The following is a 288,358-nucleotide window of genomic DNA, read 5'->3' on the forward strand; positions in this document are numbered from 1 at the left end:
TCCGTCCGTTTTCGTCATTTGATATCGAATCAACTTAAAGCCAGGACATACATTGGCCGCTCTTCTATCTGAAACGGTTACATTTATCGTCTGCAAAGCTATGTCGCGTGCTGCGGTATGCGGAGACACTAAAAGAACGATAGTAAACACGGAAGAAGCTTCTAAGTTGAAGTATTAGCCAGTAAGATGCAGTACAATTCAAGTATTGGTTATCGATTATTGATTTTTTTGCCTTCTTTGGTGGCTTGGACATGAGGTGGAACCTTAAGATATTGCATGAAAGGTGGACTAGCAGCCGCGTTGCTCGGTAGAATGTGAAAATGGGTCATATGTAGTAAAAACCTGAGAAATCCGTCGGTTTTCGTTAATTGTTATCGAATCGACTTAAAGCCAGATCGTTACATTGGCCGCTCTTCCCTCTGAATCGTTTACATGTATCGTCTCCAAAGATATGTCGCGAGCTACGGTATGTGGAGACACTAAAAGCACGATACTAGAACACAGATGAAGCTTCAAGTTGATGTTAGAGCCAGTAAGATGTAGTGCAATTCAAGTTTTCGTTGTCGATTATTCACTTTTCACCCGGCTTTGGTGCCTTGTACAGCAGCTAGGACCTTAAGATTTTGCATGAAAGGAGGACTATTAGCCGCGTTGCACGGCAGAATGTGAAACGTGTTCATGTGTAGTAAAAACGTGAGAAATCCGGCCGTTTTGTCATTTGTTATCGAATCGACTTAAAGAAAGATCGCCACATTGGCCGCTCTTCCCTCTGAAACGGTTTTATCAATCCTCTGCAAAGCTATGTCGCTGGGTGCAGTATGCGGAGACATTTAAAACACCATAGTACAACACAGAAGAAGCTTCTCAGTTGATGTAATAGCCCGTAAGATGTAGTACAATTCAAGTTTTGGTTGTCGATTGTTGACTTTTTAGCCGGCTTTGGTGCCTTGGACGTGAGCTAGGACTTTAAGATTTAGCATGAAAGGAGGACTAGTAGCTGCGTTGCACGGGAAAGTGCGAAAAGTGTTCATATGTAGTAAAAACGTGAGAAATCCGTCATGTTCGTCATTTGTTATCAAATCGACTTAAAGCCAGATCGTCACATTGGCCGCACTTCACTCTGAAACGGTTTTATTAATCGTCTGCAAAGCTATGTCGCTGTTTGCAGTATGCGGAGACATTTAAAACACCATAGTACAACACAGAAGAAGCTTCTCAGTTGATGTAATAGCCAGTAAGAAGTAGTACAATTCAAGTTTTGGTTATCGATTGTTGACTTTTTACCCGGCATTGGTGCTTTGGACATGAGGTAGGACCTTAAGATTTTGCATGAAAGGACGACTAGCAGCCGCGCTGCACGCTTAAATGTGAAAAGTGTTCGTATGTAGTAAAAACCTGAGAAATCCCTCCGTTTTCGTCATTTGTTATATTATCGACTTAAAGCCAGGACATACATTGGCCGCTCTTCTCTCTGAAACAGTTACATTTATCGTCTGCAAAGCTATGTCGCGTGCTGCGGTATGTGGAGACACTATAAGCACCATAGTAGAACACTGAAAATGCTTCCAAGTTTATGTAATGGCCTGTAAGAAGTAATACAATTCATGTTTTAGTTATCGATTATTGACTTTTTAGCAGGCTTTGGTGCCTTGGACGTGAGCTAGGACCCTAAGATTTTGCATGAAAGGAGGACTAGCAGCCGCGTTGCACGGGAGAATGTGAAAAGTGTTCATATGTAGTAAACACCTGAGAAATCCGTCGTGTTCGTCATTTGTTATCAAATCGACTTAAAGCCAGATCGTCACATTGGCCGCACTTCACTCTGAAACGGTTACATTTATCGGCTGCTAAGCTATGTCGCTGGGTGCGGTATGCGGAGACACTAAAAGCACCATAGTAGAACACAGAAGAAGCTTCTAAGTCGATGTAATAGCCAGTAAGAAGCAGTGCAATTCAAGTTTTTGTTATCGATTATTGATTTTTAACCAGCTTTGGTTCGTTGGACATGAGGTGGAACAATAAGATTTTGCATGAAAGGAGGACTAGCAGCCGCGTTGCACGGGAGAATGTGAAAAGTGTTCATATGTTGTAAAAACGTGAGAAATCGGTCATGTTCGTCATTTGTTATCGAATTGACTTAAAGCCAGTTCGTTACATTGGCCGCTCTTCCTTCTGAAACCGTTACAGTTATCGTCTCTGAAGATATGTCGAGAGCTACGTTATGCGGAGACACTAAAAGCACTATACTAGAACACAGATGAAGCTTCTAAGTTGATGTTATAGCCACTAAGAAGTAGTGCAATTCAAGTATTTGTTATCGATTATTCACTTTTCACCCGGCTTTGGTGTCTTGTACAGCTGCTAGGACATTAAGATTTTGCATGAAAGGAGGACTACTAGCCGCGTTGCAAGGGAGAATGTGAAAAGTGTTCATATAAAGTAAAATCCTGAGAAATCAGTCCGTTTTCGTCATTCGTTATCGAATCGACTTAAGGCCAGGACGTACATTGGCCGCTCTTCTCTCTGAAACGGTTATATTTATCGTCTGCAAACCTATGTCGCGTGCTGCGGTATGCAGATACACTAAAGGCACCATAGTAGAACACAGAAGTAGCTTCTAAGTTGATGTAATACCCAGTAAGAAGTAGTACAAGTCACGTTTTAGTTATCGATTATTGACTTTTTAGTCCTTTTTTGATGCCTTGTGCATGAGCTAGGACCTTAAGATTTTGCATGAAAGGAGGACTTGAAGCCGAGGTTCACGGGAAAATGTGAAAAGTGTTCAAATGTAGTAAAAACCTGAGAAGTCCGTCCGTTTTCGTCATTGTTATCAAATCGACTTAAAGATAGATCGTCACATTGGCCGCTCTTCCCTCTGCAACGGTTACATTTACCGTCTGCAGCGCTATGTAGCTGGATGCGGTATGCGGAGACAGTAAAAGCACCATTGAAAACATAAGAAGCTTCTAAGTTGATGTAATTGCCAGTAGGAAGTGGTACAATTCACGTTTTAGTTATCGATTATTGACTTTTTACCCGGCTTTGGTGCCTTGGACATGAGGTAGGACCTTAAGATTTTGCATGAAAGGACGACTAGCAGCCGCGCTGACCGCGTGAATGTGAAAAGTGTTCGTATGTAGTAAAATCCTGAGAAATCCCTCCGTTTTCGTCATTTGTTATATTATCGACTTAAAACCAGGACGTACATTGGCCGCTCTTCTCTCTGAAACGGTTACATTTATCGTCTGCAAAGCTATGTCGCGTGCTGCGGTATGTGGAGACACAAAAAGCACCATAGTAGAACACAGAAGAAGCTTCTACGTTGTTGTAACAGCCAGTAAGAAGTAGTACAATTCAAGTTTTAGTTATCTATTATTGACTTTGTAGCCGGCTTTGGTGGCTTGGACAGGATCTAGGACCTTAAGGGATTGCTTGAAAGGATGACTAGCAGCCGCGTTGCACGGGAAAATGTAATAAAGTGTTCATATGTAGTTAAAACCTGAGAAATCTGTCCGTTTTCGTCATTTGTTATCGAATCGACTTAAAGCCAGGACGTACATTGGCCGCTCTTCTCTCTGAAACGGTTATATTTATCGTCTGCAAACCTATGTCGCGTGCTGCGTTATGCCGAGACCCTAAAAGCACCATAGTAGAACACAGAAGAAGCTTCTAAGTTGATGTAAGAGCCAGTAAGAAACAGTAAAATTCAAGTTTTAGTTATCGATTATTGATCTTTTACTTTTCTTTGGTGACTTAGACATGAGCTAGGATTTTACGATTTTGCATGTAGGGAAGTTTAGCAGCCGCTATACACGGGAGAATGTGAAAAATGTTCATATATATTAAAAACCTGAGAAATCCCTCCGTTTTCGTCATTTGTTATCGAATCGACTTAAAGCCACATCGTCACATTGGTCGCTCTTCTCTCTGAAACGGTTTCATTTATCGTCTGCAAAGCTATGTCGCGTGCTGTGGTATGCGGAGACACTAAAAACACCACAATAGAACTCTGAAAAAGCTTCTAAGTTTATGTAATAGCCAGTAAGAAGTAGTAGAATTTACGTTTTAGTTATCGATTATTGACTTTTTAGCCTTTTTTGGTGCCTTGGGCATGAGCAAGGACCTTAAGATTTTGCATGAAAGGAGGACTAGCAGCCGCGTTGCACGGGAGAATGTGAAAAGTGTTCATATGTAGTAAACACCTGAGAAATCCGTCGTGTTCGTCATTTGTTATCAAATCGACTTAAAGCCAGATCGTCACATTGGCCGCACTTCACTCTGAAACGGTTACATTTATCGGCTGCTAAGCTATGTCGCTGGGTGCGGTATGCGGAGACACTAAAAGCACCATAGTAGAACACAGAAGAAGCTTCTAAGTCGATGTAATAGCCAGTAAGAAGCAGTGCAATTCAAGTTTTTGTTATCGATTATTGATTTTTAACCAGCTTTGGTTCGTTGGACATGAGGTGGAACAATAAGATTTTGAATGAAAGGAGGACTAGCAGCCGCGTTGCACGGGAGAATGTGAAAAGTGTTCATATGTTGTAAAAACGTGAGAAATCCGTCATGTTCGTCATTTGTTATCGAATCGACTTAAAGCCAGTTCGTTACATTGGCCGCTCTTCCTTCTGAAACCGTTACATTTATCGTCTCTGAAGATATGTCGCGAGCTACGTTATGCGGAGACACTAAAAGCACTATACTAGAACACAGATGAAGCTTCTAAGTTGATGTTATAGCCACTAAGAAGTAGTGCAATTCAAGTATTTGTTATCGATTATTCACTTTTCACCCGGCTTTGGTGTCTTGTACAGCTGCTAGGACATTAAGATTTTGCATGAAAGGAGGACTACTAGCCGCGTTGCAAGGGAGAATGTGAAAAGTGTTCATATGTAGTAAAATCCTGAGAAATCAGTCCGTTTTCGTCATTCGTTATCGAATCGACTTAAAGCCAGGACGTACATTGGCCGCTCTTCTCTCTGAAACGGTTATATTTATCGTCTGCAAACCTATGTCGCGTGCTGCGGTATGCAGATACACTAAAGGCACCATAGTAGAACACAGAAGTAGCTTCTAAGTTGATGTAATACCCAGTAAGAAGTAGTACAAGTCACGTTTTAGTTATCGATTATTGACTTTTTAGTACTTTTTTGATGCCTTATGCATGAGCTAGGACCTTAAGATTTTGCATGAAAGGAGGACTTGAAGCCGAGTTGCACGGGAAAATGTGAAAAGTGTTCAAATGTAGTAAAAACCTGAGAAGCCCGTCCGTTTTCGTCATTGTTATCAAATCGACTTAAAGATAGATCGTCACATTGGCCGCTCTTCCCTCTGCAACGGTTACATTTACCGTCTGCAGCGCTATGTAGCTGGATGCGGTATGCGGAGACAGTAAAAGCACCATTGAAAACATAAGAAGCTTCTAAGTTGATGTAATTGCCAGTAGGAAGTGGTACAATTCACGTTTTAGTTATCGATTATTGACTTTTTACCCGGCTTTGGTGCCTTGGACATGAGGTAGGACCTTAAGATTTTGCATGAAAGGACGACTAGCAGCCGCGCTGCACGCGTGAATGTGAAAAGTGTTCGTATGTAGTAAAATCCTGAGAAATCCCTCCGTTTTCGTCATTTGTTATATTATCGACTTAAAGCCAGGACGTACATTGGCCGCTCTTCTCTCTGAAACGGTTACATTTATCGTCTGCAAAGCTATGTCGCGTGCTGCGGTATGTGGAGACACAAAAAGCACCATAGTAGAACACAGAAGAAGCTTCTACGTTGTTGTAACAGCCAGTAAGAAGTAGTACAATTCAAGTTTTAGTTATCTATTATTGACTTTGTAGCCGGCTTTGGTGGCTTGGACAGGATCTAGGACCTTAAGGGATTGCTTGAAAGGATGACTAGCAGCCGCGTTGCACGGGAAAATGTGATAAAGTGTTCATATGTAGTTAAAACCTGAGAAATCTGTCCGTTTTCGTCATTTGTTATCGAATCGACTTAAAGCCAGGACGTACATTGGCCGCTCTTCTCTCTGAAACGGTTATATTTATCGTCTGCAAACCTATGTCGCGTGCTGCGTTATGCCGAGACCCTAAAAGCACCATAGTAGAACACAGAAGAAGCTTCTAAGTTGATGTAAGAGCCAGTAAGAAACAGTAAAATTCAAGTTTTAGTTATCGATTATTGATCTTTTACTTTTCTTTGGTGACTTAGACATGAGCTAGGATTTTACGATTTTGCATGTAGGGAATTTTAGTAGCCGCTATACACGGGAGAATGTGAAAAATGTTCATATATAGTAAAAACCTGAGAAATCCCTCCGTTTTCGTCATTTGTTATCGAATCGACTTAAAGCCACATCGTCACATTGGCCGCTCTTCTCTCTGAAACGGTTTCATTTATCGTCTGCAAAGCTATGTCGCGTGCTGTGGTATGCGGAGACACTAAAAACACCACAATAGAACTCTGAAAAAGCTTCTAAGTTTATGTAATAGCCAGTAAGAAGTAGTAGAATTTACGTTTTAGTTATCGATTATTGACTTTTTAGCCTTTTTTGGTGCCTTGGGCATGAGCGAGGACCTTAAGATTTTGCATGAAAGGAGGACTAGCAGCCGCGTTGCACGGGAGAATGTGAAAAGTGTTCATATGTAGTAAAAACCTGAGAAATCCGTCGTGTTCGTCATTTGTTATCAAATCGACTTAATGCCAGATCGTCACATTGGCCGCACTTCACTCTGAAACGGTTACATTTATCGGCTGCTAAGCTATGTCGCTGGGTGCGGTATGCGGAGACACTAAAAGCACCATAGTAGAACACAGAAGAAGCTTCTAAGTCGATGTAATAGCCAGTAAGAAGCAGTGCAATTCAAGTTTTTGTTATCGATTATTGATTTTTAGCCAGCTTTTGTTCGTTGGACATGAGGTGGAACCATAAGATTTTGCATGAAATGAGGACTACCAGCCGCATTGCACGGGAGAATATGAAAAGGGTTCATATGTAGTGAAAACCTGAGAAATCCGTATGTTTTCGTCAATTGTTATCGAATCGACTTGAAGCCAGATCGTTACATTGGCCGCTCTTCCTTCTGAAACCGTTACATTTATCGTCTCTGAAGATATGTCGCGAGCTACGTTATGCGGAGACACTAAAAGCACTATACTAGAACACAGATGAAGCTTCCAAGTTGATGTTATAGCCACTAAGAAGTAGTGCAATTCAAGTATTTGTTATCGATTATTCACTTTTCACCCGGCTTTGGTGTCTTGTATAGCTGCTAGGACATTAAGATTTTGCATGAAAGGAGGACTATTAGCCGCGTTGCAAGGGAGAATGTGAAAAGTGTTAATATGTAATAAAATCCTGAGAAATCAGTCCGTTTTCGTCATTTGTTATCGAATCGACTTAAAGCCAGGACGTACATTAGCCGCTCTTCTCTCTGAAACGGTTACATTTATTGTCTGCAAGCTACGTCGCGTGCTACGGAATGCGGAGACACTAAAAGCACCATAGTAGAACACAGAAGAAGCTTCTAAGTTGATGTAATAGCCAGTAAGAAGTAGTACAATTCAAGTTTTAGTTATCGATTATTGACTTTTTAGCCGGCTTTGGTGCCTTGGACATGAGCTAGGACCTTAAGATTTTGCATGAAAGGAGGACTAGCAGCCGCGCTGCACGGGAGAATGTGAAAAGTGTTCATATGTAGTAAAAACGTGAGTATTTCGTCCGTTTTCGTCATTTGTTATCGAATCGACTTAAAGCCAGGACGATACATTGTCCGCTCTACTCTCTGAAACGGTTACATTTATCGCCTGCAAAGCTATGTCGCGTGCTGTGGAATGCGGAGACAATATAAGCACCATAGTAGAACACTGAAAATGCTTCTACGTTTATGTAATAGCCAGTAAGAAGTAGTACAATTCACGTTTTAGTTATCGATTATTGACTTTTTAGCCGGCTTTGGTAACTTGGACGTGAGCTAGGACTTTAACATTTAGCATGAAAGGAGGACTAGTAGCTGCGTTGCACGGGAAAGAGCGAAAAGTGTTCATATGTTGCAAAAAACTAAGATATTCGACCGTTTTCGTCATTTGTTATCAAATCGACTTTAAGCCAGATCGTCACATTGGCCGCACTTCACTCTGAAACGGTGACATTTATCGTCTGCAAAACAACGTCGCGTGCTGCGTTATGCGAAGACACTAAAAGCACCATAGTAGAACACAGAAGAAGCTTCTAAGTTGATGTACTAGCCAGTAAGAAACAGTAAAATTCAAGTTTTAGTTACCGATTATTGACCTTTTACTTTTCATTGGTGCCTTGGACATGAGCTAGAACCTTAGGATTTTGCATGAAAGGAGGACTAGCAGCCGCGCTGCACGGGTGAATGTGAAAAGTGTTCGTATGTAGTAAAAACCTGAGAAATCCCTCCGTTTTCGTCATTTGTTATATTATCGACTTAAAGCCAGGACCTAGATTGGCCACCTTTTCTCTTTGAAACGGTTACATTTATCGTCTGCAAAGCTATGTTGCGTGCTGCGGTATGCGGAGACACTAAAGGCACCATAGTAGAACACAGAAGAAGTTTCTAAGTTGATGTAATAGCCAGTAAGAGGAAGCACATTCAAGTTTTGGTTTTCGATTGTTGACTTTTCAGCCGGCTTTGGTGCCTTGGACATGAGGTAGGACCTTAAGATTTTGCATGAAAGGAGGACTAGCAGCCGCGCTGCACGGGTGAATGTGAAAAGTGTTCATATGTAGTAAAAACCTTAGAAATCCGTCCGTTTTCGTCATTTGATACCGAATCAACTTAAAGCCAGGACGTACATTGGCCGCTCTTCTATCTGAAACGGTTACATTTATCGTCTGCAAAGCTATGTCGCGTGCTGCGGTATGCGGAGACACTAAAAGAACGATAGTAAACACGGAAGAAGCTTCTAAGTTGAAGTATTAGCCAGTAAGATGCAGTACAATTCAAGTATTGGTTATCGATTATTGACTTTTTTGCCTTCTTTGGTGGCTTGGACATGAGGTGGAACCTTAAGATATTGCATGAAAGGTGGACTAGCAGCCGCGTTGCTCGGGAGAATGTGAAAATGGGTCATATGTAGAAAAAACCTGAGAAATTCGTCGGTTTTCGTTAATTGTTATCGAATCGACTTAAAGCCAGATCGTTACATTGGCCGCTCTTCCCTCTGAATCGTTTACATGTATCGTCTCCAAAGATATGTCGCGAGCTACGGTATGTGGAGACACTAAAAGCACGATACTAGAACACAGATGAAGCTTCAAGTTGATGTTAGAGCCAGTAAGATGTAGTGCAATTCAAGTTTTCGTTATCGATTATTCACTTTTCACCCGGCTTTGGTGCCTTGTACAGCAGCTAGGACCTTAAGATTTTGCATGAAAGGAGGACTATTAGCCGCGTTGCACGGCAGAATGTGAAACGTGTTCATGTGTAGTAAAAACGTGAGAAATCCGGCCGTTTTGTCATTTGTTATCGAATCGACTTAAAGAAAGATCGTCACATTGGCCGCTCTTCCCTCTGAAACGGTTTTATCAATCCTCTGCAAAGCTATGTCGCTGGGTGCAGTATGCGGAGACATTTAAAACACCATAGTACAACATAGAAGAAGCTTCTCAGTTGATGTAATAGCCCGTAAGAAGTAGTACAATTCAAGTTTTGGTTGTCGATTGTTGACTTTTTACCCGGCTTTGGTGCCTTGGACATGAGGTAGGACCTTAAGATTTTGCATGAAAGGACGACTAGCAGCCGCGTTGCACGGGAAAATGTGATAAAGTGTTCATATGCAGTAAAAATCTGAGAAATCTGTCCGTTTTCGTCATTTGTTATCGAATCGACGTAAAGCCAGGACGATACATTGGCCGCTCTTCTCTCTGAAACGGTTACATTTGTCGTCTGCAAAGCTATGTCGCGTGCTGCGATATGCGGAGACACTATAAGCACCATAGTAGAACATTGAAAAAGCTTCTAAGTTTATGTAATGGCCTGTAAGAAGTAATACTATTCACGTTTTAGTTATCGATTATTGACTTTTTAGCAGGCTTTGGTGCCTTGGACGTAAGCTAGGACCTTAAGATTTTCCTTGAAAGGAGGACTAGTAGCTCCGTTGCACGGGAAAGTGTAAAAAGTGTTAATATTTAGTAAAAACCTAAGATATTCGCCCGTTTTCGTTATTTGTTATCAAATCGACTTTGAGCCAGATCGTCACATTAGCCGCTCCTCTCTCTGAAACGGTTACATTTATCGTCTGCAAAGCTACGTCGCGTGCTGCGGTATGAGGAGACACTAAAAGCACCATAGTAGAAGACAGATGAAGCGTCTACATTGATGTAATAGCCAGTAAGAAGTGGTACAATTCACGTTTTAGTTATCGATTATTGACTTTTTAGCCGGCTTTGGTGCCTTGGACGTGAGCTAGGACGTTAAGATTTTGCATGAAAGAAGGACTAGTAGTTGCGTTGCACGGGAAAGTGCGTAAAGTGTCCATATGTAGTAATAACATGAGATATTCGCCCGTTTTCGTCATTTGTTATCAAATCGACTTTAAGCCAGATCGTCACATTGGCCGCACTTCACTCTGAAACGGTTTTATTAATCGTCTGCAAAGCTATGTCGCTGTTTGCAGTATGCGGAGACATTTAAAACACCATAGTACAACACAGAAGAAGCTTCTCAGTTGATGTAATAGCCCGTAAGAAGTAGTACAATTCAAGTTTTGGTTATCGATTGTTGACTTTTTACCCGGCTTTGGTGTTTTGGACATGAGGTAGGACCTTAAGATTTTGCATGAAAGGACGACTAGCAGCTGCGCTGCACGCGTGAATGTGAAAAGTGTTCGTATGTAGTAAAAACCTGAGAAATCCCTCCGTTTTCGTCATTTGTTATATTATCGACTTAAAGCCAGGACGTACATTGGCCGCTCTTCCCTATGAAACTGTTTCATTTATCGGCTGATAAGCTATGTCGCTGGGTGCGGTATGCGGAGACACTAAAAGCACCATAGTAGAACACAGAAGAAGCTTCTAAGTTGATGTAATAGCCAGTAAGAAGTAGTACAATTCACGTTGTAGTTATCGATTATTGACTTATTAGCCGTCTTTGATGCCTTGGGCATGAGCTCGGACCCTAAGAGTTTTCATGAAAGGAGGACTAGCAGCCGCGTTGCACGTGAGAATGTGAAAAGTGTTCGTATGTAGTAAAAACCTGAGAAATCCGTATGTTTTCGTCAATTGTTATAGAATCGACTTAAAGCTAGATCGTTACATTGGCCGCTCTTCCCTCTGAAACCGTTACATTTATCGTCTCCAATGAATGGCGCGAGTTTCGTTATGCGGAGACACTAAAAGCACTATACTAGAACACAGACGAAGCTTCTAAGTTGATGTTATAGCCAGTGAGAAGTAGTACAATTCAAGTATTCGTTATCGATTATTCACTTTTCGCCCGGCTTTGGTGCCTTGTACAGCAGCTAGGACATTAAGATTTTGCATGAAAGGAGGACTATTAGCCGCGTTGCAAGGGAGAATGTGAAAAGTGTTAATATGTAATAAAATCCTGAGAAATCAGTCCGTTTTCGTCATTTGTTATCGAATCGACTTAAAGCCAGGACGTACATTAGCCGCTCTTCTCTCTGAAACGGTTACATTTATTGTCTGCAAGCTACGTCGCGTGCTACGGAATGCGGAGACACTAAAAGCACCATAGTAGAACACAGAAGAAGCTTCTAAGTTGATGTAATAGCCAGTAAGAAGTAGTACAATTCAAGTTTTAGTTATCGATTATTGACTTTTTAGCCGGCTTTGGTGCCTTGGACATGAGCTAGGACCTTAAGATTTTGCATGAAAGGAGGACTAGCAGCCGCGCTGCACGGGAGAATGTGAAAAGTGTTCATATGTAGTAAAAACGTGAGTATTTCGTCCGTTTTCGTCATTTGTTATCGAATCGACTTAAAGCCAGGACGATACATTGTCCGCTCTACTCTCTGAAACGGTTACATTTATCGCCTGCAAAGCTATGTCGCGTGCTGTGGAATGCGGAGACAATATAAGCACCATAGTAGAACACTGAAAATGCTTCTACGTTTATGTAATAGCCAGTAAGAAGTAGTACAATTCACGTTTTAGTTATCGATTATTGACTTTTTAGCCGGCTTTGGTAACTTGGACGTGAGCTAGGACTTTAACATTTAGCATGAAAGGAGGACTAGTAGCTGCGTTGCACGGGAAAGAGCGAAAAGTGTTCATATGTTGCAAAAAACTAAGATATTCGACCGTTTTCGTCATTTGTTATCAAATCGACTTTAAGCCAGATCGTCACATTGGCCGCACTTCACTCTGAAACGGTGACATTTATCGTCTGCAAAACAACGTCGCGTGCTGCGTTATGCGAAGACACTAAAAGCACCATAGTAGAACACAGAAGAAGCTTCTAAGTTGATGTACTAGCCAGTAAGAAACAGTAAAATTCAAGTTTTAGTTACCGATTATTGACCTTTTACTTTTCATTGGTGCCTTGGACATGAGCTAGAACCTTAGGATTTTGCATGAAAGGAGGACTAGCAGCCGCGCTGCACGGGTGAATGTGAAAAGTGTTCGTATGTAGTAAAAACCTGAGAAATCCCTCCGTTTTCGTCATTTGTTATATTATCGACTTAAAGCCAGGACCTAGATTGGCCACCTTTTCTCTTTGAAACGGTTACATTTATCGTCTGCAAAGCTATGTTGCGTGCTGCGGTATGCGGAGACACTAAAGGCACCATAGTAGAACACAGAAGAAGTTTCTAAGTTGATGTAATAGCCAGTAAGAGGAAGCACATTCAAGTTTTGGTTTTCGATTGTTGACTTTTCAGCCGGCTTTGGTGCCTTGGACATGAGGTAGGACCTTAAGATTTTGCATGAAAGGAGGACTAGCAGCCGCGCTGCACGGGTGAATGTGAAAAGTGTTCATATGTAGTAAAAACCTTAGAAATCCGTCCGTTTTCGTCATTTGATACCGAATCAACTTAAAGCCAGGACGTACATTGGCCGCTCTTCTATCTGAAACGGTTACATTTATCGTCTGCAAAGCTATGTCGCGTGCTGCGGTATGCGGAGACACTAAAAGAACGATAGTAAACACGGAAGAAGCTTCTAAGTTGAAGTATTAGCCAGTAAGATGCAGTACAATTCAAGTATTGGTTATCGATTATTGACTTTTTTGCCTTCTTTGGTGGCTTGGACATGAGGTGGAACCTTAAGATATTGCATGAAAGGTGGACTAGCAGCCGCGTTGCTCGGGAGAATGTGAAAATGGGTCATATGTAGAAAAAACCTGAGAAATTCGTCGGTTTTCGTTAATTGTTATCGAATCGACTTAAAGCCAGATCGTTACATTGGCCGCTCTTCCCTCTGAATCGTTTACATGTATCGTCTCCAAAGATATGTCGCGAGCTACGGTATGTGGAGACACTAAAAGCACGATACTAGAACACAGATGAAGCTTCAAGTTGATGTTAGAGCCAGTAAGATGTAGTGCAATTCAAGTTTTCGTTATCGATTATTCACTTTTCACCCGGCTTTGGTGCCTTGTACAGCAGCTAGGACCTTAAGATTTTGCATGAAAGGAGGACTATTAGCCGCGTTGCACGGCAGAATGTGAAACGTGTTCATGTGTAGTAAAAACGTGAGAAATCCGGCCGTTTTGTCATTTGTTATCGAATCGACTTAAAGAAAGATCGTCACATTGGCCGCTCTTCCCTCTGAAACGGTTTTATCAATCCTCTGCAAAGCTATGTCGCTGGGTGCAGTATGCGGAGACATTTAAAACACCATAGTACAACATAGAAGAAGCTTCTCAGTTGATGTAATAGCCCGTAAGAAGTAGTACAATTCAAGTTTTGGTTGTCGATTGTTGACTTTTTACCCGGCTTTGGTGCCTTGGACATGAGGTAGGACCTTAAGATTTTGCATGAAAGGACGACTAGCAGCCGCGTTGCACGGGAAAATGTGATAAAGTGTTCATATGCAGTAAAAATCTGAGAAATCTGTCCGTTTTCGTCATTTGTTATCGAATCGACGTAAAGCCAGGACGATACATTGGCCGCTCTTCTCTCTGAAACGGTTACATTTGTCGTCTGCAAAGCTATGTCGCGTGCTGCGATATGCGGAGACACTATAAGCACCATAGTAGAACATTGAAAAAGCTTCTAAGTTTATGTAATGGCCTGTAAGAAGTAATACTATTCACGTTTTAGTTATCGATTATTGACTTTTTAGCAGGCTTTGGTGCCTTGGACGTAAGCTAGGACCTTAAGATTTTCCTTGAAAGGAGGACTAGTAGCTCCGTTGCACGGGAAAGTGTAAAAAGTGTTAATATTTAGTAAAAACCTAAGATATTCGCCCGTTTTCGTTATTTGTTATCAAATCGACTTTGAGCCAGATCGTCACATTAGCCGCTCCTCTCTCTGAAACGGTTACATTTATCGTCTGCAAAGCTACGTCGCGTGCTGCGGTATGAGGAGACACTAAAAGCACCATAGTAGAAGACAGATGAAGCGTCTACATTGATGTAATAGCCAGTAAGAAGTGGTACAATTCACGTTTTAGTTATCGATTATTGACTTTTTAGCCGGCTTTGGTGCCTTGGACGTGAGCTAGGACGTTAAGATTTTGCATGAAAGAAGGACTAGTAGTTGCGTTGCACGGGAAAGTGCGTAAAGTGTCCATATGTAGTAATAACATGAGATATTCGCCCGTTTTCGTCATTTGTTATCAAATCGACTTTAAGCCAGATCGTCACATTGGCCGCACTTCACTCTGAAACGGTTTTATTAATCGTCTGCAAAGCTATGTCGCTGTTTGCAGTATGCGGAGACATTTAAAACACCATAGTACAACACAGAAGAAGCTTCTCAGTTGATGTAATAGCCCGTAAGAAGTAGTACAATTCAAGTTTTGGTTATCGATTGTTGACTTTTTACCCGGCTTTGGTGTTTTGGACATGAGGTAGGACCTTAAGATTTTGCATGAAAGGACGACTAGCAGCTGCGCTGCACGCGTGAATGTGAAAAGTGTTCGTATGTAGTAAAAACCTGAGAAATCCCTCCGTTTTCGTCATTTGTTATATTATCGACTTAAAGCCAGGACGTACATTGGCCGCTCTTCCCTATGAAACTGTTTCATTTATCGGCTGATAAGCTATGTCGCTGGGTGCGGTATGCGGAGACACTAAAAGCACCATAGTAGAACACAGAAGAAGCTTCTAAGTTGATGTAATAGCCAGTAAGAAGTAGTACAATTCACGTTGTAGTTATCGATTATTGACTTATTAGCCGTCTTTGATGCCTTGGGCATGAGCTCGGACCCTAAGAGTTTTCATGAAAGGAGGACTAGCAGCCGCGTTGCACGTGAGAATGTGAAAAGTGTTCGTATATAGTAAAAACCTGAGAAATCCGTATGTTTTCGTCAATTGTTATAGAATCGACTTAAAGCTAGATCGTTACATTGGCCGCTCTTCCCTCTGAAACCGTTACATTTATCGTCTCCAATGAATGGCGCGAGTTTCGTTATGCGGAGACACTAAAAGCACTATACTAGAACACAGACGAAGCTTCTAAGTTGATGTTATAGCCAGTGAGAAGTAGTACAATTCAAGTATTCGTTATCGATTATTCACTTTTCGCCCGGCTTTGGTGCCTTGTACAGCAGCTAGAACATTAAGATTTTGCATGAAAGGAGGACTATTAGCCGCGTTGCATTGGAGAATGTGAAAAGTGTTCATATGTAGTAAAAACCTTAGAAATTCGTCCGTTTTCGTCATTTGTTATCGAATCGACTTAAAGCCAGGACGTACATTAGCCGCTCTTTTCTCTGAAACGGTTATATTTATTGTCTGCAAAGCTATGTCGCGTGCTGCGGTATGCGGAGACTCTAAAAACACCATAGTAGAACACTGAAAAAGCTTCTAAGTAGATGTAATATTCAGTAGGAAATAGTAAAATTCAAGTTTTACTTATCGGTTATTGACCTTTTACTTTTCTTTGGTGCCTTAGACATGACCTAGGATTTTACGATTTTGCATGTAGGGAAGTGTAGCAGCCGCTTTGCACGGGATAATGTGAAAAATGTTCATATATACTAAAAACCTGAGAAATCCCTCCGTTTTCGTCATTTGTTATCGAATCGACTTAAATCCAGATCGTCACATTGGTCGCTCTTCCCTCTGAAACCGTTACATTTATCGTCTACAAAGATATGTCGCGCGGTACGTTATGCGGAGACATTAAAAGCACTATACTAGAAAACAGATGAAGCTTCTAAGTTGATGTTATAGACAGTAAGAGGTAGTACAATTCAAGTATCCGTATCTATTTTTCACTTTGTAGCAGGCTTTGGTGCCTTGTGCATGAATTAGGACCTTAAGATTTTGCATGAAAGGAGGAGTGTTAGCCGCGTTGCACGGGAGAATGTGAAAAGTGTTCATATGTAGTAAAAACCTGAGAAATCAGTCCGATTTCGTCATTTGTTATCGAATCGACTTAAAGCCAGGACGTACATTAGCCGCTCTTCTCTCTGAAACGGTTACATTTATTGTCTGCAAGCTACGTCGCGAGCTACGGAATGCGGAGACACTAAAAGCACCATAGTAGAACACAGAAGAAGCTTCTAAGTTGATGTAATAGCCAGTAAGAAGTAGTACAATTCAAGTTTTAGTTATCGATTATTGACTTTTTAGCCGGCTTTGGTGCCTTGGACATGAGCTAGGACCTTAAGATTTTGCATGAAAGGAGGACTAGCAGCCGCGCTGCACGGGAGAATGTTAAAAGTGTTCATATGTAGTAAAAACCTGAGTATTTCGTCCGTTTTCGTCATTTGTTATCGAATCGACTTAAAGCCAGGACGTACAGTGGCCGCTCTTCTCTCTGAAACGGTTACATTTATCGTCTGCAAAGCTATGTCGCGCACTGCGGTATGCGGAGACACTAAAAGCACCATAGTAGAACACAGAAGAAGTTTTTAAGTTGATGTAATAGCCATAAGAAGTAGCACACTCAAGATTTGGTTTTCGATTGTTGAATTTTTAGCCGGTTTTGGTGCCTTTGACATGAGCTAGGACATTAAGATTTTGCATGAAAGGAGGACTAGCAGCCGCGCTGCACGGGTGAATGTGAAAAGTGTTCGTATGGTGTAAAAACCTGAGAGATCCGTCCGTTTTCGTCATTTGTTATAGTATCGACTTAAAGCCAGGACGTACATTGGCCGCTCTTCTCTCTGCAACGGTTACATTTATCGTCTGCAAAGCTATGTCGCGTGCTGCGGTATGCGGAGACACTAAAAGAACGATAGTAGAACACGGAAGAAGCTTCTAAGTTGAAGTATTAGCCAGTAAGAAGCAGTAAAATTCAAGTATTGGTTATCGATTATTGATTTTTTGCATTCTTTGGTGCCTTGGACATGAGGTGGAACCTTAAGATATTGCATGAAAGGTGGACTAGCAGCCGCGTTGCTCGGGAGAATGGGTCGTCACATTAGCCGCTCTTCTCTCTGAAACGGTTACATTTATCGTCTGCAAAGCTATGTCGCGTGCTGCGGTATACGGAGACACTAAAAGCACCATAGTAGAACACAGAAGAAGCTTCTAAGTTGATGTAATAGACAGTAAGAAGTAGTGCAATTCAAGTATTCGCTATCGATTATTCACTTTCCACCAGGCTTTGGTGCCTAATACAGCAGCTAGGATATTAAGATTTTTCATGAAAGGAGGACTATAAGCCGCGTTGCACGGGAGAATGTGCAAAGTGTTCATAAGTAGTAAAAACCTGAAAAATCCGTCCGTTTTCGTCATTTGTTATCGAATCGACTTAAAGCCACATCGTCACATTGGCCACTCTTCCCTATGGAACGGTTAGATTTATCGTCTGCAAATCTATGTCGCTGGGTGCGGTATGCGGAGACACTGAAAGCAAAATAGTAGAACACAGAAGAAGCTTCTAAGCTGATGTAATAGCCAGTAAGAAGTAGTACAATTCAAGTTTTAGTTTTCGATTATTGACTTTTTAGCCGGCTTTGGTGCCTTGGACATGAGCTAGGTCCTTAAGATTTTGCATGAAAGGAGGAATATTAGCCGCGTTGCATGGGAGAATGTGAAAAGTGTTCATGTGTAGTAAAAACCTGAAAAAACCGGCCCTTTTCGTCATTTGTTATCGAATCGACTTAAAGCCAGATCGTCACATTGGCCGCTCTTCCCTCTGAAACGGTTACATTTACCGTCTGCAATGCTATGTCGCTGGGTGCGGTATGCGGAGACACTAATAGCACCATAGTAGAACACAGAAGAAGCTTCTAAGTTGATGTAATAGCCAGTAAGAGGTAGTACAATTCACGTTGTAGTTATCGATTATTGACTTATTAGCCTTTTTTGATGCCTTGGGCATGAGTTAGGACCCTAAGATTTTTCATTAAAGGAGGACTAGCAGCCGCGTTGCACGGGAGAATGTGAAAAGTGTTCATATGTAGTAAAAACGTGAGAAATCCGTCCGTGCTCGTCATTTGTTATCGAATCGACTTAAAGCCACATCGCCACATTGGCAGCTCTTCTCTCTGAAACGGTTAGATTTATCGTCTGCAAATCTATGTCGCGTGCTGCGGTATGCGGAGACACTAAAAGCACCATAGTAGAACACAGAAGAAGCTTCAAAGTTGAAGTAATAGCCAGTAAGAAGCAGTACAATTCAAGTATTGATTATCGATTATTGATTTTTAGCCGGCTTTGGTGCCTTGGACATGAGCTAGGACTCTAAGATTTTTCATGAAAGGAGGACTAGTAGTCGTGTTGCACGGGATAATGTGAAAAGTGTTCATATGTAGTAAAAACTTGAGAAGTCCGTCCGTTTTCGTCATTGTTATCATATCCACTTAAAGATAGATCGACACATTGGCCGCTCTTCCCTCTGAAACGGTTACATTTACCGTCTGCAATGCTATGTCGCTAGGTGCGGTATGCGGAGACACTAATAGCACCATAGTAGAACACAGAAGAAGCTTCTAAGTTGATGTAATAGCCAGTAAGAGGTAGTACAATTCACGTTGTAGTTATCGATTATTGACTTATTAGCCTTTTTTGATGCCTTGGGCATGAGTTAGGACCCTAAGATTTTTCATGAAAGGAGGACTAGCAGCCGCGTTGCACGGGAGAATGTGAAAAGTGTTCATATGTAGTAAAAACCTGAGAAATCCGGCCCTTTTCGTCATTTGTTATCGAATCGACTCAAAGCCAGATCGTCACATTGGCCGCTCTTCCCTATGAAACTGTTTCATTTATCGGCTGATAAGCTATGTCGCTGGGTGCGGTATGCGGAGACACTAAAAGCACCATAGTAGAACACAGAAGAGGCTTCTAAGTTGATGTAATAGCCAGTAAGAAGTAGTACAATTCACGTTGTAGTTATCGATTATTGACTTATTAGCCGTTTTTGATGCCTTGGGCATGAGCTAGGACCCTAATATTTTTCATGAAAGGAGGACTAGCAGCCGCGTTGCCCGGGAGAATGTGAAAAGTGTTCATATGTAGTAAAAACCTGAGAAATCCGTCCGTGTTCGTCATTTGTTATCGAATCGACTTAAAGCCAGATCGTCACATTGGCCGCTTTTCCCTCTGAAACGGTTACATTTACCGTCTGCAATGCTATGTCGCTGGGTGCGGTATGCGGAGACAGTAAAAGCACCATAGTAGAACACAGAAGAAGCTTCTAAGTTGATGTAATAGACAGTAAGAAGTAGTGCAATTCAAGTATTCGCTATCGATTATTCACTTTCCACCAGGCTTTGGTGCCTAATACAGCAGCTAGGATATTAAGATTTTTCATGAAAGGAGGACTATAAGCCGCGTTGCACGGGAGAATGTGCAAAGTGTTCATAAGTAGTAAAAACCTGAAAAATCCGTCCGTTTTCGTCATTTGTTATCGAATCGACTTAAAGCCACATCGTCACATTGGCCACTCTTCCCTATGGAACGGTTACTTTTATCGGCTGCTAATCTATGTCGCTGGGTGCGGTATGCGGAGACACTGAAAGCAAAATAGTAGAACACAGAAGAAGCTTCTAAGCTGATGTAATAGCCAGTAAGAAGTAGTACAATTCAAGTTTTAGTTTTCGATTATTGACTTTTTAGCCGGCTTTGGTGCCTTGGACATGAGCTAGGTCCTTAAGATTTTGCATGAAAGGAGGAATATTAGCCGCGTTGCATGGGAGAATGTGAAAAGTGTTCATGTGTAGTAAAAACCTGAAAAAACCGGCCCTTTTCGTCATTTGTTATCGAATCGACTTAAAGCCAGATCGTCACATTGGCCGCTCTTCCCTCTGAAACGGTTACATTTACCGTCTGCAATGCTATGTCGCTAGTTGCGGTATGCGGAGACACTAATAGCACCATAGTAGAACACAGAAGAAACTTCTAAGTTGATGTAATAACCAGTAAGAGGTAGTACAATTCACGTTGTAGTTATCGATTATTGACTTATTAGCCTTTTTTGATGCCTTGGGCATGAGTTAGGACCCTAAGATTTTTCATGAAAGGAGGACTAGCAGCCGCGTGTCACGGGAGAATGTGAAAAGTGTTCATATGTAGTAAAAACGTGAGAAATCCGTCCGTGTTCGTCATTTGTTATCGAATCGACTTAAAGCCACATCGCCACATTGGCAGCTCTTCTCTCTGAAACGGTTAGATTTATCGTCTGCATATCTATGTCGCGTGCTGCGGTATGCGGAGACACTAAAAGCACCATAGTATAACACAGAAGAAGCTTCAAAGTTGAAGTAATAGCCAGTAAGAAGCAGTACAATTCAAGTATTGATTATCGATTATTGACTTTTTAGCCGGCTTTGGTGCCTTGGACGTGAGCTAGGACCTTAAGATTTTGCATGAAAGGAGGACTAGTAGCTACGTTGCACGGGAATGTGCGAAAAGTGTCCATATGTATTAAAATCCTGAGATATTCGCCCGTTTTCGTCATTTGTTATCAAATCGACTTTAAGACAGATCGTCATATTGGCGGCTCTTCTCTCTGATACGGTTTCATTTATCGTCTGCAAAGCTATGTCGCATGCTGTGGTATGCGGAGACACTAAAAACATCACAGTAGAACACTGAAAAAGCTTCTAAGATTATGTAATAGCCAGTAAGAAGTAGTACAATTTACGTTTCATTATCGATTATTGACTTTTTAGCCTTTTTTGGTGCCTTGGGCATGAGCTAGGACCTTACGATATTGCATGAAAGGAGGACTAGCAGCTGCGTTTCACATGAGAATGTGAAAATTGTTCATATGTAGTGAAAACCTGAGAAATCCGTATGTTTTCGTCAATTGTTATCGAATCGACTTAAAGCCAGAACGTTACATTGGCCACTCTTCCCTCTAAAACCGTTACATTTATCGTCTCCAAAGATATGTCGCGTGTTTCGTTATGCGGAGACACTAAAAGCACTATACTAGAACACAGATGAAGCTTCTATGTTGATGTTATAGCCAGTAAGAAGTAGTGCAATTCAAGTATTCGTTATCGATTATTCACTTTTCACTCGGCTTTAATGCCTTGTACAGCAGCTAGGACATTAAGTTTTACATGAAAGGAGGACTATTAGCCGCGTTGCACGGGAGAATGTGAAAAGTGTTCATATGTAGTAAAAACCTGAGAAATCCGTCCGTTTTCGTCATTTGTTATAGAATCGACTTAAAGCCGGGGCGTACATTGGCCGCTCTTCTCCCTGAAACGGTTACATTTATCGTATGCTAAGCTATGTCGCGTGCTGCGGTATGCGGAGACACTAAAATCAAAATAGTAGAACAACGAAGTAGCTTCTAAGTTGATTTAATTTCCAGTAAGAAGTAGTACAATTCACGTTGTAGTTATCGATTATTGACTTTTTATCCTTTTTTGATGCCTTGGGCATGAGCTAGGACACTAAGAATTTTCATGACGGGGGACTATCAGCCGCATTGCACGGGAGAATGTGAAAAGTGTTCATATGTAATAAAAACCTGAGAAATCCTGTCCTTTTCGTCATTTGTTATCGAATCGACTTAAAGCCAGATCGTCACATTGGCCGAACTTCCCTCTGAAACGGTTACATTTATCGGCTGCTAAGCTATGTCGCTGGGTGCGGTATGCGGAGACACTTAAAGCACCATAGTAGAACACAGAAGAAGCTTCTAAGTTGATGTAATAGCAAGTTAGGAGTAGTACAATTTACGTTTTTGTTATCGATTTTTGACTTATTAGCCTTTTTTGATGCCTTGGGCATGAGATAGGACCCTATGATTTTTCATGAAAGGAGGACTAGCAGCCGCGTTGCACGGGAGAATGTGAAAAGTGTTCATATGTAGAAAAAACCTGAGAAATCCGTCAGTGTTCGTCATTTGTTATCGAATCGACTTAAAGCCAGGATGTACATTGGCCGCCCTTCTCTCTTTAACGGTTACATTTATCATCTGCAAAGCTATGTCGCGTGCTGCGGTATGGGGAGACACCCAACATACCATAATAGAACACAGAAGAAGCTTCTAAATTGATGTAATAGCCAGTAAGAAATAGTAAAATTCAAGTTTTAATTATCGATTACTGACCTTTTACTTTTCTTTGGTGCCTTAGACATGAGCTAGGATTTTACAATCTTCTATGTAGGGAAGTGTAGCAGCCGCTTTGCACGAGAGAATGTGAAAAATGTTCATATATAGTAAAAACCTGAGAAATCCCTCCGTTTTCGTCATTTGTTATCGAATCAACTTAAATCCAGATCGTCACATTGGTCGCACTTCCCTCTGAAACCGTTACATTTATCGTCTACAAAGATATGTCGCGCGCTACGTTATGCGGAGACACTAATAGCACTATACTAGAAAACAGATGAAGCTTCTAAGTTTATGTTATAGCCAGTAAGAAGTAGTTCAATTCAAGTATTCGTTATCGATTACTCACTTTTTAGCCGGCTTTGGTGAGTTGTGCATTAGCTAGGACCTTAAGATTTTGCATGAAAGGAGGACTAGCAGCCGCGTTGCACGGGAGAATGTGAAAAGTGTTCATATGTAGTAAAAACGTGAGAAATCCGTCCGTGTTCGTCATTTGTTATCGAATCGACTTAAAGCCACATCGCCACATTGGCCGCTCTTCTCTCTGAAACGGTTAGATTTATCGTCTGCAAATCTATGTCGCATGCTGCGGTATGCGGAGACACTAAAAGCACCATAGTAGAACACAGAAGAAGCTTCAAAGTTGAAGCAATAGCCAGTAAGAAGCAGTAAAATTCAAGAATTGATTATCGATTATTGATTTTTAGCCTTTTTTGGTGCCTTGGGCATGAGCTAGGACCTTACGATATTGCATGAAAGGAGGACTAGCAGCTGCGTTGCACATGAGAATGTGAAAATTGTTCATATGTAGTGAAAACCTGAGAAATCCGTATGTTTTCGTCAATTGTTATCGAATCGACTTAAAGCCAGATCGTCACATTGGCCGCTCTTCCCTATGATACGGTTACATTTATCGTCTGCTAAGCTATGTCGCGTGCTGCGGTATGTGGAGACACTAAAATCAAAATAGTAGAACAACGAAGTAGCTTCTAAGTTGATGTAATTTCCAGTAAGAAGTAGTACAATTCACGTTGTAGTTATCGATTATTGACTTTTTATCCTTTTTTGATGCCTTGGGCATGAGCTAGGACACTAAGAATTTTCATGACGGGGGACTATCAGCCGCATTGCACGGGAGAATGTGAAAAGTGTTGGTATGTAATAAAAACCTGAGGAATCCGGTCCTTTTCGTCATTTGTTATCGAATCGACTTAAAGCCAGATCGTCACATTGGCCGCTCTTCCCTATGATACGGTTACATTTATTGGCTGCTAAGGTATGTCGCTGGGTGCGGTATGCGGAGACACTAAAAGCACCATAGTAGAACACAGAAGAAGATTCTAAGATGATGTAATAGCCAGTAAGAAGTAATACAATTCACGTTTTAGTTATCGATTATTGACTTATTAACCTTTTTTGATTCCTTGGGCATGAGCTAGGACCCAAAGTTCTTTCATGAAAGGAGGACTAGCAGCCGCGATGCACGGGAGAATGTGAAAAGTGTTCATATGTAGTAAAAACCTGAGAAATCCGTCCGTGTTCGTCATTTGTTATCGAATATACTTAAAGCCAGATCGTCACATTGGCCGCTCTTCCCTCTGAAACGGTTACATTTATCGGCTGCTAAGCTATGTCGCTGGGTGCGGTATGCGGAGACACTTAAAGCACCATAGTAGAACACAGAAGAAGCTTCTAAGTTGATGTAATAGCCAGTAAGGAGGAGTACAATTTACGTTTTAGTTATCGATTTTTGACTTCTTAGCCTTTTTTGATGCCTTGGGCATGAGATAGGACACTAAGATTTTTCGTGAAAGGAGGACTAGCAGCCGCGTTGCACGGGAGAATGTGAAAAGTGTTCATATGTAGTAAAAACCTCTGAAATCCGTCCGTGTTCGTCATTTGTTATCGAATCGAGTTAAAGCCAGATCGTCACATTGGCCACTCTTCCCTCTGAAACGGTTACATTTACCGTCTGCAAAGCTATGTCGCTGGATGCGGTATGCGGAGACACTAAAAACACCATATTAGAACACTGAAAAAGCTTCTATGTTTACGTAATAGCCAGTAAGAAGTAGTACAATTCACGTATTAGTTATCGATAATTGACTTATTAGCCTTTTTTGATGCCTTGGGCATGAGATAGAACCCTAAGATTTTTCATGAAAGGAGGACTAGCAGCCGCGTTGCACTTGAGAATGTGAAAAGTGTTCATATGTAGTAAAAACCTGAGAAATCCGTCCGTTTTCGTCATTTGTTATCGAATCGACTTAAAGCCACATCGTCACATAGGCCGCTCTTCCCTCTGAAACGGTTTTATTTACCGTCTGCAAAGCTATTTTCGGTGGGTGCGGTATGTGGAGACACTAAAAGCACTATACTAGAAAACAGATGAAGCTTCTAAGTTTATGTAATAGCCAGTAAGAAGTAGTACAATTCACGTTTTAGTTATCGGTTATTGACTTTTTAGAATTATTTGGTGCCTTGGGCATGAGCTAGGACCTTAAGATTTTGCATGAAAGGAGGACTAGCAGCCGCGTTGCACGGGAGAATGTGAAAATTGTTCATATGTAGTGAAAACCTGAGAAATCCGTATGTTTTCGTCAATTGTTATCGAATCGACTTAAAGCCAGATCGTCACATTGGCCGCTCTTCCCTATGATACGGTTACATTTATCGTCTGCTAAGCTATGTCGCGTGCTGCGGTATGTGGAGACACTAAAATCAAAATAGTAGAACAACGAAGTAGCTTCTAAGTTGATGTAATTTCCAGTAAGAAGTAGTACAATTCACGTTGTAGTTATCGATTATTGACTTTTTATCCTTTTTTGATGCCTTGGGCATGAGCTAGGACACTAAGAATTTTCATGACGGGGGACTATCAGCCGCATTGCACGGGAGAATGTGAAAAGTGTTGGTATGTAATAAAAACCTGAGGAATCCGGTCCTTTTCGTCATTTGTTATCGAATCGACTTAAAGCCAGATCGTCACATTGGCCGCTCTTCCCTATGATACGGTTACATTTATTGGCTGCTAAGGTATGTCGCTGGGTGCGGTATGCGGAGACACTAAAAGCACCATAGTAGAACACAGAAGAAGATTCTAAGATGATGTAATAGCCAGTAAGAAGTAATACAATTCACGTTTTAGTTATCGATTATTGACTTATTAACCTTTTTTGATTCCTTGGGCATGAGCTAGGACCCAAAGTTCTTTCATGAAAGGAGGACTAGCAGCCGCGATGCACGGGAGAATGTGAAAAGTGTTCATATGTAGTAAAAACCTGAGAAATCCGTCCGTGTTCGTCATTTGTTATCGAATATACTTAAAGCCAGATCGTCACATTGGCCGCTCTTCCCTCTGAAACGGTTACATTTATCGGCTGCTAAGCTATGTCGCTGGGTGCGGTATGCGGAGACACTTAAAGCACCATAGTAGAACACAGAAGAAGCTTCTAAGTTGATGTAATAGCCAGTAAGGAGGAGTACAATTTACGTTTTAGTTATCGATTTTTGATTTATTAGCCTTTTTTGATGCCTTGGGCATGAGATAGGACACTAAGATTTTTCGTGAAAGGAGGACTAGCAGCCGCGTTGCACGGGAGAATGTGAAAAGTGTTCATATGTAGTAAAAACCTCTGAAATCCGTCCGTGTTCGTCATTTGTTATCGAATCGAGTTAAAGCCAGATCGTCACATTGGCCACTCTTCCCTCTGAAACGGTTACATTTACCGTCTGCAAAGCTATGTCGCTGGATGCGGTATGCGGAGACACTAAAAACACCATATTAGAACACTGAAAAAGCTTCTATGTTTACGTAATAGCCAGTAAGAAGTAGTACAATTCACGTATTAGTTATCGATAATTGACTTATTAGCCTTTTTTGATGCCTTGGGCATGAGATAGAACCCTAAGATTTTTCATGAAAGGAGGACTAGCAGCCGCGTTGCACTTGAGAATGTGAAAAGTGTTCATATGTAGTAAAAACCTGAGAAATCCGTCCGTTTTCGTCATTTGTTATCGAATCGACTTAAAGCCACATCGTCACATAGGCCGCTCTTCCCTCTGAAACGGTTTTATTTACCGTCTGCAAAGCTATTTTCGGTGGGTGCGGTATGTGGAGACACTAAAAGCACTATACTAGAAAACAGATGAAGCTTCTAAGTTTATGTAATAGCCAGTAAGAAGTAGTACAATTCACGTTTTAGTTATCGGTTATTGACTTTTTAGAATTATTTGGTGCCTTGGGCATGAGCTAGGACCTTAAGATTTTGCATGAAAGGAGGACTAGCAGCCGCGTTGCACGGGAGAATGTGAAAAGTGTTCATATGTAGTAAAAACATGAGAAATCCGTCCGTTTTCGTCATTTGTTATAGAATCGACTTAAAGCCGCATCGTCACATTGGCCGCTCTTCTCTCTGAAACGGTTACATTTATCGTCTGCAAAGCTATGTCAAGTGCTGCGGTATGCGGAGACACTAAAAGCACCATAGTAGAACACAAAAGAAGCTTCTAAGTTGAAGTAACAGCCAGTAAGAAGCAATACAATTCAAGTATTGGTTATCGATTATTGATTTTTAGCCGGCTTTGGTGCCCTGGACATGAGGTGGAACCTTAAGATTTTGAATGAAAGGAGGACTAGCAGCCGCGTTGCACGGGAGAATGTGAAAAAGGTTCATATGTAGTAAAAACCTGAGAAATCCGTCCGTTTTCGTCATTTGTTATCGAATCGACTTAAAGCCAGATCATCACATTGGCCGCTCTTCCCTCTGAAACGTTTACATTTACCGTCTGCAAAGCTATGTCGCGTGCTGCGGTATGCGGAGACACTAAAATCACCATAGTAGAACACAGAAGTAGCTTCTAAGTTGATGTAATAGCCGGTAAGTAGTAGTACAATTCACGTTTTAGTTATCGATTATTGACTTATTAGCCTTTTTTGATGCTTTGGGCATGAGCTAGGACTCTAAGATCTTTCATGAAAGGAGGACTAGCAGCCGCGTTTTACGGGAGAATGCGAAAAGTTTTCATATGTAGTAAAAACCTGAGAAATCCGTCCGTGTTCTTCATTTGTTATCGAATCGACTTAAAGCCAGATCATCACATTGGCCGCTCTTCCCTCTGAAACGTTTACATTTACCGTCTGCAAAGCTATGTCGCTGGGTGCGGTATGCGGAGACACTAAAATCACCATAGTAGAACACAGAAGAGGCATCTAAGTTGATGTAATAGCCAGTAAGAAGTAGTACAATTCACGTTTTAGCTATCGATTATTGACTGATTAGCCTTTTTTGTTGCCTTGGGCATGAGATAGGACCCTAAGATTTTTCATGAAAGGAGGACTAGCAGCCGCGTTACACGGGAGAATGTGAAAAGTGTTCATATGTAGTAAAAACCTCTGAAATCCGTCCGTGTTCGTCATTTGTTATCGAATCGACTTAAAGCCAGATCGTCACATAGGCCGCTCTTCCCTCTGAAACGGTTTTATTTACCGTCTGCAAAGTTATGTCGTTGGGTGCGGTATGCGGAGACACTAAAAACACCATAGTAGAACACTTAAAAAGCTTCTAAGTTTATGTAATAGCCAGTAAGAAGTAGTACAATTCACGTTTTAGTTATCGATAATTGACTTTTTAGCCTTTTTTGGTGCCTTGGGCATGAGCTAGGACCTTAAGATTTTGCATGAAAGGAGACGTAGCAGCCGCGTTGCACGGGAGAATGTGAAAAGTGTTCATATGTAGTAAAAACCTGAGAAATCCGGCCCTTTTCGTCATTTGTTATCGAATCGACTTAAAGCCACATCGTCACATAGGCCGCTCTTCCCTCTGAAACGGTTACATTTACCGTCTGCAAAGCTAAGTAGCTGAGTGCGGTATGCGGAGACACTAAAATCACCATAGTAGAACACAGATTAAGCTTCTAAGGTGATGTAATAACCAGTAAGAAGTACTGCAATTCAAGTTTTAGTTTTCGATTATTGACTTTTTAGCCGGCTTTGGTGCCTTGGACATGAGCTAGGTCCTTAAGATATTGCATGAAAGGAGGACTAGCAGCCGCGTTGCACGTGAGAATGTGAAAAGGGTTCATATGTAGTGAAAACCTGAGAAATCCGTCCGTGTTCGTCATTTGTTATCGAATCAACTGAAAGCCAGATCATCACATTGGCCGCTCTTCCCTCTGAAACGTTTACATTTACAGTCTGCAAAGCTATGTCGCTGGGTGCGGTAGGCGGAGACACTAAAAGCACCATAGTAGAACACAGATGAAGCTTCTAAGTTGATGTAATAGCCAGTAAGAAGTTGTGCAATTCAAGTATTCGTTATCGATTATTCACTTTTCACCCGGCTTTGGTGCCTTGTACAGCAGCTAGGATATTAAGATTTTGCATGAAAGGAGGACTATCAGCCGCGTTGCACGGGAGAATGTGCAAAGTGTTCATATGTAGCAAAAACCTGAGATATCCGTCCGTTTTCATCATTTGTTATCGAATCGACTTAAAGCCAGGACGTACTTCGGCCGCCCTTGTCTCTGAAACGGTTACATTTATCATCAGCAAAGCTATGTCGCGTGCTGCGGTTTGCGGAGACACAAAAAGCACCATATTAGAACACAGAAGAAGCATCTAAGTTGATGTAATAGCCAGTAAGAAGTAGAACAATTCACGTTTTAGTTATCGATTATTGACTTATTAGCCTTTTTTGATGCCTTGGGCATGAGATAGGACCCTAAGATTTTTCATGAAAGGAGGACTAGCAGCCGCGTTGCACGGGAGAATGTGAAAAGTGTTCATATGTAGTAAAAACCTCTGAAATCCGTCCGTGTTCGTCATTTGTTATCGAATCGAGTTAAAGCCAGATCGTCACATTGGCCACTCTTCTCTCTGAAACGGTTACATTTACCGTCTGCAAAGCTATGTCGCTGGATGCGGTATGCGGAGACACTAAAAAAAACCATATTAGAACACTGAAAAAGCTTCTATGTTTACGTAATAGCCAGTAAGAAGTAGTACAATTCACGTATTAGTTATCGATATTTGACTTATTAGCCTTTTTTGATGCCTTGGGCATGAGATTGAACCCTAAGATTTTTCATGAAAGGAGGACTAGCAGCCGCGTTGCACTTGAGAATGTGAAAAGTGTTCATATGTAGTAAAAACCTGAGAAATTCGTCCGTTTTCGTCATTTGTTATCGAATCGACTTAAAGCCAGATCGTCACATTGGCCGCTCTTCCCTCTGAAACCGTTACATTTATCGTCTACAAAGAAATGTCGCGCGCTACGTTATGCGGAGACACTAAAAGCACTATACTAGAAAACAGATGAAGCTTCTAAGTTTATGTTATAGCCAGTAAGAAGTAGTTCAATTCAAGTATTCGTTATCGATTATTCACTTTTTAGCCGGCTTTGGTGCCTTGTGCATGAGCTAGGACCTTAAGATTTTGCTTGAAAGGAGGACTAGCATCCGCGTTGCACGGGAGAATGTGAAAAGTGTTCATATGTAGTAAAAACCTGAGAAATCCGGCACGTTTCGTCATTTGTTATCGAATCGACTTAAAGCCAGATCGTCACATTGGCCGCTCTTCCCTATGAAACGGTTTTATTTATCGTCTGCAAAGCTGTGTCGCTGGGTGCGGTATGCGGAGACACCAAAAGCACCATAGTAGAACACAGAAGAAGCTTCTAAGTTGATGTAATAGCCAGTAAGGAGTAGTACAATTCACGTTTTAGTTATCGATTTTTGACTTATTAGCCTTTTTTGATGCCTTGGTCATGAGATAGGACCCTAAGATTTTTCATGAAAGGAGGACTAGCAGCCGCGTTGTACGGGAGAATGTGAAAAGTGTTCATATGTATTAAAAACCTGAGAAATCCGTCCGTGTTCGTCATTTGTTATCGAATCGACTTAAAGCCAGATCGTCACATAGGCCGCTCTTCCCTCTGAAACGGTTTTATTTACCGTCTGCAAAGCTATGTCGCTGGGTTGCGGTATGCGGAGACACTAAAAACACCATAGTAGAACACTTAAAAAGCTTCTAAGTGTATGTAGTAGCCAGTAAGAAGTAGTACAATTCACGTTTTAGTTATCGATTATTGACTTTTTATCCTTTTTTGATGCCTTGGACATGAGCTAGGACACTAAGAATTTTCATGACAGGAGGACTATCAGCCGCATTGCACGGGAGAATGTGAAAAGTGTTCATATGTAATAAAAACCTGAGAAATCAGGTCCTTTTCGTCATTTGTTATCGAATCGACTTAAAGCCAGATCGTCACATTGGCGGCTCTTCCCTATGATACGGTTACATTTATCGGCTGCTAAGCTATGTCGCTGGGTGCAGTATGCGGAGACACTAAAAGCACCGTAGTAGAACACAGAAGAAGCTTCTAAGTTGATGTAATAGCCAGTAAGACGTAGTACAATTCACGTTTTAGTTATCGATTATTGACTTATTAGCCTTTTTTGATGCTTTGGACATGAGCTAGGACTCTAAGATTTTTCATGAAAGGAGGACTAGCAGCCGCGTTGCACGGGAGAATGTGAAAAGTTTTCATATGTAGTAAAAACCTGAGAAATCCGTCCGTGTTCTTCATTTGTTATCGAATCGACTTAAAGCCAGATCATCACATTGGCTGCTCTTCCCTCTGAAACGTTTACATTTATCGTCTGCAAAGCTATGTCGCTGGACGCGGTAGGCGGAGACACTAAAAGCACCATAGTAGAACACAGATGAAGCTTCTAAGTAGATGTAATAGCCAGTAAGAAGTAGTGCAATTCAAGTATTCGTTATCGATTATTCAATTTTCACCCGGCTTTGGTGCCTTGTACAGCAGTTAGGATATTAAGATTTTGGATGAAAGGAGGACTATCAGCCGCGTTGCACGGGAGAATGTGCAAAGCGTTCATATGTAGCAAAAACCTGAGAAATCCGTCCGTTTTCGTCATTTGTTATCGAATCGACTTAAAGCCAGGACGTACTTTGGCCGCCCTTGTCTCTGAAACGGTTACATTTATCATCTGCAAAGCTATGTCGCGTGCTTCGGTATGCGGAGACACTAAAAGCACCATAGTAGAACACAGAAGAAGCATGTAAGTTGATGTAATAGCCAGTAAGATGTAGTACAATTCACGTTTTAGTTATCGATTATTGACTTATTAGCTTTTTTTGATGCCTTCGGCATGAGCTGGGACCTTAAGATTTTGCATGAAAGGTGGCCTAGCAGCCGCGTTGCACGGGAGAATGTGAAAAGTGTTTACATGTAGATAAAACATAAGAAATCCGTCCGTTTTCGTCATTTGTTATCGAATCGACTTAAAGCCATATCGTCACCTTGGCCGCTCTTCTCTCTGAAACGGTTACATTTATCGTCTGCAAAGCTATGTCAAGTGCTGCGGTATGAGGAGACACTAAAAGCACCATAGTAGAACACAGATGAAGCTTCTAAGTTGATGTTATAGCCAGTAAGAAATAGTAAAATTCTAGTTTTAATTATCGATTATTGACCTTTTACTTTTCTTTGGTGCCTTAGACATGAGCTAGGATTTTGCAATTTTGCATGTAGGGAAGTGTAGCAGCCGCTTTGCGCGGGAGACTGTGAAAAATGTTCATATATAGTAAAAACCTGAGAAATCCCTCCGTTTTCGTCATTTGTGATCGAATCGACTTAAATCCAGATCGTCACATTGGTCGCACTTCCCTCTGAAACCGTTACATTTATCGTCTACAAAGATATGTCGCGCGCTACGTTATGCGGAGACACTAAAAGCACTATACTAGAAAACAGATGAAGCTTCTAAGTTTATGTTATAGCCAGTAAGAAGTAGTTCAATTCAAGTATTCGTTATCGATTATTCACTTTTTAGCCGGCTTTGGTGCCTTGTGCATGAGCTAGGACCTTAAGATTTTGCATGAAAGGAGGACTAGCAGCCGCGTTGCACGGGAGAACGTGAAAAGTGTTTATATGTAGTAAAAACCTGAGAAATCCGTCCGTGTTCGTCATATGTTATCGAATCGACTTAAAGCCAGATCTTCACATAGGCCGCTCTTCCCTCTGAAACGGTTTTATTTACCGTCTGCAAAGCTATGTCGCTGGGTGCGGTACGCGGAGACACTAAAAACACCATAGTAGAACACTTAAAAATCTTCTAAGTTTATGTAATAGCCAGTAAGAAGTAGTACAATTCACGCTTTTTATCTATCGGTTATTGACTTTTTAGAATTATTTGGTGCCTTGGCCATGAGCTAGGACCTTAAGATTTTACATGAAAGGAGGACTTGCAGCCGCGTTGCACGGGAGAATGTGAAAAGTGTTCATATGTAGTAAAAACCTGAGAAATCCGTCCGTTTTCGTCATTTGTTATCGAATCGACTTAAAGCCACATCGTCACGTTGGCCGCTCTTCTCTCTGAAACGGTTACATTTATGGTCTGCAAAGCTATGTCAAGTGCTGCGGTATGTGGAGACACTAAAAGCACCATAGTAGAACACAAAAGAAGCTTCTAAGTTGAAGTAAAAGCCAGTAAGAAGCAGTACAATTCAAGTATTGGTTATCGATTATTGATTTTTAGCCGGCTTTGGTGCCTTGGACATGAGGTGGAACGTTAAGATTTTGCATGAAAGGAGGACTGCCAGCCGCGTTGCACGGGAGAATGTGAAAAGGGTTCATATGTAGTAAAAACCTGAGAAATCCGTCCGTTTTCGTCATTTGTTATCGAATCGACTTAAAGCCACATCGTCAGATTGGCCGCTCTTGCCTCTGAGACGGTTTTATTTATCGTCTGCAAAGCTATGTCGCTGGGTGCGGTATGCGGAGACACTAAAAACACCATAGTAGAACACTGAAAAAGCTTCTAAGTGTATGTAGTAGCCAGTAAGAAGTAGTACAATTCACGTTTTAGTTATCGATTATTGACTTTTTATCCTTTTTTGATGCCTTGGACATGAGCTAGGACACTAAGAATTTTCATGACAGGAGGACTATCAGCCGCATTGCACGGGAGAATGTGAAAAGTGTTCATATGTAATAAAAACCTGAGAAATCAGGTCCTTTTCGTCATTTGTTATCGAATCGACTTAAAGCCAGATCGTCACATTGGGCGCTCTTCCCTATGATACGGTTACATTTATCGGCTGCTAAGCTATGTCGCTGGGTGCAGTATGCGGAGACACTAAAAGCACCGTAGTAGAACACAGAAGAAGCTTCTAAGTTGATGTAATAGCCAGTAAGACGTAGTACAATTCACGTTTTAGTTATCGATTATTGACTTATTAGCCTTTTTTGATGCTATGGACATGAGCTAGGACTCTAAGATTTTTCATGAAAGGAGGACTAGCAGCCGCGTTGCACGGGAGAATGTGAAAAGTTTTCATATGTAGTAAAAACCTGAGAAATCCGTCCGTGTTCTTCATTTGTTATCGAATCGACTTAAAGCCAGATCATCACATTGGCTGCTCTTCCCTCTGAAACGTTTACATTTATCGTCTGCAAAGCTATGTCGCTGGACGCGGTAGGCGGAGACACTAAAAGCACCATTGTAGAACACAGATGAAGCTTCTAAGTAGATGTAATAGCCAGTAAGAAGTAGTGCAATTCAAGTATTCGTTATCGATTATTCAATTTTCACCCGGCTTTGGTGCCTTGTACAGCAGTTAGGATATTAAGATTTTGCATGAAAGGAGGACTATCAGCCGCGTTGCACGGGAGAATGTGCAAAGCGTTCATATGTAGCAAAAACCTGAGAAATCCGTCCGTTTTCGTCATTTGTTATCGAATCGACTTAAAGCCAGGACGTACTTTGGCCGCCCTTGTCTCTGAAACGGTTACATTTATCATCTGCAAAGCTATGTCGCGTGCTTCGGTATGCGGAGACACTAAAAGCACCATAGTAGAACACAGAAGAAGCATCTAAGTTGATGTAATAGCCAGTAAGATGTAGTACAATTCACGTTTTAGTTATCGATTATTGACTTATTAGCTTTTTTTGATGCCTTCGGCATGAGCTGGGACCTTAAGATTTTGCATGAAAGGTGGCCTAGCAGCCGCGTTGCACGGGAGAATGTGAAAAGTGTTTACATGTAGATAAAACATGAGAAATCCGTCCGTTTTGGTCATTTGTTATCGAATCGACTTAAAGCCATATCGTCACCTTGGCCGCTCTTCTCTCTGAAACGGTTACATTTATCGTCTGCAAAGCTATGTCAAGTGCTGCGGTATGAGGAGACACTAAAAGCACCATAGTAGAACACAGATGAAGCTTCTAAGTTGATGTTATAGCCAGTAAGAAATAGTAAAATTCTAGTTTTAATTATCGATTATTGACCTTTTACTTTTCTTTGGTGCCTTAGACATGAGCTAGGATTTTGCAATTTTGCATGTAGGGAAGTGTAGCAGCCGCTTTGCGCGGGAGACTGCGAAAAATGTTCATATATAGTAAAAACCTGAGAAATCCCTCCGTTTTCGTCATTTGTGATCGAATCGACTTAAATCCAGATCGTCACATTGGTCGCACTTCCCTCTGAAACCGTTACATTTATCGTCTACAAAGATATGTCGCGCGCTACGTTATGCGGAGACACTAAAAGCACTATACTAGAAAACAGATGAAGCTTCTAAGTTTATGTTATAGCCAATAAGAAGTAGTTCAATTCAAGTATTCGTTATCGATTATTCACGTTTTAGCCGGCTTTGGTGCCTTGTGCATGAGCTAGGACCTTAAGATTTTGCATGAAAGGAGGACTAGCAGCCGCGTTGCACGGGAGAATGTGAAAAGTGTTTATATGTAGTAAAAACCTGAGAAATCCGTCCGTGTTCGTCATATGTTATCGAATCGACTTAAAGCCAGATCTTCACATAGGCCGCTCTTCCCTCTGAAACGGTTTTATTTACCGTCTGCAAAGCTATGTCGCTGGGTGCGGTACGCGGAGACACTAAAAACACCATAGTAGAACACTTAAAAATCTTCTAAGTTTATGTAATAGCCAGTAAGAAGTAGTACAATTCACGCTTTTTATCTATCGGTTATTGACTTTTTAGAATTATTTGGTGCCTTGGCCATGAGCTAGGACCTTAAGATTTTACATGAAAGGAGGACTAGCAGCCGCGTTGCACGGGAGAATGTGAAAAGTGTTCATATGTAGTAAAAACCTGAGAAATCCGTCCGTTTTCGTCATTTGTTATCGAATCGACTTAAAGCCACATCGTCACGTTGGCCGCTCTTCTCTCTGAAACGGTTACATTTATCGTCTGCAAAGCTATGTCAAGTGCTGCGGTATGTGGAGACACTAAAAGCACCATAGTAGAACACAAAAGAAGCTTCTAAGTTGAAGTAAAAGCCAGTAAGAAGCAGTACAATTCAAGTATTGGTTATCGATTATTGATTTTTAGCCGGCTTTGGTGCCTTGGACATGAGGTGGAACGTTAAGATTTTGCATGAAAGGAGGACTGCCAGCCGCGTTGCACGGGAGAATGTGAAAAGGGTTCATATGTAGTAAAAACCTGAGAAATCCGTCCGTTTTCGTCATTTGTTATCGAATCGACTTAAAGCCACATCGTCAGATTGGCCGCTCTTGCCTCTGAGACGGTTTTATTTATCGTCTGCAAAGCTATGTCGCTGGGTGCGGTATGCGGAGACACTAAAAACACCATAGTAGAACACTGAAAAAGCTTCTAAGTGTATGTAGTAGCCAGTAAGAAGTAGTACAATTCACGTTTTAGTTATCGATTATTGACTTTTTAGCCTTTTCTTGGTGCCTTGGGCATGAGCTAGGACCGTAAGATTTTGCATGAAATGAGGACTAGCAGCCGCGTTGCACGGGAGAATGTGAAAAGTGTTTATATGTAGTAAAAACCTGTGAAATCCGGCCGTTACCGTCATTTGTTATCGAAACGATTTAAAGCCAGATCGTCACATAGGCCGCGCTTCCCTCTAAAACGGTTTTATTTATCGTCTGCAAAGCTATGTCGCTGGGTGCAGTATGCATAGACACTTAAAGCACCATAGTACAACACAGAAGAAGCTTCTAAGTTAAAGTAATAGCCCGTAAGAAGTAGTACAATTCAAGTTTTCGTTATCGATTATTCACTTTTCACACGGCTTTGGTGCCTTGTACAGCAGCTAGGATATTAAGATTTTGCATGAAAGGACTATCAGCCGCGTTGCACGGGAGAATATGCAAAGTGTTCATATGTAGCAAAAACCTGAGAAATCCGTCCGTTTTCGTCATTTTTTATCGAATCGACTTAAAGCCAGGACGTACTTTGGCCGCCCTTGTCTCTGAAACGGTTACATTTATCATCTGCAAAGCTATGTCGCTTGCTGCGGTATGCGGAGACACTAAAAGCACCATATTAGAACACAGAAGAAGCATCTAAGTTGATGTAATACCCAGTAAGAAGTAGTACAATTCACGTTTTAGTTATCGATTATTGACTTATTAGCCTTTTTTGATTCCTTGGGCATGAGATAGGACCCTAAGGTTTTTCATGAAAGGAGGACTAGCAGCCGCGTTGCACGGGAGAATGTGAAAAGTGTTCATATCTAGTAAGAACCTGAGAAATCCGTCCGTTTTCGTCAATTGTTATCGAATCGACTTATAGCCACATCGTCACATTGGCCGCTCTTCTCTCTGAAACGGTTACATTTATCGTCTGCAAAGCTATGTCGCGTGCTGCGGTATGCGGAGACACTAAAAGCACCATAGTAGAACACAGAAGAAGCTTCAAAGTTGAAGTAATAGCAAGTAAGAAGCAGTACAATTCAAGTATTGGTTATCGATTATTGATTTTTACCCGGCTTTGGTGCCTTGGACATGAGGTGGAACCTTAAGATTTTGCTTGAAAGGAGGACTAGCAGCCGCGTTGCACGGGAGAATGTGAAAAGGGTTCATATGTAGTAAAAACCTGAGAAATCCATCAGTTTTCGTCATTTGTTATCGAATCGACTTAAAGCCACATCGTCACATTGGCCGCTCTTCTCTCTGAAACGGTTACATTTACCGTCTGCAAAGCTATGTCGCGTGCTGCGGTATGCGGAGACACTAAAATCACCATAGTAGAACACAGAAGTAGCTTCTAAGTTGATGTAATACCCAATAAGAAGTAGTAAAATTCACGTTTTAGTTATCGATTATCTATTTTTATCCTTTTTTGATGCCTTGGGCATGAGCTAGGACACTAAGAATTTTCATGACTGGAGGACTATCAGCCGCATTGCACGGGAGAATGAGAAAAGTGTTCATATGTAATAAAAACCTGAGAAATCCGGTCCTTTTCGTCATTTGTTATCGAATCGACTTAAAGCCAGATCGTCACATTGGCCGCACTTCCCTCTGAAACGGTTACATTTACCGTCTGCAAAGCTATGTCGCTGGGAGCGGTATGTGGAGACACTAAAAGCACCATAGTAGAACACAGAAGAAGCTTCTAAGTTGATGTAATAGCCCGTAAGTAGTAGTACAATTCACGTTTTAGTTATCGATTATTGACTTATTAGCCTTTTTTGATGCCTTGGGCATGAGCTAGGACCCTAAGATTCTTCATGAAAGGAGGACTAGCAGCCGCGTTGCACGGGAGAATGTGAAAAGTGTTCATTTGTAGTAAAAACCTCTGAAATCCGCCCGTGTTCGTCATTTGTTATCGAATCGACTTAAAGCCACATCGTCACCTTGGCCGCTCTTCTCTCTGAAACGGTTACATTTATCGTCTGCAAGCTATGTCAAGTGCTGCGGTATGCGGAGACACTAAAAGCACCATAGTAGAACACAGAAGAAGCTTCTAAATTGAAGTAATAGCCAGTAAGAAGCAGTACAAGTATTGGTTATCGATTATAGATTTCTTATCCTTTTTTGATGCCTTGGGCATGAGATAGGACACTAAGAATTTTCATGACAGGAGGACTATCAGCCGCATTGCACGGGAGAATGTGAAAAGTGTTCATATGTAATAAAAACCTGAGAAATCCTGTCCTTTTCGTCATTTGTTATCGAATCGACTTAAAGCCAGGTCGCCACATTGGCCGCTCTTCTCTCTGAAACGGTTGTACTTATCGTGTGCAAAGCTATGTCGCGTGCTGCGATATGCGGAGACACTAAAAGCACCATAGTAGAACACAGATGATGCTTCTAAGTTGATGTAATAGCCAGTATGAAGTAGTACAAATCAAGTTTAATTATCGATTATTAACTTTTTAGCTGGCTTTGGTGCCTTGGACATGAGCTAGGACCTTAAGATTCTGCATGAAAGGAGGACTAGCAGCCGAGTTGCACGGGAGAATGTGAAAAGTGTTCACATGTAGTAAAAACCTTTGAAATCCGTCCGTTTTCGTCATTTGTTATCGAATCGACTTAAAGCCACATCGTCAGATTGGCCGCCCTTGCCTCTGAGACGGTTTTATTTATCGTCTGCAAAGCTATGTCGCTGGGTGCGGTATGCGGAGACACTAAAAACACCATAGTAGAACACTGAAAAAGCTTCTAAGTGTATGTAGTAGCCAATAAGAAGTAGTACAATTCACGTTTTAGTTATCGATTATTGACTTTTTAGCCTTTTCTTGGTGCCTTGGGCATGAGCTAGGACCGTAAGATTTTGCATGAAATGAGGACTAGCAGCCGCGTTGCACGGGAGAATGTGAAAAGTGTTTATATGTAGTAAAAACCTGTGAAATCCGGCCGTTACCGTCATTTGTTATCGAAACGATTTAAAGCCAGATCGTCACATTGGCCGCTCTTCCCTCTAAAACGGTTTTATTTATCGTCTGCAAAGCTATGTCGCTGGGTGCAGTATGCATAGACACTTAAAGCACCATAGTACAACACAGAAGAAGCTTCTAAGTTAAAGTAATAGCCCGTAAGAAGTAGTACAATTCAAGTTTTCGTTATCGATTATTCACTTTTCACACGGCTTTGGTGCCTTGTACAGCAGCTAGGATATTAAGATTTTGCATGAAAGGACTCTCAGCCGCGTTACACGGGAGAATGTGCAAAGTGTTCATATGTAGAAAAAACCTGAGAAATCCGTCCGTTTTCGTCATTTGTTATCGAATCGATTTAAAGCCAGATCGTCACATAGGCCGCTCTTCCCTCTGAAACGGTTACATTTACCGTCTGCAAAGCTAAGTAGCTGAATGCGGTATGCGGAGACACTAAAATCACCATAGTAGAACACAGATTAAGCTTCTAAGGTGATGTAATAACCAGTAAGAAGTACTGCAATTCAAGTTTTAGTTTTCGATTATTGACTTTTTAGCCGGCTTTGGTGCCTTGGACATGAGCTAGGTCCTTAACATATTGCATGAAAGGAGGACTAGCAGCCGCGTTGCACGGGAGAATGTGAAAAGTGTTCATATGTAGTAAAAACCTGAGAAATCCGTCCGTTTTCGTCATTTGTTATCGAATCGACTTAAAGCCACATCGTCACATTGGCCGCTCTTCCCTCTGAAACGTTTACATTTACAGTCTGCAAAGCTATGTCGCTGGGTGCGGTAGGCGGAGACACCAAAAGCACCATAGTAGAACACAGATGAAGCTTCTAAGTTGATGTAATAGCCAGTAAGAAGTTGTGCAATTCAAGTATTCGTTATCGATTATTCACTTTTCACCCGGCTTTGGTGCCTTGTACAGCAGCTAGGATATTAAGATTTTGCATGAAAGGAGGACTATCAGCCGCGTTGCACGGGAGAATGTGCAAAGTGTTCATATGTAGCAAAAACCTGAGATATCCGTCCGTTTTCATCTTTTGTTATCGAATCGACTTAAAACCAGGACGTACTTCGGCCGCCCTTGTCTCTGAAACGGTTACATTTATCATCAGCAAAGCTATGTCGCGTGCTGCGGTTTGCGGAGACACAAAAAGCACCATATTAGAACACAGAAGAAGCATCTAAGTTGATGTAATAGCCAGTAAGAAGTAGAACAATTCACGTTTTAGTTATCGATTATTGACTTATTAGCCTTTTTTGATGCCTTGGGCATGAGATAGGACCCTAAGATTTTTCATGAAAGGAGGACTAGCAGCCGCGTTGCACGGGAGAATGTGAAAAGTGTTCATATGTAGTAAAAACCTCTGAAATCCGTCCGTGTTCGTCATTTGTTATCGAATCGAGTTAAAGCCAGATCGTCACATTGGCCACTCTTCCCTCTGAAACGGTTACATTTACCGTCTGCAAAGCTATGTCGCTGGATGCGGTATGCGGAGACACTAAAAACACCATATAAGAACACTGAAAAAGCTTCTATGTTTACGTAATAGCCAGTAAGAAGTAGTACAATTCACGTATTAGTTATCGATATTTGACTTATTAGCCTTTTTTGATGCCTTGGGCATGAGATTGAACCCTAAGATTTTTCATGAAAGGAGGACTAGCAGCCGCGTTGCACTTGAGAATGTGAAAAGTGTTCATATGTAGTAAAAACCTGAGAAATTCGTCCGTTTTCGTCATTTGTTATCGAATCGACTTAAAGCCAGATCGTCACATTGGCCGCTCTTCCCTCTGAAACCGTTACATTTATCGTCTACAAAGAAATGTCGCGCGCTACGTTATGCGGAGACACTAAAAGCACTATACTAGAAAACAGATGAAGCTTCTAAGTTTATGTTATAGCCAGTAAGAAGTAGTTCAATTCAAGTATTCGTTATCGATTATTCACTTTTTAGCCGGCTTTGGTGCCTTGTGCATGAGCTAGGACCTTAAGATTTTCCATGAAAGGAGGACTCGCAGCCGCGTTGCACGGGAGAATGTGAAAAGTGTTTACATGTAGATAAAACATGAGAAATCCGTCCGTTTTGTTATCGAATCGACTTAAAGCCACATCGTCACCTTGGCCGCTCTTCTCTCTGAAACGGTTACATTTATCGTCTGCAAGCTATGTCAAGTGCTGCGGTATGCGGAGACACTAAAAGCACCATAGTAGAACACAGAAGAAGCTTCTAAATTGAAGTAATAGCCAGTAAGAAGCAGTACAAGTATTGGTTATCGATTATAGATTTCTTATCCTTTTTTGATGCCTTGGGCATGAGATAGGACACTAAGAATTTTCATGACAGGAGGACTATCAGCCGCATTGCACGGGAGAATGTGAAAAGTGTTCATATGTAATAAAAACCTGAGAAATCCTGTCCTTTTCGTCATTTGTTATCGAATCGACTTAAAGCCAGGTCGCCACATTGGCCGCTCTTCTCTCTGAAACGGTTGTACTTATCGTGTGCAAAGCTATGTCGCGTGCTGCGATATGCGGAGACACTAAAAGCACCATAGTAGAACACAGATGATGCTTCTAAGTTGATGTAATAGCCAGTATGAAGTAGTACAAATCAAGTTTAATTACCGATTATTAACTTCTTAGCTGGCTTTGGTGCCTTGGACATGAGCTAGGACCTTAAGATTCTGCATGAAAGGAGGACTAGCAGCCGAGTTGCACGGGAGAATGTGAAAAGTGTTCACATGTAGTAAAAACCTTAGAAATCCGTCCGTTTTCGTCATTTGTTATCGAATCGACTTAAAGCCACATCGTCAGATTGGCCGCCCTTGCCTCTGAGACGGTTTTATTTATCGTCTGCAAAGCTATGTCGCTGGGTGCGGTATGCGGAGACACTAAAAACACCATAGTAGAACACTGAAAAAGCTTCTAAGTGTATGTAGTAGCCAATAAGAAGTAGTACAATTCACGTTTTAGTTATCGATTATTGACTTTTTAGCCTTTTCTTGGTGCCTTGGGCATGAGCTAGGACCGTAAGATTTTGCATGAAATGAGGACTAGCAGCCGCGTTGCACGGGAGAATGTGAAAAGTGTTTATATGTAGTAAAAACCTGTGAAATCCGGCCGTTACCGTCATTTGTTATCGAAACGATTTAAAGCCAGATCGTCACATTGGCCGCTCTTCCCTCTAAAACGGTTTTATTTATCGTCTGCAAAGCTATGTCGCTGGGTGCAGTATGCATAGACACTTAAAGCACCATAGTACAACACAGAAGAAGCTTCTAAGTTAAAGTAATAGCCCGTAAGAAGTAGTACAATTCAAGTTTTCGTTATCGATTATTCACTTTTCACACGGCTTTGGTGCCTTGTACAGCAGCTAGGATATTAAGATTTTGCATGAAAGGACTCTCAGCCGCGTTGCACGGGAGAATGTGCAAAGTGTTCATATGTAGAAAAAACCTGAGAAATCCGTCCGTTTTCGTCATTTGTTATCGAATCGATTTAAAGCCAGATCGCCACATAGGCCGCTCTTCCCTCTGAAACGGTTACATTTACCGTCTGCAAAGCTAAGTAGCTGAATGCGGTATGCGGAGACACTAAAATCACCATAGTAGAACACAGATTAAGCTTCTAAGGTGATGTAATAACCAGTAAGAAGTACTGCAATTCAAGTTTTAGTTTTCGATTATTGACTTTTTAGCCGGCTTTGGTGCCTTGGACATGAGCTAGGTCCTTAAGATATTGCATGAAAGGAGGACTAGCAGCCGCGTTGCACGGGAGAATGTGAAAAGTGTTCATATGTAGTAAAAACCTGAGAAATCCGTCCGTTTTCGTCATTTGTTATCGAATCGACTTAAAGCCACATCGTCACATTGGCCGCTCTTCCCTCTGAAACGTTTACATTTACAGTCTGCAAAGCTATGTCGCTGGGTGCGGTAGGCGGAGACACTAAAAGCACCATAGTAGAACACAGATGAAGCTTCTAAGTTGATGTAATAGCCAGTAAGAAGTTGTGCAATTCAAGTATTCGTTATCGATTATTCACTTTTCACCCGGCTTTGGTGCCTTGTACAGCAGCTAGGATATTAAGATTTTGCATGAAAGGAGGACTATCAGCCGCGTTGCACGGGAGAATGTGCAAAGTGTTCATATGTAGCAAAAACCTGAGATATCCGTCCGTTTTCATCTTTTGTTATCGAATCGACTTAAAGCCAGGACGTACTTCGGCCGCCCTTGTCTCTGAAACGGTTACATTTATCATCAGCAAAGCTATGTCGCGTGCTGCGGTTTGCGGAGACACAAAAAGCACCATATTAGAACACAGAAGAAGCATCTAAGTTGATGTAATAGCCAGTAAGAAGTAGAACAATTCACGTTTTAGTTATCGATTATTGACTTATTAGCCTTTTTTGATGCCTTGGGCATGAGATAGGACCCTAAGATTTTTCATGAAAGGAGGACTAGCAGCCGCGTTGCACGGGAGAATGTGAAAAGTGTTCATATGTAGTAAAAACCTCTGAAATCCGTCCGTGTTCGTCATTTGTTATCGAATCGAGTTAAAGCCAGATCGTCACATTGGCCACTCTTCCCTCTGAAACGGTTACATTTACCGTCTGCAAAGCTATGTCGCTGGATGCGGTATGCGGAGACACTAAAAAAACCATATTAGAACACTGAAAAAGCTTCTATGTTTACGTAATAGCCAGTAAGAAGTAGTACAATTCACGTATTAGTTATCGATATTTGACTTATTAGCCTTTTTTGATGCCTTGGGCATGAGATTGAACCCTAAGATTTTTCATGAAAGGAGGACTAGCAGCCGCGTTGCACTTGAGAATGTGAAAAGTGTTCATATGTAGTAAAAACCTGAGAAATTCGTCCGTTTTCGTCATTTGTTATCGAATCGACTTAAAGCCAGATCGTCACATTGGCCGCTCTTCCCTCTGAAACCGTTACATTTATCGTCTACAAAGAAATGTCGCGCGCTACGTTATGCGGAGACACTAAAAGCACTATACTAGAAAACAGATGAAGCTTCTAAGTTTATGTTATAGCCAGTAAGAAGTAGTTCAATTCAAGTATTCGTTATCGATTATTCACTTTTTAGCCGGCTTTGGTGCCTTGTGCATGAGCTAGGACCTTAAGATTTTGCTTGAAAGGAGGACTAGCATCCGCGTTGCACGGGAGAATGTGAAAAGTGTTCATATGTAGTAAAAACCTGAGAAATCCGGCACGTTTCGTCATTTGTTATCGAATCGACTTAAAGCCAGATCGTCACATTGGCCGCTCTTCCCTATGAAACGGTTTTATTTATCGTCTGCAAAGCTGTGTCGCTGGGTGCGGTATGCGGAGACACCAAAAGCACCATAGTAGAACACAGAAGAAGCTTCTAAGTTGATGTAATAGCCAGTAAGGAGTAGTACAATTCACGTTTTAGTTATCGATTTTTGACTTATTAGCCTTTTTTGATGCCTTGGTCATGAGATAGGACCCTAAGATTTTTCATGAAAGGAGGACTAGCAGCCGCGTTGTACGGGAGAATGTGAAAAGTGTTCATATGTATTAAAAACCTGAGAAATCCGTCCGTGTTCGTCATTTGTTATCGAATCGACTTAAAGCCAGATCGTCACATAGGCCGCTCCTCCCTCTGAAACGGTTTTATTTACCGTCTGCAAAGCCATGTCGCTGGGTTGCGGTATGCGGAGACACTAAAAACACCATAGTAGAACACTTAAAAAGCTTCTAAGTGTATGTAGTAGCCAGTAAGAAGTAGTACAATTCACGTTTTAGTTATCGATTATTGACTTTTTATCCTTTTTTGATGCCTTGGACATGAGCTAGGACACTAAGAATTTTCATGACAGGAGGACTATCAGCCGCATTGCACGGGAGAATGTGAAAAGTGTTCATATGTAATAAAAACCTGAGAAATCAGGTCCTTTTCGTCATTTGTTATCGAATCGACTTAAAGCCAGATCGTCACATTGGCCGCTCTTCCCTATGATACGGTTACATTTATCGGCTGCTAAGCTATGTCGCTGGGTGCAGTATGCGGAGACACTAAAAGCACCGTAGTAGAACACAGAAGAAGCTTCTAAGTTGATGTAATAGCCAGTAAGACGTAGTACAATTCACGTTTTAGTTATCGATTATTGACTTATTAGCCTTTTTGGATGCTTTGGACATGAGCTAGGACTCTAAGATTTTTCATGAAAGGAGGAGTAGCAGCCGCGTTGCACGGGAGAAGGTGAAAAGTTTTCATATGTAGTAAAAACCTGAGAAATCCGTCCGTGTTCTTCATTTGTTATCGAATCGACTTAAAGCCAGATCATCACATTGGCTGCTCTTCCCTCTGAAACGTTTACATTTATCGTCTGCAAAGCTATGTCGCTGGACGCGGTAGGCGGAGACACTAAAAGCACCATAGTAGAACACAGATGAAACTTCTAAGTAGATGTAATAGCCAGTAAGAAGTAGTGCAATTCAAGTATTCGTTATCGATTATTCAATTTTCACCCGGCTTTGGTGCCTTGTACAGCAGTTAGGATATTAAGATTTTGCATGAAAGGAGGACTATCAGCCGCGTTGCACGGGAGAATGTGCAAAGCGTTCATATGTAGCAAAATCCTGAGAAATCCGTCCGTTTTCGTCATTTGTTATCAAATCGACTTAAAGCCAGGACGTACTTTGGCCGCCCTTGTCTCTGAAACGGTTACATTTATCATCTGCAAAGCTATGTCGCGTGCTTCGGTATGCGGAGACACTAAAAGCACCATAGTAGAACACAGAAGAAGCATCTAAGTTGATGTAATAGCCAGTAAGATGTAGTACAATTCACGTTTTAGTTATCGATTATTGACTTATTAGCTTTTTTTGATGCCTTGGGCATGAGCTGGGACCTTAAGATTTTGCATGAAAGGTGGCCTAGCAGCCGCGTTGCACGGGAGAATGTGAAAAGTGTTTACATGTAGATAAAACATGAGAAATCCGTCCGTTTTGGTCATTTGTTATCGAATCGACTTAAAGCCATATCGTCACCTTGGCCGCTCTTCTCTCTGAAACGGTTACATTTATCGTCTGCAAAGCTATGTCAAGTGCTGCGGTATGAGGAGACACTAAAAGCACCATAGTAGAACACAGATGAAGCTTCTAAGTTGATGTTATAGCCAGTAAGAAATAGTAAAATTCTAGTTTTAATTATCGATTATTGACCTTTTACTTTTCTTTGGTGCCTTAGACATGAGCTAGGATTTTGCAATTTTGCATGTAGGGAAGTGTAGCAGCCGCTTTGCGCGGGAGACTGTGAAAAATGTTCATATATAGTAAAAACCTGAGAAATCCCTCCGTTTTCGTCATTTGTGATCGAATCGACTTAAATCCAGATCGTCACATTGGTCGCACTTCCCTCTGAAACCGTTACATTTATCGTCTACAAAGATATGTCGCGCGCTACGTTATGCGGAGACACTAAAAGCACTATACTAGAAAACAGATGAAGCTTCTAAGTTTATGTTATAGCCAGTAAGAAGTAGTTCAATTCAAGTATTCGTTATCGATTATTCACTTTTTAGCCGGCTTTGGTGCCTTGTGCATGAGCTAGGACCTTAAGATTTTGCATGAAAGGAGGACTAGCAGCCGCATTGCACGGGAGAATGTGAAAAGTGTTTATATGTAGTAAAAACCTGAGAAATCCGTCCGTGTTCGTCATATGTTATCGAATCGACTTAAAGCCAGATCTTCACATAGGCCGCTCTTCCCTCTGAAACGGTTTTATTTACCGTCTGCAAAGCTATGTCGCTGGGTGCGGTACGCGGAGACACTAAAAACACCATAGTAGAACACTTAAAAATCTTCTAAGTTTATGTAATAGCCAGTAAGAAGTAGTACAATTCACGCTTTTTATCTATCGGTTATTGACTTTTTAGAATTATTTGGTGCCTTGGCCATGAGCTAGGACCTTAAGATTTTACATGAAAGGAGGACTAGCAGCCGCGTTGCACGGGAGAATGTGAAAAGTGTTCATATGTAGTAAAAACCTGAGAAATCCGTCCGTTTTCGTCATTTGTTATCGAATCGACTTAAAGCCACATCGTCACGTTGGCCGCTCTTCTCTCTGAAACGGTTACATTTATCGTCTGCAAAGCTATGTCAAGTGCTGCGGTATGTGGAGACACTAAAAGCACCATAGTAGAACACAAAAGAAGCTTCTAAGTTGAAGTAAAAGCCAGTAAGAAGCAGTACAATTCAAGTATTGGTTATCGATTATTGATTTTTAGCCGGCTTTGGTGCCTTGGACATGAGGTGGAACGTTAAGATTTTGCATGAAAGGAGGACTGCCAGCCGCGTTGCACGGGAGAATGTGAAAAGGGTTCATATGTAGTAAAAACCTGAGAAATCCGTCCGTTTTCGTCATTTGTTATCGAATCGACTTAAAGCCACATCGTCAGATTGGCCGCTCTTGCCTCTGAGACGAATTTATTTATCGTCTGCAAAGCTATGTCGCTGGGTGCGGTATGCGGAGACACTAAAAACACCATAGTAGAACACTGAAAAAGCTTCTAAGTGTATGTAGTAGCCAGTAAGAAGTAGTACAATTCACGTTTTAGTTATCGATTATTGACTTTTTAGCCTTTTCTTGGTGTCTTGGGCATGAGCTAGGACCGTAAGATTTTGCATGAAATGAGGACTAGCAGCCGCGTTGCACGGGAGAATGTGAAAAGTGTTTATATGTAGTAAAAACCTGTGAAATCCGGCCGTTACCGTCATTTGTTATCGAAACGATTTAAAGCCAGATCGTCACATAGGCCGCGCTTCCCTCTAAAACGGTTTTATTTATCGTCTGCAAAGCTATGTCGCTGGGTGCAGTATGCATAGACACTTAAAGCACCATAGTACAACACAGAAGAAGCTTCTAAGTTAAAGTAATAGCCCGTAAGAAGTAGTACAATTCAAGTTTTCGTTATCGATTATTCACTTTTCACACGGCTTTGGTGCCTTGTACAGCAGCTAGGATATTAAGATTTTGCATGAAAGGACTATCAGCCGCGTTGCACGGGAGAATATGCAAAGTGTTCATATGTAGCAAAAACCTGAGAAATCCGTCCGTCTTCGTCATTTTTTATCGAATCGACTTAAAGCCAGGACGTACTTTGGCCGCCCTTGTCTCTGAAACGGTTACATTTATCATCTGCAAAGCTATGTCGCTTGCTGCGGTATGCGGAGACACTAAAAGCACCATATTAGAACACAGAAGAAGCATCTAAGTTGATGTAATACCCAGTAAGAAGTAGTACAATTCACGTTTTAGTTATCGATTATTGACTTATTAGCCTTTTTTGATTCCTTGGGCATGAGATAGGACACTAAGGTTTTTCATGAAAGGAGGACTAGCAGCCGCGTTGCACGGGAGAATGTGAAAAGTGTTCATATCTAGTAAGAACCTGAGAAATCCGTCCGTTTTCGTCAATTGTTATCGAATCGACTTATAGCCACATCGTCACATTGGCCGCTCTTCTCTCTGAAACGGTTACATTTATCGTCTGCAAAGCTATGTCGCGTGCTGCGGTATGCGGAGACACTAAAAGCACCATAGTAGAACACAGAAGAAGCTTCAAAGTTGAAGTAATAGCAAGTAAGAAGCAGTACAATTCAAGTATTGGTTATCGATTATTGATTTTTACCCGGCTTTGGTGCCTTGGACATGAGGTGGAACCTTAAGATTTTGCATGAAAGGAGGACTAGCAGCCGCGTTGCACGGGAGAATGTGAAAAGGGTTCATATGTAGTAAAAACCTGAGAAATCCATCAGTTTTCGTCATTTGTTATCGAATCGACTTAAAGCCACATCGTCACATTGGCCGCTCTTCTCTCTGAAACGGTTACATTTACCGTCTGCAAAGCTATGTCGCGTGCTGCGGTATGCGGAGACACTAAAATCACCATAGTAGAACACAGAAGTAGCTTCTAAGTTGATGTAATACCCAATAAGAAGTAGTAAAATTCACGTTTTAGTTATCGATTATCTATTTTTTATCCTTTTTTGATGCCTTGGGCATGAGCTAGGACACTAAGAATTTTCATGACTGGAGGACTATCAGCCGCATTGCACGGGAGAATGAGAAAAGTGTTCATATGTAATAAAAACCTGAGAAATCCGGTCCTTTTCGTCATTTGTTATCGAATCGACTTAAAGCCACATCGTCACATTGGCCGCTCTTCCCTCTGAAACGGTTACATTTACCGTCTGCAAAGCTATGTCGCTGGGAGCGGTATGTGGAGACACTAAAAGCACCATAGTAGAACACAGAAGAAGCTTCTAAGTTGATGTAATAGCCCGTAAGTAGTAGTACAATTCACGTTTTAGTTATCGATTATTGACTTATTAGCCTTTTTTGATGCCTTGGGCATGAGCTAGGACCCTAAGATTCTTCATGAAAGGAGGACTAGCAGCCGCGTTGCACGGGAGAATGTGAATAGTGTTCATTTGTAGTAAAAACCTCTGAAATCCGTCCGTGTTCGTCATTTGTTATCGAATCGACTTAAAGCCAGATCGTCACATAGGCCGCTCTTCCCTCTGAAACGGTTTTATTTACCGTCTGCAAAGCTATGTCGTTGGGTGCGGTATGCGGACACACTAAAAACACCATAGTAGAACACTTAAAAAGCTTCTAAGTTTATGTAATAGCCAGAAAGAAGTAGTACAATTCACGTTTGAGTTATCGATTATTGACTTTTTAGCCTTTTTTGGTGCCTTGGGCATGAGCTAGGACCTAAAGATTTTCCATGAAAGGAGGACTCGCAGCCGCGTTGCACGGGAGAATGTGAAAAGTGTTTACATGTAGATAAAACATGAGAAATCCGTCCGTTTTCGTCATTTGTTATCGAATCGACTTAAAGCCACATCGTCACCTTGGCCGCTCTTCTCTCTGAAACGGTTACATTTATCGTCTGCAAGCTATGTCAAGTGCTGCGGTATGCGGAGACACTAAAAGCACCATAGCAGAACACAGAAGAAGCTTCTAAATTGAAGTAATAGCCCGTAAGTAGTAGTACAATTCACGTTTTAGTTATCGATTATTGACTTATTAGCCTTTTTTGATGCCTTGGGCATGAGCTAGGACCCTAAGATTCTTCATGAAAGGAGGACTAGCAGCCGCGTTGCACGGGAGAATGTGAAAAGTGTTCATTTGTAGTAAAAACCTCTGAAATCCGTCCGTGTTCGTCATTTGTTATCGAATCGACTTAAAGCCAGATCGTCACATAGGCCGCTCTTCCCTCTGAAACGGTTTTATTTACCGTCTGCAAAGCTATGTCGTTGGGTGCGGTATGCGGACACACTAAAAACACCATAGTAGAACACTTAAAAAGCTTCTAAGTTGATGTAATAGCCCGTAAGTAGTAGTACAATTCACGTTTTAGTTATCGATTATTGACTTATTAGCCTTTTTTGATGCCTTGGGCATGAGATAGGACACTAAGAATTTTCATGACAGGAGGACTATCAGCCGCATTGCACGGGAGAATGTGAAAAGTGTTCATATGTAATAAAAACCTGAGAAATCCTGTCCTTTTCGTCATTTGTTATCGAATCGACGTAAAGCCAGGTCGCCACATTGGCCGCTCTTCTCTCTGAAACGGTTGTACTTATCGTGTGCAAAGCTATGTCGCGTGCTGCGATATGCGGAGACACTAAAAGCACCATAGTAGAACACAGATGATGCTTCTAAGTTGATGTAATAGCCAGTATGAAGTAGTACAAATCAAGTTTAATTATCGATTATTAACTTTTTAGCTGGCTTTGGTGCCTTGGACATGAGCTAGGACCTTAAGATTCTGCATGAAAGGAGGACTAGCAGCCGAGTTGCACGGGAGAATGTGAAAAGTGTTCACATGTAGTAAAAACCTTAGAAATCCGTCCGTTTTCGTCATTTGTTATCGAATCGACTTAAAGCCACATCGTCAGATTGGCCGCCCTTGCCTCTGAGACGGTTTTATTTATCGTCTGCAAAGCTATGTCGCTGGGTGCGGTATGCGGAGACACTAAAAACACCATAGTAGAACACTGAAAAAGCTTCTAAGTGTATGTAGTAGCCAGTAAGAAGTAGTACAATTCACGTTTTAGTTATCGATTATTGACTTTTTAGCCTTTTCTTGGTGCCTTGGGCATGAGCTAGGACCGTAAGATTTTGCATGAAATGAGGACTAGCAGCCGCGTTGCACGGGAGAATGTGAAAAGTGTTTATATGTAGTAAAAACCTGTGAAATCCGGCCGTTACCGTCATTTGTTATCGAAACGATTTAAAGCCAGATCGTCACATTGGCCGCTCTTCCCTCTAAAACGGTTTTATTTATCGTCTGCAAAGCTATGTCGCAGGGGTCCAGTATGCATAGACACTTAAAGCACCATAGTACAACACAGAAGAAGCTTCTAAGTTAAAGTAATAGCCCGTAAGAAGTAGTACAATTCAAGTTTTCGTTATCGATTATTCACTTTTCACACGGCTTTGGTGCCTTGTACAGCAGCTAGGATATTAAGATTTTGCATGAAAGGACTATCAGCCGCGTTGCACGGGAGAATGTGCAAAGTGTTCATATGTAGAAAAAACCTGAGAAATCCGTCCGTTTTCGTCATTTGTTATCGAATCGATTTAAAGCCAGATCGTCACATTGGCCGCTCTTCCCTCTGAAACGGTTACATTTACCGTCTGCAAAGCTATGTAGCTGAGTGCGGTATGCGGAGACACTAAAATCACCATAGTAGAACACAGATTAAGCTTCTAAGGTGATGTAATAGCGAGTAAGAAGTAGTGCAATTCAAGTATTCGTTATCGATTATTCACTTTTCACACGGCTTTGGTGCCTTGTACAGCAGCTAGGATATTAAGATTTTGCATGAAAGGAGGACTATCAGCCGCGTTGCACGGGAGAATATGCAAAGTGTTCATATGTAGCAAAAACCTGAGAAATCCGTCCGTTTTCGTCATTTTTTATCGAATCGACTTAAAGCCAGGACGTACTTTGGCCGCCCTTGTCTCTGAAACGGTTACATTTATCATCTGCAAAGCTATGTCGCTTGCTGCGGTATGCGGAGACACTAAAAGCACCATATTAGAACACAGAAGAAGCATCTAAGTTGATGTAATACCCAGTAAGAAGTAGTACAATTCACGTTTTAGTTATCGATTATTGACTTATTAGCATTTTTTGATGCCTTGGGCATGAGATAGGACCCTAAGATTTTTCATGAAAGGAGGACTAGCAGCCGCGTTGCACGGGAGAATGTGAAAAGTGTTCATTTGTAGTAAAAACCTCTGAAATCCGTCCGTGTTCGTCATTTGTTATCGAATCGACTTAAAGCCAGATCGTCACATAGGCCGCTCTTCCCTCTGAAACGGTTTTATTTACCGTCTGCAAAGCTATGTCGTTGGGTGCGGTATGCGGACACACTAAAAACACCATAGTAGAACACTTAAAAAGCTTCTAAGTTTATGTAATAGCCAGAAAGAAGTAGTACAATTCACGTTTGAGTTATCGATTATTGACTTTTTAGCCTTTTTTGGTGCCTTGGGCATGAGCTAGGACCTTAAGATTTTCCATGAAAGAAGGACTCGCAGCCGCGTTGCACGGGAGAATGTGAAAAGTGTTTACATGTAGATAAAACATGAGAAATCCGTCCGTTTTCGTCATTTGTTATCGAATCGACTTAAAGCCACATCGTCACCTTGGCCGCTCTTCTCTCTGAAACGGTTACATTTATCGTCTGCAAGCTATGTCAAGTGCTGCGGTATGCGGAGACACTAAAAGCACCATATTAGAACACAGAAGAAGCTTCTAAATTGAAGTAATAGCCAGTAAGAAGCAGTACAAGCATTGGTTATCGATTATTGATTTTTTATCCTTTTTTGATGCCTTGGGCATGAGATAGGACACTAAGAATTTTCATGACAGGAGGACTATCAGCCGCAATGCACGGGAGAATGTGAAAAGTGTTCATATGTAATAAAAACCTGAGAAATCCTGTCCTTTTCGTCATTTGTTATCGAATCGACTTAAAGCCAGGTCGCCACATTGGCCGCTCTTCTCTCTGAAACGGTTGTACTTATCGTGTGCAAAGCTATGTCGCGTGCTGCGATATGCGGAGACACTAAAAGCACCATAGTAGAACACAGATGATGCTTCTAAGTTGATGTAATAGCCAGTAAGAAGTAGTACAATTCAAGTTTTAGGTATCGATTATTGACTTTTTAGCTGGCTTTGGTGCCTTGGACATGAGCTAGGACCTTAAGATTCTGCATGAAAGTAGGACTAGCAGCCGAGTTGCACGGGAGAATGTGAAAAGTGTTCATACGTAGTAAAAACCTGAGAAATCCGTCCGTTTCCGTCATTTGTTATCGAATCGACTTAAAGCCAGATCGTGACATTGGCCGCTCTTCTCTCTGAACGGTTGCACTTATCGTCTGCAAAGCTATGACGCGTGCTGCGGTATGTGGAGACACTAAAAGCACCATAGTAGAACACAGATGAAGCTTCTAAGTTGACGTAATTGCCAGTAAGAAGTAATACAATTCAAGTTTTAGTTATCGATTATTAACTTTTTAGCTGGCTTTGGTGCCTTGGACATGAGCTAGGTTCTTAAGATTCTGCATGAAAGGAGGACTAGCAGCCGAGTTGCACGGGAGAATGTGAAAAGTGTTCACATGTAGTAAAACCCTTAGAAATCCGTCCGTTTTCGTCATTTGTTATCGAATCGACTTAAAGCCACATCGTCAGATTGGCCGCCCTTGCCTCTGAGACGGTTTTATTTATCGTCTGCAAAGCTATGTCGCTGGGTGCGGTATGCGGAGACACTAAAAACACCATAGTAGAACACTGAAAAAGCTTCTAAGTGTATGTAGTAGCCAGTAAGAAGTAGTACAATTCACGTTTTAGTTATCGATTATTGACTTTTTAGCCTTTTCTTGGTGCCTTGGGCATGAGCTAGGACCGTAAGATTTTGCATGAAATGAGGACTAGCAGCCGCGTTGCACGGGAGAATGTGAAAAGTGTTTATATGTAGTAAAAACCTGTGAAATCCGGCCGTTACCGTCATTTGTTATCGAAACGATTTAAAGCCAGATCGTCACATTGGCCGCTCTTCCCTCTGAAACGGTTACATTTACCGTCTGCAAAGCTATGTAGCTGAGTGCGGTATGCGGAGACACTAAAATCACCATAGTAGAACACAGATTAAGCTTCTAAGGTGATGTAATAACCAGTAAGAAGTACTGCAATTCAAGTTTTAGTTTTCGATTATTGACTTTTTAGCCGGCTTTGGTGCCTTGGACATGAGCTAGGTCCTTACGATTTTGCATGAAAGGAGGACTAGCAGCCGCGTTGCACGTGAGAATGTGAAAAGGGTTCATATGTAGTGAAAACCTGAGAAATTCGTCCGTGTTCGTCATTTGTTATCGAATCGACTGAAAGCCACATCATCACATTGGCCGCTCTTCCCTCTGAAACGTTTACATTTACAGTCTGCAAAGCTATGTCGCTGGGTGCGGTAGGCGGAGACACTAAAAGCACCATAGTAGAAGACAGATGAAGCTTCTAAGTTGATGTAATAGCGAGTAAGAAGTAGTGCAATTCAAGTATTCGTTATCGATTATTCACTTTTCACACGGCTTTGGTGCCTTGTACAGCAGCTAGGATATTAAGATTTTGCATGAAAGGAGGACTATCAGCCGCGTTGCACGTGAGAATATGCAAAGTGTTCATATGTAGCAAAAACCTGAGAAATCCGTCCGTTTTCGTCATTTTTTATCGAATCGACTTAAAGCCAGGACGTACTTTGGCCGCCCTTGTCTCTGAAACGGTTACATTTATCATCTGCAAAGCTATGTCGCTTGCTGCGGTATGCGGAGACACTAAAAGCACCATATTAGAACACAGAAGAAGCATCTAAGTTGATGTAATACCCAGTAAGAAGTAATACAATTCACGTTTTAGTTATCGATTATTGACTTATTAGCCTTTTTTGATGCCTTGGGCATGAGATAGGACCCTAAGATTTTTCATGAAAGGAGGACTAGCAGCCGCGTTGCACGGGAGAATGTGAAAAGTGTTCATTTGTAGTAAAAACCTCTGAAATCCGTCCGTGTTCGTCATTTGTTATCGAATCGACTTAAAGCCAGATCGTCACATAGGCCGCTCTTCCCTCTGAAACGGTTTTATTTACCGTCTGCAAAGCTATGTCGTTGGGTGCGGTATGCGGACACACTAAAAACACCATAGTAGAACACTTAAAAAGCTTCTAAGTTTATGTAATAGCCAGAAAGAAGTAGTACAATTCACGTTTGAGTTATCGATTATTGACTTTTTAGCCTTTTTTGGTGCCTTGGGCATGAGCTAGGACCTTAAGATTTTCCATGAAAGAAGGACTCGCAGCCGCGTTGCACGGGAGAATGTGAAAAGTGTTTACATGTAGATAAAACATGAGAAATCCGTCCGTTTTCGTCATTTGTTATCGAATCGACTTAAAGCCACATCGTCACCTTGGCCGCTCTTCTCTCTGAAACGGTTACATTTATCGTCTGCAAGCTATGTCAAGTGCTGCGGTATGCGGAGACACTAAAAGCACCATAGTAGAACACAGAAGAAGCTTCTAAATTGAAGTAATAGCCAGTAAGAAGCAGTACAAGTATTGGTTATCGATTATAGATTTTTTATCCTTTTTTGATGCCTTGGGCATGAGATAGGACACTAAGAATTTTCATGACAGGAGGACTATCAGCCGCATTGCACGGGAGAATGTGAAAAGTGTTCATATGTAATAAAAACCTGAGAAATCCTGTCCTTTTCGTCTTTTGTTATCGAATCGACTTAAAGCCAGGTCGCCACATTGGCCGCTCTTCTCTCTGAAACGGTTGTACTTATCGTGTGCAAAGCATTGTCGCGTGCTGCGATATGCGGAGAAACTAAAAGCACCATAGTAGAACACAGATGATGCTTCTAAGTTGATGTAATAGCCAGTATGAAGTAGTACAAATCAAGTTTAATTATCGATTATTAACTTTTTAGCTGGCTTTGGTGCCTTGGACATGAGCTAGGACCTTAAGATTCTGCATGAAAGGAGGACTAGCAGCCGAGTTGCACGGGAGAATGTGAAAAGTGTTCACATGTAGTAAAAACCTGAGAAATCCGTTCGTTTTCGTCATTTGCTATCGAATCGACTTAAAGCCAGATCGTCACGTTGTCCGCTCTTCTCTCTGAAACGGTTGTACTTATCGTCTGCAAAGCTATGTCGCGTGCTGCGTTATGCGGAGACACTAAAAGCACCATAGTAGAACTCAGATGAAGCTTCTAAGTTGATGTAATAGCCAGTAAGAAGTAGTACAATTCAAGTTTTAGGTATCGATTATTGACCTTTTAGCTGGCTTTGGTGCCTTGGCCATGAGCTAGGACCTTAAGATTCTGCATGAAAGTAGGACTAGCAGCCGAGTTGCACGGGAGAATGTGAAAAGTGTTCATACGTAGTAAAAACCTGAGAAATCCGTCCGTTTCCGTCATTTGTTATCGAATCGACTTAAAGCCAGATCGTGACATTGGCCGCTCTTCTCTCTGAACGGTTGCACTTATCGTCTGCAAACCTATGACGCGTGCTGCGGTATGTGGAGACACTAAAAGCACCATAGTAGAACACAGAAGAAGCTTCTAAGTTGATGTAACAGCCCGTAAGTAGTAGTACAATTCACGTTTTAGTTATCGATTATTGACTTATTAGCCTTTTTTGATGCCTTGGGCATGAGCTAGGACCCTAAGATTTTTCATGAAAGGAGGACTAGCAGCCGCGTTGCACGGGAGAATGTGAAAAGTGTTCATTTGTAGTAAAAACCTCTGAAATCCGTCCGTGTTCGTCATTTGTTATCGAATCGACTTAAAGCCAGATCGTCACATAGGCCGCTCTTCCCTCTGAAACGGTTTTATTTACCGTCTGCAAAGCTATGTCGTTGGGTGCGGTATGCGGAGACACTAAAAGCACCATAGTAGAACACAGAAGAAGCTTCTAAGTTGAAGTAATAGCCAGTAAGAAGCAGTACAAGTATTGGTTATCGATTATAGATTTTTTATCCTTTTTTGATGCCTTGGGCATGAGATAGGACACTAAGAATTCTCATGACAGGAGGACTATTAGCCGCATTGCACGGGAGAATGTGAAAAGTGTTCATATGTAATAAAAACCTGAGAAATCCTGTCCTTTCCGTCATTTGTTATCGAATCGAGTTAAAGCCAGATCGTCACATTGGCCGCTCTTCCCTATGATACGGTTATATTTATCGGCTGCTAAGCTATGTCGCTGGGTGCAGTATACGGAGACACTAAAAGCACCATAGTAGAACACAGAAGAAGCATCTAAGTTGATGTAATAGCCAGTAAGAAGTAGTACAATTCACGTTTTAGTTATCGATTATTGACTTATTAGCCTTTTTTGATGCCTTGGGCATGAGATAGAACCCTAAGATTTTTCATGAAAGGAGGACTAGCAACCGCGTTGCACGGGAGAAACTGAAAAGTGTTCATATGTAGTAAAAACCTGTGAAATCCGTCCGTTTTCGCCATTTGTTATCGAATCGACTTAAAGCCAGGTCGCCACATTGGCCGCTCTTCTCTCTGAAACGGTTGTACTTATCGTGTGCAAAGCTATATCGCGTGCTGCGATATGCGAAGACACTAAAAGCACCATAGTAGAACACAGATGATGCTTCTAAGTTGATGTAATAGCCAGTAAGAAGTAGTACAAATCAAGTTTAATTATCGATTATTAACTTTTTAGCTGGCTTTGGTGCCTTGGACATGAGCTAGGACCTTAAGATTCTGCATGAAAGGAGGACTAGCAGCCGAGTTGCACGGGAGAATGTGAAAAGTGTTCATATGTAGTAAAAACCTGAGAAATCCGTCCGTTTTTGTCATTTGTTATCGAATCGACTTAAAGCCAGGTTGTCACATTGGCCGCTCTTCTCTCTGAAACGGTTGTACTTATCGTGTGCAAAGCTATGTCGCGTGCTGCGGTATGCGGAGACACTAAAAGCACCATAGTAGAACACAGATTGAGCATCTAAGTTGAAGTAATAACCAGTAAGAAGTAGTACAATTCAAGTTTTAGGTATCGATTATTGACTTTTTAGCAGACTTTGGTGCCTTGGACATGAGCTAGGACCTTAAGATTCTGCATGAAAGGAGGACGAGCAGACGAGTTGCACGGGAGAATGTGAAAAGTGTTCATATGTAGTAAAAACCTGAGAAATCCGTCCGTTTTTGTCATTTGTTGTCGAATCGACTTAAAGGCAGTTCGTCAAATTGGCCGCTCATCTCTCTGAAACGGTTGTACTTATCGTCTGCAACGCTATGTCGCGTGCTGCGGTGTGCGGAGACACTAAAAGCACCATAGTAGAACACAGATGAAGCTTCTAAGTTGATGTAATAGCCAGTAAGAAGTAGTACAATTCAAGTTTTAGGTATCGATTATTGACTTTTTAGCTGGTTTTGGTGCTTTGAACATGAGCTAGGACCTTAAGATTATGCATGAAAGGATGACTAGAAGCCGAGTTGCACGGGTGAATGTGTAAAGTGTTCATATGTAGTAAAAACCTAAGAAATCCATCCGTTTTCGTCATTTGTTATCGATTCGACTTAAAGCCAGTTCGTCACATTGGCCGCTCTTCTCCTGAAACGGTTGTACTTATCGTCTGCAAAGCTATGTCGCGTGCTGCGGTATGCGGATACACTAAAAGCACCATAGTAGAACACAGATGAAGCTTCTAAGTTGATGTAATAGCCAGTAAGAAGTAGTACAATTCAAGTTTTAGGTATCGATTATTGAGTTTTTAGCTGGCTTTGGTGCCTTGGACATGACCTAGGACCTTAAGATTCTGCATGAAAGGATACTAGCAGCCGAGTTGCACGGGAGAGTGTGGAAAGTGTTCATATGTAGTAAAAACCTGAGAAATCCGTTCGTTTTCGTCATTTGCTATCGAATCGACTTAAAGCCAGATCGTCACATTGGCCGCTCTTCTCTCTGAAACGGTTGTACTTATCGTCTGCAAAGCTATGTCGCGTGCTGCGTTATGCGGAGACACTAAAAGCTCCATAGTAGAACACAGATGAAGCTTCTAAGTTGATGTAATAGCCAGTAAGAAGTAGTACAATTCCAGTTTTAGGTATCGATTATTGATCTTTTATCTGGCTTTGATGTCTTGGACATGAGCTAGGACCTTAAGATTCTGCATGAAAGGAGGACTAGCAGCCGAGTTGCATGGGAGAATGTGAAAAGTGTTCATATGTAGTAAAAACCTGAGAAATCCGTCCGGTTTCGTCATTTGTTATCGAATCGACTTAAAGCCAGATCGTCACATTGGCCGCTCTTCTCTCTGAAACGGTTGTACTTATCGTCTGCAAAGCTATGTCACGTGCTGCGGAATGCGGAGACACTAAAAGCACCATAGTAGAACTCAGATGAAGCTTCTAAGTTGATGTAATAGCCAGTAAGAAGTAGTACAATTCAAGTTTTAGGTATCGATTATTGACTTTTTAGCTGGCTTTGGTTGCTTGGACATGAAATAGGACCTTAAGATTCTGCATGAAAGTAGGACTAGCAGCCGAGTTGCACCCGAGAATGTGAAAAGTGTTCATATGTAGTAAAATCCTGAGAAATCTGTCCGTTTTCGTCATTTGTTATCGCATCGACATAAAGCCAGATCGTGACATTGGCCGCTCTTCTCTCTGAAACGCTTGTACTTATCGTCTGCAAAGCTATGACGCGTGCTGCGGTATGTGGAGACACTAAAAGCACCATAGTAGAACACAGATGAAGCTTCTAAGTTGATGTAATTGCCAGTAAGAAGTAATACAATTCAAGTTTTAGGTATCGATTATTGACTTTTAGCTGGATTTGGTGCCTTGGACATTAGCTAGGACTTTAAGATTCTGCATGAAAGGAGGACTAGCAGCCGCGTTGCATGGGAGAATGTGAAAAGTTTTCATATGTAGTAAAAACCTGAGAATTCCGTCCGTTTTCGTCATTTGTTATCGAAACGACTTAAAGCCAGGTCGTCACATTGCCCACTCTTCTCTCTGAACGGTTGCACTTATCGTCTGCAAAGCTATGACGCGTGCTGCGGTATGTGGACACTAAAAGCACCATAGTAGAACACAGATAAAGCTTCTAAGTTGATGTAATAGCTAGTAAGAAGTAGTACAATTCAAGTTTTAGGTATCGATTATTGACTTTTTAGCTGGGTTTGGTGCCTTGGACATGAGCTAGGACCTTAAGATTGTGCTTGAAAGGAGGACTAGCAGCCGAGTTGCGTGGGAGAATGTGAAAAGTGTTCATATGTAGTTAAAACCTGAGAAATCCGTCCGTTTCCGTCATTTGTTATCGAATCGACTTAAAGCCAGATCGTCACATTGGCCGCTCTTGTCTCTGAACGGTTGCACTTATCGTCTGCAAAGCTATGTCGCGTGCTGCGGTATGCGGAAACAGTAAAAGCACCATAGTAGAACACAGATATAGCTTCTAAGTTGATGTAACAGCCAGTAAGAAGTACTACAATTCAGTTTTAAGTATCGATTATAGACTTTTTAGCTGGCTTTGGTACCTTGGACATGAGCTCGGACCTTAAGATTCTGCATGAAAGGAGGACTAGCAGCCGAGTTGCAAGGGAGAAAGTGAAAAGTGTTCATATGTAGTAAAAACCTGAGAAATCCGTCCTCTTTCGTCATTTGTTATCGAATCGACTTAATGCCAGGTCGTCACATTGGCCGCTCTTCTCTCTGTACGGTTGCACTTATTGTGTGCAAAGCTATGTCGCGTGCTGCGGTATGCGGAGACACTAAAAGCACCATAGTAGAACACAGATGAAGCTTCTAAGTTGATGTAATAGCCACTAAGAAGTAGTACAATTCAAGTTTAAGGTATCGTTTATTGACTTTTTAGCTGGCTTTGGTGCCTTGGACATGAGCTAGGACCTTAAGATTCTGCATGAAAGTAGGACTAGCAGCCGAGTTGCGTGGGAGAATGTGAAAAGTGTTCATATGTAGTAAAAACCTAAGAAATCTGTCCGTTTTCGTCATTTGTTATCGCATCTACATAAAGCCAGATCGTGACATTGGCCGCTCTTCTCTCTGCACGGTTGCACTTATCGTCTGCAAAGCTATGACGCGTGCTGGGGTATGTGGAGACACTAAAAGCACCATAGTAGCACACAGATGAAGCTTCTAAGTTGATGTAATTGCCAGTAAGAAGTAATACAATTCAAGTTTTAGGTATCGATTATTGACTTTTAGCTGGATTTGGTGCCTTGGACATTAGCTGGGACTTTAAGATTCTGCATGAAAGGAGGACTAGCAGCCGCGTTGCATGGGAGAATGTGAAAAGTTTTCATATGTAGTAAAAACCTGAGAATTCCGTCCGTTTTCGTCATTTGTTATCGAATCGACTTAAAGCCAGGTCGTCACATTGGCCGCTCTTCTCTCTTAAACGGTTGTACTTATCGTCTGCAAAGCTATGTCGCGTCCTGCGGTATGCGGAGACACTAAAAGCACCATAGTAGAACTCAGATGAAGCTTCTATGTTGATGTAATAGCCAGTAAGAAGTAGTACAATTCAAGTTTTAGGTATCGATTATTGACTTTTTAGCTGGCTTTGGTTGCTTGGACATGAGCTAGGACCTTAAGATTCTGCATGAAAGTAGGAGTAGCAGCCGAGTTGCACGGGAGAATGTGAAAAGTGTTCATTTGTAGTAAAAACCTGAGAAATCCGTCCGTTTCCGTCATTTGCTATCGAATGACTTAAAGCCAGATCGTCACATTGCCCACTCTTCTCTCTGAACGGTTGCACTTATCGTCTGCAAAGCTATGACGCGTGCTGCGGTATGTGGACACTAAAAGCACCATAGTAGAACACAGATACAGCTTCTAAGTTGATGTAATAGCTAGTAAGAAGTAGTACAATTCAAGTTTTAGGTATCGATTATTGACTTTTTAGCTAGGTTTGGTGCCTTGGACATGAGCTAGGACCTTAAGATTGTGCTTGAAAGGAGGACTAGCAGCCGAGTTGCGTGGGAGAATGTGAAAAGTGTTCATATGTAGTAAAAACCTGAGAAATCCGTCCGTTTCCGTCATTTGTTATCGAATCGACTTAAAGCCAGATCGTCACATTGGCCGCTCTTGTCTCTGAACGGTTGCACTTATCGTCTGCAAAGCTATGTCGCGTGCTGCAGTATGCGGAAACAGTAAAAGCACCATAGTAGAACACAGATATAGCTTCTAAGTTGATGTAATAGCCAGTAAGAAGTAGTACAATTCAGTTTTAAGTATCGATTATAGACTTTTTAGCTGGCTTTGGTGCCTTGGACATGAGCTAGGACCTTAAGATTCTGCATGAAAGGATGACTAGAAGCCGAGTTGCACGGGAGAATGTGAAAAGTGTTCATATATAGTAAAAAGCTGAGAAATCCATCCGTTTTCGTCATTTGTTATCGATTCGACTTAAAGCCAGATCGTGACATTGGCCGCTCTTCTCTCTGAACGGTTGTACTTATCGTCTGCAAAGCTATGACGCGTGCTGCGGTATGTGGAGACACTAAAAGCACCATAGTAGAACACAGATGAAGCTTCTAAGTTGATGTAATTGCCAGTAAGAAGTAATACAATTCAAGTTTTGGGTATCGATTATTGACTTTTAGCTGGATTTGATGCCTTGGACATTAGCTAGGACTTTAAGATTCTGCATGAAAGGAGGACTAGCAGCCGCGTTGCATGGGAGAATGTGAAAAGTTTTCATATGTAGTAAAAACCTGAGAATTCCGTCCGTTTTCGTCATTTGTTATCGAATCGACTTAAAGCCAGGTCGTCACATTGGCAGCTCTTCTCTCTCAAACGGATGTACTTATCGTCTGCAAAGCTATGACGCGTGCTGCGGTATGTGGACACTAAAAGCACCATAGTAGAACACAGATGAAACTTCTAAGTTGATGTAATTGCCAGTAAGAAGTAATACAATTCAAGTTTTAGGTATCGATTATTGACTTTTTGGCTGGCTTTGGTACCTTGGACATGAGCTCGGACCTTAAGATTCTGCATGAAAGGAGGACTAGCAGCCGAGTTGCACGGAAGAATGTGAAAAGTGTACATATGTAGTGAAAACCTGAGAAATCCGTCCGTTTTCGTCATTTGTTATCGAATCGACTTAAAGCCAGATCGTCACATTGGCCGCTCTTTTCTCTGAAACGGTTGTATTTATCGTCTGCAAAGCTATGTCGCGTGCTGCGGCATGCGGAGACACTAAAAGCACCATAGTGGAACACAGATGAAGCTTCTAAGTTGATGTAATAGCCAGTAAGATGTAGTACAATTCAAGTTTTAGGTATCGATTATTGATTTTTAGCTGGCTTTGGTGCCTTGGACATGAGCTAGGACCTTACGATTTTGCTGAAAGGTGGACTAGCAGCCGAGTTGCACGCTAGAATGTGAAAAGGGTTCATATGTTGTAAAAACCTGAAATCCGTCCGTTTTCGTCATTTGTTATCGAATCGACTTAAAACCAGAATGTCACATTGGCCGCACTTCTGTCTGAAACGGTTACATTTATCGTCTGCAAAGCTATGTCGCGTGCTGTGGTATTGCGGAGACACTAAAAGCACCATAGTAGAAGACAGATGAAACTTCTAAGTTGATGTAATAGCCAGTAAGAAGTAGTACAATTCAAGTTTTAGGTATCGATTATTGACTTTTTACCCTTCTTTGGTGCCTTGGACATGAGCTAGGGCCTTACGATTTTGCATGAAAGGAGGACTAGCAGCCGCGTTGCATGGGAGATTGTAAAAGTGTACATATGTGGTAAAAACCTGAGAAATCCGTCCGATTTCGTCATTTGTTATCATATCGACTTAAAGCCAGTTCGTCACATTGGCCGCTCTTCTGTCTGAAACGGTATTATTTATCGTCTGCAAAGCTACGTCGGGTGCTGTGGTGTGCGGAGACACTAAAAGCACCATAGTAGAACACAGATGAAGCTTCTAAGTTGATGTAATAGCCAGTAAGAAGTAGTACAATTCCACTTTTAGGTATCGATTATTGATCTTTTATCTGGCTTTGGTGCCTTGGACATGAGCTAGGACCTTAAGATTTTCCATGAAAGGGGGACTAGCAGCCGAGTTGCATGGGAGAATGTGAAAAGTGTTCATATGTAGTAAAAACCTGAGAAATCCGTCCGGTTTCGTCATTTGTTATCGAACCGACTTAGAGCCAGATCGTCACATTGGCCGCTCTTCTCTCTGAAACGGTTGTACTTATCGTCTGCAAAGCTATGTCGCGTGCTGCGGTATGCGGAGACACTAAAAGCACCATAGTAGAACTCAGATGAAGCTTCTAAGTTGATGTCATAGCCAGTAAGAAGTAGTACAATTCAAGTTTTAGGTATCGATTATTGAGTTTTTAGCTGGCTTTGGTGCCTTGGACATGAGCTAGGACCTTAAGATTCTGCATGAAAGGAGGACTAGCAGCCGAGTTGCACGGGAGAGTGTGGAAAGTGTTCATATGTAGTAAAAACCTGAGAAATCCGTTCGTTTTCGTCATTTGCTATCGAATCGACTTAAAGCCAGATCGTCACATTGGCCGCTCTTCTCTCTGAAACGGTTGTACTTATCGTCTGCAAAGCAATGTCGCGTGCTGCGTTATGCGGAGACACTAAAAGCTCCATAGTAGAACACAGATGAAGCTTCTAAGTTGATGTAATAGACAGTAAGAAGTAGTACAATTCCAGTTTTAGGTATCGATTATTGATCTTTTATCTGGCTTTGATGTCTTGGACATGAGCTAGGACCTTAAGATTCTGCATGAAAGGAGGACTAGCAGCCGAGTTGCATGGGAGAATGTGAAAAGTGTTCATATGTAGTAAAAACCTGAGAAATCCGTCCGGTTTCGTCATTTGTTATCGAATCGACTTAAAGCCAGATCGTCACATTGGCCGCTCTTCTCTCTGAAACGGTTGTACGTATCGTCTGCAAAGCTATGTCGCGTGCTGCGGAATGCGGAGACACTAAAAGCACCATAGTAGAACTCAGATGAAGCTTCTAAGTTGATGTAATAGCCAGTAAGAAGTAGTACAATTCAAGTTTTAGGTATCGATTATTGACTTTTTAGCTGGCTTTGGTTGCTTGGACATGAAATAGGACCTTAAGATTCTGCATGAAAGTAGGACTAGCAGCCGAGTTGCACCCGAGAGTGTGAAATGTGTTCATATGTAGTAAAATCCTGAGAAATCTGTCCGTTTTCGTCATTTGTTATCGCATCGACATAAAGCCAGATCGTGACATTAGCCGCTCTTCTCTCTGAACGGTTGCACTTATCGTCTGCAAAGCTATGACGCGTGCTGCGGTATGTGGAGACACTAAAAGCACCATAGTAGAACACAGATGAAGCTTCTAAGTTGATGTAATTGCCAGTAAGAAGTAATACAATTCAAGTTTTAGGTATCGATTATTGACTTTTAGCTGGATTTGGTGCCTTGGACATTAGCTAGGACTTTAAGATTCTGCATGAAAGGAGGACTAGCAGCCGCGTTGCATGGGAGAATGTGAAAAGTTTTCATATGTAGTAAAAACCTGAGAATTCCGTCCGTTTTCGTCATTTGTTATCGAAACGACTTAAAGCCAGGTCGTCACATTGGCCGCTCTTCTCTCTGAAACGGTTGTACTTATCGTCTGCAAAGCTATGACGCGTGCTGCGGTATGTGGACACTAAAAGCACCATAGTAGAACACAGATGAAGCTTCTAAGTTGATGTAATGGCCAGTATGAAGTAGTACAATTCAAGTTTTAGTTATCGATTATTAACTTTTTAGCCGGCTTTGGTGCTTTGGACATGGGATAGGAACTAAGGAATTTGCTTGAAAGGAGGATTACCAGCCGAGTTGCACGGGAGAATGTGAAAAGTGTTCATATGTAGTTAAAACCTGAGAAATCCGTTCGTTTTCGTCATTTGCTATCGAATCGACTTAAAGCCAGATCGTCACATTGGCCGCTCTTCTCTCTGAAACGGTTTTACTTATCCTCTGCAAAGCTATGTCGCGTGCTGCGTTATGCGGAGACACTAAAAGCACCATAGTAGAACACAGATGAAGCTTCTAAGTTGATGTAATAGCCAGTAAGAAGTAGTACAATTCCACTTTTAGGTATCGATTATTGATCTTTTATCTTGCTTTGGTGCCTTGGACATGAGCTAGGACCTTAAGATTCTCCATGAAAGGAGGACTAGCAGCCGAGTTGCATGGGAGAATGTGAAAAGTGTTCATATGTAGTAAAAACCTGAGAAATCCGTCCGGTTTCGTCATTTGTTATCGAATCGACTTAAAGCCAGATCGTCACATTGGCCGCTCTTCTCTCTGAAACGGTTGTACTTATCGTCTGCAAAGCTATGTCGCGTACTGCGGTATGCGGAGACACTAAAAGCACCATAGTAGAACTCAGATGAAGCTTCTAAGTTGATGTAATAGCCAGTAAGAAGTAGTACAATTCAAGTTTTAGGTATCGATTATTGACTTTTTAGCTGGCTTTGGTTGCTTGGACATGAGCTAGGACCTTAAGATTCTGCATGAAAGTAGGACTAGCAGCCGAGTTGCGTATGAGAATGTGAAAAGTGTTCATATGTAGTAAAAACCTGAGAAATCTGTCCGTTTTCGTCATTTGTTATCGCATCTACATAAAGGCAGATCGTGACATTGGCCGCTCTTCTCTCTGAACGGTTGCACTTATCGTCTGCAAAGCTATGACGCGTGCTGCGGTATGTGGAGACACTAAAAGCACCATAGTAGCACACAGATGAAGCTTCTAAGTTAATGTAATTGCCAGTAAGAAGTAATACAATTCAAGTTTTAGGTATCGATTATTGACTTTTAGCTGGATTTGGTGCCTTGGACATTAGCTAGGACTTTAAGATTCTGCATGAAAGGAGGACTAGCAGCCGCGTTGCATGGGAGAATGTGAAAAGTTTTCATATGTAGTAAAAACCTGAGAATTACGTCCGTTTTCGTCATTTGTTATCGAATCGACTTAAAGCCAGGTCGTCACATTGGCCGCTCTTCTCTCTGAAACGGTTGTACTTATCGTCTGCAAAGCTATGTCGCGTGCTGCGGTATGCGGAGACACTAAAAGCACCATAGTAGAACTCAGATGAAGCTTCTAAGTTGATGTAATAGCCAGTAAGAAGTAGTACAATTCAAGTTTTAGGTATCGATTATTGACTTTTTAGCTGGCTTTGGTTGCTTGGACATGAGCTAGGACCTTAAGATTCTGCATGAAAGTAGGACTAGCAGCCGAGTTGCACGGGAGAATGTAGAAAGTGTTCATTTGTAGTAAAAACCTGAGAAATCCGTCCGTTTCCGTCATTTGCTATCGAATCGACTTAAACCCAGATCGTCACATTGCCCGCTCTTCTCTCTGAACGGTTGCACTTATCGTCTGCAAAGCAATGACGCGTGCTGCGGTATGTGGACACTAAAAGCACCATAGTAGAACACAGATAAAGCTTCTAAGTTGATGTAATAGCTAGTAAGAAGTAGTACAATTCAAGTTTTAGGTATCGATTATTGACTTTTTAGCTGGGTTTGGTGCCTTGGACATGAGCTAGGACCTTAAGATTGTGCATGAAAGGAGGACTAGCAGCCGGGTTGCGTGGGAGAATGTGAAAAGTGATCATATGTAGTAAAAACCTGAGAAATCAGTCCGTTTCCGTCATTTGTTATCGAATCGACTTAAAGCCAGATCGTCACATTGGCCGCTCTTGTCTCTGAACGGTTGCACTTATCGTCTGCAAAGCTATGTCGCGTGCTGCGGTATGCGGAGACAGTAAAAGCACCATAGTAGAAAACAGATATAGCTTCTAAGTTGATGTAATAGCCAGTAAGAAGTAGTAAAATTCAGTTTTAAGTATCGATTATAGACTTTTTAGCTGGCTTTGGTGCCTTGGATATGAGCTAGGAGCTTAAGATTCTGCATGAAAGGATGACTAGAAGCCGAGTTGCACGGGAGAATGTGAAAAGTGTTCAAATGTAGTAAAAACCTGAGAATTCCGTCCGTTTTCGTCATTTGTTATCGAAACGACTTAAAGCCAGGTCGTCACATTGGCCGCTCTTCTCTCTGAAACGGTTGTACTTATCGTCTGCAAAGCTATGACGCGTGCTGCGGTATGTGGACACTAAAAGCACCATAGTAGAACACAGATGAAGCTTCTAAGTTGATGTAATTGCCTGTAAGAAGTAATACAATTCAAGTTTTAGGTATCGATTATTGACTTTTAGCTGGATTTGGTGCCTTGGACATTAGCTAGGACTTTAAGATTCTGCATGAAAGGAGGACTAGCAGCCGCGTTGCATGGGAGAATGTGAAAAGTTTTCATATGTAGTAAAAACCTGAGAATTCCGTCCGTTTTCGTCATTTGTTATCGAAACGACTTAAAGCCAGGTCGTCACATTGGCCGCTCTTCTCTCTGAAACGGTTGTACTTATCGTCTGCAAAGCTATGACGCGTGCTGCGGTATGTGGACACTAAAAGCACCATAGTAGAACACAGATGAAGCTTCTAAGTTGATGTAATGGCCAGTATGAAGTAGTACAATTCAAGTTTTAGTTATTGATTATTAACTTTTTAGCCGGCTTTGGTGCTTTGGACATGGGATAGGAACTAAGGAATTTGCTTGAAAGGAGGATTACCAGCCGAGTTGCACGGGAGAATGTGAAAAGTGTTCATATGTAGTTAAAACCTGAGAAATCCGTTCGTTTTCGTCATTTGCTATCGAATCGACTTAAAGCCAGATCGTCACATTGGCCGCTCTTCTCTCTGAAACGGTTGTACTTATCGTCTGCAAAGCTATGTCGCGTGCTGCGTTATGCGGAGACACTAAAAGCACCATAGTAGAACACAGATGAAGCTTCTAAGTTGATGTAATAGCCAGTAAGAAGTAGTACAATTCCACTTTTAGGTATCGATTATTGATCTTTTATCTTGCTTTGGTGCCTTGGACATGAGCTAGGACCTTAAGATTCTCCATGAAAGGAGGACTAGCAGCCGAGTTGCATGGGAGAATGTGAAAAGTGTTCATATGTAGTAAAAACCTGAGAAATCCGTCCGGTTTCGTCATTTGTTATCGAATCGACTTAAAGCCAGATCGTCACATTGGCCGCTCTTCTCTCTGAAACGGTTGTACTTATCGTCTGCAAAGCTATGTCGCGTACTGCGGTATGCGGAGACACTAAAAGCACCATAGTAGAACTCAGATGAAGCTTCTAAGTTGATGTAATAGCCAGTAAGAAGTAGTACAATTCAAGTTTTAGGTATCGATTATTGACTTTTTAGCTGGCTTTGGTTGCTTGGACATGAGCTAGGACCTTAAGATTCTGCATGAAAGTAGGACTAGCAGCCGAGTTGCGTATGAGAATGTGAAAAGTGTTCATATGTAGTAAAAACCTGAGAAATCTGTCCGTTTTCGTCATTTGTTATCGCATCTACATAAAGCCAGATCGTGACATTGGCCGCTCTTCTCTCTGAACGGTTGCACTTATCGTCTGCAAAGCTATGACGCGTGCTGCGGTATGTGGAGACACTAAAAGCACCATAGTAGCACACAGATGAAGCTTCTAAGTTAATGTAATTGCCAGTAAGAAGTAATACAATTCAAGTTTTAGGTATCGATTATTGACTTTTAGCTGGATTTGGTGCCTTGGACATTAGCTAGGACTTTAAGATTCTGCATGAAAGGAGGACTAGCAGCCGCGTTGCATGGGAGAATGTGAAAAGTTTTCATATGTAGTAAAAACCTGAGAATTACGTCCGTTTTCGTCATTTGTTATCGAATCGACTTAAAGCCAGGTCGTCACATTGGCCGCTCTTCTCTCTGAAACGGTTGTACTTATCGTCTGCAAAGCTATGTCGCGTGCTGCGGTATGCGGAGACACTAAAAGCACCATAGTAGAACTCAGATGAAGCTTCTAAGTTGATGTAATAGCCAGTAAGAAGTAGTACAATTCAAGTTTTAGGTATCGATTATTGACTTTTTAGCTGGCTTTGGTTGCTTGGACATGAGCTAGGACCTTAAGATTCTGCATGAAAGTAGGACTAGCAGCCGAGTTGCACGGGAGAATGTAGAAAGTGTTCATTTGTAGTAAAAACCTGAGAAATCCGTCCGTTTCCGTCATTTGCTATCGAATCGACTTAAACCCAGATCGTCACATTGCCCGCTCTTCTCTCTGAACGGTTGCACTTATCGTCTGCAAAGCAATGACGCGTGCTGCGGTATGTGGACACTAAAAGCACCATAGTAGAACACAGATAAAGCTTCTAAGTTGATGTAATAGCTAGTAAGAAGTAGTACAATTCAAGTTTTAGGTATCGATTATTGACTTTTTAGCTGGGTTTGGTGCCTTGGACATGAGCTAGGACCTTAAGATTGTGCATGAAAGGAGGACTAGCAGCCGGGTTGCGTGGGAGAATGTGAAAAGTGATCATATGTAGTAAAAACCTGAGAAATCAGTCCGTTTCCGTCATTTGTTATCGAATCGACTTAAAGCCAGATCGTCACATTGGCCGCTCTTGTCTCTGAACGGTTGCACTTATCGTCTGCAAAGCTATGTCGCGTGCTGCGGTATGCGGAGACAGTAAAAGCACCATAGTAGAAAACAGATATAGCTTCTAAGTTGATGTAATAGCCAGTAAGAAGTAGTAAAATTCAGTTTTAAGTATCGATTATAGACTTTTTAGCTGGCTTTGGTGCCTTGGATATGAGCTAGGAGCTTAAGATTCTGCATGAAAGGATGACTAGAAGCCGAGTTGCACGGGAGAATGTGAAAAGTGTTCAAATGTAGTAAAAACCTGAGAAATCCATCCGTTTTCGTCATTTGTTATCGATTCGACTTAAAGCCAGATCGTGACATTGGCCGCTCTTCTCTCTGAACGGTTGCACTTATCGTCTGCAAAGCTATGACGCGTGCTGCGGTATGTGGAGACACTAAAAGCACAGTAGTAGAACACAGATGAAGCTTCTAAGTTGATGTAATTGCCAGTAAGAAGTAATACAATTCAAGTTTTAGGTATCGATTATTGACTTTTAGCTGGATTTGGTGCCTTGGACATTAGCTAGGACTTTAAGATTCTGCATGAAAGGAGGACTAGCAGCCGCGTTGCATGGGAGAATGTGAAAAGTTTTCATATGTAGTAAAAACCTGAGAATTCCGTCCGTTTTCGTCATTTGTTATCGAATCGACTTAAAGCCAGATCGTCACATTGGCCGCTCTTCTCTCTGAAATTTTGTACTTATCGTCTGCAAAGCTATGACGCGTGCTGCGGTATGTGGACACTAAAAGCACCGTAGTAGAACACAGATGAAACTTCTAAGTTGATGTAATTGCCAGTAAGAAGTAATACAATTCAAGTTTTAGGTATCGATTATTGACTTTTTAGCTGGCTTTGGTACCTCGGACATGAGCTCGGACCTTAAGATTCTGCATGAAAGGAGGACTAGCGGCCGAGTTGCACGGAAGAATGTGAAAAGTGTACATATGTAGTGAAAACCTGAGAAATCCGTCCGTTTTCGTCATTTGTTATCGAATCGACTTAAAGCCAGATCGTCACATTGGCCGCTCTTTTCTCTGAAACGGTTGTATTTATCGTCTGCAAAGCTATGTCGCGTGCTGCGTCATGCGGAGACACTAAAAGCACCATAGTGGAACACAGATGAAGCTTCTAAGTTGATGAAATAGCCAGTAAGATGTAGTACAATTCAAGTTTTAGGTATCGATTATTGATTTTTAGCTGGCTTTGGTACCTTGGACATGAGCTAGGACCTTAAGATTCTACATGAAAGGAGGACTAGCAGCCGAGTTGCACGCTAGAATGTGAAAAGGGTTCATATGTTGTAAAAACCTCAAATCCGTCCGTTTTCGTCATTTTTTATCGAATCGACTTAAAACCAGAATGTCACATTGGCCGCACTTCTGTCTGAAACGGTTACATTTATCGTCTGCAAAGCTATGTCGCGTGCTGTGGTATTGCGGAGACACAAAAAGCACCATAGTAGAAGACCGATGAAACTTCTAAGTTGATATAATAGCCAGTAAGAAGTAGTACAATTCAAGTTTTAGGTTTCGATTATTGAGTTTTTACCCTTCTTTGGTGCCTTGGACATGAGCTAGGACCTTACGATTTTGCATGAAAGGAGGACTAGCAGCCGCGTTGCATGGGAGATTGTAAAAGTGTACATTTGTGGTAAAAACCTGAGAAATCCGTCCGATTTCGTCATTTGTTATCATATCGACTTAAAGCCAGATCGTCACATTGGCCGCTCTTCTGTCTGAAACGGTATTATTTATCGTCTGCAAAGCTACGTCGGGTGCTGTGGTGTGCGGAGACACTAAAAGCACCATAGTAGAACACAGATGAAGCTTCTAAGTTGATGTAATGGCCAGTATGAAGTAGTACAATTCAAGTTTTAGTTTTCGATTATTGACTTTTTACCATTCTTTGGTGCCTTGGACATGAGCTAGGACCTTACGATTTTGCATGAAAGGAGGACTAACAGCCGCGTTGCATGGGAGAATGTAAAAGTGTACATATGTGGTAAAATCCTGAGAAATCTGTCCGATTTCGTCATTTGTTATCATATCGACTTTAAGCCAGATCGTCACATTGGCCGCTATTCTGTCTGAAACGGTATTATTTATCGTCTACAAAGCTACGTCGGGTGCTGTGGTGTGCGGAGACACTAAAAGCACCATAGTAGAACACAGATGAAGCTTCTAAGTTGATGTAATAGCCAGTAAGAAGTAGTACAATTCAACTTTTAGGTATCGATTATTGACTTTTAACTGGCTTTGGTGCCTTGGACATGAGCTAGGACCTTACGATTCTGCATGAAAGGAGGACTAGCCGCCGAGTTTGCACGGGAGAATGTGAAAAGTGTTCATATGTAGTAAAAACCTGAGAAATCCGTCCTCTTTCGTCATTTGTTATCGAATCGACTTAATGCCAGGTCGTCACATTGGCCGCTCTTCTCACTGAACGGTTGCACTTATTGTGTGCAAAGCTATGTCGCGTGCTGCGGTATGCGGAGACACTAAAAGCACCATAGTAGAACTCAGATGAAGCTTCTAAGTTGATGTAATAGCCAGTAAGAAGTAGTACAATTCAAGTTTTAGGTATGGATTATTGACTTTTTAGCTGGCTTTGGTTGCTTGGACATGAGCTAGGACCTTAAGATTCTGCATGAAAGTAGGACTAGCAGCCGAGTTGCACGGGAGTATGTGAAAAGTGTTCATATGTAGTAAAAACCTGAGAAATCTGTCCGTTTTCGTCATTTGTTATCGCATCTACATAAAGCCAGATCGTGACATTGGCCGCTCTTCTCTCTGAACGGTTGCACTTATCGTCTGCAAAGCTATGACGCGTGCTGCGGTATGTGAAGACACTAAAAGCACCATAGTAGAACACAGATGAAGGTTCTAAGTTGATGTAATTGCCAGTAAGAAGTAGTACAATTCAAGTTTTAGGTATCGATTATTGACTTTTAGCTGGATTTGGTGCCTTGGACATTAGCTAGGACTTTAAGATTCTGCATGAAAGGAGGACTAGCAGCCGCGTTGCATGGGGAATGTGAAAAGTTTTCATATGTAGTAAAAACCTGAGAATTCAGTCCGTTTTCGTCATTTGTTATCGAATCGTCTTAAAGCCAGGTCGTCACATTGGCCGCTCTTCGCTCTGAAGCGGTTGTACTTATCGTCTGCAAAGCTATGTCGCGTGCTGCGGTATGCGGAGACACTAAAAGCACCATAGTAGAACTCAGATGAAGCTTCTAAGTTGATGTAATAGCCAGTAAGAAAAAGTACAATTCAAGTTTTAGGTATCGATTATTGACTTTTTAGCTGGGTTTGGTGCCTTGGACATGAGCTAGGACCTTAAGATTGTGCTTGAAAGGAGGACTAGCAGCCGGGTTGCGTGGGAGAATGTGAAAAGTGTTCATATGTAGTAAAAACCTGAGAAATCAGTCCGTTTCCGTCATTTGTTATCGAATCGACTTAAAGCCAGATCCTCACATTGGCCGCTCTTGTCTCTGAACGGTTGCACTTATCGTCTGCAAAGCTATGTCGCGTGCTGCGGTATGCCGAGACAGTAAAAGCACCATAGTAGAACACAGATATAGCTTCTAAGTTGATGTAATAGCCAGTAAGACGTAGTACAATTCAGTTTTAAGTATCGATTATAGACTTTTTAGCTGGTTTTGGTGCCTTGGACATGAGCTAGGAGCTTAAGATTCTGCATGAAAGGATGACTAGAAGCCGAGTTGCACGGGAGAATGTGAAAAGTGTTCATATGTAGTAAAAACCTGAGAATTCCGTCCGTTTTCGTCATTTGTTATCGAATCGACTTAAAGCCAGATCGTCACATTGGCCGCTCTTCTCTCTCAAACGGTTGTACTTATCGTCTGCAAAGCTATGACGCGTGCTGCGGTATGTGGACACTAAAAGCACCATAGTAGAACACAGATGAAACTTCTAAGTTGATGTAATTGCCAGTAAGAAGTAATACAATTCAAGTTTTAGGTATCGATTATTGACTTTTTAGCTGGCTTTGGTACCTTGGACATGAGCTCGGACCTTAAGATTCTGCATGAAAGGAGGACTAGCGGCCGAGTTGCACGGAAGAATGTGAAAAGTGTACATATGTAGTGAAAACCTGAGAAATCCGTCCGTTTTCGTCATTTGTTATCGAATCGACTTAAAGCCAGATCGTCACATTGGCCGCTCTTTTCTCTGAAACGGTTGTATTTATCGTCTGCAAAGCTATGTCGCGTGCTGCGGCATGCGGAGACACTAAAAGCACCATAGTGGAACACAGATGAAGCTTCTAAGTTGATGTAATAGCAAGTAAGATGTAGTACAATTCAAGTTTTAGGTATCGATTATTGATTTTTAGCTGGCTTTGGTACCTTGGACATGAGCTAGGACCTTAAGATTCTGCATGAAAGGAGGACTAGCAGCCGAGTTGCACGCTAGAATGTGAAAAGGGTTCATATGTTGTAAAAACCTGAAATCCGTCCGTTTTCGTCATTTGTTATCGAATCGACTTAAAACCAGAATGTCACATTGGCCGCACTTCTGTCTGAAACGGTTACATTTATCGTCTGCAAAGCTATGTCGCGTGCTGTGGTATTGCGGAGACACTAAAAGCACCATAGTAGAAGACAGATGAAACTTCTAAGTTGATGTAATAGCCAGTAAGAAGTAGTACAATTCAAGTTTTAGTTTTCGATTATTGACTTTTTACCATTCTTTGGTGCCTTGGACATGAGCTAGGACCTTACGATTTTGCATGAAAGGAGGACTAGCAGCCGCGTTGCATGGGAGAATGTAAAAGTGTACATATGTGGTAAAATCCTGAGAAATCCGTCCGATTTCGTCATTTGTTATCATATCGACTTAAAGCCAGATCGTCACATTGGCCGCTATTCTGTCTGAAACGGTATTATTTATCGTCTGCAAAGCTACGTCGGGTGCTGTGGTGTGCGGAGACACTAAAAGCACCATAGTAGAACACAGATGAAGCTTCTAAGTTGATGTAATAGCCAGTAAGAAGTAGTACAATTCAACTTTTAGGTATCGATTATTGACTTTTAACTGGCTTTGGTGCCTTGGACATGAGCTAGGACCTTACGATTCTGCATGAAAGGAGGACTAGCCGCCGAGTTTGCACGGGAGAATGTGAAAAGTGTTCATATGTAGTAAAAACCTGAGAAATCCGTCCTCTTTCGTCATTTGTTATCGAATCGACTTAATGCCAGGTCGTCACATTGGCCGCTCTTCTCACTGAACGGTTGCACTTATTGTGTGCAAAGCTATGTCGCGTGCTGCGGTATGCGGGGACACTAAAAGCACCATAGTAGATCTCAGATGAAGCTTCTAAGTTGATGTAATAGCCAGTAAGAAGTAGTACAATTCAAGTTTTAGGTATCGATTATTGACTTTTTAGCTGGCTTTGGTTGCTTGGACATGAGCTAGGACCTTAAGATTCTGCATGAAAGTAGGACTAGCAGCCGAGTTGCACGTGAGTATGTGAAAAGTGTTCATATGTAGTATAAACCTGAGAAATCTGTCCGTTTTCGTCATTTGTTATCGCATCTACATAAAGCCAGATCGTGACATTGGCCGCTCTTCTCTCTGAACGGTTGCACTTATCGTCTGCAAAGCTATGACGCGTGCTGCGGTATGTGAAGACACTAAAAGCACCATAGTAGAACACAGATGACGGTTCTAAGTTGATGTAATTGCCAGTAAGAAGTAATACAATTCAAGTTTTAGGTATCGATTATTGACTTTTAGCTGGATTTGGTGCCTTGGACATTAGCTAGGACTTTAAGATTCTGCATGAAAGGAGGACTAGCAGCCGCGTTGCATGGGGAATGTGAAACGTTTTCATATGTAGTAAAAACCTGAGAATTCCGTCCGTTTTCGTCATTTGTTATCGAATCGACTTAAAGCCAGGTCGTCACATTGGCCGCTCTTCTATCTGAAACGGTTGTACTTATCGTCTGCAAAGCTATGTCGCGTGCTGCGGTATGCGGAGACACTAAAAGCACCATAGTAGAACTCAGATGAAGCTTCTAAGTTGATATAATAGCCAGTAAGAAGTAGTACAATTCAAGTTTTAGGTATCGATTATTGACTTTTTAGCTGGCTTTGGTTGCTTGGACATGAGCTAGGACCTTAAGATTCTGCATGAAAGTAGGTCTAGCAGCCGAGATGCACGGGAGAATGTGAAAAGTGTTCATTTGTAGTAAAAACCTAAGAAATCCGTCCGATTCCGTCATTTGCTATCGAATCGACTTAAAGCCAGATCGTCACATTGCCCGCTCTTCTCTCTGAACGGTTGCACTTATCGTCTGCAAAGCTATGACGCGTGCTGCGGTATGTGGACACTAAAAGCACCACAGTAGAACACAGATAAATCTTCTAAGTTGATGTGATAGCTAGTAAGAAGTAGTACAATTCAAGTTTTAGGTATCGATTATTGACTTTTTAGCTGGGTTTGGTGCCTTGGACATGAGCTAGGACCTTAAGATTGTGCATGAAAGGAGGACTAGCAGCCGAGTTGCGTGGGAGAATGTGAAAAGTGTTTATATGTAGTAAAAACCTGAGAAATCCGTCCGGTTTCGCCATTTGTTATCGAATCGACTTAAAGCCATATCGTCACGTTGGTCGCTCTTCTCTCTGAAACGGTTGTACTTATCGTCTGCAAAGCTATGTCGCGTGCTGCGGTATTCGGAGACACTAAAAGCACCATATTTGACCTCAGATGAAGCTTCTAAGTTGATGTAATAGCCAGTAAGACGTAGTACAATTCAGTTTTAAGTATCGATTATAGACTTTTTAGCTGGTTTTGGTGCCTTGGACATGAGCTAGGAGCTTAAGATTCTGCATGAAAGGATGACTAGAAGCCGAGTTGCACGGGAGAATGTGAAAAGTGTTCATATGTAGTAAAAACCTGAGAATTCCGTCCGTTTTCGTCATTTGTTATCGAATCGACTTAAAGCCAGATCGTCACATTGGCCGCTCTTCTCTCTCAAACGGTTGTACTTATCGTCTGCAAAGCTATGACGCGTGCTGCGGTATGTGGACACTAAAAGCACCGTAGTAGAACACAGATGAAACTTCTAAGTTGATGTAATTGCCAGTAAGAAGTAATACAATTCAAGTTTTAGGTATCGATTATTGACTTTTTAGCTGGCTTTGGTACCTTGGACATGAGCTCGGACCTTAAGATTCTGCATGAAAGGAGGACTAGCGGCCGAGTTGCACGGAAGAATGTGAAAAGTGTACATATGTAGTGAAAACCTGAGAAATCCGTCCGTTTTCGTCATTTGTTATCGAATCGACTTAAAGCCAGATCGTCACATTGGCCGCTCTTTTCTCTGAAACGGTTGTATTTATCGTCTGCAAAGCTATGTCGCGTGCTGCGGCATGCGGAGACACTAAAAGCACCATAGTGGAACACAGATGAAGCTTCTAAGTTGATGTAATAGCAAGTAAGATGTAGTACAATTCAAGTTTTAGGTATCGATTATTGATTTTTAGCTGGCTTTGGTACCTTGGACATGAGCTAGGACCTTAAGATTCTGCATGAAAGGAGGACTAGCAGCCGAGTTGCACGCTAGAATGTGAAAAGGGTTCATATGTTGTAAAAACCTGAAATCCGTCCGTTTTCGTCATTTGTTATCGAATCGACTTAAAACCAGAATGTCACATTGGCCGCACTTCTGTCTGAAACGGTTACATTTATCGTCTGCAAAGCTATGTCGCGTGCTGTGGTATTGCGGAGACACTAAAAGCACCATAGTAGAAGACAGATGAAACTTCTAAGTTGATGTAATAGCCAGTAAGAAGTAGTACAATTCAAGTTTTAGGTATCGATTATTGACTTTTTACCCTTCTTTGGTGCCTTGGACATGAGCTAGGACCTTACGATTTTGCATGAAAGGAGGACTAGCAGCCGCGTTGCATGGGAGATTGTAAAAGTGTACATATGTGGTAAAAACCTGAGAAATCCGTCCGATTTCGTCATTTGTTATCATATCGACTTAAAGCCAGATCGTCACATTGGCCGCTCTTCTGTCTGAAACGGTATTATTTATCGTCTGCAAAGCTACGTCGGGTGCTGTGGTGTGCGGAGACACTAAAAGCACCATAGTAGAACACAGATGAAGCTTCTAAGTTGATGTAATGGCCAGTATGAAGTAGTACAATTCAAGTTTTAGTTTTCGATTATTGACTTTTTACCATTCTTTGGTGCCTTGGACATGAGCTAGGACCTTACGATTTTGCATGAAAGGAGGACTAGCAGCCGCGTTGCATGGGAGAATGTAAAAGTGTACATATGTGGTAAAATCCTGAGAAATCCGTCCGATTTCGTCATTTGTTATCATATCGACTTAATGCCAGATCGTCACATTGGCCGCTATTCTGTCTGAAACGGTATTATTTATCGTCTGCAAAGCTACGTCGGGTGCTGTGGTGTGCGGAGACACTAAAAGCACCATAGTAGAACACAGATGAAGCTTCTAAGTTGATGTAATAGCCAGTAAGAAGTAGTACAATTCAACTTTTAGGTATCGATTATTGACTTTTAACTGGCTTTGGTGCCTTGGACATGAGCTAGGACCTTACGATTCTGCATGAAAGGAGGACTAGCCGCCGAGTTTGCACGGGAGAATGTGAAAAGTGTTCATATGTAGTAAAAACCTGAGAAATCCGTCCTCTTTCGTCATTTGTTATCGAATCGACTTAATGCCAGGTCGTCACATTGGCCGCTCTTCTCACTGAACGGTTGCACTTATTGTGTGCAAAGCTATGTCGCGTGCTGCGGTATGCGGAGACACTAAAAGCACCATAGTAGATCTCAGATGAAGCTTCTAAGTTGATGTAATAGCCAGTAAGAAGTAGTACAATTCAAGTTTTAGGTATCGATTATTGACTTTTTAGCTGGCTTTGGTTGCTTGGACATGAGCTAGGACCTTAAGATTCTGCATGAAAGTAGGACTAGCAGCCGAGTTGCACGTGAGTATGTGAAAAGTGTTCATATGTAGTATAAACCTGAGAAATCTGTCCGTTTTCGTCATTTGTTATCGCATCTACATAAAGCCAGATCGTGACATTGGCCGCTCTTCTCTCTGAACGGTTGCACTTATCGTCTGCAAAGCTATGACGCGTGCTGCGGTATGTGAAGACACTAAAAGCACCATAGTAGAACACAGATGACGGTTCTAAGTTGATGTAATTGCCAGTAAGAAGTAATACAATTCAAGTTTTAGGTATCGATTATTGACTTTTAGCTGGATTTGGTGCCTTGGACATTAGCTAGGACTTTAAGATTCTGCATGAAAGGAGGACTAGCAGCCGCGTTGCATGGGGAATGTGAAACGTTTTCATATGTAGTAAAAACCTGAGAATTCCGTCCGTTTTCGTCATTTGTTATCGAATCGACTTAAAGCCAGGTCGTCACATTGGCCGCTCTTCTCTCTGAAACGGTTGTACTTATCGTCTGCAAAGCTATGTCGCGTGCTGCGGTATGCGGAGACACTAAAAGCACCATAGTAGAACTCAAATGAAGCTTCTAAGTTGATGTAATAGCCAGTAAGAAGTAGTACAATTCAAGTTTTAGGTATCGATTATTGACTTTTTAGCTGGCTTTGGTTGCTTGGACATGAGCTAGGACCTTAAGATTCTGCATGAAAGTAGGTCTAGCAGCCGAGATGCACGGGAGAATGTGAAAAGTGTTCATTTGTAGTAAAAACCTAAGAAATCCGTCCGATTCCGTCATTTGCTATCGAATCGACTTAAAGCCAGATCGTCACATTGCCCGCTCTTCTCTCTGAACGGTTGCACTTATCGTCTGCAAAGCTATGACGCGTGCTGCGGTATGTGGACACTAAAAGCACCACAGTAGAACACAGATAAATCTTCTAAGTTGATGTGATAGCTAGTAAGAAGTAGTACAATTCAAGTTTTAGGTATCGATTATTGACTTTTTAGCTGGGTTTGGTGCCTTGGACATGAGCTAGGACCTTAAGATTGTGCATGAAAGGAGGACTAGCAGCCGAGTTGCGTGGGAGAATGTGAAAAGTGTTTATATGTAGTAAAAACCTGAGAAATCCGTCCGGTTTCGCCATTTGTTATCGAATCGACTTAAAGCCATATCGTCACGTTGGTCGCTCTTCTCTCTGAAACGGTTGTACTTATCGTCTGCAAAGCTATGTCGCGTGCTGCGGTATTCGGAGACACTAAAAGCACCATATTTGACCTCAGATGAAGCTTCTAAGTTGATGTAATAGCCAGTAAGAAGTAGTACAATTCCAATTTTAGGTATCGATTATTGACTTTTTAGCTGGCTTTGGTGCCTTGGACATGAGCTAGGACCTTACGATTTTGCATGAAAGGAGGACTAGCAGCCGCGTTGCATGGGAGAATGTAAAAGTGTACATATGTGGTAAAAACCTGAGAAATCCGTCCGATTTCGTCATTTGTTATCATATCGACTTATAGCCAGATCGTCACATTGGCCGCTCTTCTGTCTGAAACGGTATTATTTATCGTCTGCAAAGCTACGTCGGGTGCTGTGGTGTGCGGAGACACTAAAAGCACCATAGTAGAACACAGATGAAGCTTCTAAGTTGATGTAATGGCCAGTATGAAGTAGTACAATTCAAGTTTTAGTTTTCGTATATTGACTTTTTACCATTCTTTGGTGCCTTGGACATGAGCTAGGACCTTACGATTTTGCATGAAAGGAGGACTAGTAGCCGCGTTGCATGGGAGAATGTAAAAGTGTACATATGTGGTAAAATCCTGAGAAATCCGTCCGATTTCGTCATTTGTTATCATATCGACTTAAAGCCAGATCGTCACATTGGCCGCTATTCTGTCTGAAACGGTATTATTTATCGTCTGCAAAGCTACGTCGGGTGCTGTGGTGTGCGGAGACACTAAAAGCACCATAGTAGAACACAGATGAAGCTTCTAAGATGATGTAATAGACAGTAAGATGTAGTACAATTCAAGTTTTAGGTATCGATTATTGACTTTTTAGCTGGCTTTGGTGCCTTGGACATGAGCTAGGACCTTAAGATTCTGCATGAAAGGAGGACTAGCAGGCGAGTTGCACGGGAGAATGTGTAAAGTGTTCATATGTAGTAAAAACCTGAGAAATCAGTTCGTTTTCGTCATTTGTTATCGAATCGACTTAAAGCCAGATCGTCACATTGGCCGCTCTTCTCTCTGAAACGGTTGTACTTATCGTCTGCAAAGCTATGTCGCGTGCTGCGTTATGTGGAGACACTAAAAGCACCATAGTAGAACACAGATGAAGCTTCTAAGTTGATGTAATAGCCAGTAAGAAGTAGTACAATTCCAGTTTTAGGTATCGATTATTGATCTTTTATCTGGCTTTGGTGCCTTGGACATGAGCTAGGTCCTTAAGATTCTGCATGAAAGGAGGACTAGCAGCCGACCTGAATGGGAGAACGTGAAAAGTGTTCATATGTAGTAAAAACCTGAGAAATCCGTCCGGTTTCCTCATTTGTTATCGTATCGACTTAAAGCCAGATCGTCACATTGGCCGCTCTTCTCTCTGAAACGGTTGTACTTATCGTCTGCAAAGCTATGTCGCGTGCTGCGGTATGAGGAGACACTAAAAGCACCATAGTAGAACACAGATGAAGCTTCTAAGTTGATGTAATAGCCAGTAAGAAGTAGTACAATTCAAATTTTAGGTATCGATTATTGACTTTTTAGCTGGCTTTGGTGCCTTAAACATGAGCTAGGACCTTAAGATTCTGCATGAAAGTAGGACTAGCAGCCGAGTTGCACGGGAGAATGTGAAAAGTGTTTATATGTAGTAAAAACCTGAGAAATCCGTCCGGTTTCGCCATTTGTTATCGAATCGACTTAAAGCCATATCGTCACGTTGGTCGCTCTTCTCTCTGAAACGGTTGTACTTATCGTCTGCAAAGCTATGTCGCGTGCTGCGGTATTCGGAGACACTAAAAGCACCATATTTGACCTCAGATGAAGCTTCTAAGTTGATGTAATAGCCAGTAAGATGTAGTACAATTCCAATTTTAGGTATCGATTATTCATCTTTTATCTGGCTTTGTGCCTTGGACATGAGCTAGGACCTTAAGACTCTGCATGAAAGGAGGACTAGCAGCCGCATTGCACGGGACTATGTGAAAAGTGTTCATATGTAGGAAAAACCTGAGAAATCCGTCCGTTTCCGTCATTTGTTATCGAATCGACTTAAAGCCAGATCGTCACATTAGCCGTTCTTCTCTCTGAAACGGTTGTACTTATCGCCTGCAAAGCTATGAAGCGTGCTGCGGTATGTGGAGACACTAAAAGCACCATAGTAGAACACAGATAAAGCTATTAAGTTGATGTAATTGCCAGTAAGAAGTAGTACAATTCAAGTTTTAGGTATCGATTATTGACTTTTTAGCTGGCTTTGGTGCCTTGGACATTAGCTAGGACTTTAAGATTCTGCATGAAAGGAGGACTAGCAGCCGCGTTGCATGGGAGAATGTGAAAAGTTTTCATATGTAGTAAAAACCTGAGAATTCCGTCCGTTTTCGTCATTTGTTATCGAATCGACTTAAAGCCAGGTCGTCACATTGGCCGCTCTTCTCTCTGAAACGGTTGTACTTATCGTCTGCAAACCTATGACGCGTGCTGCGGTATGTCTACACTAAAAGCACCATAGTAGAACACAGATGAAGCTTCTAAGTTGATGTAATTGCCAGTAAGAAGTAGTACAATTCAAGTTTTAGGTATCGATTATTGACTTTTTAGCTGGCTTTGGTGCCTTGGACATGAGCTAGGACCTTAAGATTCTGCATGAAAGTAGGACTAGCAGCCGAGTTGCACGGGAGAATGTGAAAAGTGTTCATATGTAGTAACAACCTGAGAAATCAGTCCGTTTTCGTCATTTGTTATCGAATCGACTTAAAGCCAGATCGCCACATTGGCCGCTCTTCTCTCTGAAACAGTTGTACTTATCGTCTGCAAAGCTATGTCGCGTGCTGCGGTATTCGGAGACACTAAAAGCACCATAGTAGGACACATATGAAGGTTCTAAATTGATGTAGTAGCATGTAAGAAGTAGTACAATTCAAATTTTAGGTATCGATTATTGACTTTTTAGCTGGCTTTGGTGCCTCGGACATTAGCTAGAACCTTAAGATTCTGCATGAAAGGAGGACTAGCAGCCGAGTTGCATGGGAGTATGTGAAAAGTGTTCATATGTAGTATAAACCTGAGAAATCCGTTCGTTTTCGTCATTTGTTGTCGAATCGACTAAAAGCCAGATCGTCACATTGGCCGCTCTTCTCTCTGAAATGTTTGTACTTATCGTCTGCAAAGCTATGTCGTGTGCTGCGGTATCCGGAGACACTAAAAGCACCATAGTGGAACACAGATGAAGCTTCTAAGTTGTTGTAATAGCCAGTAAGAAGTAGTACAATTCAAGTATTAGGTACCGATTATTGACTTTTTAGCTGGCTTTGGTGCCTTGGACATGAGCTAGGACCTTATGATTCTGCATGAAAGGAGGACTAGCAGCCGAGTTGCACGCTAGAATGTGAAAAGGGTTCATATGTAGTAAAAACCTGAAATTCGTCCGTTTTCGTCATTTGTTATCGAATCGACTTAAAGCCAGAATGTCACATTAGCCGCACTTCTGTCTGAAACGGTTACATTTATCGTCTGCAAAGCTATGTCGCGTGCTGTGGTATGCCGAGACACTAAAAGCCCCATATTAGAACACAAATGAAGCATCTAAGTTGATGTAATAACCAGTAATAAGTAGTTCAATTCAAGTTTTAGTTATCTATTATTGACTTTTTACCCTTCTTTGGTGCCTTGGACATGAGCTAGGACCTTACGATTTTGCATGAAAGGAGGACTAGCAACCGCGTTGCATGGGAGAATGTAAATGTGTACATATGTAATAAATACCTGAGAAATCCGTCCGATTTCGTCATTTGTTATCAAATCGACTTAAAGCCTGATCGTCACATTGGCCGCTCTTCTCTTTGAAACGGTTGTACTTATCGTCTGCAAACCTATGTCGCATGCTGTGGTATGCGCAGACACTAAAAGTCCCATAGTAGAACACAGATGAAACTTCTAAGTTGATCTAATAGCCAGTAATAAGTAGTTCAATTCAAGTTTTAGTTACTGATTATTGACTTTTGATCCTTGTTTGGTGCCTTCGACATGAGCTAGGAACTTAAGATTTTGCATGAAAGAAGAACTAGCAGCCGCGTTGCACATTAGAATGTGAAACGTGTTCATATGAAGTACAAACCTGAGAAATCCGTCCGTTTTTGTCATTTGTTATCAAATTGACTCAAAGCAAGATCGTCAACATAGGCCGCTCTTCTGTCTGAAACGGTCACATTTATCGTCTACAAGACTATGTCGCGTGCTGCGGTATGCCGAGACACTAAAAGCACCATAGAAGAACACAGATTTAGCTTCTAAGTTGATTTATAGCCAGAAAGAAGTAGTACAATTCAAGTTTTAGGTATCAATTATTGACTTTTTACCCTTCTTTGGTGCCTTGGACATGCGCTAGGAACTTAGGATTTTGCGTGAAAGGACGACAAGCTGCCGCGTTGCACGGGAGAATGTGAAAAGTGTCCATATGTAGTAAAAACCTGAGAAATCCGTCCGTTTTCGTCATTTGTTATCGAATCAACTTAAAGCCAGATCGTCACATTGGCCGCACTTCTCTCTGAAACTGTTACATTTATCGTCTGCAAAGCTGTGACACGTGCTGCGGTATGCGGAGACACTAAAAGCACCATAGTAGAACACACATGAAGCTTCTAAGTTAATGTAATAGCCAGTAACAAGTAATACAATTCAAGTTTTAGGTATCGATTATTGACTTTTTGGCCTTCTTTCGTGAATTGGACATGAGCTAAGACCTTAAGATTCTGTATGAAAGGAGGACTAGCAGCCGCGTTGCAAGGGAGAATGTGAGAAGTGTTTATATAAAGTAAAAACCTGAGTAATCCGTCCCTTTTTGTCATTTGTTATCGAATCGACTAAAAGCCAGAACGTCACATTGGCCGCTCTTCTCACTGAAACGGTTCTACGTATCGTCTGCAAAGCTATGTCGCGTGCTGCGGTATGCGGAGACACTAAAAGCACCATAGTAGAACACAGATGAAGCTTCTAAGTTGATGTAATAGCCAGTAAGAAGTAGTACAATTCAAGTTTTAGTTATCGATTATTGACTTATTACCCATCTTAGGTGGCTTGGACATGAGCTAGGACCTTAAGATTCTGCATGAAAGGAGGACTTGCAGCCGAGTTGCACGAGAGAATGTGAAAAGTGTTCTTATGTAGTTAAAACCTGAGAAATCCGTCCGTTTTCGTCATTTGTTATAGAATCGACTTAAAGTCAGTTCGTCAAATTGGCCGCTCTTCTCTCTGAAACGGTTGTACTTATCGTCTGCAAAGCTATGTCGGGTGCTGCGGTATGCGTAGACACTAAAAGTACCATAGTAGAATACAGATGAATCTTCCAAGTTGATGTAATAGCCAGTAAGAAATAGTACAATTAAAGTTTTAGGTATCGATTATTGACTTTTTAGCTGGCTCTGGTGCCTTAGACATGAGCTAGGAACTTAAGATTTTGCATGAAAGGAAGGCTAGCAGTCGAGTTGCACGGGAGAATGTGTAAAGTGTTCATATGTAGTAAAAACCTGAGAAATCCGTCCGTCTTCCTCATTAGTTATCGAATCGACCTAAAGCCAGAACGTCACACTGGCCGCACTTCTGTCTGAAACGGTTACATTTATCGTCTACAAAGCTATGTCGCGTGGTGCGGTATGCGGAGACACTAAAAGCACCATAGTAGAACACAGGTAAGTCTTCTAAGTTTATGTAGTAGCCAGTAAGAAGAAGTACAATTCAAGTTTTTGGTATCGATTCTTTACTTTTTACCCTTCTTTGGTGCCTTGGACATGAGCTAGGAACTTAAGATTTTGCGTGAAACCAGGACTAGCAGCAGCGTTGCACGGAAGATTGTGAAAAATGTTCATATGTAGTAAAAACCTGAGAAATCCGACCGTTTTCGTCATTTGTTATCAAATCGACTTAATCCGAGATCGTCACATTGGACGCTCTTCCCTCTGAAACGGTTACATTTATCGTGTGCAAAGCTATGTCGCGTGCTGCGATATGCGGAGACACTAAAAGCACCATAGTTGAACACAGATTAAGCTTCTAAGTTGATGTAATAGTCAGTAAGAAGTAGTACAATTCTTGTTTTAGTTATCGATTATTGACTTTTTACCCTTCTTTGGTGCCTTGGACATGAGCTAGGAACTTAAGAATTATCATGAAAGGAGGACTAGAAGCCACGTTGCAAGGGAGAATGTGAAAAGTGTTTATAAGTGGTAAAAACCTGAGAAATCCGTCTGTTTTCATCTTTTGTTACCGAATCGACTTAAAGCCAGATCGTCACATTGGCCGCAATTCTGTCGGAAGCGGTTACATTCATCGTCTACAAAGCTATGTCGCGTGCTGCGGTATGTGGAGACACTAAAAGCACCATAGCAGAACGCAGATGAAGCTTCTAAGATGATGTAATAGTCAGTAAGAAGTAGTACAATTCAAGTTTTAGGTAACGATTATTGACTTTTTGCCCTTCTTTGGTGCCTTGGACATGACCTAGGACCTTAAGATTCTGTATGAAAGGACGACTAGCAATCGCGTTGCAAGGGAGAAAGTCAAATGTGTTCATATGTAGCAAGAACCTGAGAAATCCGTCCCTTTTTGTCATTTGTTATCGAATCGACTTAAAGCCAGATCGTCACACTGGCCGCTCTTCTCTCTGAAACGGTTGTACTTATCGTCCGCAAAGCTATGTCGCGTCCTGCGGTATGCGGAGACACTAAAAGCACCATAGTAGAACACAGATGAAGCTTCTAAGTTGATGTAATAGCCAGTAAGAAGTAGTACAATTCAAGTTTTAGGTATCGATTATTGACTTATTAGCCATCTTTGGTGGCTAGGACATGAGCTAGGACCTTAAGATTCTGCATGATAGGAGGACTAGCAGCCGAATTGCACGAGAGAATGTGAAAAGTGTTCATATGTAGAAAAACCTGAGAAATCCGTCCGTTTTCGTCATTTGTTATAGAATCGACTTAAAGCCAGATCGTCAAATTGGCCGCTCTTCTCTCTGAAACGGTTGTACTTATCGTCTGCAAAGCTATGTCGCGTGCTGCGGTATGCGGAGACACTAAAACCACCATAGTAGAACACAGATGAAGCTTCTAAGTTGATGTAATAGCCAGTAAGAAGTAGTACAATTGAAGTTTAAGGTATCGAATATTGACTTTTTGCCCTTCTTTGGTGACTTGGACATGACCTAGGACCTTAAGATTCTGTATGAAAGGAGGACTAGCAGCCGAATTTCACGGGAGAATGTGAAAAGTGACCATATGTAGTAAAAACCTGAGAAATCCGTCTGTTTTCGTCATTTGTTATCGAATCGACTTAAAGCCAGATCGTCACATTGGCCGCTCTTCTCTCTGAAACGGTTGTACTTATCGTCTGCAAAGCTATGTCGCTTGCTGCGGTATGCGGAGACACTAAAAGCACCATAGTAGAATACAGACGAAGCTTCTAAGTTGATGTAATAGCCAGTAAGAAGTAGTACAATTCAAGTTTTAGTTATTGATTATAGACTTATTACCCTTCTTTGGTGGCTTGGACATGAGCTGGGACCTTAAGATTCTGCATGAAAGGAGGACTAGCAGCCAAGTTGCACGAGAGAATGTGAAAAGTGTTCATATGTAGTAAACACATTAGAAATCCGTCCCTTTTTGTCATTTGTTATCGAATCGACTTAAAGCCAGATCGTCACAAGGCCGCTCTTCTCTCTGAAACGGTTGTACTTATCGTCTGCAAAGCTATGTCGGGTGCTGCGGTATGCGTAGACACTAAAAGTACCATAGTAGAATACTGATGAAGCTTCAAAGTTGATGTAATAGCCAGTAAGAAATAGTACAATTAAAGTTATAGGTATCGATTATTGACTTTTTAGCTGGCTCTGGTGCCTTGGACATGAGCTAGGAACTTAAGATTTTGCATGAAAGGAGGCCTAGCAGCGACGTTGCAAGGGAGAATGTGAAAAGTGTCTTTATGTAGTAAAAACCTGAGAAATCCGTCCCTTTTTGTCATTTGTTATCGAATCGACTTAAAGCCAGATCGTCACATCGGCCGCTCTTCTCTCTGAAACGGTTGTACTTATTGTCTGCAAAGCTATGTCGCGTGCTGCGGTATGCGGAGACACTAAAAGCATCATAGTAGAACACAGATGAAGCTTCTAAGTTTATGTAATAGCCAGTAAGAAGTAGTACAATTCAAGTTTTAAGTATCGATTGTTGACTTTTAAGCTGGCTTTGGTGACTTGGACATGAGCTAGGACCTTAAGATTCTGCATGAAAGAAGGACTAGCAGCCGAGTAGCACGGGAGAATGTGAAAAGTGTTCATATGTAGTAAAAACCTGAGAAATCCGTCCCTTTTTGTCATTTGTTATCGGAGCGACTTAAAGCCAGATCGTCACATTGGCCGCTCTATTCTCTGAAACGGTTGTACTTATCGTCTGCAAAGCTATGTCGCGTGCTGCGGTATGCGGAGACACTAAAAGCGCCATAGTAGAACACAGATGAAGCTTCTAAGTTGATGTAATAGCCAGTAAGAAGTAGTACAATTCCAGTTTTAGATACCGATTATTGACTTTTAAGCTGGCTTTGGTGCCTTGGACATGAGATAGGACCTTAAGATTCTGCATGAAAGAAGGACTAGCAGCCGAGTTGCACGAATGAATGTGACATAAGATCGTCACATTGGCCGCTCTTCCCTCTGAAACGGTTACATTTATCGTGTGCAAAGCTATGTCGCGTGCTGCGATATGCGGAGACACTAAAAGCACCATAGTAGAACACAGATGAAGCTTCTAAGTTGATTTAATAGCCAGTAAGAAGTAGTACAATTCAAGTTTTAGGTATCGATTATTGACTATTTACCCTTCTTTGGTGCCTTGGACATGAGCTAGGAACTTAAGATTTTGCATGAAAGGAGGACTAGCAGCCGCGTTGCACGGGAGAATGTGGAAAGTGTTTAATATGTAGTAAAAACCTGAGAAATCCGTCCGTTTTCGTCATTTGTTATCGAATTGACTTAAAGCCAGATCGTCACATTGGCCGCTCTTCTGTCTGAAACGGTTGTACTTATCGTCTGCAAAGCTATGTCGCGTGCTGCGGTATGCGGAGACACTAAAAGCACCATAGTAGAACACAGATGAAGCTTCTACGTTGATGTAATAGCCAATAAGATGTAGTACAATTCAAGTTTTAGGTATCGATTATTGATTTTTTACCCTTCTTTGGTGAATTGGACATGAGCTAGGAACTTAAGATTTTGCATGAAAGGAAGACCAGCAGCCGCGTTGCATGGGAGAATGTGAAAAGTGTTCATATGTAGTATAAACCGGAGAAATCTGTTCGTTTTCGTCATTTGTTATCGAATCGACGTAAAGCCAGAAAGTCACATTGGCCGCACTTCTGTCTGAAACGGTTACATTTATCATCAGCAAAGCTATGTCGCGTGCTGTGGTATGCGGACACACTAAAAGCACCATAGTAGAACACAGATTAAGCTTCTAACTTGATGTAATAGGCAGTAAGATGTAGTACAATTCAAGTTTTAGGTATCGATTATTGACTTTAACCATTCTTTGGCGCCTTGGACATGAGCTAGTAACTTAAGATTTTGCATGAAAGGAGGACTAGCAGCCGCGTTGCACGGGAGAATGGGAAATGTGTTCATATGTAGTAAAACCCTGAGAAATCTGTCCGTTTTCGTCATTTGTTATCGAATCGACTTAAAGCCAGATCGTCACATTGGCCGCTCTTCTCTCTGAAACGGTTGTTCTTATCGTCTGCAAAGCTATGTCGCGTGCTGCGGTATGAGGAGACACTAAAAGCAGCATAGTAGAACACAGATGAAGCTTCTAATTTGATGTAATAGCCAGTAAGAAGTAGTACAATTCAAGTTTTAGTTATCGATTATTGACTTATTAACCATCTTTGGTGGCTAGGACTTGAGCTAGGACCCTAAGATTCTGCATGAAAGGAGGACTAGCAGCCGAGTTTCACGGGAGAATGTGAAAAGTGTCCATATGTAGTAAAAACCTGAGAAATCCGTCCGTTTTCGTCATTTGTTATCAAATCTACTTAAAGCGAGATCGTCACATTGGCCGCTCTTGCCTCTGAAACGGTTACATTTATCGTGTGCAAAGCTATGTCGCGTGCTGCGATATGCGGAGACACTAAAAGCACCATAGTAGAACACAGATGAAGCTCTAAGTTGATTTAATAGCCAATAAGAAGTAGTACAATTCAAGTTTTAGGTATCGATTATAGAATATTTACCCTTCTTTGGTGCCTTGGACATGAGCTAGGAACTTAAGATATTGCATGAAAGGAGGACTAGCAGCCGCGTTGCACGGGAGAATGTGGAAAGTGTTCATATGTAGTAAAAAGCTGAGCAATCCGTCCCTTTTTGTCATTTGTTATCGAATCGACTTATACCCAGCCCGTCACACTGGCCGCACTTCTGAATGAAACGGTTACATTTATCGTATGCAAAGCTACGACGCGTGCTGCGGTATGCGGAGACGCTAAAAGCACCATAGTAGAACACTGATAAAGCTTCTAAGTTGATGTAATAGCTTGTAAGATGTAGTACAATTCAAGTTTTATGTATCGATTATTGACTTTTTACCCTTCTTTGGTGCCTTGGACATGAGCTAGGAACTTAAGATTCTGTATGAAAGGAGGACTAGCAAGCGCGTTGCAAGGGAGAATGTCAAATGTGTTCATATGTAGCAAAAACCTGAGGAATCCGTCCCTTTTTGTCATTTGTTATCGGAGCGACTTAAGCCAGATCGTCACATTGGCCGCTCTTCTCTCTGAAACGGTTGTACTTATCATCTGCAAAGCTATGTCGCGTGCTGCGGTATGCGGAGACACTAAAAGCACCATAGTAGAACACAGATGAAGCTTCTAAGTTTATGTAGTAGCCAGTAAGAAGTAGTACAATTCAAGTTTTCGGTATCGATTATTGACTTTTTACCCTTCTTTGCTGCCTTGGACATGAGCTAGGGACTTAAGATTTTGCATGAAAGGAGGACTAGCAGCCGCGTTGCACGGGAGAATGTGAAAAGTGTTCATATGTAGTAAAAACCGGAGAAATCCATTCGTTTTCGTCATATGTTATCGAATCGACGTAAAGCCAGAAAGTCACATTGGCCGCACTTCTGTCTGAAACGGTTACATTTATCGTCTGCAAAGCTATGTCGCGTGCTGTGGTATGCGGAGACACTAAAAGCACCATAGTAGAACACAGATAAAGCTTCTAAGTTTATGTAGTAGCCAATAAGAAGTAGTACAATTCAAGTTTTCGGTATCGATTATTGACTTTTCACCCTTCTTTGGTGCCTTGGACGTGAGCTAGGGACTTAAGATTTTGCATGAAAGGAGGACTAGCAGCCGCGTTGCACGGGAGAATGTGAAAAGTGTTCATATGTAGTAAAAACCTGAGAAATCCGTCCGTTTTCGTCATTTGTTATCGAATCGACTTAAAGCCAGATCGTCACATTAGCCGCTCTTCTCTCTGAAACGGTTGTACTTATCGTCTGCAAAGCTATGTCGCGTGCTGCGGTATGCGGAGACACTAAAAGCACCATAGTAGAACACAGATGAAGCTTCTAAGTTGATGTAATAGCCAGTAAGAAGTAGTACAATTCCAGTTTTAGATACCGATTATTGACTTTTAAGCTGGCTTTGGTGCCTTGGACATGAGCTAGGATCTTAAGATTCTGCATGAAAGAAGGACTAGCAGCCGCGTTGCACGGGAGAATGTGAAAAGTGTCTATATGTAGTAAAAACCTGAGAAATCCGTCCGTTTTCGTCATTTGTTATCAAATCTACTTAAAGCGAGATCGTCACATTGGCCGCTCTTCCCTCTGAAAACGTTTACATTTATCGTGTGCAAAGCTATGTCGCGTGCTGCGATATGCGGAGACACTAAAAGCACCATAGTAGAACACAGATGAAGCTTCTAAGTTGATTTAATAGCCAGTAAGAAGTAGTACAATTCAAGTTTTAGGTATCGATTATTGACTATTTACCCTTCTTTGGTGCCTTGGACATGAGCTAGGAACTTAAGATTTTGCATGAAAGGAGGACTAGCAGCCACGTTGCACGGGAGAATGTGGAAAGTGTTTAATATGTAGTAAAAACCTGAGATATCCGTCCGTTTTCGTCATTTGTTATCGAATCAACTTAAAGCCAGAAAGTCGCATTGGCCGCACTTCTGTCTGAAACGGTTACATTTATCGTCTGCAAAGCTATGTCGCGTGCTGTGGTATGCGGACACACTAAAAGCACCATAGTAGAACACAGATTAAGCTTCTAACTTGATGTAATAGGCAGTAAGATGTAGTACAATTCAAGTTTTAGGTATCGATTATTGACTTTTTACCATTCTTTGGCGCCTTGGACATGAGCTAGTAACTTAAGATTTTGCATGAAAGGAGGACTAGCAGCCGCGTTGCACGGGAGAATGTGAAATGTGTTCATATGTAGTAAAACCCTGAGAAATCTGTCCGTTTTCGTCATTTGTTATCGAATCGACTTAAAGCCAGATCGTCACATTGGCCGCTCTTCTCTCTGAAACGGTTGTTCTTATCGTCTGCAAAGCTATGTCGCGTGCTGCGGTATGAGGAGACACTAAAAGCAGCATAGTAGAACACAGATGAAGCTTCTAATTTGATGTAATAGCCAGTAAGAAGTAGTACAATTCAAGTTTTAGTTATCGATTATTGACTTATTAACCATCTTTGGTGGCTAGGACTTGAGCTAGGACCCTAAGATTCTGCATGAAAGGAGTACTAGCAGCCGAGTTTCACGGGAGAATGTGAAAAGTGTCCATATGTAGTAAAAACCTGAGAAATCCGTCCGTTTTCGTCATTTGTTATCAAATCTACTTAAAGCGAGATCGTCACATTGGCCGCTCTTGCCTCTGAAACGGTTACATTTATCGTGTGCAAAGCTATGTCGCGTGCTGCGATATGCGGAGACACTAAAAGCACCATAGTAGAACACAGATGAAGCTCTAAGTTGATTTAATAGCCAATAAGAAGTAGTACAATTCAAGTTTTAGGTATCGATTATAGAATATTTACCCTTCTTTGGTGCCTTGGACATGAGCTAGGAACTTAAGATATTGCATGAAAGGAGGACTAGCAGCCGCGTTGCACGGGAGAATGTGGAAAGTGTTCATATGTAGTAAAAAGCTGAGAAATCCGTCCCTTTTTGTCATTAGTTATCGAATCGACTTATACCCACACTGGCCGCACTTCTGAATGAAACGGTTACATTTATCGTATGCAAAGCTACGACGCGTGCTGCGGTATGCAGAGACGCTAAAAGAACCATAGTAGAACACAGATAAAGCTTCTAAGTTGATGTAATAGCTTGAAAGATGTAGTACAATTTAAGTTTTATGTATCGATTATTGACTTTTTACCCTTCTTTGGTGCCTTGGACATGAACTAGGAACATAAGATTCTGCATGAAAGGAGGACTAGCAGACGAGTAGCATGGTAGAATGTGAAAAGTGTTCATATGTAGAAAAAACCTTAGAAATCCGTCCCTTTTTGTCATTTGTTATCGAATCGACTTAAAGCCAGATCGTCACATGGCCGCTCTTCTCTCTGAAACGGTTGTACTTACCGTCTGCAAAGCTATGACGGGTGCTGCGGTATGCGTAGACACTAAAAGTACCATAGAAGAATACAGATGAAGCTTCCAAGTTGATGTAATAGCCAGTAAGAAATAGTACAATTAAAGTTTTAGGTACCGATTACTGACTTTTTAGCTGGCTCTGGTGCCTTGGACATGAGCTAGGAACTTAAGATTTTGCATGAAAGGAGACCTAGCAGTCGAGTTGCACGGGAGAATGTGTAAAGTGTTCATATGTAGTAAAAACCTGAGAAATCCGTCCGTTTTCCTCATTTGTTATCGAATCGACCTAAAGCCAGAATGTCACACTGGCCGCACTTCTGTCTGAAACGATTACATTTATCGTCTGGAAAGCTATGTCGCGTGCTGCCGTATGCGGAGACACTAAAAGCACCATAGTAGAACACAGATAAGTCTTCTAACTTTATGTAGTAGCCAGTAATAAGTAGCACAATTCAAGTGTTAGGTATCGATTCTTTACATTTTACCCTTCTTTGGTGCCTTGGACATGTGCTAGGAACTTAAGATTTTTCGTGAAACTAGGACTAGCAGCCGCGTTGCACGGGAGAATGTGAAAAATGTTCGTATGTAGTAAAAACCTGAAAAATCGGTCCGTTTTCGTCATTTGTTATCAAATCGACTTAATGCGAGATCGTCACATTGGCCGCTCTTCCCTCTGAAACGGTTACATTTATCGTGTGCAAAGCTATGTCGCGTGCTGCGATATGCGGAGACACTAAAAGCACCATAGTAGAACACAGATGAAGCTTCTAAGATGATGTAATAGCCAGTAAGATGTAGTACAATTCAAGTATTATGTATCGATTATTGACTTTTTACCCTTCTTTGGTGCCTTGGACATGAGCTAGGAACTTAAGATTCTGTATGAAAGGAGGACTAGCAAGCGCGTTGCACGGGAGAATGTGAAATGTGTTCATATGTAGTAAAACCCTGAGAAATCTGTCCGTTTTCGTCATTTGTTATCGAATCGACTTAAAGCCAGATCGTCACATTGGCCGCTCTTCTCTCTGAAACGGTTGTTCTTATCGTCTGCAAAGCTATGTCGCGTGCTGCGGTATGAGGAGACACTAAAAGCAGCATAGTAGAACACAGATGAAGCTTCTAATTTGATGTAATAGCCAGTAAGAAGTAGTACAATTCGAGTTTTAGTTATCGATTATTGACTTATTAACCATCTTTGGTGGCTAGGACTTGAGCTAGGACCCTAAGATTCTGCATGAAAGGAGTACTAGCAGCCGAGTTTCACGGGAGAATGTGAAAAGTGTCCATATGTAGTAAAAACCTGAGAAATCCGTCCGTTTTCGTCATTTGTTATCAAATCTACTTAAAGCGAGATCGTCACATTGGCCGCTCTTGCCTCTGAAACGGTTACATTTATCGTGTGCAAAGCTATGTCGCGTGCTGCGATATGCGGAGACACTAAAAGCACCATAGTAGAACACAGATGAAGCTCTAAGTTGATTTAATAGCCAATAAGAAGTAGTACAATTCAAGTTTTAGGTATCGATTATAGAATATTTACCCTTCTTTGGTGCCTTGGACATGAGCTAGGAACTTAAGATATTGCATGAAAGGAGGACTAGCAGCCGCGTTGCACGGGAGAATGTGGAAAGTGTTCATATGTAGTAAAAAGCTGAGAAATCCGTCCCTTTTTGTCATTAGTTATCGAATCGACTTATACCCACACTGGCCGCACTTCTGAATGAAACGGTTACATTTATCGTATGCAAAGCTACGACGCGTGCTGCGGTATGCAGAGACGCTAAAAGAACCATAGTAGAACACAGATAAAGCTTCTAAGTTGATGTAATAGCTTGAAAGATGTAGTACAATTTAAGTTTTATGTATCGATTATTGACTTTTTACCCTTCTTTGGTGCCTTGGACATGAACTAGGAACATAAGATTCTGCATGAAAGGAGGACTAGCAGACGAGTAGCATGGTAGAATGTGAAAAGTGTTCATATGTAGAAAAAACCTTAGAAATCCGTCCCTTTTTGTCATTTGTTATCGAATCGACTTAAAGCCAGATCGTCACATGGCCGCTCTTCTCTCTGAAACGGTTGTACTTACCGTCTGCAAAGCTATGACGGGTGCTGCGGTATGCGTAGACACTAAAAGTACCATAGTAGAATACAGATGAAGCTTCCAAGTTGATGTAATAGCCAGTAAGAAATAGTACAATTAAAGTTTTAGGTACCGATTACTGACTTTTTAGCTGGCTCTGGTGCCTTGGACATGAGCTAGGAACTTAAGATTTTGCATGAAAGGAGACCTAGCAGTCGAGTTGCACGGGAGAATGTGTAAAGTGTTCATATGTAGTAAAAACCTGAGAAATCCGTCCGTTTTCCTCATTTGTTATCGAATCGACCTAAAGCCAGAATGTCACACTGGCCGCACTTCTGTCTGAAACGATTACATTTATCGTCTGGAAAGCTATGTCGCGTGCTGCCGTATGCGGAGACACTAAAAGCACCATAGTAGAACACAGATAAGTCTTCTAACTTTATGTAGTAGCCAGTAATAAGTAGCACAATTCAAGTGTTAGGTATCGATTCTTTACATTTTACCCTTCTTTGGTGCCTTGGACATGTGCTAGGAACTTAAGATTTTTCGTGAAACTAGGACTAGCAGCCGCGTTGCACGGGAGAATGTGAAAAATGTTCGTATGTAGTAAAAACCTGAAAAATCGGTCCGTTTTCGTCATTTGTTATCAAATCGACTTAACGCGAGATCGTCACATTGGCCGCTCTTCCCTCTGAAACGGTTACATTTATCGTGTGCAAAGCTATGTCGCGTGCTGCGATATGCGGAGACACTAAAAGCACCATAGTAGAACACAGATGAAGCTTCTAAGATGATGTAATAGCCAGTAAGATGTAGTACAATTCAAGTATTATGTATCGATTATTGACTTTTTACCCTTCTTTGGTGCCTTGGACATGGGCTAGGAACTTAAGATTCTGTATGAAAGGAGGACTAGCAAGCGCGTTGCAAGGGAGAATGTCAAATGTGTTCATATGTAGCAAAAACCTGAGGAATCCGTCCCTTTTTGTCATTTGTTATCGGAGCGACTTAAGCCAGATCGTCACATTGGCCGCTCTTCTCTCTGAAACGGTTGTACTTATCATCTGCAAAGCTATGTCGCGTGCTGCGGTATGCGGAGACACTAAAAGCACCATAGTAGAACACAGATGAAGCTTCTAAGTTTATGTAGTAGCCAGTAAGAAGTAGTACAATTCAAGTTTTCGGTATCGATTATTGACTTTTTACCCTTCTTTGCTGCCTTGGACATGAGCTAGGGACTTAAGATTTTGCATGAAAGGAGGACTAGCAGCCGCGTTGCACGGGAGAATGTGAAAAGTGTTCATATGTAGTAAAAACCGGAGAAATCCATTCGTTTTCGTCATTTGTTATCGAATCGACGTAAAGCCAGAAAGTCACATTGGCCGCACTTCTGTCTGAAACGGTTACATTTATCGTCTGCAAAGCTATGTCGCGTGCTGTGGTATGCGGAGACACTAAAAGCACCATAGTAGAACACAGATAAAGCTTCTAAGTTTATGTAGTAGCCAGTAAGAAGTAGTACAATTCAAGTTTTCGGTATCGATTATTGACTTTTTACCCTTCTTTGGTGCCTTGGACGTGAGCTAGGAACTTAAGATTTTGCATGAAAGGAGGACTAGCAGCCGCGTTGCACGGGAGAATGTGAAAAGTGTTCATATGTAGTAAAAACCTGAGAAATCCGTCCGTTTTCGTCATTTGTTATCGAATCGACTTAAAGCCAGATCGTCACATTAGCCGCTCTTCTCTCTGAAACGGTTGTACTTATCGTCTGCAAAGCAATGTCGCGTGCTGCGGTATGCGGAGGCACTAAAAGCACCATAGTAGAACACAGATGAAGCTTCTAAGTTGATGTAATAGCCAGTAAGAAAAAGTACAATTCCAGTTTTAGATACCGATTATTGACTTTTAAGCTGGCTTTGGTGCCTTGGACATGAGCTAGGACCTTAAGATTCTGCATGAAAGAAGGACTAGCAGCCGCGTTGCACGGGAGAATGTGAAAAGTGTTTATATGTAGTAAAAACCTGAGAAATCCGTCCGTTTTCGTCATTTGTTATCAAATCTACTTAAAGCGAGATCGTCACATTGGCCGCTCTTCCCTCTGAAACGGTTACATTTATCGTGTGCAAAGCTATGTCGCGTGCTGCGATATGCGGAGACACTAAAAGCACCATAGTAGAACACAGATGAAGCTTCTAAGTTGATGTAATAGCCAATAAGATGAAGTACAATTCAAGTTTTCGGTATCGATTATTGATTTTTTACCCTTTTTTGGTGAATTGGACATGAGCTAGGAACTTAAGATTTTGCATGAAAGGAAGACCAGCAGCCGCGTTGCATGGGAGAATGTGAAAAGTGTTCATATGTAGTATAAACCGGAGAAATCCGTTCGTTTTCGTCATTTGTTATCGAATCGACGTAAAGCCAGAAAGTCACATTGGCCGCACTTCTGTCTGAAACGGTTACATTTATCGTCTGCAAAGCTATGTCGCGTGCTGTGGTATGCGGAGACACTAAAAGCACCATAGTAGAACACAGATTAAGCTTCTAAGTTGATGTAATAGGCAGTAAGATGTAGTACAATTCAAGTTTTAGGTATCGATTATTGACTTTTTACCATTCTTTGGCGCCTTGGACATGAGCTAGTAACTTAAGATTTTGGATGAAAAGAGGACTAGAAGCCGCGTTGCACGGGAGAATGTGAAATGTGTTCATATGTAGTAAAACCCTGAGAAATCTGTCCGTTTTCGTCATTTGTTATCGAATCGACTTAAAGCCAGATCGTCACATTGGCCGCTCTTCTCTCTGAAACGGTTGTTCTTATCGTCTGCAAAGCTATGTCGCGTGCTGCGGTATGAGGAGACACTAAAAGCAGCATAGTAGAACACAGATGAAGCATCTAATTTGATGTAATATCCAGTAAGAAGTAGTACAATTCAAGTTTTAGTTATCGATTATTGACTTATTAACCATCTTTGGTGGCTAGGACTTGAGCTAGGACCCTAAGATTCTGCATGAAAGGAGGACTAGCAGCCGAGTTTCACGGGAGAATGTGAAAAGTGTCCATATGTAGTAAAAACCTGAGAAATCCGTCCGTTTTCGTCATTTGTTATCAAATCTACTTAAAGCGAGATCGTCACATTGGCCGCTCTTGCCTCTGAAACGGTTACATTTATCGTGTGCAAAGCTATGTCGCGTGCTGCGGTATGCGGAGACGCTAAAAGCACCATAGTAGAACACAGATAAAGCTTCTAAGTTGATGTATTAGCTTGTAAGATGTAGTACAATTCAAGTTTTATGTATCGATTATTGACTTTTTACCCTTCTTTGGTGCCTTGGACATGAGCTAGGAACATAAGATTCTGCATGAAAGGAGGACTAGCAGACGAGTAGCATGGTAGAATGTGAAAAGTGTTCATATGTAGTAAAAACCTTAGAAATCCGTCCCTTTTTGTCATTTGTTATCGAATCGACTTAAAGCCAGATCGTCACATGGCCGCTCTTCTCTCTGAAACGGTTGTACTTATCGTCTGCAAAGCTATCACGGGTGCTGCGGTATGCGTAGACACTAAAAGTACCATAGTAGAATACAGATGAAGCTTCCAAGTTGATATAATAGCCAGTAAGAAATAGTACAATTAAAGTTTTAGGTACCGATTACTGACTTTTTAGCTGGCTCTGGTGCCTTGGACATGAGCTAAAAACTTAAGATTTAGCATGAAAGGAGACCTAGCAGTCGAGTTGCACGGGAGAATGTGTAAAGTGTTCATATGTAGTAAAAACCTGAGAAATCCGTCCGTTTTCCTCATTTGTTATCGAATCGACCTAAAGCCAGAACGTCACACTGGCCGCTCTTCTGTCTGACACGATTACATTTATCGTCTGGAAAGCTATGTCGCGTGCTGCGGTATGCGGAGACACTAAAAGCACCATAGTAGAACACAGATAAGTCTTCTAACTTTATGTAGTAGCCAGTAATAAGTAGCACAATTCAAGTTTTAGGTATCGATTCTTTACATTTTACCCTTCTTTGGTGCCTTGGACATGAGCTAGGAACTTAAGATTTTGCGTGAAACGAGGACTAGCAGCCGCGTTGCACGGGAGAATGTGAAAAATGTTCACATGTAGTAAAAACCTGAGAAATCTGATCGTTTTCGCCATTTGTTATCAAATCTTCTTAATGCGAGATCGTCACAATGGCCGCTCTTCCCTCTGAAACGGTTACATTTATCGTGTGCAAAGCTATGTCGCGTGCTGCGATATGCGGAGACACTAAAAGCACCATAGTAGAACACAGATGAAGCTTCTAAGTTAATGTAATAGCCGGTAAGAAGTAGTAGAATTCATGTTTCAGTTATCGATTATTGACTTATTACCCTTCTTTGGTGGCTTGGACATGAGCTAGGACCTTAAGATTCTGCATGAAAGGAGTACTAGCAGCCGAGTTGCACGGGAGAATGTGAAATGTGTTCATATGTAGTAAAAACCTGAGAAATCCGTCCCTCCTTGTCATTTGTTATGGGAGCGTCTTAAAGCCAGATCGTCACATTGGCCGGTCTATTCTCTGAAACGGTTGTACTTATCGTCTGCAAAGCTATGTCGCGTGCTGCGGTATGCGGAGACACTAAAGCACCATAGTAGAACACAGATGAAGCTTCTAAGTTGATGTAATAGCCAGTAAGAAGTAGTACAATTCCAGTTTTAGATACCGATTATTGACTTTTAAGCTGGCTTTGGTGCCTTGGACATGAGCTAGGACCTTACGATTCTGCATGAAATAAGGACTAGCAGCGCGTTGCACGGGAGAATGTGAAAAGTGTTTATATGTAGTAAAAACCTGAGAAATCCGTCCGTTTTCGTCATTTGTTATAGAATCGACTTAAAGCCAGATCATCAAATTGCCGCTCTTCTCTCTGAAACGGTTGTACTTATCGTCTGCAAAGCTATGTCGCGTGCTGCGGTATGCGGAGACACTAAAAGCATAATAGTAGAACACAGATGAAGCTTCTAAGTTGATGTAATAGCCAGTAAGAAGTAGTACAATTCAAGTTTTAGGTATCGATTATTGACTTTTAAGCTTGCTTTGGTGCCTTGGACATGAGTTAGGACCTTAAGATTCTGCATGAAAGGAGGACTAGCAGCCGAGTTTCACAGGAGAATGTGAAAAGTGTCCATATGTAGTAAAAACCTGAGAAATCCGTCCGTTTTCGTCATTTGTTATCAAATCTACTTTAAGCGAGATCGTCACATTGGCCGCTCTTGCCTCTGAAACGGTTACATTTATCGTGTGCAAAGCTATGTCGCGTGCTGCCGTATGCGGAGACACTAAAAGCACCATAGTAGAACACAGATAAGTCTTCTAACTTTATGTAGTAGCCACTAATAATTAGTACAATTCAAGTTTTAGGTATCGATTCTTTACATTCTACCCTTCTTTGGTGCCTTGGACATGAGCTAGGAACTTAAGATTTTGCGTGAAACGAGGACTAGCAGCCGCGTTGCACCGGAGAATGTGAAGAGTGTTCATATGTAGTAAAAACCTGAGAAATCCGTCCGTTTTCGTCATTTGTTATCGAATCGACTTAAAGCCAGATCGTCACATTGGCCGCTCTTCTCTCTGAAACGGTTGTACTTATCGTCTGCAATACTATCTCGCGTGCTGCGGTATGCGGAGACACTAAAAGCACCATAGTAGAACACAGATGAAGCTTCTAAGTTGATGTAATAGCCAGTAAGAAGTAGTACAATTCAAGTTTTAGGTATCGATTATTGACTTTTTACACTCCTTTGGTGCCTTGGACATGAGCTAGGGACTTAAGATGTTGCATGAAAGGAGGACTAGCAGCCGCGTTGCACGGGAGAATGTGAAAAGTGTTCATATGTTGTAAAAACCTGAGAAATCCGTCCGTTTTCGTCATTTGTTATCGAATCGACTTAAAGCCAGATCTTCACATTGGCCGCTCTTCTCTCTGAAACGGTTGTTCTTATCGTCTGCAAAGCTATGTCGCGTGCTGCGGTATCCGGAGACACAAAAAGCACCATAGTAGAACACAGATGAAGGTTCTAAAATGATGTAATAGCCAGTAAGAAGTAATGCAATTCAAGTTTTAGGTATCGATTATTGACTTTTTACAATTCTTTGGTGGCTTGGACATGAGCTAGGAACTTAAGATTTTGCATGAAAGGAGGACTAGCAGCCACGTTGCAAGGGAGAATGTGAAAAGTGTTCATATGTAGTAAAAACCTGAGAAATCCGTCCCTTTTTGTCATTTGTTACCGAATCGACTTAAAGCCAGATCGTCACATTGGCCGGTCTATTCTCTGAAACGGTTGTACTTATCGTCTGCAAAGCTATGTCGCGTGCTGCGGTATGCGGAGACACTAAAAGCACCATAGTAGAACACAGATGAAGCTTCTAAGTTGATGTAATAGCCAATAAGATGTAGTACAATTCAAGTTTTAGGTATCGATTATTGATTTTTTACCCTTCTTTGGTGAATTGGACATGAGCTACGAACTTAAGATTTTACATGATAGGAAGACCAGCAGCCGCGTTGCATGGGAGAATGTGAAAAGTGTTCATATGTAGTAAAAACCGGAGAAATCCGTTCGTTTTCGTCATTTGTTATCGAATCGACGTAAAGCCAGAAAGTCACATTGGCCGCACTTCTGTCTGAAACGGTTACATTTATCGTCTGCAAATCTATGTCGGAGACACTAAAAGCACCATAGTAGAACACAGATTAAGCTTCTAAGTTGATGTAATAGGCAGTAAGATGTAGTACAATTCAAGTTTTAGGTATCGATTATTGACTTTTTACCCTTCTTTGGCGACTTGGACATGAGCTAGTAACTTAAGATTTTGCATGAAAGGAGGACTAGCAGCCGCGTTGCACGGGAGAATGTGAAAAGTGTTCATATGTAGTAAACCCCTGAGAAATCCGTCCGTTTTCGTCATTTGTTATCGAATCGACTTAAAGCCAGATCGTCACATTGGCCGCTCTTCTCTCTGAAACGGTTGTACTTATCGTCTGCAATACTATGTCGCGTGCTCCGGTATGCGGAGACACTAAAAGCACCATAGTAGAACACAGATGAAACTTCTAAGTTGATGTAATAGCCAGTAAGAAGTAGTACAATTCAAGTTTTAGGTATCGATTATTGACTTTTTACACTCCTATGGTGCCTTGGACATGAGCTAGGGACTTAAGATTTTGCATGAAAGGAGGACTAGCAGCCGCGTTGCACGGGAGAATGTGAAAAGTGTTCATATGTTGTAAAAACCTGAGAAATCCGTCCGTTTTCGTCATTTGTTATCGAATCGACTTAAAGCCAGATCTTCACATTGGCCGCTGTTCTCTCTGAAACGGTTGTTCTTATCGTCTGCAAAGCTATGTCGCGTGCTGCGGTATGAGGAGACACTAAAAGCAGCATAGTAGAACACAGATGAAGCTTCCAATTTGATGTAATAGCCAGTAAGAAGTAGTACAATTCAAGTTTTAGTTATCGATTATTGACTTATTAACCATCGTTGGTGGCTAGGACTTGAGCTAGGACCCTAAGATTCTGCATGAAAGGAGGACTAGCAGCCGAGTTGCACGAGAGAATGTGAAAAGTGTTCATATGTAGTAAAAACCTGAGAAATCCGTCCGTTTTCGTCATTTGTTATAGAATCGACTTAAAGCCAGATCGTCAAATTGGCCGCTCTTCTCTCTGAAACGGTTGTACTTATCGTATGCAAAGCTACGACGCGTGCTGCGGTATGCGGAGACGCTAAAAGCACCATAGTAGAACACAGATAAAGCTTCTAAGTTGATGTAATAGCTTGTAAGATGTAGTGCAATTCAAGTTTTAGTTATCGATTATTGACTTTTTACCCTTCTTTGGTGCCTTGGACATGAGCTAGGAACATAAGATTCTGCATGAAAGGAGGACTAGCAGACGAGTAGCATGGTAGAATGTGAAAAGTGTTCATATGTAGTAAAAACCTGAGAAATCCGTCCGTTTTCCTCATTTGTTATCGAAGGACCTAAAGCCAGAACGTCACACTGGCCGCACTTCTGTCTGAAACAATTACATTTATCGTCTGGAAAGCTATGTCGCGTGCTGCCGTATGCGGAGACACTAAAAGCACCATAATAGAACACAGATAAGTCTTCTAAGTTTATGTAGTAGCCAGTAATAAGTAGTACAATTCAAGTTTTAGGTATCGATTCTTTACATTTTACCCTTCTTTGGTGCCTTGGACATGAGCTAGGAACTTAAGATTTTGCGCGAAACGAGGACTAGCAGCCGCGTTGCACGGGAGAATGTGAAAAATGTTCATATGTAGTAAAAACCTGAGAAATCCGTTCATTTTCGTCATTTGTTATCGAATCGACTTAAAGCCAGATCGTCATATTGGCCGCTCTTCTCTTTGAAACGGTTACATTTATAGCCTGCAATGCTATGTGGCGTGCTGTGGTATGCGGAGACACTAAAAGCACCATAGTAGACCACAGAAGGAGGTACTAAGTTGATGTAATAGCCAGTAAGAAGCAGTACAATTGAAGTTCTAGTTATCGATTATTGACTTTTTACCCATTTTTGGTGCCTTGGACATGAGCTAGGACCTTAAGATTGTGCATGAAAGGAGGACTAGCAGCCGCGTTACACGTGGGAATGTGAAAAGTTTTCATATGTAGTAAATACCAGAGAAATAAGTCCGTTTTCGTCATTTGTTATCGAATCGACTTAAAGCCAGATCGTCACACTGCCCGCCCTTCTCTCTGAAACGGTTACATTTGTCGTCTGCAAAGCTATGTTGCGTGCTGCGGTATCCGGTGACACTAAAAGCACCATATTAGCACACAGAAGAAACTTCTAAGTTGATGTATTAGCCAGTCAGAAGCAGTACAATTCAAGTTTTAGTTATCGAATATTAACTTTTTACCCTTCTTTGGTGCCTTGGACATGAGCTAGGACCTTAAGATTTTGCATGAAAGGAGGACTAGCTACCGCGTTGGATGGGGGAATGTGAAAAGTGTTCGTATATAGTAAAAACGTGAGAAATCCGTCCGTTTTCGTCATTTGTAATCGAATCGACTTATTGATAGATCGTCAAATTGCCCGCTCTTCTCTCTGAAACTATTACATTCATCGTCAGCAAAGGTTTGTTGTGAGCTGCGGTATAAATGAGACACTAAACGCACCATAGTAGAACACATACAAAACTTCTAAGTTTATGTAATCGCCAGCAAGAAGCAGTACAAGTCAAGTTTTAGTTATCTATTATTGACTTTTTAACCTTCTTTGGTGCCTTGGACATGAGCTAGGACCTTAGGATTTTGCATGAAAGGAGGACCAGCAGCCGCGTTGCACGGGAGAATGTGAAAAGTGTTCATATGTAGTAAAAACCTGAGAAATCCTTCCGTTTTCTTCATTTTTAATCGAATCGCCTTAATGCCAGATCGTCACATTGGCCGCTCTTCTTTCTGAAACGGTTACATTTATCATCTGCAAAGCTATGTCGCGTTCTGCGGAATGCGGATACGCTAAAAGCACAGAACACAGAATAAGCTTCTAAGGTGATGTAATAGCCAGTAAGAAGCAGTACAATTCAAGTTTTAGTTATTGATTATTGACTTTTTACCCTTCTTTGGTGCCTTGGACATGAGCTGACACCTTACGATTTTGCTTGAAAGGAGGACTAGCAGCCGCGTTGCACGGGAGAATGTGAAAAGTGTTCATATGTAGTAAAAACCTCAGAAATCCCACCGTTTTTGTCGTTTGTTATTGAATCGACTTAAAGCCAGATCGGCACATGGGGTGCTCGTGTCTCTGAAACAGTTACATTTATCGTCTGCAAAGCTTTGTTGCGTGCTGCGGCATAAAGGAGACACGAAAAGCAGCATAGTACAACACAGAAGAAACTTCTAAGTTGATGTAATAGCCAGTAAGAAGCAGTACAATTCAAGTTTTAGTAATTGATTATTGACTTTTTACCCTTCTTTGGTGCGTTGGACACGAGCTAGGATCTTAAGATTTTGCATGAAAGGAGGACTAGCAGCCGCATTGCAAGGAAAAATGTGAAAAGTGTTCAATTGTAGTAGAAACCTGAGAAATCCGTCTGTTTTCGTCATTTGTTATAGCATCGAATTAAAGCCAGATCGTCACATTGGCCGCTGTTCCCTCTCAAACGGTTACATTTATCGTCTTTAAAGCTATTTCGCGTGCTGCGGTATGCGGAGACACTAAAAGCACCATAGTAGAACCCAGAAGAAGCTTTTAATTTGATGTAATAACCAGTAAGAAGCAGTACAATTCAAGTTTTTGTTATCGATTATTGACTTTTTAATATTCTTGGTGCCTTGGACATGAGCTAGAACCATACGATTTTGCATGAAAGAAGGACTAGCTGCAGCGTTGCACGGGAGAATGTGAAAAGTGTTCATATGTAGCAAAATCCTGAGAAATACGTCCGTTTTCCTCGTTTGTTATCGAATCGACTTAAAGCCAGATCGTCACATTGGCCGCTCTTCTCTCTGAAACTATTACATTCATTGTCAGCAAAGGTTTGTCGCATGCTGCGGTATAAAGGAGACTTTGAACGCCCCATAGTAGAACACATACAAAACTTCTAATTTGATGTAATCGCAAGTAAGAAGCAGTACAATTCAAGTTTCAGTTATCAATTATATTACTTTTTACCCTTCTTTGGTGCCTTGGACATGAGGTAGCACCTTAAGATTTTGCATGAAAGAAGGACTAACAGCCGCGTTGCACGGGAGAATGTGAAAAGTGTTCATATGTAGTAAAAACCTGAGAAATCCGTCCGTTTTCGTCATTTGTTATCGAATCGACTTAAAGCCAGATCGTCACATTGGCCGCTCTTCTCTCGTAAATAGTTACATTTATCGTCTGAAAAACTATGTCGCGTACTGCGGTATGCGGAGACACTAAAAGCACCATAGGTGAACAGAGAAAAAGCTTCTAAGTTAATGTTATCTCCAGTAAGAATCAGTAAAAAGCAAGTTTTATTTATTGATTATTGACTTTTTACCATACTTTGGTGCTTTGGACATGAGCTAGGACCTTAAGATTTTGCATGAAAGGAGGACTAGCAGCCGCGTTGCATGGGAGAATGTGAAAGTGTTGATATGTAGTAAAAACCTTAGAAATCCGTCCGTTTCCGTCATTTGTTATCGAATCGACTTAAAGCCTGAACATTACATTGGCCACTCTTCTCTCTGAAACGGTTACATTTATCGTCTGCAAAGATATGACACGAGCTGCGGTACGCGGAGACACTAAAAGCACCATAGTAGAACACAGAAGAAGCTTCTAAGTTGATGTAATAGCCAGTAAGAAGCAGTACAATTCAAGTTTTAGTTATCGATTGTTGAGTTTTTACTCTTCTTTGGTGGCTTGGACATGAGCTAGGCACTTAAGATTTTGCATGAAAGGAGGACTAGCACCCGCGTTGTTCGGGAGAATGTGCAAAGTGTTCATATGTAGTAAAAACCCGAGAAATCCGTCCGTTTTCGTTATTTGTTATCGAATTGACTTAAAGCGAGATCGTCACATTGGCCGCTTTTCTCTCTGAATCGGTTACATTTATCGTCTGCAAAGCTATGTCGCGTGCTGCGGTATGCGGAGACACTAAAAGCACCATAGTAGAACACAGAAGAAGCTGATAAATTGATGTAATAGGCAGTAAGAAGCAGTACAATTCCAGTTTTAGTTAGCGATTATTGACCTCTTACCTTTCTTTGGTGCCTTGGACATGAGCTAGGACCTTAAGATTTTGCAAGAAAGGCAGACTAGCAGCCGCGTTGCACGGGAGATTGTGAAAAGTGTTCATATGTATTAAAAACCTAAGAAATCGGGCCGTTTTCGTCATTTGTTATCGAACCGACTTAAAGCCAGATCGTCACATTGGCCGCACTTCTCTATGAAACGGTTACATTTATGTTTGCAAAGCTATGGCGCGTGGTGCTGTATGCAGAGACATTAAAAGCATCATTGTAGAACACAGAAGATGCTCCTAAGTTGATGTAATAGCCAGTAAGAAGCAGTACAATTTAAGATTTTGTTATCGATATTTGACTTTTTACCCTTCTTTGGTCCTTGGATATGAGCTAAGACCTTAAGATTTTGCATAAAAGGAGGACTAGCAGCCGATTTGCACGGGAGAATGTGAAAAGTGTTCATATTTATTAACTACCTGAGAAATCCGTCCGTTTTCGTCTTCTGTTATCGAATCGACTTTAAGCCAGAGCGTCATTTTTGCCGCTCTTCTCTCTGAAACGGTTACACTATCGTCTGCAAAGCTATGTCGCGTGCTGCGGTATGCGGAGACACTAAAAGGACCATAGTAGAACACAGAACAAGCTTCTAAGTAGATGTAATAGCCAGTAAGAAGCACTATAATTCAAGTTTTAGTTATCGATTATTGACTTTTTACCTTTTCTTTGGTGCGTTTGACATGAGTTGGGACCATAAGATTTTGCATGAAAGGAGGACTAGCAGCCACGTTTCACGTGATAATGTGAAAAGTGTTCATATGTAGTAAAAACCTTAGAAATCTGTCCGTTTTCGTCATTTGTTATCGAATCAACTTTTAGCCAGATCGTCACATTGGCCGCTCTTCTCTCTGAAACGGTTATATTTATCGTCTGCAAAGTTATGTCGCGTGCTGCTGTATGCGGAGGCACTAAAAGCACCATAGTAGAACACAGAAGAAGCTTCTCAGTTGACGTAACAGCCAGTAAGAAGCAGTACAATTCAAGTTTTATTTATCGATTATTGTCTTTTTACACTTCTTTGGTGCCTTGGACATGAGCTAGGACCTCAAGATTTTGCATGAAAGGAGGACTAGCAGCCGCGTTGCACGGGAGAGTGAGAAAAGTGTTCATATGTGATAAAAATCTGAGAAATCCGTCCGCTTTCGTCATTTGTTATCGAATAGACTTAAAGACAGATCGTCATATTGGCCGCTTTTCTCTCTTAACCGGTTACGTTTATCGTCGGCAAAGCTATGTCGCATGCTGTGGTATGCTGAGACAACTAAAAGCACCATAGTACAACACAGAAGGAGCTTATAAGTTGATGTAATAGCCAGTAAGAAGCAGTACAATTCAAGATTTTGTTATCGATTATTGACTTTTTACCCTTCTTTGGTGCCTTGGACATGAGCTAGGACCATAAGATTTTGCGTGAAAGGACGACTAACAAACACCGTTGCACGGAAGAATGTGAAAAGTGTTCATATGTAGTAAAAACCTGTGAAATCCGACCGTTTTCGTCATTTGTTATCTAATCGACTTAAAGCCACATCGTCACACTGGCCACTCTTCTCTCTGAAACGGTTACATTTATCATCTGCAAAGCTATGTCGCATGCTGCGGTATGCGGGGACACTAAAAGCACCATAGTAGAACACAGAAGAAGCTTCTAAGTTGATGTAATAGCCAGTAAGAAGCAGTGTAATTCAAGTTTTAGTAATCGATTATTGACTTTTTACCTTTCTTTGGTGCCTGCGACATCATCTGGGACCTTAAGATTTTGCATGAAAGGAGGACTAAAAGCCGCTTTGCAAGGGAGAATGTGAAAAGTGTTCGTATGTAGTAAAAACCTGAGAAATCCGTCCGTTTTCGTCATTTTTTATCGAATCGACTTAAAGCCTGATCGTCACATTGGCTTCTCTTCTCTCTGAAACGGTTACACTATCGTCTGCAAAGCTATGTCGCCTGCTGCGGTATGCGGAGACATTAAAAGCACCATAGTAGAACAGAGAAGAAGCTTCTAAGTTGATGTAATAACCAGTAAGAAGCAGTTCAATTCAAGTTTAATTATCGATTATTGACTTTTTACCCTTCTTTGGTGCCTTGGACATGAGCTGGGACCTTCACATTTTGCATGAAAGGAGGAGTAGCAGCCACGTTGCACGGGAGAATGTAAAAAGTGTCATATGTAGTAAAAACGTGAGAAATCTGTCCGTTTTCGTCATTTGTTATCGAATCGACTTAAAGCCAGATCGACACATTGGCTTCTCTTCTCTCTGAAACGGTTACATTTATCGTCTGCAAAGCTATAACCCGTGCTGCGGTATGCGGAGACACTAAAAGCACCATAGTAGAACACAGAAGAAGCTTCTAAGTTGATGTAATTGCCAGTAAGAATCAGTAAAATTTCAGTTTTAATTATCGATTATTGACTTCTTACCCTTGTTTGGTGCCTTGGACGTGAGCTAGGACCTTCGGATTTTTCATTAAAGGAGGACTAGCAGCCGCGTTGCACGGGAGAATGTGAAAAGTGTTCATATGTAGTAAAAACCTGAGAAATTCTTCCGTTTTCGAACATTGTTATCGAATCGACTTAAAGCCAGATCGTCATTTTGGCTTCGCTTCTCTCTGAAACGCTTACATTTATCGTCTGCAAAGCTATTTCGCATTCTGCGGTATGCGGAGACACTAAAAGCACCATAGTAGAACACAGAAGAAGCTCCCAAGTTGATGTAATTGCCAGTAAGTAGCAGTACAATTCAAGTTTTAGTTATGGATTATTGACTTTTTACCCTTCTTTGGTGCCTTAGACATGACCTAGGACGTTAAGATTTTGCATGAAAGGAAGACTAGTAGCCGCGTTGCACGGGAGATTGTGAAAAGTGTTCATATGTATTAAAAACCTGAGAAATCCGCCCGTTTTCGTCATTTGTTATCTAATCGACTTAAAGCCGGATCGTCACATTGGCTGCTCTTCTCTTTGAAACGGTTACAATTACCGACTGCAAAGCTATGTTGCGTGCTGCGGTATGCTCAGACACTAAAAGCACCAAAGTAGAACACAGAAGAAGCTTCGAAGTTATTGTAATTGCCAGTAAGAAGCAGTACTATACAAGTTTTAGTTATCGATTATTGACTTTTTACCCTTCTTTGGTGCCTTGAAGATGAGCTAGGACCTTCAGATTTTGCATGAAAGGAGGAGTTGAAGCCACGTTGCACGGCAGAATGTGAAAAGTGTTCCTATGTAGTAAAAACCTGAGAAATCCGTCCGTTTTCGTCATTTGTTATCGAATCGACTTAAAGCCAGATCGTCACATTGGCAACTCTTCTCGCTGAAACGGTTACATTTATCGTCTGCAAAGCTATGACAAGCGCTGCGGTATGCGGAGACACTAAAAGCACCATAGTAGAACACAGAAGAAGATTCTAAGTTGATGTAATAGCCAGTAAGAAGCAGTGCAATTCAAGTTAAGTTATAGATTAATGACTTTTACCATTCTTTGGTGCCTTCGGCATGAGCTAAGCACTTAAGATTTTGCATGAAAGGAGGACTAGCAGCCACGTTTCACGTGATAATGTGAAAAGTGTTCATATGTAATAAAAAACTGAGAAATCCGTCCGTATTCGTCATTTGTTATCGAAACGACTTAAAGCCAGAACGTCACATTGGCCGCTCTTCTCTCTGGAACGTTTACATTTATCGTCTGCAAAGCTATGTCGCATGCTGCGGTGTCCGGAGACACTAAAAACACCATAGTAGAACACAGAATAAGCTTCTAAGTTGATGTAATAGCCAGTAAGAAGCAGTACAATTCAAATTTTTGTTATCGATTATTGACATTTTACACTCCTTTGGTGCCTTGGACATTAGATGGACCTTAAGATTTTGCATGAAAGGCAGAATAGCAGCCGCGTTGCACGGGAGATTGTGAAAGGTGTTCATATGTATTAAAAACCTAAGAAATCTGGACGTTTTCGTCATTTGTTATCGAATTGACTTAAAGCCAGATCGTCACATTGGCCGCACTTCTCTATGAAACGGTTACATTCATGTTTGCAAAGCTATGGCGCGTGCTGATGTATGCAGAGACACTAAAAGCACCATAGTAGAACACAGAAGATGCTCCTAAGTTGATGTAGTAGCCAGTAAGAAGCAGTACAATTTAAGATTTTGATATCGATTATTGACTTTTTACCCTTGTTTGGTGCCTTGGATATGAGCTAAGACCTTAAGATTTTGCATAAAAGGAGGACTAGCAGCCGCTTTGCACGGGAGATTGTGAAAAGTGTTCATATTTATTAATTACCTGAGAAATCCGTCCGTTTTCGTCTTCTGTTATCGAATCGACTTTAAGCCAGAGCGTCATTTTGGCCGCTCTTCTCTCTGAAACGGTTACACTATCGTCTGCAAAGCTATGTCGCGTGCTGCGGTATGCGGAGACACTAAAAGGACCATAGTAGAACATAGAAGAAGCTTCTAAGTAGATGTAATAGCCAGTAAGAAGCACTATAATTCATGTTTTAGTTATCGATTATTGACTTTTTACCCTTCTTTGGTGCCTTGGACATGAGCTGGGACCATAAGATTTTGCATGAAAGGAGGACTAGCAGCAACGTTTCACGTGATAATGTGAAAAGTGTTCATATGTAGTAAAAACATTAGAAATCTGTCCGTTTTCGTCATTTGTTATCGAATCGACTTTATCCATATCGTCACATTGGCTTCTCTTCTATCTTAAACGGTTACATTTAACGTCTGCAAAGCTATGTCGCGTGCTGCGGTATGCGGAGACACTAAAAGCAACAAAGTAGATAACAGAAGAAGCTTCTAAGTTGATGTAATAGCCAGTAAGAAGCAGTATAATTCTAGTTTTAGACATCGATTATTGACTTTTTACCCTTCTTAGGTGCCTTGGACATGAGCTAGGAACTTTTTGCATGAAAAGAGGACTAGCAGCCACGTTGTACGGGAGAACGTGAAAAGTGTTCATATGTGGTAAAAACCTGAGAAATCCGTCCGTTTTCGTCATTTGGTATCGAATCGACTTAAAGCCAGATCGTCACATTGGCCGCTTTTCTCTCTGAAACGGTTCCATTTATCGTCTGCGAAGCTATGACAAGTGCTGCGGTATGCGGAGACACTAAAAGCACCATAGTAGAACACAGAAGAAGGTTCTAAGTTGATGTAATAGCCAGTAAGAAGCAGTGCAATTCAAGTTTAGTTATAGATTAATTACTTTTACCCTTCTTTGGTGCCTTCGACATGAGCTAAGCACATAATATTTAGCATGAAAGGACGACTAGCACTTGCGTTGTACGGGAGAATATGCAAAGTGTTCATATGTAGAAAAAACCTGAGTAATCCGTCCGTTTTCGTCATTTGTTATCGAATCGACTTAAAGCCAGATCGTCACTTTGGCTTCTCTTCTCGCTGAAACAGTTACATTTATCGTCTGCAAAGCTATGTCGCGTGCTGCTTTATGCGGAGACACTAAAATCACCATAGTAAAACACAGAAGAAGCTTCTAAGTTGATGTAATGCCAGTAAGAATCAGTACAATTCCAGTTTTAGTTATCGATTATTGACTTCTTACCCATCTTTGGTGCCTTGGACATGAGCTGGGACCTTAAGATTTTGCATGAAATAGGACTAGCAGTCGCTTTGCACGGGAGAAAGTGAAAAGTGTTGATATGTAGTAAAAACCTTAGAAATCCGTCCGTTTCCGTCATTTGTTATCGAATAGACTTAAAGCCAGATCGTCATGTTGGCCGCTCTTTTCTCTGAAACGGTTACACTATAGTCTGAAAAGCTATGTCCCGCCTGCGGTATGCGGAGACATTAAGAGCACCAACGTAGAACACAGATGAAGAGTCTAAGATGATGTAATAGCCAGTAAGATGCATCACAATTCAAGTTTTTGTGATCGATTATTGACTTTTCACCCTTCTTTGGTGCCTTGGACATGAGCTAGGACCTGAAGATTCTGCGGGAAAGGAGGACTAGCTGCCACCTTGCACGGGAGAATGTGAAAAGTGATCATATGTAGTTAAAACCTAAGAAATCCGTCCGTTTTCGTCATTTGTTATCAAATCGACTTAAAGCCACATCGTCACATTGGCCGCTCTTCTCTCTGAAACAGTTACATTTATCGCCTGCAAAGGCATGTCGCGTGCTACGGTATGCGGAGACACTAAAAGCACCATAGTAGAAATCAGAAGAAGCTTTTAATACGATGTTATAGCCAGTAATAACCAGTGCAATTCAAGTTTTAGTTGTCGATTATTGACATTTTACCGTTTTTCGGTGCCTTGGACATGAGCTGGGACCTTAAAGATTTTGCATGAAAGGAGGACTAGCAGCCGCGTTACACGTGAGAATGTGAAATGTGTTCATATGTAGTAAAAACCTTAGAAATCCGTCCGTTTTCGTCATTTGTTATCGAATCGACTTAAAGCCAGATTGTCACATTGGCCACTCTTCTCTCTGAAACGGCTACATTTATCCTCTCCAAAGCTACGTCGTGTGCTGCGGTATGCGGAGACACTACAAGCACCATATTAAAACACAGAAGAAGCTTCTAATTTGATGTAATAGCCAGTAAGAGGCAGTACAATTGAAGTTTTAGCTATCGATTATTGACTTTTTACCCTTCTTTGGTGCCTTGAACATGAGCTTGGATCTTAAGATTTTTCATGAAAGGATGACTAGCATCCTCGTTGCACGGGAGAATGTGAAAAGTCTTCTTATGTATTAAAAATCTGATAAGTCCGTCCGTTTAGGTCATTTGTTTTCGAATCGACTTAAAGCCAGATCGTCACATAGGAAGCTCTTCGCTCTGAAACGGTTACATTTATCGTCTGCAAAGCTAAGTCGCGTGCTGCGGTATAAGGGGACACTAAAAGAAACATAGTAGAAAACAGAAGAAGTTTCTAAGTTGATGTAATAGCCAGTAAGAAGCAGTACAATTCAGTTTTAGTTATCGATTAATGACTTTTTACCCGTCTTTGGTGCATTGGACATGAGCTGGGACCATTAGATTTTGAATGAAAGGAGGACTAGCAGCCGCGTTGCACGGGAGAATGTGAAATGTGTTGATATGTAGTAAAAACCTTAGAAATCCGTCCGTTTCCTTCATTTGTTATCGAATCGACTTAAGGCCAGATCGTCACGTTGGCCGCTTTTCACTCGTAAACGGTTACATTTATTGTCTGCAAAACTATGTCGCGTGCTGCGGTATAAAGGAGAAACTAAACGCACCATAGTAGAACACATACAAAACTTTTAAGTTGATGTAATCGCCAGTAAGAAGCAATACAATTCAAGTCTTAGTTATCAATTATTGGCTTTTTACCCTTCTCTGGTGCCTTGGACATGAGCTAGGACCTAAAGATTTTGCATGAAAGGAGGACTAGCAGCCGCGTTGCACGGGAGAATGTGCAAAGTGTTCATATGTTGTAAAAACCTGAGAAATCCGTCCGTTTTCGTCATTTGTTATGGAATCGACTTAAAGCCAGATCGTCCCATTGGCCGCTCTTCTCTCTGAAACGGTTACATTTATCGTCTGCAAACCTATGTCGCGTGCTGCGGTATAAGGGGACACTAAAAGTAACATAGTAGAACACAGAAGAAATTTCTAAGTTGATGTAATAGCCAGTAAGAAGCAGTACAATTCAAGTTTTAGTTATCGATTAATGACTTTTTACCCGTCTTTGGTGCATTGGACATGAGCTGGGACCTTAAGATTTTGAATGAAAGGAGGACTAGCAGCCGCGTTGCACGGGAGAATGTGAAATGTGTTGATATGTAGTAAAAACCTTAGAAATCCGTCCGTTTCCGTCATTTGTTATCGAATCTACTTAAGGCCAGATCGTCACGTTGGCCGCTCTTCACTCGTAAACGGTTACATTTATTGTGTGCAAAACTATGTCGCGTGCTGCGGTATAAAGGAGACACTAAACGCACCATAGTAGAACACATACAAAACCTCTAAGTTGATGTAATAGCCAGTAAGATGCAGTACAACTCAAGTTTTAGTTATCGATTATTGACTTTTTACCTCTCCTTGGTGCCTTTGACTTCAGCTAGAACCTTAAGATTTTGCATGAAAATAGGACTAGGAGCCGCGTTGCACAAGAGAATTTGCAAAGTGTTCATATGTAGCAAAAACCTGAGAAATCCGTCCATTTTCGTCATTTGTTATCGAATCGACTTAAAGCCAGATCGTCATATTGGCCGCTCTTCTCTTTGAAACGATTACATTTATCGCCTGCAATGCTATGTGGCGTTCTGCGGTATGCGGAGACACTAAAAGCTCCATAGTAGACCACAGAAGGAGGTACTAAGTTGATGTAATAGCCAGTAAGAAGCAGTACAATTGAAGTTCTAGTTATCGATTATTGACTTTTTACCCATTTTTGGTGCCTTGGACATGAGCTAGGACCTTAAGATTGTGCATGAAAGTAGGACTAGCAGCCGCGTTACACGTGGGAATGTGAAACGTTTTCATATGTAGTAAATACCAGAGAAATAAGTCCGTTTTCGTCATTTGTTATCGAATCGACTTAAAGCTAGATCGTCACACTGCCCGCCCTTCTCTCTGAAACGGTTACATTTATTGTCTGCAGAGCTATGTCGCGTGCTGCGGTGTGCGGAGACAATAAAAGCACCATAGTAGAACACAGAATAAGCTCCTAAGTTGATGTAATAGCCAGTAAGAAGCAGTACAATTCAAGTTTTAGTTATTGATTATTGACTTTTTACCCTTCTTTGGTGCCTTGGACATGAGCTGACACCTTACGATTTTGCTTGAAAGGAGGACTAGCAGCCGCGTTGCACGGGAGAATGTGAAAAGTGTTCATATGTAGTAAAAACCTCAGAAATCCAACCGTTTTTGTCGTTTGTTATTGAATCGACTTAAATCCAGATCGGCACATGGGGTGCTCCTGTCTCTGAAACAGTTACATTTAACGACTGCAAAGCTTTGTTGCGTGCTGCGGTATAAAGGAGACTTTAAACGCCCCATAGTAGAACACATACAAAACTTCTAATTTGATGTAATCGCAAGTAAGAAGCAGTACAATTCAAGTTTCAGTTAACAATTATATTACTTTTTACCCTTCTTTGGTGCCTTGGACATGAGGTAGCACCTTAAGATTTTGCATGAAAGAAGGACTAACAGCCGCGTTGCACGGGAGAATGTGAAAAGTGTTCATATGTAGTAAAAACCTGAGAAATCCGTCCGTTTTCGTCATTTGTTATCGAATCGACTTACAGCCAGATCGTCACATTGCCCGCCCTTCTCTCTGAAACGGTTACATTTTTCGTCTGCAAAGCTATGTTTCGTGCTACGGTATCCGGTGACACTAAAAGCACCATAGCAGAACACAAAAGAAGCTTCTAAGTTGATGTAATATCCAGTCAGAAGCTGTACAATTCAAGTTTTAGTTACCGATTATGACTTTTTACCCTTCTTTGGTGCCTTGGACATGAGCTAGAAACATACGATTTTGCATGAAAGAAGGACTAGCAGCCGCGTTGCAGGGGAGAATGTGAAAAGTGTTCATATGTAGTAAAAACCTGAGAAATACGTCCGTTTTCGTCAATTGTTATCGAATCGACTTACAGCCAGATCGTCACCTTGGCCGCTCCTCTTTTGAAACGATTACATTTATCGTCTGCAAAACTATGTCGCGTGCTGCTGTATAAAGGAGACACTAAACGAACCATAGTAGAACACAGAAGAAGGTTCTAAGTTGACGTAATAGGCAGTAAGATGCAGTACAATTCAAGTTTTAGTTATCAATTATTGACTTTTTACCCGTCTTTGGTGCATCGGACGTGAGCTGGGACCTTAAGATTTTGAATGAAAGGAGGACTAGCAGCCGCGTTGCACGGGAGAATGTGAAATGTGTTGATATGTAGTAAAAACCTTAGAAATCCGTCCGTTTCCGTCATTTGTTATCGAATCGGCTTAGAGCCAGATCGTCACATTGGCCGCTCTTCTCTCTGAAACTATTACATTCATTGTCAGCAAAGGTTTGTCGCGAGCTGCGGTATAAAGGAGACACTAAACGCACCACAGTAGAACACATACAAAACTTTTAAGTTGATGTAATGGCCAGTAAGAAGCAATACAATTCAAGTTTTAGTTATCAATTATTGACTTTTTACCCTTCTTTGGTGCCTTGGACATGAGCTAGGACCTAACGATTTGGCATGATAGGAGGACTAGCAGCCGCGTTGCACGGGAGAATGTGCAAAGTGTTCATATGTAGTAAAAACCTGAGAAATCCGTCCGTTTTCGTCATTTGTTATGGAATCGACTTAAAGCCAGATCGTCCCATTGGCCTCTCTTCTCTCTGAAACGGTTACATTTATCGTCTGCAAAGCTTTGTCGCGTGCTGCGGTATGCGGAGACACTAAAAGCACCATAATAGAACCCAGAGGAAGCTTTTAATTTGATGTAATAACCAGTAAGAAGCAGTTCAATTCAAGATTTAGCTATCGATTATTTACTTTTTACCCTTTCTTGGTGCCTTGGACATGAGCTAGGACCATACGATTTTGCATGAAAGAAAGACTAGCTGCCGCGTTGCACGGGAGAATGTGAAAAGTGTTCATATGTAGTAAGAACCTGACAAATCCGTCCGTTTTCTTCATTTGTTATCAAATCGACTTACAGCCAGATCGTCACATTGCCCGCCCTTTTCTCTGCAACGGTTACATTTGTCGTCTGCAAAGCTATCTTTCGTGCTGCGGTATCCGGTGACACTAAAAGCACCATAGTAGCACACAGAAAAAGCTTCTAAGTTGATGTATTAGCCTGTCAGAAGCAGTACAATTCAAGTTTTAGTTATCGAATATTAACTTTATACCCTTCTTTGGTGCCTTGGACATGAGATAGGACCTCAAGATTTTGCATGAAAGGAGGACTAGCTGCCGCGTTGCACGGGGGAATGTGAAAAGTGTTCGTATACAGTAAAAACTTGAGAAATCCGTCCGTTTTCCTCATTTGTTATCGAATCGACTTAAAGCCAGATCGTCACATTGGCCGCTCTTCTCTCTGAAACGGTTACATTTATCGTCTGCAAAGCTATGTCGCGTGCTGCGGTATAAAGGAGACACTAAAAGCACCATAGTAGAACAGAGAAGAAGTTTCTAAGTTGATGTAATAGCCAGTAAGAAGCACTACAATTCATGTTTTGTTATCGATTATTGACTTTTTACCCTTCTTTGGTGCCTTGGACATGAGGTAGCACCTTAAGATTTTGCATGAAAGAAGGACTAACAGCCGCGTTGCACGGGAGAATGTGAAAAGTGTTCATATGTAGTAAAAACCTGAGAAATCCGTCCGTTTTCGTCATTTGTTATCGAAACGACTTACAGCCAGATCGTCACATTGCCAGCCCTTCTCTCTGAAACGGTTACATTTTTCGTCTGCGAAGCTATGTTTCGTGCTACGGTATCCGGGGACACTAAAAGCACCATAGTAGCACACAGAAGAAGCTTCTAAGCTGATGTAATAGCCAGTCAGAAGCTGTACAATTCAAGTTTTAGTTACCGATTATGACTTTTTACCCTTCTTTGGTGCCTTGGACATGAGCTAGAAACATACGATTGTGCATGAAAGAAGGACTAGCAACCGCGTTGCACGGGAGAATGTGAAAAGTGTTCATATGTAGTAAAAACCTGAGAAATACGTCCGTTTTCGTCAATTGTTATCGAATCGACTTACAGCCAGATCGTCACCTTGGCCGCTCCTCTTTTGAAACGATTACATTTATCGTCTGCAAAACTATGTCGCGTGCTGCTGTATAAAGGAGACACTAAAAGCACCATAGTAGAACACAGAAGAAGGTTCTAAGTTGACGTAATAGGCAGTAAGATGCAGTACAAGTCAAGTTTTAGTTATCAATTATTGAATTTTTACCCTTCTTTGGTACCTTGGACATGAGCTAGGACCTTACGATTTTGCATGAAAGGAGGACTAGCAGCCGCGTCGCAAGAGAGAATGTGAAAAGTTTTGATATGTTGTAAAAACCTGAGAAATCCGTCCGTATCCGTCATTTGTTATCGAATCGACTTAAAGCCAGATCGTCACATTGGCCGCTTTTCTCTCTGAAACGGTTCCATTTATCGTCTGCGAAGCTATGACAAGTGCTGCGGTATGCGGAGACACTAAAAGCACCATAGTAGAACACAGAAGAAGGTTCTAAGTTGATGTAATAGCCAGTAAGAAGCAGTGCAATTCAAGTTTAGTTATAGATTAATTACTTTTACCCTTCTTTGGTGCCTTCGACATGAGCTAAGCACATAATATTTAGCATGAAAGGACGACTAGCACTTGCGTTGTACGGGAGAATATGCAAAGTGTTCATATGTAGAAAAAACCTGAGTAATCCGTCCGTTTTCGTCATTTGTTATCGAATCGACTTAAAGCCAGATCGTCACTTTGGCTTCTCTTCTCGCTGAAACAGTTACATTTATCGTCTGCAAAGCTATGTCGCGTGCTGCTTTATGCGGAGACACTAAAATCACCATAGTAAAACACAGAAGAAGCTTCTAAGTTGATGTAATGCCAGTAAGAATCAGTACAATTCCAGTTTTAGTTATCGATTATTGACTTCTTACCCTTCTTTGGTGCCTTGGACATGAGCTGGGACCTTAAGATTTTGCATGAAATAGGACTAGCAGTCGCTTTGCACGGGAGAAAGTGAAAAGTGTTGATATGTAGTAAAAACCTTAGAAATCCGTCCGTTTCCGTCATTTGTTATCGAATAGACTTAAAGCCAGTTCGTCATGTTGGCCGCCGTTTCTCTGAAACGGTTACACTATAGTCTGAAAAGCTATGTCCCGCCTGCGGTATGCGGAGACATTAAGAGCACCAACGTAGAACACAGATGAAGAGTCTAAGATGATGTAATAGCCAGTAAGATGCATCACAATTCAAGTTTTTGTGATCGATTATTGACTTTTCACCCTTCTTTGGTGCCTTGGACATGAGCTAGGACCTGAAGATTCTGCGGGAAAGGAGGACTAGCTGCCACCTTGCACGGGAGAATGTGAAAAGTGATCATATGTAGTTAAAACCTAAGAAATCCGTCCGTTTTCGTCATTTGTTATCAAATCGACTTAAAGCCACATCGTCACATTGGCCGCTCTTCTCTCTGAAACAGTTACATTTATCGCCTGCAAAGGCATGTCGCGTGCTACGGTATGCGGAGACACTAAAAGCACCATAGTAGAAATCAGAAGAAGCTTTTAATACGATGTTATAGCCAGTAATAACCAGTGCAATTCAAGTTTTAGTTGTCGATTATTGACATTTTACCGTTTTTCGGTGCCTTGGACATGAGCTGGGACCTTAAAGATTTTACATGAAAGGAGGACTAGCAGCCGCGTTACACGTGAGAATGTGAAATGTGTTCATATGTAGTAAAAACCTTAGAAATCCGTCCGTTTTCGTCATTTGTTATCGAATCGACTTAAAGCCAGATTGTCACATTGGCCACTCTTCTCTCTGAAACGGCTACATTTATCCTCTCCAAAGCTACGTCTTGTGCTGCGGTATGCGGAGACACTACAAGCACCATATTAAAACACAGAAGAAGCTTCTAATTTGATGTAATAGCCAGTAAGAGGCAGTACAATTGAAGTTTTAGCTATCGATTATTGACTTTTTACCCTTCTTTGGTGCCTTGAACATGAGCTTGGATCTTAAGATTTTTCATGAAAGGATGACTAGCATCCTCGTTGCACGGGAGAATGTGAAAAGTCTTCTTATGTATTAAAAATCTGATAAATCCGTCCGTTTAGGTCATTTGTTTTCGAATCGACTTAAAGCCAGATCGTCACATAGGAAGCTCTTCGCTCTGAAACGGTTACATTTATCGTCTGCAAAGCTAAGTCGCGTGCTGCTATATAAGGGGACACTAAAAGTAACATAGTAGAAAACAGAAGAAGTTTCTAAGTTGATGTAATAGCCAGTAAGAAGCAGTACAATTCAGTTTTAGTTATCGATTAATGACTTTTTACCCGTCTTTGGTGCATTGGACATGAGCTGGGACCATTAGATTTTGAATGAAAGGAGGACTAGCAGCCGCGTTGCACGGGAGAATGTGAAATGTGTTGATATGTAGTAAAAACCTTAGAAATCCGTCCGTTTCCTTCATTTGTTATCGAATCGACTTAAGGCCAGATCGTCACGTTGGCCGCTTTTCACTCGTAAACGGTTACATTTATTGTCTGCAAAACTATGTCGCGTGCTGCGGTATAAAGGAGAAACTAAACGCACCATAGTAGAACACATACAAAACTTTTAAGTTGATGTAATCGCCAGTAAGAAGCAATACAATTCAAGTCTTAGTTATCAATTATTGGCTTTTTACCCTTCTCTGGTGCCTTGGACATGAGCTAGGACCTAAAGATTTTGCATGAAAGGAGGACTAGCAGCCGCGTTGCACGGGAGAATGTGAAAAGTGTTCATATGTAGTAAAAACCTCAGAAATCCAACCGTTTTTGTCGTTTGTTATTGAATCGACTTAAAGCCAGATCGGCACATGGGGTGCTCCTGTCTCTGAAACAGTTACATTTATCGACTGCAAAGCTTTGTTGCGTGCTGCGGTATAAAGGAGACTTTAAACGCCCCATAGTAGAACACATACAAAACTTCTAATTTGATGTAATCGCAAGTAAGAAGCAGTACAATTCAAGTTTCAGTTAACAATTATATTACTTTTTACCCTTCTTTGGTGCCTTGGACATGAGGTAGCACCTTAAGATTTTGCATGAAAGAAGGACTAACAGCCGCGTTGCACGGGAGAATGTGAAAAGTGTTCATATGTAGTAAAAACCTGAGAAATCCGTCCGTTTTCGTCATTTGTTATCGAATCGACTTACAGCCAGATCGTCACATTGCCCGCCCTTCTCTCTGAAACATTTACATTTTTCGTCTGCAAAGCTATGTTTCGTGCTACGGTATCCGGTGACACTAAAAGCACCATAGCAGAACACAAAAGAAGCTTCTAAGTTGATGTAATAGCCAGTCAGAAGCCGTACAATTCAAGTTTTAGTTACCGATTATGACTTTTTACCCTTCTTTGGTGCCTTGGACATGAGCTAGAAACATACGATTTTGCATGAAAGAAGGACTAGCAGCCGCGTTGCACGGGAGAATGTGAAAAGTGTTCATATGTAGTAAAAACCTGAGAAATACGTCCGTTTTCGTCAATTGTTATCGAATCGACTTACAGCCAGATCGTCACCTTGGCCGCTCCTCTTTTGAAACGATTACATTTATCGTCTGCAAAACTATGTCGCGTGCTGCTGTATAAAGGAGACACTAAACGAACCATAGTAGAACACAGAAGAAGGTTCTAAGTTGACGTAATAGGCAGTAAGATGCAGTACAATTCAAGTTTTAGTTATCAATTATTGACTTTTTACCCGTCTTTGGTGCATTGGACGTGAGCTGGGACCTTAAGATTTTGAATGAAAGGAGGACTAGCAGCCGCGTTGCACGGGAGAATGTGAAATGTGTTGATATGTAGTAAAAACCTTAGAAATCCGTCCGTTTCCGTCATTTGTTATCGAATCGGCTTAGAGCCAGATCGTCACATTGGCCGCTCTTCTCTCTGAAACTATTACATTCATTGTCAGCAAAGGTTTGTCGCGAGCTGCGGTATAAAGGAGACACTAAACGCACCACAGTAGAACACATACAAAACTTTTAAGTTGATGTAATGGCCAGTAAGAAGCAATACAATTCAAGTTTTAGTTATCAATTATTGACTTTTTACCCTTCTTTGGTGCCTTGGACATGAGCTAGGACCTAACGATTTGGCATGATAGGAGGACTAGCAGCCGCGTTGCACGGGAGAATGTGCAAAGTGTTCATATGTAGTAAAAACCTGAGAAATCCGTCCGTTTTCGTCATTTGTTATGGAATCGACTTAAAGCCAGATCGTCCCATTGGCCTCTCTTCTCTCTGAAACGGTTACATTTATCGTCTGCAAAGCTTTGTCGCGTGCTGCGGTATGCGGAGACACTAAAAGCACCATAATAGAACCCAGAGGAAGCTTTTAATTTGATGTAATAACCAGTAAGAAGCAGTTCAATTCAAGATTTAGCTATCGATTATTTACTTTTTACCCTTTCTTGGTGCCTTGGACATGAGCTAGGACCATACGATTTTGCATGAAAGAAAGACTAGCTGCCGCGTTGCACGGGAGAATGTGAAAAGTGTTCATATGTAGTAAGAACCTGACAAATCCGTCCGTTTTCTTCATTTGTTATCAAATCGACTTACAGCCAGATCGTCACATTGCCCGCCCTTTTCTCTGCAACGGTTACATTTGTCGTCTGCAAAGCTATCTTTCGTGCTGCGGTATCCGGTGACACTAAAAGCACCATAGTAGCACACAGAAAAAGCTTCTAAGTTGATGTATTAGCCTGTCAGAAGCAGTACAATTCAAGTTTTAGTTATCGAATATTAACTTTATACCCTTCTTTGGTGCCTTGGACATGAGATAGGACCTCAAGATTTTGCATGAAAGGAGGACTAGCTGCCGCGTTGCACGGGGGAATGTGAAAAGTGTTCGTATATAGTAAAAACTTGAGAAATCCGTCCGTTTTCCTCATTTGTTATCGAATCGACTTAAAGCCAGATCGTCACATTGGCCGCTCTTCTCTCTGAAACGGTTACATTTATCGTCTGCAAAGCTATGTCGCGTGCTGCGGTATAAAGGAGACACTAAAAGCACCATAGTAGAACACAGAAGAAGGTTCTAAGTTGACGTAATAGGCAGTAAGATGCAGTACAAGTCAAGTTTTAGTTATCAATTATTGAATTTTTACCCTTCTTTGGTACCTTGGACATGAGCTAGGACCTTACGATTTTGCATGAAAGGAGGACTAGCAGCCGCGTCGCAAGAGAGAATGTGAAAAGTGTTCATATCTAGTAAAAACCTGAGAAATTCGTCCGTGTTCGTCATTTGTTATCGAATCGACTTAAAGCCAGATCGTTACATTGGCCGCTCTTCTCTCTGAAACGATTGTACTTATCGTCTGCAAAGCTACGTCGCGTGCTGCGGTATGCGGAGACACTAAAAGCACCATAGTAGAACACAGAACAAGCTTCTAAGTTGACGTAATACCCAGTAAGATGCAGTACAATTCAAGTTTTAGTTATCGATTAATGACTTTTTACCCGTCTTTGGTGCATTGGACATGAGCTGGGACCTTAAGATTTTGAATGAAAGGTGGACTAGCAGCCGCGTTGCACGGGAGAATGTGAAATGTGTTGATATGTAGTAAAAACCTTAGAAATCCGTCCGTTACCGTCATTTGTTATCGAATCGACTTAAAGCCAGATCGTCACATTGGCTGCTCTTCTCTCTGAAACGGTTACATTTATCGTCTGCCAAGCTTTAACTTGTGCTGCGGTATAAATGAGACACTAAATGCACCATAGTAGAACACAGAAAAAGCTTGTAAGTTGATGTAATCGCTAATAAGAAATAGTACAATTCAAGTTTTGTTATCGATTATTGACTCTTTACCCTTCTTTATTGCCTTGGACATGAGCTAACACCTTAGGATTTTGCATGAAAGGAGGACTAGCAGCCGCGTTGCACTGGAGAATGTGAAAAGTTTTGATATGTTGTAAAAACCTGAGAAATCCGTCCGTATCCGTCATTTGTTATCGAATCGACTTAAAACCACATCGTCACATTGGCCGCTCTTCTCTCTGAAACGGTTACATTTATCTTCTGCAAAACTATGTCGCTTGCTACGGTATGCGGAGACACTAAAAGCACCATAGTAGAACACAGAAGAAGCTTCTAAGTTGTTGTAGTAGCCAGTAAGAAACAGTACAATTCAAGTTTTAGTTATTGATTATTGACTTTTTTCCCTTCTTTCGTGCCTTGAACATGCGCTAGGACCTTAAGATTTTGCATGAAAGGAGGACTAGCAGCCGCGTTGCACGGGAGAATGTGCAAAGTGTTCATATGTAGTAAAAACCTGAGAAATCCGTCCGTTTTCGTCATTTGTTATCGAATCGACTTAAAGCCAGATCGTCACATTGGCCGCTCTTCTCTCTGAAACGGTTATATTTATCGTCTCCAATGCTATGTCGCGTGCTGCGGTATGCGGATACACTAAAAGGACAATAGTAGAACACCGAAGAAGCTTCTAAGTTGATGTGATTTCCAGTAAGAAGCAGTACAATTTAAGTTTTGTTATCGATTATTGAGTTTTTACCCTTCTTTGGTGCCTAGGATATGAGCTAGGACCCAAAGATTTTGCATATAAGGATGACTAGCAGCCTCGGTGCACGGGAGAATGTGCAAAGTGTTCATATGTAGTAAAAACCTGTGAAATCGTTCCGTTTTCGTCATTTGTTCTTGAATCGGCTTAGAGCCAGATCGTCACATTGGCCGCTCTTCTCTCTGAAACTATTACATTCATTGTCAGCAAAGGTTTGTCGCGAGCTGCGGTTTAAAGGAGACACTAAACGCACCACAGTAGAACACATACAAAACTTTTAAGTTGATGTAATGGCCAGTAAGAAGCAATAAAATTCAAGTTTAGTTATCAATTATTGACTTTTTACCCTTCTTTGGTGCCTTGGACATGAGCTAGGACCTAACGATTTGGCATGATAGGAGGATTAGCAGCCGCGTTGCACGGGAGAATGTGCAAAGTGTTCATATGTAGTAAAAACCTGAGAAATCCGTCCGTTTTCGTCATTCGTTATGGAATCGACTTAAAGCCAGATCGTCCCATTGGCCGCTCTTCTCTCTGAAACGGTTACATTTATCGTCTGCAAAGCTTTGTCGCGTGCTGCGGTATGCGGAGACACTAAAAGCACCATAATAGAACCCAGAAGAAGCTTTTAATTTGATGTAATAACCAGTAAGAAGCAGTTCAATTCAAGATTTAGCTATCGATTATTGACTTTTTACCCTTTCTTGGTGCCTTGGACATGAGCTAGAACCATACGATTTTGCATGAAAGAAAGACTAGCTGCCGCGTTGCACGGGAGAATGTGAAAAGTGTTCATATGTAGTAAGAACCTGACAAATCCGTCCGTTTTCTTCATTTGTTATCAAATCGACTTACAGCCAGATCGTCACATTGCCCGCCCTTTTCTCTGCAACGGTTACATTTGTCGTCTGCAAAGCTATCTTTCGTGCTGCGGTATTCGGTGACACTAAAAGCACCATAGTAGCACACAGAAAAAGCTTCTAAGTTGATGTATTAGCCAGTCAGAAGCAGTAAAATTCAAGTTTTAGTTATCGAATATTAACTTTATACCCTTCTTTGGTGCCTTGGACATGAGATAGGACCTCAAGATTTTGCATGAAAGGAGGACTAGCTGCCGCGTTGCACGGGGGAATGTGAAAAGTGTTCGTATATAGTAAAAACTTGAGAAATCCGTCCGTTTTCCTCATTTGTTATCGAATCGACTTAAAGCCAGATCGTCACATTGGCCGCTCTTCTCTCTGAAACGGTTACATTTATCGTCTGCAAAGCTATGTCGCGTGCTGCGGTATAAAGGAGACACTAAAAGCACCATAGTAGAACAGAGAAGAAGTTTCTAAGTTGATGTAATAGCCAGTAAGAAGCACTACAATTCATGTTTTGTTATCGATTATTGACTTTTTACTCATCTTTGGTGCCTTGGACATGAGCTAGGACCTTAAGATTATGCATGAAAGGAGGACTAGCAGCCGCGTTGCACGGGAGAATGTGCAAAGTGTTCATATGTAGTAAAAACCTGTGAAATCAGTCCGTTTTCGTCATTTGTTAATGAATCGACTTAAAGCCAGATCGTCATGTTGGCCGGTCTTCTGTCTGAAACGGTTACACTATCGACTACAAAGCTATGTCGCGTGCTGCGGTATGCGGAGACACTAACAGCACCATAGTAGAACACAGAAGAAGCTTGTAAGTTGGTGTAATAGGTAGTAAGAAGTAGTACAATTCAAGTTTTAGTTATCGATTATTGACTTGTTACCCTACTTTGGTGCGTTGGACATGAGCTAGGACCTTAAGATTTTGCATAAAAAAAGGACTAGCAGCCACGTTGCACGGGAGAATTTGAAAAGTGATCATACGTTGCAGAAACCTGAGAAATCCGTCCGTTATCGTCATTTGTAATCGAATCAACTTAAAGCAAGATCGTTACATTGGCCGCTCTTCTCTCTGAAACGGTTACATTTATCGCATTTGTCGCATGCTGCGGTATGCGGAGACACTAAAAGCACCATATTATAACCCAGAAGAAGCTTCTAAGTTGATGTAATAGCCAGTAAGATGTAGCACAATTGAAGTTTTAGTTATCGATTATTGAGTTTTTACCCTTCTTTGGTGCATTGAACATGAACTAGGACCTTAAGATTTTGCATGATAGGAGGACTAGCAGCCGCGTTGCACGGGAGAATGTGCAAAGTGTTCATATGTAGTAAAAACCTGAGAAATCCGTCCGTTTTTGTCATTTGTTATCGAATCGACTTAAAGCCAGACCGTCACATTGGCCGCTCTTCTGTCTGAAATGGTTATATTTATCGTCCCCAAAGCTATGTCGCGTGCTGCGGTATGCGGAGACGCTAAAAGTACCATAGTAGAACACAGAAGAAGCTGCTAAGTTGATGTAATAGCCAGTGTGAAGCAGTACAATTCAAGCTTTAGTTATCGATTATTGTCTTTTTACCTTTTATTGGTGCCTTGGACTTGAGCTGGGACCTTAAAATTTTGCATTAAAGGATGACTAGCAACCACGTTTCACGGGAGAATGTGAAAAGTGTTCATATATAGTAATAACATGAGAAATCCGTCCGTTTTAGTCATTTGTTATCGAATCGGCCTAAAGCCAGATCGTCACTTTGGCCGCTCTTCTCTCTGAAACGGTTACATTTATCGTCTGTAAAGCTATGTTGCGTGCTGCGGTATGCGGAGACACTAAAAGCACCACAGTAGCACACAGAAGAAGCTTCTAAGATGATGTATGAGCCAGTCAGAAGCAGTACAATTCAAGTTTAAGTTACCGATTATTGACTTTTTACTTTTCTTTGGTGCCTTGGACATGAGCTAGGACCTTAAGATTTTGCATGAAAGAAGGAGTAGCAGCCACGTTGCAAGGGAGAATGTGAAAATCGTTCATATGTGGTAAAAACCTGAGAAATCTGTCCGTTTTCGTCATTTGTTATCGAATCGACTTAAATCCAGATCGTCACATTGGCCGCTCTTCTCTCTGAAACGGTTACACTTATCGTCTGCAAAGCTATGTCGCCTGCTGCGGTATGCGGTGACACAATACGCACCATAGTAGAACACAGAAGAAGATTCTAAGTTGAAGCAATAACCAGTAAGAAGCAGTAGAATTCAAGTTTTTGTTATCGGTTATTGACTTCTTACCCTTCTTTGGTGCCTTGGATATGAGCTAGGACCTTAAGATTTTGCAGGAAAGGAGGACTAGCAGCAGCGTTGCACGGGGGAATGTGAAAAGTATTCGTATACAGTAAAAACCTGAGATATCCGTCCGTTTTCGTCATTTGTTATCGAATCGACTTAAAGCTAGATCGACACATTGGCCGTTCTTCTCTCTGAAACGGTTACATTTATCGCCTGCAAAGCTTTGTCGCGTGCTGCGGTATGCGGAGACACTAAAAGCACCGTAGTAGAACACAGAAGAAGTTTATAATTGATGTAATCGCCAGTAAGAAGCAGTAGAATTCAAGTTTTAGTTATCGATTATTGACTTTTTACACTTCTTTGGTGCCTTGGACATGAGCTAGGACCTTAAGATTTGGCATGAAAGGAGGACTAGCAGCCGCATTGCACGTGAAAATGTGAAAAGTGTTCATATGTAGTAAAAACAGGAGAGATCCGTCAGTTTTCGTCATTTGTTATCGAATCGACTTAAAGCCAGATCGTCACATTGGCCGCCCTTCTCTCTGAAACGGTTACATTTGTCGTGTGCAAAGCTATGTCGCGTGCTGCGGTACGCGGAGACGCTAAAAGTACCATAGTAGAACACAGAAGAAGCTGCTAAGTTGATGTAATAGCCAGTGTGAAGCAGTACAATTCAAGCTTTAGTTATCGATTATTGTCTTTTTACCTTTTATTGGTGCCTTGGACTTGAGCTGGGACCTTAAAATTTTGCATTAAAGGATGACTAGCAACCACGTTTCACGGGAGAATGTGAAAAGTGTTCATATATAGTAATAACATGAGAAATCCGTCCGTTTTAGTCATTTGTTATCGAATCGGCCTAAAGCCAGATCGTCACTTTGGCCGCTCTTCTCTCTGAAACGGTTACATTTATCGTCTGTAAAGCTATGTTGCGTGCTGCGGTATGCGGAGACACTAAAAGCACCACAGTAGCACACAGAAGAAGCTTCTAAGATGATGTATGAGCCAGTCAGAAGCAGTACAATTCAAGTTTAAGTTACCGATTATTGACTTTTTACTTTTCTTTGGTGCCTTGGACATGAGCTAGGACCTTAAGATTTTGCATGAAAGAAGGAGTAGCAGCCACGTTGCAAGGGAGAATGTGAAAATCGTTCATATGTGGTAAAAACCTGAGAAATCTGTCCGTTTTCGTCATTTGTTATCGAATCGACTTAAATCCAGATCGTCACATTGGCCGCTCTTCTCTCTGAAACGGTTACATTTATCGTCTGCAAACCTTTGTCGCGTGCTGCGGTATGCGGAGACACTAAAAGCACCATACTAGAACACAGAAGAAGCTTCTAAGTTGATGTAATAGCAAGTATGAAGCAGTACAATTCAAGTTTTAGTTATCGATTATTGACTTTTTACCCTCCTTTGGTGCCTTGGACATGAGCTAGAAACATACGATTTTGCAGTAAAGGAGGACTAGCAGCCGCGTTCCACGGGGGAATGTGCAATGTGTTCATATGTAGTAATAACCTGAGAAATCCGTCCGTTTTCGTCATTTGTTATCGAATCGGCTTAAAGCCAGATCGTCACATTGGCCGCTCTTCTCTCTGAAACGGTTACATTTACCGTCTGCAAAGCTATGTCGCGTGCTGCGGTATGTGGAGACACTAAAAGCACCATAGTAGAACACAGAAGAGGCTCTTAAGTTGATGTAATAGCCAGTAAGAAGCAGTACAATTCCAGTTTTAGTCATCGATTATTGACTTCTTACTCTTCTTTGGTGCCTTGCAGATGAGGTAGGACCTTAAGATTATGCATGAAAAGAGGACTAGCAGCCAAGTTGCACGGGAGAATGTGAAAATTGTTGATATGTAGTAGAAACCTGAGAAATCCATCCGTTTTCGTCATTTGTTATCGTATCGACTTTATCCAGATCGTCACATTGGCTTCTCTTCTCTCTGAAACGGTTACATTTATCGTCTGCAAAGCTATGTCGCGTGCTGCGGTATGCGGAGACACTGAAAGCACCATAGTAGAACACAGATGAAGCTTCTAAGTTCATGTAATAGCCAGTAAGAAGAAGTGCAATTTAAGTTTTAGTTATCGATTGTTGACTTTTTACCGTTCTTTGGTGCCTTGGACAAGAGCTAGGCACTTAAGATTTTGCATGAAAGGAGGATTAGCACCCGCGTTGTACGGGAGAATGTGCAAAGTGTTCATATGTAGTAAAAACCTGAGAAATCCGTCCGTTTTCGTCATTTGTTATCGAATTGACTTAAAGCCACATCGTCACATTGGCCGCACTTCTCTCTGAATCGGTTACATTTATCGTCTGCAAAGCTATGTCGCGTGCTGCGGTATGCCGAGACACTAAAAGCGCCACAGTAAAACACAGAAGAAGCTTCTAAGTTGATGTAATAGCCAGTAAGAGGCAGTGCAATTCAAGTTTTAGTTATCGATTTTTGACTTTTTACCCTTCTTTGGTGCCTTCGATATGAGATAGGCACTTAAGATTTTGCATGAGAGGAGGATTGCCACCTGCATTGTACGGGAGAATGTGAAAAGTGTTCATATGTAGTAAAAACCTGAGAAATCCATCCGTTTTCGTCATTTGTTATCGAATCGACTTTATCCAGATCGTCACATTGGCTTCTCTTCTCTCTGAAACGGTTACATTTATCGTCTGCAAAGCTATGTCGCGTGCTGCGGTACGCGGAGACACTAAAAGCACCATAGTGGAACACAGAAGAAGCTTCTAAATTGATGTCATAGCCAGTAAGAAGCAGTGCAATTCAAGCTTTGGTTATCGATTGTTGAATTGTACGATTCGTTGGTGCCTTGGACAAAAGCTAGGTACTTAAGATTTTGCATGAGAGGAGGACTGGCAGCCACGTTGCACTGGAGAACGGGAAAATTATTCATATGTTTAAAAAAGCTGAGAAATCCGTCCGTTTTCGTCATTTTATATCATATCGACTTAAAGCCACATCGTCACATTGGCCATCTTCTGTCTATAACGTTGATATTTATCGTCTGCAAAGCTATGTCGCGTGCTGCGGTATGCGGAGACACTAAAAGCACCATACTAGAATACAGAAGAAGCTTCTAAGTTGATGTAATAGCAAGTATGAAGCAGTACAATTCAAGTTTTAGTTATCGATTATTGACTTTTACCCTCCTTTGGTGCCTTGGAAATGAGCTAGAAACATACGATTTTGCAGGAAAGAAGGGCTAGTAGCCGCGTTGCACGGGAGAATGTGAAAAGTGTTCATATGTAGTAATAACCTGAGAAATCCGTCCGTTTTCGTCATTTGTTATCGAATCGACTTACAGCCAGTTCGTCACATTGGCCGCCCTTCTCTCTGAAACGGTTACATTTGTCGTGTGCAAAGCTATGTCGCGTGCTGCGGTATGTGGAGACACTAAAAGCACCATAGTAGAACACAGAAGAAGCTCTTAAGTTGATGTAATAGCCAGTAAGAAACAGTACAATTCCAGCTTTAGTCATCGATTATTGACTTCTTACTCCTCTTTGGTGCCTTGCAGATGAGGTAGGACCTTAAGATTATGCATGAAAGGAGGACTAGTAGCCACGTTGCACGGGAGAATGTGAAAATTGTTGATATGTAGTAGAAACCTGAGAAATCCGTCCGTTTTCGTTATTTGTTATCGAATCGACTTAAAGCCACATCGTCACATTGGCCACTCCTCTCTCTGAAACGGTTACATTTATCGTCTGCAAAGCTATGTCGCGTGCTGCGGTATGCCGAGACACTAAAAGCGCCACAGTAGAACACAGAAGAAGCTTCTAAGTTGATGTAATAGCCAGTAAGAAGCAGTGCAATTCAAGTTTTAGTTATCGATTATTGACTTTTTACTCTTCTTTGGTATCTTCGATATGAGCTAGGCACTTAAGATTTTGCATGAAAGGAGGATTGCCACCCGCATTGTACGGGAGAATGTGAAAAGTGTTCATATGTAGTAAAAAGCTGAGAAATCCATCCGTTTTCGTCATTTGTTATCGAATCGACTTTATCCAGATCGTCACATTGGCTTCTCTTAAATCTTAAACGGTTACATTTATCGTTTGCAAAGCTATTTCGCGTGCTGCGGTATGCGGAGACACTAAAAGCAACATAGTAGAAAACAGAAGAAGCTTCTAAGTTGATGTAATAGCCAGTAAGAAGCAGTATAATTCTAATTTTAGTTATCGATTATTGACTTTTTACCCTTCTTAGGTGCCTTGGACATGAGCTAGGAAATTAAGATTTTGCATGAAAGGAACACTAGTAGCCGCGTTGCACGGGAGAATGTGAAAAGTGTTCATATGTATTAAAAACCTGAGAAATCCGTCCGTTTTCGTCATTTGCTATCGAATCGACTTAAAGCCGGTTCGTCACATTGGCCGCTCTCCTCTCTGAAACAGTTACATTTATAGTCTGCAAAGGTATGTCGCGTGCTACGGTATGCTGAGACACTAAAAGCACCATAGTAGAAATCAGAAGAAGCTTTTAATATGATGTTATAGCCAGTAAGAAGCAGTACAATTCAAGTTTTAATGATCGATTATTGACTTTTTACCCTTCTTTGGTGCCTTGGACATGAGCTATGACCTTAAGATTTTGCATGAAAGGAAGACTTGCTGCCACGTTGCACGGGAGAATGTGAAAAGTTTTCATATATAGTAAAAACCTGAAAAATCCGTCTGTTTTCGTCATTTGTGATCGAATCGACTTAAAGCCAGATCGTCATGTTGGCCGCTCTTTTCTCTGAAACGGTTACACTATCGTCTGCAAAGCTATGTCGCGAGCTGCGGTATGCGGAGACATTAAAAGCACCACAGTAGAACATAGATAAAGTTTCTAAGTTGATGTAATATCTAGTTAGATGCAGTACATTTCAAGTTTTAGTTATCGATTATTGACTTTTTACCCTTCCTTGGTGCCTTTGACTTGAGATAGGACCTTAAGATTTTGCATGAAAATAGGACGAACAGCCGCGTTGCACGGGAGAATGTGCAAAGTGTTCATATGTTTGATAAACCTGTGAAATCCGTGTGTTTTCGTAATTTGTTATCGAATCGACTTAAAGCCAGACCGTCACATTGGCCGCTCTTCTGTCTGAAATGGTTATATTTATCGTCCCCAAAGCTATGTCGCGTGCTGCGGTATGCGGAGACGCTAAAAGTACCATAGTAGAACACAGAAGAAGCTGCTAAGTTGATGTAATAGCCAGTGTGAAGCAGTACAATTCAAGCTTTAGTTATCGATTATTGTCTTTTTACCTTTTATTGGTGCCTTGGACTTGAGCTGGGACCTTAAAATTTTGCATTAAAGGATGACTAGCAACCACGTTTCACGGGAGAATGTGAAAAGTGTTCATATATAGTAATAACATGAGAAATCCGTCCGTTTTAGTCATTTGTTATCGAATCGGCCTAAAGCCAGATCGTCACTTTGGCCGCTCTTCTCTCTGAAACGGTTACATTTATCGTCTGTAAAGCTATGTTGCGTGCTGCGGTATGCGGAGACACTAAAAGCACCACAGTAGCACACAGAAGAAGCTTCTAAGATGATGTATGAGCCAGTCAGAAGCAGTACAATTCAAGTTTAAGTTACCGATTATTGACTTTTTACTTTTCTTTGGTGCCTTGGACATGAGCTAGGACCTTAAGATTTTGCATGAAAGAAGGAGTAGCAGCCACGTTGCAAGGGAGAATGTGAAAATCGTTCATATGTGGTAAAAACCTGAGAAATCTGTCCGTTTTCGTCATTTGTTATCGAATCGACTTAAATCCAGATCGTCACATTGGCCGCTCTTCTCTCTGAAACGGTTACACTTATCGTCTGCAAAGCTATGTCGCCTGCTGCGGTATGCGGTGACACAATACGCACCATAGTAGAACACAGAAGAAGATTCTAAGTTGAAGCAATAACCAGTAAGAAGCAGTAGAATTCAAGTTTTTGTTATCGGTTATTGACTTCTTACCCTTCTTTGGTGCCTTGGATATGAGCTAGGACCTTAAGATTTTGCAGGAAAGGAGGACTAGCAGCAGCGTTGCACGGGGGAATGTGAAAAGTATTCGTATACAGTAAAAACCTGAGATATCCGTCCGTTTTCGTCATTTGTTATCGAATCGACTTAAAGCTAGATCGACACATTGGCCGTTCTTCTCTCTGAAACGGTTACATTTATCGCCTGCAAAGCTTTGTCGCGTGCTGCGGTATGCGGAGACACTAAAAGCACCGTAGTAGAACACAGAAGAAGTTTATAATTGATGTAATCGCCAGTAAGAAGCAGTAGAATTCAAGTTTTAGTTATCGATTATTGACTTTTTACACTTCTTTGGTGCCTTGGACATGAGCTAGGACCTTAAGATTTGGCATGAAAGGAGGACTAGCAGCCGCATTGCACGTGAAAATGTGAAAAGTGTTCATATGTAGTAAAAACAGGAGAGATCCGTCAGTTTTCGTCATTTGTTATCGAATCGACTTAAAGCCAGATCGTCACATTGGCCGCCCTTCTCTCTGAAACGGTTACATTTGTCGTGTGCAAAGCTATGTCGCGTGCTGCGGTACGCGGAGACGCTAAAAGTACCATAGTAGAACACAGAAGAAGCTGCTAAGTTGATGTAATAGCCAGTGTGAAGCAGTACAATTCAAGCTTTAGTTATCGATTATTGTCTTTTTACCTTTTATTGGTGCCTTGGACTTGAGCTGGGACCTTAAAATTTTGCATTAAAGGATGACTAGCAACCACGTTTCACGGGAGAATGTGAAAAGTGTTCATATATAGTAATAACATGAGAAATCCGTCCGTTTTAGTCATTTGTTATCGAATCGGCCTAAAGCCAGATCGTCACTTTGGCCGCTCTTCTCTCTGAAACGGTTACATTTATCGTCTGTAAAGCTATGTTGCGTGCTGCGGTATGCGGAGACACTAAAAGCACCACAGTAGCACACAGAAGAAGCTTCTAAGATGATGTATGAGCCAGTCAGAAGCAGTACAATTCAAGTTTAAGTTACCGATTATTGACTTTTTACTTTTCTTTGGTGCCTTGGACATGAGCTAGGACCTTAAGATTTTGCATGAAAGAAGGAGTAGCAGCCACGTTGCAAGGGAGAATGTGAAAATCGTTCATATGTGGTAAAAACCTGAGAAATCTGTCCGTTTTCGTCATTTGTTATCGAATCGACTTAAATCCAGATCGTCACATTGGCCGCTCTTCTCTCTGAAACGGTTACATTTATCGTCTGCAAACCTTTGTCGCGTGCTGCGGTATGCGGAGACACTAAAAGCACCATACTAGAACACAGAAGAAGCTTCTAAGTTGATGTAATAGCAAGTATGAAGCAGTACAATTCAAGTTTTAGTTATCGATTATTGACTTTTTACCCTCCTTTGGTGCCTTGGACATGAGCTAGAAACATACGATTTTGCAGTAAAGGAGGACTAGCAGCCGCGTTCCACGGGGGAATGTGCAATGTGTTCATATGTAGTAATAACCTGAGAAATCCGTCCGTTTTCGTCATTTGTTATCGAATCGGCTTAAAGCCAGATCGTCACATTGGCCGCTCTTCTCTCTGAAACGGTTACATTTACCGTCTGCAAAGCTATGTCGCGTGCTGCGGTATGTGGAGACACTAAAAGCACCATAGTAGAACACAGAAGAGGCTCTTAAGTTGATGTAATAGCCAGTAAGAAGCAGTACAATTCCAGTTTTAGTCATCGATTATTGACTTCTTACTCTTCTTTGGTGCCTTGCAGATGAGGTAGGACCTTAAGATTATGCATGAAAAGAGGACTAGCAGCCAAGTTGCACGGGAGAATGTGAAAATTGTTGATATGTAGTAGAAACCTGAGAAATCCATCCGTTTTCGTCATTTGTTATCGTATCGACTTTATCCAGATCGTCACATTGGCTTCTCTTCTCTCTGAAACGGTTACATTTATCGTCTGCAAAGCTATGTCGCGTGCTGCGGTATGCGGAGACACTGAAAGCACCATAGTAGAACACAGATGAAGCTTCTAAGTTCATGTAATAGCCAGTAAGAAGAAGTGCAATTTAAGTTTTAGTTATCGATTGTTGACTTTTTACCGTTCTTTGGTGCCTTGGACAAGAGCTAGGCACTTAAGATTTTGCATGAAAGGAGGATTAGCACCCGCGTTGTACGGGAGAATGTGCAAAGTGTTCATATGTAGTAAAAACCTGAGAAATCCGTCCGTTTTCGTCATTTGTTATCGAATTGACTTAAAGCCACATCGTCACATTGGCCGCACTTCTCTCTGAATCGGTTACATTTATCGTCTGCAAAGCTATGTCGCGTGCTGCGGTATGCCGAGACACTAAAAGCGCCACAGTAAAACACAGAAGAAGCTTCTAAGTTGATGTAATAGCCAGTAAGAGGCAGTGCAATTCAAGTTTTAGTTATCGATTTTTGACTTTTTACCCTTCTTTGGTGCCTTCGATATGAGATAGGCACTTAAGATTTTGCATGAGAGGAGGATTGCCACCTGCATTGTACGGGAGAATGTGAAAAGTGTTCATATGTAGTAAAAACCTGAGAAATCCATCCGTTTTCGTCATTTGTTATCGAATCGACTTTATCCAGATCGTCACATTGGCTTCTCTTCTCTCTGAAACGGTTACATTTATCGTCTGCAAAGCTATGTCGCGTGCTGCGGTACGCGGAGACACTAAAAGCACCATAGTGGAACACAGAAGAAGCTTCTAAATTGATGTCATAGCCAGTAAGAAGCAGTGCAATTCAAGCTTTGGTTATCGATTGTTGAATTGTACGATTCGTTGGTGCCTTGGACAAAAGCTAGGTACTTAAGATTTTGCATGAGAGGAGGACTGGCAGCCACGTTGCACTGGAGAACGGGAAAATTATTCATATGTTTAAAAAAGCTGAGAAATCCGTCCGTTTTCGTCATTTTATATCATATCGACTTAAAGCCACATCGTCACATTGGCCATCTTCTGTCTATAACGTTGATATTTATCGTCTGCAAAGCTATGTCGCGTGCTGCGGTATGCGGAGACACTAAAAGCACCATACTAGAACACAGAAGAAGCTTCTAAGTTGATGTAATAGCAAGTATGAAGCAGTACAATTCAAGTTTTAGTTATCGATTATTGACTTTTACCCTCCTTTGGTGCCTTGGAAATGAGCTAGAAACATACGATTTTGCAGGAAAGAAGGGCTAGTAGCCGCGTTGCACGGGAGAATGTGAAAAGTGTTCATATGTAGTAATAACCTGAGAAATCCGTCCGTTTTCGTCATTTGTTATCGAATCGACTTACAGCCAGTTCGTCACATTGGCCGCCCTTCTCTCTGAAACGGTTACATTTGTCGTGTGCAAAGCTATGTCGCGTGCTGCGGTATGTGGAGACACTAAAAGCACCATAGTAGAACACAGAAGAAGCTCTTAAGTTGATGTAATAGCCAGTAAGAAACAGTACAATTCCAGCTTTAGTCATCGATTATTGACTTCTTACTCCTCTTTGGTGCCTTGCAGATGAGGTAGGACCTTAAGATTATGCATGAAAGGAGGACTAGTAGCCACGTTGCACGGGAGAATGTGAAAATTGTTGATATGTAGTAGAAACCTGAGAAATCCGTCCGTTTTCGTTATTTGTTATCGAATCGACTTAAAGCCACATCGTCACATTGGCCACTCCTCTCTCTGAAACGGTTACATTTATCGTCTGCAAAGCTATGTCGCGTGCTGCGGTATGCCGAGACACTAAAAGCGCCACAGTAGAACACAGAAGAAGCTTCTAAGTTGATGTAATAGCCAGTAAGAAGCAGTGCAATTCAAGTTTTAGTTATCGATTATTGACTTTTTACTCTTCTTTGGTATCTTCGATATGAGCTAGGCACTTAAGATTTTGCATGAAAGGAGGATTGCCACCCGCATTGTACGGGAGAATGTGAAAAGTGTTCATATGTAGTAAAAAGCTGAGAAATCCATCCGTTTTCGTCATTTGTTATCGAATCGACTTTATCCAGATCGTCACATTGGCTTCTCTTAAATCTTAAACGGTTACATTTATCGTTTGCAAAGCTATTTCGCGTGCTGCGGTATGCGGAGACACTAAAAGCAACATAGTAGAAAACAGAAGAAGCTTCTAAGTTGATGTAATAGCCAGTAAGAAGCAGTATAATTCTAATTTTAGTTATCGATTATTGACTTTTTACCCTTCTTAGGTGCCTTGGACATGAGCTAGGAAATTAAGATTTTGCATGAAAGGAACACTAGTAGCCGCGTTGCACGGGAGAATGTGAAAAGTGTTCATATGTATTAAAAACCTGAGAAATCCGTCCGTTTTCGTCATTTGCTATCGAATCGACTTAAAGCCGGTTCGTCACATTGGCCGCTCTCCTCTCTGAAACAGTTACATTTATAGTCTGCAAAGGTATGTCGCGTGCTACGGTATGCTGAGACACTAAAAGCACCATAGTAGAAATCAGAAGAAGCTTTTAATATGATGTTATAGCCAGTAAGAAGCAGTACAATTCAAGTTTTAATGATCGATTATTGACTTTTTACCCTTCTTTGGTGCCTTGGACATGAGCTATGACCTTAAGATTTTGCATGAAAGGAAGACTTGCTGCCACGTTGCACGGGAGAATGTGAAAAGTTTTCATATATAGTAAAAACCTGAAAAATCCGTCTGTTTTCGTCATTTGTGATCGAATCGACTTAAAGCCAGATCGTCATGTTGGCCGCTCTTTTCTCTGAAACGGTTACACTATCGTCTGCAAAGCTATGTCGCGAGCTGCGGTATGCGGAGACATTAAAAGCACCACAGTAGAACATAGATAAAGTTTCTAAGTTGATGTAATATCTAGTTAGATGCAGTACATTTCAAGTTTTAGTTATCGATTATTGACTTTTTACCCTTCCTTGGTGCCTTTGACTTGAGATAGGACCTTAAGATTTTGCATGAAAATAGGACGAACAGCCGCGTTGCACGGGAGAATGTGCAAAGTGTTCATATGTTTGATAAACCTGTGAAATCCGTGTGTTTTCGTAATTTGTTATCGAATCGACTTAAAGCCATATCGTCACATTGGCCGCTCTTTTCTCTGAAACGGTTACATTTATCGCCTGCAAAGCTATGTGGCGTGCTGCGGTATGCGGAGACACTAAAAGCAACATAGTAGAAATCAGAAGAAGCTTTTAATCTGATGTAATAGCCAGTAAGATGCAGTACAATTCAAGTTTTAGTGATCGATTATTGACTTTTCACCCTTCTTTGGTTCTTTGGACATGAGCTAGGACCTTAAGATTTTGCATGAGAGGAGGAATAGCAGCCACGTTGCACTGGAGAATGGGAAAATTATTCATATGTTTAAAAAAGCTGAGAAATCCGTCCGTTTTCGTCATTTGATATCATATCGACTTAAAGCCACATCGTCACTTTGGCCATCTTCTGTCTATAACGTTGACATTTATCGTCTGCAAAGCTATGTCGCGTGCTGCGGTACGCGGAGACACTAAAAGCACCATAGTAGAACACAGAAGAAGCTTCTAAGTTGATGTAATAGCCAGTAAGAAGCATTACAATTCAAGTTTTGGTTATCGATTATTGACTGTTTGCCATTCTTTGGTGCCTTGGACATGAGCTAGGACCTTAAGATTTTGCATGAAAGGAGGACGAGCAGCCGAGATGCACGGGAGAATGTGAAAAGTGTTCATATGTAGTAATAACCTGAGAAATCCGTCCGTTTTCGTCATTTGTTATCGTATCGACTTACAGCCAGATCGTCACATTGGCCGCTCTTCTCTCTGAAACGGTTACATTTATCGTCTGCAAAGCTATGTCGCGTGCTGCGGTATGTGGAGACACTAAAAGCACCATAGTAGAACACAGAAGAAGCTCTTAAGTTGATGTAATAGCCAGTAAGAAGCAGTACAATTCCAGTTCTAGTCATCGATTATTGACTTCTTACTCTTCTTTGGTGCCTTGCAGATGAGGTAGGACCTTAAGATTATGCATGAAAGGAGGACTAGCAGCCACGTTGCACGGGAGAATGTGAAAATTGTTGATATGTAGTAGAAACCTGAGAAATCCGTCCGTTTTCGTTATTTGTTATCGAATCGACTTAAAGCCACATTGTCACATTGGCCACTCCTCTCTCTGAAACGGTTACATTTATCGTCTGCAAAACTATGTCGCGTGCTGCGGTATGCCGAGACACTAAGAGCGCCACAGTAGAACACAGAAGAAGGTTCTAAGTTGATGTAATAGCCAGTAAGAAGCAGTGCAATTCAAGTTTTAGTTATCGGTTATTGACTTTTTACCCTTCCTTGGTGCCTTCGATATGAGCTAGGCACTTAAGATTTTGCATGAAAGGAGGATTGCCACCCGCATTATACGGGAGAATGTGAAAAGTGTTCATATGTAGTAAAAAGCTGAGAAATCCATCCGTTTTCCTCATTTGTTATCGAATCGACTGAAAACCGGTTCGTCACATTGGCCGATCTTCTCTCTGAAACGGTTACATTTATCGCCTGCAAAGCTATGTGGCGTGCTGCGGTATGCGGAGACACTAAAAGCAACATAGTAGAAATCAGAAGAAGCTTTTAATCTGATGTAATAGCCTGTAAGATGCAGTACAATTCAAGTTTTAGTGGTCGATTATTGACTTTTCACACTTCTTTGGTTCCTTGGACATGAGCTAGGACCTTAAGATTTTGCATGAAAGGAGGACTAGCAGCCGCGTTGCACGGAAGAATGTGAAAAGTGTTCATATGCAGTAAAAACCTTAGAGATCCGTCCGTTTTGGTCATTTGTTATCGAGTCGACTATATGCCAGATCGTCACATTAGAGGCTCTTCTCTCTGAAACGGTTACATTTATCGTCTGCAAAGCTATGTCGCGTGCTGCGGTATGCGGAGACACTAAAAGCACCATAGTAGAATACAGAAGAGGCTTCTACGTTGATGTAATAGCCAGTAAGAAGCAGTACAATTCAAGTTTTAGTTATCGATTATTGACTTACTACCCTTCTTTGGTGCCTTGGACATAAGCTAGGACCTAAAGATTTTGCATGAAAGGAGGACTAGCAGCCACGTTACACGGAAGAATGTGAAAAGTGTTCATATGTAGTAAAAAACTGAGAGATCCGCCCGTTTTCGTCATTTGTTATCGAATCGACTTAAAGCCAGGTCGTCACATTGGCCGCTCTTCCCTCTGAAACGGTTACATTTATCGTCTGCAAAGCTATGTCGCGTGCTGTTATGTAAAGGAGACACTAAATGAACAATAGTAGAACACAGAAGAAGCTTCTAAGTTGATGTAATCGCCAGTAAGAAGCAGTAGAATTCATGTTTTAGTTATCGATTATTGACTTTTTACCCTTCTTTGGTGCCTTGGAAATGAGCTAGGACCTTCAGATTTTGCATGAAAGGTGGACTAGCAGCCGCGTTGCACGGGAAAATGTGACAATTGTTGATATGTAGTAGAAACCTGAGAAATCCGTCCGTTTTCGTTATTTGTTATCGAATCGACTTAAAGCCACTTCGTCACATTGGCCACTAATCTCTCTGAAACGGTTACATTTATAGTCTGCAAAGCTATGTCGCGTGCTGCGGCTTCCGAGACACTAAAAGCACCATAGTAGAACACAGAAGAAGCTTCTAAGTTGATGTAATAGCCAGTAAGAAACAGTGCAATTCAAGTTTCAGTTATCGATTATTGACTTTACACCCTTCTTTGGTGCCTTGGACATGAGCTAGGAAATTAAGATTTTGCATGAAAGGAAGACTAGCAGCCGCGTTGCACGGGAGAATGTGAAAAGTGTTCATATGTATTAAAAACCTGAGAAATCCGTCCGTTTTCGTCATTTGTTATCGAATCGACTTAAAGCCGGATCGTCACATTGGCCCCTCTTCTCTCTGAAACGGTTACATCTATCGACTGCAAAGCTATGTCGCGAGGTGCTGTATGCGGAGACACTAAAAGCACCTAAGTAGAACACAGAAGAAGCTTCTAAGTTGATGTAATAGCCAGTAAGAAGCAGTACAATTCAAGTTTTAGTTATCGATTATTGGCTTTTTACACTTCTTTGGTGCCATGGACATGAGCTAGGAACTTAAGATATTGCATGAAAGGAGGACTAGCAGCCGCGTTGCACGGGAGAGTGTGAAAAGTGTTCATATGTAGTAAAAACCTGAGAAATCCGTCCGTTTTCGTCATTTGTTATCGAATCGACTTAAAGCCAGATCGTCATGTTGGCCGCTCTTTTCTCTAAAACGGTTACACTATCGTCTGCAAAGCTATGTCGCGTGCTGCGGTATGCGGAGACATTAAATGCACCACAGTAGAACACAGATGAAGCTTCTAAGTTGATGTAATATCTAGTTAGATGCAGTACATTTCAAGTTTTAGTTATCGATTATTGACTTTTTACCCTTCCTTGGTGCCTTTGACTTGAGCTAGGACCTTAAGATTTTCGATGAAAATAGGACCAGCAGCCGCGTTGCACGGGAGAATGTGCAAAGTGTTCATATGTTTGAAAAACCTGTGAAATCCGTGTGTTTTCTTCATTTGTTATCGAATCGCCTTACAGCCATATCGTCACATTGGCCGCTCTTCTCTCTGCAACGGTTACATTTATCTCCTGCAAAGCTATGTGGCGTGCTGCGGTGTGCGGAGACACTAAAAGCAACATAGTAGAAATAGGAAGAAGTTTTTATTACGATGTAATAGCCAGTAAGATGCAGTACAATTCAAGTTATAGTGATCGATTATTGACTTTTCACCCTTCTTTGGTTCCTTGGACATGAGCTAGGACCATAAGATTTTGCATGAAAGGAGGAATATCACCCGCGTTGTGCGGGAGAATGTGTAAAGTGTTCAAATTGTAGTAAAAACCTGAGAATTCCGTCCGTTTTCGTCATTTGTTATGGAATAGACTTAAAGCCAGATCGTCACATTGGGCGCTCTTCTCTCTGAAACGGTTACATTTATCGTCTGCAAAACTATGTCGCGTGCTACGGTATGCGGAGACACTAAAAGCACCATGGTAGACCACAGAAGAAGCTTCTAAGTTGTTGTAGTAGCCATTAAGAAGCAGTACAATTAAAGTTTTATGTTACCGATTATTCACTTTTTACCCTTCTTTGGTGCCTTGGACATGAGCTAGGACCATAAGAGTTTGCATGAAAGGAGGACTAGGAGCCGCGTTGCAGGGGAGAATGTGAAAGTGTGCATATGTAGTAAGAACCTGAGAAATCCATCCGTTTTCGTCATTTGTTATCGAATCGACTTAAAGCCAAATCGTCACATTGGTCGCTCTTCTCTCTGAAACGGTTATATATATATCGTTTGCAAAGCTATGTCGCGTGCTGAGGTATAAAGAAGACACTAAATGCACACTAGTAGAACACAGAAAAAGCTTCTAAGTTGATGTAATCGCCAGTAAGAATCAGTAAACATCAAGTTTTAGTTATCGATTATTGACTTTTTACCCTTCTTTGGTGCCTTGGATATGAGCTAGGACCTAAGGATTTTGCATGAAAGGATGACTAGCAGCCTCGGTGCACGGGAGAATGTTAAAAGTGTTCACATGTAGTGAAAAACTGAGAAATTCGCCCGTTTTCGTCATTTGTTATCGAATCAACTTAAAGCCAGATCGTCACATTGGCCGCTCTTGTCTCTGAAACGGTTATATTTATCGTCTGCAAAGCTATGTTGCGTGCTGCGGTGTAAAGGAGACACTAAATACCCAATAGTAGAATACAGAAGAAGCTTCTAAGCTGATATAATCGCCAGTAAGAAGCAGTACAATTCAAGTTTTAGTTATCGATTATTGAATTTTTACCCTTCTTTGGTGCCTTGGACATGAGCTATGAGCTTAAGATTTTGCATGAAAGGAGGACTAGGGGCCGCGTTGCAGTGGAGAATATGAAGGGGGTTCTTATGTAGTAAAAACCTGAGAAATCCGTCCGTTTTCGTCTTCTGTTATCGAATCGACTTAAAGTCACTTCGTCACATTGGACTCTCTTTTCTCTGAAACGGTTACATTAATCGTCTCATAAGCTATGTCGCGTGCTGCGGTATGCGGAGACACTAAAAGCACCATAGTATTACACAGAAGAAGCTTCTAAGTTGATGTAATAGCCAGTAAGAAGCAGTACAATTCAAGGTTTAGCTATCGATTATTGTCTTTTTACCCTTCTTTGGTTCCTTGGACATGAGCTAGGACCTTAAGATATTGCATGAAAGGAGTACTGGCAACCTCGTTGCACGGGAAAATGGGAAAAGAGTTCATATGTAGTAAAAATCTGAGAAATCCGTCCGTTTTTGTCATTTGTTATCGAATCTACTTAAAGCCAGAACGTCACAGTGGCCGCTTTTCTCTCTGAAAAGGTTACATTTATCGTCTGCAAAGCTATGTCGCGTGCTGTGATATGCGGAGACACTAAAAGCACCATAGTAGTACACAGAAGAAGCTGTTAAGTTGATGTAATAGCCAGTAAGAAGTAATACAATTCACGTTTTAGGTATCGGTTATTGACTAGTTAGCTGGCTTTGGTGCCTTGGACATGAGCTAGGACCTTAAGGTTTCGCATGAAAGGAGAACTAGCAGCCGCGTTGCACGGGAGAATGTGAAAAGTGTTCATATGTAGTAAAAACCTGAGAAATCCGTCCGTTTTCGTCGTTTGTTATCAAATCGACTTAAAGCCACATCGTCACATTGGACGCTCTTCTCTCTGAAAGTTACATTTATCGTCTGCAAAGGTATATCGCGTGCTACGGTATGCGGAGACAGTAAAAGCACCATTGTAGAACACAGATGAAGCTCCTAAGTTGACGTAATAGCCAGAAAATTGCAGTACAATTCAAGTTTTAGTGATCGATTATTGCCCTTTCATCCTTCTTTGGCTCCTTGGACATGAATTAGGACCTTAAGATTTTGCAGGAAAGGAGGACTAGCAGCCGCATTGCACGGCAGAATGTGAAAAGTGTTCATATGTAGTAAAAACCTGAGAAATCCGTCCGTTTTCGTCATTTGTTATCAAATTGACTCAAAGCCACATCGTCACATTGGCCGCTCTTCTCTCTGAAAAGGTTACATTTATCGCCTGCAAAGCTATGTGGAGCGCTGCGGTATGCGGAGACACTAAAAGCAACATAGTAGAAATCAAAAGAAGCTTTTAATATGATGTAATAGCCAGTAAGATGCAGTACAATTCAAGTTTAGTGATCGATTATTGACTTTTCACCCTTCTTTGGTTCCTTGTACATGAGCTAGGACCTTAAGATTTTGCATGAAAGGAGGACTATCACCCGCGTTGTACGGGAGAATGTGGAAAGTATTCAAATGTAGTAAAAACCTGAGAATTCTGTCATTTTTCGTCATTTGTTATGGAATTGACTTAAATCTAGATCGTCACATTGGGCGCTCTTCTCTCTGAAACGGTTACATTTATCGTCTGCAAAACTATGTCGCGTGCTACGGTATGCGGAGACACTAAAAGCACCATAGTAGAACACAGAAGAAGCTTCAAAGCTTCTAAGTTGTTGTAGTAGCCAGTAAGAAGCAGTACAATTAAAGTTTTAGTTATCGATTATTGACTTTTTACCCTTCTTTGGTGCCTTGGACATGAGCTAGGACCTTAAGATTTTGCATGGAAGGAGGACTAGCTGCCACGTTGCACGGGAGAATGTGAAAAGTGTTCATATGTGGTAAAAACCTGAGAAATCCGTCCCTTTTCGTCATTTGTTAACGAATCTAGTTAAAGCCAGATCGTCACATTGGCCGCTCTTATCTCACAATCGGTTACATTTATCGTCAGCAAAGCTATGTCGCGTGCTGAGGTATAAAGAAGACACTAAATGCACAATAGTAGAACACAGAAGAAGCTTCTAAGTTGATGTAATCGCCAGTAAGAATCAGTAAAAATCAAGTTTTAGTTATCGATTATTGAATTTTTACCCTTCATTGGTGCCTTGGACATGAGCTAGGACCTTAAGATTTTGCATGAAAGGAGGACTAGCAGCCGCGTTGCACTGGAGAATATGAAAAGTGTTCATATGTAGTAAAAACCTGAGAAATCCGTCCGTTTTCGTCATTTGTTATCGAATCGACTTAAAGCCAGATCGTCATGTTGGCCGCTCTTCTCTCTGAAACGGTTACATTTATCGCCTGCAAAGCTATGTGGCGTGCTGCGGTATGCGAAGGCATTAAAAGCACCATAGTAGAACACAGATGAAGCTTCTAAGTTGATGTAATATCAAGTTAGTTGCAGTACATTTCAGGTTTTAGTTATTGATTATTGACATTTTACCCTTCCTTGGTGCCTTTGACTTGAGCTGGGACCTGAAGATTTTGCATGAAAATAGGACCAGCAGCCGCGATGCACGGGAGAATGTGCAAAGTGTTCATATGTTTGAAAAACCTGTGAAATCCGTCCGTTTTCGTCATTTGTTATCGAATCGACTTAAAGCCAAATCGTCACATTTGGCCGCTCTTCTCAATGAAACGGTTACATTTATCGCCTGCAAAGCTATGTGGCGTGCTGCGGTTATCTGAGACACTAAAAGCACCATAGTAGAACACAGAAGAAGCTTCTAAGTTGATGTAATAGATAGTAAGGAGCAGTACAAGTCATGTTTTAGTTATCGATTATTGACTTTTTACCCTTCTTTGGTGCCTTTGACTTTAGCTAGGACCTTAAGATTTTGCATAAAAGGAGGACTATCACCCGCGTTGTACGGGAGAATGTGAAAAATATTCAAATGTAGTAAAAACCTGAGAATTCCGTCCGTTTTCGTCATTTGTTATCGAATCGACTTAAAGCCAGATCGTCATGTTGGCCGCTCTTTTCTCTGAAACGGTTACGCTATCGTCTGCAAAGCTATGTCGCGTGCTGCGGTATGCGGAGACATTAAAAGCACCATAGTAGAACACAGAAGAAGCTTCCAATTTGATGTAATAGCCAGTTAGAAGCAGTACAATTCAAGATTTAGTTATCGATTATTGACTGTTTACCCTCCGTTGATGCCTTGGACATGAGGTAGGACCTTAAGGTTTCGCATGAAAGGAGGACTAGCTGCCACGTTTCACGGGAGAATGTGAAAGGTGTTCATATGTAGTAAAAACCTGAGAAATCCGTCCGTTTTCGTCGTTTGTTATCAAATCGACTTAAAGCCACATCGTCACATTGGACGCTCTTCTCTCTGAAACAGTTACATTTATCGTCTGCAAAGGTATATCGCGTGCTACGGTATGCGGAGACAGTAAAAGCACCATTGTAGAACACAGATGAAGCTTCTAAGTTGACGTAATAGCCAGAAAGATGCAGTACAATTCAAGTGTTAGTGATCGATTATTGCCCTTTCATCCTTCTTTGGTTCTTTGGACATGAGTTAGGACCTTAATTTTTGCAGGAAAGGTGGACTAGCAGCCGCATTGCACGGCAGAATGTGAAAAGTGTTCATATGTAGTAAAAACCTGAGAAATCAGTCCGTTTTCGTCATTTGTTATCGAGTCGACTTAAAGCCACATCGTCACATTGGCCGCTCTTCTCTCTGAAACGGTTATATATATCGTCTGCAAAGCTATGTCGCGTGCTGAGGTATAAAGAAGACACTAAATGCACAATAGTAGAACACAGAAGAAGCTTCCAAGTTGATGTAATCGCCAGTAAGAATCAGTGAAAATCAAGTTTCAGTTATCGATTATTGAATTTTTACCCTCCCTTGGTGCCTTTGACTTGAGCTAGGACCTTAAGATTCTGCATGAAAGGAGGACTAGCAGCCGCGTTGCACTGGAGAATGTGAAAGGTGTTCATATGTAGTAAAATCCTGAGAAATCCGTCCGTTTTCGTCATTTGTTATAGAATCGACTTAAAGCCAGATCGTCACATTGGCCTCTCTTTTCTCTGAAACGGTTACATTTATCGCCTCATAAGCTATGTCGCGTGCTGCGGTATGCGGAGACATTAAAAGCACCATAGTAGAACACAGATGAAGCTTCTAAGTTGATGTAATATCTAGTTAGATGCAGTACATTTCAAGTTTTAGTTATCGATTATTGACTTTTTACCCTTCCTTGGTGCCTTTGACTTGAGCTAGGACCTTAAGATTTTGCATGAAAATAGGACCAGCTGCCGCGTTGCACGGGAGAATGTGCAAAGTGTTTATATGTTTGAAAAACCTGTGAAATCCGTGTGTTTTCGTCATTTGTTATCGAATCGACTTAAAGCCATATCGTCACATTGGCCGCTCTTCTTTCTGAAACGGTTACATTTATCGCCTGCAAAGCTATGTGGCGTGCTGCGGTATGCGGAGACATTAAAAGCACCATAGTAGAACACAGATAAAGCTTCTAAGTTGATGTAATATCTAGTTAGATGCAGTACATTTCAAGTTTTAGTTATTGATTATTGACTTTTTACCCTCCCTTGGTGCCTTTGACTTGAGCTAGGACCTTAAGATTTTGCATGAAAATAGGAACAGCAGCCGCGATGCACGGGAGAATGTGCAAAGTGTTCATATGTTTGAAAAACCTGTGAAATCCGTGTGTTTTCGTCATTTGTTATCGAATCGACTTAAAGCCATATCGTCAAATTGGCCGCTCTTCTCTCTGAAACGGTTACATTTATCGCCTGCAAAGCTATGTTGAGCGCTGCGGTATGCGGAGACACTAAAAGCAACATAGTAGAAATCATAAGAAGCTTTTAATATGATGTAATAGCCAGTAAGATGCAGTACAATTCAAGTTTTAGTGATCGATTATTGACTTTTCACCCTTCTTTGGTGCCTTTGACTTTAGCTAGGACCTTAAGATTTTGCATGAAAGGAGGACTATCACCCGCGTTGTACGGGAGAATGTGGAAAGTATTCAAATGTAGTAAAAACATGAGAATTCTGTCAGTTTTCGTCATTTGTTATGGAATTGACTTAAATCCAGATCGTCACATTGGGCGCTCTTCTCTCTGAAACAGTTACATTTATTGTCTGCAAAACTATGTCGCGTGCTACGGTATGCGGAGACACTAAAAGCACCATAGTAGAACACAGAAGAAGCTTCTAAGCTTCTAAGTTGTTGTAGTAGCCAGTAAGAAGCAGTACAATTAAAGTTTTAGTTATCGATTATTGACTTTTTACCCTTATTTGGTGCCTTGGACATGAGCTAGGACCTTAAGAGTTTGCATGAAAGGAGGACTAGCAGCCGCGTTGCAGGGGAGAATGTGAAAGTGTTCATATGTAGTAAAAACCTGAGAAATCCGTCCGTTTTCGTCATTTGTTATCGAGTCGACTTAAAGCCACATCGTCACATTGGCCGCTCTTCTCTCTGAAACGGTTATATATATCGCCTGCAAAGCTATGTCGCGTGCTGAGGTATAAAGAAGACACTAAATGCACAATAGTAGAACACAGAAGAAGCTTCTAAATTGATGTAATCGCCAGTAAGAATCAGTAAAAATCAAGTTTTAGTTATCGATTGTTGAATTTTTACCCTTCCTTGGTGCCTTGGACATGAGCTAGGACCTTAAGATTCTGCATGAAAGGAGGACTAGCAGCCGCGTTGCACTGGAGAAAGTGAAAGGTGTTCATATGTAGTAAAATCCTGAGAAATCCGTCCGTTTTCGTCATTTGTTATAGAATCGACTTAAAGCCAGATCGTCACATTGGCCTCTCTTTTCTCTGAAACGGTTACATTTATCGCCTCATAAGCTATGTCGCGTGCTGCGGTATGCGGAGACATTAAAAGCACCATAGTAGAACACAGATGAAGCTTCTAAGTTGATGTAATATCTAGTTAGATGCAGTACATTTCAAGTTTTAGTTATCGATTATTGACTTTTTACCCTTCCTTGGTGCCGTTGACTTGAGCTAGGACCTTAAGATTTTGCATGAAAATAGGACCAGCTGCCGCGTTGCACGGGAGAATGTGCAAAGTGTTTATATGTTTGAAAAACCTGTGAAATCCGTGTGTTTTCGTCATTTGTTATCGAATCGACTTAAAGCCATATCGTCACATTGGCCGCTCTTCTCTCTGAAACGGTTACATTTATCGCCTGCAAAGCTATGTGGCGTGCTGCGGTATGCGGAGACATTAAAAGCACCATAGTAGAACACAGATAAAGCTTCTAACTTGATGTAATATCTAGTTAGATGCAGTACATTTCAAGTTTTAGTTATTGATTATTGACTTTTTACCCTCCCTTGGTGCCTTTGACTTGAGCTAGGACCTTAAGATTTTGCATGAAAATAGGAACAACAGCCGCGTTGAACGGGAGAATGTGCAAAGTGTTCATATGTTTGAAAAACCTGTGAAATCCGTGTGTTTTCGTCATTTGTTATCGAATCGACTTAAAGCCATATCGTCAAATTGGCCGCTCTTCTCTCTGAAACGGTTACATTTATCGCCTGCAAAGCTATGTTGAGCGCTGCGGTATGCGGAGACACTAAAAGCAACATAGTAGAAATCAGAAGAAGCTTTTAATATGATGTAATAGCCAGTAAGATGCAGTACAATTCAAGTTTTAGTGATCGATTATTGACTTTTCACCCTTCTTTGGTTCCTTGGACATGAGCTAGGACCTTAAGATTTTGCATGAAAGGAGGACTAGCAGCTGCGTTGCAAGGGAGAATGTGAAAAGTGTTCATATGTAGTAAAAACCTGAGAAATCCGTCCGTTTTCGTCATTTGTTATCGAATCGACTTAAAGCCAGATAGTCATGTTGGCCGCTCTTTTCTCTGAAACGGTTACACTATCGTCTGCAAAGCTATGTCGCGTGCTGCGGTATGCGGAGACATTAAAAGCACCATAGTAGAACACAGATGAAGCTTCTAAGTTGATGTAATATCTAGTTAGATGCAGTACATTTCAAGTTTTAGTTATCGATTATTGACTTTTTACCCTTCCTTGGTGCCTTTGACTTGAGCTAGGACCTTAAGATTTTGCATGAAAATAGGACCAGCTGCCGCGTTGCACGGGAGAATGTGCAAAGTGTTTATATGTTTGAAAAACCTGTGAAATCCGTGTGTTTTCGTCATTTGTTATCCAATCGACTTAAAGCCACATCGTCACATTGTCCGGTCTTCTCTCTGAAACGGTTACATTTATCGCCTGCAAAGCTATGTGGCGTGCTGCGGTATGCAGAGACATTAAAAGCACAATAGTAGAACACAGATCAAGCTTCTAAGTTGATGTAATATCAAGTTAGATGCAGTACATTTCAGGTTTTAGTTATTGATTATTGACATTTTACCCTTCCTTGGTGCCTTTGACTTGAGCTAAGACCGTAAGATTTCGCATGAAAATAGGACCAGCAGCCGCGATGCACGGGAGAATGTGCAAAGTGTACGTATGTTTGAAAAACCTGTGAAATCCGTCCGTTTTCGTCATTTGTTATCGAATCGACTGAAAGCCATATCGTCACATTGGCCGCTCTTCTCTCTGAAACGGTTACATTTATCGAATGCAAAGCTATGTGGCGTGCTGCGGTTATCTGAGACACTAAAAGCACCATAGTAGAACACAGAAGAAGCTTCTAAGTTGATGTAATAGCCTGTAAGGAACAGTACAATTCATGTTTTAGGTATCGATTATTGACTTTTTACCCTTCTTTGGTGCTTTTGACTTTAGCTAGGACATTAAGGTTTTGCATAAAAGGAGGACTATCACCCGCGTTGTACGGGAGAATGTGCAAAATATTCAAATGTAGTAAAAACCTGAGAATTCCGCCCGTTTTCGTCATGTGTTATGGAATCGACTTAAAGCCAGATCGTCACATTGGCCGCTCTTCTCTCTGAAACGGTTACATTTATCGTCTGCAAAACTATGTCGAATGCTACGGTATGCGGAGACACTAAAAGCACCATAGTAGAACACAGAAGAAGCTTCTAAATTGATCTAGTAGCCAGTAAGAAGCAGTACAATTAAAGTTTTAGTTATCGATTATTGACTTTTTACCCTTCTACTAAATGCGCATTAGTAGAACACAGACGAATTTTCTAAGTTGATGTAATCGTCAGTACGAATCAGTAAAAATCCAGTTTTAGTTATCGATAATTGACTTTTTACCATACTTTGGTGCCTTGGACATAAGCTAGGACCTTAAGAGTTTGCATGAAAGGAGGACTAGCAACCGCGTTTCAGGGGAGAATGTGAAAGTGTTCACATGTAGTAAAAACCTGAGAAATCCGTCCGTTTTCGTCATTTGTTATCGAATCGACTTAAAGCCAGATAGTCATGTTGGCCGCTCTTTTCTCTGAAACGGTTACACTATCGTCTGCAAAGCTATGTCGCGTGCTGCGGTATGCGGAGACATTAAAAGCACCATAGTAGAACACAGATGAAGCTTCTAAGTTGATGTAATATCTAGTTAGATGCAGTACATTTCAAGTTTTAGTTATCGATTATTGACTTTTTACCCTTCCTTGGTGCCTTTGACTTGAGCTAGGACCTTAAGATTTTGCATGAAAATAGGACCAGCTGCCGCGTTGCACGGGAGAATGTGCAAAGTGTTTATATGTTTGAAAAACCTGTGAAATCCGTGTGTTTTCGTCATTTGTTATCCAATCGACTTAAAGCCACATCGTCACATTGTCCGGTCTTCTCTCTGAAACGGTTACATTTATCGCCTGCAAAGCTATGTGGCGTGCTGCGGTATGCGGAGACATTGAAAGCACAATAGTAGAACACAGATCAAGCTTCTAAGTTGATGTAATATCAAGTTAGATGCAGTACATTTCAGGTTTTAGTTATTGATTATTGACATTTTACCCTTCCTTGCCTCCCCCCATGAACCATGGACCTTGCCGTTGGTGGGGAGGCTTGCGTGCCTCAGCGATACAGATGGCCGTACCGTAGGTGCAACCACAACGGAGGGGTATCTGTTGAGAGGCCAGACAAACGTGTGGTTCCTGAAGAGGGGCAGCAGCCTTTTCAGTAGTTGCAGGGGCAACAGTCTGGATGATTGACTGATCTGGCCTTGCAACATTAACCAAAACGGCTTTGCTGTGCTGGTACTGCGAACGGCTGAAAGCAAGGGGAAACTACAGCCGTAATTTTTCCCGAGGACATGCAGCTTTACTGTATGATTAAATGATGATGGCATCCTCTTGGGTAAAATATTCCGGAGGTAAAATAGTCCCCCATTCGGATCTCCGGGCGGGGACTACTCAGGAGGATGTCGTTATCAGGAGAAAGAAAACTGGCGTTCTACGGATCGGAGCGTGGAATGTCAGATCCCTTAATCGGGCAGGTAGGTTAGAAAATTTAAAAAGGGAAATGGATAGGTTAAAGTTAGATATAGTGGGAATTAGTGAAGTTCGGTGGCAGGAGGAACAAGACTTCTGGTCAGGTGACTACAGGGTTATAAACACAAAATCAAATAGGGGTAATGCAGGAGTAGGTTTAATAATGAATAGGAAAATAGGAATGCGGGTAAGCTACTACAAACAGCATAGTGAACGCATTATTGTGGCCAAGATAGATACGAAGCCCACACCTACTACAGTAGTACAAGTTTATATGCCAACTAGCTCTGCAGATGATGAAGAAATTGAAGAAATGTACGATGAAATAAAAGAAATTATTCAGATAGTGAAGGGAGACGAAAATTTAATAGTAATGGGTGACTGGAATTCGAGTGTAGGAAAAGGGAGAGAAGGAAACATAGTAGGTGAATATGGATTGGGGCTAAGAAATGAAAGAGGAAGCCGCCTAGTAGAATTTTGTACAGAGCACAACCTAATCATAGCTAACACTTGGTTTAAGAATCACGAAAGAAGGTTGTATACGTGGAAGAACCCTGGAGATACTAAAAGGTATCAGATAGATTATATAATGGTAAGACAGAGATTTAGGAACCAGGTTTTAAGTTGTAAGACATTTCCAGGGGCTGATGTGGACTCTGACCACAATCTATTGGTTATGACCTGTAGATTAAAACTGAAGAAACTGCAAAAATGTGGGAAATTAAGGAGATGGGACCTGGATAAACTGAAAGAACCAGAGGTTGTACAGAGTTTCAGAGAGAGCATAAGGGAACAATTGACAGGAATAGGGGAAAGAAATACAGTAGAAGAAGAATGGGTAGCTCTGAGGGATGTAGTAGTGAAGGCAGCAGAGGATAAAGTTGGTACAAAGACGAGGGCTGCTAGAAATCCTTGGGTAACAGAAGAAATATTGAATTTAATTGATGAAAGGAGAAAATATAAAAATGCAGTAAATGAAGCTGGCAAAAAGGAATACAAACGTCTCAAAAATGAGATCGACAGGAAGTGCAAAATGGCTAAACAGGGATGGCTAGAGGACAAATGTAAGGATGTAGAAGCTTATCTCACTAGGGGTAAGATAGATACTGCCTACAGGAAAATTAAAGAGACCTTTGGAGAGAAGAGAACCACGTGTATGAATATCAAGAGCTCAGATGGCAGCCCAGTTCTAAGCAAAGAAGGGAAGGCAGAAAGGTGGAAGGAGTATATAGAAGGTTTATACAAGAGCGATGTACTTGAGGACAATATTATGGAAATAGAAGAGGATGTAGATGAAGACGAAATGGGAGATACGATACTGCGTGAAGAGTTTGACAGAGCACTGAAAGACCTGAGTCGAAACAAGGCCCCCGGAGTAGACAACATTCCATTAGAACTACTGACGGCCTTGGGAGAGCCAGTCATGACAAAACTCTACCAGCTGGTGAGCAAGATGTATGAGACAGGCGAAATACCCTCAGACTTCAAGAAGAATATAATAATTCCAATCCCAAAGAAAGCAGGTGCTGACAGATGTGAAAATTACCGAACTATCAGTTTAATAAGCCACGGCTGCAAAATACTAACGCGAATTCTTTACAGACGAATGGAAAAACTGATAGATGCAGACCTCGGGGAAGATCAGTTTGGATTCCGTAGAAATGTTGGAACACGTGAGGCAATACTGACCTTACGACTTATCTTAGAAGAAAGATTAAGAAAAGGCAAACCTACGTTTCTAGCATTTGTAGACTTAGAGAAAGCTTTTGACAATGTTGACTGGAATACTCTTTTTCAAATTCTAAAGGTGGCAGGGGTAAAATACAGGGAGCGAAAGGCTATTTATAATTTGTACAGAAACCAGATGGCAGTAATAAGAGTCGAGGGGCATGAAAGGGAAGCAGTGGTTGGGAAAGGAGTGAGACAGGGTTGTAGCCTCTCCCCGATGTTATTCAATCTGTATATTGAGCAAGCAGTAAAGGAAACAAAAGAAAAATTTGGAGTAGGTATTAAAATTCATGGAGACGAAGTAAAAACTTTGAGGTTCGCCGATGACATTGTAATTCTGTCAGAGACGGCAAAGGACTTGGAAGAGCAGTTGAACGGAATGGACAGTGTCTTGAAAGGAGGATATAAGATGAACATTAACAAAAGCAAAACGAGGATAATGGAATGTAGTCAAATTAAATCGGGTGATGCTGAGGGAATTAGATTAGGAAATGAGACACTTAAAGTAGAAAAGGAGTTTTGCTATTTAGGAAGTAAAATAACTGATGATGGTCGAAGTAGAGAGGATATAAAATGTAGACTGGCAATGGCAAGGAAAGCGTTTCTGAAGAAGAGAAATTTGTTAACATCGAATATAGATTTATGTATCAGGAAGTCGTTTCTGAAAGTATTTGTTTGGAGTGTAGCCATGTATGGAAGTGAAACATGGACGATAACTAGTTTGGACAAGAAGAGAATAGAAGCTTTCGAAATGTGGTGCTACAGAAGAATACTGAAGATAAGGTGGATAGATCACGTAACTAATGAGGAGGTATTGAATAGGATTGGGGAGAAGAGAAGTTTGTGGCACAAGTTGACTAGAAGAAGGGATCGGTTGGTAGGACATGTTTTGAGGCATCAAGGGATCACAAATTTAGCATTGGAGGGCAGCGTGGAGGGTAAAAATCGTAGAGGGAGACCGAGAGATGAGTACACCAAGCAGATTCAGAAGGATGTAGGTTGCAGTAGGTACTGGGAGATGAAGCAGCTTGCACAGGATAGAGTAGCATGGAGAGCTGCATCAAACCAGTCTCAGGACTGAAGACAACAACAACAACAACAACCCTTCCTTGGTGCCTTTGACTTGAGCTACGACCCTAAGATTTCGCATGAAAATAGGACCAGCAGCCGCGATGCACGGGAGAATGTGCAAAGTGTACGTATGTTTGAAAAACCTGTGAAATCCGTCCGTTTTCGTCATTTGTTATCGAATCGACTGAAAGCCATATTGTCACATTGGCCGCTCTTCTCTCTGAAACGGTTACATTTATCGCCTGCAAAGCTATGTGGCGTGCTGCGGTTATCTGAGACACTAAAAGCACCATAGTAGAACACAGAAGAAGCTTCTAAGTTGATGTAATAGCCTGTAAGGAACAGTACAATTCATGTTTTAGGTATCGATTATTGACTTTTTACCCTTCTTTGGTGCTTTTGACTTTAGCTAGGACATTAAGATTTTGCATAAAAGGAGGACTATCACCCTCGTTGTACGGGAGAATGTGCAAAATATTCAAATGTAGTAAAAACCTGAGAATTCCGCCCGTTTTCGTCATGTGTTATGGAATCGACTTAAAGCCAGATCGTCACATTGGCCGCTCCTCTCTCTGAAACGGTTACATTTATCGTCTGCAAAACTATGTCGAATGCTACGGTATGCAGAGACACTAAAAGCACCATAGTAGAACACAGAAGAAGCTTCTAATTTGATCTAGTAGCCAGTAAGAAGCAGTACAATTAAAGTTTTAGTTATCGATTATTGACTTTTTACCCTTCTTTGGTGCCTTGGCCTTGAGCTAGGACCTTAAAATTTTGCATGAAAGCAGGACTAGCAGCCACGTTGCACGGGAGAACGTGAAAAGTGTTCATATGTGGTAAAAACCTGAGAAATCCGTCCTTTTTCGTCATTTGTTATCGAATCGACTTAAAGGCAGATCGTCACATTGGCAGCTCTTATCTCTCAATCGGTTACATTTTTAGCCTGCAAAGCAATGTCGCGTGCTGCTGTATAAATGAGACACTAAGTGCACATTAGCAGAACACAGAAGAAGCTTCTAAGTTGATGTAATCGCCAGTACGAATCAGTAAAAATCAAGTTATAGTTATCGATAATTGACTTTTTACCATACTTTCGTGCCTTGGACATGAGCTTGGACCTTAAGAGTTTGCATGAAAGGAGGACTAGCAGCCGCGTTGCACGGGAGAATGTGAAAGTGTTCATATGTAGTAGAAACCTGAGAAATCCGTCCGTTTTCGTCATTTGTTATCGAATCGACTTAAAGCCAGATCGTCACATTGGCCGATAATCTCTCTGATACGGTTATATTTGTCGTCTGCAAAGCTATGTCGCGTGCTGCGGTATGCGGAGACACTAAAAGCACCATAGTAGAATACAGAAGAAACTTCTAAGTTGATGTAATAGCCAGTAAGAAGCAGTACAATTCAACTTTTAGTTATCGATTATTGACTTTTTACCCTTCTTTGGTGCCTTGGACATGAGCTAGGAACTAAAGATTTTGCATGAAAGGATGACTAGCAGCCTCGTTTGCACGGGAGAATGTGAAAAGTGTTCATATGTAGTAAAAAACTGAGAAATCCGCCCGTTTTCGTCATTTGTTATTGAATCGAGTTAAAGCCACATCGTCACATTGGCCGCTCTTGTCTCTGAAACGGTTACATTTATCGACTGCAAAGCTATGTCGCGTGCTGAGGTGTAAAGGAGACACTAAATGCACAATAGTAGAACACAGAAGAAGCTTCTAAGTCGATGTAATCGCCAGTAAGAAGCAGTACAATTCAAGTATTAGTTATCGATTATTGACTTTTTACCATTCGTTGGTGCTTTGGATATGAGCTAGGACCTAAAGATTTTACATGAAAGGATGACTAGCAGCCTCGGTGCACGGTAGAATGTTAAAAGTGTTCATATGTAGTGAAAAACCTGTGAAATCCGTCCGTTTTCGTCATTTGTTATCGAATCGACTTAAAGCCATATCGTCACATGGGCCGCTCTTCTCTCTGAAACGGTTACATTTATCGCCTGCAAAGCTATGTGGCGTGCTGCGGTATGCGGAGACACTAAAAGCAACATAGTAGAAAACAGAAGAAGCTTCTAAGCTGATGTATTAGCCAGTAAGTTGCAGTACAATTGAAGTTTTAGTTATCGATTATTGACTTTTTACCCTTCTTTTTTGCCTTTGACTTGAGCTAGGACCTTAAGATTTTGCATGAAAGGAGGACTTGCTGCCACGTTTCACGAAGAATGTGAAAAGTGTTCATATGTAGTAAAAACCTGTGAAATCCGTCCGTTTTCGTCATTTGTTATCGAATCGACTTAAAGCCAGATCGTCATGTTGGCCGCTCTTTTCTCTGAAACGGTTACACTATCGTCTGCAAAGCTATGTCGCGTGCTGCGGTATGCGGAGACATTAAAAGCACCATAGTAGAACACAGATGAAGCTTCTAAGTTGATGTAATATCTAGTTAGATGCAGTACAATTGAAGTTTTAGTTATCGATTATTGACTTTTTACCCTTCTTTTTTGCCTTTGACTTGAGCTAGGACCTTAAGATTTTGCATGAAAGGAGGACTAGCAGCTGCGTTGCATGGGAGAATGTGAAAAGTGTTCATATGTAGTAAAAACCTGAGAATTCCGTCCGTTTTCGTCATTTGTTATGGAATCGACTTAAAGCCAGAGCGTCACATTGGCCGCTCTTCTCTCTGAAACGGTTTCATTTATCGTCTGCAAAACTATGTCGCCTGCTACGGTATGCGGTGACACCAAAAGCACCATAGATGAACACAGAAGAAGCTTCTAAGTTGTTGTAGTAGCCAGTAAGAAGCAGTACAATTAAAGTTTTACTTATCGATTATTGACTTTTTACCCTTCTTTGGTGCCTTGGACTTGAGCTAGGACCTTAAGATTTTGCATGAAAGCAGGACTAGCAGCCACGTTGCACGGGAGAACGTGAAAAGTGTTCATATGTGGTAAAAACCTGAGAAATCCGTCCTTTTTCCTCATTTGTTATCGAATCGACTTAAAGGCAGATCGTCACATTGGCAGCTCTTATCTCTCAATCGGTTACATTTATCGTCTGCAAAGCAATGTCGCATGCTGCTCTATAAATGAGACACTAAATGCACATTAGTGTAACACAGAAGAAGCTTCTAAGTTGATGTAATCGCCAGTACCAATCAGAAAAAATCAAGTTTTAGTTATCGATAATTGACTTTTTACCATACTTTTGTGCCTTGGACATGACCTAGGACCTTGAGAGTTTTCATCAAAGGAGGACTAGCAGCCGCGTTGCACGGGAGAATGTGAAAGTGTTCATATGTAGTAGAAACCTGAGAAATCCGTCCGTTTTCGTCATTTGTTATCGAATCGACTTAAAGCCAGATCGTCATGTTGGCCGCTCTTTTATCTGAAACGGTTACACTATCGTCTGCAAAGCTATGTAGCGTGCTGCGGTATGCGGGGACATTAAAAGCACCATAGTAGAACACAGATAAAGCTTCTAAGTTGATGTAATATCTAGTTAGATGCAGTACACTTCAAGTTTTAGTTATCGATTATTGACTTTTTACCCTTCTTTGGTGCCTCTGACTTTAGCTAGGACCTTAGGATTTTGCATGAAAGGAGGACTATCACCCGCGTTGTACGGGAGAATGTGGAAAGTATTCAAATGTAGTAAAAACATGAGAATTCTGTCAGTTTTCGTCATTTGTTATGGAATTGACTTAAATCCAGATCGTCACATTGGGCGCTCTTCTCTCTGAAACGGTTACATTTATCGTCTGCAAAACTATGTCGCGTGCTACGGTATGCGGAGACACTAAAAGCACCATAGTAGAACACAGAAGAATCTTCTAAGCTTCTAAGTTGTTGTAGTAGCCAGTAAGAAGCAGTACAATTAAAGTTTTAGTTATCGATTATTGACTTTTTACCCTTATTTGGTGCCTTGGACATGAGCTAGGACCTTAAGATTTTGCATGGAAGGAGGACTAGCTGCCACGTTGCACGGGAGAATGTGAAAAGTGTTCATATGTGGTAAAAACCTGAGAAATCCGTCCTTTTTCGTCATTTGTTAGCGAATCTACTTAAAGCCATATCGTCACATTGGCCGCTCTTATCTCACAATCGGTTACATTTATCGTCTGCAAAGCTATGTCGCGTGTTGCTGTATAAATGAGACACTAAATGCGCATTAGTAGAACACAGACGAATTTTTTAAGTTGATGTAATCGTCAGTACGAATCAGTAAAAATCCAGTTTTAGTTATCGATAATTGACTTTTTACCATACTTTGGTGCCTTGGACATAACCTAGGACCTTAAGAGTTTGCATGAAAGGAGGACTAGCAGCCGCGTTTCAGGGGAGAATGTGAAAGTGTTCATATGTAGTAAAAACCTGAGAAATCCGTCCGTTTTCGTCATTTGTTATCGAATCGACTTAAAGCCAGATAGTCATGTTGGCCGCTCTTTTCTCTGAAACGATTACACTATCGTCTGCAAAGCTATGTCGCGTGCTGCGGTATGCGGAGACATTAAAAGCACCATAGTAGAACACAGATGAAGCTTCTAAGTTGATGTAATATCTAGTTAGATGCAGTACATTTCAAGTTTTAGTTATCGATTATTGACTTTTTACCCTTCCTTGGTGCCTTTGACTTGAGCTAGGACCTTAAGATTTTGCATGAAAATAGGACCAGCTGCCGCGTTGCACGGGAGAATGTGCAAAGTGTTTATATGTTTGAAAAACCTGTGAAATCCGTGTGTTTTCGTCATTTGTTATCCAATCGACTTAAAGCCACATCGTCACATTGTCCGGTCTTCTCTCTGAAACGGTTACATTTATCGCCTGCAAAGCTATGTGGCGTGCTGCGGTATGCGGAGACATTAAAAGCACAATAGTAGAACACAGATGAAGCTTCTAAGTTGATGTAATATCAAGTTAGATGCAGTACATTTCAGGTTTTAGTTATTGATTATTGACATTTTACCCTTCCTTGGTGCCTTTGACTTGAGCTAAGACCCTAAGATTTCGCATGAAAATAGGACCAGCAGCCGCGATGCACGGGAGAATGTGCAAAGTGTACGTATGTTTGAAAAACCTGTGAAATCCGTCCGTTTTCGTCATTTGTTATCGAATCGACTGAAAGCCATATCGTCACATTGGCCGCTCTTCTCTCTGAAACGGTTACATTTATCGCCTGCAAAGCTATGTGGCGTGCTGCGGTTATCTGAGACACTAAAAGCACCATAGTAGAACACAGAAGAAGCTTCTAAGTTGATGTAATAGCCTGTAAGGAGCAGTACAATTCATGTTTTAGGTATCGATTATTGACTTTTTACCCTTCTTTGGTGCTTTTGACTTTAGCTAGGACATTAAGATTTTGCATAAAAGGAGGACTATCACCCGCGTTGTACGGGAGAATGTGCAAAATATTCAAATGTAGTAAAAACCTGAGAATTCCGCCCGTTTTCGTCATGTGTTATGGAATCGACTTAAAGCCAGATCGTCACATTGGCCGCTCTTCTCTCTGAAACGGTTACATTTATCGTCTGCAAAACTATGTCGAATGCTACGGTATGCGTAGACACTAAAAGCACCATAGTACAACACAGAAGAAGCTTCTAAATTGATCTAGTAGCCAGTAAGAAGCAGTACAATTAAAGTTTTAGTTATCGATTATTGACTTTTTACCCTTCTTTGGTGCCTTGGACTTGAGCTAGGACCTTTAGATTTTGCATGAAAGCAGGACTAGCAGCCACGTTGCACGGGAGAACGTGAAAAGTGTTCATATGTGGTAAAAACCTGAGAAATCCGTCCTTTTTCGTCATTTGTTATCGAATCGACTTAAAGGCAGATCGTCACATTGGCAGCTCTTATCTCTCAATCGGTTACATTTTTAGCCTGCAAAGCAATGTCGCGTGCTGCTGTATAAATGAGACACTAAGTGCACATTAGTAGAACACAGAAGAAGCTTCTAAGTTGATGTAATCGCCAGTACGAATCAGTAAAAATCAAGTTTTAGTTATCGATAATTGACTTTTTACCATACTTTGGTGCCTTGGACATGAGCTTGGACCTTAAGAGTTTGCATGAAAGGAGGACTAGCAGCCGCGTTGCACGGGAGAATGTGAAAGTGTTCATATGTAGTAGAAACATGAGAAATCCGTCCGTTTTCGTCATTTGTTATCGAGTCGACTTAAAGCCAGATCGTCACATTGGCCGATAATCTCTCTGATACGGTTATATTTGTCGTCTGCAAAGCTATGTCGCGTGCTGCGGTATGCGGAGACACTAAAAGCACCATAGTAGAATACAGAAGAAACTTCTAAATTGATGTAATAGCCAGTAAGAAGCAGTACAATTCAACTTTTAGTTATCGGTTATTGACTTTTTACCCTTCTTTGGTGCCTTGGACATGAGCTAGGAACTAAAGATTTTGCATGAAAGGATGACTAGCAGCCTCGTTTGCACGGGAGAATGTGAAAAGTGTTCATATGTAGTAAAAAACTGAGAAATCCGCCCGTTTTCGTCATTTGTTATTGAATCGAGTTAAAGCCACATCGTCACATTGGCCGCTCTTGTCTCTGAAACGGTTACATTTATCGACTGCAAAGCTATGTCGCGTGCTGAGGTGTAAAGGAGACACTAAATGCACAATAGTAGAACACAGAAGAAGCTTCTAAGTCGATGTAATCGCCAGTAAGAAGCAGTACAATTCAAGTATTAGTTATCGATTATTGACTTTTTACCATTCTTTGGTGCTTTGGATATGAGCTAGGACCTAAAGATTTTACATGAAAGGATGACTAGCAGCCTCGGTGCACGGTAGAATGTTAAAAGTGTTCATATGTAGTGAAAAACCTGTGAAATCCTTCCGTTTTCGTCATTTGTTATCGAATCGACTTCAAGCCATATCGTCACATTGGCCGCTCTTCTCTCTGAAACGGTTACATTTATCGCCTGCAAAGCTATGTGGCGTGCTGCGGTATGCGGAGACACTAAAAGCAACATAGTAGAAAACAGAAGAAGCTTCTAAGCTGATGTATTAGCCAGTAAGAAGCAGTACAATTAAAGTTTTAGTTATCGGTTATTGACTTTTTACCATTCTTTGGTGCTTTGGATATGAGCTAGGACCTAAAGATTTTACATGAAAGGAGGACTAGCAGCTGCGTTGCATGGGAGAATGTGAAAAGTGTTCATATGTAGTAAAAACCTGAGAATTCCGTCCGTTTTCGTCATTTGTTATGGAATCGACTTAAAGCCAGATCGTCACATTGGCCGCTCTTCTCTCTGAAACGGTTTCATTTATCGTCTGCAAAACTATGTCGCCTGCTACGGTATGCGGAGACACCAAAAGCACCATAGTAGAACACAGAAGAAGCTTCTAAGTTGTTGTAGTAGCCAGTAAGAAGCAGTACAATTAAAGTTTTAGTTATCGGTTATTGACTTTTTACCCTTCTTTGGTGCCTTGGACTTGAGCTAGGACCTTAAGATTTTGCATGAAAGCAGGACTAGCAGCCTCGTTTGCACGGGAGAATGTGAAAAGTGTTCATATGTAGTAAAAAACTGAGAAATCCGCCCGTTTTCGTCATTTGTTATTGAATCGAGTTAAAACCACATCGTCACATTGGCCGCTCTTGTCTCTGAAACGGTTACATTTATCGTCTGCAAAGCTATGTCGCGTGCTGTGGTGTAAAGGAGACACTAAATGCACAATAGTAGAACACAGAAGAAGCTTCTAAGTCGATGTAATCGCCAGTAAGAAGCAGTACAATTCAAGTTTTAGTTATCGATTATTGACTTTTTACCATTCTTTGGTGCTTTGGATATGATCTAGGACCTAAAGATTTTACATGAAAGGATGACTAGCTGCCTCGGTGCACGGGAGAATGTTAAAAGTGTTCATATGTAGTGAAAAACCTGTGAAATCCGTCCGTTTTCGTTATTTGTTATCGAATCGACTTAAAGCCATATCGTCACATTGGCCGCTCTTCTCTCTGAAACGGTTACATTTATCGTCTGCAAAGCTATGTCGCATGCTGCGGTTATCGGAGACACTAAAAGCACCATAGTAGAACACAGAAGAAGCTTCTAAGTTGTTGTAGTAGCCAGTAAGAAGCAGTACAACTAAAGTTTTAGTTATCGATTATAGACTTTTTACCCTTCTTTGGTGCCTTGGACATGAGCTAGGACCTTAAGATTTTGCATGAAAGGAGGACTTGTTGCCACGTTTCACGAAGAATGTGAAAAGTGTTCATATGTAGTAAAAACCTGAGAAATCCGTCCGTTTTCGTCATTTGTTATCGAACCGACTTAAAGCCAGATCGTCATGTTGGCCGCTCTTTTCTCTGAAACTGTTACACTATCGTCTGCAAAGCTATGTCGCGTGCTGCGGTATGCGGAGTCATTAAAAGCACCATAGTAGAACACAGATGAAGCTTCTAAGTTGATGTAATATCTAGTTAGATGCAGTACATTTCAAGTTTTAGTTATCGATTATTGCCTTTTTACCCTTCCTTGGTGCCTTTGACCTGAGCTAGGACCTTAAGATTTTGCATGAAAATAGGACCAGCAGCCGCGTTGCACGGGAGAATGTGCAAAGTGTTTAAATGTTTGAAAAACCTGTGAAATCCGTGTGTTTTCGTTATTTGTTATCGAATCGACTTAAACCATATCGTCACATTGGACGCTCTTCTCTCTGAAACGGTTACATTTATCGCCTGCAAAGCTATGTGGCGTGCTGCGGTATGCGGAGACATTAAAAGCACCATAGTAGAACACAGATGAAGCTTCTAAGTTGATGTAATATCAAGTTAGATGCAGTACATTTCAGGTTTTAGTTATTGATTATTGACATTTTACCCTTCCTTGGTGCCTTTGACTTGAGCTAGGACCTTAAGATTTTGCATGAAAATAGGACCAGCAGCCGCGATGCACGGGAGAATGTGCAAAGTGTTCATATGTTTGAAAAACCTGTGAAATCCGTTCGTTTACGTCATTTGTTATCGAATCGACTGAAAGCCATATCGTCACATTGGCCGCTCTTCTCTCTGAAACGGTTTCATTTATCGTCTGCAAAACTATGTCGCCTGCTACGGTATGCGGAGACACTAAAAGCACCATAGTAGAACACAGAAGAAGCGTCTAAGTTGTTGTAGTAGCCAGTAAGAAGCAGTACAATTAAAGTTTTAGTTATCGATAGTTGAATTTTTACCTTACTTTGGTGCCTTGGACATGAGCTAGGACCTTGAGAGGTTTCATGAAAGGAGGACTAGCAGCCGCGTTGCACGAGAGAATGTGAAAGTGTTCATATGTAGTAGAAACCTGAGAAATCCGTCCGTTTTCGTCATTTGTTATCGAAAAGACTTAAAGCCAGATCGTCACATTGGCCGATCATCTCTCTGATACGGTTATATTTGTCGTCTGCAAAGCTATGTCGCGTGCTGCGGTATAAAGGAGACACTAAAAGCACCATAGTAGAACAGAGAAGAAGTTTCTAAGTTGATGTGATAGCCAGTAAGAAGCAGTACAATTCTAGTTATCGATTATTGTCTTTGTACCCTTCTTTGGTACCTTGGACATGAGCTAGCACCTTAAGATTATGCATGCGTTGAACGGGAGAATGTGAAAAGTGCTCATGTGTAGTAAAAACCTGAGAAATATGTCCGTTTTCGTCATTCTTTATCGAATCTACTTAAAGCCAGATAGTCACATTGGCCGCTCATCTCTCTGAAACGATTATATTTATCGTCTGCAAAGCTATGTCGCGTGCTGCGGTATGCGGAGACACTAAAAGCACCATAGTAGCACACAGAAGAAGCTTCTAAGTTGATGTAATAGCCAGTATGAAGCAGTGCAATTCAAGTTTCAGTTATCGATTATAGACTTCTTACCCTTTATTGGCGCCTTGGACTTGAGCTGGGACCTTAAAATTTTGCATGAAAGGAGGACTAGCAGCCGCGTTGAACGGGAGTATGTGAGAAGTGTTCATATGTAGTAAAAACCTGTGAAATCCATCCGTTTTCGTTATTTGTTATCGAATCGACTTAAAGCCAGATCGTCACATCGGCCGCTCTTCTCTCTGAAACGTTTACATTTATCGTCTGCAAAGCTTTGTTGCGTGCTGCGGTATGCGGAGACACTAAAAGCACCATAGCAGAACACAGAAGAGGCTTCTAAGTTGATGTAATAGCCAGTAAGAAGCAGTACAATTCAAGTATTAGTTATCGGTTATTGATTTTATCCCTTCTTTGGTGCCTTGGACATGAGCTAGGACATTAAGTTCTTGCGTGAAAGGAGGACTACCAGCCGCATTGCACGGAAGAATGTGAAAAGTGTTCATATGCAGTAAAAACCTGAGAAATCCACCCGTTTTCGTCATTTGTTATCGAGTCGACTATAAGCCAGATCGTCACATTGGCTGCTCTTCTCTCTGAAACGGTTACATTTATCGTCTGCAAAGCTACGTCGCGTGCTGCGGTATGCGGAGACACTAAAAGCACCATAGTAGAATACAGAAGAAGCTTCTAAGTTGATGTAATAGCCAGTAAGAAGCAGTACAATTCAAGTTTTAGTTATCGATTATTTAAGTTTTACGCTTCTTTGGTGCCTTGGACATGAGCTAGGACCTTAAGATTTTGCGTGAAAAGAGGACTAGCTGCCGCGTTTCTCGGGAGAATGTGAAAGTGTTGATATGTAGTAAAAACCTGATAAATCTGTTTGTTTTTGTCATTTGTTATCGAGTCGACTTTAAGCCAGATCGTCACATTGAGCGCTCTTCTCTCTGAAACGGTTACATTTATCGTCTGCAAAGCTTTTTCTTGTGCTGCGGTATAAATGAGACACTAAACGCACCATAGAAGAACACAGAAAAAGCTTCGAAGTTGATGTAATAGCCAGTAAGAAGCAGTACAATTCAACTTTTAGTTATCGACTATTGACTTTTTATCCTTCTTTGGTGCCTTGGATATGAGCTAGGACCTAAAGATTTTGCATGAAAGGGTGACTAGCAGCCTCGCTGCACGGGAGAATGTTAAAAGTGTTCATATGTAGTGAAAAACAGTGAAATCCGCCCGTTTTCGTCATTTGCTATCGAATCGACTTAAAGCCAGATCGTAACATTGTCTGCTCTTGTCTCTGAAACGGTTACATTTATCGTCTGCAAAGCTATTTCGCGTGCTGCGGTGTAATGGAGACACTAAATGCACCATAGTAGAACACAGAAAAAGCTTCTAAGTTGATGTAATCGCCAGTAAGGAGCAGTACAATTCAAGTTTTATTTATCGATTATTGACTTATTACCCTTATTTGGTACCTTGGACATGAGCTAGGACCTTAAGATTTTGCATGAAAGGAGTACTAGCAGCCGCGTTGCACTGGAGAATATGAAAAGTGTTCATATGTAGCAAAAACCTGAGAAATCCGTCCGTTTTCGGCATTTGTTATCGAATCATCTTAAAGCCAGATCGTCACATGGGCCTCTCTTCTCTCTGAAACGGTTACATTTATCGCCTACGAAGCTATGTCGCGTGCTGCGGTATGCGGAAATACTAAAAGCACCATAGTAGAACACAGAAGAAGCTTCTAAGTTGATGTAATAGCCAGTAAGAAGCAGTAAAATTTAAGTTTTAGTTATCGATTATTGACTTTTTTCCCTTCTTTGGTGCCTTGGACATGAGCTAGAACCAGACGATTTTGCATGAAAGAAGGACTAGCAGCCGCGTTGCACGGGAGAATGTGAAAAGTGTTCATATGTAGTAAAAACCTGAGAAATCCGTCAGTTTTCGTCATTTGTTATCGAATCGACTGGAAAGCTATGTCGCGTGCTGCGGAATGCGGAGACGCTAAAAGCACCATGGAAGAACACAGAATAAGCTTTTAAGTTGATGTAATAGCCAGTAAGATGCAGTACAATTCAAGTTTTATTTATCTATTATTGACTTTTTAACCTTCTTTGGTGCCTTGGACAAGAGCTGGGACCTTACGATTTTGCGTGAAAGGAGGACTAGCAGCCGCATTGCACGGAAAAATGTGAAAAGTGTTCATTTGTAGTAGAAACTTGAGAAATCCGCCCGTTTTCGTCATTTGTTATAGTATAGAATTAATGCCAGATCGTCACATTGGCCGCTGTTCACTCTGAAACGGTTACATTTATCGTCTTCAAAGTTATGTCGCGTGCTGCGACATAAAGGAGGCACTAAAAGCGCCGTAGTAGAACACAGAAGAAGCTTCGAAGTTGATGTAATAGCCAGTAAGAGGCGGTACAATTAAAGTTTTCTTTATCTATTATTGACTTTTTACCCTTCTTTGGTGCCTTGGACATGAGCTAGGAACTTAAGATTTTCCATGAAAGAAGGACTAGCAGCCGCGTTGCACGGGAGAATGTGAAAAGTGTTCACATGTAGTAAAAACTTGAGAAAACCGTACGTTTTCGTCATTTGTTATCGAATCGACTTAAAGCCAGGTCGTCAAATAGGCCGCCCTTCTTTCTGATACGGTTACATTTGACGTCTGCAAAGTTGTGTTGCGTGCTGCGGTATGCGAAGACACTAAAAGCACCATAGTAGCACACAGAAGAAGCTTCTAAGTTGATGTAATAACCAGAATGAATCAGTACAATTCAAATTTTAGTTATCGGTTATTGACTTTTTACCCTTCTTTGGTGCCTTGGACATGAGCTAGAGACATACGATTTTGCATGTAAGAAGGACTAGCAGCCGCGTTGCACGGGAGAATGTGAAAAGTGTTCATATGTAGTAAAAATCTGAGAAATCCGTCCGTTTTCTTCATTTGATATCGAATCGACTTACAGCCAGGTCGTCACATTGGCCGCTCTTCTCTCTGAAACGGTACATTTATCGTCTGCAAAACTATGTCGCGTGCTGCGGTATAAAGGAGACACTAAAAGCACCATAGTAGAACACAGGAGAAGCTTCTAAGTTGACGTAATAGCCAGTGAGATGCAGTACAATTCAAGTTTTAGTTATCAATTATTGACTTTTTACCCTTCTTTGGTACCTTGGACATGAGCTAGGACCTTACGATTTAGCATGAAAGGAGGACTAGCAGCCGCGTTGTACGGGAGAATGTGAAAAGGTTTCATATGTAGTAAAAACCTGAGAAATTCGTCCGTTTTCGTCATTTGTTATCGAATCGACTTAAAGCCAGTTCGTCACATTTTCTTGTCTTCTCTCTGAAACGGTTACATTTATCGACTGCAATGCTATGTCGCGTCCTTCGGTATGCGGAGACACTAAAAGCACCATACCAGCACACAGAAGAAGCTTCTAAGTTGATGTAATAGCCAGTAAGATGCAGTACAATTCAAGTTTTAGTTATGGATTATTGACTTTTTTGCCTTCTTTGGTTCCTTGGACATGAGCTAGGACCTTACGATTTTGCATGAAAGGAGGACTAGCAGCCGCGTTGCACGGGAGAATGGGAAAAGTATTCATACGTAGTAAAAACCTGAAAAATTCGACCGCTTTCGTCATTTGTTATCGAATCGACTTAAAGCCTGATTGTGACATTGGCCGCTGTTCTCTCTGAAACGGTCACATTTATCGTCTTCAAAGCTATGTCGCATGCTGCCATATGCGGAGACACTAAAAGCACCTTAGTATAACCCAGAAGAAGCTTCTAATTTGATGTAATAGCCAGTAAGAAGCAGTACAATTCAAGTTTTAGTTATCGATTATTGTCTTTTCACCCTTCTTTTGTGACTTGGTCATGAGGTAAAACTTTAAGATTTTGCATGAATGGAGGACTAGCAGCCGCGTTGCACGGGAGAATGTGAAAAGTGTTCATATGTAGTAAAAACCTGAGAAATCCGTCCGTTTTCGTCATTTGTTATCGAATCGACTTAAATCCAGATCGTCACATTGGCCGCTCTTCTCTCTGAATCAGTTACATTTATCGTCTGCAAAACTATGACGCGTGCTGCGGTATAAAGGAGACACCATAGTAGAACACAGGAGAAGCTTCTAAGTTGACCTAATAGCCAGTAAGATGCAGTACAATTCAAGTTTTAGTTATAAATTATTGACTTTTTACCTTTCTTTGCTACCTTGGACATTAGCTAGGACCTTACGATTTTGCATGAAAGGAGGACTAGCAGCCGCGTTGCACGGGAGAATGTAAAAAGTCATCATACGTAGTAAAAACCTGAGCACTTCGACCGTTTTCGTCATTTGTTATAAAATCGACTCAAGCCAGATCGTCACATTGGCCGCTCTTCTCTCTGAAATGGTTACATTTATGGTCTGCAAAGCTATGTCGCCTGCTGCGGTATGCGGAGACACTATAAGCACCATAGTAGAACACAGAAGAAACTACTAATTTTATGCAATAACCAGTAAGAAGCAGTAGAATTCAAGTTTTAACTATCGATTATTGCCTTTTTACCCTTCTTTGCTGCCTTGGACATGAGCTAGGTCCCTAACATTTTGCATGAGAAGAGGACTAGCAGCCGCATTGCACTTGACAATGTGAAAAGTGTTCATATGTAGTAAAAACCTGAGAAATCCGTCCGTTTTCGTCATTTGTTATCGAATCGACTTAAAGCCAGATCGTCACATTGGCCGCCCTTCTCTCTTAAACGGTTACATTTGTCGTCTGCAAAGCTATGTTGCGTGCTGCGGTAGGCGAAGTCACTAAAAGCACCATAGTAGCACACAGAAGAAGCTTCTAAGTTAATGTAAGAGCCAGTCAGAAGCAGTACATTTCAAGTTTTATTTACCGATTATTGCCTTTTTACCCTTCTTTGGTACCTTGGACATGAGCTAGGACCTTACGATTTTGCATGAATAGAGGACTAGCAGCAGCGTTGCACGGGGAATGTGTAAAGTATTCGTATATAGTAAAAACCTGAGAAATCACACGTTTTCGTCCTTTGTCATCGAATCGACTTAAAGCCAGATCGTCACATTGGCCGTTATACTCCCTGAAACGGTTACATTTATTGTCTGCAGAGCTATGTCGCGTGCTGCGGTATGCGGAGACACTAAAAGCACCATACTAGAACACAGAAGAAGCTTCTAAGTTGATGTAATAGCCAGTATGAGGCAGTACAATTCAAGTTTTAGTTATCGACTATTGCCTTTTTACCCTTCTTTGGTGCTTTGGACATGAGCTAGTACCTTAAGATTTTGCATGAAAGGAGGACTAGCAGCCGCGATGCACGGGAGAATGTGAAGAGTGTTCATATGTAGTAAAAACCTGAGAAATCCGTCCGTTTTCGTCATTTGTTATCGAATCGACGTAAATCCAGATCGTCACATTGGCCGGTCTTCTTTCTGAAACTGTTACATTTATCGTCTGCATAGCTATGTCGCATGCTGCGGTATGCGGAGGCACTAAAAGCACCATAGTACAACACAGAAGAAACTTATAACTTGATGTAATAGCCAGTAAGAAGCAGTACCATTCAAGTGTTAGTTATCGATTATAGACTTTTTACCCTTCTTTGGTGCCTTGGACATGAGCTAGGACCTTAAGATTTTCCATAAAAGGAGAACTAGCACCCGCGATGCACGGGAGAGTGTGAAAAGTGTTCATGTGTAGTAAAAACCTGAGAAATCCGTCCTTTTTCGTCATTTGTTGTCGAATCGAATTAAGGCCAGATCGTCACATTGGCCACTCTTCTCTCTGAAACGGTTACATTTATCGTCTGCAAAGCTATGTCGCGTGCTGCGGTACGCGGAGACACTAAAAGCACCATAGTAGAACACAGAAGAAGCTTCTAAGTTGATGTCATAGCCAGTAAGAAGCAGTGCAATTCAAGTTTTAGTTATCGATTGTTGACTTTTTTACCCTTCTTTGGTGCCTTGGACAAGAGATAGGCACTTAAGATTTTGCATGAATGGAGGACTAGCACCCGCGTTGTACGGGAGAATGTGAAAAGTGTTCATGTGTAGTAAAAACCTGAGAAATCCATCCATTTTCGTAATTTGTTATCGAATCGACTTAAAGCTAGTTCGTCACATTGGCTTTTCTTCTCTCTGAAACTGATACATTTATCGTCTGCATAGCTATGTCGCATGCTGCGGTATGCGGAGACACTAAAAGCACCATAGTACAACACAGAAGAAACTTATAACTTGATGTAATAGCCAGTAAGAAGCAGTACGATTCAAGTGTTAGTTATCGATTATAGACTTTTTACCCTTCTTTGGTGCCTTGGACATGAGCTAGGACCTTAAGATTTTCCATAAAAGGAGAACTAGCACCCGCGATGCACGGGAGAATGTGAAAAGTGTTCATGTGTAGTAAAAATATGAGAAATCCGTCCTTTTTCGTCATTTGTTGTCGAATCGAATTAAAGCCAGATCGTCACATTGGCCACTCTTCTCTCTGAAACGGTTACATTTATCGTCTGCAAAGCTATGTCGCGTGCTGCGGTACGCGGAGACACTAAGAGCACCGTAGTAGAACACAGAAGAAGCTTCTAAGTTGATGTAATAGCCAGTAAGAAGCAGTACGATTCAAGTGTTAGTTATCGATTATTGACTTTTGACCCTTCTTTGGTGCCTTTGACATGAGCTGGGACCTTAAGGTTTGCATGAAAGGAGGACTAGCAGCCGCGATGGGCGGGAAAATGTGAAAAGTGTTCATAAGTAGTAAAAAGCTTAGACATCCGTCCGATTTCGTCATTTGTTAAAGAATCGACTTAAAGCCAGGTTGACACATTACCCGCTATTCTCTCTGAAACGGTTACATTTTACGTCTGCAAAGGTATGTAGCCTGCTGTGGTATGCGAAGACACTAAAAGCACCATAGTAGAACACATAAGAAATTTCTAAGTTGATGTAATAGCCAGATAGAAGCACTACAATTCAAGATTTAGTTATCGATTATTGACTTTATACGCTTTTTTGGTGCCTTGGACATGAGCTAGGAACTTTTTGCTTGAAAGGAGGACTAGCTGCCGCGTTGCATTGGAGAATGTGGAAAGTGTTCATATGTAGTAAAAACCTGAGAAGTCCGTCCGTTTTCGTCATTCGTTATGGAATCGAGTTAAAGCCACATCGTCACATTGACGCTCTTCTCTCTGAGACGGTTACATTTATCGTCTGCAAAGCTATGTCGCGTGCTGCGGTACGCGGAGACACTAAAAGCACCATAGTAGAAATCAGAAGAAGCTTTTAATTTGATGTTATAGCCAGTAAGAAGCAGTACAATTCAAGTTTTAGGTATCGATTATAGACTTTTTACCCTTCTTTGGTGCCTTGGACATGAGCTAGGACCTTAAGATTTTGCATGAAACGAGGACTTGCTGCCACGTTGCACGGGAGAATGTGAAAAGTGTTCATATGTAGTAAAAACCTGAGAAATCCGTCCGTTTCCGTCTTTTGTTATCGAATCGACTTAAAGCCAGATCGTCATGTTGGCCGCTCTTCTCTCTGAAACGGTTACAATATCGTCTGCAAAGCTATGTCGCGTGCTGCGGTATGCGGAGACACTAAAAGCACCATAGTAGAACACAGAAGAAGCTTATAAGTTGATGTAATGGCCAGTAAAAAGCAGTATGATTCAAGTTTTAGTTATCGATTATTGACTTTTTACCCATCTTTGGTGCCTTTGACATGAGCTGGGACCTTAAGATTTTGCGTGAAAGGAGGACTAGCAGCCGCGTTGCATGGGAAAATGCGAAAAGTGTTCATATGTAGTAAAAACCTGAGAAATCCGTCCATTTTCGTCATTTGTTATCGAATCGACTTAAAGCCAGTTCGTCACATTGGCTTCTCTTCTCTCTGAAACTGTTACATTTATCGTCTGCAAAGCTATGTCGAGTGCTGCGGTATGCGGAGTCACTAAAAGCACCATAGTAGAAATCAGAAGAAGCTTTTAATATTAAGTTATAGCCAGTAAGAAGCAGTACAATTCAAAATTTAGTTATCGATTATAGACTTTTTACCCTTCTTTGGTGCCTTGGACATGAGCTAGGACCTTAAGATTTTTCATAAAAGTAGAACTAGCAGCCGCGTTGCACGGGAGAATGTGAAAAGTGTTCATATGTAGTAAAAACCTGAGAAATCCGCCCGTTTTCGTCATTTGTTATCGAATCGACTTCAAGCCACATCGTCACATTGGCCGCTCTTCTCTCTGAAACGTTTACATTTACCGTCTGCAAAGCTATGTCGCATGCTGTGGCATGCGGAGACACTAAAACCACCATAGTACAACACAGAAGAAGCTTATAAGTTGATGTAATAGCCAGTAAGATGCAGTACGATTCAAGTTTTAGCTATCGATTATTGACTTTTTACCCGTCTCCAGTGCCTTTGATATGAGGTGGGACCTTAATATCTTGCATGAAAGGAGGACTAGCAGCCGCGTTGCACGGGAGAATGTGAAAAGTGTTCATATGTAGTAAAAACCTGAGATATCCGTCCATTTTCGTCATTTGTTATCGAATCGACTTAAAGCCAGTTCGTGACACTGGCTTCTGTTCTCACTAAACGGTTACATTTATCGTCTGCAAAGCTATGTCGCGTGCTGCGGTATGCGGAGACACTAAAAGCACCGTAGTAGAACACAGGAGAAGCTTCTAAGTTGATGTAATAGCCAGTAAGAAGCAGTACAATTCAAGTTATAGTTATCGATTATTGACTTTTTACCCTTCTTTGGTGACTTGGACATGAGCTAGGACCTTAAGATTTTGCATGAAAGGAGGACTAGCAGCCGCGTTGCACGGGACAATGTGAAAAGTGTTCATATGTAGTAAAAACCTGAGAAATCCGTCCGTTTTCGTCATTTGTTATCGAATCGACTTAAATCCAGATCGTCACATTGCCTTCTCTTCTCTCTGAAACGGATACATTTATCGTCTGCAAAGCTATGTCGAGTGCTGCGGTATGCGGAGAAACTAAAAGCACCATAGTTGAACAGAGAAGAAGCTTTTAATTTCATGTAATAGCCAGATAGAAGCAGTACAATTCAAGATTTAGTTATCGATTATTGACTTTGGACCCTTCTTTGGTGCCTTGGACATGAGCTAGGACCTTAAGATTTTGCATGAAAGGAGGACTAGCTGCCACGTTTCACGGGAGAATGTGAAAAGTGTTCATATGTAGTAAAAACCTGAAAAATCCGTCCGTTTTCGTCATTTGTTATCGAATCGACTTAAAGCCAGATCGTCACATTGGCCGCTCTTGTCTCTGAAACGGTTACATTTATCGTCCGCAAAGCTATGTCGCGTGCTGCGGTATGCGGAGACACTAAAATCACCGTAGTAGAACACAGAAGAAGCTTCTAGGTTGATGTAATAGCCAGTAAGAAGCAGTACAATTCAAGATTAAGTTATTGATTATTGACTTTTTACCCTTCTTTTGTGACTTGGACATGAGGTAGGACCTTAAGATTTTGCATGAAAGGAGGACTAGCAGCCGCGTTGCACGGGAGAATGTGAAGTGTTCATATGTAGTGAAAACCTGAGAAATCCGTCCGTTTTCGTCTTTTGTTATCGAATCGACTTAAAGCCAGATTGTGACATTGGCCGCTCTTCTCTCTGAAACGGTTACATTTATCGTCTGCAAAGCTATGTCGCGTGCTGCGGTAAGCGGAGACACTAAAAGCACCATAGTAGAACACAGAAGAAGCTTCTAAGTTGATGTCATAGCCAGTAAGAAGCAGTGCAATTCAAGTTTTAGTTATCGATTGCTGACTTTTTACCCTTCTTTGGTGCCTTGCACAAGAGCTAGGCACTTAAGATTTTGCATGAAAGGAGAACTAGCACCGGCGTTGTACAGGAGAATGTGCAAAGTGTTCATATGTAGTAAAAACCTGAGAAATCCGTCCGTTTTCGTCATTTGTTATCGAATCGACTTAAATCCAGATCGTCACATTGGCCGCTCTTCTCTCTGAAACAGTTACATTTATCGTCTGCAAAATTATGTCGCGTGCTGCAGTATAAAGGAGACACCATAGTAGAACACAAGAGAAGCTTCTAAGTTGACGTAATAGCCAGTAAGATGCAGTACAATTCAAGTTTTAGTTATCAATTATTGACTTTTTACCCTTTCTTGGTACCTTGGACATGAGCTAGGACCTTACGATTTAGCATGAAAAGAGGACTAGCAGCCGCGTTGCACGGGAGAATGTGAAAAGGGTTCATATGTAGTAAAAACCTGAGAAATTCGTGCATTTTCGTCATTTGTTGTCGAATCGACTTAAAGCCAGTTCGTCACATTTTCTTGTCTTCTCTCTGAAACGGTTACAATTATCGTCTGCAAAGCTATGTCGCGTGCTGCGGTATGCGGAGACACTAAAAGCACCATAGCAGCACACAGAAGAAGCTTCTAAGTTGATGTAATAGCCAGTAAGATGCAGTACAATTCAAGTTTTAGTTATAAATTATTGACTTTTTACCCTTCTTTGGTACCTTGGACATCAGCTAGGACCTTACGATTTTGCATGAAAGGAGGACTAGCAGCGGCGTTGCACGGGACAATGTGAAAAGTCATCGTACGTAGTAAAAACCTGAGAAATTCGACCGTTCTCGTCATTTGTTATCGAATCCACTCAAGCCAGATCGTCACATTGGCCGCTCTTCTCTCTGAAATGGTTACATTTATGGTCTGCAAAGCTATGTGGCCTGCTGCGGTATGCGGAGACACTATAAGCACCATAGTAGAACACAGAAGAAACTTCTAATTTTATGTAATAACCAGTAAGAAGCAGTTGAATTCAAGTTTATTTATCGATTATTGCCTTTTTACCCTTCTTTGGTGCATTGGACGTGAGCTAGGACGTTAAGATGTTGCATGAGAAGAGGACTAGCAGCCGCATTTCACGGGAGAATGTGAAAATTGTTCATATGTAGAAAAACGTGAGAAATCCGTCGGTTTCCGTCATTTGTTATCGAATCGACTTAAAGCCAGATCTTCACATTGGCCACTCTTCTCTCTGAAACAGTTACTTTTATCGTCTGCAGAGCTATGTCGCGTGCTGCGGTATGCGGAGACACTAAAAGCACCATAGCAGCACACTGAAGAAGCTTCTAAGTTGATGTAATAGCCAGTAAGATGCAGTACAATTCAAGTTTTAGTTATAAATTATTGACTTTTTACCCTTCTTTGGTACCTTGGACATCAGCTAGGACCTTACGATTTTGCATGAAAGGAGGACTAGCAGCGGCGTTGCACGGGAGAATGTGAAAAGTCATCGTACGTAGTAAAAACCTGAGAAATCCGTCCATTTTCGTCATTTGTTATCGAATCGACTTAAAGCTAGTTCGTCACATTGGCTTCTCTTCTCTCTGAAACGGTTACATTTATCGTCTGCAAAGCTATGTCGAATGCTGCGGTATGCGGAGACATTAAAAGCACCATAGTTGAACAGAGAAGAAGCTTTTAATTTCATGTAATAGCCAGATAGAAGCAGTACAATTCAAGATTTAGTTATCGATTTTTGACTTTTGACCCTTCTTTGGTGCCTTGGACATGAGCGAGGACCTTAAGATTTTGCATGAATAGAGGACTAGCAGCAGCGTTGCACGGGGGAATGTGAAAAGTATTCGTATATAGTAAAAACCTGAGAAATCCGTCCGTTTTCGTCATTTGTTATCGAATCGACTTAAAGCCAGATCGTCACATTCGCCGTTATTCTCTCTGAAACGGTTACATTTATCGTCTGCAAAGCTATGTCGAATGCTGCGGTATGCGGAGACACTAAAAGCACCATAGTTGAACAGAAAAGAAGCTTTTAAGTTGATGTAATAGGCAGTAAGAAGCAGTACAATCCCAGTTTTAGTTATCGATTATTGACTTTTTACCCATCTTTGGTGCCTTGCACATGAGCTAGGAACTTAAGATTTTGCATGAAAGGAGGACTAGCAGCCACGTTTCACGGGTGAATGTCAAGAGTGTTCATATGTAGGAAAAAGCTGAGAAATCCGTCCGTTTTCTTCATTTGTTATCGAATCGACTTAAAGCCAGATCGTCACATTGGCCGCTCTTCTCTCTGAAACCGTTACATTTATCGTCTGCAAAGCTATGTCGCGTGCTGCGGTATGCGGAGACACTAAAAGCACCATAGTAGAACACAGAAGAAGCTTTTAAGTTGATGTAATAGCCAGTAAGAAGCAGTACGATTCAAGTGTTAGTTATCGATTATTGACTTTTTACCCTTCTTTGGTGCATTTGACATGAGCTGGGACCTTAAGATTTTGCATGAAAGGAGGACTAGCAGCCGCGTTGCACGGGAGAATGTGAAAAGTGTTCATATGTAGTAACAACCTGAGAAATCCACCCGTTTTCGTCATTTGTTATCGAATCGACGTAAATCCAGATCGTCACATTGGCCGGTCTTCTCTCTGAAACTGTTACATTTATCGTCTGCATAGCTATGTCGCATGCTGCGGTATGCGGAGACACTAAAAGCACCATAGTACAACACAGAATAAACTTATAACTTGATGCAATAGCCAGTAAGAAGCAGTACAATTCTAGTGTTAGTTATCGATTATAGACTTTTTACCCTTCTTTGGTGCCTTGGACATGAGCTAGGACCTTAAGATTTTACATAAAAGGAGAACTAGCACCCGCAATGCACGGGAGAATGTGAAAAGTGTTCATGTGTAGTAAAAACCTGAGAAATCCGTCCTTTTTCGTCATTTGTTGTCGAATCGACTTAAAGCCAGATCGTCACATTGGTCACTCTTCTCTCTGAAACAGTTACATTTATCGTCTGCAAAGCTATGTCGCATGCTGCGGTATGCGGAGACACTAAAAGCACCATAGTACAAACAGAAGAACCTTATAAGTTGATGTAATAGCCAGTAAGAAGCAGTACGATTCAAGTGTTAGTTATCGATTATTGACTTTTGACCCTTCTTTGGTGCCTTTGACATGAGCTGGGACCTTAAGGTTTGCATGAAAGGAGGACTAGCAGCCGCGATGGGCGGAAAATGTGAAAAGTGTTCATAAGTAGTAAAAAGCTTAGACATCCGTCCGAATTCGTCATTTGTTAAAGAATCGACTTAAAGCCAGGTTGACACATTGCCCGCTATTCTCTCTGAAACGGTTACATTTTACGTCTGCAAAGGTATGTAGCCTGCTGTGGTATGCGAAGACACTAAAAGCACCATAGTAGAACACATAAGAAACTTCTAAGTTGATGTAATAGCCAGTTAGAAGCAGTACAATTCAAGATTTAGTTATCGATTATTGACTTTATACGCTTTTTTGGTGCCTTGGACATGAGCTAGGAACTTTTTGCTTGAAAGGAGGACTAGCAGCCGCGTTGCACGGGAGAATGTGAAAAGTGTTCATATGTAGTAAAAACCTGAGAAGTCCGTCCGTTTTCGTCATTCGTTATGGAATCGTGTTAAAGCCACATCGTCACATTGGCCGCTCTTCTCTCTGAGACGGTTACATTTATCGTCTGCAAAGCTATGTCACGTGCTGCGGTACGCGGAGACACTAAAAGCACCGTAGTAGAACACAGAAGAAGCTTCTAAGTTGATGTAATGGCCAGTAAAAAGCAGTACGATTCACGTTTTAGCTATCGATTATTGACTTTTTACCCTTCTCTAGTGCCTTTGACATGAGGTGGGACCTATTAAGGTCTTGCATGAAAGGAGGACTAGCAGCCGCGTTGCACGGGAAAGTGTGAAAAGTGTTCATATGTAGTAAAAACCTGAGAAATCCGTCCATTTTCGTCATTTGTTATCGAATCGACTTAAAGACAGTTCGTGACACTGGCTTCTGTTCTCACTAAACGGTTACATTTATCGTCTGCAAAGCTATGTCGCATGCTGCGGTATGCGGAGACACTAAAAGCACCGTAGTAGAACACAGAAGAAGCTTCTAAGTTGATGTAATAGCCAGTAAGAAGCAGTACAATTCAAGTTTTAGTTATCGATTATTGACTTTTTACCCTTCTTTGGTGACTTTGACATGAGCTAGGACCTTAAGATTTTGCATGAAAGGAGGACTAGCAGCCGCGTTGCACGGGACAATGTGAAAAGTGTTCATAAGTAGTAAAAACCTGAGAATGCCGTCCGTTTTCGTCATTTGATATCATATCGACTTAAGGCCACATCGTCACATTGGTCATCTTCTCTCTGGAACGTTTACATTTATCGTCTGCAAATTATGTCGCATGCTGTGGTATGCGGAGACACTAAAAGCACGATAGTACAAACAGAAGAACCTTATAAGTTGATGTAATAGCCAGTAAGAAGCAGTACGATTCAAGTGTTAGTTATCGATTATTGAATTTTTACCCTTCTTTGGTGCCTTTAACGTGAGCTGGGACCTTAAGATTTTGCATGAAAGGACGACTACCAGGCGCGTTGCACGGGAGAATGTGAAAAGTGTTCATATGTAGTAAAAACCTGAGAAATCCGTCCGTTTTCGTCATTTGTTAAAGAATCGATTTAAAGCCAGGTCGACACATTGCCCGCTCTTCTCTCAGAAACGGTTACATTTTACTTCCGCAAAGCTATGTCGCGTGCTCCTTTATGCGGAGACACTAAAAGCACCAAAGTAGAACACAGAAGAAGCTTCTAAGTTGATGTCATAGCCAGTAAGAATCAGTGCAATTCAAGTTTTAGTTATCGATTGCTGACTTTTTACCCTTCTTTGGTGCCTTGGACAAGAGCTAGGCACTTAAGATTTTGCATGAAAGGAGTACTAGCACCGGCGTTGTACGGGAGAATGTGCAAAGTGTTCATATGTAGTAAAGACCTGAGAAATCCCTCCGTTTTCGTCATTTGTTATCGAATCGACTTAAATCCAGATCGTCACATTGGCCGCTCTTCTCTCTGAAACAGTTACATTTATCGTCTGCAAAACTATGTCGCGTGCTGCGGTATAAAGGAGACACCATAGTAGAACACAGGAGAAGCTTCTAAGTTGATTTAATAGTCAGTAAGATGCAGTACAATTCAAGTTTTAGTTATCCATTATTGACTTTTTACCCTTTCTTGGTACCTTGGACATGAGCTAGGACCTTACGATTTAGCATGAAAGGAGGACTAGCAGCCGCGTGGCACGGGAGAATGTGAAAAGGGTTCATATGTAGTAAAAACCTGAGAAATTCGTGCGTTTTCGTCATTTGTTATCGAATCGACTTAAAGCCAGATCGTCACATCGGCCACCCTTCTCTCTTAAACGGTTACATTTGTCGTCTGCATAGCTATGTTGCGTGCTGCGGTAGGCGGAGACACTAAAAGCACCATAGTACAACACAGAAGAAGCTTATAAGTTGATGTAATAGCCAGTAAGAAGCAGTACGATTCAAGTTTTAGTTATCGATTATTGACTTTTTACCCTTCTTTGGTGCCTTGGACATGAGCTAGGACCTTAAGATTTTGCATGAAAGGAGGACTAGCAGCCGCGATGAACGGGAGAATGTGAGGAGTGTTAATATGTAGTAAAAACCTGAGAAATCAATCCTTTTTCGTCATTTGTTATCGAATCGACATAAAGCCAGATCGTCACATTGGCCGCCCTTCTCTCTGAAACGGTTACATTTACCGTCTGCAAAGCTATGTCGCGTGCTGCGGTATGCGGAGACACTAAAAGCACCATAGTAGAACACAGAAGAAGTTTCTAAGTTGATGTAATTGCCAGTAAGAAGCAGTACAATTCCAGTTTTAGTTATCGATTATTGACTTCTTACCCATCTTTGGTGCCTTCGACATGAGCTAGGACCTTAAGATTTTGCATTAAAGGAAGACTATCAGCCGCCTTTCACGGGAGAATGTGAAAAGTGTTCATATGTAGTAACAACCTGTGAAATCCGTCCGTTTTCGTCATTTGTTATCGAATCGACTTAAAGCCAGATCGTCATGTTGGCCGGTCTTCTGTCTGAAACGGTTACACTATCGTCTACAAAGCTACGTCGCGTGCTGCGGTATGCGGAGACACTAAAAGCACCATAGTAGAACACAGAAGAAGCTTTTAAGTTGATGTAATAGGCAGTAAGAAGCAGTACAATCCCAGTTTTAGTTATCGATTATTGAATTTTTACCCATCTTTGGTGCCTTGCACATGAGCTAGGAACTTAAGATTTTGCATGAAAGTAGGACTAGCAGCCGCGTTGCATGGTAAAATGTGAAAAGTGTTCATATGTAGTAAAAACCTGAAAAATCCGACCGTTTTCGTCATTTGTTATCGAATCGACTTAAAGCCAGATCGGCATGATGGACGCCCTTTTCTCTGAAACGGGTACACTATCGTCTGCAAAGCTATGTCGTGTGCTGGGATATGCGGAGACATTAAAAGCACCATAGTAGAATACAGATGAAGTTTCGAAGTTGATGTAATAGCGAGGAAGATGCAGTACAATTTAAGTTTTAGTTAGCGATTGTTGACTTTTTACCCTTCTTTGGGGCCTTTGACTTGAGCTAGGACCTTAATGTTTTGCATGAAATGAGGACTAGCAGCCGCCTAGCACGGGAGAATGTGAAAAGTGTTCATATGTAGTAAAAACCGGAGAAATCCGCCCGTTTTCGTCATTTGTTATGGAATCGACTTAAAGCCAGATCGTCACATTGGCCGCTCTTCTCTCTGAAACGGTTACATTTATCGTCTCCAAATTAATGTCGCGTGCTGCGGTACGCGGAGACACTAAAAGCACCATAGTAGAAATCAGAATAAGCTTTTTATATGATGTTATAGCCAGTAAGAAGCAGTACAATTCAAGTTATGGTTATCGATTATAGACTTTTTACCCTTCTTTGGTGCCTTGGACATGAGCTAGGACCTTAAGATTTTGCTTGAAAATAGGAGTAGCAGCCGCGTTGCATGGGAGAATGTGCAAAGTGTTCATATGTTTTAAAAACCTGAGAAATCCGTCCGTTTTCGTCATTTGTTATCGAATCGACTTAAAGCCAGATCGTCACATTGGCCGCTCTTCTCTCTGAAACGGTTACATTTATCGTCTGCAAGCTATGTCGCGTGCTGCGGTTATCGGAGACACTAAAAGCACCATAGTAGAGGACAGAAGAAGCTTCTAAGTTGATGTAATAGCCAGTAAGAAGCAGTACGAATTAAGTGTTAGTTTTCGATTATTGACTTTTTACCCTTCTTTGGTGACTTTGACATGAGCTGGGACCTTAAGGTTTTGCATGAAAGGAGGACTAGCAGCCGTGATGGGCGGGAAAATGTGAAAAGTGTTCATAAGTAGTAATAAGCTGAGACATCCGTCCGATTTCGTCATTTGTTAAAGAATCGAGTTAAAGCCAGGTCGACACGTTGCCCGCTATTCTCTCTGAAACGGTTACATTCTACGTCTGCAAAGAGATGTAGCCTGCTGTGGTATGCGGAGACACTAAAAGCACCATAGTAGAACACATAAGGAACTTCTAAGTTGATGTAATAGCCAGTTAGAAGCAGTACAATTCAAGATTTAGTTATCGATTATTGACTTTATACCCTTTTTTGGTGCCTTGGACATGAGCTAGGAAATTTTTGCTTGAAAGGAGGACTAGCAGCCGGGAGAATGTGAAAAGTGTTCATATGTAGTAAAAACCTGAGAAATCCGTCCGTTTTCGTCTTTTGTTATCGAATCGACTTAAAGCCAGATCGTCATGTTGGCCGCTCTTCTCTCTGAATCGGTTACAATATCGTCTGCAAAGCTATGTCGCGTGCTGCGGTATGCGGAGACACTAAAAGCAATATAGTAGAACACAGAAGAAGCTTATAAGTTGATGTAATGGCCAGTAAGAAGCAGTACGATTCAAGTTTTAGTTATCGATTATTGACTTTTTACCCATCTTTGGTGCCTTGGACATGAGCTAGGACCTTAAGATTTTGCATGAAAGGAGGACTATCACCCGCGTTGTACGGGAGAATGTGCAAAGTGTTCAAATGTACTAAAAACCTGAGAAATCCGTCCGTTTTCGTCATTTGTTATCAAATCGACTTAAAGCCACATCGTCACATTGGCCGCTCTTCTCTCTGAAACAGTTACATTTATCGTCTGCAAAGGTATGTCGCGGGCTACGGTATGCGGAGACACTAAAAGCACCATAGTAGAAATCAGGAGAAGCTTTTAATATGATGTTATAGCCAGTAAGAAGCAGTACAATTTAAAATTTAGTTATCGATTATAGACTTTTTACCCTTCTTTGGTGCCTTGGACATGAGCTAGGTCCTTAAGATTTTACATAAAAGGAGAACAAGCAGCCGCGTTGCACGGGAGAATGTGAAAAGTGTTCATATGTAGTAAGAACCTGAAAAATCCGCCCGTTTTCGTCATTTGTTATCGAATCGACTTCAAGCCTTGGCCGCTCTTCTCTCTGAAACGGTTGGTTACATTTATCGTCTGCTAAGCTATGTCGCGTGCTGCGGCACGCGGAGACACTAAAACCACCGTAGTAGAACACAGAAGAAGCTTCTAAGTTGATGTAATAGAAAGTAAGAAGCAGTGCAATTCAAGTTTTAGTTTTCGATTATTGACTTTTTACCATTCTTTGGTGCATTCGACATGAGGTAGGCACTTAAGATTTTGCATGAAAGGAGGATTGGCACCCGCGTTGCATGGGAGAATGTGAAAAGTGTTCATATGTATTAAAAACCTGAGAAATCCGCCCGTTTTCGTCATTTGTAATCGAATCGACTTCAAGCAAATCGTCAAATTGGCCGTCCTTCTTTCTGAAACGTTTACATTTATCTTCTGCAAAGCTATGTCGCATGCTGCGGTATGCGGGGACACTAAAATCACCATAGTACAACAAACAAGAATCTTATAAGTTGATGTAATAGCCAGTAAGAAGCAGTACGATTCAAGTGTTAGCTATCGATTATTGACTTTTTACCCTTCTTTAGTGCTTTTGACATGAGCTGGGACCTTAAGATTTTGCATGAAAGGAGGACTAGCAGCCGCGTTGCACGGGAAAATATGAAAAGTGTTCATATGTAGTAAAAACCTGAGAAATCCGCCCGTTTTCGTCATTTGTTATCGAATCGACACAAAGCCAGTTCGTGACACTGGCTTCTGCTCTCACTGAACGGTTACATTTATCGTCTGCAAAACTCTGTCGCGTGCTTCGGTATGCGGAGACACTAAAAGCACCGTAGTAGAACACAGAAGATGCTTCTAAGTTGATGTAATAGCCAGTAAGAAGCAGTACAATTCAAGTTTTAGTTATCGATTATTGACTTTTTACCCTTCTTTGGTGACTTGGACATGAGCTAGGACCTTAAGATTTTGCATGAAAGGAGGACTAGCAGCCGCGTTGCACGGGACAATGTGAAAAGTGTTCATATGTAGTAAAAACCTGAGAAATCCGTCCGTTTTCGTCTTATGTTATCGAATCGACTTAAAGCCAGGTCGTCAGATTGGCCTCTCTTCTCTCTGAAACGGTTACATTTATCGTCTGCAAAGCAATGTCGCGTTCTGCGGTACGCGGAGACACTAAAAGCACCACAGTAGAACACAGAAGAAGCTTCTAAGTTGATGTCATAGCCAGTAAGAAGCAGAGCAATTCAAGTTTTAGTTATCGATTATTGACATTTTCACGTACTTTGGTGCCTTGGACATGAGCTAGGACCTTAATATTTTGCGTGAAACGAGGACTAGCAGCCGCGTTGCACGGGAGAATGTGAAAACTGTTCATAAGTAGTAAAAACCTGAGAATGCCGTCCGTTTTCGTCATTTGATATCATATCGACTTAAAGCCACATCGTCACATTGGCCATCTTCTCTCTGGAACGTTTACATTTATCGTCTGCAAAGCTATGTCGCATGCTGTGGTATGCGGAGACACTAAAAGCACCATAGTACCAACAGAAGAACCTTATAAGTTGATGTAATAGCCAGTAAGAAGCAGTATGATTCAAGTGTTAGTTATCGATTATTGACTTTTTACCCCTCTTTGGTTCCTTTGACGTGAGCTTAGACCTTAAGATTTTGCATGAAGGGACGACTACCAGGCGCGTTGCACGGGAGAATGTGAAAAGTGTTCATATGTAGTACAAACCTGAGAAATCCGTCTGTTTTCGTCATTTGTTAAAGAATCGACTTAAAGCCAGGTCGACACATTGCCCGCTCTTCTCTCTGAAACGGTTGTACTTATCGTCTGCAAAGCTATGTCGCGTGCTGCTTTATGCGGAGACACTAAAAGCACCAAAGTAGAACACAGAAGAAGCTTCTAAGTTGATGTAATAGCCAGTAAGAAATAGTACAATTCAAGTTTTAGCTATCGTTTTTTGACTTTTTACCTTTCTTTGGTGCCTTTGACATGAGCTGGGACCTTAAGATTTTGCATGAAAGGAGGACTAGCAACCGCGTAGCACGGGAAAGTGAGAGAAGTGTTCATATGTAGTAAAAACCTGAAAAATCCGTCCGTTTCCGTCATTTGTTATCGAATCCACGTAAAGCCAGATCGTCACATTGGCCGCTCATCTCCTGAAACTGTTATATTTATCGTCTGCAAAGCTATGTCGCGTGCTGCGGTAAGCGGAAACTCTAAAAGCACCATAGTAGAATACAGAAGAAGCTTCTAAGTTGATGTAATAGGCAGTAAGAAGCAGTACATTTCAAGTTTTAGTTATCGATTATACACTTTTTACCCTTCTTTGGTGCTTTGGACATGAGCTAGGACCTTAAGATTTTGCATGAAAGGACGACAAGCTGCCACGTTTCACGGGAGAATGTGATAAGTGTTCATATGTAGTAAAAACCTGAAAAATCCGTCCGTTTTCGTCATTTGTTATCGATTCGACTTAAAGCCAGATCGGCATGTTGGCCGCCCTTTTCTCTGAAATGGTTACACTATGGTCTGCAAAGCTATGTCGAGTGTTGCGGTATGCGGAGACATTAAAAGAACCTTAGTAGAACACAGATGAAGTTTCTAAGTTGATGTAATAGCCAGTAAGATGCAGTACAATTGAAGTTTTATTTATCGATTGTTGACTTTTTACCCTTCTTTGGTGCCTTTGACTTGAGCTAGGACCTTAAGATTTTGCATGAAAGGAGGACTAGCAGCCGCGTTGCACGGGAGAATGTGAAAAGTGTTCATATCTAGTAAAAACCTGAGAAATCCGTCCGTTTTCGTCATTTGTTATGGAAACTAGTTAAAGCCAGATCGTCACATTGGCCGCTCTTATCTCTGAAACGGTTACACTTATCGTCTGCAAAGCTATGTCGCCTGCTGCGGCATGCGGAGACACTAAAAGCACCATAGTAGAACACAGAAGAAGCTTCAAAGTTGATGTAATAGCCAGTAACATGCAGTACAATTAAAGATTTACTTATCGACTATTGACTTTTTACACTTCGTTGGTGCCTTGGAGATGAGGTAGAAACTTAAGATTTCGCATGAAAGGAGGAATAGCAGCCGCGATGCACGGGAGAAAGTGAAAAGTGTTCATATGTAGTAAAAACCTGAGAAATCCGTCCGTTTTCGTCATTTGTTATCAAATCGACTTAAAGTCACATCGTCACATTGGCCGCTTTTCTCTCTGGAACGTTTACATTTATCGTCTGCAAATTATGTCGCATGCTGTGGTATGCGGAGACACTAAAAGCACGATAGTACAAACAGAAGAACCTTATAAGTTGATGTAATAGCCAGTAAGAAGCAGTACGATTCAAGTGTTAGTTATCGATTATTGAATTTTTACCCTTCTTTGGTGCCTTTAACGTGAGCTGGGACCTTAAGATTTTGCATGAAAGGACGACTACCAGGCGCGTTGCACGGGAGAATGTGAAAAGTGTTCATATGTAGTAAAAACCTGAGAAATCCGTCCGTTTTCGTCATTTGTTAAAGAATCGATTTAAAGCCAGGTCGACACATTGCCCGCTCTTCTCTCAGAAACGGTTACATTTTACTTCCGCAAAGCTATGTCGCGTGCTCCTTTATGCGGAGACACTAAAAGCACCAAAGTAGAACACAGAAGAAGCTTCTAAGTTGATGTCATAGCCAGTAAGAATCAGTGCAATTCAAGTTTTAGTTATCGATTGCTGACTTTTTACCCTTCTTTGGTGCCTTGGACAAGAGCTAGGCACTTAAGATTTTGCATGAAAGGAGTACTAGCACCGGCGTTGTACGGGAGAATGTGCAAAGTGTTCATATGTAGTAAAGACCTGAGAAATCCCTCCGTTTTCGTCATTTGTTATCGAATCGACTTAAATCCAGATCGTCACATTGGCCGCTCTTCTCTCTGAAACAGTTACATTTATCGTCTGCAAAACTATGTCGCGTGCTGCGGTATAAAGGAGACACCATAGTAGAACACAGGAGAAGCTTCTAAGTTGATTTAATAGTCAGTAAGATGCAGTACAATTCAAGTTTTAGTTATCCATTATTGACTTTTTACCCTTTCTTGGTACCTTGGACATGAGCTAGGACCTTACGATTTAGCATGAAAGGAGGACTAGCAGCCGCGTGGCACGGGAGAATGTGAAAAGGGTTCATATGTAGTAAAAACCTGAGAAATTCGTGCGTTTTCGTCATTTGTTATCGAATCGACTTAAAGCCAGATCGTCACATCGGCCACCCTTCTCTCTTAAACGGTTACATTTGTCGTCTGCATAGCTATGTTGCGTGCTGCGGTAGGCGGAGACACTAAAAGCACCATAGTACAACACAGAAGAAGCTTATAAGTTGATGTAATAGCCAGTAAGAAGCAGTACGATTCAAGTTTTAGTTATCGATTATTGACTTTTTACCCTTCTTTGGTGCCTTGGACATGAGCTAGGACCTTAAGATTTTGCATGAAAGGAGGACTAGCAGCCGCGATGAACGGGAGAATGTGAGGAGTGTTAATATGTAGTAAAAACCTGAGAAATCAATCCTTTTTCGTCATTTGTTATCGAATCGACATAAAGCCAGATCGTCACATTGGCCGCCCTTCTCTCTGAAACGGTTACATTTACCGTCTGCAAAGCTATGTCGCGTGCTGCGGTATGCGGAGACACTAAAAGCACCATAGTAGAACACAGAATAAGTTTCTAAGTTGATGTAATTGCCAGTAAGAAGCAGTACAATTCCAGTTTTAGTTATCGATTATTGACTTCTTACCCATCTTTGGTGCCTTCGACATGAGCTAGGACCTTAAGATTTTGCATTAAAGGAAGACTATCAGCCGCCTTTCACGGGAGAATGTGAAAAGTGTTCATATGTAGTAACAACCTGTGAAATCCGTCCGTTTTCGTCATTTGTTATCGAATCGACTTAAAGCCAGATCGTCATGTTGGCCGGTCTTCTGTCTGAAACGGTTACACTATCGTCTACAAAGCTACGTCGCGTGCTGCGGTATGCGGAGACACTAAAAGCACCATAGTAGAACACAGAAGAAGCTTTTAAGTTGATGTAATAGGCAGTAAGAAGCAGTACAATCCCAGTTTTAGTTATCGATTATTGAATTTTTACCCATCTTTGGTGCCTTGCACATGAGCTAGGAACTTAAGATTTTGCATGAAAGTAGGACTAGCAGCCGCGTTGCATGGTAAAATGTGAAAAGTGTTCATATGTAGTAAAAACCTGAAAAATCCGACCGTTTTCGTCATTTGTTATCGAATCGACTTAAAGCCAGATCGGCATGATGGACGCCCTTTTCTCTGAAACGGGTACACTATCGTCTGCAAAGCTATGTCGTGTGCTGGGATATGCGGAGACATTAAAAGCACCATAGTAGAATACAGATGAAGTTTCGAAGTTGATGTAATAGCGAGGAAGATGCAGTACAATTTAAGTTTTAGTTAGCGATTGTTGACTTTTTACCCTTCTTTGGGGCCTTTGACTTGAGCTAGGACCTTAATGTTTTGCATGAAATGAGGACTAGCAGCCGCCTAGCACGGGAGAATGTGAAAAGTGTTCATATGTAGTAAAAACCGGAGAAATCCGCCCGTTTTCGTCATTTGTTATGGAATCGACTTAAAGCCAGATCGTCACATTGGCCGCTCTTCTCTCTGAAACGGTTACATTTATCGTCTCCAAATTAATGTCGCGTGCTGAGGTACGCGGAGACACTAAAAGCACCATAGTAGAAATCAGAATAAGCTTTTTATATGATGTTATAGCCAGTAAGAAGCAGTACAATTCAAGTTATGGTTATCGATTATAGACTTTTTACCCTTCTTTGGTGCCTTGGACATGAGCTAGGACCTTAAGATTTTGCTTGAAAATAGGAGTAGCAGCCGCGTTGCATGGGAGAATGTGCAAAGTGTTCATATGTTTTAAAAACCTGAGAAATCCGTCCGTTTTCGTCATTTGTTATCGAATCGACTTAAAGCCAGATCGTCACATTGGCCGCTCTTCTCTCTGAAACGGTTACATTTATCGTCTGCAAGCTATGTCGCGTGCTGCGGTTATCGGAGACACTAAAAGCACCATAGTAGAGGACAGAAGAAGCTTCTAAGTTGATGTAATAGCCAGTAAGAAGCAGTACGAATTAAGTGTTAGTTTTCGATTATTGACTTTTTACCCTTCTTTGGTGACTTTGACATGAGCTGGGACCTTAAGGTTTTGCATGAAAGGAGGACTAGCAGCCGTGATGGGCGGGAAAATGTGAAAAGTGTTCATAAGTAGTAATAAGCTGAGACATCCGTCCGATTTCGTCATTTGTTAAAGAATCGAGTTAAAGCCAGGTCGACACGTTGCCCGCTATTCTCTCTGAAACGGTTACATTCTACGTCTGCAAAGAGATGTAGCCTGCTGTGGTATGCGGAGACACTAAAAGCACCATAGTAGAACACATAAGGAACTTCTAAGTTGATGTAATAGCCAGTTAGAAGCAGTACAATTCAAGATTTAGTTATCGATTATTGACTTTATACCCTTTTTTGGTGCCTTGGACATGAGCTAGGAAATTTTTGCTTGAAAGGAGGACTAGCAGCCGGGAGAATGTGAAAAGTGTTCATATGTAGTAAAAACCTGAGAAATCCGTCCGTTTTCGTCTTTTGTTATCGAATCGACTTAAAGCCAGATCGTCATGTTGGCCGCTCTTCTCTCTGAATCGGTTACAATATCGTCTGCAAAGCTATGTCGCGTGCTGCGGTATGCGGAGACACTAAAAGCAATATAGTAGAACACAGAAGAAGCTTATAAGTTGATGTAATGGCCAGTAAGAAGCAGTACGATTCAAGTTTTAGTTATCGATTATTGACTTTTTACCCATCTTTGGTGCCTTGGACATGAGCTAGGACCTTAAGATTTTGCATGAAAGGAGGACTATCACCCGCGTTGTACGGGAGAATGTGCAAAGTGTTCAAATGTACTAAAAACCTGAGAAATCCGTCCGTTTTCGTCATTTGTTATCAAATCGACTTAAAGCCACATCGTCACATTGGCCGCTCTTCTCTCTGAAACAGTTACATTTATCGTCTGCAAAGGTATGTCGCGGGCTACGGTATGCGGAGACACTAAAAGCACCATAGTAGAAATCAGGAGAAGCTTTTAATATGATGTTATAGCCAGTAAGAAGCAGTACAATTTAAAATTTAGTTATCGATTATAGACTTTTTACCCTTCTTTGGTGCCTTGGACATGAGCTAGGTCCTTAAGATTTTACATAAAAGGAGAACAAGCAGCCGCGTTGCACGGGAGAATGTGAAAAGTGTTCATATGTAGTAAGAACCTGAAAAATCCGCCCGTTTTCGTCATTTGTTATCGAATCGACTTCAAGCCTTGGCCGCTCTTCTCTCTGAAACGGTTGGTTACATTTATCGTCTGCTAAGCTATGTCGCGTGCTGCGGCACGCGGAGACACTAAAACCACTGTAGTAGAACGCAGAAGAAGCTTCTAAGTTGATGTAATAGAAAGTAAGAAGCAGTGCAATTCAAGTTTTAGTTTTCGATTATTGACTTTTTACCATTCTTTGGTGCATTCGACATGAGGTAGGCACTTAAGATTTTGCATGAAAGGAGGATTGGCACCCGCGTTGCATGGGAGAATGTGAAAAGTGTTCATATGTATTAAAAACCTGAGAAATCCGCCCGTTTTCGTCATTTGTAATCGAATCGACTTCAAGCAAATCGTCAAATTGGCCGTCCTTCTTTCTGAAACGTTTACATTTATCTTCTGCAAAGCTATGTCGCATGCTGCGGTATGCGGGGACACTAAAATCACCATAGTACAACAAACAAGAATCTTATAAGTTGATGTAATAGCCAGTAAGAAGCAGTACGATTCAAGTGTTAGCTATCGATTATTGACTTTTTACCCTTCTTTAGTGCTTTTGACATGAGCTGGGACCTTAAGATTTTGCATGAAAGGAGGACTAGCAGCCGCGTTGCACGGGAAAATATGAAAAGTGTTCATATGTAGTAAAAACCTGAGAAATCCGCCCGTTTTCGTCATTTGTTATCGAATCGACACAAAGCCAGTTCGTGACACTGGCTTCTGCTCTCACTGAACGGTTACATTTATCGTCTGCAAAACTCTGTCGCGTGCTTCGGTATGCGGAGACACTAAAAGCACCGTAGTAGAACACAGAAGATGCTTCTAAGTTGATGTAATAGCCAGTAAGAAGCAGTACAATTCAAGTTTTAGTTATCGATTATTGACTTTTTACCCTTCTTTGGTGACTTGGACATGAGCTAGGACCTTAAGATTTTGCATGAAAGGAGGACTAGCAGCCGCGTTGCACGGGACAATGTGAAAAGTGTTCATATGTAGTAAAAACCTGAGAAATCCGTCCGTTTTCGTCTTATGTTATCGAATCGACTTAAAGCCAGGTCGTCAGATTGGCCTCTCTTCTCTCTGAAACGGTTACATTTATCGTCTGCAAAGCAATGTCGCGTTCTGCGGTACGCGGAGACACTAAAAGCACCACAGTAGAACACAGAAGAAGCTTCTAAGTTGATGTCATAGCCAGTAAGAAGCAGAGCAATTCAAGTTTTAGTTATCGATTATTGACATTTTCACGTACTTTGGTGCCTTGGACATGAGCTAGGACCTTAATATTTTGCGTGAAACGAGGACTAGCAGCCGCGTTGCACGGGAGAATGTGAAAACTGTTCATAAGTAGTAAAAACCTGAGAATGCCGTCCGTTTTCGTCATTTGATATCATATCGACTTAAAGCCACATCGTCACATTGGCCATCTTCTCTCTGGAACGTTTACATTTATCGTCTGCAAAGCTATGTCGCATGCTGTGGTATGCGGAGACACTAAAAGCACCATAGTACCAACAGAAGAACCTTATAAGTTGATGTAATAGCCAGTACGAAGCAGTATGATTCAAGTGTTAGTTATCGATTATTGACTTTTTACCCCTCTTTGGTTCCTTTGACGTGAGCTTAGACCTTAAGATTTTGCATGAAGGGACGACTACCAGGCGCGTTGCACGGGAGAATGTGAAAAGTGTTCATATGTAGTACAAACCTGAGAAATCCGTCTGTTTTCGTCATTTGTTAAAGAATCGACTTAAAGCCAGGTCGACACATTGCCCGCTCTTCTCTCTGAAACGGTTGTACTTATCGTCTGCAAAGCTATGTCGCGTGCTGCTTTATGCGGAGACACTAAAAGCACCAAAGTAGAACACAGAAGAAGCTTCTAAGTTGATGTAATTGCCAGTAAGAAATAGTACAATTCAAGTTTTAGCTATCGTTTTTTGACTTTTTACCTTTCTTTGGTGCCTTTGACATGAGCTGGGACCTTAAGATTTTGCATGAAAGGAGGACTAGCAGCCGCGTTGCACGGGAGAATGTGAAAAGGTTTGATATGTAGTAAAGAACTTAGAAATCCGTCCGTTTCCGTCATTTGTTATCGATTCGACTTAAAGAAAGATCGTCACATTGGCCGCACTTCTCTCTGAAACAGTTACATTTGTCGTCTGCAAAGCTATGTCGCGTGCTACGGTATACGGAGACACTAAAAGCACCATAGTAGAAAACAGAAGAAGCTTTTAAGACGATGTAATAGAAAGTAAGAAGCAGTACAATTCCAGTTTTAGTTATCGATTATTGAGTTTTTACACTTCTTTGGTGCCTTGGACATGAGCTAGGACCTTAAGATTTTGCATGAAAGGAGGACTAGCAGCCGCGTTGGACGGGAAAGTGAGAAAAGTGTTCATATGTAATAAAAATCTGAGAAATCCGTGCGTATTCGCCATTTGTTATCGAAACGACTTAAAGCCAGAACGTCACATCGGCCGCTCTTCTCTCTGGAACGTTTACAATTATCGTCTGCAAAGCTATGTCGCATGCTGCGGTATAAAGGAGACACTAAAAGCACCATAGTAGAACATAGAAGAATCTTCTAAGTTGATGTAATAGCCAGTAAGAAGCACTAAAATTCAAGTTTCGTTTTCGATTATTGTCTTTATACCCTTCTTTGGTACCTTGGACATGAGCTGGCACCTTAAGATTTTGCATGCGTTGAACGGGAGAATGTGAAAAGTGCTCATATGTAGTAAAATCCTGAGAAATCCGTGTTTTCGTCATTTTTTAACGAATCGACTTAAAGCCACATCGTCACATTGGCCGCTCATCTCTCTGAAACGGTTATATTTATCGTCTGCAAAGCTATGTCGCGTGCTGCGGTATTCGAAACACTAAAAGCACGATAGTTGAATACAGAAGAAGCTTCTAAGTTGATGTAATAGCCAGTAAGAAGCGGTACAATTAATGTTTTATCTATTACATCTACATCTACATCTACATCCATACTCCGCAAGCCACCTGACGGTGTGTGGCGGAGGGTACCTTGAGTACCTCTAGCGGTTCTCCCTTGTATTCCAGTCTCGCATTGTTCGTGGAAAGAAAGATTGTCGGTATGCTTCTGTGTGGGCTCTAACCTCTCTGATTTGATCCACATGGTCTCTTCGCGAGATGTACGTAAGAGGGAGCAATATACTGCTTGACTCCTTGGTGAAGGTATGTTCTCGAAACTTCAACAAAAGCCCGTACCGACCTACTGAGCTTCTGGAGTTTATCCATCGTCTCCGTAACGCTTTCGCGATTACTGTATGATCCTGTAACGAAGCGCGCTGCTCTCCATAGGATCTTCTCTATATCTTCTATCAACCCTATCTGGTACGGATCCCACACTGCTGAGCAGTATTTTAGCAGTGGACGAACAAGTGTACTGTAACTTATTTCCTTTGTTTTCGGATTGCATTTCCTTAGGATTCTTCCAGTGAATCTCAGCCTGGCATCTGCTTTACCGACGATTAATTTTATATGGTCATTCCGTTTTAAAACACTTCTTATGCCTATTCCCAGATAATTTATGGAATTGACTGCTTCCAGTTGCTGACCTGCCATATTGTAGCTAAATGATAAAGAATCTTTCTATGTACTGACTTGGCAGAAAATCCTAAGAAATTTTGGTCCTATGTCAAAGCGGTAGGTGGATCAAAACAAAATGTCCAGACACTCTGTGACCAAAATGGTACTGAAACAGAGGATGACAGACTAAAGGCCGAATTACTAAATGTCTTCTTCCAAAGCTGTTTCACAGAGGAAGACTGCACTGTGCTTCCTTCTCTAGATTGTCGCACAGTTGACAAAATGGTAGATATCGAAGTAGACGACAGAGGGATAGAGAAACAATTAAAATCGCTCAAAAGAGGAAAGGCCGCTGGTCCTGATGGGATACCAGTTCGATTTTACACAGAGTACGCGAAGGAACTTGCCCCCCTTCTTGCAGCGGTGTACCGTAGGTCTCTAGAAGAGCGAAGCGTTCCAAAGGATTGGAAAAGGGCACAGGTCATCCCCGTTCTCAAGAAGGGACGTCGAACAGATGTGCAGAACTATAGACCTATATCTCTAACGTCGATCAGTTGTAGAATTTTGGAACACGTATTATGTTCGAGTATAATGTCTTTTCTGGAGACTAGAAATCTACTCTGTAGGAATCAGCATGGGTTTCGAAAAAGACGGCCGTGTGAAACCCAGCTCGCGCTATTCGTCCACGAGACTCAGAGGGCCTTAGACACGGATTCACAGGTAGATGCCGTGTTTCTTGACTTCCGCAAGGCGTTTGACACAGTTCCCCATAGTCGTTTAATGAACAAAGTAAGAGCATACGGACTATCAGATCAATTGTGTGATTGGATTGAGGAGTTCCTAGATAACAGAACGCAGCACGTCATTCTCAATGGAGAGAAGTCTTCCGAAGTAAGAGTGATTTCAGGTGTGCCGCAGGGGAGTGTCATAGGACCGTTGCTATTCACAATATACATAAATGACCTGGTGGATGACATCGGAAGTTCACTGAGGCTTTTTGCAGATGATGCTGTGGTGTATCGAGAGGTTGCAACAATGGAAAATTGTACTGAAATGCAGGAGGATCTGCAGCGAATTGACGCATGGTGCACGGAATGGCAATTGAATCTCAATGTAGCGAAGTGTAATGTGATGCGAATACATAGAAAGATAGGTCCCTTATCATTTAGCTACAAAATAGCAGCTCAGCAACTGGAAGCAGTTAATTCCATAAATTATCTGGGAGTACGCATTAGGAGTGATTTAAAATGGAATGATCATATAAAGTTGATCGTCGGTAAAGCAGATGCCAGACTGAGATTCATTGGAAGAATCCTAAGGAAATGCAATCCGACAACAAAGGAAGTAGGTTACAGTACGCTTGTTCGCCCAATGCTTGAATACTGCTCAGCAGTGTGGGATCCGCACCAGGTAGGGTTGAATAAAGAGATAGAGAAGATCCAACGGAGAGCAGCGCGCTTCGTTACAGGATCATTTAGTAATTGCGAAAGCGTTACGGAGATGATAGATAAACTCCAGTGGAAGACTCTGCAGGAGAGACGCTCAGTAGCTCGGTACGGGCTTTTGTTGAAGTTTCGAGAACATACCTTCACCGAAGAGTCAAGCAGTATATTGCTCCCTCCTACGTATATCTCGCGAAGAGACCATGAGGATAAAATCAGAGAGATTAGAGCCCACACAGAAGCATACCGACAATCATTCTTTCCACGTACAATACGAGACTGGAATAGAAGGGAGAACCCGATAGAGGTACTCAGGGTACCCTCCGCCACACACCGTCAGGTGGCTTGCGGAGTACGGATATAGATGTAGATGTAGATTTGTTATGGAATCAACTTAAAGCCAGATCATCACATTGGCCGCTCTTCTCTCTGAAACGGTTGTACTTATCGTCTGCAAACCTATTTCGTGTGCTGCGGTATGTGGAGACACTAAAAGCACCATAGTAGAACACAGATGAAGCTTCTAAGTTGATGTAATAGCCAGTAAGAATTAGTACGATTCAAGTTTTAGGTATCGATTATTGACTTTTTAGCTGGCTTTGGTGCCTTGGCCATGAGCTAGGACCATAAGACTCTGCATGAAAGGAGGACCAGCAGCGGAGTTCCACGGGAGAATGTGAAAAGTGTTCATATGTAGTAAAAACCTGAGAAATCCGTCCGTTTTCGTCATTTGTTATGGAATCGACTTAAAGCCAGATCGTCACATTGCCGCTCTTCTCTCTGAAACGGTTGTACTTATCGTCTGCAAAGCTATGTCGCGTGCTGCGTTATGCGGAGACACTAAAAGCACCATAGTAGAACACAGATGAAGCTTCTAAGTTGATGTAATAGCCAGTAAGAAGTAGTACAATTCAAGCTTTAGGTTCTGATTATTTACTTTTTAGCTGGCTTTGGTGCCTTGGACATGAGCTGGGACCTTAAGATTCTGCATGAAAGGAGGACTAGCAGGCGAGTTGTACGGGAGAAAGTGAGAAGTGTTCATATGTAGCAAAAACCTGAGAAATCCGTCCGTTTTCGTCACTTGTTATCGAATCGACTTAAAGCCAGATCGTCATATTGGCCACTCTTCTCTCTGAAACGGTTGTACTTATCGTCTGCAAAGCTATGTTGCGTGCTGCGGTATGCGGAGACACTAAAAGCACCATAGTAGAACACAGATGAAGCTTCTAAGTTGATGTAATAGCCAGCAAGAAGTAATACAATTCACGTTCTAGGTATCGATTATTGACTTTTTAGCTGGCTTTGGTGCCTTGGCCATGAGCTAGGACCATAAGATTCTGCATGAAAGGAGGACCAGCAGCGGAGTTCCACGGGAGAATGTCAAAAGTGTTCATATGTAGTAAAAACCTGAGAAATCCGTCCGTTTTCGTCATTTGTTATGGAATCGACTTCAAGCCAGATCGTCACATTGGCCGCTGTTCTCTCTGAAACGGTTGTACTTGTCGTCTGCAAAGCTATGTCGCGTGCTGCGGTATGCGGAGACACTAAAAGCACCATAGTAGAACACAGATCAAACTTCTAAGTTAATGTAATAGCCAGTAAGAAGTAGTACAATTCAAGTTTTGGGTACTGATTATTTACTTTTTAGCTGGCTTTGGTGCCTTGGACATGAGCTAGGACCTTAAGATTCTGCATAAAAGGAGGACTAGCGGGCGAGTTGAACGGGAGAATGTGAGGAGTGTTCATATGTAGTAAAAACCTGAGAAATCCGTCCGTTTTCGTCATTTGTTATCGAATCGAATTAAAGCCAGATCGTCACATTTTCCGCTCTTTTCCCTAAAACGGTTGTACTTAACGTGTGCAAAGCTATGTCGCGTGCTGCGGTATGCGGAGACACTAAAAGCACAATAGTAGAACACAGATGAAGCTTCTAAGTTGATGTAATAGCCAGTAAGAAGTAATACAATTCACGTATTAGGTATCGATTATTGACTTGTTAGCTGGCTTTGGTGCCTTGGGCATGAGCTAGGACCTTAAGATTCTGCATTAAAGGAGGACTAGCAGCCACGTTGCATGGGAGAATGCGAAAAGTGTTCATATGTAGTAAAAACCTTAGAAATCCGTCCGTTTTCGTCATTTGTTATCGAATCGACTTAAAGCCAGATCGTCACATTGGTCGCTCTTCTCTCTGAAACGATTGTACTTATCGTCTGCATAGCTATGTCGCTTGCTGCGGTATGCGGAGATACTAAAAGCACCATAGTAGAACACAGATGAAGCTTCTAAGTTGATGTAATAGCCAGTAAGAAGTAGTACAATTCAAGTTTTAGGTATCGATTATTGACTTTTTAGCTGGCTTTGATGCCTTGGACATGAGCTAGGACCTTAAGATTCAGTATGAAAGGAGGACTAGCAGCCGAGTTGCATGGGAGTATGTGAAAAGTGTTCATATGTAGTAAAAACCTTAGAAATCCGTCCGTTTTCGTCATTTGTTATCGAATCAACTTAAAGCCAGATCGTCACATTGGCCGCTCTTCGCTCTGAAACGGTTGTACTTATCGTCTGCAAAGCTATGTCGCGTGCTGCGTTATGCGGAGACACTAAAATCACCACAGTGGAACACAGATGAAGCTTCTAAGTTGATGTAATAGCCAGTAAGAAGTAATACAATTCACGTTTAAGGTATCGATTATTGACTTGTTAGCTGGCTTTGGTGCCTTGGACATGAGCTAGGACCTTAAGATTCCGCATTAAAGGAGGACTAGCAGCCACGTTGCATGGGAGAATGCGAAAAGTGTTCATATGTAGTAAAAACCTTAGAAATCCGTCCGTTTTCGTCATTTGTTATCGAATCGACTTAAAGCCAGATCGTCACATTGGTCGCTCTTCTCTCTGAAACGGTTGTACTTATCGTCTGCATAGCTATGTCGCGTGCTGCGGTATGCGGAGACACTAAAAGCACCATAGTATAACACAGATGAAGCTTCTAAGTTGATGTAATAGCCAGTAAGAAGTAGTACAATTCAAGTTTTATGTATCGATTATTGACTTTTTAGCTGGCTTTGATGCCTTGGACATGAGCTAGGACCTTAAGATTCAGTATGAAAGGAGGACTAGCAGCCGAGTTGCATGGGAGAATGGGAAAAGTGTTCATATGTAGTAAAAACCTGAAAAATCCGTCCGTTTACGTCATTTGTTATCGAATCGAATTAAAGCCAGATCGTCACATTGGCCGCTCTTCTCTCTGAAACGGTTGTACTTATCGTCTGCAAGGCTATGTCGCGTGCTGCGTTATGCGGAGACACTAAAATCACCACAGTGGAACACAGATGAAGCTTCTAAGTTGATGTAATAGCCAGTAAGAAGTAGTACAATTCAAGTTTTAGGTATCGATTGTTGACTTTTTAGCTGGCTTTGATGCCTTAGACATGAGCTAGGACCTTAAGATTCAGTATGAAATGAGGACTAGCAGCCGAGTTGCAGGGAGAATGTGAAAAGTGTTCATATGTAGTAAAAACCTGAGAAATCCGTCCGTTTTCGTCATTTGTTATGGAATCAACTTAAATCCAGATCGTCACATTGGCCACTCTTCTCTCTGAAACGGTTGTACTTATCGTCTGCAAACCTATTTCGCGTGCTGCGGTATGTGGAGACACTAAAAGCACCATAGTAGAACACAGATGAAGCTTCTAAGTTGATGTAATAGCCAGTAAGAATTAGTACGATTCAAGTTTTAGGTATCGATTATTGACTTTTTAGCTGGCTTTGGTGCCTTGGACATGAGCTAGGACCATAAGATTCTGCATGAAAGGAGGACCAGCAGCGGAGTTCCACGGGAGAATGTGAAAAGTGTTCATATGTAGTAAAAACCTGAGAAATCCGTCCGTTTTCGTCATTTGTTATGGAATCGACTTAAAGCCAGATCGTCACATTGCCGCTCTTCTCTCTGAAACGGTTGTACTTATCGTCTGCAAAGCTATGTCGCGTGCTGCGTTATGCGGAGACACTAAAAGCACCATAGTAGAACACAGATGAAGCTTCTAAGTTGATGTAATAGCCAGTAAGAAGTAGTACAATTCAAGTTTTAGGTTCTGATTATTTACTTTTTAGCTGGCTTTGGTGCCTTGGACATGAGCTGGGACCTTAAGATTCTGCATGAAAGGAGGACTAGCAGGCGAGTTGTACGGGAGAAAGTGAGAAGTGTTCATATGTAGTAAAAACCTGAGAAATCCGTCCGTTTTCGTCATTTGTTATCGAATCGACTTAAAGCCAGATCGTCACATTGGCCACTCTTCTGTCTGAAACGGTTGTACTTATCGTCTGCAAAGCTATGTCGCGTGCTGCGGTATGCGGAGACACTAAAAGCACCATAGTAGAACACAGATGAAGCTTCTAAGTTGATGTAATAGCCAGTAATAATTAGTACAATTAAAGTTTTAGGTATCGATTATTGCCTTTTAGCTGGCTTTGGTGAATTGGACATGAGCTAGGACCTTAAGATTCTGCATGAAAGGAGGACCAGCAGCGGAGTTCCACGGTAGAAGGTGAAAAGTGTTCATATGTAAGAAAAACCTGAGAAATCCGTCCGTTTTCGACATTTGTTATCGAATCGACTTAAAGCCAGATCGTCACATTGGCCGCTCTTCTCTCTGAAACGGTTGTACTTATCGTCTGCAAATCTATGTCGCGTGCTGTGGTATGCGGCGACACTAAAAGCACCATAGTAGAACACAGATGAAGCTTCTAAGTTGATGTAATAGCCAGTAAGAAGTAGTACAATTCAAGTTTTAGGTATCGATTATGGACATTTTAGCTGGCTTTGGTGCCTTGGACATGAGCTAGGACCTTAAGATTCTGCATGAAAGGAGGATTAGCAGCCGAGTTGCACGGGAGAATGTGAAAAGTGTTCATATGTAGTAAAAACCTGAGAAATCCGTCCGTTTTCGTCATTTGTTATGGAATCGACTTAAAGCCAGATCGTCACATTGCCGCTCTGCTCTCTGAAACGGTTGTACTTATCGTCTGCAAAGCTATGTCGCGTGCTGCGGTATGCGGAGACACAAAAAGCACCATAGTAGAACACAGATGAAGCTTCTAAATTGATGTAATAGCCAGTAAGAAGTAGTACAATTCAAGTTTTAGGTATCGATTATTGACTTTTTAGCTGGCTTTGGTGCCTTGGACATGAGCTAGGACCTTAAGATTCTGCATTAAAGGAGGACTAGCAGCCGAGTTGCACGGGAGAATGTGAAAAGTGTTCATATGTAGTAAAAACCTGAGAAATACGTCCGTTTTCGTCATTTGTTATCGAAACGACTTAAAGCCAGATCGTCACATTGGCCGCTCTTCTCTCTGAAACGGTTGTACTTATCGTCTGCAAAGCTATGCCGCGTGCTGCGTTATGCGGAGACACTAAAGTCACCATAGTGGAAGACAGATGAAGCTTATAAGTTGATGTAATAGCCAGTAAGAAGTTGTACAATTCAAGTTTTAGGTATCGATTATTGACTTTTTAGCTGGCTTTGGTGCCTTGGACACGAGATAGGACCTTAAGATTCTGTATGAAAGGAGGACTAGCAAGTGAGTTGCATGGGAGAATGTGAAAAGTGTTCATATGTAGTAAAAACCTGAGAAATCCGTCCGTTTTTGTCATTTGTTATGGAATCAACTTAAAGCCAGATCGTCACATTGGCCGCTCTTCTCTCTGAAACGGTTGTACTTATCGTCAGCAAACCTATGTCGTGTTCTGCGGTATGTGGAGACACTAAAAGCACCATAGTAGAACACAGATGAAGCTTCTAAGTTGATGTAATAGCCAGTAAGAAGTAGTACAATTCAAGTTTTAGGTATCGATTATTGCCTTTTAGCTGGCTTTGGTGCCTTGGACATGAGCTAGGACCTTAAGATTCTGCATGAAAGGAGGACCAGCAGCGGAGTTCCACGGTAGAATGTGAAAAGTGTTCATATGTAGGAAAAACCTGAGAAATCCGTCCGTTTTCGACATTTGTTATCGAATCGACTTAAAGCCAGATCGTCACATTGGCCGCTCTTCTCTCTGAAACGGTTGAACTTATCGTCTGGAAATCTATGTCGCGTGCTGTGGTATGCGGCGACACTAAAAGCACCATAGTAGAACACAGATGAAGCTTCTAAGTTGATGTAATAGCCAGTAAGAAGTAGTACAATTCAAGTTTTAGGTATCGATTATAGACATTTTAGCTGGCTTTGGTGCCTTGGACATGAGCTAGGACCTTAAGATTCTGCATGAAAGGAGGATTAGCAGCCGAGTTGCACGGGAGAATGTGAAAAGTGTTCATATGTAGTAAAAACCTGAGAAATCCGTCCGTTTTCGTCATTTGTTATGGAATCGACTTAAAGCCAGATCGTCACATAGCCGCTCTTCTCTCTGAAACGGTTGTACTTATCGTCTGCAAAGCTATGTCGCGTGCTGCGGTATGCGGAGACACAAAAAGCACCATAGTAGAACACAGATGAAGCTTCTAAATTGATGTAATAGCCAGTAAGAAGTAGTACAATTCAAGTTTTAGGTATCGATTATTGACTTTTTAGCTGGCTTTGGTGCCTTGGACATGAGCTAGGACCTTAAGATTCTGCATGAAAGGAGGACTAGCAGCCGAGTTGAACGGGAGAGTGTGAAAAGTGTTCATATGTAGTAAAAACCTGAGAAATCCGTCCGTTTTCGTCATTTGTTATCGTATCGAGTTAAAGCCAGATCGTCACATTGGCCGCTCTTCTCTCTGAAACGGTTGTACTTATCGTCTGAAAAGCTATGTCGCGTGCTGCGGTATGTGGAGACACTAAAAATACCATAATAGAACACAGATGAAGCTTCTAAGTTGATGTAACAGCCAGTAAAAAGTAGTACAATTCAAGTTTTAGGTATCGATAATTGACTTTTAGCTGGATTTGGTGCCTTGGACATGAGCTAGGACCTTAAGATTCTGCATGAAAGGAGGACTAGCAGCCGAGTTGCACGGGAGAATGTGAAAAGTGTTCATATGTAGTAAAAATCTGAGAAATCCGTCCGTTTTCGTCATTTGTTATCGAATCGACTTAAAGCCAGGTCGTCACATTGGCCGCTCTTCTCTCAGAAACGGTTATACTTATCGTCTGTAAGCTATGTCGCGTGCTCCGGTATGCGGAGACACTAAAAGCACCATAGTAGAACACAGATGAAGCTTCTAAGATGATGTAATAGCCAGTAAGAATTAATATAATACCAGTTTTAATTATCGTTTATTGACTTTTTAGCTGGCTTTGGTGCCTTGGACATCAGCTAGGACCTTATGATTCTGCATGGAAGGAGGACTAGCAGCCGAGTTGCATGTTAGAATGTGAAAAGTGTTCATATGTAGTAAAAACCTGAGAAATCCGTCCGTTTTCGTCATTTGTTATCAAATCGACTTAAAGCCAGATCGTCACATTGGCCGCTCTTCCCTCTGAAACGGTTGTACTTATCGTCTTCAAAGCAATGTCGCTTGCTGCGGTATGCGGAGACACTAAAAGCACCATAGTAGAACACACATGAAGCTTCTAAGATGATGTAATAGCCAGTAAGAAGTAGTACAATTCCAGTTTTAGGTATCGATTATTGACTTTTTAGCTGGCTTTGGTGCCTTGGACATGAGCTGGGACCTTAAGTTTCTGCATGAAAGGAGGACGAGCGGCCGAGTTGGACGGGAGAATGTGAAAAGTGTTCATATGTAGAAAAAACCTGAGAAATCCGTCCGTTTTCGTCATTTGTTATCGAATCGACTTAAAGCCAGATCGACACTTTGGCCGCTCTTCTCTCTGAAACGGTTGTAATTATCGTCTGCAAAGCTATGTTGTGTGCTGCGGTATGTGGAGACACTAAAAGCACCATAGTAGAACACAGATGAAGCTTCTAAGTTGATGTAATAACCAGTAAGAAGTAGTACAATTCAAGTTTTAGGTATCGATTATTGACTTTTTAGCTGGCTTAGGTGCCTTAGACATGAGCTAGGACCTTAAGATTCTGCATGAAAGGAGGTCTAGCTGCCGAGTTGAATGGGAGAATGTGAAAAGTGTTCATATGTAGTAAAAACCTGAGAAATCCGTCCGTTTTCGTCATTTGTTATCGAATCGACTTAAAGCCAGGTCGTCACATTGGCAGTTCTTCTCTCTAAAACGGTTGTACAATTCGTCTGCAAAGCTATGTCGCGTGCTGCGGTATGTTAAGCCTCTAAAAGCACCATAGTAGAACACAGATGAAGCTTCTAAGTTGATGTAATAGCCAGTAAGAAGTAATACAACACAAGTTTTAGGTATCGATTATTGAATTTTTAGCTGGCTTTGTTGCCTTTTACATGAGCTAGGACCTTAAGATTCTGCGTGAAAGGAGGACTAGCAGCCGAGTTGCACGGGAGAATGTGAAAAGTGTTCATATGTAGTAAAAACCTGAGAAATCCTTCCGATTTCGTCATTTTTTATCGAATCGACTTAAAACCAGATCGTCATATTCGCCGCTCTTCTCTCTGAAACGGTTGTACTTATCGTCTGCAAAGCTATGTCGCGTGCTGCGGTTTGTGGAGACACTAAAAGCACCATAGTAGAACACAGATGAAGCTTCTCAGATGATGTAATAGCCAGTAAGAAGTAGTACAACACAAGTTTTAAGTATCGATTATTGAATTTTTAGCTGGCTATGTTGCCTTTTACATGAGCTAGGACCGTAAGATTCTGCATGAAAGGAGGACTAGCAGCCGAGTTGCACGGGAGAATGTGAAAAGTGTTCATATGTAGTAAAAACCTGAGAAATCCGTCCGATTTCGTCATTTTTTATCGAATCGACTCAAAGCCAGATCGTCACATTCGCCGCTCTTCTCTCTGAAACGGTTGTACTTATCGTCTGCAAAGCTATGTCGCGTGCTGCGGTATGTTAAGCCTCTAAAAGCACCATAGTAGAACACAGATGAAGCTTCTAAGTTGATGTAATAGCCAGTAAGAAGTAATACAACACAAGTTTTAGGTATCGATTATTGACTTTTTAGCTGGCTTTGGTGCCTTTTACGTGAGCTAGGACCGTAAGATTCTGCATGAAAGGAGGACTAGCAGCCGAGTTGCACGGGAGAATGTGAAAAGTGTTCATATGTAGTAAAAACCTGAGAAATCCGTCCGATTTCGTCATTTTTTATCGAATCGAGTTAAAGCCAGATCGTCACATTCGCCGCTCTTCTCTCTGAAACGGTTGTACTTATCGTCTGCAAAGCTATGTCGCGTGCTGCGATATGCGGAGACACTAAAATCACCATAGTAGGACACAGATGAAGCTTCAAAGTTGATGTAATAGCCAGTAAGAAGTAGTACAATTCAAGTTTTAGGTATCGATTATTGACTTTTTAGCTGGCTTTGGTGCCTTGGACATGAGCTAGGACCTTAAGATTCTGCATGAAAGGAGGACCAGCAGCGGAGTTCCACGGTAGAATGTGAGAAGTGTTCATATGTAGGAAAAACCTGAGAAATCCGTCCGTTTTCGACATTTGTTATCGAAACGACTTAAAGCCAGATCGTCACATTGGCCGCTCTTCTCTCTGAAACGGTTGTACTTATCGTCTGCAAATCTATGTCGCGTGCTGTGGTATGCGGCGACACTAAAAGCACCATAGTAGAACACAGATGAAGCTTCTAAGTTGATGTAATAGCCAGTAAGAAGTAGTACAATTCAAGTTTTAGGTATCGATTATTGACATTTTAGCTGGCTTTGGTGCCTTGGACATGAGCTAGGACCTTAAGATTCTGCATGAAAGGAGGATTAGCAGCCGAGTTGCACGGGAGAATGTGAAAAGTGTTCATATGTAGTAAAAACCTGAGAAATCGGTCCGTTTTCGTCATTTGTTATGGAATCGACTTCAAGCCAGATCGTCACATTGCCGCTCTTCTCTCTGAAACGGTCGTACTTATCGTCTGCAAAGCTATGTCGCGTGCTGCGGTATGTGGAGACACTAAAAGCACCATAGTAGAACACAGATGAAGCTTCTAAGATGATGTAATAGCCAGTAAGAATTAGTACAATACCAGTTTTAGGTATCGATTATTGACTTTTTTGCTGGATTTGGTGCCTTGGACATGAGCTAGGACCTTAAGATTCTGCATGGAAGGAGGACTAGCAGCCGAGTTGCATGTTAGAATGTGAAAAGTGTTCATATGTAGTAAAAACCTGAGAAATCCGTCCGTTTTCGTCATTTGTTATCAAATCGACTTAAAGCCAGATCGTCACATTGGCCGCTCTTCCCTCTGAAACGGTTGTACTTATCGTCTTCAAAGCTATGTCGCGTGCTGCGGTATGCGGAGACACTAAAAGCACCATAGTAGAACACAGATGAAGCTTCTAAGTTGATGTAATAGCCAGTAAGAAGTAGTACAATTCAAGTTTTAGGTATCGATTATTGACTTTTTAGCTGGCTTTGGTGCCTTGGACATGAGCTAGGACCTTAAGTTTCTGCATGAAAGGAGGACTAGCGGCCGAGTTGGACGGGAGAATGTGAAAAGTGTTCATATGTAGTAAAAACCTGAGAAATCCGTCCGTTTTCGTCATTTGTTATCGAATCGACTTAAAGCCAGGTCGTCACATTGGCCGTTCTTCTCTCTAAAACGGTTGTACAATTCGTCTGCAAAGCTATGTCGCGTGCTGCGGTTTGTGGAGACACTAAAAGCACCATAGTAGAACACAGATGAAGCTTCTAAGATGATGTAATAGCCAGTAAGAAGTAGTACAACACAAGTTTTAAGTATCGATTATTGAATTTTTAGCTGGCTATGTTGCCTTTTACAAGAGCTAGGACCGTAAGATTCTGCATGAAAGGAGGACTAGCAGCCGAGTTGCACGGGAGAATGTGAAAAGTGTTCTTATGTAGTAAAAACCTGAGAAATCCGTCCGATTTCGTCATTTTTTATCGAATCGACTCAAAGCCAGATCGTCACATTCGCCGCTCTTCTCTCTGAAACGGTTGTACTTATCGTCTGCAAAGCTATGTCGCGTGCTGCGGTATGTTAAGCCTCTAAAAGCACCATAGTAGAACACAGATGAAGCTTCTAAGTTGATGTAATAGCCAGTAATAATTAGTACAATTCAAGTTTTAGGTATCGATTATTGACTTTTTAGCTGGCTTTGGTGCCTTGGACATGAGCTAGGACCTTAAGATTCTGCATGAAAGGAGGACCAGCAGCGGAGTTCCACACATTGGCCGCTCTTCTCTCTGAAACGGTTGTACTTATCGTCTGCAAATCTATGTCGCATGCTGTGGTACGCGGAGACACTAAAAGCACCATAGTACAAAAAGAAGAACCTTATAAGTTGATGTAATAGCCACTAAGAAGCAGTACGATTCAAGTGTTAGTTATCGATTATTGAGTTTCTACCCTTCTTTGGTGCCTTGGACATGAGCTAGGACCGTAAGATTTCGCATGATAGGAGGACTCGCAGCCGCGTTGCACGGGAGAATGTGAAAAGTGTTCATATGTAGTAAAAACCTAAAAAATCCGACCGTTTTCGTCATTTGTTATGGAATCGAGTTAAAGCCAGATCGTCACATTGGCCGCTCTTGTCTCTGAAAAGCTTACATTTATCGACTCCAAAGCTATGTCCCCTGCTGCGGTATGCGGAGACACTAAAACCACCGTAGTAGAACACAGAAGAAGCTTCTAATTTGATGTAATAGCCAGTAAGATGCAGTACAATTCAAGATTTAGTTATCGACTACTGACTTTTTACACTTCGTTGGTGCCTTGGAGATGAGGTAGAACCTTAAGATTTCGCATGAAAGGAGGAATAGCAGCCGCGTTGCACGGGAGAATGTGAAAAGTTTTCATATGTAGTAAAAACCTGAGAAATCCGTCCGTTTTCGTCATTTGTTATCAAATCGACTTAAAGTCACATCGTCACATTGGCCGCTTCTCTCTCTGAAACAGTTACATTTATCGTCTGCAACGGTATGTCGCGTGCTACGGTATGCGGAGACACTAAATGCACCATAGTAGAAATCAGAAGAAGCTTCTAATATGATGTAATAGCCAGTTAGATGCAGTACAATTCAAGTTTTAGTGATCGATTATTGACTTCTAACCCTGCTTTGGTGCCTTGGAGATGAGCTAGGACCTTAAGATTTTGCAGGAAAGGAGGACTAGCAGCCGCGTTGCACGGCAGAATGCGAAAAGTGTTCATATGTCGTAAAAACCTGAGAAATCCGCACGTTTTCGTCATTTGTTATCGAATCGACTTCAAGCCACATCGTCACATTGGCCATCTTCTCTCTGGAACGTTTACATTTATCGTCTGCAAAGCTATGTCGCATGCTGTGGTATGCGGAGACACTAAAAGCACCATAGTACAAACAGAAGAACCTTATAAATTGATGTAATAGCCAGTAAGAAGCAGTACGATTCAAGTGTTAGTTATCGATTATTGACTTTTTACCCTTCTTTAGTGGCTTTGACATGAGGTGGGACATTAAGATTTTGCATGAAAGGAGGACTAGCAGGCGCGTTGCACGGGAGAAAGTGAAAAGTGTTCATATGTAGTAAAAACCTGAGAAATCCGCCCGTTTTCGTCATTTGTTATCGAATCGACTTAAAGCCACATCGTCACATTGGCCAAACTTCACTCTGAAACGGATACATTTATCGTCTGCAAAGCTATGTCGCGTTCTACGGTATGCGGAGACACTAAAAGCACCATAGTAGAACACAGAAGAAGCTTCTAAGTTGATTTAATAGAAAGTAAGAAGCAGTGCAATTCAAGTTTTAGTTATCGATTATTGACCTTTTACCGTTCTTTGGTCCATTCGACATGAGCTAGACACTTAAGATTTTGCATGAAAGGAGGATTGGCACCCGCGTTGTTAGGGAGAATGTGAAAAGTGTTCATATGTAGTAAAAAGCTGAGAAATCTATCCGTTTACATCATTTGTTATCGAATCGACTTCAAGCCACAATGTCACATTGGCCGCTCTTCTCTCTGAAACCGTTACATTTAACGTCTGCCAAGCTATGTCGCCTGATGCGTTATGCGGAGACACTAAAAGCACCATAGTAGAACACAGAAGAAGCTTCTAAGTTGATGCAATAACCAGTAAAAAGCAGTACAATTCAAGTTTTAGCTATCGATTATTGACTTTTTCCCCCTCTTTGGTGACTTGGACATGAGCTAGGACCTTAAGATTTTGCATGAAAGGAGTACTAGCTGCCACGTTTCACGGGAGAATGTGAAAAGTGTTCATATGTCGTAAAAATCTGAGAAATCCGCCCGTTTTCGTCATTTGTTTTCGAATCGACTTCAAGCCAGATCGTCACATTGGCCGCTCTTATCTCTGAATCGGTTACATTTATCGTCTGCAAAGCTATGTCGCGTGCTGCGGTATGCGGAGACACTAAAACCACCATAGTAGAACACAGAAGAAGCTTCTAAGTTGATGTAATAGCCAGTAAGAAGCAGTACGAATTAAGTGTTAGTTATCGATTATTGACTTTTTACCCTTCTTTGGTGCCTTTGACATGAGCTGGGACCTTAAGGTTTTGCATGAAAGGAGTACTAGCTGCCACGTTTCACGGGAGAATGTGAGAAGTGTTCATATGTAGTAAAAACCTGAGAAGTCCGTCCGTTTTCGTCATTTGTTATGGAATCGACTTAAAGCCAGATCGTCACATTGGCCGCTCTTCTCTCTGAAACGGTTACATTTATCGTCTGCAAAGCAATGTCGCGTGCTGCGGTACGCGGAGACACTAGAAGCACCATAGTAGAAATCAGAAGAAGCTCTTAATATGATGTTATAACCAGTAAGAAGCAGTACAATTCAAGTTTTAGTTATCGATTGTTGACTTTTTACCCTTTTTTGGTGCCTTAGACAAGACCTGAGACCTTAAGATTTCGCATGAAAGGAGGACTAGCAGCCGCTTTGCATGGGAAAATGTGAAAAGTGTTCATGTGTAGTAAAAACCTGAGAAATCCGTCCATTTTCGTCATTTGTTATCGAATCGACACAAAGCCAGTTAGTGACACTGGCTTCTGTTCTCACTGAACGGTTACTTTTATCGTCTGCAAAACTCTGTCGCGTGCTTCGGTATGCGGAGACACTAAAAGCACCGTAGTAGAACACAGAAGATGCTTCTAAGTTGATGTAATAGCCAGTAAGAAGCAGTACAATTCAAGTTTTAGTTATCGATTATTGACTTTTTACCCTTCTTTGGTGACTTGGACATGAGCTAGGACCTTAAGATTTTGCATGAAAGGAGGACTAGCAGCCGCGTTGCACGGGACAATGTGAAAAGTGTTCATATGTAGTAAAAACCTGAGAAATCCGTCCGTTTTCGTCTTATGTTATCGAATCGACTTAAAGCCAGGTCGTCAGATTGGCCTCTCTTCTCTCTGAAACGGTTACATTTATCGTCTGCAAAGCAATTTCGCGTTCTGCGGTACGCGGAGACACTAAAAGCACCATAGTAGAACACAGAAGAAGCTTCTAAGTTGATGTCATAGCCAGTAAGAAGCAGAGCAATTCAAGTTTTAGTTATCGATTATTGACATTTTCACGTACTTTGGTGCATTGGACATGAGCTAGGACCTTAATATTTTGCGTGAAACGAGGACTAGCAGCCGCGTTGCACGGGAGAATGTGAAAAGTGTTCATAAGTAGTAAAAACCTGAGAATGCCGTCCGTTTTCGTCATTTGATATCATATCGACTTAAAGCCACATCGTCACATTGGCCATCTTCTCTCTGGAACGTTTAAATTTATCGTCTGCAAAGCTATGTCGCATGCTGTGGTATGCGGAGACACTAAAAGCACCATAGTACCAACAGAAGAACCTTATAAGTTGATGTAATAGCCAGTAAGAAGCAGTACGATTCAAGTGTTAGTTATCGATTATTGACTTTTTACCCCTCTTTGGTTCCTTTGACGTGAGCTTAGACCTTAAGATTTTGCATGAAAGGACGACTACCAGGCGCGTTGCACGGGAGAATGTGAAAAGTATTCATATGTAGTACAAACCTGAGAAATCCGTCTGTTTTCGTCATTTGTTAAAGAATCGACTTAAAGCCAGGTCGACACATTGCCCGCTCTTCTCTCTGAAACGGTTACATTTTACGTCTGCAAAGCTATGTCGCGTGCTGCTTTATGCGGAGACACTAAAAGCACCAAAGTAGAACACAGAAGAAGCTTCTAAGTTGATGTAATAGCCAGTAAGAAACAGTACAATTCAAGTTTTAGCTATCGTTTTTTGACTTTTTACCTTTCTTTGGTGCCTTTGACATGAGCTGGGACCTTAAGATTTTGCATGAAAGGAGGACTAGCAACCGCGTAGCACGGGAAAGTGTGAGAAGTGTTCATATGTAGTAAAAACCTGACAAATCCGTCCGTTTTCGTCATTTGTTATCGAATCGACTTAAAGCCAGATCGGAATGTTGGCCGCCCTTTTCTCTGAAATGGTTACACTATGGTCTGCAAAGCTATGTCGAGTGTTGCGGTATGCGGAGACATTAAAAGAACCTTAGTAGAACACAGATGAAGTTTCTAAGTTGATGTAATAGCCAGTAAGATGCAGTACAATTGAAGTTTTATTTATCGATTGTTGACTTTTTACCCTTCTTTGGTGCCTTTGACTTGAGCTAGGACCTTAAGATTTTGCATGAAAGGAGGACTAGCAGCCGCGTTGCACGGGAGAATGTGAAAAGTGTTCATATCTAGTAAAAACCTGAGAAATCCGTCCGTTTTCGTCATTTGTTATGGAAACTAGTTAAAGCCAGATCGTCACATTGGCCGCTCTTATCTCTGAAACGATTACACTTATCGTCTGCAAAGCTATGTCGCCTGCTGCGGCATGCAGAGACACTAAAAGCACCATAGTAGAACACAGAAGAAGCTTCTAAGTTGATGTAATAGCCAGTAAGATGCAGTACAATTAAAGATTTAGTTATCGACTATTTACTTTTTACACTTCGTTGGTGCCTTGGAGATGAGGTAGAAACTTAAGATTTCGCATGAAAGGAGGAATAGGAGCCGCGTTGCACGGGAGAAAGTGAAAAGTGTTCATATGTAGTAAAAACCTGAGAAATACGTCCGTTTTCGTCATTAGTTATCAAATCGACTTAAAGTCACATCGTCACATTGGCCGCTTTTCTCTCTGAAACAGTTACATTTATCGTCTGCAACGGTATGTCGCGTGCTACGGTATGCGGAGACACTAAAAGCACCATAGTAGAAATCTGAAGAAGCTTTTCATATGATGTTATAGCCAGTAAGAAGCAGTACCATTCAAGTTTTAGTTATCGATTATTGACTTTTTACCCTTTTTTGGTGCCTTGGACATGAATTAGGACCTTACGATTTTGCATGAAAGGAGGACTAGCAGCCGCGTTATACGTGAGAATGTGAAAGTGTTCATATGTAGTAAAAACCTGAGAAATCCGTCCCTTTTCGTCATTTGTTATCGAATCGACTTAATGCCAGATCGTCACATTGGCCGCTCCTCGGTCTGAAACGGTTACATTTATCGTCTCCAAAGCTACGTCGCGTGCTGCGGTATGCGGAGACACTACAAGCACCATAGTAGAACACAGAAGAAGCTTCTAAGTTAATGTAATAGCCAGTAAGAAGCAGTACAATTCAAGTTTTGTTATCGATTATTGACATTTTATCCTTCTTTGGTGCCTTGGACATGAGCTAGTACTTTAAGATTTTGCATGAAAGGAACACTAGCAGCCGCGTTGCACGGGAGAATGTGAAAATTGTTGATATGTAGTAAAAACCTGAGAAATCCGTCCGTTTTCGTCATTGTTATCGAATCGACTTAAAGCCACATCGTCACATTGGCCAAACTTCACTCTGAAACGGCTACATTTATCGTCTGCAAAGCTATGTCGCGTTCTGCGGTATGCGGAGACACTGAAAGCACCATAGTAGAACACAGAAGAAGCTTCTAAGTTGATGTAATAGAAAGTAAGAAGCAGTGCAATTCAAGTTTTAGTTTTCGATTATTGACTTTTTACCATTCTTTGGTGCATTCGACATGAGGTAGGCACTTAAGATTTTGCATGAAAGGAGGATTGGCACCCGCGTTGCATGGGAGAATGTGAAAAGTGTTCATATGTATTAAAAACCTGAGAAATCCGCCCGTTTTCGTCATTTGTAATCGAATCGACATCAAGCAAATCGTCAAATTGGCCGTCCTTCTTTCTGAAACGTTTACATTTATCTTCTGCAAAGCTATGTCGCATGCTGCGGTATGCGGGGCACTAAAATCACCATAGTACAACAAACAAGAATCTTATAAGTTGATGTAATAGCCAGTAAGAAGCAATACGATTCAAGTTTTAGCTATCGATTATTGACTTTTTACACTTCTTTAGTGCTTTTGACATGAGCTGGGACCTTAAGATTTTGCATGAAAGGAGGCCTAGCAGCCGCGTTGCACGGGAGAATGTGAAAAGTGTTCATATGTAGTAAAAACCTGAGAAGTCCGTCCGTTTTCGTCATTTGTTATGAAATCGACTTAAAGCCAGATCGTCACATTGGCCGCTCTTCTCTCTGAAACGGTTACATTTATCGTCTGCAAAGCAATGTCGCGTGCTGCGGTACGCGGAGACACTAGAAGCACCATAGTAGAAATCAGAAGAAGCTCTTAATATGATGTTATAACCAGTAAGAAGCAGTACAATTCAAGTTTTAGTTATCGATTGTTGACTTTTTACCCTTTTTTGGTGCCTTAGACAAGACCTGAGACCTTAAGATTTCGCATGAAAGGAGGACTAGCAGCCGCTTTGCATGGGAAAATGTGAAAAGTGTTCATATGTAGTAAAAACCTGAGAAATCCGTCCATTTTCGTCATTTGTTATCGAATCGACACAAAGCCAGTTAGTGACACTGGCTTCTGTTCTCACTGAACGGTTACTTTTATCGTCTGCAAAACTCTGTCGCGTGCTTCGGTATGCGGAGACACTAAAAGCACCGTAGTAGAACACAGAAGATGCTTCTAAGTTGATGTAATAGCCAGTAAGAAGCAGTACAATTCAAGTTTTAGTTATCGATTATTGACTTTTTACCCTTCTTTGGTGACTTGGACATGAGCTAGGACCTTAAGATTTTGCATGAAAGGAGGACTAGCAGCCGCGTTGCACGGGACAATGTGAAAAGTGTTCATATGTAGTAAAAACCTGAGAAATCCGTCCGTTTTCGTCTTATGTTATCGAATCGACTTAAAGCCAGGTCGTCAGATTGGCCTCTCTTCTCTCTGAAACGGTTACATTTATCGTCTGCAAAGCAATTTCGCGTTCTGCGGTACGCGGAGACACTAAAAGCACCATAGTAGAACACAGAAGAAGCTTCTAAGTTGATGTCATAGCCAGTAAGAAGCAGAGCAATTCAAGTTTTAGTTATCGATTATTGACATTTTCACGTACTTTGGTGCATTGGACATGAGCTAGGACCTTAATATTTTGCGTGAAACGAGGACTAGCAGCCGCGTTGCACGGGAGAATGTGAAAAGTGTTAATAAGTAGTAAAAACCTGAGAATGCCGTCCGTTTTCGTCATTTGATATCATATCGACTTAAAGCCACATCGTCACATTGGCCATCTTCTCTCTGGAACGTTTAAATTTATCGTCTGCAAAGCTATGTCGCATGCTGTGGTATGCGGAGACACTAAAAGCACCATAGTACAAACAGAAGAACCTTATAAGTTGATGTAATAGCCAGTAAGAAGCAGTACGATTCAAGTGTTAGTTATCGATTATTGACTTTTTACCCCTCTTTGGTTCCTTTGACGTGAGCTTAGACCTTAAGATTTTGCATGAAAGGACGACTACCAGGCGCGTTGCACGGGAGAATGTGAAAAGTGTTCATATGTAGTACAAACCTGAGAAATCCGTCTGTTTTCGTCATTTGTTAAAGAATCGACTTAAAGCCAGGTCGACACATTGCCCGCTCTTCTCTCTGAAACGGTTACATTTTACGTCTGCAAAGCTATGTCGCGTGCTGCTTTATGCGGAGACACTAAAAGCACCAAAGTAGAACACAGAAGAAGCTTCTAAGTTGATGTAATAGCCAGTAAGAAACAGTACAATTCAAGTTTTAGCTATCGTTTTTTGACTTTTTACCTTTCTTTGGTGCCTTTGACATGAGCTGGGACCTTAAGATTTTGCATGAAAGGAGGACTAGCAACCGCGTAGCACGGGAAAGTGTGAGAAGTGTTCATATGTAGTAAAAACCTGAAAAATCCGTCCGTTTCCGTCATTTGTTATCGAATCCACGTAAAGCCAGATCGTCACATTGGCCGCTCATCTCCTGAAACTGTTATATTTATCGTCTGCAAAGCTATGTCGCGTGCTGCGGTAAGCGGAAACTCTAAAAGCACCATAGTAGAATACAGAAGAAGCTGCTAAGTTGATGTAATAGGCAGTAAGAAGCAGTACATTTCAAGTTTTAGTTATCGATTATACACTTTTTACCCTTCTTTGGTGCTTTGGACATGAGCTAGGACCTTAAGATTTTGCATGAAAGGACGACAAGCTGCCACGTTTCACGGGAGAATGTGATAAGTGTTCATATGTAGTAAAAACCTGACAAATCCGTCCGTTTTCGTCATTTGTTATCGAATCGACTTAAAGCCAGATCGGAATGTTGGCCGCCCTTTTCTCTGAAATGGTTACACTATGGTCTGCAAAGCTATGTCGAGTGTTGCGGTATGCGGAGACATTAAAAGAACCTTAGTAGAACACAGATGAAGTTTCTAAGTTGATGTAATAGCCAGTAAGATGCAGTACAATTGAAGTTTTATTTATCGATTGTTGACTTTTTACCCTTCTTTGGTGCCTTTGACTTGAGCTAGGACCTTAAGATTTTGCATGAAAGGAGGACTAGCAGCCGCGTTGCACGGGAGAATGTGAAAAGTGTTCATATCTAGTAAAAACCTGAGAAATCCGTCCGTTTTCGTCATTTGTTATGGAAACTAGTTAAAGCCAGATCGTCACATTGGCCGCTCTTATCTCTGAAACGATTACACTTATCGTCTGCAAAGCTATGTCGCCTGCTGCGGCATGCGGAGACACTAAAAGCACCATAGTAGAACACAGAAGAAGCTTCTAAGTTGATGTAATAGCCAGTAAGATGCAGTACAATTAAAGATTTAGTTATCGACTATTTACTTTTTACACTTCGTTGGTGCCTTGGAGATGAGGTAGAAACTTAAGATTTCGCATGAAAGGAGGAATAGGAGCCGCGTTGCACGGGAGAAAGTGAAAAGTGTTCATATGTAGTAAAAACCTGAGAAATACGTCCGTTTTCGTCATTAGTTATCAAATCGACTTAAAGTCACATCGTCACATTGGCCGCTTTTCTCTCTGAAACAGTTACATTTATCGTCTGCAACGGTATGTCGCGTGCTACGGTATGCGGAGACACTAAAAGCACCATAGTAGAAATCAGAAAAAGCTTCTAATATGATGTAATAGCCAGTTAGATGCTGTACAATTCAAGTTTTAGTGATCGATTATTGACTTCTAACCCTTCTTGGGTGCCTTGGAGATGAGCTAGGACCTTAAGATTTTGCAGAAAAGGAGGACTAGCATCCGCGTTGCACGGCATAATGTGAAAAGTGTTCATATGTCGTAAAAACCTGAGAAATCCGCACGTTTTCGTCATTTGTTATCAAATCGACTTCAAGCCACATCGTCACATTGGCCATCTTCTCTCTGGAACGTTTACATTTATCGTCTGCAAAGCTATGTCGCATGCTGTGGTATGCGGAGACACTAAAAGCACTATAGTACAAACAGAAGAACCTTAAAGGTTGATGTAATAGCCAGTAAGAAGCAGTACGATTCAAGTGTTAGTTATCGATTATTGACTTTTTACCCTTCTTTGGTGACTTTGACATGAGGTGTGACCTTAAGATTTTGCATGAAAGGAGGACTAGCAGGCGCGTTGCACGGGAGAATGTGAAAAGTGTTCATATGTAGTAAAAACCTGAAAAATCCGTCCGTTTTCGTCATTTGTTATCGAATCGGCTTCAAGCCAGATCGTCATATTGGCCGCCCTTATCTCTGAAACGGTTACATTTATCGTCTGCAAAGCTATGACGCGTGCTGCGGTATGCGGAGACACTAAAAGCACCATAGTACAACAGAGAAGAAGCTTCTAATCTGATGTAAAAGCCAGTTAGAAGCAGTAAAATTCAAGACTTAGTTATCGATTATTGACTTTTTACACTTCTTTGGTGCCTTGGACATGAGATAGGACCATAAGATTTCGCATGAAAGGAAAACTAGCAGCCGCGTTGCACGGGAGAATGTGAAAAGTGTTCATATGTAGTAAAAACCTGAGAAATCCGTCGGTTTTCGTCATTTGTTATTATATCGACTTAAAGCGACATCGTCACAGTGGCCGTTCTTCTCTTTGAAACAGTTACATTTATCGTCTGCAAAGGTATGTCGCGTGCTACGGTATGCGGAGACACTAAAAGCACCATAGTAGAAATCAGAAGAAGCTTTTCATATGATGTTATAGCCAGTAAGAAGCAGTACAATTCAAGTTTTAGTTATCGATTATAGACTTTTTACCCTTTTTTGGTGCCTTGGACATGAATTAGGTCCTTACGATTTTGCATGAAAGGAGGACTAGCAGCCGCGTTACACGTGAGAATGTGAAAAGTGTTCATATGTAGTAAAAACCTGAGAAATCCGTCCGTTTTAGTCATTTGTTATCGAATCGACTTAATGCCAGATCGTCACATTGGCCGCTCCTCTGTCTGAAACGGTTACATTTATCGTCTCCAAAGCTACGTCGCGTGCTGCGGTATGCGGAGACACTACAAGCACCATAGTAGAACACAGGAGAAGCTTCTAAACTGATGTAATAGCCAGTAAGAGGCAGCCAATTGAAGTTTTAGTTATCGATTATTGACTATTTACCGTTCTTTGGTGCCTCTGACTTGAGCTAGGACCTTAAGAATTTGCATGAAAGGAGGACTAGCAGCCGCGATGCACAGGAGAATGTGCAAAGTGTTCATATGTAGTAAAGACCTGCGAAATCCGAACATTTTCGTCATTTGTTATCGAATCAACTTAAAGCCAGATCGTCGCATAGGCCGCTTTTCGCTCTGAAACGCTTACATTTATCGTCTGCAAAGCTATGTCGCGTGCTGCGGTATAAAGGACACACTTATAGCACCATAGTGGAACACAGAAGAAGCTTCTAAGTCGATGTAATACCCAGTAAGAGGCAGTACAATTGAAGTTTTAGTTATCGATTATTGACTTTTTACCCTTCTTTGATGCCTCTGACTTGAGATAGGACCTTAAGGATTTGCTCGAAAGGAGGACTAGCAGCCGCGATGCACAGGAGAATGTGCAGAGTGTTCATATGTAGTAAACACCTGCGAAATCCAAACGTTTTCGTCATTTGATATGGAATCGACTTAAAGCCAGATCGTCACATAGGCCGCCCTTCGCTCTGAAACGGTTACATTTATCGTCTGCAAATCTATGTCGCGTGCTACGGTATGCGGAGACGCTAAAAGCACCATAGTAGAACACAGAAGAAGCTTCTAAGTTGATATAATCGCCAGTAAGAATCAGTAAAAATCAGTTTTAGTTCTGGATTATTGAGTTTTTACCATACTTTGGTGCCTTGGACATGAGCTAGGACCTTAAGATTTTGCATGAAAGAGAACTAGCAGCCGCGTTGCACGGAAGAATGTGAAAAGTGTTTATATGTAGTAAAAACCTTAGAAATCCGTCCGTTTCCGTCATTTGTTGTCGAATCGACTTAGAGCCAAATCGTCACATTGGCTGCTGTTCTCTCTGAAACGGTTACATTTATCGTCTGCAAAGCTTTGTCGCGTGCTGCGGTATAAATGAGACACTAAACGAACCATATTAGAACACAGAAAAAGCTTCTAAGTTGATGTAATCGCCAGTAAGAAGCAGTACAATCCAAGTTTTGGTTAGCGATTATTGACTTGTTAAGCTTCTTTGGTGCCTTGGACATGAGCTAGGACCTTAAGATTTTGCATAAAAGTGGACTAGCAGCCACGTTGCACGGGAGAATGTGAAAAGTGATCATGCGTTGTAGAATCCTGAGAAATACGTACGTTTTCGTCAATTGCTGTCCAATCGACTTAATCCAGATCGTCACATTGGCCGCTCTTCTCTCTGAAACGGTTAGATTTAACGTCTGCAAAGCTATGTCGCGTGCTGCGGTATAACGGAGACACTAAATGCACAATATTAGAACACAGAAGAAGCTTCTAAGTTGATGTAAAAGCCAGAAAGATGCAGTACAATTCAAGTTTTAGTTATCTATTATTGACATTTTCCCCTTCTTTGGTGCCTTGGACATGAGCTAGGACCATAAGATTTTGCGCGAAAGGAGGACTAGCAGCCGCGTTGCACGGGAGAATGTGAAAAGTGTTCATAAGTAGTAAAAACCTGAGAATGCCGTCCGTTTACGTCATTTGCCATCGAATCGACTTAAAGCAAGATCGTTACATTGGCCGCTCTTCTCTCTGAAACGGTTACATTTATCGTCTCCAAAGCTACGTCGCGTGCTGCGGTATGCGGAGACACTACAAGCACCATAGTAGAACACAGAAGAATCTTCTAACTTGATGTAATAGCCAGTAAGAATCAGTAAAAATCAAGTTTTAGGTATCGATTATTGATTTTTTACAATACTTTGGTGCCTTGGACATGCGCTTGGACCTTAAGATTTTGCATGAAAGGAGGACTAGCAGCCGCGTTGCACGGGAGAATGTGAAAAGGTTTGATATGTAGTAAAAACATTAGAAATCCGTCCGTTTCAGTCATTTGTTATCGAATCGACTTAAAGCCAGATCGTTACATTGGCTGCTCTTCTCTCTGAAACGGTTACATTTATCGTCTGCAAAGCTTTGTCGCGTGCTGCGGTAAGCGGAATCTCTAAAAGCACCATAGTAGAACACAGAAAAAGTTTCTAAGTTGATGTAATAGCCAGTAAGAAGAAGTACAATTCAAGTTTGGTTATCGATTATTGACTCTTTACCCTTCTTTGGTGCCTTGGGCATGAGGTAGCACCTTAGGATTTTGCATGAAAGGAGGACTAGCAGCCGCGTTGCACTGGAGAATGTGAAAAGTGTTGATATGTTGTAAAAACCTGAGAAATCCGTCAGTTTTCGTCATTTTCTTTCGAATCGACTTAAAGCCACATCGTCACATTGGCCGCTCATCTCCTGAAACGGTTATATTTATCGTCTGCAAAGCTATGTCGCGTGCTGCGGTAAGCGGAAACTCTAAAAGCACAATATTAGAACACAGAAGAAGCTTCTAAGTTGATGTAAAAGCCAGAAAGATGCAGTACAATTCAAGTTTTAGTTATCTATTATTGACATTTTCCCCTTCTTTGGTGCCTTGGACATGAGCTAGGACCTTAAGATTTTGCATGAAAGGAGGACTAGCAGCCGCGTCGCACAGGAGAATCTGCAAAGTGCTCATATGTAGTAAAGACCTGCGAAATCCGTCCGTTTTCGTCAATTGTTATAGAATCGACTTAAAGCCAGATCGTCACATAGGCCTTTCTTCGCTCTGAAACGGTTACATTTATCGTCTGCAAAGCCATGTCGCGTGCTGCGGTATAAAGGAGACACTAAAATCGCCATAGTGGACCACAGAAGAAGCTTCTAAGTTGATGTAATAGCCAGTAAGAAGCAGTACAATTTAAGTTTATTGTCGATTATTGACATTTTACCCTTCTTTGGTGCCTTGGTAATGAGCTACTACCTTAAGATTTTGCATGAAAGGAGGACTAGCAGCCGCGTTGCACGGGAGAATGTGAAAAGGTTTCATATGTAGTAAAGAACTTAGAAATCCGTCCGTTTCAGTCATTTGTTATCGATTCGACTTAAAGAAAGATCGTCACATTGGCCGCACTTCTCTCTGAAACAGTTACATTTGTCGTCTGCAAAGCTATGTCGCGTGCTACGGTATACGGAGACACTAAAAGCACCATAGCAGAAAACAGAAGAAGCTTTTAAGACGATGTAATAGAAAGTAAGAAGCAGTACAATTCCAGTTTTAGTTATCGATTATTGAGTTTTTACACTTCTTTGGTGCCTTGGACATGAGCTAGGACCTTAAGATTTTGCATGAAAGGAGGACTAGCAGCCGCGTTGGACGGGAAAGTGAGAAAAGTGTTCATATGTAATAAAAATCTGAGAAATCCGTGCGTATTCGCCATTTGTTATCGAAACGACTTAAAGCCAGAACGTCACATCGGCCGCTCTTCTCTCTGGAACGTTTACAATTATCGTCTGCAAAGGTTTGTCGCATGCTGCGGTATAAAGGAGACACTAAAAGCACCATAGTAGAACATAGAAGAATCTTCTAAGTTGATGTAATAGCCAGTAAGAAGCACTAAAATTCAAGTTTCGTTTTCGATTATTGTCTTTATACCCTTCTTTGGTACCTTGGACATGAGCTGGCACCTTAAGATTTTGCATGCGTTGAACGGGAGAATGTGAAAAGTGCTCATATGTAGTAAAATCCTGAGAAATCCGTGTTTTCGTCATTTTTTAACGAATCGACTTAAAGCCACATCGTCACATTGGCCGCTCATCTCTCTGAAACGGTTATATTTATCGTCTGCAAAGCTATGTCGCGTGCTGCGGTATTCGAAACACTAAAAGCACGATAGTTGAATACAGAAGAAGCTTCTAAGTTGATGTAATAGCCAGTAAGAAGCGGTACAATTAATGTTTTATCTATTACATCTACATCTACATCTACATCCATACTCCGCAAGCCACCTGACGGTGTGTGGCGGAGGGTACCTTGAGTACCTCTAGCGGTTCTCCCTTGTATTCCAGTCTCGCATTGTTCGTGGAAAGAAAGATTGTCGGTATGCTTCTGTGTGGGCTCTAACCTCTCTGATTTGATCCACATGGTCTCTTCGCGAGATGTACGTAAGAGGGAGCAATATACTGCTTGACTCCTTGGTGAAGGTATGTTCTCGAAACTTCAACAAAAGCCCGTACCGACCTACTGAGCTTCTGGAGTTTATCCATCGTCTCCGTAACGCTTTCGCGATTACTGTATGATCCTGTAACGAAGCGCGCTGCTCTCCATAGGATCTTCTCTATATCTTCTATCAACCCTATCTGGTACGGATCCCACACTGCTGAGCAGTATTTTAGCAGTGGACGAACAAGTGTACTGTAACTTATTTCCTTTGTTTTCGGATTGCATTTCCTTAGGATTCTTCCAGTGAATCTCAGCCTGGCATCTGCTTTACCGACGATTAATTTTATATGGTCATTCCGTTTTAAAACACTTCTTATGCCTATTCCCAGATAATTTATGGAATTGACTGCTTCCAGTTGCTGACCTGCCATATTGTAGCTAAATGATAAAGAATCTTTCTATGTACTGACTTGGCAGAAAATCCTAAGAAATTTTGGTCCTATGTCAAAGCGGTAGGTGGATCAAAACAAAATGTCCAGACACTCTGTGACCAAAATGGTACTGAAACAGAGGATGACAGACTAAAGGCCGAATTACTAAATGTCTTCTTCCAAAGCTGTTTCACAGAGGAAGACTGCACTGTGCTTCCTTCTCTAGATTGTCGCACAGTTGACAAAATGGTAGATATCGAAGTAGACGACAGAGGGATAGAGAAACAATTAAAATCGCTCAAAAGAGGAAAGGCCGCTGGTCCTGATGGGATACCAGTTCGATTTTACACAGAGTACGCGAAGGAACTTGCCCCCCTTCTTGCAGCGGTGTACCGTAGGTCTCTAGAAGAGCGAAGCGTTCCAAAGGATTGGAAAAGGGCACAGGTCATCCCCGTTCTCAAGAAGGGACGTCGAACAGATGTGCAGAACTATAGACCTATATCTCTAACGTCGATCAGTTGTAGAATTTTGGAACACGTATTATGTTCGAGTATAATGTCTTTTCTGGAGACTAGAAATCTACTCTGTAGGAATCAGCATGGGTTTCGAAAAAGACGGCCGTGTGAAACCCAGCTCGCGCTATTCGTCCACGAGACTCAGAGGGCCTTAGACACGGATTCACAGGTAGATGCCGTGTTTCTTGACTTCCGCAAGGCGTTTGACACAGTTCCCCATAGTCGTTTAATGAACAAAGTAAGAGCATACGGACTATCAGATCAATTGTGTGATTGGATTGAGGAGTTCCTAGATAACAGAACGCAGCACGTCATTCTCAATGGAGAGAAGTCTTCCGAAGTAAGAGTGATTTCAGGTGTGCCGCAGGGGAGTGTCATAGGACCGTTGCTATTCACAATATACATAAATGACCTGGTGGATGACATCGGAAGTTCACTGAGGCTTTTTGCAGATGATGCTGTGGTGTATCGAGAGGTTGCAACAATGGAAAATTGTACTGAAATGCAGGAGGATCTGCAGCGAATTGACGCATGGTGCACGGAATGGCAATTGAATCTTAATGTAGCGAAGTGTAATGTGATGCGAATACATAGAAAGATAGGTCCCTTATCATTTAGCTACAAAATAGCAGGTCAGCAACTGGAAGCAGTTAATTCCATAAATTATCTGGGAGTAAGCATTAGGAGTGATTTAAAATGGAATGATCATATAAAGTTGATCGTCGGTAAAGCAGATGCCAGACTGAGATTCATTGGAAGAATCCTAAGGAAATGCAATCCGACAACAAAGGAAGTAGGTTACAGTACGCTTGTTCGCCCAATGCTTGAATACTGCTCAGGAGTGTGGGATCCGCACCAGGTAGGGTTGAATAAAGAGATAGAGAAGATCCAACGGAGAGAAGCGCGCTTCGTTACAGGATCATTTAGTAATTGCGAAAGCGTTACGGAGATGATAGATAAACTCCAGTGGAAGACTCTGCAGGAGAGACGCTCAGTAGCACGGTACGGGCTTTTGTTGAAGTTTCGAGAACATACCTTCACCGAAGAGTCAAGCAGTATATTGCTCCCTCCTACGTATATCTCGCGAAGAGACCATGAGGATAAAATCAGAGAGATTAGAGCCCACACAGAAGCATACCGACAATCCTTCTTTCCACGTACAATACGAGACTGGAGTAGAAGGGAGAACCCGATAGAGGTACTCAGGGTACCCTCCGCCACACACCGTCAGGTGGCTTGCGGAGTACGGATGTAGATGTAGATGTAGATTTGTTATGGAATCAACTTAAAGCCAGATCGTCACATTGGCCGCTCTTCTCTCTGAAACGGTTGTACTTATCGTCTGCAAACCTATTTCGCGTGCTGCGGTATGTGGAGACACTAAAAGCACCATAGTAGAACACAGATGAAGCTTCTAAGTTGATGTAATAGCCAGTAAGAATTAGTACGATTCAAGTTTTAGTTATCGATTATTGACTTTTTAGCCAGCTTTGGTGCCTTGGACATGAGCTAGGACCTTAAGATTCTGCATTAAAGGAGGACTAGCAGCCGAGTTGCATGGGAAAATGCGAAAAGTGTTCATATGTAGTAAAAATCTGAGAAATACGTCCGTTTTCGTCATTTGTTATCGAATCGACTTAAAGCCTGATCGTCACATTGGGCGCTCTTCTTTCTGAAACGGTTGCACTTATCGTCTGCAAAGCTATGTCGAGTGCTGCGGTATGTGGAGACACTAAAAGCACCATAGTAGAACACAGATGAAGCTTCTAAGTTGATGTAATAGCAGGTAAGAAGTAGTACAATTGTAATTTTAGATATCGATTATTGACTTTTTAGCTGGCTTTGGTGCCTTGGACATGAGCTAGGACCTTAAGATTCTGCATGAAAGGAGGACTAGCAGCCGAGTTGCACGGGAGAATGTGAAAAGTGTTCATATGTAGTAAAAACCCGAGAAATCCGTACGTTTTCGTCATTGGTTATCGAATCGTCTTACAGCCAGATCGTCACATTGGCCGCTCTTCTCTCTGAAACGGTTGTACTTATCGTCTGCAAAGCTATGTCGCGTGCTGCGGTATGCGGACACACTAAAAGCACCATAGTAGAACACAGATGAAGCTTCTAAGATGATGTAATAGCCAGTAAGAAGTAGTACAATTCAAGTTTTAGGTACTGATTATTTACTTTTTAGCTGGCTTTGGTGCCTTGGACATGAGCTAGGACCATAAGATTCTGCATGAAAGGAGGACCAGCAGCGGAGTTCCACGGGAGAATGTGAAAAGTGTTCATATGTAGTAAAAACCTGAGAAATCCGTCCGTTTTCGTCATTTGTTATGGAATCGACTTCAAGCCAGATCGTCACATTGGCCGCTCTTCTCTATGAAACGGTTGTACTTATCGTCTGCAAAGCTATGTCGCGTGCTGCGGGTTGCGGAGACACTAAAAGCACCATAGTAGAACACAGATCAAACTTCTAAGTTAATGTAATAGCCAGTAAGAAGTAGTACAATTCAAGTTTTGCGTACTGATTATTTACTTTTTAGCTGGCTTTGGTGCCTTGGACATGAGCTAGGACCTTAAGATTCTGCATAAAAGGAGGACTAGCGGGCGAGTTGAACGGGAGAATGTGAGGAGTGTTCATATGTAGTAAAAACCTGAGAAATCCGTCCGTTTTCGTCATTTGTTATCGAATCGAATTAAAGCCAGATCGTCACATTTTCCGCTCTTTTCCCTGAAACGGTTGTACTTAACGTCTGCAAAGCTATGTCGCGTGCTGCGGTATGCGGAGACACTAAAAGCACCATAGTAGAACACAGATGAAGCTTCTAAGTTGATGTAATAGCCAGTAAGAAGTAATACAATTCACGTTTTAGGTATCGATTATTGACTTGTTAGCTGGCTTTGGTGCCTTGGACATGAGCTAGGATCTTAAGATTCTGCATTAAAGGAGGACTAGCAGCCACGTTGCATGGGAGAATGCGAAAAGTGTTCATATGTAGTAAAAACCTTAGAAATCCGTCCGTGTTCGTCATTTGTTATCGAATCGACTTAAAGCCAGATCGTCACATTGGTCGCTCTTCTCTCTGAAACGATTGTACTTATCGTCTGCAAAGCTATGTCGCGTGCTGCGGTATGCGGAGACACTAAAAGCACCATAGTACAACACAGATGAAGCTTCTAAGTTGATGTAATAGCCAGTAAGAAGTAGTACAATTCAAGTTTTAGGTATCGATTAATGACTTTTTAGCTGGCTTTGATGCCTTGGACATGAGCTAGGACCTTAAGATTCAGTATGAAAGGAGGACTAGCAGCCGAGTTGCATGGGAGAATGTGAAAAGTGTTCATATGTAGTAAAAACATGAGAAATCCGACCGTTTTCGTCATTTGTTATCGAATCAACTTAAAGCCAGATCGTCACATTGGCCGCTCTTCTCTCTGAAACGGTTGTACTTATCGTCTGCAAAGCTATGTCGCGTGCTGCGGTATGTGGAGACACTAAAAGCACCATAGTAGAACAAAAATGAAGCTTCTAAGTTGATGTAATAGCCAGTAAGAATTAGTACGATTCAAGTTTTAGGTATCGATTATTGACTTTTTAGCTGGCTTTGGTGCCTTGGCCATGAGCTAGGACCATAAGATTCTGCATGAAAGGAGGACCAGCAGCGGAGTTCCACGGGAGAATGTGAAAAGTGTTCATATGTAGTAAAAACCTGAGAAATCCGTCCGTTTTCGTCATTTGTTATGGAATCGACTAAAAGCCAGATCGTCACATTGCCGCTCTTCTCTCTGAAACGGTTGTACTTATCGTCTGCAAAGCTATGTCGCGTGCTGCGTTATGCGGAGACACTAAAAGCACCATAGTAGATCACAGATGAAGCTTCTAAGTTGATGTAATAGCCAGTAAGAAGTAGTACAATTCGAGTTTTAGGTTCTGATTATTTACTTTTTAGCTGGCTTTGGTGCCTTGGACATGAGCTAGGACCTTAAGATTCAGTATGAAAGGAGGACGAGCAGCCGAGTTGCATGGGAGAATGTGAAAAGTGTTCATATGTAGTAAAAACCTGAGAAATCCGACCGTTTTCGTCATTTGTTATCGAATCAACTTAAAGCCAGATCGTCACATTGGCCGCTCTTCTCTCTGAAACGGTTGTACTTATCGTCTGCAAAGCTATGTCGCGTGCTGCGTTATGCGGAGACACTAAAATCACCACAGTGGAACACAGATGAAGCTTCTAAGTTGATGTAATAGCCAGTAAGAAGTAGTACAATTCAGGTTTTAGGTACTGATTATTTACTTTTTAGCTGGCTTTGGTGCCTTGGACATGAGCTAGGACCTTAAGATTCTGCATGAAAGGAGGACTAGCAGCCGAGTTGCACGGGAGAATGTAAAAAGTGTTCATATGTAGTAAAAAACTGAGAAATCTGTCCGTTTTCGTCATTTGTTATCGAATCGACTTAAAGCCAGATCGTCACATTGGCCGCTCTCCTCTCTGAAACGGTTGTACTTATCGTCTGCAAAGCTATGTGGCGTGCTGCGGTATGCGGAGACTCTAAAAGCACCATGATTGAACACAGATGAAGCTACTAAGTTGATGTAATAGCAAGCAAGAAGTAGTACAATTCAAGTTTTAGGTATCGTTTATTGACTTTTTAGCCGGCTTTGGTGCCTTGGACATAAGCTAGGACCTTAAGATTCTGCATGAAAGGAGGACTAGCAGCCGAGTTGCACGGGAGAATGTGAAAAGTGTTCATATGTAGTAAAAACCCGAGAAATCCGTACGTTTTCGTCATTGGTTATCGAATCGTCTTACAGCCAGATCGTCACATTGGCCGCTCTTCTCTCTGAAACGGTTGTACTTATCGTCTGCAAAGCTATGTCGCGTGCTGCGGTATGCGGAGACACTAAAAGCACCATAGTACAACACAGATGAAGCTTCTAAGATGATGTAATAGCCAGTAAGAAGTAGTACAATTCAAGTTTTAAGTACTGATTATTTACTTTTTAGCTGGCTTTGGTGACTTGGACATGAGCTAGGACCATAAGATTCTGCATGAAAGGAGGACCAGCAGCGGAGTTCCACGGGAGAATGTGAAAAGTGTTCATATGTAGTAAAAACCTGAGAAATCCGTCCGTTTTCGTCATTTGTTATCGAATCGACTTAAAGCCAGGTCGTCACATTGGTCGCTCTTCTCTCTGAAACGATTGTACTTATCGTCTGCAAAGCTATGTCGCGTGCTGCGGTATGCGGAGACACTAAAAGCACCATAGTGGAACACAGATGAAGCTTCTAAGTTGATGTAATAGCAAGTAAGAAGTAGTACAATTCAAGTTTTAGGTACTGATTATTTACTTTTTAGCTGGCTTTGGTGCCTTGGACATGAGCTAGGACCTTAAGATTCTGCATGAAAGGAGGACTAGCAGCCGAGTTGCACGGGAGAATGTAAAAAGTGTTCATATGTAGTAAAAAACTGAGAAATCCGTCCGTTTTCTTCATTTGTTATCGAATCGACTTAAAGCCAGATCGTCACATTGGCCGCTCTCCTCTCTGAAACGGTTTTACTTATCGTCTGCAAAGCTATGTCGCGTGCTGCGGTATGCGGAGACTCTAAAAGCACCATGATTGAACACAGATGAAGCTACTAAGTTGATGTAATAGCAAGCAAGAAGTAGTACAATTCAAGTTTTAGGTATCGTTTATTGACTTTTTAGCCGGCTTTGGTGCCTTGGACATGAGCTAGGACCTTAAGATTCTGCATTAAAGGAGGACTAGCAGCCGAGTTGCATGGGAAAATGCGAAAAGTGTTCATATGTAGTAAAAATCTGAGAAATACGTCCGTTTTCGTCATTTGTTATCGAATCGCCTTAAAGCCTGATCGTCACATTGGGCGCTCTTCTCTCTGAAACGGTTGCACTTATCGTCTGCAAAGCTATGTCGAGTGCTGCGGTATGTGGAGACACTAAAAGCACCATAGTAGAACACAGATGAAGCTTCTAAGTTGATGTAATAGCTAGTAAGAGGTAGTACAATTGTAATTTTAGATATCGATTATTGACTTTTTAGCTGGCTTTGGTGCCTTGGACATGAGCTAGGACCTTAAGATTCTGCATGAAAGGAGGACTAGCAGCCGAGTTGCACGGGAGAATGTGAAAAGTATTCATATGTAGTAAAAACCCGAGAAATCCGTACGTTTTCGTCATTGGTTACCGAATCGTCTTACAGCCAGATCGTCACATTGGCCGCTCTTCTCTCTGAAACGGTTGTACTTATCGTCTGCAAAGCTATGTCGCGTGCTGCGGTATGCGGACACACTAAAAGCACCATAGTAAAACACAGATCAAGCTTCTATGTTGATGTAATAGCCAGTAAGAAGTAGTACAATTCAAGTTTTAGGTACTGATTATTTACTTTTTAGCTGGCTTTGGTGCCTTGGACATGAGCTAGGACCTTAAGATTCTGCATGAAAGTAGGACTAGCGGGCGAGTTGAACGGGAGAATGTGAGACGTGTTCATATGTAGTAAAAACCTGAGAAATCCGTCCGTTTTAGTCATTTGTTATCGAATCAACTTAAAGATAGATCGTCACATTGGCCGCTCTTCTCCCTGAAACGGTTGTACTTAACGTCTGCAAAGCTATGTCGCGTGCTGCGGTATGCGGATACACTAAAAGCACCATAGTAGAACACAGATGAAGCTTCTAAGTTGATGTAATAGCCAGTAAGAAGTAATACAACTCACGTTTTAGGTATCGATTATTGACTAGTTAGCTGGCTTTGGTGCCTTGGACATGAGCTAGGACCTTAAGATTCTGCATTAAAGAAGGACTAGCAGCCGAGTTGCATGGGAAAATGCGAAAAGTGTTCATATGTAGTAAAAATCTGAGAAATACGTCCGTTTTCGTCATTTGTTATCGAATCGATTTAAAGCCAGATCGTCACATTGGCCGCTCTTCTCTCTGAAACGGTTGTACTTATCGTCTGCAAAGCTATATCGCGTGCTGCGGTATGCGGAGACACTAAAAGCACCATAGTATAACACAGATGAAGCTTCTAAGTTGATGTAATAGCAAGCAAGAAGTAGTACAATTCAAGTTTTAGGTATCGATCATTGACTTTTTAGCCGGCTTCTGTGCCTTGGACATGAGCTAGGACCTTAAGATTCTGCATGAAAAGAGGACTAGCAGCCGAGTTGCACGGGAGAATGTAAAAAGTGTTCTTATGTATTAAAATCCTGAGAAATCCGTCCGTTTTCGTCATTTGTTATGGAATCAACTTAAAGCCAGATCGTCACATTGGCCGCTCTTCTCTTTGAAACGCTTGTACTTATCGTCTGCAAAGCTATGTCGCGTTCTGCGTTATGCGGAGACACTAAAATCACCACAGTGTAACACAGATGAAGCTTCTAAGTTGATGTAATAGCCAGTAAGAAGTAGTACAATTCAAGTTTTAGGTATCGATTATTGACTTTTTAGCTGGCTTTGATGCCTTGGACATGAGCTAGGACCTTAAGATTCAGTATGAAAGGAGGACTAGCAGCCGAGTTGCATGGAAGAATGTGAAAAGTGTTCATATGTAGTAAAAACCTGAGAAATCCGTCCGTTTTCGTCATTTGTTATGGAATCAACTTAAATCCAGATCGTCACATTGGCCACTCTTCTCTCTGAAACGGTTGTACTTATCGTCTGCAAACCTATTTCGCGTGCTGCGGTATGTGGAGACACTAAAATCACCATAGTAGAACACAGATGAAGCTTCTAAGTTGATGTAATAGCCAGTAAGAATTAGTACGATTCAAGTTTTAGGTATCGATTATTGACTTTTTAGATGGCTTTCGTGCCTTGGACATGAGCTAGGACCTTAAGATTCTGCATGAATTGAGGACTAGCAGCCGAGTTGCACGGGAGAATGTGAAAAGTGTTCATATGTAGTAAAAACCTCAGAAATACGTCCGTTTTCGTCATTTGTTATCGAATCGACTTCACATTGGCCGCTCTTCTCTCTGAAACGGTTGTACTTATCGTCTGCAAAGCTATGCCGCGTGCTGCGTTATGCGGAGACACTAAAGTCACCATAGTGGAACACAGATGAAGCTTCTAAGTTGATGTAATAGCCAGTAAGAAGTTGTACAATTCAAGTTTTAGGAATCGATTATTGACTTTTTAGCTGGCTTTGGTGCCTTGGACATGAGATAGGACCTTAAGATTCTGTATGAAAGGAGGACTAGCAAGTGAGTTGCATGGGAGAATGTGAAAAGTGTCCATATGTAGTAAAAACCAGAGAAATCCGTCCGTTTTTGTCATTTGTTATGGAATCAACTTAAAGCCAGATCGTCACATTGGCCGCTCTTCTCTCTGAAACGGTTGTACTTATCGTCTGCAAAGCTATGTCGCGTGCTGCGGTATGTGGAGACACTAAAAGCACCATAGTATAACACAGATGAAGCTTCTAAGTTGATGTAATAGCCAGTAATAATTAGTACAATTCAAGTTTTAGTTATCGATTATTGCCTTTTAGCTGGCTTTGGTGCCTTGGACATGAGCTAGGACCTTAAGATTCTGCATGAAAGGAGGACTAGCAGCCGAGTTTCACGGCAGAATGTGAAAAGTGTTCATATGTAGTAAAAACCTGAAAAATTCGTTCGTTATCGTCATTTGTCTTCGAATCGACTTCAAGCCAGATCGTCACATTGGCCGCTCTTCTCTCTGAAACGGTTGTACTTATCGTCTGCAAAGCTATGTCGCGTGCTGCGATATGCGGAGACACAAAAACACCATAGTAGGACACAGATTAAGCTTCTAAGTTGATGTAATAGCCAGTAAGAAGTAGTACAATTCAAGTTTTAGGTATCGATTATTGACTTTTAGCTGGATTTGGTGCCTTGGACATGAGCTACGACCTTAAGATTCTGCATGAAAGGAGGACTAGCAGCCGAATTGCACGGGAGATTGTGAAAAGTGTTCATATGTAGTAAAAACCTGAGAAATCGGTCCGTATTCGTCATTTGTTATGGAATCGACTTAAAGCCAGATCGGCACATTGGCCGCTCTTCTCTCAGAAACGGTTGTACTTATCGTCTGAAAGCTATGTCGCGTGCTGCGGTATGCGGGGACACTAAAAGCACCATAGTAGAACACAGATGAAGCTTCTAAGATGATGTAATAGCCATTAAGAATTAATACAATACCAGTTTTAGGTATCGATTATTGACTATTTAGCTGGCTTTGGTGCCTTGGACATGAGCTAGGACCTTAAGATTCTGCATGAAAGGAGGACTAGCAGCCGAGTTGCATGTTAGAATATGGAAAGTGTTCATATGTAGTAAAAACCTGAGAAATCCGTCCGTTTTAGTCATTTGTTATCGAATCGACTTAAAGCCAGATCGTCACATTGGCCGCTCTTCTCTCTGAAACGGTTGTACTTATCGTCTTCAAAGCAATGTCACGTGCTGCGGTATGCGGAGACACTAAAAGCACCATAGTAGAACACAGATGAAGCTTCTAAGATGATGTAATAGCCAGTAAGAAGTAGTACAATTCAAGTTTTAGGTATCGATTATTGACTTTTTAGCTGGCTTTGGTGCCTTGGACATGAGCTAGGACCTTAAGATTCTGCATGAAAGGAGGACTAGCAGCCGAATTGCACGGGAGATTGTGAAAAGTGTTCATATGTAGCAAAAACCTGAGAAATCCGTCCGTTTTCGTCACTTGTTATGGAATCGACTTAAAGCCAGAACGTCACATCGGCCGCTCTTCTCTCTGAAACGGTTGTACTTATCGTCTGAAAGCTATGTCGCGTGCTGCGGTATGTGGAGACACTAAAAGCACCACAGTAGAACACAGATGAAGCTTCTGAGATGATGTAATAGCCAGTAAGAATTAGTACAATACCAGTTTTAGGTATCGATTATTGACTATTTAGCTGGATTTGGTGCCTTGGACATGAGCTAGGACCTTAAGATTCTGCATGAAAGGAGGACTAGCAGCCGAATTGCACGGGAGATTGTGAAAAGTGTTCATATGTAGTAAAAACCTGAGAAATCCGTCCGTATTCGTCAATTGTTATGGAATCGACTTAAAGACAGATCGTTACATTGGCCGCTCTTCTCTCTCAAACGGTTGTACTTATCGTCTGCAAAGCTATGTTGTGTGCTGCGGTATGTGGAGACACTAAAAACACCATAGTAGAACACAGATGAAGCTTCTAAGTTGATGTAATAAATAGTATTAAGTAGTACAATTCAAGTTTTAGGTATCGATTGTTGACTTTTTAGCTGGCTTATGTGCCTTAGACATGAGCTAGGACCTTAAGACCCAGCATGAAAGAAGGACTAGCAGCCGAGTTGCACGGGAGAATGTGAAAAGTGTTCATATGTAGTAAAAACCAGAGAAATCCGTCCGTTTTCGTCATTTGTTATCGAATCGACTTAAAGCCAGGTCGTCACATTGGCCGTTCTCCTCTCTGAAACGGTTGTACATATCGTCTGCAAAGCTATGTCGCGTGCTGCGGTATGCGGAGACACTAAAAGGACCATAGTAGAACACAGATGAAGCTTCTAAATTGATGTAATAGCCAGTAAGAAGTAGTACAATTCAAGTTTGACGTATCGATTATTGACTTTTTAGCTGGCTTTGGTGCCTTGGACATCAGCTAGGACCTTAAGATTCTGCATGAAAGGAGGACTAGCAGCTGAGTTGCACGGGAGAATGTGAAAAGTGTTCATATGTAGTAAAAACCTGAGAAATCCGTTCCGTATCGTCATTTGTCTTCGAATCGACTTCAAGCCAGATCGTCACATTGGCCGCTCTTCTCTCTGAAACGGTTCTACTTATCGTCTGCAAAGCTATGTCGCGTGCTGCGATATGCGGAGACACTATAATCACCATAGTAGGACACAGATGAAGCTTCTAAGTTGATGTAATAGCCAGTAAGAAGTAGTACAATTCAAGTTTTAGGTATCGATTATTGACTTTTAGCTGGATTTGGTGCCTTGGACATGAGCTAGGACCTTAAGATTCTGCATGAAAGGAGGACTAGCAGCCGAGTTGCATGGGAGAATGTGAAAAGTGTTCATATGTAGTAAAAACCTGAGAAATCCGTCCGTTTTCGTCATATGTTATCGAATCGACTTACAGCCAGATCGTCACATTGGCCGCTCTTCTCTCTGAAACGGTTGTACTTATCGTCTGCAAAGCTATGTCGCGTGCTGCGGTATGTGGAGACACTAAAAGCACCATAGTAGAACACAGATGAAGCTTCTAAGTTGATGTAATAGCCAGTAAGAAGTAGTACATTTCAAGTTTTCGGTATCGATTATTGACCTTTTAGCTGGCTTTGGTGCCTTGGATGTGAGCTAGGACCTTAAGATTCTGCATGAAAGGAGGACTAGCAGCCGAGTTGCACGGGAGAATGTGAAAAGTGTTCATATGTAGTAAAAACCTGAGAAATCCGTCCGTTTTCGTCTTTTGTTATCGAATCGACTTAAAGCCAGATCGTCACATTGGCCGCTCTTTTCTCTGAAACGGTTGTACTTATCGTCTGAAAAACTATGTCGCGAGCTGCGGTATGTGGAGACACTAAAAATACCATAATAGAACACAGATGAAGCTTCTAAGTTGATGTAACAGCCAGTAAAAACTAGTACAATTCAAGTTTTAGGTATCGATAATTGACTTTTAGCTGGATTTGGTGCCTTGGACATGAGCTATGACCTTAAGATTCTGCATGAAAGGAGGACTAGCAGCCGAGTTGCACGGAAGAATGTGAAAAGTGTTCATATGTAGTAAAAACCTGAGAAATCCGTCCGTTTTTGTCATTTGTTATCGAATCGACTTAAAGCCAGGTCGTCACATTGGCCGCTCTTCTCTCAGAAACGGTTATACTTATCGTCTGAAAGCTATGTCGCGTGCTGCGGTATGCGGAGACACTAAAAGCACCATAGTAGAACACAGATGAAGCTTCTAAGATGATGTAATAGCCAGTAAGAATTAATATAATACCAGTTTTAATTATCGTTTATGGACTTTTAGCTGGCTTTGGTGCCTTGGACATGAGCTAGGACCTTAAGATTCTGCATGGGAGGAGGACTAGCAGCCGAGTTGCATGTTAGAATGAGAAAAGTGTTCATATGTAGTAAAAACCTGAGAAATCCGTCCGTTTTCGTCATTTGTTATCAAATCGACTTAAAGCCAGATCGTCACATTGGCCGCTCTTCCCTCTGAAACGGTTGTACATATCGTCTTCAAAGCTATGTCGCGTGCTGCGGTATGCGGAGACACTAAAAGCACCATAGTAGAACACAGATGAAGCTTCTAAGATGATGTAATAGCCAGTAAGAAGTAGTACAATTCAAGTTTTAGGTATCGATTATTGACTATTTAGCTGGATTTGGTGCCTTGGACATGAGCTAGGACCTTAAGTTTCTGCATGAAAGGAGGACTAGCGGCCGAGTTGGACGGGAGAATGTGAAAAGTGTTCATATGTAGTAAAAACCTGAGAAATCCGTCCGTTTTCGTCATTTGTTATCGAATCGACTTAAAGCCAGATCGACACATTGGCCGCTCTTCTCTCTGAAACGGTTGTACTTATCGTCTGCAAAGCTATGTTGTGTGCTGCGGTATGTGGAGACACTAAACGCACCATAGTAGAGCACAGATGAAGCTTCTAAGTTGATGTAATAACCAGTAAGACGTAGTACAATTCAAGTTTTAGGTATCGATTATTGACTTTTTAGCTGGCTTAGGTGCCTTAGACATGAGCTAGGACCTTAAGATTCTGCATGAAAGGAGGACTAGCAGCCGAGTTGCATGGGAGAATGTGAAAAGTGTTCATATGTAGTAATAACCTGAGAAATCCGTCCGTTTTCGCCATTTGTTATCGAATCGACTTAAAGCCAGGTCGTCACATTGGCCGTTCTTCTCTCTAAAACGGTTGTACATTTCGTCTGCAAAGCTATGTCGCGTGTTGCGGTATGTGGAGACACTAAAAGCACCATAGTAGAACACAGATGAAGCTTCTAAGTTGATGTAATAGCTAGTAAGAAGTAGTACAATTGAAATTATAGATATCGATTATTGACTTTTTAGCTGGCTTTGATGCCTTGGACATGAGCTAGGACCTTAAGATTCTGCATCAAAGGAGGACTAGCAGCCGAGTTGCACGGGAGAATGTGAAAAGTGTTCATATGTAGTAAAAACCTGTGAAATCCGTCCGTTTTCGTCATTTGTTATCGAGTCGACTTAAAGCCAGATCGTCACATTGGCCGCTCTTCTCTCTGAAACGGTTGTACTTAACGTCTGCAAAGCTATGTCGCGTGCTGCGGTATGTTAAGCCTCTAAAAGCACCATAGTAGAACACAGATGAAGCTTCTAAGTTGATGTAATAGCCAGTAAGAAGTAATACAACACAAGTTGTAGGTATCGATTATTGAATTTATAGCTGGCTTTGTTGCCTTTTACATGAGCTAGGACCGTAAGATTCTGCATGAAAGGAGGACTAGCAGCCGAGTTGCACGGGAGAATGTGAAAAGTGTTCATATGTAGTAAAAACCTGAGAAATCCTTTCGATTTCGTCATTTTTTATCGAATCGACTTAAAGCCAGATCGTCACATTCGCCGCTCTTCTCTCTGAAACGGTTGTACTTATCGTCTGCAAAGCTATGTCGCGTGCTGCGGTTTGTGGAGACACTAAAAGCACCATAGTAGAACACAGATGAAGCTTCTAAGATGATGTAATAGCCAGTAAGAAGTAGTACAACACAAGTTTTAAGTATCGATTATTAAATTTTTAGCTGGCTATGTTGCCTTTTACATGAGCTAGGACCGTAAGATTCTGCATGAAAGGAGGACTAGCAGCCGAGTTGCACGGGAGAATGTGAAAAGTGTTCATATGTAGTAAAAACCTGAGAAATCCGTCCGATTTCGTCATTTTTTATCGAATCGACTCAAAGCCAGGTCGTCACATACGCCGCTCTTCTCTCTGAAACGGTTGTACTTATCGTCTGCAAAGCTATGTCGCGTGCTGCGGTATGTTAAGCCTCTAAAAGCACCATAGTAGAACACAGATGAAGCTTCTAAGTTGATGTAATAGCCAGTAAGAAGTAATACAACATAAGTTTTAGGTATCGATTATTGACTTTTTAGCTGGCTTTGGTGCCTTTTACATGAGCTAGGACCGTAAGATTCTGCATGAAAGGAGGACTAGCAGCTGAGTTGCACGGGAGAATGTGAAAAGTGTTCATATGTAGTAAAAACCTGAGAAATCCGTCCGATTTCGTCATTTTTTATCGAATCGAGTTAAAGCCAGATCGTCACATTCGCCGCTCTTCTCTCTGAAACGGTTGTACTTATCGTCTGCAAAGCTATGTCGCGTGCTGCGATATGCGGAGACACTAAAATCACCATAGTAGGACACAGATGAAGCTTCTAAGTTGATGTAATAGCCAGTAAGAAGTAGTACAATTCAAGTTTTAGGTATCGATTATTGACATTTTAGCTGGCTTTGGTGCCTTGGACATGAGCTAGGACCTTAAGATTCTGCATGAAAGGAGGATTAGCAGCCGAGTTGCACGGGAGAATGTGAAAAGTGTTCATATGTAGTAAAAACCCGAGAAATCGGTCCGTTTTCGTCATTTGTTATGGAATCGACTTCAAGCCAGATCGTCACATTGCCGCTCTTCTCTCTGAAACGGTTGTACTTATCGTCTGCAAAGCTATGTCGCGTGCTGCGGTATGTGGAGACACTAAAAGCACCATAGTAGAACACAGATGAAGCTTCTAAGATGATGTAATAGCCAGTAAGAATTAGTACAATACCAGTTTTAGGTATCGATTATTGACTTTTTGCTGGATTTGGTGCCTTGGACATGAGCTAGGACCTTAAGATTCTGCATGAAAGGAGGACTAGCAGCCGAGTTGCATTTTAGAATATGAAAAGTGTTCATATGTAGTAAAAACCTGAGAAATACGTCCGTTTTCGTCATTTGTTATCGAATCGACTTAAAGCCAGATCGTCACATTGGCCGCTCTTCTCTCTGAAACGGTTGTACTTATCGTCTGCAAAGCTATGCCGCGTGTTGCGTTATGCGGAGATTCTAAAGTCACCATAGTGGAACACAGATGAAGCTTCTAAGTTGATGTAATAGCCAGTAAGAAGTTGTACAATTCAAGTTTTAGGTATCGATTATTGACTTTTTAGCTGGCTTTGGTGCCTTGGACATGAGATAGGACCTTAAGAATCTGTATGAAAGGAGGACTAGCAAGTGAGTTGCATGGGAGAATGTGAAAAGTGTTCATATGTAGTAAAAACCTGAGAAATCCGTCCGTTCTTGTCATTTGTTATGGAATCAACTTAAAGCCAGATCGTCACATTGGCCGCTCTTCTCTCTGAAACGGTTGTACTTATCGTCTGCAAACCTATGTCGCGTGCTGCGGTATGTGGAGACTCTAAAAGCACCATAGTAGAACACAGATGAAGCTTCTAAGTTGATGTAATAGCCAGTAATAATTAGTACATTTCAAGTTTTAGGTATCGATTATTGACTTTTTAGCTGGCTTTGGTGCCTTGGACATGAGCTAGGGCCTTAAGATTCTGCATGAAAGGAGGACCAGCAGCGGAGTTCCACGGTAGAATGTGAAAAGTGTTCATATGTAGGAAAAACCTGAGAAATCCGTCCGTTTTCGACATTTGTTATCGAATCGACTTAAAGCCAGATCGTCACATTGGCCGCTCTTCTCTCTGAAACGGTTGTACTTATCGTCTGCAAAGCTATGTCGCGTGCTGCGGTATGCGGCGACACTAAAAGCACCATAGTAGAACACAGATGAAGCTTCTAAGTTGATGTAATAGCCAGTAAGAAGTAGTACAATTCAAGTTTTAGGTATCGATTATTGACATTTTAGCTGGCTTTGGTGCCTTGGACATGCGCTAGGACCTTAAGATTCTGCATTAAAGGAGTATTAGCAGCCGAGTTGCACGGGAGAATGTGAAAAGTGTTCATATGTAGTAAAAACCTCAGAAATCCGTCCGTTTTCGTCATTTGTTATGGAATCGACTTCAAGCCAGATCGTCACATTACCGCTCTTCTCTCTGAAACGGTTGTACTTATCGTCTGCAAAGCTATGTGGCGTGCTGCGTTATGCGGAGACACCAAAATCACCATAGTATAACACAGATAAAGCCTCTAAGTTGATGTAATAGCCAGTAAGAAGTAGTACAATTCAAGTTTTAGGAATCGATTGTTGCCTTTTTGCTGGTTTTGGTGCCTTGGGCGTGAGCTAGAATCTTAAGATTCTGCATGAAAGGAGGACTAGCGGCCGAGTTGCATGGGAGAATGTGAAAAGTGTTCATATGTAGTAAAAACCTTAGAAATTCGTCCGTTTTCGTCATTTGTTATCGAATCGACTTAAAGCCAGATCGTCACATTGGCCGCTCTTCTCACTGAAACGGTTGTACTTATCGTCTGCAAAGCTATGTCGTGTGCTGCGGTATGCGGAGACACAAAAAGCACCATAGTAGAACACAGATGAAGCTTCTAAGTTGATGTAATAACCAGTAAGAAGTAATACATTCCAAGTTATAGGTATCGATAATTGACTTTTTAGCTGGCTTTGGTGCCTTGTACATGAGCTAAGACCTTAAGATTCTGCATGAAAGGAGGACTAGCAGCCGAGTTGAACGGGAGAATGTGAAAAATGTTCATATGTAGTAAAAACCTGAGAAATCCGTCCGTTTTCGTCATTTGTTATCGTATCGACTTAAAGCCAGATCGTCACATTGGCCGCTCTTCTCTCTGAAACGGTTGTACTTATCGTCTTCAAAGCTATGTCGCGTGCTGCGGTATGCGGAGACACTAAAAGCACCATAGTAGAACACAGATGAAGCTTCTTAGATGATGTAATAGCCAGTAAGAAGTAGTACAATTCAAGTTTTAGGTATCGATTATTGACTTTTTAGCTGGCTTTGGTGCCTTGGACATGAGCTAGCACCTTAAGATTCTGCATGAAAGGAGGACTAGCAGCCGAATTGCACGGTAGATTGTGAAAAGTGTTCATATGTAGTAAAAACCTGAGAAATTTTTCGTCATTTGTTATGGAATCGACTTAAAGCCAGAACGTCACATCGGCCGCTCTTCTCTCTGAAACGGTTGTACTTATCGTCTGAAAGCTATGTCGCGTGCTGCGGTATGTGGAGACACTAAAAGCACCATAGTAGAACACAGATGAAGCTTCTAAGTTGATGTAATAAATAGTAAGAAGTAGTACAATTCAAGTTTTAGGTATCAATTATTGACTTTTTAGCTGGCTTAGGTGCCTTAGACATGAGCTAGGACCTTAAGATTCAGCATTAAAGGAGGACTAGCAGCCGAGTTGCACGGGACAATGTGAAAAGTGTTCATATGTAGTAAAAACCAGAGAAATCCGTCCGTTTTCGTCATTTGTTATGGAATCGACTTAAAGCCAGGTCGTCACATTGGCCGTTCTCCTCTCTGAAACGGTTGTACATATCGTCTGCAAAGCTATGTCGCGTGCTGCGGTATGCGGAGACCCTAAAAGCACCATAGTAGAACACAGATGAAGCTTCTAAATTGATGTAATAGCCAGTAAGAAGTAGTACAATTCAAGTTTGACGTATCGATTATTGACTTTTTAGCTGGCTTTGGTGCCTTGGACATGAGCTAGAACCTTAAGATTCTGCATGAAAGGAGGACTAGCAGCTGAGTTGAACGGGAGAATGTGAAAAGTGTTCATATGTAGTAAAAACCTGAGAAATCCGTTCGTTATCGACATTTGTCTTCGAATCGACTTCAAGCCAGATCGTCACATTGGCCGCTCTTCTCTCTGAAACGGTTGTACTTATCGTCTGCAAAGCTATGTCGCGTACTGCGATATGCGGAGACACTAAAATCACCATAGTAGGACACAGATGAAGCCTCTAAGTTGATGTAATAGCCAGTAAGAAGTAGTACAATTCAAGTTTTAGGTATCGATTATTGACTTTTAGCTGGATTTGGTGCCTTGGACATGAGCTAGGATCTTAAGATTCTGCATGAAAGGAGGACTAGCAGCCGAGTTGCATGGGAGAATGTGAAAAGTGTTCATATGTAGTAAAAACCTGAGAAATCCGTCCGTTTTCGTCATTTGTTATCGAATCGACTTAAAGCCAGATCGTCACATTGGCCGCTCTTCTCTCTGAAACGGTTGCACTTATCGTCTGCAAAGCTATGTCACGTACTGCGGTATGCGGAGACACTAAAAGCACCATAGTAGTACACAGATGAAGCTTCTAAATTGATGTAATAGCCAGTAAGAAGTAGTACATTTCAAGTTTTAGGTATCGATTATTGACTTTTTAGCTGGCTTTGGTGCCTTAGATGTGAGCTAGGACCTTAAGATTCTGCATGAAAGGAGGACTAGCAGCCGAGTTGCACGGGAGAATGTGAAAAGTGTTCATATGTAGTAAAAACCTGAGAAATCCGTCCGTTTTCGTCATTTGTTATCGAATCGACTTAAAGCCAGATCGTCACATTGGCCGCTCTTCTCTCTGAAACGGTTGTACTTATCGTCTGCAAAGCTATGTCGCGTGCTGCGGTATGCGGCGACACTAAAAGCACCATAGTAGAACACAGATGAAGCTTCTAAGTTGATGTAATAGCCAGTAAGAAGTAGTACAATTCAAGTTTGACGTATCGATTATTGACATTTTAGCTGGCTTTGGTGCCTTGGACATGAGCTAGGACCTTAAGATTCTGCATGAAAGGAGTATTAGCAGCCGAGTTGCACGGGAGAATGTGAAAAGTGTTCATATGTAGTAAAAACCTGAGAAATCCGTCCGTTTTCGTCATTTGTTATGGAATCGACTTCAAGCCAGATCGTCACATTACCGCTCTTCTCTCTGAAACGGTTGTACTTATCGTCTGCAAAGCTATGTCGCGTGCTGCGTTATGCGGAGACACCAAAATCATCATAGTATAACACAGATAAAGCCTCTAAGTTGATGTAATAGCCAGTAAGAAGTAGTACAATTCAAGTTTTAGGTATCGATTGTTGCCTTTTTGCTGGTTTTGGTGCCTTGGGCGTGAGCTAGAACCTTAAGATTCTGCATGAAAGGAGGACTAGCAGCCGAGTTGCATGGGAGAATGTGAAAAGTGTTCATATGTAGTAAAAACCTTAGAAATTCGTCCGTTTTCGTCATATGTTATCGAATCGACTTAAAGCCAGATCGTCACATTGGCCGCTCTTCTCTCTGAAACGGTTGTACTTATCGTCTGCAAAGCTATGTCGTGTGCTGCGGTATGCGGAGACACAAAAAGCACCATAGTAGAACACAGATGAAGCTTCTAAGTTGATGTAATAACCAGTAAGAAGTAATACATTCCAAGTTATAGGTATCGATTATTGACTTTTTAGCTGGCTTTGGTGCCTTGTACATGAGCTAGGACCTTAAGATTCTGCATGAAAGGAGGACTAGCAGCCGAGTTGAACGGGAGAATGTGAAAAGTGTTCATATGTAGTAAAAACCTGAGAAATCCGTCCGTTTTCGTCATTTGTTATCGTATCGACTTAAAGCTAGATCGTCACATTGGCCGCTCTTCTCTCTGAAACGGTTGTACTTATCGTCTGCAAAGCTATGTCGCGTGCTGCGGTATGCGGAGACACAAAAAGCACCATAGTAGAACACAGATGAAGCTTCTAAATTGATGTAATAGCCAGTAAGAAGTAGTACAATTCAAGTTTTAGGTATCGATTATTGACTTTTTAGCTGGCTTTGGTGCCTTGGACATGAGATAGGACCTTACGATTCTGCATGAAAGGAGGACTAGCAGCCGAGTTGCATGGGAGAATGTGAAAAGTGTTCATATGTAGTAAAAACCTGAGAAATTCGTTCGTTATCGTCATTTGTCTTCGAATCGACTTCAAGCCAGATCGTCACATTGGCCGCTCTTCTCTCTGAAACGGTTGTACTTATCGTCTGAAAGCTATGTCGCGTGCTGCGATATGCGGAGACACAAAAACACCATTGTAGGACACAGATAAAGCTTCTAAGTTGATGTAATAGCCAGTAAGAAGTAGTACAATTCAAGTTTTAGGTATCGATTATTGACTTTTAGCTGGATTTGGTGCCTTGGACTTGAGCTAGGACCTTAAGATTCTGCATGAAAGGAGGACTAGCAGCCGAATTGCACGGGAGATTGTGAAAAGTGTTCATATGTAGTACAAACCTGAGAAATCCGTCCGTTTTCGTCATTTGTTATCGAATCGACTTAAAGCCAGATCGTCACATTGGCCGCTCTTCTCTCTGAAAAGGTTGTACTTATCGTCTTCAAAGCTATGTCGCGTGCTGCGGTATGCGGAGACACTAAAAGCACCATAGTAGAACACAGATGAAGCTTCTAAGATGATGTAATAGCCAGTAAGAAGTAGTACAATTCAAGTTTTAGGTACCGATTATTGACTTTTTAGCTGGCTTTGGTGCCTTGGACATGAGCTAGGACCTTAAGATTCTGCATGAAAGGAGGACTAGCAGCCGAATTGCACGGTAGATTGTGAAAAGTGTTCATATGTAGTAAAAACCTGAGAAATTTTTCGTCATTTGTTATGGAATCGACTTAAAGCCAGAACGTCACATCGGCCGCTCTTCTCTCTGAAACGGTTGTACTTATCGTCTGAAAGCTATGTCGCGTGCTGCGGTATGTGGAGACACTAAACGCACCATAATAGAACACAGATGAAGCTTCTAAGTTGATGTAATAAATAGTAAGAACTAGTACAATTCAAGTTTTAGGTATCGATTATTGACTTTTTAGCTGGCTTAGGTGCCTTAGACATGAGCTAGGACCTTAAGATTCAGCATTAAAGGAGGACTAGGAGCCGAGTTGCACGGGACAATGTGAAAAGTGTTCATATGTAGTAAAAACCTGAGAAATCCGTCCGTTTTCGTCATTTGTTATCGAATCGACTTAAAGCCAGATCGTCACACTGGCCGCTCTTCTCTCTGAAACGGTTGTACTTATCGTCTTCAAGCTATGTCGCGTGCTGCGGTATGCGGAGACACTAAAAGCACCATAGTAGAACACAGATGAAGCTTGTAAATTGATGTAATAGCCAGTAAGAAGTAGTACATTTCAAGTTTTAGGTATCGATTATTGACTTTTTAGCTGGCTTTGGTGCCTTGGATGTGAGCTAGGACCTTAAGATTCTGCATGAAAGGAGGACTAGCAGCCGAGTTGCACGGGAGAATGTGAAAAGTGTTCATATGTAGTAAAAACCTGAGAAATCCGTCCGTTTTCGTCATTTGTTATCGAATCGACTTAAAGCCAGGTCGTCACATTGGTCGCTCTTCTCTCAGAAACGGTTATACTTATCGTCTGAAAGCTATGTCGCGTGCTGCGGTATGCGGAGTCACTAAAAGCACCATAGTAGAACACAGATGAAGCTTCTAAGATGATGTAATAGCCAGTAAGAATTAATACAATACTAGTTTTAGGTATCTTTTATTGACTTTTTAGCTGGCTTTGGTGCCTTGGACATGAGCTAGGACCTTAAGATTCTGCATGGAAGGAGGACTAGCAGCCGAGTTGCATGTTATAATGTGAAAAGTGTTCATATGTAGTAAAAACCTGAGAAACCCGTCCGTTTTCGTCATTTGTTATCAAATCGACTTAAAGCCAGATCGTCACATTGGCCGCTCTTCCCTCTGAAACGGTTGTACTTATCGTCTTCAAAGCTATGTCGCGTGCTGCGGTATGCGGAGACACTAAAAGCACCATAGTAGAACACAGATGAAGCTTCTAAGATGATGTAATAGCCAGTAAGAAGTAGTACAATTCAAGTTTTAGGTATCGATTATTGACTTTTTAGCTGGCTTTGGTGCCTTGGACAAGAGCTAGGACCTTAAGATTCTGCATGAAAGGAGGACTAGCGGCCGAGTTGGACGGGAGAATGTGAAAAGTGTTCATATGTAGTAAAAACCTGAGAAATCCGTCCGTTTTCGTCATTTGTTATCGAATCGACTTAAAGCCAGATCGACACATTGGCCGCTCTTCTCTCTGAAACGGTTGTACTTATCGTCTGCAAAGCTATGTTGTGTGCTGCGGTATGTGGAGACACTAAAAGCACCATAGTAGAACACAGATGAAGCTCCTAAGTTGATGTAATAACCAGTAAGAAGTAGTACAATTCAAGTTTGACGTATCGATTATTGACTTTTTAGCTGGCTTTGGTGCCTTGGACATGAGCTAGAACCTTAAGATTCTGCATGAAAGGAGGACTAGCAGCTGAGTTGAACGGGAGAATGTGAAAAGTGTTCATATGTAGTAAAAACCTGAGAAATCCGTTCGTTATCGTCATTTGTCTTCGAATCGACTTCAAGCCAGATCGTCACATTGGCCGCTCTTCTCTCTGAAACGGTTGTACTTATCGTCTGCAAAGCTATGTCGCGTACTGCGATATGCGGAGACACTAAAATCACCATAGTAGGACACAGATGAAGCCTCTAAGTTGATGTAATAGCCAGTAAGAAGTAGTACAATTCAAGTTTTAGGTATCGATTATTGACTTTTAGCTGGATTTGGTGCCTTGGACATGAGCTAGGATCTTAAGATTCTGCATGAAAGGAGGACTAGCAGCCGAGTTGCATTGGAGAATGTGAAAAGTGTTCATATGTAGTAAAAACCTGAGAAATTCGTCCGTTTTCGTCATTTGTTATCGAATCGACTTAAAGCCAGATCGTCACATTGGCCGCTCTTCTCTCTGAAACGGTTGCACTTATCGTCTGCAAAGCTATGTCGCGTACTGCGGTATGCGGAGACACTAAAAGCACCATAGTAGAACACAGATGAAGCTTCTAAATTGATGTAATAGCCAGTAAGAAGTAGTACATTTCAAGTTTTAGGTATCGATTATTGACTTTTTAGCTGGCTTTGGTGCCTTGGATGTGAGCTACGACCTTAAGATTCTGCATGAAAGGAGGACTAGCAGCCGAGTTGCACGGGAGAATGTGAAAAGTGTTCATATGTAGTAAAAACCTGAGAAATCCGTCCGTTTTCGTCTTTTGTTATCGAATCGACTTAAAGCCAGATCGTCACATTGGCCGCTCTTCTCTCTGAAACGGTTGTACTTATCGTCTGCAAAGCTATGTCGCGAGCTGCGGTATGTGGAGACACTAAAAATACCATAATAGAACACAGATGAAGCTTCTAAGTTGATGTAACAGCCAGTAAAATGTAGTACAATTCAAGTTTTAGGTATCGATTATTGACTTTTAGCTGGATTTGGTGCCTTGGACATGAGCTAGGACCTTAAGATTCTGCATGAAAGGAGGACCAGCAGCCGAGTTGCACGGGAGAATGTGAAAAGTGTTCATATGTAGTAAAAACCTGAGAAATCCGTCCGTTTTCGTCATTTGTTATCGAATCGACTTAAAGCCAGGTCGTCACATTGGTCGCTCTTCTCTCAGAAACGGTTATACTTATCGGCTAAAAGCTATGTCGCGTGCTGCGGTATGCGGAGTCACTAAAAGCACCATAGTAGAACACAGATGAAGCTTCTAAGATGATGTAATAGCCAGTAAGAATTAATACAATACCAGTTTTAGGTATCTTTTATTGACTTTTTAGCTGGCTTTGGTGCCTTGGACATGAGCTAGGACCTTAAGATTCTGCATGGAAGGAGGACTAGCAGCCGAGTTGCATGTTATAATGTGAAAAGTGTTCATATGTAGTAAAAACCTGAGAAACCCGTCCGTTTTCGTCATTTGTTATCAAATCGACTTAAAGCCAGATCGCAACATTGGCCGCTCTTCCCTCTGAAACGGTTGTACTTGTCGTCTTCAAAGCTATGTCGCGTGCTGCGGTATGCGGAGACACTAAAAGCACCATAGTAGAACACAGATGAAGCTTCTAAGATGATGTAATAGCCAGTAAGAAGTAGTACAATTCAAGTTTTAGGTATCGATTATTGACTTTTTAGCTGGCTTTGGTGCCTTGGACAAGAGCTAGGACCTTAAGATTCTGCATGAAAGGAGGACTAGCGGCCGAGTTGGACGGGAGAATGTGAAAAGTGTTCATATGTAGTAAAAACCTGAGAAATCCGTCCGTTTTCGTCATTTGTTATCGAATCGACTTAAAGCCAGATCGACACATTGGCCGCTCTTCTCTCTGAAACGGTTGTACTTATCGTCTGCAAAGCTATGTTGTGTGCTGCGGTATGTGGAGACACTAAAAGCACCATAGTAGAACACAGATGAAGCTCCTAAGTTGATGTAATAACCAGTAAGAAGTAGTACAATTCAAGTTTTAGGTATCGATTATTGACTTTTTAGCTGGCTTAGGTGCCTTAGACATGAGCTAGGACCTTAAGATTCTCCATGAAAGGAGGACTAGCAGCCGAGTTGCATGGGAGAATGTGAAAAGTGTTCATATGTAGTAAAAACCTGAGAAATCCGTCTGTTTTCGTCATTTGTTATCGAATCGACTTAAAGCCAAGTCGTCACATTGGCCGTTCTTCTCTCTAAAACGGTTGTACAATTCGTCTGCAAAGCTATGTCGCGTGTTGCGGTATGTGGAGACACTAAAATCACCATAGTAGAACACAGATGAATCTTCTAAGTTGATGTAATAGCTAGTAAGAAGTAGTACAATTGAAGTTTTAGATATCGATTATTGACTTTTTAGCTGGCTTTGGTGCCTTGGACATGAGCTAGGACCTTAAGATTCTGCATGAAAGGAGGACTAGCAGCCGAATTGCACGGGAGATTGTGAAAAGTGTTCATATGTAGTAAAAACCTGAGAAATCCGTCCGTTTTCGTCATTTGTTATGGAATCGACTTAAAGCCAGAACGTCTCATCGGCCGCTCTTCTCTGTGAAACGGTTGTACTTATCGTCTGAAAGCTATGTCGCGTGCTGCGGTATGTGGAGACACTAAAAGCACCATAGTAGAACACAGATGAAGCTTCTAAGATGATGTAATAGCCAGTAAGAATTAGTACAATACCAGTTTTAGTTATTGATTATTGACTTTTTAGCTGGATTTGGTGCCTTGGACATGAGCTAGGACCTTAAGATTCTGCATGAAAGGAGGACTAGCAGCCGAGTTGCATGTTAGAATATGAAAAGTGTTCATATGTAGTAAAAACCTTAGAAATCCGTACGTTTTCGTCATTTGTTATCGAATCGACTTAAAGCCAGATCGTCACATTGGCCGCTCTTCTCTCTGAAACGGTTGTACTTATCGTCGTCAAAGCTATGTCGCGTGCTGCGGTATGCGGAGACACTAAAAGCACCATAGTATAACACAGATGAAGCTTCTAAGATGATGTAATAGCCAGTAAGAAGTAGTACAATTCAAGTTTTAGGTATCGATTATTGACTTTTTAGCTGGCTTTGGTGCCTTGGACATGAGCTATTACCTTAAGATTCTGCATGAAAGGAGGACTAGCAGCCGAATTGCACGGTAGATTGTGAAAAGTGTTCATATGTAGTAAAAACCTGAGAAATCCGTCCGTTTTCGTCATTTGTTATGGAATCGACTTAAAGCCAGAACGTCACATCGGCCGCTCTTCTCTCTGAAACGGTTGTACTTATCGTCTGCAAAGCTATGTCGCGTACTGCGATATGCGGAGACACTAAAAGCACCATAGTAGAACACAGATGAAGCTCCTAAGTTGATGTAATAACCAGTAAGAAGTAGTACAATTCAAGTTTTAGGTATCGATTATTGACTTTTTAGCTGGCTTAGGTGCCTTAGACATGAGCTAGGACCTTAAGATTCTCCATGAAAGGAGGACTAGCAGCCGAGTTGCATGGGAGAATGTGAAAAGTGTTCATATGTAGTAAAAACCTGAGAAATCCGTCTGTTTTCGTCATTTGTTATCGAATCGACTTAAAGCCAAGTCGTCACATTGGCCGTTCTTCTCTCAAAAACGGTTGTACAATTCGTCTGCAAAGCTATGTCGCGTGTTGCGGTATGTGGAGACACTAAAATCACCATAGTAGAACACAGATGAATCTTCTAAGTTGATGTAATAGCTAGTAAGAAGTAGTACAATTGAAGTTTTAGATATCGATTATTGACTTTTTAGCTGGCTTTGGTGCCTTGGACATGAGCTAGGACCTTAAGATTCTGCATGAAAGGAGGACTAGCAGCCGAATTGCACGGGAGATTGTGAAAAGTGTTCATATGTAGTAAAAACCTGAGAAATCCGTCCGTTTTCGTCATTTGTTATGGAATCGACTTAAAGCCAGAACGTCTCATCGGCCGCTCTTCTCTGTGAAACGGTTGTACTTATCGTCTGAAAGCTATGTCGCGTGCTGCGGTATGTGGAGACACTAAAAGCACCATAGTATAACACAGATGAAGCTTCTAAGATGATGTAATAGCCAGTAAGAAGTAGTACAATTCATCTTTTAGGTATCGATTATTGACTTTTTAGCTGGCTTTGGTGCCTTGGACATGAGCTATTACCTTAAGATTCTGCATGAAAGGAGGACTAGCAGCCGAATTGCACGGTAGATTGTGAAAAGTGTTCATATGTAGTAAAAACCTGAGAAATCCGTCCGTTTTCGTCATTTGTTATGGAATCGACTTAAAGCCAGAACGTCACATCGGCCGCTCTTCTCTCTGAAACGGTTGTACTTATCGTCTGCAAAGCTATGTCGCGTACTGCGATATGCGGAGACACTAAAATCACCATAGTAGGACACAGATGAAGCCTCTAAGTTGATGTAATAGCCAGTAAGAAGTAGTACAATTCAAGTTTTAGGTATCGATTATTGACTTTTAGCTGGATTTGGTGCCTTGGACATGAGCTAGGATCTTAAGATTCTGCATGAAAGGAGGACTAGCAGCCGAGTTGCATGGGAGAATGTGAAAAGTGTTCATATGTAGTAAAAACCTGAGAAATCCGTCCGTTTTCGTCATTTGTTATCGAATCGACTTAAAGCCAGATCGTCACATTGGCCGCTCTTCTCTCTGAAACGGTTGCACTTATCGTCTGCAAAGCTATGTCGCGTGCTGCGGTATGCGGAGACACTAAAAGCACCATAGTAGAACACAGATGAAGCTTCTAAATTGATGTAATAGCCAGTAAGAAGTAGTACATTTCAAGTTTTAGGTATCGATTATTGACTTTTTAGCTGGCTTTATGTGCCTTGGATGTGAGCTAGGACCTTAAGATTCTGCATGAAAGGAGGACTAGCAGCCGAGTTGCACGGGAGAATGTGAAAAGTGTTCATATGTAGTAAAAACCTGAGAAATCCGTCCGTTTTCATTTGTTATCGAATCGACTTAAAGCCAGGTCGTCACATTGGTCGCTCTTCTCTCAGAAACGGTTATACTTATCGTCTGAAAGCTATGTCGCGTGCTGCGGTATGCGGAGTCACTAAAAGCACCATAGTAGAACACAGATGAAGCTTCTAAGATGATGTAATAGCCAGTAAGAATTAATACAATACCAGTTTTAGGTATCTTTTATTGACTTTTTAGCTGGCTTTGGTGCCTTGGACATGAGCTAGGACCTTAAGATTCTGCATGGAAGGAGGACTAGCAGCCGAGTTGCATGTTAGAATGTGAAAAGTGTTCATATGTAGTAAAAACCTGAGAAACCCGTCCGTTTTCGTCATTTGTTATCAAATCGACTTAAAGCCAGATCGTCACATTGGCCGCTCTTCCCTCTGTAACGGGTGTACTTATCGTCTTCAAAGCTATGTCGCGTGCTGCGGTATGCGGAGACACTAAAAGCACCATAGTAGAACACAGATGAAGCTTCTAAGATGATGTAATAGCCAGTAAGAAGTAGTACAATTCAAGTTTTAGGTATCGATTATTGACTTTTTAGCTGGCTTTGGTGCCTTGGACAAGAGCTAGGACCTTAAGATTCTGCATGAAAGGAGCACTAGCGGCCGAGTTGGACGGGAGAATGTGAAAAGTGTTCATATGTAGTAAAAACCTGAGAATTCCGTCCGTTTTCGTCATTTGTTATCGAATCGACTTAAAGCCAGATCGACACATTGGCCGCTCTTCTCTCTGAAACGGTTGTACTTATCGTCTGCAAAGCTATGTTGTGTGCTGCGGTATGTGGAGACACTAAAAGCACCATAGTAGAACACAGATGAAGCTCCTAAGTTGATGTAATAACCAGTAAGAAGTAGTGCAATTCAAGTTTTAGGTATCGATTATTGACTTTTTAGCTGGCTTAGGTGCCTTAGACATGAGCTAGGACCTTAAGATTCTGCATGAAAGGAGGACTAGCAGCCGCATTGCACGGGAGATTGTGAAAAGTGTTCATATGTAGTAAAAACCTGAGAAATTCGTCCGTTTTCGTCATTTGTTATGGAATCGACTTAAAGCCAGAACGTCACATCGGCCGCTCTTCTCTCTGATACGGTTGTACTTATCGTCTGAAAGCTATGTCGCGTGCTGCGGTATGTGGAGACACTAAAAGGACCATAGTAGAACACAGATGAAGCTTCTAAGATGATGTAATAGCCAGTAAGAATTAGTACAATACCAGTTTTAGGTATCGATTATTGACTTTTTTGCTGGATTTGGTGCCTTCGACATGAGCTAGGACCTTAAGATTCTGCATGGAAAGAGGACTAGCAGCCGAATTGCACGGGAGATTGTGAAAAGTGTTCATATGTAGTAAAAACCAGAGAAATCCGTCCGCTTTCGTCATTTGTTATCGAATCGATTTCGTCACATTGGCCGTTTTCCTCTCTGAAACGGTTGTACATATCGTCTGCAAAGCTATGTCGCGTGCTGCGGTATGCGGAGACACTAAAAGCACCATAGTAGAACACAGATGAATCTTCTAAATTGATGTAATAGCCAGTAAGAAGTAGTACAATTCAAGTTTGACGTATCGATTATTGACTTTTTAGCTGGCTTTGGTGCCTTGGACATGAGCTAGGACCTTAAGATTCTGCATGAAAGGAGGACTAGCAGCTGAGTTGCACGGGAGAATGTGAAAAGTGTTCATATGTAGTAAAAACCTGAGAAATCCGTTCGTTATCGTCATTTGTCTTCGAATCGACTTCAAGCCAGATCGTCACATTGGCCGCTCTTCTCTCTGAAACGGTTGTACTTATCGTCTGCAAAGCTATGTCGCGTGCTGCGATATGCGGAGACACTAAAGTCACCATAGTAGGACACAGATGAAGCTTCTATGTTGATGTAATAGCCAGTAAGAAGTAGTACAATTCAAGTTTTAGGTATCGATTATTGACTTTTAGCTGGATTTGGTGCCTTGGACACGAGCTAGGACCTTAAGATTCTGCATGAAAGGGGGACTAGCAGCCGAGTTGCATGGGAGAATGTGAAAAGTGTTCATATGTAGTAAAAACCTGAGAAATCCGTCCGTTTTCGTCATTTGTTATCGAATCGACTTAAAGCCAGATCGTCACATTGGCCGCTCTTCTCTCTGAAACGGTTGCACTTATCGTCTGCAAAGCTATGTCGCGTGCTGCGGTATGTGGAGACACTAAAAGCACCATAGTAGAACACAGATGAAGCTTCTAAGTTGATGTAATAGCCAGTAAGAAGTAGTACACTTCAAGTTTTAGGTATCGATTATTGACTTTTTAGCTGGCTTTGGTGCCTTGGATGTGAGCTAGGACCTTAAGATTCTGCATGAAAGCAGGACTAGCAGCCGAGTTGCACGGGAGAATGTGAAAAGTGTTCATTTGTAGTAAAAACCTGACAAATCCGTCCGTTTTCGTCTTTTGTTATCGAATCGACTTAAAGCCAGATCGTCACATTGGCCGCTCTTCTCTCTGAAACGGTTGTACTTATCGTCTGCAAAGCTATGTCGCGTGCTGCGGTATGCGGAGACACTAAAAGCACCATAGTAGAACACAGATGAAGCTTCTAAGATGATGTAATAGCCAGTAAGAATTAATACAATACCAGTTTTAGGTATCGTTTATTGACTTTTTAGCTGGCTTTGGTGCCTTGGACATGAGCTAGGACCTTAAGATTCTGCATGGAAGGAGGACTAGCAGCCGAGTTACATGTTAGAATGTGAAAAGTGTTCATATGTAGTAAAAACCTGAGAAATCCGTCCGTTTTCGTCATTTGTTATCAAATCGACTTAAAGCCAGATCGTCACATTGGCCGCTCTTCCCTCTGAAACGGTTGTACTTATCGTCTTCAAAGCTATGTCGCGTGCTGCGGTATGCGGAGACACTAAAAGCACCATAGTAGAACACAGATGAAGCTTCTAAGATGATGTAATAGCCAGTAAGAAGTAGTAGAATTCAAGTTTTAGGTATCGATTATGGACTTTTTAGCTGGCTTTGGTGCCTTGGACATGAGCTAGGACCTTAAGATTCTGCATGAAAGGAGGACTAGCGGCCGAGTTGGACGGGAGAATGTGAAAAGTGTTCATATGTAGTAAAAACCTGAGAAATCCGTCCGTATTCGTCATTTGTTATGGAATCGACTTAAAGACAGATCGTCACATTGGCTGCCATTCTGTCTCAAACGGTTGTACTTATCGTCTGCAAAGTTATGTTGTGTGCTGCGGTATGTGGAGACACTAAAAGCATCATAGTAGAACACAGATGAAGCTTCTAAGTTGATGTAATAAATAGTAAGAAGTAGTACAATTCATGTTTTAGGTATCGATTATTGACTTTTTAGCTGGCTTAGGTGCCTTGGACATGAGCTAGGACCTTAAGATTCTGCATGAAAGGAGGACTAGCGGTCGCGTTGGACGGGAGAATGTGAAAAGTGTTCATATGTCGTAAAAACCTGAGAAATCCGTCCGTTTTCGTCATTTGTTATCGAATCGACTTAAAGCCAGATCGTCACATTGGCCGCTCTTCTCTCTGAATCGGTTGTACTTATCGTCTGCAAAGCTATTTCGCGTGCTGCGGTATGTTAAGCCTCTAAAAGCACCATAGTAGAACACAGATGAAGCTTCTAAGTTGATGTAATAGCCAGTAAGAAGTAGTACAACACAAGTTTTAGGTATCAATTATTGAATTTTTAGCTGGCTTTGTTGCCTTTTACATGAGCTAGGACCGTAAGATTCTGCATGAAAGGAGGACTAGCAGCCGAGTTGCACGGGAGAATGTGAAAAGTGTTCATATGTAGTAAAAACCTGAGAAATCCGTCGGCTTTCGTCATTTTTTATCGAATCGACTTAAAGCCAGATCGTCACATTCGCCGCTCTTCTCTCTGAAACGGTTGTACTTATCGTCTGCAAAGCTATGTCGCGTGCTGCGGTATGTTAAGCCTCTAAAAGCACCATAGTAGAACACAGATGAAGCTTCTAAGTTGATGTAATAGCCAGTAAGAAGTAGTACAACACAAGTTTTACGTATCGATTATTGAATTTTTAGCTGGCTTTGTTGCCTTTTACATGAGCTAGGACCGTAAGATTCTTCATGAAAGGAGGACTAGCAGCCGAGTTGCACGGGAGAATGTGAAAAGTGTTCATATGTAGTAAAAACCTGAGAAATCCGTCCGATTTCGTCATTTTTTATCGAATCGACTTAAAGCCAGATCGTCACATTCGCCGCTCTTCTCTCTGAAACGGTTGTACTTATCGTCTGCAAAGCTATGTCGCGTGCTGCGATATGCGGAGACACTAAAATCACCATAGTAGAACACAGATGAAGCTTCTAAGTTGATGTAATAGCCACTAAGAAGTAGTACAATTCAAGTTTTAGGTATCGATTATTGACTTTTTAGCTGGCTTTGGTGCCTTGGACATGAGCTAGGACCTTAAGATTCTGCATGAAAGGAGGACTAGCGGCCGAGTTGGACGGGAGAATGTGAAAAGTGTTCATATGTCGTAAAAACCTGAGAAATCCGTCCGTTTTCGTCATTTGTTATCGAATCGACTTAAAGCCAGATCGACACATTGGCCGCTCTTCTCTCTGAAACGGTTGTACTTATCTTCTGCAAAGCTATGTCGCGTGCTGCGGTATGCGGAGACACTAAAAGCACCATAGTAGAACACAGATGAAGCTTCTAAATTGATGTAATAGCCAGTAAGAAGTAGTACAATTCAAGTTTGACGTATCGATTATTGACTTTTTAGCTGGCTTTGGTGCCTTGGACATGAGCTAGGACCTTAAGATTCTGCATGAAAGGAGGAGTAGCAGCCGAATTGCACGGGAGATTGTGAAAAGTGTTCATATGTAGTAAAAACCTGAGAAATCCGTCCGTTTTCGTCATTTGTTATGGAATCGACTTAAAGCCAGAACGTCACATCGGCCGCTCTTCTCTCTGAAACGGTTGTACTTATCGTCTGAAAGCTATGTCGCGTGCTGCGGTATGTGGAGACACTAAAAGCACCATAGTAGAACACAGATGAAGCTTCTAAGATGATGTAATAGCCAGTAAGAATTAGTACAATACCAGTTTTAGGTATCGATTATTGACTTTTTTGCTGGATTTGGTGCCTTGGACATGAGCTAGGACCTTAAGATTCTGCATGAAAGGAGGATTAGCAGCCGAATTGCACGGGAGATTGTGAAAAGTGTTCATATGTAGTAAAAACCTGAGAAATCCGTCCGTATTCGTCATTTGTTATGGAATCGACTTAAAGACAGATCGTCACATTGGCCGCCATTCTCTCTCAAACGGTTGTACTTATCGTCTGCAAAGCTATGTTGTGTGCTGCGGTATGTGGAGACACTAAAAGCATCATAGTAGAACACAGATGAAGCTTCTAAGTTGATGTAATAAATAGTAAGAAGTAGTACAATTCATGTTTTAGGTATGGATTATTGACTTTTTAGCTGGCTTAGGTGCCTTGGACATGAGCTAGGACATTAAGATTCTGCATGAAAGGAGGACTAGCGGCCGAGTTGGACGGGAGAATGTGAAAAGTGTTCATATGTCGTAAAAACCTGAGAAATCCGTCCGTTTTCGTCATTTGTTATCGAATCGACTTAAAGCCAGATCGACACATTGGCCGCTCTTCTCTCTGAAACGGTTGTACTTATCGTCTGCAAAGCTATGTCGCGTGCTGCGGTATGCGGAGACACTAAAAGCACCATAGTAGAACACAGATGAAGCTTCTAAATTGATGTAATAGCCAGTAAGAAGTAGTACAATTCAAGTTTGACGTATCGATTATTGACTTTTTAGCTGGCTTTGGTGCCTTGGACATGAGCTAGGACCTTAAGATTCTGCATGAAAGGAGGACTAGAAGCTGAGTTGCACGGGAGAATGTGAAAAGTGTTCATATGTAGTAAAAACCTGAGAAATCCGTTCGTTATCGTCATTTGTCTTCGAATCGACTTAAAGCCAGATCGTCACATTGGCCGCTCTTCTCTCTGAAACGGTTGTACTTATCGTCTGCAAAGCTATGTCGCGTGCTGCGATATGCGGAGACACTAAAATCACCATAGTAGGACACAGATGAAGCTTCTAAGTTGATGTAATAGCCAGTAAGAAGTAGTACAATTCAAGTTTTAGGTGTCGATTATTGACTTTTAGCTGGATTTGGTGCCTTGGACATGAGACAGGACCTTAAGATTCTGCATGAAAGGAGGACTAGCAGCCGAGTTGCATGGGAGAATGTGAAAAGTGTTCATATGTAGTAAAAACCTGAGAAATCCGTCCGATTTCGTCATTTGTTATCGAATCGACTTAAAGCCAGGTCGTCACATTGGCCGTTCTTCTCTCTAAAACGGTTGTACAATTCGTCTGCAAAGCTATGTCGCGTGTTGCGGTATGTGGAGACACTAAAAGCACCATAGTAGAACACAGATGAAGCTTCTAAGTTGTTGTAATAGCTAGTAAGAAGTAGTACAATTGAAATTTTAGATATCGATTATTGACTTTTTAGCTGGCTTTGTTGCCTTTTACATGAGCTAGGACCGTAAGATTCTGCATGAAAGGAGGACTAGCAGCCGAGTTGCACGGGAGAATGTGAAAAGTGTTCATATGTAGTAAAAACCTGAGAAATCCGTCGGATTTCGTCATTTTTTATCGAATCGACTTAAAGCCAGATCGTCACATTCGCCGCTCTTCTCTCTGAAACGGTTGTACTTATCGTCTACAAAGCTATGTCGCGTGCTGCGGTTTGTGGAGACACTAAAAGCACCATAGTAGAACACAGATGAAGCTTCTAAGATGATGTAATAGCCAGTAAGAAGTAGTACAACACAAGTTTTAAGTAACGATTATTGAATTTTTAGCTGGCTATGTTGCCTTTTACATGAGCTAGGACCGTAAGATTCTGCATGAAAGGAGGACTAGCAGCCGAGTTGCACGGGAGAATGTGAAAAGTGTTCATATGTAGTAAAAACCTGAGAAATCCGTCCGATTTCGTCATTTTTTATCGAATCGGCTAAAAGCCAGATCGTCATATTCGCCGCTCTTCTCTCTGAAACGGTTTGTACTTATCGTCTGCAAAGCTATGTCGCGTGCTGCGGTATGTTAAACCTCTAAAAGCACCATAGTAGAACACAGATGAAGCTTCTAAATTGATGTAATAGCCAGTAAGAAGTAGTACAATTCAAGTTTGACGTATCGATTATTGACTTTTTAGCTGGCTTTGGTGCCTTGGACATGAGCTAGGACCTTAAGATTCTGCATGAAAGGAGGACTAGCAGCTGAGTTGCACGGGAGAGTGTGAAAAGTGTTCATATGTAGTAAAAACCTGAGAAATCCGTTCGTTATCGTCATTTGTCTTGGAATCGACTTCATGCCAGATCGTCACATTGGCCGCTCTTCTCTCTGAAACGGTTGTACTTATCGTCTGCAAAGCTATGTCGCGTGCTGCGATATGCGGAGACACTAAAATCACCATAGTAGGACACAGATGAAGCTTCTAAGTTGATGTAATAGCCAGTAAGAAGTAGTACAATTCAAGTTTTAGGTATCGATTATTGACTTTTAGCTGGATTTGGTGCCTTGGACATGAGCTAGGACCTTAAGATTCTGCATGAAAGGAGGACTAGCAGCCGATTTGCATGGGAGAATGTGAAAAGTGTTCATATGTAGTAAAAACCTGAGAAATCCGTCCGTTTTCGTCATTTGTTATAGAATCGACTTAAAGCCAGGTCGTCACATTGGCCGTTCTTCTCTCTAAAACGGTTGTACAATTCGTCTGCAAAGCTATGTCGCGTGTTGCGGTATGTGGAGACACTAAAAGCACCATAGTAGAACACAGATGAATCTTCTAAGTTGATGTAATAGCTTGTAAGAAGTAGTACAATTGAAATTCTAGATATCGATTATTGACTTTTTAGCTGGCTTTGATGCCTTGGACATGAGCTAGGACCTTAAGATTCTGCATCAAAGGTCGACTAGCAGCCGAGTTGCGTGGGAGAATGTGAAAAGTGTTCATATGTAGTAAAAACCTGTGAAATCCGTCCGTTTTCGTCATTTGTTATCGAATCGACTTAAAGCCAGATCGTCACATTGGCCGCTCTTCTCTCTGAAACGGTTGTAGTTATCGTCTGCAAAGCTATTTCGTGTGCTGCGGTATGTTAAGCCTCTAAAAGCACCATAGTAGAACACAGATGAAGCTTCAAAGTTGATGTAATAGCCAGTAAGAAGTAGTACAACACAAGTTTTAGGTATCGATTATTGAATATTTAGCTGGCTTTGTTGCCTTTTACATAAGCTAGGACCGTAAGATTCTACATGAAAGGAGGACTAGCAGCCGAGTTGCACGGGAGAATGTGAAAAGTGTTCATATGTAGTAAAAACCTGAGAAATCCGTCGGATTTCGTCATTTTTTATCGAATCGACTTAAAGCCAGATCGTCACATTCGCCGCTCTTCTCTCTGAATCGGTTGTACTTATCGTCTAAAAAGCTATGTCGCGTGCTGCGGTTTGTGGAGACACTAAAAGCACCATAGTAGAACACAGATGAAGCTTCTAAGTTGATGTAATAGCCAGTAAGAAGTAGTACAATTCAAGTTTTAGGTATCGATTATTGACTTTTTAGCTGGCTTTGGTGCCTTGGACATGAGCTAGGACCTTAAGATTCTGCATGAAAGGAGGGCTAGCGGCTGAGTTGGACGGGAGAATGTGAAAAGTGTTCATATAAAGTGAAAACCTGAGAAATCCGTCCGTTTTCGTCATTTGTTATCGAATCGACTTAAAGCCAGATCGACACATTGGCCGCTCTTCTCTCTGAAACGGTTGTACTTATCGTCTGCAAAGCTATGTCGCGTGCTGCGGTATGCGGAGACACTAAAAGCACCATAGTACAACACAGATGAAGCTTCTAAATTGATGTAATAGCCAGTAAGAAGTAGTACTATTCAAGTTTGACGTATCGATTATTGACTTTTTAGCTGGCTTTGGTGCCTTGGACATGAGCTAGGACCTTAAGATTTTGCATGAAAGGAGGACTAGCAGCTGAGTTGCACGGGAGAATGTGAAAACTGTTCATATGTAGTAAAACCTGAGAAATCCGTCCGTTTTCGTCATTTGTTATCGAATCGACTTAAAGCCAAATCGTCACATTGGCCGCTCTTCTCTCTGAAACGGTTGTACTTATCGTCTGCAAAGCTATGTCGCGTGCTGCGATATGCGGAGACACTAAAACCGCCATAGTAGGACACAGATGAAGCTTCTAAGTTGATGTAATAGCCAGTAAGAAGTAGTACAATTCAAGTTTTAGGTATCGATTATTGACTTTTAGCTGGATTTGGTGCCTTGGACATGAGCTAGGACCTTAGATTCTGCATGAAAGGAGGACTAGCAGCCGAGTTGCATGGGAGAATGTGAAAAGTGTTCATATGTAGTAAAAACCTGAGAAATCCGTCCGTTTTCGTCATTTGTTATCGAATCGACTTAAAGCCAGATCGTCACATTGGCCGCTCTTCTCTCTGAAACGGTTGCACTTATCGTCTGCAAAGCTATGTCGCGTGCTGCGGTATGCGGAGACACAAAAAGCACCATAGTAGAACACAGATGAAGCTTCTAAGTTGATGTAATAGCCAGTAAGAAGTAGTACACTTCAAGTTTTAGGTATCGATTATTGACTTTTTAGCTGGCTTTGGTGCCTTGGATGTGAGCTAGGACCTTAAGATTCTGCATGAAAGCAGGACTAGCAGCCGAGTTGCACGGGAGAATGTGAAAAGTGTTCATTTGTAGTAAAAACCTGAGAAATCCGTCCGTTTTCGTCTTTTGTTATCGAATCGACTTAAAGCCAGATCGTCACATTGGCCGCTCTTCTCTCTGAAACGGTTGTACTTATCGTCTGCAAAGCTATGTCGCGAGCTGCGGTATGTGGAGACACTAAAAATACCATAATAGAACACAAAAAAATGGTTCAAATGGCTCTGAGCACTATGGGACTCAACTGCTGTGGTCATTAGTCCCCTAGAACTTAGACCTACTTAAACCTAACTAACCCAAGGACATCACACACATCCATGCCCGAGGCAGGATTCGAACCTGCGACCGTAGCAGTCGCACGGTTCCGGACTGCGCGCCTAGAACCGCGAGACCACCGCGGCCGGCTAATAGAACACAGATGAAGCTTCTAAGTTGATGTAACAGCCAGAAAAGAGTAGTACAATTCAAGTTTTAGGTATCGATTATTGACTTTTAGCTGGATTTGGTGCCTTGGACATGAGATAGGACCTTAAGATTATGCATGAAAAAAGGACTAGCAGCCGAGTTGCACGGGAGAATGTGAAAAGTGTTCATATGTAGTAAAAACCTGAGAAATCCGTCCGTTTTCGTCATTTGTTATCGAATCGACTTAAAGCCAGGTCGTCACATTGGCCGTTCTTCTCTCTAAAACGGTTGTACAATTCGTCTGCAAAGCTATGTCGCGTGTTGCGGTATGTGGAGACACTAAAAGCACCATACTAGAACACAGATGAAGCTTCTAAGTTGATGTAATAGCTAGTAAGAAGTAGTACAATTGAAATTTTAGATATCGATTATTGACTTTTTAGCTGGCTTTGATGCCTTCGACATGAGCTAGGACCTTAAGATTCTGCATCAAAGAAGGACTAGCAGCCGAGTTGCACGGGAGAATGTGAAAAGTGTTCATATGTAGTAAAAACCTGTGAAATCCGTCCGTTTTCTTCATTTGTTATCGAATCGACTTAAAGCCAGATCGTCACATTCGCCGCTCTTCTCTCTGAAACGGTTGTACATATCGTCTGCAAAGCTATTTCGCGTGCTGCGGTATGTTAAGCCTCTAAAAGCACCATAGTAGAACACAGATGAAGCTTCTAAGTTGATGTAATAGCCAGTAAGAAGTAGTACAACACAAGTTTTAGATATCGATTATTGAATTTTTAGCTGGCTTTGTTGCCTTTTACATGAGCTAGGACCGTAAGATTCTGCATGAAAGGAGGACTAGCAGCCGAGTTGCACGGGAGAATGTGAAAAGTGTTCATATGTAGTAAAAACCTGAGAAATCCGTCGGATTTCGTCATTTTTTATCGAATCGACTTAAAGCCAGATCGTCACATTCGCCGCTCTTCTCTCTGAAACGGTTGTACTTATCGTCTACAAAGCTATGTCGCGTGCTGCGGTTTGTGGAGACACTAAAAGCACCATAGTAGAACACAGATGAAGCTTCTAAGATGATGTAATAGCCAGTAAGAAGTAGTACAACACAAGTTTTAAGTAACGATTATTGAATTTTTAGCTGGCTATGTTGCCTTTTACATGAGCTAGGACCGTAAGATTCTGCATGAAAGGAGGACTAGCAGCCGAGTTGCACGGGAGAATGTGAAAAGTGTTCATATGTAGTAAAAACCTGAGAAATCCGTCCGATTTCGTCATTTTTTATCGAATCGGCTCAAAGCCAGATCGTCACATTCGCCGCTCTACTCTCTGAAACGGTTGTACTTATCGTCTGCAAAGCTATGTCGCGTGCTGCGGTATGTTAAGCCTCTAAAAGCACCATAGTAGAACACAGATGAAGCTTCTAAGTTGATGTAATAGCCAGTAAGAAGTAGTACAACACAAGTTTTAGGTATCGTTTATTGAATTTTTAGCTGGCTTTCTTGCCTTTTACATGAGTTAGGACCGTAAGATTCTGCATGAAAGGAGGACTAGCAGCCGAGTTGCACGGGAGAATGTGAAAAGTGTTCATATGTAGTAAAAACCTGAGAAATCTGTCCGATTTCGTCATTTTTTATCGAATCGACTTAAAGCCAGATCGTCACATTCGCCGCTCTTCTCTCTGAAACGGTTGTACTTATCGTCTGCAAAGCTATGTCGCGTGCTGCGATATGCGGAGACACTAAAATCACCATAGTAGGACACAGATGAAGCTTCTAAGTTGATGTAATAGCCAGTAAGAAGTAGTACAATTCAAGTTTTAGGTATCGATTATTGACTTTTTAGCTGGCTTTGGTGCCTTGGACATGAGCTAGGACCTTAAGATTCTGCATGAAAGGAGGACTAGCGGCTGAGTTGGACGGGAGAATGTGAAAAGTGTTCATATAAAGTAAAAACCTGAGAAATCCGTCCGTTTTCGTCATTTGTTATCGAATCGACTTAAAGCCAGATCGACACATTGGCCGCTCTTCTCTCTGAAACGGTTGTACTTATCGTCTGCAAAGCTATGTCGCGTGCTGCGGTATGCGGAGACACTAAAAGCACCATAGTAGAACACAGATGAAGCTTCTAAATTGATGTAATAGCCAGTAAGAAGTAGTACAATTCAAGTTTGACGTATCGATTATTGACTTTTTAGCTGGCTTTGGTGCCTTGGACATGAGCTAGGACCTTAATATTCTGCATGAAAGGAGGACTAGCAGCTGAGTTGCACGGGAGAATGCAAAAAGTGTTCATATGTAGTAAAAACCTGAGAAATCCGTTCGTTATCGTCATTTGTCTTTGATTCGACTTCAAGCCAGATCGTCACATTGGCCGCTCTTCTCTCTGAAACGGTTGTACTTATCGTCTGCAAAGCTATGTCGCGTGCTGCGATATGCGGAGACACTAAAACCGCCATAGTAGGACACAGATGAAGCTTCTAAGTTGATGTAATAGCCAGTAAGAAGTAGTACAATTCAAGTTTTAGGTATCGATTATTGACATTTAGCTGGATTTGGTGCCTTGGACATGAGCTAGGACCTTAAGATTCTGCATGAAAGGAGGACTAGCAGCCGAGTTGCACGGGAGAATGTGAAAAGTGTTCATTTGTAGTAAAAACCTGAGAAATCCGTCCGTTTTCGTCTTTTGTTATCGAATCGACTTAAAGCCAGATCGTCACATTGGCCGCTCTTCTCTCTGAAACAGTTGTACTTATCGTCTGCAAAGCTATGTCGCGAGCTGCGGTATGTGGAGACACTAAAAATACCATAATAGAACACAAAAAAATGGTTCAAATGGCTCTGAGCACTATGGGACTCAACTGCTGTGGTCATTAGTCCCCTAGAACTTAGACCTACTTAAAACTAACTAACCCAAGGACAACACACACATCCATGCCCGAGGCAGGATTCGAACCTGCGACCGTAGCAGTCGCACGGTTCCGGACTGCGCACCTAGAACCGCGAGACCACCGCGGCCGGCTAATAGAACACAGATGAAGCTTCTAAGTTGATGTAACAGCCAGTAAAAAGTAGTACAATTCAAGTTTTAGGTATCGATTATTGACTTTTAGCTGGATTTGGTGCCTTGGACATGAGATAGGACCTTAAGATTATGCATGAAAAAAGGACTAGCAGCCGAGTTGCACGGGAGAATGTGAAAAGTGTTCATATGTAGTAAAAACCTGAGAAATCCGTCCGTTTTCGTCATTTGTTATCGAATCGACTTAAAGCCAGGTCGTCACATTGGCCGTTCTTCTCTCCAAAACGGTTGTACAATTCGTCTGCAAAGCTATGTCGCGTGTTGCGGTATGTGGAGACACTAAAAGCACTATAGTAGAACACAGATGAAGCTTCTAAGATGATGTAATAGCCAGTAAGAATTAATACAATACCAGTTTTAGGTACCGTTTATTGACTTTTTAGCTGGCTTTGGTGCCTTGGACATGAGCTAGGACCTTAAGATTCTGCATGGAAGGAGGACTAGCAGCCGAGTTGCATGTTAGAATGTGAAAAGTGTTCATATGTAGTAAAAACCTGAGAAATCCGTCCGTTTTCGTCATTTGTTATCAAATCGACTTAAAGCCGGATCGTCACATTGGCCGCCCTTCCCTCTGAAACGGTTGTACTTATCGTCTTCAAAGCTATGTCGCGTGCTGCGGTATGCGGAGACACTAAAAGCACCATTGTAGAACACAGATGAAGCTTCTAAGATCATGTAATAGCCAGTAAGAAGTAGTACAGTTCAAGTTTTAGGTATCGATTATTGACTTTTAAGCTGGCTTTGGTGCCTTGGACATGAGCTAGGACCTTAAGATTCTGCATGAAAGGAGGACTAGCGGCCGAGATGCACGGGAGAATGTGAAAAGTGTTCATATGTAGTAAAAACCTGAGAAATCCGTCCGTTTTCGTCATTTGTTATCGAATCGACTTAAAGCCAGATCGACACATTGGCCGCTCTTCTCTCTGAAACGGTTGTACTTATCGTCTGCAAAGCTATGTTGTGTGCTGCGGTATGTGGAGACACTAAAAGCACCATAGTAGAACACAGATGAAGCTTCTAAGTTGATGTAATAACCAGTAAGAAGTAGTACTATTCAAGTTTTAGGTATCGATTATTGACTTTTTAGCCGGCTTAGGTGCCTTAGACATGAGCTAGGACCTTAAGATTCTGCATGAAAGGAGGACTAGCAGCCGAGTAGCAAGGGAGAATGTGAAAACTGTTCATATGTAGTAAAACCTGAGAAATCCGTCCGTTTTCGTCATTTGTTATCGAATCGACTTAAAACCAGGTCGTCACATTGGCCGTTCTTCTCTCTAAAACGGTTGTACAATTCGTCTGCAAAGCTATGTCGCGTGCTGCGGTATGTAGAGACACTAAAAGCACCATAGTAGAACACAGATGAAGCTTCTAAGTTGATGTAATAGCTAGTAAGAAGTAGTACAATTGAAATTTTAGATATCGATTATTGACTTTTTAGCTGGCTTTGATGCCTTGGACATGAGCTAGGACCTTAAGATTCTGCGTCGAAGGAGGACTAGCAGCCGAGTTGCACGGGAGAATGTGAAAAGTGTTCATATGTAGTAAAAACCTGTGAAATCCGTCCGTTTTCGTCATTTGTTATCGAATCGACTTAAAGCCAGATCGTCACATTGGCCGCTCTTCTCTCTGAAAGGTTGTACTTATCGTCTACAAAGCTATGTCGCGTGCTGCGGTATGTTAAGCCTCTAAAAGCACCATAGTAGAACACAGATGAAGCTTCTAAGTTGATGTAATAGCCAGTAAGAAGTAGTACAATTCAAGTTTGACGTATCGATTATTGAATTTTTAGCTGGCTTTGTTGCCTTTTACATGAGCTAGGACCGTAAGATTCTGCATGAAAGGAGGACTAGCAGCCGAGTAGCAAGGGAGAATGTGAAAACTGTTCATATGTAGTAAAACCTGAGAAATCCGTCCGTTTTCGTCATTTGTTATCGAATCGACTTAAAGCCAAATCGCCACATTGGCCGCTCTTCTCTCTGAAACGGTTGTACTTATCGTCTGCAAAGCTATGTCGCGTGCTGCGATATGCGGAGACACTAAAACCGCCATAGTAGGACACAGATGAAGCTTCTAAGTTGATGTAATAGCCAGTAAGAAGTAGTACAATTCAAGTTTTAGGTATCGATTATTGACTTTTAGCTGGATTTGGTGCCTTGGACATGAGCTAGGACCTTAAGATTCTGCATGAAAGGAGGACTAGCAGCCGAGTTGCATGGGAGAATGTGAAAAGTGTTCATATGTAGTAAAAACCTGAGAAATCCGTCCGTTTTCGTCATTTGTTATCGAATCGACTTAAAGCCAGATCGTCACATTGGCCGCTCTTCTCTCTGAAACGGTTGCACTTATCGTCTGCAAAGCTATGTCGCGTGCTGCGGTATGTGGAGACACTAAAAGCACCATAGTAGAACACAGATGAAGCTTCTAAGTTGATGTAATAGCCAGTAAGAAGTAGTACACTTCAAGTTTTAGGTATCGATTATTGACTTTTTAGCTGGCTTTGGTGCCTTGGATGTGAGTTAGGACCTTAAGATTCTGCATGAAAGGAGGACTAGCAGCCGAGTTGCACGGGAGAATGTGAAAAGTGTTCATTTGTAGTAAAAACCTGAGAAATCCGTCCGTTTTCGTCTTTTGTTATCGAATCGACTTAAAGCCAGATCGTCACATTGGCCGCTCTTCTCTCTGAAACGGTTGTACTTATCGTCTGCAAAGCTATGTCGCGAGCTGCGGTATGTGGAGACACTAAAAATACCATAATAGAACACAAAAAAATGGTTCAAATGGCTCTGAGCACTATGGGACTCAACTGCTGTCGTCATTAGTCCCCTAGAACTTAGACCTACTTAAACCTAACTAACCCAAGGACATCACACACATCCATGCCCGAGGCAGGATTCGAACCTGCGACCGTAGCAGTCGCACGGTTCCGGACTGCGCGCCTAGAACCGCGAGACCACCGCGGCCGGCTAATAGAACACAGATGAAGCTTCTAAGTTGATGTAACAGCCAGTAAAAAGTAGTACAATTCAAGTTTTAGGTATCGATTATTGACTTTTAGCTGGATTTGGTGCCTTGGACATGAGATAGGACCTTAAGATTATGCATGAAAAAAGGACTAGCAGCCGAGTTGCACGGGAGAATGTGAAAAGTGTTCATATGTAGTAAAAACCTGAGAAATCCGTCCGTTTTCGTCATTTGTTATCGAATCGACTTATGCCAGGTCGTCACATTGGCCGTTCTTCTCTCTAAAACGGTTGTACAATTCGTCTGCAAAGCTATGTCGCGTGTTGCGGTATGTGGAGACACTAAAAGCACCATAGTAGAACACAGATGAAGCTTCTAAGTTGATGTAATAGCTAGTAAGAAGTAGTACAATTGAAATTTTAGATATCGATTATTGACTTTTTAGCTGGCTTTGATGCCTTGGACATGAGCTAGGACCTTAAGATTCTGCATCAAAGGAGGACTAGCAGCCGAGTTGCACGGGAGAATGTGAAAAGTGTTCATATGTAGTAAAAACCTGAGAAATCCGTCGGATTTCGTCATTTTTTATCGAATCGACTTAAAGCCAGATCGTCACATTCGCCGCTCTTCTCTCTGAAACGGTTGTACTTATCGTCTACAAAGCTATGTCGCCTGCTGCGGTTTGTGGAGACACTAAAAGCACCATAGTAGAACACAGATGAAGCTTCTAAGATGATGTAATAGCCAGTAAGAAGCAGTACAACACAAGTCTTAAGTAACGATTATTGAATTTTTAGCTGGCTATGTTGCTTCTACATGAGCTAGGACCGTAAGATTCTGTATGAAAGGAGGACTAGCAGCCGAGTTGCACGGGAGAATGTGAAAAGTGTTCATATGTAGTAAAAACCTGAGAAATCCGTCCGATTTCGTCATTTTTTATCGAATCGGCTCAAAGCCAGATCGTCACATTGGCCGCTCTTCTCTCTGAAACGGTTGTACTTATCGTCTGCAAAGCTATGTCGCGTGCTGCGGTATGTTAAGCCTCTAAAAGCACCATAGTAGAACACAGATGAAGCTTCTAAGTTGATGTAATAGCCAGTAAGAAGTAGTACAACACAAGTTTTAGGTATCGATGATTGAATTTTTAGATGGCTTTGTTGCCTTTTACATGAGCTAGGACCGTAAGATTCTGCAAGAAAGGAGGACTAGCAGCAGAGTTGCACGGGAGAATGTGAAAAGTGTTCATTTGTAGTAAAAACCTGAGAAATCCGTCCGATTTCGTCATTTTTTATCGAATCGACTTAAAGCCAGATCGTCACATTCGCCGCTCTTCTCTCTGAAACGGTTGTACTTATCGTCTGAAAAGCTATGTCGGGTGCTGCGATATGCGGAGACACTAAAATCACCATAGTAGGACACAGATGAAGCTTCTAAGTTGATGTAATAGCCAGTAAGAAGTAGTACAATTCAAGTTTTAGGTATCGATTATTGACTTTTAGCTGGATTTGGTGCCTTGGACATGAGCTAGGACCTTAAGATTCTGCATGAAAGGAGGACTAGCAGCCGAGGTGCATGGGAGAATGTGAAAAGTGTTCATATGTAGTAAAAACCTGAGAAATCCGTCCGTTTTCGTCATTTGTTATCGAATCGACTTAAAGCCAGTTCGTCACATTGGCCGCTCTTCTCTCTGAAACGGTTGCACTTATCGTCTGCAAGGCTATGTCGCGTGCTGCGGAATGTGGAGACACTAAAAGCACCATAGTAGAACACAGATGAAGCTTCTAAGTTGATGTAATAGCCAGTAAGAAGTAGTACATTTCAAGTTTTAGGTATCGATTATTGACTTTTTATCTGGCTTTGGTGCCTTGGATGTGAGCTAGGATCTTAAGATTCTGCATGAAAGGAGGACTAGCAGCCGAGTTGCACGGGAGAATGTGAAAAGTGTTCATATGTAGTAAAAACCTGAGAAATCCGTCCGTTTTCGTCATTTGTTATCGAATCGACTTAAAGCCAGATCGTCACATTGGCCGCTCTTCTCTCTGAAACGGTTGTACTTATCGTCTGCAAAGCTATGTCGCGAGCTGCGGTATGTGGAGACACTAAAAATACCATAATAGAACACAGATGAAGCTTCTAAGTTGATGTAACAGCCAGTAAAAAGTAGTACAATTCAAGTTTTAGGTATCGATTATTGACTTTTAGCTGGAGTTGGTGCCTTGGACATGAGCTAGGACCTTAAGATTCTGCATGAAAGGAGGAGTAGCAGCCGAGTTGCACGGGAGAATGTGAAAAGTGTTCATATGTAGTAAAAACCTGAGAAATCCGTCCGTTTTCGTCATTTGTTATCGAATCGACTTAAAGCCAGGTCGTCACATTGGCCGCTCTTCTCTCAGAAACGGTTATACTTATCGTCTGAAAGCTATGTCGCGTGCTGCGGTATGCGGAGACACTAAAAGCACCATAGTAGAACACAGATGAAGCTTCTAGGATGATGTAATAGCCAGTAAGAATTAATACAATACCAGTTTTAGGTACCGTTTATTGACTTTTTAGCTGGCTTTGGTGCCTTGGACATGAGCTAGGACCTTAAGATTCTGCATGGAAGGAGGACTAGCAGCCGAGTTGCATGTTAGAATGTGAAAAGTGTTCATATGTAGTAAAAACCTGAGAAATCCGTCCGTTTTCGTCATTTGTTATCAAATCGACTTAAAGCCAGATCGTCACATTGGCCGCCCTTCCCTCTGAAACGGTTGTACTTATCGTCTTCAAAGCTATGTCGCGTGCTGCGGTATGCGGAGACACTAAAAGCACCATTGTAGAACACAGATGAAGCTTCTAAGTTGATGTAATAACCAGTAAGAAGTAGTACTATTCAAGTTTTAGGTATCGATTATTGACTTTTTAGCCGGCTTAGGTGCCTTAGACATGAGCTAGGACCTTAAGATTCTGCATGAAAGGAGGACTAGCAGCCGAGTAGCATGGGAGAATGTGAAAACTGTTCATATGTAGTAAAACCTGAGAAATCCGTCCGTTTTCGTCATTTGTTATCGAATCGACTTAAAGCCAGGTCGTCACATTGGCCGTTCTTCTCTCTAAAACGGTTGTACAATTCGTCTGCAAAGCTATGTCGCGTGCTGCGGTATGTAGAGACACTAAAAGCACCATAGTAGAACACAGATGAAGCTTCTAAGTTGATGTAATAGCTAGTAAGAAGTAGTACAATTGAAATTTTAGATATCGATTATTGACTTTTTAGCTGGCTTTGATGCCTTGGACATGAGCTAGGACCTTAAGATTCTGCGTCGAAGGAGGACTAGCAGCGGAGCTGCACGGGAGAATGTGAAAAGTGTTCATATGTAGTAAAAACCTGTGAAATCCGTCCGTTTTCGTCATTTGTTATCGAATCGACTTAAAGCCAGATCGTCACATTGGCCGCTCTTCTCTCTGAAACGGTTGTACTTATCGTCTACAAAGCTATGTCGCGTGCTGCGGTATGTTAAGCCTCTAAAAGCACCATAGTAGAACACAGATGAAGCTTCTAAGTTGATGTAATAGCCAGTAAGAAGTAGTACAACACAAGTTTTAGGTATCGATTATTGAATTTTTAGCTGGCTTTGTTGCCTTTTACATGAGCTAGGACCGTAAGATTCTGCATGAAAGGAGGACTAGCAGCCGAGTAGCAAGGGAGAATGTGAAAACTGTTCATATGTAGTAAAACCTGAGAAATCCGTCCGTTTTCGTCATTTGTTATCGAATCGACTTAAAGCCAAATCGTCACATTGGCCGCTCCTCTCTCTGAAACGGTTATACTTATCGTCTGAAAGCTATGTCGCGTGGTGCGGTATGCGGAGACACTAAAAGCACCATAGTAGGACACAGATGAAGCTTCTAAGATGATGAAATAGCCAGTAAGAATTAGTACAATACCAGTTTTAGGTATCGATTATTGACTTTTTAGCTGGCTTTGGTGCATTTGACATGAGCTAGGACCTTAAGATTCTGCATGAAAGGAGGACTAGCAGCCGAGTTGCATGGGAGAAGGTGAAAAGTGTTCATATGTAGTAAAAACCTGAGAAATCCGTCCGTTTTCCTCATTTGTTACGGAATCGACTTAAAGCCAGGTCGTCACATTGGCCGCTCTTCTCTCTGAAACGGTTGTACTTATCGTCTGCAAAGCTATGTCGCGTGCTGCGGTATGTTAAGCCTCTAAAAGCACCATAGTAGAACATAGATGAAGCTTCTAAGTTGATGTAATAGCCAGTAAGAAGTAGTACAACACAAGTTTTAGGTATCGATTAATGAATTTTTAGCTGGCTTTGTTGCCTTTTACATGAGCTAAGACCGTAAGATTCTGCATGAAAGGAGGACTAGCAGCAGAGTTGCACGGGAGAATGTGAAAAGTGTTCATATGTAGTAAAAACCTGAGAAATCCGTCCGTTTTCATATTTGTTATCGAATCGACTTAAAACCAGATCGTCACATTGGCCGCTCTTCGCTCTGAAACGGTTGTACTTATCGTCTGCAAAGCTATGTCGCGTGCTGCGGTATGCTGAGACACTAATAGCAACATAGTAGAACAGAGATGAAGCTTTTAAGTTGATGTAATAGCCAGTAAGAAGTAGTACAATTCAAGTTTTAAGTATCGGTTATTGACTTTTTAGCTGGTTTTGGTGCATTGGACGTGAGCTACGACCTTAAGATTCTGCATGAAAGGAGGACTAGCAGCCGAGTTGCACGGGAGAAGGTGAAAAGTGTTCATATGTAGTAAAAACCTGAGAAATCAGTCCGTTTTCGTCATTTGTTATCGAATCGACTTAAAGCCGGATCGTCACATAGGCCGCTCTTCTCTCTGAAACGGTTGAACGTATCGTCTGCAAAGCTATGTCGCGTGCTGCGGTATGTGGAGGCACTAAAAGCACCATAGTAGAACACAGATGAAGCTTCTAAGTTTATGCAATAGCCAGTAAGATGTAGTACAATTCAAGTTTTAGGTATCGATTATTGACTTTTTAGCTGGCTTTGGTGCCTTGGACATAGCTAGGACCATAAGATTCGGCATCAAAGGAGGACTAGCAGCTGAGTTGCACGGGAGAATGTGAAAAGTGTTCATATGTAGTAAAAACCTGAGAAATCCGTCCGTTTTCGTCATTTGTTATCGATTCGACTTAAAGCCAGATCGTCACATTGGCCGCTCTTCTCTCTGAAACGGTTATACTTATCGTCTGAAAGCTATGTCGCGTGCTGCGGTATGCGGAGACACTAAAAGCACCATAGTAGGGCACAGATGAAGCTTCTAAGATGATGAAATAGCCAGTAAGAATTAGTACAATACCAGTTTTAGGTATCGAATATTGACTTTTTAGCAGGCTTTGGTGCATTTGACATGAGCTAGGACCTTAAGATTCTGCATGAAAGGAGGACTAGCAGCCGAGTTGCATGGGAGAATGTGAAAAGTGTTCATGTGTAGTAAAAACCTGAGATATCCGTCCGTTTTCGTCATTTGTTATCGAATCGACTTAAAGCCAGATCGTCACATTGGCCGCTCTTCTCTCTGAAACGGTTGTACTTATCGTCTGAAAGCTATGTCGCGTCCTGCAGTATGCGGAGACACTAAAAGCACCATAGTAGAACACTTATGAAACTTCTAAGATGATGAAATAGCCAGTAAGAATTAGTACAATACCAGATTTAGGTATCGATTATTGACTTTTTAGCTGGATTTGGTGCCTGGGACATGAGCTAGGACCATAAGATTCTGCATGAAAGGAGGACTAGCAGCCGAATTGCACGGGAGAAGGTGAAAAGTGTTCATATGTAGTAAAAACCTGAGAAATCCGTCCGTTTTCGTCATTTGTTATCGAATCGACTTAAAGCCGGATCGTCACATTGGCCGCTCTTCTCTCTGAAATGGTTGTACTTATCGTCTGAAAGCTATGTCGCGTGCTGCGGTATGCGGAGACACTAAAAGCACCATAGTAGAACACAGATGAAGCTTCTAAGATGATGTAATAGCTAGTAAGAATTAGTGCAATACCAGTTTTACGCATCGGTTATTGACGTTTTAGCTGGCTTTGGTGCCTTGGACATGAGCTAGGACCTTAAGATTCTGCATGAAAGGAGGACTGGCAGCCGAGTTGCACGGGAGAATGTGAAAAGTGTTCATGTGTAGTAAAAACCTGAGATATCCGTCCGTTTTCGTCATTTGTTATCGAATCGACTTAAAGCCAGATCGTCACATTGGCCGCTCTTCTCTCTGAAACAGTTGTACTTATCGTCTGCAAAGCTATGTCGCGTGCTGCGGTATGTGGAGACACTAAAAGCACCATAGTAGAACAAAGATGAAGCTTCTAAGATGATATAATAGCCAGTAAGAAGTAGTACTATTCAAGTTTTAAGTATCGATTATTGACTTTTTAGCTGGCTTTGGTGTCTTGGACATGAGCTAGGACCTTAAGACTCTGCATGAAAGGAGGACTAGCAGCCGAGTTGCACGGGAGGATGTGAAAAGTGTTCATATGTAGTAAAAACATGAGAAATCCGTCCGTTTTCGTCATTTGTTATCGAATCGACTTAAAGCCAGATCGTCACATTCGCCTCTCTTCGCTCTGAAACGGTTGTACTTATCGTCTGCAAAGCTATGTCGCGTGATGCGGTATGCGGAGACACTAAGAGCACCATTGTAGAACACAGATGAAGCTTCTAAGTTGATGTAATAACCAGTAAGAAGTAGTACAATTCAAGTTTTAAGTATCGATTATTGACTTTTTAGCTGGCTTTGGTGCCTTGGACATGAGCTAGGACCTTAAGATTCTGCATGAAAGGAGGACTAGCAGGCGAGTTGCACGGGAGAATGTGAAAAGTGTTCATATGTAGTAAAAACCTGAGAAATCCGTCCGTTTTCGTCATTTGTTATCGAATCGACTTAAAGCCAGATCGTCACATTGGCCGCTCTTCGCTCTGAAACGGTTGTACTTATCGTCTGCAAAGCTATGTCTCGTGCTGCGGTATGCGGAGACACTAATAGCACCATAGTAGAACACAGATGAAGCTTCTAAGTTGATGTAATAGCATGTAAGAAGTAGTACAATTCAAGTTTTAGGTATCGATTATTGACTTTTTAGCTGGCCTTGGTGCATTGGACGTGAGCTAAGACCTTAAGATTCTGCATGAAAGGAGGACTAGCAGCCGAGTAGCAAGGGAGAATGTGAAAAGTATTCGTATGTAGTAAAAACCTGAGAAATCCGTCCGTTTTCGTCATTTGTTATCGAATCGACTTAAAGCCAGATCGTCACATTGGCCGCTCTTCTCTCTGAAACGTTTGTACTTATCGTCTGCAAAGCTATGTCGCGTGCTGCGGTATGCGGAGACACTAAAAGCACCATTGTAGAACATAGATGAAGCTTCTAAGTTGATGTAATAACCAGTAAGAAGTAGTACAATTCAAGTTTTAAGTATCGATTATTGACTTTTTAGCTGGCTTTGGTGCCTTGGACATGAGCTAGGACCTTAAGATTCTGCATGAAAGGAGGACTAGCAGGCGAGATGCACGGGAGAATGTGAAAAGTGTTCATATGTAGTAAAAACCTGAGAAATCCGTCCGTTTTCGTCATTTGTTATCGAATCGACTTAAAGCCAGGTCGTCACATTGGCCGCTCTTCTGTCTGAAACGGTTGTACATATCGTCTGCAAAGCTATGACGCGTGTTGCGGTATGTGGAGACTCTAAAAGCACCATAGTAGAACACAGATGAAGCTTCTAAGTTGATGTAATAGCCAGTAAGAAGTAGTACATCACAAGTTCTAGGTATCGATTATTGACTTTTTAGCTGGCTTTGGTGCCTTGGACATGAACTAGGACCATAAGATTCTGCATGAAACGAGTACTAGCAACCGAGTTGCACGAGAGAATGTGAAAAGTGTTCATATGTAGTAAAAACCTGAGAAATCCGTCCGTTTTCGTCATTTGTTATCGAATCGACTTAAAGCCAGATCGTCACATTGGCTGCTCTTCTCTCTGAAACGGTTGTACTTATCTTCTGAAAGCTATGTCGAGTGCTGCAGTATGCGGAGACACTAAAAGCACCATAGTAGAACACAGATGAAGCTTCTAAGATGATGTAATAGCCAGTAAAAAGTAGTACAATTCAAGTGTTAGGTATCGATTATTGACTTTTTAGCTGGCTTTGGTGCCTTGGATATGAGCTAGGACCTTAAGATTCTGCATGAAAGGAGGACTAGCAGCCGAGTTGCACGGGAGAATGTGAAAAGTGTTCATATGTAGTAAAAACCTGAGAAATCCGTCCGTTTTCGTCATTTGTTATCGAATCGACTTAAAGCCAGATCGGCACATTGGCCGCTCTTCGCTCTGAAACGGTTGTACTTATCGTCTGCAAAGCTATGTCGCGTGCTGCGGTATGCGGAGACACTAATAGCACCATAGTAGAACACAGATGAAGCTTCTAAGTTGATGTAATAGCCAGTAAGAAGTAGTACAACTCAAGTTTTAGGTATCGATTATTGACTTTTTAGCTGGCTTTGGTGCCTTGGAAATGAGCTAGGACCATAAGATTCTGCATGAAAGGAGGACTAGCAGCCGAGTTGCATGGGAGAATGTGAAAAGTATTCATATGTAGTAAAAACCGGAGAAATCCGTCCGTTTTCGTCATTTGTCATCGAATCGACTTAAAGCCAGATCGACACATTGGCCGCTATTCTCTCTGAAACGGTTGCACTTATCGTCTGCAAAGCTATGTCGCTTGCTGCGGTATGCTGAGACACTAAAAGCACCATAATAGGACACAGATGAAGCTTCTAAGTTGATGTAATACCCAGTAAGAAGTAGTACAATTCAAGTTTTAGGTATTGAATATGGAACTCTTAGCTGGCTTTGGTGCCTTGGACATGAGCTAGGACCTTAAGATTCTGCATGAAAGGAGGACTAGCAGCCGAGTTGCACGGGAGAATGTGAAAAGTGTTCATATGTAGTTAAAACTTGAGAAATCCGTCCGTTTTCGTCATTTGTTATCGAATAGACTTAAAGCCAGATCGTCACATTGGCCGCTCTTCTCTCTGAAACGGTTGTACTTATCGTCTGAAAGCTATGTCGCGTGCTGCAGTATGCGGAGACACTAAAAGCACCATAGTAGAACACTTATGAAACTTCTAAGATGATGAAATAGCCAGTAAGAATTAGTACAATACCAGATTTAGGTATCGATTATTGACTTTTTAGCTGGATTTGGTGCCTTGGACATGAGCTAGGACCTTAAGATTCTGCATGAAAGGAGGACTAGCAGCCGAATTGCATGCGAGATTGTGAAAAGTGTTCATATGTAGTAAAAACCTGAGAAATCCGTCCGTTTTCGTCATTTGTTATCGAATCGACTTAAAGCCAGATCGTCACATTGGCCGCTCTTCTCTCTGAAACGGTTGTACTTATCGTCTGCAAAGATATGTCGCGTGCTGCGGTTTGTGGAGATACTAATAGCACCATAGTAGAACACAGATGAAGCTTCTAAGATGATGTAATAGCCAGTAAGAAGTAGTACAATTCAAGTTTTAAGTATCGATTATTGACTTTTTAGCTGGCTTTGGTGCCTTGGACATGAGCTAGGACCTTAAGACTCTGCATGAAAGGAGGACTAGCAGCCGAGTTGCACGGGAGGATGTGAAAAGTGTTCATATGTAGTAAAAACCTGAGAAATCCGTCCGTTTTCGTCATTTGTTATCGAATCGACTTAAAGCCAGATCGTCACATTGGCCTCTCTTCGCTCTGAAACGGTTGTACTTATCGTCTGCAAAGCTATGTCGCGTGCTGCGGTATGCGGAGACACTAAAAGCACCATTGTAGAACACAGATGAAGCTTCTAAGTTGATGTAATAACCAGTAAGAAGTAGTACAATTCAAGTTTTAAGTATCGATTATTGACTTTTTAGCTGGCTTTGGTGCCTTGGACATGAGCTAGGACCTTAAGATTCTGCATGAAAGGAGGACTAGCAGGCGAGTTGCACGGGAGAATGTGATAAGTGTTCATATGTAGTAAAAACCTGAGAAATCCGTCCGTTTTCGTCATTTGTTATCGAATCGACTTAAAGCCAGGTCGTCACATTGGCCGCTCTTCTGTCTGAAACGGTTGTACATATCGTCTGCAAAGCTATGTCGCGTGTTGCGGTATATGGAGACTCTAAAAGCACCATAGTAGAACACAGATGAAGCTTCTAAGTTGATGTAATAGCCAGTAAGAAGTAGTACATCTCAAGTTCTAGGTATCGATTACTGACTTTTTAGCTGGCTTTGGTGCCTTGGACATGAGCTAGGACCATAAGATTCTGCATGAGACGAGGATTAGCAGCCGAGTTGCAAAAGAGAATGTGAAAAGCGTTCATATGTAGTAAAAACATGAGAAATCCGTCCGTTTTCGTCATTTGTTATCGAATCGACTTAAAGCCAGATCTTCACACTGGCCGCTCTTCTCTCTGAAACGGTTGTACTTATCGTCTGCAAAGCTATGTCGCGTGCTGCGGTATGCGGAGACACTAAAAGCGCCATAGTAGAACACAGATGAAGCTTCTAAGATGATGTAATAGACAGTAAGAAGTAGTACAACTCAAGTTCTAGGTATCGATTATTGACTTTTTAGCTGGCTTTGGTGCCTTGGACGTGAGCTAGGACCATAAGATTCAGCATGAAAGGAGGACTAGCAGCCGAGTTGCACGGGAGAATGTGAAAAGTGTTCATATGTAGTAAAAACCTGAGAAATCCGTCCGTTTTCGTCATTTGTTATCGAATCGACTTAAAGCCAGATCGTCACATTGGCCACTATTCTCTCTGAAACGGTTGTACTTATCGTCTGAAAACTATGTCGCGTGCTGCAGTATGCGGAGACACTAAAAGCACCATAGTAGAACACAGATGAAGCTTCTAAGTTGATGTAATAGCCAGTAAGAAATACTACATCTCAAGTTCTTGGTATCGATTATTGACTTTTTAGCTGGCTTTGGTGCCTTGGACATGAGCTAGGACCATAAGATTCTGCATGAAACGAGGACTAGCAGCCGAGTTGTACGAGAGAATGTGAAAAGTGTTCATATGTAGTAAAAACCTGAGAAATCCGTCCGTTTTCGTCATTTGTTATCGAATCGACTTAAAGCCAGATCGTTACATTAGCTGCTCTTCTCTCTGAAACGGTTGTGCTTATCGTCTGCAAAGCTATGTCGCGTGCTGCAGTATGCGGAGACACTAAAAGCACCATAGTAGAACACAGATGAAGCTTCTAAGATGATGTAATAGCCAGTAAGAATTAGTACAATACCAGATTTAGGTATCGATTATTGACATTTTAGCTGGCTTTGGTGCCTTGGACATGAGCTAGGACCTTAAGATTCTGCATGAAAGGAGGACTAGCAGCCGAATTGCACGCGAGATTGTCAAAAGTGTTCATATGTAGTAAAAACCTGAGAAATCCGTCCGTATTCGTCATTTGTTATGGAATCGACTTAAAGCCAGATCGTCACATTGGCCGCTCTTCTCTCTGAAACGTTTGTACTTATCGTCTGCAAAGCTATGTCGCGTGCTGCGGTATGCGGAGACACTAAAAGCACCATTGTAGAACACAGATGAAGCTTCTAAGTTGATGTAATAACCAGTAAGAAGTAGTACAATTCAAGTTTTAAGTATCGATTATTGACTTTTTAGCTGGCTTTGGTGCCTTGGACATGAGCTAGGACCTTAAGATTCTGCATGAAAGGAGGACTAGCAGGCGAGATGCACGGGAGAATGTGAAAAGTGTTCATATGTAGTAAAAACCTGAGAAATACGTCCGTTTTCGTCATTTGTTATCGAATCGACTTAAAGCCAGGTCGTCACATTGGCCGCTCTTCTGTCTGAAACGGTTATACATATCGTCTGCAAAGCTATGACGCGTGTTGCGGTATGTGGAGACTCTAAAAGCACCATAGTAGAACACAGATGAAGCTTCTAAGTTGATGTAATAGCCAGTAAGAAGTAGTACATCTCAAGTTCTAGGTATCGATTATTGACTTTTTAGCTGGCTTTGGTGCCTTGGACATGAACTAGGACCATAAGATTCTGCATGAAACGAGTACTAGCAGCCGAGTTGCACGAGAGAATGTGAAAAGTGTTCATATGTAGTAAAAACCTGAGAAATCCGTCCGTTTTCGTCATTTGTTATCGAATCGACTTAAAGCCAGATCGTCACATTGGCTGCTCTTCTCTCTGAAACGCTTGTACTTATCTTCTGAAAGCTATGTCGAGTGCTGCAGTATGCGGAGACACTAAAAGCACCATAGTAGAACACAGATGAAGCTTCTAAGATGATGTAATAGCCAGTAAAAAGTAGTACAATTCAAGTGTTAGGTATCGATTATTGACTTTTTAGCTGGATTTGGTGCCTTGGACATGAGCTAGGACCTTAAGATTCTGCATGAAAGGAGGACTAGCAGCCGAATTGCACGCGAGATTGCGAAAAGTGTTCATATGTAGTAAAAACCTGAGAAATCCGTCCGTTTTCGTCATTTGTTATCGAATCGACTTAAAGCCAGATCGTCACATTGGCCGCTCTTCTCTCTGAAACGTTTGTACTTATCGTCTGCAAAGCTATGTCGCGTGCTGCGGTATGCGGAGACACTAAAAGCACCATTGTAGAACACAGATGAAGCTTCTAAGTTGATGTAATAACCAGTAAGAAGTAGTACAATTCAAGTTTTAAGTATCGATTATTGACTTTTTAGCTGGCTTTGGTGCCTTGGACATGAGCTAGGACCTTAAGATTCTGCATGAAAGGAGGACTAGCAGGCGAGATGCACGGGAGAATGTGAAAAGTGTTCATATGTAGTAAAAACCTGAGAAATACGTCCGTTTTCGTCATTTGATATCGAATCGACTTAAAGCCAGGTCGTCACATTGGCCGCTCTTCTGTCTGAAACGGTTATACATATCGTCTGCAAAGCTATGACGCGTGTTGCGGTATGTGGAGACTCTAAAAGCACCATAGTAGAACACAGATGAAGCTTCTAAGTTGATGTAATAGCCAGTAAGAAGTAGTACATCTCAAGTTCTAGGTGTCGATTATTGACTTTTTAGCTGGCTTTGGTGCCTTGGACATGAACTAGGACCATAAGATTCTGCATGAAACGAGTACTAGCAGCCGAGTTGCACGAGAGAATGTGAAAAGTGTTCATATGTAGTAAAAACCTGAGAAATCCGTCCGTTTTCGTCATTTGTTATCGAATCGACTTAAAGCCAGATCGTCACATTGGCTGCTCTTCTCTCTGAAACGCTTGTACTTATCTTCTGAAAGCTATGTCGAGTGCTGCAGTATGCGGAGACACTAAAAGCACCTTAGTAGAACACAGATGAAGCTTCTAAGATGATGTAATAGCCAGTAAAAAGTAGTACAATTCAAGTGTTAGGTATCGATTATTGACTTTTTAGCTGGATTTGGTGCCTTGGACATGAGCTAGGACCTTAAGATTCTGCATGAAAGGAGGACTAGCAGCCGAATTGCACGCGAGATTGTGAAAAGTGTTCATATGTAGTAAAAACCTGAGAAATCCGTCCGTTTTCGTCATTTGTTATCGAATCGACTTAAAGCCAGATCGTCACATTGGCCGCTCTTCTCTCTGAAACGGTTGTACTTATCGTCTGCAAAGCTATGTCGCGTGCTGCGGTTTGTGGAGACACTAAAAGCACCATAGTAGAACACAGATGAAGCTTCTAAGATGATGTAATAGCCAGTAAGAAGTAGTACAATTCAAGTTTTAAGTATCGATTATTGACTTTTTAGCTGGCTTTGGTGTCTTGGACATGAGCTAGGACCTTAAGACTCTGCATGAAAGGAGGACTAGCAGCCGAGTTGCACGGGAGGATGTGAAAAGTGTTCATATGTAGTAAAAACCTGCGAAATCCGTCCGTTTTCGTCATTTGTTATCGAATCGACTTAAAGCCAGATCGTCACATTGGCCTCTCTTCGCTCTGAAACGGTTGTACTTATCGTCTGCAAAGCTATGTCGCGTGCTGCGGTATGCGGAGACACTAAAAGCACCATTGTAGAACACAGATGAAGCTTCTAAGTTGATGTAATAACCAGTAAGAAGTAGTACAATTCAAGTTTTAAGTATCGATTATTGACTTTTTAGCTGGCTTTGGTGCCTTGGACATGAGCTAGGACCTTGAGATTCTGCATGAAAGGAGGACTAGCAGGCGAGTTGCACGGGAGAATGTGAAAAGTGTTCATATGTAGTAAAAACCTGAGAAATCCTTCCGTTTTCGTCATTTGTTATCGAATCGACTAAAAGCCAGGTCGTCACATTGGCCGCTCTTCTGTCTGAAACGGTTGTACATATCGTCTGCAAAGCTATGTCGCGTGTTGTTGTATATGGAGACTCTAAAAGCACCATAGTAGAACACAGATGAAGCTTCTAAGTTGATGTAATAGCCAGTAAGAAGTAGTACATCTCAAGTTCTAGGTAACGATTACTGACTTTTTAGCTGGCTTTGGTGCCTTGGACATGAGCTAGGACCATAAGATTCTGCATGAGACGAGGATTAGCAGCCGAGTTGCACGAGAGAATGTGAAAAGTGTTCATATGTAGTAAAAACCTGAGAAATCCGTCCGTTTTCGTCATTTGTTATCGAATCGACTTAAAGCCATATCTTCACATTGGCCGCACTTCTATCTGAAACGGTTGTACTTATCGTCTGCAAAGCTATGTCGCGTGCTGCGGTATGCGGTGACACTAAAAGCACCATACTAGAACACAGATGAAGCTTCTAAGATGATGTAATAGACAGTAAGAAGTAGTACAACTCAAGTTCTAGGTATCGATTATTGACTTTTTAGCTGGCTTTGGTGCCTTGGACATGAGCTAGGACCATAAGATTCTGCATGAAAGGAGGACTAGCAGCCGAGTTGCACGGGGAATGTGAAAAGTGTTCATATGTAGTAAAAACCTAAGAAATCCGTCCGTTTTCGTCATTTGTTATCGAATCGACTTAAAGCCAGATCGTCACATTGGCCACTATTCTCTCTGAAACGGTTGTACTTATCGTCTGCAAAGCTATGTCGCGTGCTGCGGTATGTGGAGACACTAAAAGCACCATAGTAGAACACAGATGAAGCTTCTAAGTTAATGTAATAGCCAGTAAGAAGTAGTACAAGTGAAATTTTAGATATCGATTATTGACTTTTTAGCTGGCTTTGGTGCATTGGACGTGAGCTAGGACCTTAAGATTCTGCATGAAAGGAGGTCTAGCAGCCGAGTTGCACGGGAGAAGGTGAAAAGTGTTCATATGTAGTAAAAACCTAAGAAATCCGTCCGTTTTCGTCATTTGTTATCGAATAGACTTAAAGCCAGATCGTCACATTGGGCGCTCTTCTCTCTGAAACGGTTGTACTTATCGTCTGCATAGCTATGTCGCGTGCTGCGGTATGTGGAGGCACTAAAAGCACCATAGTAGAACACAGATGAAGCTTCTAAGTTGATGTAATAGCCAGTAAGAAGTAGTACGAGTGAAATTTTAGATATCGATTATTGACTTTTTAGCTGGCTTTGGTGCCTTGGACATGAGCTAGGACCTTAAGATTCTGCATGAAAGGAGGACTAGCAGCCGAGTTGCATGGGAGAATGTGAAAAGTATTCATATGTAGTAAGAACCTGAGAAATCTGCCCATTTTTGTCATTTGTTATCGAATCGACTTAAAGCCGGATCGTCACATTGGCCGCTCTTCTCTCTGAAACGGTTGTACTTATCGTCTGCAAAGCTATGTCGCGTGCTGCGGTATGCGGAGACACTAAAATCACCATAGTAGAACACAGATGAAGCTTCTAAGTAGATGTAATAGCCAGTAAGAAGTAGTACAATTCAAGTTTTTGGCATCGATTATTGACTTTTAGCTGGCTTTGGTGCCTTGGACATGAGCTAGGACCATCAGATTCTGCATGAAAGGAGGACTAGCAGCCGAGTTGCATGGGAGAATGTGAAAAGTGTTCATATGTAGTAAAAACCTGAGAAATCCGTCCGTTTTCGTCATTTGTTATCGAATCCACTTAAAGCCAGATCGTCACATTGGCCGCTCTTCTCTCTGAAACGGTTGTACTTATCGTCTGAAAGCTATGTCGCGTGCTGCGGTATGCGGAGACACTAAAAGCACCATAGTAGAACACAGATGAAGCTTCTAAGATGATGTAATAGCCATTAAGAATTAGTACAATACCAGTTTTAGGTATCGATTATTGACTATTTAGCTGGCTTTGGTGCCTTGGACATGAGCTAGGACCTTAAGATTCTGCATGAAAGGAGGACTAGCAGCCGAGTTGCACGGGAGTATGTGAAAAGTGTTCATACGTAGTAAAAACCTGAGAAATCCGTTCGTTATCGTCATTTGTTATCGAATCGACTTCAAGCCAGATCGTCACATTGGCCGCTCTGCTCTCTGAAACGGTTGTACTTATCGTCTGAAAGCTATGTCGCGTGCTGCGGTATGCGGAGACACTATAATCACCATAGTAGAACACAGATGAGGCTTCTAAGTTGATGTAATAGCCAGTAAGAAGTAGTACAATTCAAGTTTTAGGTATCGATTATTGACTTTTTAGCTGGCTTTGGTGCCTTGGACATGAGCTAGGACCTTAAGATTCTGCATGAAAGGAGGACTAGCAGCCGAGTTGCATGGGAGAATGTGAAAAGTGTTCATATGTAGTAAAAACCTGAGAAATCCGTCCGTTTTCGTCATTTGTTATCGAATCGACTTAAAGCCAGGTCGTCACATTGGCCGCTCTTCTGTCTGAAACGGTTATACATATCGTCTGCAAAGCTATGACGCGTGTTGCGGTATGTGGAGACTCTAAAAGCACCATAGTAGAACACAGATGAAGCTTCTAATTTGATGTAATAGCCAGTAAGAAGTAGTACATCTCAAGTTCTAGGTATCGATTATTGACTTTTTAGCTGGCTTTGGTGCCTTGGACATGAACTAGGACCATAAGATTCTGCATGAAACGAGTACTAGCAGCCGAGTTGCACGAGAGAATGTGAAAAGTGTTCATATGTAGTAAAAACCTGAGAAATCCGTCCGTTTTCGTCATTTGTTATCGAATCGACTTAAAGCCAGATCGTCACATTCGCTGCTCTTCTCTCTGAAACGCTTGTACTTATCTTCTGAAAGCTATGTCGCGTGCTGCAGTATGCGGAGACACTAAAAGCACCATAGTAGAACACAGATGAAGCTTCTAAGATGATGTAATAGCCAGTAAAAAGTAGTACAATTCAAGTGTTAGGTATCGATTATTGACTTTTTAGCTGGATTTGGTGCCTTGGACATGAGCTAGGACCTTAAGATTCTGCATGAAAGGAGGACTAGCAGCCGAATTGCACGCGAGATTGTGAAAAGTGTTCATATGTAGTAAAAACCTGAGAAATCCGTCCGTTTTCGTCATTTGTTATCGAATCGACTTAAAGCCAGATCGTCACATTGGCCGCTCTTCTCTCTGAAACGGTTGTACTTATCGTCTGCAAAGCTATGTCGCGTGCTGCGGTTTGTGGAGACACTAAAAGCACCATAGTAGAACACAGATGAAGCTTCTAAGATGATGTAATAGCCAGTAAGAAGTAGTACAATTCAAGTTTTAAGTATCGATTATTGACTTTTTAGCTGGCTTTGGTGTCTTGGACATGAGCTAGGACCTTAAGACTCTGCATGAAAGGAGGACTAGCAGCCGAATTGCACGCGAGATTGTCAAAAGTGTTCATATGTAGTAAAAACCTGAGAAATCCGTCCGTATTCGTCATTTGTTATGGAATCGACTTAAAGCCAGATCGTCACATTGGCCGCTCTTCTCTCTGAAACGTTTGTACTTATCGTCTGCAAAGCTATGTCGCGTGCTGCGGTATGCGGAGACACTAAAAGCACCATTGTAGAACACAGATGAAGCTTCTAAGTTGATGTAATAACCAGTAAGAAGTAGTACAATTCAAGTTTTAAGTATCGATTATTGACTTTTTAGCTGGCTTTGGTGCCTTGGACATGAGCTAGGACCTTAAGATTCTGCATGAAAGGAGGACTAGCAGGCGAGATGCACGGGAGAATGTGAAAAGTGTTCATATGTAGTAAAAACCTGAGAAATACGTCCGTTTTCGTCATTTGTTATCGAATCGACTTAAAGCCAGGTCGTCACATTGGCCGATCTTCTGTCTGAAACGGTTATACATATCGTCTGCAAAGCTATGACGCGTGTTGCGGTATGTGGAGACTCTAAAAGCACCATAGTAGAACACAGATGAAGCTTCTAAGTTGATGTAATAGCCAGTAAGAAGTAGTACATCTCAAGTTCTAGGTATCGATTATTGACTTTTTAGCTGGCTTTGGTGCCTTGGACATGAACTAGGACCATAAGATTCTGCATGAAACGAGTACTAGCAGCCGAGTTGCACGAGAGAATGTGAAAAGTGTTCATATGTAGTAAAAACCTGAGAAATCCGTCCGTTTTCGTCATTTGTTATCGAATCGACTTAAAGCCAGATCGTCACATTGGCTGCTCTTCTCTCTGAAACGCTTGTACTTATCTTCTGAAAGCTATGTCGAGTGCTGCAGTATGCGGAGACACTAAAAGCACCATAGTAGAACACAGATGAAGCTTCTAAGATGATGTAATAGCCAGTAAAAAGTAGTACAATTCAAGTGTTAGGTATCGATTATTGACTTTTTAGCTGGATTTGGTGCCTTGGACATGAGCTAGGACCTTAAGAATCTGCATGAAAGGAGGACTAGCAGCCGAATTGCACGCGAGATTGTGAAAAGTGTTCATATGTAGTAAAAACCTGAGAAATCCGTCCGTTTTCGTCATTTGTTATCGAATCGACTTAAAGCCAGATCGTCACATTGGCCGCTCTTCTCTCTGAAACGGTTGTACTTATCGTCTGCAAAGCTATGTCGCGTGCTGCGGTTTGTGGAGACACTAAAAGCACCATAGTAGAACACAGATGAAGCTTCTAAGATGATGTAATAGCCAGTAAGAAGTAGTACAATTCAAGTTTTAAGTATCGATTATTGACTTTTTAGCTGGCTTTGGTGTCTTGGACATGAGCTAGGACCTTAAGACTCTGCATGAAAGGAGGACTAGCAGCCGAGTTGCACGGGAGGATGTGAAAAGTGTTCATATGTAGTAAAAACCTGCGAAATCCGTCCGTTTTCGTCATTTGTTATCGAATCGACTTAAAGCCAGATCGTCACATTGGCCTCTCTTCGCTCTGAAACGGTTGTACTTATCGTCTGCAAAGCTATGTCGCGTGCTGCGGTATGCGGAGACACTAAAAGCACCATTGTAGAACACAGATGAAGCTT

The sequence above is a fragment of the Schistocerca gregaria genome, unplaced genomic scaffold, assembly GCF_023897955.1.
Source record: "Schistocerca gregaria isolate iqSchGreg1 unplaced genomic scaffold, iqSchGreg1.2 ptg000577l, whole genome shotgun sequence".
In the NCBI taxonomy this organism is placed as follows: domain Eukaryota; kingdom Metazoa; phylum Arthropoda; class Insecta; order Orthoptera; family Acrididae; genus Schistocerca; species Schistocerca gregaria.